General features: G+C 45.5%; 6 protein-coding genes across 14 annotated transcripts; 5 read left to right on the forward strand and 1 right to left on the reverse strand.

Moving 5' to 3' along the window:
- The first annotated feature begins 4873 nt into the window (after nt 1-4873).
- On the forward strand, nt 4874-47221 carry BUB1 (BUB1 mitotic checkpoint serine/threonine kinase). Its single transcript, XM_082642016.1, has 25 exons — nt 4874-4982; nt 8200-8259; nt 8340-8478; nt 9297-9493; nt 12411-12454; nt 13355-13455; nt 14948-15000; nt 15093-15277; nt 16501-16652; nt 19049-19305; nt 20884-20942; nt 22262-22390; nt 22487-22597; nt 23342-23441; nt 24411-24492; nt 25479-25653; nt 30495-30582; nt 34668-34903; nt 36062-36205; nt 43239-43354; nt 43663-43824; nt 44002-44159; nt 44259-44433; nt 44985-45091; nt 46653-47221. Exons 1-25 carry the CDS (start codon nt 4957-4959, stop codon nt 46846-46848), a joined length of 3252 nt encoding a protein of 1083 aa, XP_082498142.1. The 5' UTR covers nt 4874-4956; the 3' UTR covers nt 46849-47221.
- Nucleotides 47222-52991: 5770 nt separating this feature from the next.
- On the reverse strand, nt 52992-94204 carry LOC309815646 (two pore channel protein 2-like). 2 transcript variants are annotated; one of them, XM_082642551.1, is made up of 19 exons: nt 93862-94204; nt 86409-86497; nt 85307-85421; nt 82874-83002; nt 78681-78797; nt 78195-78313; nt 77896-77997; nt 76311-76437; nt 72523-72724; nt 65977-66121; nt 64187-64372; nt 62390-62454; nt 61507-61594; nt 59877-59946; nt 57256-57467; nt 57056-57154; nt 54767-54880; nt 54408-54532; nt 52992-53448 (listed from the first exon to the last, which is right to left on the reverse strand). In XM_082642551.1, the coding sequence occupies exons 1-19, from the start codon at nt 93934-93936 to the stop codon at nt 53303-53305; spliced, it is 2325 nt and encodes a 774-aa protein (XP_082498677.1). In that variant the 5' UTR covers nt 93937-94204; the 3' UTR covers nt 52992-53302. The 2 variants fall into 2 exon arrangements, with proteins under 2 accessions (XP_082498677.1, XP_082498678.1); XM_082642552.1 differs by lacking the exon at nt 82874-83002.
- A 10657-nt stretch (nt 94205-104861) lies between these two features.
- Nucleotides 104862-105932, forward strand: MTLN (mitoregulin). Its single transcript, XM_082642630.1, has 2 exons — nt 104862-105207; nt 105827-105932. Exon 1 carries the CDS (start codon nt 104900-104902, stop codon nt 105068-105070), a length of 171 nt encoding a protein of 56 aa, XP_082498756.1. The 5' UTR covers nt 104862-104899; the 3' UTR covers nt 105071-105207; nt 105827-105932.
- A 3832-nt stretch (nt 105933-109764) lies between these two features.
- On the forward strand, nt 109765-169031 carry NPHP1 (nephrocystin 1). 8 transcript variants are annotated; one of them, XM_082642279.1, is made up of 21 exons: nt 109765-109868; nt 112783-112856; nt 121329-121389; nt 122477-122601; nt 126833-127031; nt 127345-127446; nt 130962-131062; nt 131388-131430; nt 132397-132484; nt 133977-134071; nt 136181-136309; nt 146673-146747; nt 149057-149167; nt 150239-150321; nt 152180-152256; nt 153191-153290; nt 161805-161917; nt 164157-164230; nt 165383-165448; nt 166366-166410; nt 167872-169031. In XM_082642279.1, exons 1-21 carry the CDS (start codon nt 109800-109802, stop codon nt 168142-168144), a joined length of 2103 nt encoding a protein of 700 aa, XP_082498405.1. In that variant the 5' UTR covers nt 109765-109799; the 3' UTR covers nt 168145-169031. The 8 variants fall into 8 exon arrangements, with proteins under 8 accessions (XP_082498405.1, XP_082498406.1, XP_082498407.1 ...); XM_082642280.1 differs by having other exon boundaries at nt 132400-132484; XM_082642281.1 differs by having other exon boundaries at nt 126848-127031.
- Nucleotides 169032-180400: 11369 nt separating this feature from the next.
- Nucleotides 180401-206164, forward strand: MALL (mal, T cell differentiation protein like). Its single transcript, XM_082642290.1, has 4 exons — nt 180401-180567; nt 200011-200178; nt 202439-202561; nt 204559-206164. Exons 1-4 carry the CDS (start codon nt 180463-180465, stop codon nt 204619-204621), a joined length of 459 nt encoding a protein of 152 aa, XP_082498416.1. The 5' UTR covers nt 180401-180462; the 3' UTR covers nt 204622-206164.
- Nucleotides 206165-241860: 35696 nt separating this feature from the next.
- Nucleotides 241861-261291, forward strand: MAL (mal, T cell differentiation protein (MAL blood group)). The gene is made up of 4 exons (XM_082642850.1): nt 241861-241967; nt 254809-254976; nt 256176-256301; nt 260687-261291. Exons 1-4 carry the CDS (start codon nt 241875-241877, stop codon nt 260759-260761), a joined length of 462 nt encoding a protein of 153 aa, XP_082498976.1. The 5' UTR covers nt 241861-241874; the 3' UTR covers nt 260762-261291.
- Nucleotides 261292-267676: the final 6385 nt, after the last annotated feature.

Consider the following 267676-nt stretch of genomic DNA (forward strand, 5'->3'; position numbering starts at 1 on the left):
CCACCTAGGGGCTCTGCCCCAGGTCCTCTTTCTCCAGGTCCCAGCTGAGAGAACAGCCACTGTGTGGCCACACAGGCTCTTCGGGCTTCCAGCTGGAAAGGACCTGTGTAACTTCCACACACAATCCATGGGCCAAAGCAGTTCACTCCTGACTCTATGGGGGAAGGGAAGTACCGTCCAGGACATGCCCAGAAGGCCAACACCCCAAATAATCTGGGAGCAGCACTTGTGGCTACTAAATCTTGCCGAACATTTGGCTCACTGTCTGTCCCATAGGCAATATGCACTCTCTACTCCCCAAAGGAGACAACCAAACAAAGTCCCAGACTATCACAATATCAAGTCCAAGGCCCCTGGGGGACGCACAGCAGTCTCTGCATCAAGTCAGGATGTGGTACCTTTCGATTCAGAGACCTAAAGGCTAAAAAGATAAGTTACTAAGTAAGCTTCCAAGTCTATGTAGCTTCAGTGAGAAAAAAATCCTTTGTAGTTATAAGTCACGAAGATTTTGCTGGAGCTTTGTTTGCTACCCAACCATAACCTAACCCATCCTAGAAGATCCTGGAAGAATTTTGATGCTGAAATAAAACACCAAAGTGTGTGCAACTGGCTTAGAGACACTGAAGGGAGAGGGCAGTGAAGATGATATGAAACAAAGCTGGATGGAAGGACGTTCATGTTATGAAGTGGCGAACATCTGACAGCACTGTCACCAACAGATGACACGGCCTAATGAACTCATCACTTCAGAAGGAGATGCTGAAAACAGTGTTAGCACCGCACATTGGCTGCTACTGGTGATGTCGGACAAGTTATCATCAGAGATGAACTTAGGAAAGAAGTGGTTTCTACATTGGCTGCATATTAGATTAATTTAGGGTGGTTGGTTGGTTTGCTTTTTACTGCTCAGTGGCCCACTCAGCGGTCTCACCTGTGGACGCAGAGCCTTAGCCCTTGGATAAGCCCCGTCCTTCCCATTTTGCCACCGTTGCTAGGCGCCCTGAGAAGTTTCTCCCGTGTGATCATGAGCAGCTCCGCTGCCTCTCCCACTGGACACAGTCTGACTCCATGTGGAGCCCTGGGCTGCGACGAGAAGGTGCACGTGGGGAACGGAGCCTGGAGACACAGCTCCCTTTATTATCATGTCACTTTGTGAACAGGGCCCTCCAGCAGAGTTTGCAATGAGAAAACTCGGCAGCCTTTGCTGACTGCCTCTCTTACCCCAGCAGCTAGACAGGTGCCCAGGGATAGGGAGGGGGAAGATTCCAGAAACAGCCACCACGCTGTCCTCAGGAATACCCACCCCTCCAAACAGCCACAGCTTCATTACAGGATCACCCCCGATGTGCCTGCCTCCTTTTCTCCCCAGGATGGAGTCTTTGACAAATGGACTCCAACGGGCACACTCCAGCCCCACCAGGCACAAGTGACACATGCTGGGAATGCCCAGTGTGAACATGGACCAACGACACACTAAGGACTATCTCTGTATGTTGCATGCAGGGATCTCCATGACGAGCTGTTTAAAAAGCAAGGGAAGGGCTTCCCTGGTGGCGCAGTGGTTGAGAGTCCGCCTGCCGATGCAGGGGACGCGGGTTCGTGCCCCGGTCCGGGAAGGTCCCACATGCCACAGAGCTGCTGGGCCCGTGAGCCATGGCCGCTGAGCCTGCGTGTCCAGAGCCTGTGATCCGCAACGGGAGAGGCCACAACAGTGAGAGGCCCGTGTACGGCAAAAAAAAAAAAAAAAACAAGGGAAGAATGGTGTGTAAAATCTTCTACCTCTTGTGTAACAGGAAGAGTATGTGTGTGTGCACATTTACTTATATTTTCAAAAAGAAACAAGGATAAACCAAAAGCTAATGAACTGTATGAGCTGTTTGTATATTTTGGAGATTAATCCTTTGCCAGTTGCTTCATTTGCAAATATTTTCTCCCATTCTGAGGGTTATCTTTTCGTTCTGTTTATGGTTTCGTTTGCTGTGCAAAAGCTTTTAAGTTTCATTAGGTCCCATTTGTTTATTTTTGTTTTTATCTTCATTACTCTAGGCAGTGGAATTGAAAAAGATCTTGCTGCAATTTATGTCAAGGAGTGTTTTGCCTATGTTTTCCTCTGAGAGTTTTATAGTATCCGGCCTTACATTTAGGTCTTTAGTCCATTTGAGTTTATTTTTGTGTAAGGTGTTAGGGAGTGTTCTAATTTCATTCTTTTACATGTAGCTGTCCATGCTGAACAGCAGAAACTAATGCAACAATGTAAAGCAACTATACTCCAATAAAAATTAATTTTTAAAAAAGCCAATGAAAATTATTACCTATAAGAGGAGAGAGGGAATGAGGATGGAAGGTAAACTCTCTGAATATAACTTGTTTTATAATTTTTACTTTGAAGCTAGGTAAATGTTTTACATAATTTTAAAAAATTAAACCTAGGGCTTCCCTGGTGGCACAGTGGTTGAGAGTCTGCCTGCTGATGCAGGGGAGATGGGTTCGTGCCCTGGTCTGGGAAGATCCCACATGCCGCAGAGCAGCTGGGCCCGTGAGCCATGGCCACTGGGCCTGCGCGTCTGGGGCCTGCGCGTCCGGAGCCTGTGCTCCGCAACGGGAGAAGCCACAACAGTGAAAGGCCCACATACCGCAAAAAAAATAAAATAAAAAAATAAAATAAATTAAAAAATAAAAAATAATAAAATAAAAAATTAAACCTAATGGGAAAATAAAGTGGCCCCTAAAAAAGCAAACTGAAACAAATTTACTCAATTCTATTTCAAGTAGGTGGCATGATCACAAGAGAAAAACTATTCAACTAACTTTAAATTCATTACTTTGAACAGCCCACTAGGAATATAGCCCAAGAAGGGTAAAAAGAAATATAGAGAAATTTTATACTACATTTAATAGTCCTAGCAGCCGTAGTAATATTGATGTTATTTTGAAACTGTTTTGTGTACGCTGTAAAATAAAACAAATAATTAACTAGAGAAGTGGCATTAGATTCCAAGATCATTAACACAAAAAAAGCGACAAAACCAAAATCAAAGAAATGAAGGCAAAATCCTTAAGTTAAATCCTTACCTTAAATTTGAATTGGAGGGACTTCCCTGGTGGCGCAGTGGTTAAGAATCCGTCTGCCAATGCAGGGGACACGGGTTCTATGTCTGTATCTCCATCTCCCAGATAATACCGCTAGTTTCTTAAGGACAGGATCTGTTTCAGTAAGATAAGGTTGTAATTAGGTATAAATCCAATAGCAGTGGATGCCCAATCAGCGTTTCCTGATTGTTGGCTGACTGAGGTGCTATCACACACAAGCTGAAGACTTGAGTTAGTGAGACCTAAAAATGTGTTAATTCCTATAATGGTTAGCAGAACCTAAACCTGTCTAAGGACCCCGGAGTGAGCACCCTCTGAGTTAACAACCCCACAAACTGGATACTTGTGTAGATCCAAATTAATTAATTAACTCCCTGAAAGAAATTCTGGACTCTGAGAGCATCAGGATTTCCAAAAGCACCTAATTTTTTTTAGAAGGTATTTAACTTAAGGGCTCTAAGAGAGCAAAATATCCACACAGCTTCTCTAAAAGGAAGGTAATCACATGAATAGCTCTTTATATTTTACTTGCATTGTCAAGTGGCTCTTGAAAGAACCTTGAGAAGTAGAATGGGAAGTTACTAAAAGACCAAGGGGCAGAGAAGGTTAGGCTGACTGTTTTCCAACTCACTCTGAGGTAGGAAGCATCAGCGTATGACATATGTCTTCTTAGACATCTGGACTCCGTGACAAGGAGGTCTCTTCATTTTTGGTTTTCGAATCCATACGTCCTCGGTCTCCAGAGCTTCTAGTTCCACGGAAGATGATGACAACTTTCCGGCCGCCAATCTATACTCTATCCAAACTTCCGTTCTTTAATTACCAGTTGGATGCAGGAACAACTCCCAGTCCCTTGAGCCCTCATTTACTCTGTCCACACAGCCTTTCAGATCAGTTAAATCAAGCCTGGAGGTCTCCAAGGGTACCAACCCATCGCTTTCATTTGCCATGTATCAATATAATTTACATAACTAACCGTGAACTGCCTACCGACGTGCCCTCACGTTATAGCCACTAAGCTAAAAACCCACTTAGGTTCTTCCCTGGGCTTTTCATGACTCACTCCCTAGCACTCTGTCACAGCATTTTAGAGTCTGGAACCAAAATTTCACGGGCTTCAGCATCTAGGTTATTTCCTTACAGCAAGGACGCGGAACAGAAAACTGCGGGAAACCGGGAAGTGTGCCACTCGGCGGGGTTCCGTTTTCACCACACCTGCCTACCTCTTAAGCCAGAGGCAGGCATTTCCCCCAGGACTCTGCGACCTCAAACAAGTCTCGACTCTACAAACGGGATTAATTTTCCTTTTTCCATAAACCAGACATAACGATTCTGGTTTATTTATTTAAGTAAAGGATGGAAGAGGCACGACTGTCCGGACCCAAGGGCCGAGGCACAATTTTTTTCCACCTCAGGAACCTCAAGTTAGTTTTTTTTCTCCTACGATACCTTCCCTGGGATGATGCTTTAACCGTGTAACCACGTAAGCCAGTTGCAGCTTGGACAGCTAAGCCAGGTGCAGCTTGGACAGCTAAGGAAAAAAAACCCATTCCCTACTCCTGACCCAACCTAGAGCGCCCTCACCAGGCCGCACCCGGAATCCCAGCCCCCGCTCAAGACCCCGCGAGCTTTCGGTTCAACATGGCTGCGGGAAGCGAAAGGAGAGGCCTGCGCGCGGGATGGAGGCGGGGCTTGGTCTCCCGGCAACGGCCCCGGCGATTGGCCAGCCCTCTGCAGCCGAGGCCAATGGTTAGGCGCCTTGCAAACGCTCGGCGTGGCGACTGCGGCTGCGCGGGAGTTTCGAATCGGCGGCGGCTCCTCGCTGGCGGTGCAGGTGCAGCTGCTGCTGGCTCGCGTCCTCTAGCCATGGATAACCCGGAAAATGTTTTTCAGTAAGTGTGGGTCTGTGAGAGGGGAGGGGCGGGGGCGTGATCCCCAGCTGCCGGCAGCCAGGGGGCTGGGGTACCTGGGTTCGGGCCTGATGGTCTGCGGGTCCCCGGCCCGGCCCGCCCCAGACCTGCCTCCCTTTGCCCTTCCCAACCCCTTTCCTTGGCTCCGGAGTTTGTCCCCTCCCACCGTCACGCCACCCACCCCTACCCCATCCCAGCTGGGCTGTGGGCCACTAGGGAGCCGTGGAAAGGACCGCGCACCGTGTAGCCGGGACTCTCCGCTGAGACCCCGGCCCTGAGGCCGAGCTGCGGCTGGAGTGGCAGTTTGGGGGGATTTGGACGGTTCCTGAGGCCCTCAGCGCTCCTTGATTCTTTGTAAGGAATCCGCTCTGGGCAGATCGCCGCTGTGGAAGTAAAACGTCTAACCCAACAACAAAAAAAAACTTACATGTAGGTTTCATGAGAAACTTTCAAGCCACTCATTTTAAAATTCTGCGAAAGAGAGAGAACTTAAAATTGCTTTAACCCCTAATCCCACAGTCAGTTTTTAAAAGTCTTTGAATAATGTGCACTTTAAGGGGAAAAATGTTCCCTTATGTTTATCATCATTTATGTCAACCTGCTAACAATTTTTAAAATTCCTACGCCTTTGCTTTTTATTTGTATGACTTAGGTGATTTATCCAGACTGTTTCAAAAGCATTTAAAACACTTAAACCATATGCGACAGGAAGTAAAACTGGTTAGTTTTATCAGCACCGAGGTAATCTTAACTCTCTGGGGATCCGAAGACTCAGGTGGTTAAGTGCTGTCAAAACAAAAATTTGTTTGCCTTAAGACTTTTTCTTTAGCCCAGCCTGCAAAGGATTTCGATATTAGAGGCTCGTTTTCCCCCATTTTAAAAAAGAAGTCAGGTATTTCCGACCTTATTTTGACTTTTTATCTTTTAAAAATAAGTACTAATTTACATGGTTAAAAAAAGATTTAGAAAAGTGTTCACTGCGCTCTATACTTGACTGCTCTCCCACTCCCTCATATGTAACCATTTTTCTAGTTTATTTTTATATTTATTTTGCAAATATAAATATATTATAATAACATATGAGCATATCTATATACATATATGTACGCATGTGTACAATTCCTGCCTTTATTGCACATAAAATGTAGCGGAGTGTACACACTGCTTTTTTTGCTTAACACTATCCTTGGAGATTTCATTCTATCAATCCATAGATTCTTTTCTCATTCTTTTTTACAACTACATGATATTTCATGTACCACAATTGATCTAAAAAGTCCCCCATTGATGGATACTTGGGTTGTGGACAACATTTTGCTATTACAAATAGTGCCGCAGTGAAAAATCTTGTACACGTGACATTTTGCATATATCTGTCCTCTAGACTCCCAGAAGTGGGTTTGCTAGATCAAAAGTAAATCCATCTGGAATTTTGGTAGATCTTATTACCAATTGCCCTGGCAGGGACTGTGTACACTCCCACCTGCAAGCAAGTTGTAAGAGGGCCTGTTTCCTTTGATTCCCCTCTACACTTGTCACATTGTTGCAATCTGGTGGGTGAGAAGTTGTATCTCAGGGAGGTGAATTTCTCTTATGAGAGAGGTTGAGTATTTTTCTGTGGAATACCTTTTGTTCATTTCTTAAATTGGGTTGGGTTTGTTTTTTCCCCCCAACTTCTAGAAGCTCTGTTTGGTTATCCCAGTTTATCATTTCTCTTTTGACTCTGCTTCGTGTTTTGTTTTATTTGACATATAGAAACTTTTAATTTATATATAGTCGACTTCATCTAGCTTTTCTTTTGTGGCTTCTGGATTTTGAGTCATAAGAAACATTGATTTCATCTGTATCTTGAGGTAAAAGAGCTAGAAGATAGTATTACTTTCAAACCTTTTTCCCCTACCCCCGAAAAAAGTCATGTAACAAAAGTCATGTAGCATCTCTGATAGAAACCTAGGAGTGTTCCTTAGCTAGAAGACATTATTACTTTCAAACCTTTTTTCCCTACCCCCCGAAAAAAGTCATGTAACAAAAGTCATGTAGCATCTCTGATAGAAACCTAGGAGTGTTCCTTAGCTTGACTGTCTCTTACCCAGTGTGCAATCCTATCAGCAAGTCTCATTGTTTCCTTTTCCAAAACACCCAAATTCCACACTTACTGTTCCCACCATGGTCCACCCTGTCACTGGGGCTCTGCAGTAGCTTCCTAACTGGTTTCCGGCTTCTATTCTCATCCCCCACCCGCTTCTTCACTTGGAGAGACAGAATGCACATTTTAAAATGCAAATTAGATCTTGTCATCCCCACCCTTCTCCTAGCTCAGTGTACTTACATAGCTGCTTGGATCCCTGGCACCTATCAAATGTCACCCCCTCAGAGAGGCGGGCTTTCTTTCCCTGACCACTCTACCTAAAAATAGTAAGTCCTGTCACATTCTTACCCCTTCTCCCATCTTTTGAGGGCTTTTTCTTATGTGCTTAATGTCACCTGACAATATTTTACAGTTTTCTTTTTGTTTGTTTGTTTACCGCACTAGCACCTGGGGGCCCCTGGAGAACTTTGCTATGCTTGGTTGGTTTTTTTTAAGCTGTGGTTGGGTACACGGAGGTTGGGCCAAGCAAAGTTCTCAGGGAGCTATAGCCACTGACTTCTGAGCATTGCCATTGTGTGTTCTTCCTCAGGGACGTTGTGTTCCACTGAGGCCCAGAAAGCAAACTGGATCTGGAGGCCCTGATTAGTGGGACCCTGGGCTGTCGCGCACCCTTCACAAGCCCTCTTCAAGTCTTCCAGCCGAGCTCCTGAGCAGCAAGGGGAGGGGTCTGAGTCAGTGCCATGCCTGGGTCCCAACATTAGGAGGAGGGGCAGCAAACTTGTGGGTGCTGCCCCTGATGGTGGTGGTAGTGACATCGGGAATCAGTGAGAGGGGAAGGAGACTCTTGGGGATAGACCTGGGGACCTTCTTTTAGCTGCTTCTTTATAGGGCTACCTCAGGGGCCTTGCGTCTCACTTTCTTCTGAAGAAACACTGACTGCTTATGAGTTTTCTGACTTCTGAGGGAATGCTGTTTTCATTTTTATTATAGCATTGGAATTGATATTTAAGATTTCTATTTTAAGGTGTATAAATGATAAATATAAAATATATCTTTTGCTTTTAGGAAGTATTCCTAATAATCCCATGTACATATTTTTCTCTGCTCTAGAATGTTTGAAGCCCATATGCAGAGCTACAAGGGCGATGACCCACTTGGTGAATGGGAAAGGTTAGCATTTCATTTATTTTTTTTGTGTGTAAACTATATGTGCTGCCCTGAAAAATTAATATTATCCGTATTTTTTCTAGTTACATGCAATGGGTAGAAGAGAATTTTCCTGAGAATAAAGAATATATGACAACTTTATTAGAGCATCTAATGAAAGAATTTTTAGACAAGAAGAGATACCACAATGACCCAAGGTTCATCAATTATTGTTTAAAATTTGTAAGTATACTTTCAGATGTATAATCACATCTCTAGTCATGTTGTCCTTTTGTTTTTCACCCCAGATTTGAAGATCATTTTAGACTGTCTTTTACTCTGATACCTTATGTTTCATAAATTTTTTTAAGTTGTATGGCCAGAGACCCGTATTTTACAACCTTTTGGCTTCTGTACTCTGGAATCAGTGATTTAATTTTAAAATCCTCCTTCTCTGTGTATCAAGTCTGAAATGTGACAACACGAGGTAGAAACCATTAGATTAAAAGAAGGTTCGTCGGATGAGAAGCATGCTTGGGAAGGGGAGATAAGCAGGCACTCCCAGTGGGTTCCTGGGAGTAAATTAAATTCATTATGAATAATTAAGAAAATATTAACTCTCAGAAATGAAATTTAGTACTAAAAGGAGAAGGCCGCCTCAGGTTAGGCTGGGTCTCTTCAATCTTGAAATAAAGGCTTGGGGGCGTGATTTCTAGTAATAAAATCATGAATGGAATAGATAAAGTAAACAGGGATTTGTTCACTAAGTTTCCAAATATGAGGATTAGAGGTCTGTGGAGCTTGAGCAAGTATAACTTTATATACTATGTTACAGAACCTGCTGTCTTGGGAAATAATGTGGGTTATCTGGGGACATTGAATGTCAAGGAAAGGAATGAGCGTAACTTTGAGGCCTGCCATCAGAGGACCACACAGGCCTTCCCCTGCACAGTACATCCCGAAGCCTCCAGGAGGACGAACGCTGAGGGCTGGCTGGACCTGGCCACACTGAGACCGGCAGTGCCTTCGTTCTCACGTCTGTCTGCTTTGGATTTCTGCAGGCTGAGTGCAACAGTGACCTTCATCAGTTTTTTGAGTTTCTGTACAACCATGGGATTGGGACCCTGTCAGCTCCTCTGTACGTAGCCTGGGCTGGGCATCTGGAAGGCCAGGGGGAGCGGCAGCATGCCAGTGCCGTTTTTCGGAGAGGAATTCAGAATGAGGCCGAACCTAGAGAGCTGCTGCAGCAAGAGTACAGGTACTTCGGAAATAAAACTCCACGCAGTGCCTCTACCTTGAAATGCAACGTTTGCTCTTACAAGAGTTTTACTGTTATCTGCTTGTACAGGGAAATCCTTCTCATTGGGGAAAACGGGGGTATAGAGAACAGGGGAAAAGCTGCCCAGAAATATTACTGGTAACATTTTTGTGCACTTCGTTCCAGTATCTTTTCTGATGCCTATGTGTGTGCCTTAGTGTCTGTGTATTTTTTTTTTTTTTTTTTTTGGTGGTACGCGGGCCTCTCACTGTTGTGGCCTCTCCCGTTGTGGAGCACAGGCTCCGGACGCGCAGGCTCAGCGGCCACGGCTCACGGGCCCAGCTGCTCCGTGGCATGTGGGATCTTCCCAGACCAGGGCACGAACCCGTGTTCCCTGCATTGGCAGGCAGACTCTCAACCACTGCACCACCAGGGAAGCCCTAACTGTCATTTTTAAAATACTGGAGTTCCCTTCAAAAGTTTTATTTATTTATTTTCTTCTTTTTTTTTTTTTTTTTTTTTTTGTGGTACGCGGGCCTCTCACTGTTGTGGCCTCTCCCATTGCGGAGCACAGGCTCCGGACGCACAGGCCCAGCGGCCATGGCTCACGGGCCTAGCCGCTCCGCGGCATGTGGGATCTTCCCGGACCGGGGCACGAACCCATGTCCCCTGCATCGGCAGGCGGACTCTCAACCACTGCGCCACCAGGGAAGCCCAGTGTCTGTGTATTTTTATAGTAGACCGTACTGTATGTCTGGTTGTATGTACTGAGCTTTATACTGCTCTTAAGAAATTATGCACTTTTATACTGCTTATAAAGTGGTTGTGAAGTCTGTCGCAGAGCTGTGTCATAATTTAATTGTTCTCCAATGGAACATTAAAGTTGTTTCCAACATTTTGATTTTTATAAATAACAACATAATGAATATTTTAATGAATAACTTTGTTTTTCACAATTTTTAACTTTTTCAGTGATTTCACCTCATTTAGGGTGTTATTTATATATACCCTAATACAGAAAACTAAGGAAGCAGAAGAAACCCGTCAATTTTAGTTCGCATTTTTTTCTCCGCTTGTAATAGGGTTGCAGGCGTGTTTTACGTACATATGCAGCCCTGTGTCAGGGTCTTTTTTCTTCATCATAAAAGTATTTCCTATTATTATCTAGTTCCTTCTGATAGATTCTCAGAATTGAAACTATGGAGTCAAAGGGTGTATGAAGATTGTTCAGGCTTGTGGTACATGTAACCAAATTCCCTTCTCAAAAGGTGGTACAGGTTTCTGCTGTCTCTGTCTAGCAGCATAGAGACAGCTTGTCTCACTGCGCCCCTTGCCGGCTCTTAATACGCTCATTGTTTTCCACTTTGCTCCAGTGCGCATGCTCTTTTTAAACTTTATTATGAGAATTTTCAAGTATGCGTTAAAAAAAGAAAAGTTAATATAATGAACCTGCATTTACTTATCACTTGCTTTTAATAATTATTAATATTTGATCACGCTGTGCTGAAGGATTTTTTTTAATTAATTAATTTATTTATTTATATACTTTTGGCTGCACTGAGTCTTTGTTGCTGCACGCTGGCTTTCTATTTGTTGCAGTGCGCAGGCTTCTCATTGCGGTGGCTTCTCGTTGTGGAACACGGGCTCTAGGCATGCAGGCTCTAGATCGCAGGCTCAGTAGTTGTGGCACATGGGCTTAGTTGCTCCGCGGCACGTGGAATCTTCCCGGACCAGGGCTCGAACCTGCATCACCTGCTAACCACTGTGCCACCAGGGAAGTCCCTGTGCTAAAGGATTTAAAGCAGATCCAAAACAGCAAAATATTTTACCCTAAACACTTCCATAAACATCTCAAAAAGGTGATTTCTTACAGAACCTTACATCATTTTCACACCTAACAAAATGAATAGTAATTCTTTAATATCATCTAATTTTCAGCTATTCTTCATTATGTAAAATGTTTTTGTTTTCTGCCGTTTTTTTAAACCATTGGTTTGTTTGAATTGAGTCAAACAACATTGGCATTTGTCTGCATTTGGCTGTACATCTCTCAGTCTCTTCATACTGTGCACCCCTCCTCATATCACCCAAAAATGTTGGGCTTGGAGGTTGCATATTACTTGATAGGTTGATTAACATGCAAAGATGCATGAAATGACATGTTTAAGAAGTCCTCACAGCATGAACAGTAATATATCTGCTTTTTAAAATAGTTTTGTACTTTAACATCTTTCTTCAAACCATTGTACTTTTCATATGTTCCAGATGTAGAGAATGCCTAAAATAGAGAGTTCAAACACCCCATGTTGTAACATGTACATACTTGATACCCTCAGAAGGAGGGTATGTTTGTTATATGAATTTAAGAAATACTAACATAAACGAGGCGAAAGGAGGAATTTTTCTAATATTAAGTGTATTGGGTATGAAGACAATTCAGAATTTTTTTTTTTAATTTGAAGCAGCTCTATAATTCAGCTTTACATTCTCTCTTAACCTCAGTCTTTACTAGCTTATAGTAAGCTGTCTATCATGTTTATTTTTCACTTTTTTAAAAAATTAATTAATTTATTTTTGGCTGCTTTGGGTCTTCACTGCTGTGCGCAAGCTTTCTCTAGTTGCAGCGAGCAGGGGCTACTCTCCGTTGCGGTGGCTTCTCTTGTTGTGGAGCACAGGCTCTAGGCGCATGAGCTTCAGTAGTTGTGGCACGTGGGCTCAGTAGTTGTGGCGCACAGGCTTAGTTTCTCCATGGCACGTGGGATCATCCCAGACCAGGGCTCGAACCCGTGTCCCCTGCATTGGTAGGCAAGTTCTTAACCACTGTACCACCAGGGAAGTCCCTAGTTTTCACTTTAATATAATATATATTGAACTATAAATTATAATCTACATTGATGCCTTTATTGCTGTCTTTTAGGTTGTTTCAGACACGCCTCACCGAAACCCATTTGCCAACTCAAGGTAAGTAATGCTTTCTAAAATGTCCAAGACGTTGGTAATTTAGTCTGATTTTCACTACCTTTTTTTTGTTTTCCTTAAAAAACAAATCCATCCACTATTTCTTGATTATATTGTCTTAGATAACAGGGGTGGTGCTATGATAATAATAATGCCTGATAAATAGTAGAGCAGGGACTCTGTCATAGCACTTTAAAAGAAACCCCCCTCCAACACACACACACACACAAACTTGGTGATTTCATTGTATTTTTAGGATTTTTAAAAAATAAAAATAAAAATTGCCCCACATAGAGGACAATACCTACTCTGAAGTGAATCTGTTCTGAATTGAATCAAATGTGTTTAATGCAACTTTTAAAGAAATGTAGTTTTTTTTTTTTTTTTTTTTTAGAAATAACAGATTACATTCTAACATTAAGCATTGACTATCCTGTTGTTTAAAATAACTAGTGTTTACATGTCTTTCAGGGACTTTCTTGGGCATTTTGAATTGATTAGAAAGCTATCTCTACCATATTTCTCTTATTTATAAAGTATTTTAGTTGCATTTTCTTTTTTTTTTTTTGCTGTACGCGGGCCTCTCACTGTTGTGGCCTCTCCCGTTGCGGAGCACAGGCTCCGGACGCGCAGGCTCAGCGGCCATGGCTCACGGGCCCAGCCGCTCCGCGGCATGTGGGATCTTCCCAGACCGGGGCACGAACCCGTGTCCCCTGCATCGGCAGGCGGACTCTCAACCACTGCGCCACCAGGGAAGCCCGTTAGCTGCATTTTCTGAGACAGTGTAAATGAATTTATTTTTTAATGCTACTTATTGAAAGATCAAGGGAATGTATTTGTAATAATTTTATTTAATATGGTTTTACCCTTATTTCTTTTTATTTCATCTTTTTCCCCTCATAGCAAGAACCTCAGAACCTCTGCATAATGCTCAGGTTTTAAACCAACTGGTAACATCAAAATCCAATCCAGGAAATAACTCAGCCTGCATTTCTAAGAATCAGGTAATAATAATGATTGTAGTTCGTGTGGGAACTGGGAAGGGTATGGAACGGTCATCCAGCTGCCTTCCACAGCTACTTGGGCATCTCATTTCTTTGACCTTGTCTCCCAAGACTCTAACCTCCATGTCAGCCACCTGTGCCTGTGGCACCTTTCCGGGCCTGTCATCATCCACCACTGCTCACCTCAAATATTAAATTTAAAATAACTCACTGATCATAACTTCCTGCATTGTCTGACCTAGGGACCCCTGCTCCATGACCTCCTGTCTTCGCCTCCTCCCAGCAGCCTCTCTCCTCCTTTGTTCTGCGGGGCTCCCTTGCACAGGCCCAGGATTCCCTACCTTGGGTCACACCCACGTGGAGCCACCTGAGCCCACCTAAAACACTCCTGGCTTCGAACTGTAACCTCAGCCAGGGCTTTACTACTCCCCAGCAATTACGCTTCCAATTTCCCAGTTCACTTTTTATGTTTTACGTATCACTTATGTTTCCCATTTTACTCTCTAATGCCAAATTATAATGATTTTACACTTCTTTTTACTCTCCTCAAACTTGGGACCCGACTACCTCTAACCTCTTTCTCAGGAACTGGCAAAAATACTATTTCAGTGAAACAGCAGAAGCCATCAGATGATGTCTGTCCATTTCTGCCACCAACCAATAAATAACTTCACCTTTCCCTCCATTGCAGTGGGGCGAGGTGGCTCTCCTGCCCTGATGGCTTATCAGCATGTGAAAACGCTCTTTCCTTGCTTCCCAGTGTCTTTCCTCTTCACAGTACTGTTGCTCTTTCAAAGGTGGCTAAGGACCTCCCTTAAGCTAAATCCCATGGAAATGCCTCTGTTCGTAATACACATGTGCAGGTTTTATTAATGTAGCACATTCCTGATGTAGAATATGAATTTCCAACTTTGACAGATACTCAGATGATCCCAATTTACATCCTACTCATGTTTGCCAGTCTCATTGCTTCCTGTTGTCCCGACTGTAAGTTTCTAGGCAGCAGAGTTCGGTCTTGTTTACGGTCACTTCCCAGGACCTAGCTCGGGACATGACACGTATGAGATGTTCAGTAAATACTTGTCTAGTGAATGAATGCTAGCACTGGAGACTCCTCAACATAGAATAGTACCAGAAGAAAATTTTAGTGATTTGTTTTTAAATGTAGCTATTTGGAATGTTAAACTCATTACACCTAGGCGCTGTGGCTCAGCTCCTGGACTACGTATCAAAGGGAAATAAGTGCCCTTCTCGACTACCAAGCAGATATTTTAAAATCGCTTTCTTATCAGACTCTAGTTGCAAAAGTTATCATAAAAGTAATAATGCAAACCTAGGCTTCAGATATTAATTGTAACTTGAAAGAACACATACACATCTACTCGATGATTCAGAGACCCCTCAAGTGTTTTCATATTGTTGTGTGAAGTCATTTGGATGATAGACTCTTTCCAGATAAGTGAGTGCTTGTGTTTCTTTTCTGTCTTTCTAGGGTTCAGAACTTTCTGGAGTAACATCTTCAGCTTGTGGTAAAGAGTCGAATATGCAAGTACAATCACTGCATTCATCTATTGCTTAGTTTCCTTCAAGAGCTGCTTCAGTACACTGTTGTAAATAATGTATTTTCCCCGTTTTAGGGAACAAAGGGTGATCATGATTTCTAAATCAGGATATTCTGCACACCCACCTGTGGCAGCCAAAGCTGACGTGCAGCAGGTTGTCATGTACTGCAAGGAGAAGCTTATTCGTGGAGAGTCAGAGTTTTCCTTTGAAGAGCTGAGAGCCCAGAAATACAGTCAACGGAGAAAGCATGAGCAATGGGGTACTTACACTCTTACAGTCTGAGCTCTCCTAGGCCACTTAGCATAATCCTCATCTCTGAGTAATTACATTTTTAGCAGATAATTGACTAGACTGACAGAATCTGCAAGAAAAATGTCTCTAGCGCATCCTGTCAGGAGCCTGAAAATCTTCGTTTAATACTAGTGTAGCAACCCCATTTGTCCAAAGGCTAAATTGGTGTCTTTTGACAGCAAAACTCGGGGTTGAAACAGCACTAAAGGAGATAGATATCCACACCAGTGTTGCCTTAGCTTTTAGTGAAGTAGATATCTTTAACCTTTCAAATAATATCTGTACGGATTTGAACTTCTTTATCTAGCAGTTCTAAACCTCTGGGTCCGTTATTTGGACTGTGAAAGGATTAGGTTAGGAACTGGAGTTGAGATTTTTCAAGATCTGCAACTACTGTAAATGAGAGATTCAGGAGTCCTCTGATGACAGTGCCGTGTTCTTCATGGCTGTGCCGTACAGTGGATCAAGCTTCGCTCCCCAGGGAAAACTGCATGTTAGCACCAGGGTTGGCACTTACCTTTGCTGTAACAATGTGGACCTCAGAGGGAAATGAACCTCTGTCCTACTCAGGGCTTTTACACCATCTAAGTATTTGTGCTGTGCCCACTCTGTAGGCCACTTTTTGTTCATTCATCATTTCTCTTTTGGTTGACAACTGAGAGGACAGTCAGTTGACGCTCGTGGAGGACTCTTTTGTGCCTTGCACAGATGCTGAAGTCTGAGCTGGATGGTTTGATTTGTACGGGATGTGGTTATGTTAACCAGTTACTGGAAATGGGACCAAGAGCAGTGTACTTGAAACACTGACCATTCGGTGCACTTTACTCTTCTTCCTTCTTAGAAAGCACCTAGAGATTTAAATCTTTTAAAAACTGTTCCATTTTCAAATGATTTGCACAGTTCTACAAGCGGTGCTTAGTGTCATACCGTGCTCTTACCAAATCTTTTTGTTGCTCCTCCTGTAAATTTTTATAACTTACATGCCCTGAACTTAAAAGTAACTGCTAGGGGAAGGTAAAAATTATAACTGAAAAGTCATACATATTTCAGTTCTCATAACCTAATACACATGGAAAAGACTAGTAAAAACTTTGCCATCTTAAAAATAACCTTTTACTGATTTTGCATGGATTCCTCTGATGACCTGAATTTAAATTTCACATGCAAACCATATTTTCTCTTTTCCTAAAGTTAATGAAGACAGGCATTATATGAAAAGGAAAGAAGCAAATGCTTTTGAAGAACAACTATTAAAACAGAAAATGGATGAGCTTCATAAGAAGTTGCACCAAGTGGTGGAGACATCACATGAGAACCTGCCTTCTTCCCAGGGGAGGTCTGAGGTGTGTGTGCGCCTTGCCGACGCTTCCCATGCCCAGTACAGGGGTCTCTGTTTCTATTTGTCCTCTGTGTGCTCTATTTTTAGAGTTAATTCTGATGTTAATTTAGTTACTAGCTTTCTGAATTATTTTCCCCCCAACAATGGGGGAAAAGACAATCCAACACATTTCCAGCGACAGCAGAGGTCACACTTAAAGAGCCAAGAATCAGAATGACACTGGGCTTCTCAACACCAACCCAGAAAGGTGTTCAAAATGTAGAATGAGAAAGGAAGTTACAGAACAGAATGTGTAGTGTGTGTGTGTGTGTAGGCACATACTTATGTACTTATGTATTAGCGTATATAATCCTTTTTCTGATTTTGGGGGTGTGTGTACAATGACTGTGTTATTTCATGAAAATTCAAATATAATGATTTCTTTAGTTTGTGTTGAGAAGCCAGCACGCACCTGCAAGAATGGGTCTCAGGACCTGTTTTTTCTACAGACTTACTGTGGCCACATTCCTGCTTTCAGCTCCACCTTCACGTCCATCCTGAGATGTGTTCAAATTTCTGAACTTCTCTGGAGATCAGCCTCCTCCAGCCGTTGTTTTAGGTGTTAGGATTCCTTTACTGTCATTTTGGTGAGGTTTCGGGAGGACGTGGATGATAAAGCACGTGTTTAAGCCACTGTCTTTAACCAGAAGCCTCTGTTTATGAACTTATTTCTGTATATGAGTGGTATAAGGATATATTTGCCAAATGGATCTCCATTTGGCCCTAAATCATTTACTTACCAGCTCAGCCTTTCCCTATTGGTTTAAAATATCTTATCACATACTAAATTTTTAGGGTATAAGATCCATTTCTAAAATAGCTGTCTCTTTGTTTTAGTCAATAGGTTTCTTCTTCATCATTCCATATTGTGTGTTTACTATAGCATTGTTGTATGTTTTGATACCTGGTGGAGAAAGTCTGATTATTATTTTTTAATGTATTTCTTCAGAAATGAATATTTTGTTTATTTTTAATCTTTACTAATTTGATAGGTGAGAAAATGGTATATAGGTCATTTTTAATTATCTTTTTTGATGACTAGTGAGAATAAACTTTTTATATTTTGTCCATTTGTCTGTGAAATAACTATTCTTGCCCTAGATATTTGGTGCTTTTCTTAACAATTTGTGAGAATACTTTTCTATGGTGAGAAGTTAACTCTTTGTCTTTTTTTTTTAAGATTTATTTATCATTTTATTTGTTTTGAGCTGCGTTGGGTCTTAGTCGCGGCATGCAGGATCTTTCCTTGTGGCGCATGAGCTTCTCCCTCGTTTTGGTGTGCTGGTTTTCCTCTTCTCTAGTTGTGGCTTGCAAGCTCCAGGGCATGTGGGCTCTGTAGTTTGTGGCATGCGGGCTCTAGTTGAGGTGTGCAAGCTCAGTAGCTGTGGCGAGCGGGCTTAGGTGCCCGCTTAGTTCCCTGACCAGGGATTGAACCCACATCCCCTGCATTGCAAGGTAGGTTCTTTACCACTGGACCACCAGGGAAGTCCCACTCTTTGTCTTTTAACTTGGTAGCATAGGAGTGTATATGTACAGTCTAAGTACATGTGAGTAGAAAAGCAAAGATTTCCAGTTAAGGGCCCGTGTCCTTCCCGCTGTGAGCCAAGCTTTTGTGGCAGTTAGTGCAGTTTATGGTCATGTTTCCTACCCAGTAAAGAGAAAGTGGTTACTAAGGGTATTTTAATAGAAGGAACACCATTACGAGCATTCGGTAACATTGACTTAGTCTTTTCCCAAAATTAAGTAAAGAGACATGTGCCAGTTCTTAAATACTAATGAATGGCCAGGGCTGGTATTTTATTTTATTTTATTTTTTAAATTTAAAAAAAAATTATTTATTTTATTTACTTATTTTTGGCTGCACTGGGTCTTCGGTTCTGCGCCTGTGCTTTCTCTAGTTGCGGCGAGCGGGGGTGCTCTTCACTGCAGTGCGTGGGCTTCTCATTGCAGTGGCTTCTCTTGTTGCGGAGCAAGGCTCTAGGTGCGCAGGCTTCAGCAGTTGTGGCACACGGGCTTAGCTGCTCCGCGGCATGTGGGATCCTTCCAGACCACGGCTCGAACCCGTGTCCCCTGCACTGGCAGGCGGATTCTTAACCACTGCGCCACCAGGGAAGCCCCGGGGCTGGTATTTTAGTGGTTAGAAGTATGACGGTTGAGTGTGTGGTTAAAAAGCTACAGAAGCATCCACCACGTCGAGTGGCCTTTGTTCATTTCAGAATACCTGGAGGGGTAAGGAGCTGGCTCAGGAGGAAAGGAATCTACTGAAGAAGACAGGCGCCATTCTTTGAAAAGCTGTAATACCTAATTAGTAGCAGTCTGGACCTCATGGCTTTGTTTTTGTTTGTTTGCTTACCGTGAAAGGTCAGTCCAGCATGTATGGGGCCACACACAGGCTCCCCGCAGGGACTGAGAGCTCCGAGTCTTCCAGCTGTCCATCAGCAGACCTCAGAGAATGCAGGAGAGACACCCGGAGAGGCATCTGTTGTTCCTCTTATGGCAAATGCTGTCACCGCTGCTTTGGTGTCCCCAGCCATCATCCAGAGTGTAGCTCCCCAGGTTCCTCTGGCAGCCCAGCCAGTGACAGATGCCATGTTTACGGTGGCCAGCAAAGATGCCAGGTAAGCCAAAGGTAGCCCTAGAGATGATAGTGATCTGAATGGTGTCTGACGGCTTCTTTACGTGACCTGCAATATCAAGAGCAATGTGTAAATGATAGATGGGTCTTGTTTTTTCAAAATAATTTTTAGCTGGGCATGTAGTGGAAAAAACAAGTTACCAAAACATTAGCCCCCAATTTTTTTTTTTGCGGTACACGGGCCTCTCACTGCTGTGGCCTCTACTGCTGAGGAGCACAGGCTCCGGACGCACAGGCTCAGCGGCCATGGTTCACGGCCCCAGCCGCTCCGCAGCATGTGGGATCTTCCCGGACCGGGGCACGAACCCGCGTCCCCTGCATCGGCAGGCGGACTCTCAACCACTGCGCCACCAGGGAAGCCCACTCTCTCTTTTTTAAACATAAAAATTTTATTGATCTATTAGAAAAAACAAAAGCTACAATGTAACTCACACCCTCAGCTTGGGCTGAACCCCTTGGCACAGATTATGGTTCTTAAGTACTGGTTCTCCTCAATGTCCAAGGTTAACTTTTACCAATGATTTCTCCTGGAAATAAGATTTAAAACGATCATGCTTTTTCAGCCACATTAGGACAATAATTCAGACCTGTGTCCTGTATCAAACCATGTATGTAAAAAGAGGACTGTTGTGTGGGGCTGTGACTTCATTAGTTCTTCGTAGTTAATTTATGCAACAATAAGATGGTCACCGCAGCAGCAATGACAGGCCCCCGGAGACGTGATGCGTGTCCAGCTGAACCTTATAAAGTTATGAAACTCTCTAACCTAATGAGCATTCAGATCATTCAGAAGCCTTTCAGACTGACCCTGACCTTGGCCTAGGCAAGGGACTGAAAGGACCCCCCCATCGTGCTCTCAGTGGCCTAGACTGCTGACCACGACAGAGAAAGGGCACCTTTCTCTGGTATCTCATATAAAACTCACGTTTTTATGACAGTTTAATAGGGGATTTGTAAGATTAAAAGTGCTTTGCACTTTTTACTTTATACCCTCATAGGGTCCATTAAGGGAAGCAGCGTTAAATAGACAGATGAGGTCCACTATCACGACTGTACTTAAAATAAACTGTGATGTAAGTGTCTCACGTACCACTTTTTCCCCTCTTGATAACTGCTGAAGTCTAGAGGACAATGCACTGTGGCTACCTGCCCATCACGAGAGAGGTGGCCCCTGTGGCGAAGGCGCCAGCGCTTCCCCACGTCACAGCTCAGGAGAGTGGTGCCGGGCGGCAGGCCCAGAGCTGGGGGTTAGCCCTTTAGCCTGTGTAATAAATGGGATCGTTTGAACCAGGGAAGCCCTTATCCTGCCCTACCTCATGTATGAATGATTATCGGGTGTTAAAGTACAGAATCACTATGTCAAGCAAACGTGAATTCCTGGCCTTTATCTGTAAGAATTATTGTCCTCGAAAGGAAATGAAAGAAAACATAAAACATCTTATTCACTTACACTGTAGACCTAGGCAGCCCCATCTGTGCTTTAACAACAGGCTTGTAATTTCTGACATTTTTTACTGTTCTTTCTTGAGAGTTAGCGTGTCTCAAGAGTTTTCTCTTCCAGGTGTATGAATAAAAGTGCTCATGAATTCAAGCCGCAGAGTGGAGCAGAGATAAAAGAAGGTAATGTTTAACTATTGATATAATACATTGGTGTCTAAGCTGTTTGCCCAGACTCGTCCGGGTCGCTCAAGGGTCTGTTTGGTGGCTGCAGTTCATGAAGGCTTCAGGCCTTAATGAACCTGGGTGTCAGCTTTCCCGTTCTTAGAAGGCAGGGGCTCGTTAAACCCCAAACCATTTCAAATAAAGGTAGAAATTCACTTGACAGTCACATCTTCTTAGTTGGAATCCTTTGGAAACTTGATTTGTGAAAACTTCCCTATTAAATTTCTCAGCGGATTTTAATCTAAAACCAGTCATCTTTAATATGTTGTGAAGATGGAAAGGTGATTAAAAGTTTAATTAGGAGTGTTATACTTCTGTTCGGTACTGCTTTGTTAGAGGTATTTGCATAAAAGTAAGTTTTATAAATAAAATAAGACCCCTGGATTGGGTCTTCATTCCCCCCACTCCTTCAGGTACTGTGCCATCCTTTCCAATGACAGTTTAGTGGGAGCTGAGCTACTTGAAAAAGCAGTGACACCTACATTTAACCAGGACCTAACTGAGCACTAGTAGAAGCCAGGCACTGTTCTACGTAATGAGAGATGCAGTCGTGAACAGAAAGGACAGAAATCCCCACCCGCAAAGAGGGGAAAGGAAGTGTGGCTGTTCGGGGAGTGGAGAGGGCCCAGGGGTTGAAATTTCAGGGGCAACTGGGAAAGACCCTCACAAAGAAGGTGATATCTGGGTAGAGACCTGACGGGGGAAGGGGCCCACGCAGCCCTTGGAAACCTGGTTCAGGTGGAGGGAGCAGCAAGGGCAGAGCCCTCAGGCAGGAATATCCCTGCACTGTTTGGAGCACAGCAGAGCGGCCAGTGGCCGCAGGGAGCAGGGGAGGAGGAGGAAGGTGAGGTGGGAGCCGAGAGGCTCAGGCTGTGCAGGGCCGTGTACACCATGGTTTGGGCCCGGCTGAGGGAGATGGAAAGCCAATCCTAAGATATACAACGTCACTATTAACTACTTCTTGGGTATAGTGGAGCAAAGAGGGCTATTCATGACCAGTCTGCTAATTTGATATGATCTTAGATCAAGCCACTTAATCTCTTTGAGCTTTTATTTCCTTTTCTGTAAACGGATACTTCTTGCCTTGCCTACCTCGTGGGACTATTATAAAGAGAAAAATGAAAGATATGAAAGCATTATAGTAATGGAAGTCCTTAGTGAGGATTATCAAGAATAATAAAAATGTATAATAAGTATAATAAGTTTCTTAAATTGTGCCTTCTAAACTATTCTGATTTCTCTACTGATGCTACATTTTGTCCCCATTTCTTTAATAGGGTGTGAAACACAGAAGGTTGTTAACACAAGTTCTTTTCACACAACTCCTAACACATCACTGGGACTGGTTCAGGCAACGCCATCCAAAGTGCAGCCGTCACCCACCGTGCACACAAAAGAAGCATTAGGTATGTAAGGCCTTTTGTTTGAATGTGTAGCATCCGACAACAAATTAATGAAAGCTCTTTTGCAGCCATGTTTACCATTCTTTCTATTCTTTTAAGGTTTCATCATGAATATGTTTCAGGCTCCTACCCTTCCTGATGTTTCTGATGACAAAGATGAATGGCCATCTCTAGGTCAAAATGAAGATGCATTTGAAGCCCAGTTTCAAAGTAATAACAGATTGTTTAATAGCTCCTAAGTGGATAGCGTTGTGGGTGGTTGCCCACAGAAATAGCAAGGATTATACAAGAAGTGGTCCTGCCCTTGGTTAGCTTTTCACATAAGGGCATGGAGTTTGTGAAATAAAAAACACAATGTTGTTTGGCAAGGTACTCAATGTGTGCCCTAGACTTGGTTTGTTTCTTAAAAAATAATAAATAGTAAGTGCTAAAGAAGAACAAAATCCGCAAGGGTAGGAATGTCCAGGAAGGGCTGAGTAGTTGAGGGATACTTGAGCCTTGCCCAGCAGGGGAATGTTCGGGCTGGAGTGTTGGGAGCCAGGACTAGCCCACCTTTGTCTAGAGTCAGAGGATTTGTGCTGGAAGCCAGAGAGGGATCACGATGAAGGTAAATATAGAGCTAAGAGCTTAGTTCCTCCTTGTAGGAAAGCAAAGACGTGGAGAGCTTTATTCAGTGTCAGTGACCACAGCAGTGTGTTAGGAGAACGGCGAACGCTGCTTTATGTGTGGCAGGAGCTTGAGCTCGGAGGCTCTCGTGCTAACCCTTGTGACCATAGTTAGTCCCTTCATGTCACTGCAGAGTGACTTACCTCATTGCCTAGTATTTCAAAAACTGACATCAGTTGTTTTCTGTAAGCTCTTATTCCATTTTCTTATTTGTAGTTGAAGTTGCACCTAAAGGATAGTGTTTTTGGCCTATTTTAATAATTAACTGCAATTTTTTTACCCTTGCAGAAAATGCAGCGTCTTCTGGGGCTTGGGGAGTCAATAAGATTATCTCTTCTCTTTCCTCTGCTTTTCCTGTGTTCGAAGATGGAAACAAAGAAAATTATGGGTAAAGAAATATCTGGTTAAGATAACACTGGGGGAGATGCATATTGCCATAGTGACAGGGACAGTGTGGAGATCCCTCCAGGAGTCCAGGTGGTGAGCTGGTGAGAGAACAGGACCTGCCGATCAAATGGCCTGGGCCCCAGCCCCAGCTCTGCCACAGATGAGCCTTTTGACCACATGACCGGGAGATAGCTGCTGAAGTTCTTTTCCAGATCTGCAGAGTTCTGGGGGATTACAAGAAAGTAGTCCTTCCATAACAAAAGTATTTGTTACAAAAGGAAACCATATGGTTATAAATCATCAGAGAACCAAGGGATCCTATAGATTTGAAATTGTATTAGCTGTAAATGAATTCACCAGTACAGGTATCCATACATGCTCTGTATATATTTGCAGGATTGATAAAGTAGAAAAGGAAATGGCTTATATTGGGTCACACTGCAGAGAACATTTGTTTTAAGGCTGAGCCCCATCAGGGTAGAGTAGGGTAGCACCAGGAAGTTTCACCATTAATAATTTAAACCGTGAAAGAGAGGTGTGAACTAAAGGTATGGTGTAGAAGAGATTCATGTTGTGTAGCTAGACCAAGCACTGGGAATAAGAAATAAAACGTATGGCATCCATGCCATTCTGTTGACCACGGCCCTAACTATTTTTTTGTCCTTAAAACTTAAAACTCAAAAAAAATTAAAATTAAAATTAAATTTTTTTTTTTTAAAAACCAACTTAAAACTCAGTGTAATAGAGAGTTCTGTATTTTCCACCCTCGCTTAAGTAACTGTAGATCTACTTTTATATACATAGTCAAGTTAATTCAACCTGCACTCAGTTTTGCTGTAACAGTAAGAAATATGTGTATAAATATTAACTAAATAGGAAAAGGGGAGAATGTTTAACACTCTAACTTAAGTGGTAGAATTTATTTCCTTAGCATATTTTGCTGTTTGTAATTTTGCAAATCTTTCCTTAGATTACCACAGCCTAAAAATAAGCCCACAGGAGCCAGGACCTTTGGAGAACGCTCGATGTGGAGGTTCCCTTCAAAACCACATGTAAGTAAATCTCTGCTTCATCCATGAAATGGGTCCCGCAACCCTTTTCTTTTCATTTTACCAAATGCTTGTGCCAGTCAAATGAGGTGGTGTATTTAAAAAACTGTGCTGAAAAAATAAAATATTATGTGAAAATTAAGTTTTATAGAACATTATTCTATAATTATTTGCAAATCTGTTATGCACCACACATTAAGATAGATATAGAAACTGAAAAATGAGTTTGATATGATCCTTGCCCTCTAAGAGCCTTCCCTTTAGACAGGAGGAACCAGTGGGGGCATGTATATTTTTCCTAGACCTAAGAAGTTTGATACAGGCTATATGGGAACTCTGTATTATCTTTATAATTCCTCTGTAAATCTAGACTTTTCAAATTAAAAAAAAAAAAAAAAAAAGTAGGGACTTGCCTGGTGGTCCAGTGGTAAAGAATCCGCCTTACAAGGCAGGGGACACGGGTTCAATCCCTGGTCAGGGAACTAAGATCCCACATGCCACAGGGCAACTGAGCTCGCGGGCCTCAACTAGACAGCCTGCATGCCACAAGCTACAGAGCGCACGCGCCCTGGAGCCTGCGTGCCACAACTAGAGAAGAGAAAACCCTCATGCCACAACTAGAGAGAAGCCTGCGTGCCGCAATGAAGATCCCGTGTGCCGCAACTAAGACCTGAAGCAACCAAAAATAAATAGTAAAATAAATGATAAATCTTTAAAAAAAAAAAAAGAAAGTAAAAATTGGTAAACAAAATGTGACTCTTGCATATGATATAACTCCACTGGAGTGTGTTAAAGATGAAGTGTCCCAGTTCTGGGGAAAAGAACAGACCCACGATGTCCTTGGCTCTGTGTTAGCCAGGGGTTACATCCATTTCTTCGAAAAAATTAAAATTCCTCATTTTTTTGAATCTTAAAAAGTATTAATGTGTTAAATTTCATCTATGAAACAAGGAGATTGCTGCTTTTTTTCCATTCGTCTTTCGTTGTAGGAAGTACCTCACACTGACGAGTTTTTGGATGATTCAACCGTGTGGGGTGTCCGCTGCAACAAAACCCTGGCGCCCAGTCCCAAGAGCCCGGGAGACTTTACGTCTGCTGCACAGCTGGCATCTACGCCCTTCCACAGACTTCCAGTGGATTCAGTTCACCCTCTAGAAGATAAAGGTGTGCCTTACACTATCTTAGTGGCTTCTGCCAACTTCAGTTCTTTTTCTTCCAGTTTTCTTTTGGAAGATTTGAAAATCATAAAGAGGAAACTTAAAATCCATTCACTGTATTATTACATATATGGTTTTTGGTTTTGGCATAATGTCTTTCTAAAGGCTATGTGCATTTTAAAAGTTTAATAACTTAGATTATAGGTAGAATGGGAGAAAAATCTATAGAAGCATTTAAAGGCAAAGATACAAAGTCCAACCCATTTGTATGGGATTATAGCTTTATTTCATGATGTACAACAAACAAAATAGCCACTACAGACAGACTTGAATGTTAAAAATATGAACATTTTATTTTCTAATTTGATAAGAGTAACAAACAACAAATTTTAATCCTTGATATGTATCTACAAATTTTACTACTTTAGAGATGTAGCCAAGTACTATACTCAGAAAATCATATTAAAAAATTTTTAGTGATCTGATAAAACTCAGAGATGGTCCTTATTTTCCCCAAACATAACATTCTCATATCAAAGATCTTTATACATATGAACTGAAGCTTAATGAATGACACAGTTATTGAATACAGATAATTATTACCTATTAAACACCATCCTGCAAAATAAATACAGGCATACCTTGTTTTATTGCACTTTACTGCACTTCACAGATACTGGATTTTTTTAACAAATTGAAGGTGTGTGGCAGCCCTGTGTCAAGCAGCCTACTGGCACCATTTTTCCAGAAGCATTTACTCACTTTGTGTCTGAGTCACATTTTAGTAATTCTCGCAATATTTCAAACTTTTCCTTATTGTTATATTTGTTATGGTGATCTGTTGTCAGGGGTCTTTGATGTTTATATTGTAACTGTTTTGGGGTGCCACGAACCTCACCCACAGAAGATGGTGAACTTAATCAATGGTTGTTGTGTGTGTTCCTTGGCTGCTCCACCCGCTGGTCATTCCCTGTCTTCCTCACTCTCCTCGGGCCTCTCTCTTCCCTGAGACACAACAATAGTGAAATTTAGGCCAGTTAATAACCCTACAGTGGCCTCTAAGTGTTCAAGTGAAAGGAAGAGTTGCACGTCTCTCACTTCAAATCCAAAGCTAGAAATGATTAAGCTTAGTGAGGAAGGCGTGTCAAAAGTCCAGTTAGGCCGAATGGTAGGCCTCTTTCACCACGTGGATGCAAAGGAAAAGTTCTTGAAGGAAATTAAACGTGCTACTCCAGTGAACATATAAATGATAAGAAAGCAAAACAGCCTTATTGCTGATATGGAGAAAGTTTGAGTGACCTGGATAGAAGATCAAACCAGCCACAACATCCCCTGAAGCCAGAGCCTAATCCAGAGCAAGGCCCTAACTCTCTTCAATTCTATGAAGGCTGAGAGGTGAGGAAGCTGCAGAAGAAAAGTGTGAAGGTAGCAGAGGTTGGTTCGTGAGGTTTAAGGAAAGAAGGCATCTCCTTATCAAAAGTGCAAGGTGAAGCAGCAAGTGCTGATGCAGAAACTGCAGCAAGTTATCCAGAAGATCTAGCTAAGATCATTCATGAAGGTGGTTATACTAAACAGCAGGTTTTCAATGTAGATGAAACAGCCTTATATTGGAAGAAGATGCCTTCTAGGACTTCCATAGCCAGAGAGGAGAAGTCAAGGTCTGGCTTTAAAGCTTCCAAGGACAGGCTGACTCTCTTGTTAGGGCTAATGCAGCTGATGATTTTAAGTTGAAGCCAATGCTTGTTTACCATTCCAAAAGTCCTAGGGCCTTTAAGAATTATACTTAATCTATTCTGGCTATTCTCTATAAATGGAACAGCAAAACCAGATGACAGCAAATCTGTTTACAACACGGTTTACTGAATATTTTAAGTCCACTGTTAAGGCATACTGCTCAGAAGATTCCTTCCAAAATAGTACTGCTCATTGACAATGGACCTGGTCACCCAAGAGCTCCAGTGGTGATGTACAATGAGATTATTTTCATGCCTGCTAACACAACATCCATTCTGCAGCCCATGGATCAAGGAGTCATTTAGACTTTCAAGTCTTATTATTTAAGAAATACGTTTCAGGGGCTTCCCTGGTGGTGCAGTGGTTGGGCGACCGCCTGCCAATGCAGGGAACACGGGTTCGTGCCCTGGTCCGGGAAGATCCCACATGCCGCGGAGCGGCTGGGCCCATGAGCCATGGCCGCTGAGCCTGCGCGTCTGGAGCCTGTGCTCTGCAACGGGAGAGGCCACGACAGTGAGAGGCCCGTGTACTGCAAAAAAAAAGAAATACATTTCAGGGACTTTCCTGGTGGTCCAGTGGTAAAGAATCCGCCTTCCAATGCAGGGGACGCAGGTTTGATCCCTGGTCAGGGAACTAAGATCCCACGTGCTGTGGGGCAACCAAGCCCGCGCACCTCAACTAGAGAGATGCCCATATGCCACGACAAAGATCTTGCCTGCCACAACGAAGACCTGATGCAGCCTAAGTAAATAAACTTAAAAAAAAACAAATACATTTCATAAAGGTATAGCTGCCATAGACAGTGATTCCTCTGATGAATCTGGGCAGGCAATTGAAAACCTTCTGGAAAGGATTCACCATTCTAGATGCCATTAAAAACATTTCTGATTCATAGGAAGAGGTCAAAATATCAATGTTATCAGGAGTTTGGAAGAAGTTGATGCCAACGCTCATGGATGACTTGAGGGGTTCAAGATTTCAGTGGAGGAAGTAACTGCAGATGTAGTGGAAATAGCAAGAGAACTAGAATTAGAAATGGAGCCAGAAGGTGCGACTGAATTGCTGCAATTTCATGATAAAAAGTTAATGGACAAGGAGTTGCTTCTCATGGATGAGCAAAGAAAGTGGTTTCCTGAGATGGAATCTACTCCTGGTGCAGATGCTGTGAAGATTATTTTGTTTTGTTTTGTTTTATTTTTTATTTTTTTATTAGTTTTTATTGGAGTATAGTTGCTGTGTGTGAAGATTGTCGAAATGACAACAAAGAATATAAAATACTACATAAACTGAGTTGATAAAGCAGCGGCAGAGTTTGAGAGGATTGACTCCAATTTTGAAAGAAGTTCTACTGTGGGTAAAATGCTGTCAAACAGCATTGCATGCTACAGAGAAATCGTTCATGAAAGGAAGAGTCAATCGATGTGGCAAACTTCACTGTTGTCTTATTTTAAGAAACTGCCGCGACAACCCCAGCCTTCAGCAGCCACCAGCCTGATCAGTCAGCAGCCACCAACATCGAGGCAAGACCCTCCACCAGTCGTAAAAGATTACGACTCCCTAAAGGCTCAGATGATGGTTCGCATTTTTTAGCAATTAACTGTTTTTTAATTGAGGTATGCACACTGTTTTTTTTAGACATAATGCTATTACACACTTAAGACTTCAGTACAGTGTAAACATAACTTCTGGGCTTCCCTGGTGGCGCAGTGGTTGAGAGTCCGCCTGCCGATGCAGGGGACACGGGTTCGTGCCCCAGTCCGGGAGGATCCCACATGCTGCGGAGCGGCTGGGCCCGTGAGCCATGGCCGCTAAGCCTGCGTGTCCGGAGCCTGTGCTCCGCAACGGGAGAGGCCACAACAGTGAGAGGCCCGCGTACCGCAAAACAAAAAAAAAAACCATCTATATGCACTGGGAAACCAAAAAATTTGTGTGACTCACTTTATTGTGATATTCGCTTTATTGCAGTGGTCTGGATACAAACCCACAATATCTCTGAAGTATGCCTGTACTATGAGATCTGGGACCGCTTTACCTTTTCTGCTAATTTACTAGCCAAACACTATCACTGCTGGCATTTTTTTTTTTTTTAATAGCAGTTGTTCACTGAAGGAATAGTGAAAGAACTGCAAAAGAATTTCATTCCCCTGGATGAAAGCTTATTGTAATGTGAAGTCTGAGCCTATAGGCCTAAAAGTTTTTAGCTAAGGAGTAAACATTTTTTCTTACTGTACTAACCAAATATATTTCTTTCCTGAATTTTAAAGGAGGATTTAGTTGAAACTTGGACAATTGCCAAGTGCTATCACAGACTTGCTACTTTAATTCTAAAAATTTAAAGCTCTTTCAATTTGGAAAACCTAATCTGTTTAACAGTCAAGAGTCTTTCATAAAATCAATATTGACCTTTCATAGTGTATTTGCTACTTTGATTGTATAAATAAGAAGCTAATGTTCTAGTACTAAAAAGTGTTAACACCTGTTCAGTGAAGCAGTATATGATAAAATTTAATCTAGTGTAATAGTTGGCTCTATATTGTATTAGTATCACTTGGTAGAAGTATGCTCTGTATTTCTGCCCTATCTAGTTTGTCTCTCCATAGATAGATTTCTTTTTTTAATTAAAGGGAGTGATAGTAAGTATTGCCAGGTTGCTTTCTGGTGTAAACACTCTGAGTCAGTTCAGTCAGCTAAACGCTGACTAAATAAGGCGAGTTAGACTGAAAGACACCAAAATCTCCGCCCTCCACAAGCGTTTCAGCCTTTTATTCTCCATGGCCTTGGCATCGGCTTCTCCTCAAACAGGGTGTGCGCACTGCCACCCGTAACTTCCTGTGGTCTGGTCACCCTCCCACGGTGGACCTGCTGCTCTCTGGACTCTTTTCTCTTGAAGGATCGTATGGATTAGATGTATAAGGTTGAAACGCTCACATATAACGGTAGAATTTTTTTAAGTGATTTTTTTTTCCCCGCTTTTTAAACATAGTACACTTTACCACAGAATACTATTTTGAAATTATAATGAAAGTCCGTGTAAAAAGGAATCCTGGAGTTTATAACCATATAAAATCATATGTGTGTGTATAATGTCCATCTCTACTTTTCTGTATATTTCAGAAAATGTGGTAGCAGAACAGTACACCCATGTGACTTTGGATTCTTGTGAAAGGAACAAGATGGAACCCTTGAAAGAGAGAAAGTTCAGGTATTGTGTGGGTGCATGTGGTCCTGTGTCTCTCCCTTTTCATTCTAGCTTGCTTTTTAAGCTGTAATGGAATACCTCATTCCAGCCCTTCTTTAAGGGCTGCCAGAGTTTTTATCAACTCAGAGCTTTAAGGCAGAAGCTACTCTCTGTACATATAAATACAATGACACTTGGTACATCAGGGCAGTGAGAGAAGCAGCTGGGGTAGCAGAGAATCCCTGGGGAAACTGTTCCTGTGACTGACTTCCACTGATTTGGGGAGCAGAACTGCAGATGCTCTTGCCAGCCAAAGACCGTGACATATAAAGACTATTGCAGAACTGAGCAAACTCCTAATTGCTTCTGTATACCCATTATAATTGAGAAAATCAATAACTTTCTTTTTTTTTCTTCTTTTTGGCTGCATTGGGTCTTCGTTGCTGTGCACAGGCTTTTTCTAGTTGTGACGAGCGGGGGCTACTCTTCGTTGTGGTGCGTGGGCTTCTCATTGCAGTGGCTTCTCTTGTTGCAGAGCACAGGCTCTAGGCGCATGGGCTCAGTAGTTGTGGTGCGCGGGCTCTAGGGCGAGGGGGCTTCAGTAGTTGTGGTGCTCGGGCTTAGTTGCTCTGCGGCATGTGAGATCTTCCCAGACCAGGGATCAAACGCATGTCCCCTGCATTGGCAGGCGGATTCTTAACAACTGCACCACCAGGGAAGTTCTAATAACTTTCTTTTAAGAGGAGGAAGATAGAATGTTTAAGCCTCTTAGGTTCTGATGCAAAATGCAGACTTACCATACATACACTAATGCTTTGCAGAAGTAAGATTCTGCCATATTTGAATAGTCTGGTGAATGTCATAGACACTAAAAGTAGCTACAATCTTTTGAGTATTTATTATATTTCTGCACAGCACTTAACACTTTTCATGTACTGCACCCTTTAACTAACCCTTATAATAACTTTAGTTGTAGGAACTATTCTTTTCCAGCATCATAGATGAAGAAACCAGATCCAGAGGGCTAAATAAAGGACCTGAAGCCCTACAGCTTCTACTTTGCAGCCCTGGGATTTGAACCCCTATCTCTGATTTCAGAATCCTCGCTCTCACCACTATGCTGTACTGCTTCTTATTATCAAACACCTCTTCCTGAACTAAGACCCCAGTAAATAAATAATTGGATTAAAGGACATGAGCAGAACTTACAAAAGAAAAATTAATGAATAAACATGTAGAAAAGGGTTAACTCACTAGAAATAAAATTAATGCAAATTAAATAGGTTTTGCCTTTTAATTTAAACTTTTACTCAGTGGGCCCATAGTCTGTTACTGCCCACCAGGAATCTTCCTTTGTGCAGCTAAACTTTTGAATCATAAGTCTACCGTACACCACACTTGGCATAAGATTAACTTAGATGTATATAGGACAGAAATCACTGTTGCCAGCAGGGTAATACTGTCCAAGAAACTATTGTCTTTGACTGCATGTGACAGTTAAGCTGCAAGGAAACAAGACTCACGTGGGGAGACACCCAGGGACAGAGGCTTCCTTAGCTTCGAAACCTTATTCCCAGGGAGTCAGTGGCTCTTGCAACACAGATTTAGTTTTCAGAGTCCCCGCCAGGGACAGGCCCATTACAAGAATCATTACACCTGAAGCCTGAACCTATGGATTCCCAGCACATGTTCATAATTCTCCCAGTCCAGATACAGCTATTTTTTATCATAAGCATTGATGACAGTGATACCTTACCTTTTCAGTTTTCAGTGGAGAAGGGGAAGAGCTAGAAAGTTAACCAAAATCCACAGTTTTGTGGAGAAGGGAAAAGGATTTTATTCATCGTTTATGCACCCACGGTAATTTGGGCACTCATGTTGCTAGTAGCAATATACATGGGTTTGGAAACACATCTGTTTTGTTGTAATATAAAATATTGGAAATATGTTCAATATCTAAGAACAAGGGAATTGTTACACTTCATCACACATCCACTGGATTAAATGGTGTGCAGCATTAAAATCCACAGTAGAACTGTGGAGAAACCCCGCAGACACCACCTTTCCCAAATAATCAGGCTGACGTCACCCGTGATGACACATGGTGATGTCATGGGAGGAGAAGGGCGCGTCACCTCTGTGATATTCTCCCCAAACCAATACTCACAGTCTAGCCAGGAGGAAAACAAAAGAAGCCCAAATTGACGGACAGTCTACAAAATAGCTGGCCAGTACTCCTCAAAACCGACAAGGTCTCAGGAAACTAGGAAAGACTAAGGAAGTGTTACAGAGGAGAAGAGAGTAAGGAGGCTGACAACTAATGCAGCATGGTGTCCACGGTTGGCTCCTGGAGCACACACGGGGCTTGTGGAAAACCTGGCGAAATCCAGACGAGGTCTGGAGGTTAGTCCATAGTAATGTGACAAAGGTTGGTTTATTGGTTTTGACAAGAGCCACTTTAACGTGAGGTGGTGACACTAGAGGAGATGGGTGAGGAGCGTATGGGAATTCTCTTTGATCTCTGTGACATTCCTTTAAATCTAAATTCCAAAATTAGTTCATTTTTTTAAAAATTCATGGTAGGAAAAATGCCTGTCAAGAAGTAAAAAATGCAACATGAAGTTGCATGAATTCATTTGTATAAAAATATATACTCGTGCATCTGTTTGTAGATATGTGGATCTAAAGATGTGGAGAGAATATGTGTGTGGAGATGTATGTACAGTCCAAACTTGTTATTTGCATTGGTTCTTTTCTATAAAATCACTGCAGACACTGAATTAGCAAATACTGACCCGTTGCTTCTAGGGGAAATACACAGTTAGGATCCTACAGGGCTCTGGTCACAGCTCTTTGTTTAAAGACATTTATTTAGGGCTTCCCTGGTGGCGCAGTGGTTAAAAATCTGCCTGCGAATGCAGGGGACACGGGTTCGAGCCCTGGTCTGGGAAGATCCCACATGCCACGGAGCAACTAAGTCCGTGCGCCACAACTACTGAAGTCCACGCGCCTAGAGCCCGTGCTCCGCAACAAGAGAAGCCACAGCAGTGAGAAGCCCGCGCACCGCAATGAAGAGTAGCCCCTGCTCACCGCAACTAGAGAAAGCCCATGTGCAGCAACAAGACCCAACACAGCCAAAAAGAAATAAATAAAATAAATAAATTTATGTTTAAAAAAAGACACTTATTTAATATATACTATTGATTCATTAACATTGAACTCATGGCCAACAGCACTGTAACCCATGCCTGAATGAAACTTATCCAACACATATTTTCTCCAGAAGACACGTCACAGCCTTCTTGCACTTAGGAACGCTAGACAGCACTTGAGCACTACACTTGGGGAACAGTTAAACAGCTAAATCACCAACTAAAAGCACAAAAATGCAAGAAGAAGAAACACCCCACATCTCTAACTATACTGTGAAAGGCCACTGTTTACAGTATGCGCCGAAATGAGGAGGCAGAGTGTCACCTTGCTCGACCTCTCCTGGGAACATAAATGTTGAGTGACTCAAACTTTTCATTGTTCTGCACGTCTTGAGATGACAGCAAAAGCACCGTGAGTGTTGGTTGGGGTAACAAGCAAATATTTGCATGTAGGTGAATTTACAGGTGTGGAATCCTTGAGGAATGAAGATCAACTGTGTGTGTGCGTGTGTGTGTGTGTGTGTGTGTGTGTGTAGAAATGTACTGGTGTTAGGTTGTTGGACTGTGGCTGACATTTTCTGTTTGTTTCAGTGTTACAAAAGAAGCCAGTTTTGGAATAAAATATTCAGTCCCTATTACAGTAGTGATGCTTAGAAGACAACTTGAGAAAATAAACCCTTTCCTACCAACATCTCCTACTAAAGCATATCCAATGTGTCACCTCACCTATTTAATATATTACCACGTTTTTTATTTTATTTCTATTCATACTGTACGAGCTGTGTATCTGCATATATTTGTTTGTATGAAGAAAATGCTTTAATAAACTCTTTGTGAAGCAGTTTTGAAATCTCATTCCTAGAATGAAAAGGAAACTGTTTTGTGGGATTTTTATGTGTTCAAACCCAATAAAGTTTGTAATCGTGTGTGTTTATCTCGTCCCTTTAACACATCCAGTCCGATTGAAGAGAAAAGCCCAGAACCAGCGTTCCCCACAGATGTCTCTTCAGCATCCTTGCTCCATCTGAGCCAACCTGCTGCAGCTGTGCTGACCAGCGAGGCGGAGTGGGGCCTCAAGGCCTGTAAACTCACAGACCCTGACCTTGCCCCTGCACAGGATCCAGCAGACGCCAATGCCAGGTTCCAGGCAGAACCAATGCAGACCGGCTTGCTTGGGAATGTCGACGCTCCAGGTGTGAACAGATGCTCATTCTTAATTGTTCCCTGAATAAGGACAATAACCTGTTAAAAGCTGTTCCATGAAAGAAGCTCAAAGAGCAGGGCCTTGAATGCCGTTGAGTAGAACGCAAGTTCAGACAAACTTGCATGCTGTATCACCGTGCATACAACAGTAACATACTTGAAGTACTAATTAATTTGTTTTAATTTTAAAAGGTATCAAAATAACTGTTGGAAAAGAGAACTGGAATTGGAGGGCCCATTATGCCAGGCGTTTAATCTAATACTGTTATCCCCATTTTACAGAAAAGTAAACAGGCTCAGGGTTAAAGGACCCCACCCCCACCCCAAGGTTACACAGAAACAATCTTAACAGTGGACAAGAGCACAGACTCTGGAGATAGACTAGCTGGATTCTAATCCTAACTCCCCCTCTTAGGCTGTCTTGTGATCTTGGCCCAGATTATTTCAGTTCTCTGTGGCCCTGTTTTCTATAAAGTGGAGGGGTTGGCAGTACCTACTTTAGGGTCTTACTGTTAGGACCAAGTGAGTTACTAAACATCAAGGGCTCAGAAAAGTGTCCCACATCTGCTTAGCACTAGTAAGTATCAATCATGTTGGATTAGTCTTTGATAACTGCCACTAATAGAATTTTTTATAGCATTCTAAATTGGGCAGAAACTTTTTTCTTCCCTTTAGAAACGGTTCCTCTTTGTGTCTTTGTGGACCCAAAGTATATCTCATACAGACAACTTGCATGTAGGTAGTATGTGTTAAAAGGCAGCGTGTTTTGTAAATAGAAGTGGAAGGCAATTTAAAGAATACATATATGATCATGTTAGAAGTAACTAATCTCCAAGTTTGCCTTTAAGACATGTACCCATAACTGTGTTAAAGGCAAAATCTAGAATAGATGCCCTTGGTGTTAATTTCCTTTGTCCCAACTGAATATTGATTTAAATTTGTAGATCTAAAATGACAGATAATGAACTGTGCAGAAGTACCCATTTTGACTTTTGAAAATGGTTCTTTATTATTTGAATCAATGCTCTTTAAAGATAAGGCTTTTGAAAGCTTATTTAATGAGTGTCTCCACTTGCTTTGTCTATGATTTATTTGGTAAAAGTCTTGGATACTGAATTCCTTTTCTTTTATGTTCCTGTTCCTTTAAGACTTCACTGTTGAGAATCCCTGGGATGATGAGTTGATTGTCAAACTTTTATCTGGGCTTTCTAAACCAGTGAGTTCCTATCCAAATACTTATGAATGGCAATGTAAACTTCCAGCCATCAAACCCAAGACTGAATTTCAACTGGGTAAGAACCATATGGGTAATAAAACTTTAAACTCTTTTTTTCTCTGTGGGAAGTTGATGTTTATTCCTCCTGGCACCACCCTCACCCCTACCCCTCCCCCCCCTCCCCCACTTGCAGTAAGAAGTTTTATCTGTAGTATTAAGAGGAGAACATTTTGTTAGGCTGTGACTGTAGGATTTCGATTGCTGTTGGGACTGTAACTTATAAAGGGCAGTTTGGCAATATCTATCAGAATTTAAAATGCATATGCTTTTAGACCCAGACATCCACTTTTAAGAATTTCCTGCAGATACACTTGGATATATTCAAAGTGAGGTGTGTGTAAAAGCAACAGATTGGAAACAACATAGGCATCTAAGGGGACTGCTTAAATAAATTACGGGACATCTCTACAGTAAACTACAGCTCACTCTGTGCAGCTAGGGAATGATCTCCAAAATATGCTGCTAAGTGAAAGGGCAGGCTAGTGTTATATGCTGCTTTTTATTTCTTAAAAAGGGGCAAGATAATATATATTCATATTTGATAATATTTCCAGAGAACACTTGAAGGGTACTCAAAACTAATAAAAACGGTTAATTGTTAGTGGGAGGGGAAACAGGGTAGATGTGGTAACAATGGGAGCAAGACTTCTCATAATGTACTTTACACACACACACAGATTCCCCTATTATTAACATCTTGCATCGGTGTGGTACATTGGTTAAAGTTGATGAGCCAATATTGATACATTATTATTAACTACAGTTCATAGTTTACATTAGGATTCATTCTTTGTGTTGTACATTCTGTGGGGTTTGACAGATATGTAGTGACATGCATCTGTCATTACAGTATCATACAGAACAGTTTCAGTGCCCTAAACCCCTGCGCTTCATCTATTCATCCCTTCCTCCACCTGAAACCCTAGCAACCACTAATCTCCTACTGCCGTCCCCACATAGTTGTAATCATTACAGTATATAGACTTTTCAGATTGGCTTCTTTTGCTTAGCAATATGCATTTAAGTTTCCTCCATGTCTTTTCATGACTTGATAGCTCTTTCTTTTTCATCTCTGAGGAGTATTCCATTGTGAGAAGGTACTATAGTTTATTTATCCATTCACCTATTGAAGGATATCTTGGTTGCTTCCAAGTTATGGCAATGATGAATAAAGCTGCTGTAAACATTCCTGTACAGTTTTTATGTGGACGTAAGTTTTCAGTTCATTTGGGTAAGTACTAAGGAGTGTGATTGCTGGATCATATCGTTAAGGCTATGTTTACTTTTGTAAGAAACTGCCAAACTGTCTTCCAACGGGGTTTGTACCATTTTGAATTCCCACAGCAATGAATGAGAATTCTGTTGCTCCACATTCTTGTCAGCATGTGGTATTGTCAGTGTTTGGGGTTTTAGCCATTCTAGTAGATGTGCAGTGGTATTTCACTATTGTCTTTAATTTGCAATTCTTTAATTATGTATGATGTTGAACATTTTTTCATATGTTTATTTGCCATCTGAATATCTTCTTTCCTGAGATATATGTTCAGATCGTTTGCCCATTTTTCAATCAGGTTGTTAGTTTTCTTATTAAGAGTTCATTGTATATTTTGGCTATACAGTGATCCTATATCAGTTGTTTTACAAAGATTTTCCCCCAGCCTCTGGCTTGTCTTTTCATTCTATTAGCTGTGTTTTTTGCTGAGTAGAAGTTTTCAATTTTAATGAAGTCCAGTTTATCGCTGTTTTCCTTTCACGGATCATGCTTTTGGTGTTGTATCCAAGAGGTCATCAGCAAACCCAAGGTCACCGAGATATTCTCCTATGTTATCTGCTAGGAATTTTGTAGTTTTGTGTTACATATTCAGATCTATGAACCATTTTGAATTAACTTCTGTCAAAGGTATAAGATCTGTGTCTAGATTCATTTTGCATGTTGATGTTCAGTTGTTCCATCACCATTTGTTGAAAAGACTATCTTTCCTGCATTGAATAGCCTTTACTCTTTTGTCAGTGATCAATTGACTATATTTGTTTGGGTCTATTGCTGGGCTCTCTCCTCTGTTTCATTCATCTATTCGCCTATTCACCAATACCACACTGTCCTGATTTTGGTAGCTTTTATAGTAAGTCTTGATGTTGGGTAGTGTTGGTCCTCCAATTTGTTCTCCTTCGATACTGTGTTGGCTGTCTGATTCTTTTGCCTTTCCATATAAACTTTAGAATTAGTTTGTCATTATCCACAAAAGGTCTTGGTGGGATTTTGCTTGGTATTGCATTGAATCTATAGATCAAGTTTGGAAGAACTTCACAATGCTGTGTCTTCCTATCTGTGTATATAGAATATCTCTCCATGTATTTAGATTTTTTTAATTTGTCTCATCAGAGTTTTGTAGTTTTCCTCATGTAGACCTTGTACATATTTTGTTACATTTATACTTAAATATTTCATTGGGGAGGGGGGGTTGCTAATGTAAATTGTATTGTGTTTGTGGGGTTTTTTGTGGGGTTTTTTTTGCGGTACGCGGGCCTCTCACTGTTGTGGCCTCTCCTGCTGCGGAGCACAGGCTCTGGATACGCAGGCTCAGCGGCCATGGCTCACGGGCCTAGCCGCTCCGCAGCATGTAGGTGGGATCTTCCCAGACCTGGGCACGAACCCGTGTCCCCTGCATCGGCAGGCAGACTCTCAACCACTGCGCCACCAGGGAAGAAGCCCTGTATTGTGTTTTTAATTTCAAATTCCACTTATTCATTTGTGGTACATGTGGCATAGAACTGTTCATAGTATTCCTTTATTATCCTTTTAATGTCCATAGGATCTGTAGTGATGCCCCCTCTTTCATTTCTGGTATTAGTAATATGTGTCCTCCCTACTTTTTCTTAGTTGGCCTGGCAGAAGCTTATCAATTTCATTGATATTTTCAAAGAACCAACTTTTTTCCCCACAGAACCAACTTTTATTTTCAGTGATTTCCTCTATTGATTTTCAGTTTTAAATTTGGTTGATTTCTCTACTCTGATTCTTATTTTTTCTTTTCTTCTGCTTACTTTGGATTTAATTTGCTCTTCTTTTTCCAGTTTTCTAAGGTGGAAACTAAGATTATTGATTTTAGATCTTCTTTTCTAACATATGAATTCAATGCTATAAATTTCTAATACTGCATTTTCCACATCTCACAATTTCAATAAATTATGTTTTCAAAGTGTGTTATTTAATCTCCAAGTTTTGGGGGACTTTCCAGCTATCCTTCTGTTATTGATTACCAGCTTAATTCCACTGTGAACTGAGTGCATACTTTGTATGATTTCTTTCTTTTTTTTTTTTTTTTAAATTTGGTGAAGTTGTGTTTTATGGCCTAGAATGTGGTCTTTCTTGGTGATTGTTCCATGTAAACTTGAAAAGACTGTATAGTCCACTGTTGTTAAATTAAGTATTTCATGAATGTCTATTAGATCCCGTTGATTGGTGGTGGTGCTCTTTGGTTCAACCATGCCCTTAAGGATTTTCTGCCTGTTGGATCTGTCAGTTGCTGATAGAGGGATGTAGAAATCTCCAACTGTAATAGTGAATTGATTTATTCTCCTTGCAAGTCTGTCAATTTTTGCCTATTTTGATGCTCTGTTATTAGGCTCATACACGTTAAGGATTGTTATGTCTTGGAGAACTGAGCCCTATATCATTATGTAATGCCTTTCTTTATCCTTGATAACTTTCCTTACTTTTAAGTCTGTTCTGTGTAAAATTAATATAGCTACACCAGCTTTCTGTTGATTAATGTTGGCGTGACATATCTTTCTCCATGCCTTTACTTTTATTTTTTCTGTGTCTTTATATTTAGGGTGTGTTTCTTGTAGACAACATATGGTTGGGTCTTGTATTTTTATCTATTGTGATGTAGTTGGACTAATATCTACTATATTTGTTACTGGTTTCTATTTATTGCTCTTGTTCTCCATTTCCTTTTTTGTCTTTCACTCTCTTTCTGCCTTCTCTGGTTTTAATTATTTATGTGATTCTATTTTCTCTCTTCTCTTAGCATATCAATTATACTTCTTTCTTTACTTTTTTTAGTGGTTGCCCTAGAGTTTGCAATGTACATTTACAAGTCATCCATGTCCACCTTCCAATAACACTATACTGCTTCACAAATAGCACAAGTCCCTTATAACAGAATGTTACCAATTCCTCCCTCCTCACTCATTTCACTTACCCAACAGGCTGTGCTTACTGAACACATTGTTGCTATTATTATTTTGAACAGCTATCTGTTAGATCAATTAGGAATAAAAAATAAATAAATAAAAGATTTTATTTTATCTTCATTTATTCCTTTTCCTATACTTTTCTGATCTGAGTTTCTGACCTGTATCATCTTCCTTCCCTCTGAAGAACTTTTTTTCTCTTTTATTAATTTTTATTGGAGTATAGTTGCTTTACAATGTTGTGTTAGTTTCTGCTGTACAGCAAAGTGAATCAGCTATACGTATACATATTGGCTTGGCCAAAAAGTTTGTTTGGGATTTTCCATACGATGTTACGGAACAGATGAACTTTTGGGCCAACCCAATATATCCCCTCTCTTTTGGATTTCCTTCCCATTTAGGTCACCACAGAGCATTGAGTAGAATTCCCTGTGCTATATGTTAGGTTCTCATTAGTTATCTATTTTATGCATAGTATCAATAGTGTATATATGTCAATCCCAATCTACCAATTCATCCCACCCCCCAGAACTTCTTTTAACATTTCTTTCAAGGCAGGTTTACTGGTGACAGATTGCCTTAATTTTTGTTTGTCTAATGAAGTCTTTATTTCTTCTTCACTTTTGAAAGGGAAGAATTCTTGGTTTGTGGTTTTTTGGCTTTTTTTTTTTCTTTCAACACTTACTCCACTCTCTTCTTGCTTATATGGTTTCTGAAGAGAAGTCAGTGTGATTCTTATGCTTACTCCTCTATAGGTAAGGTGGTTTTATTCCTCTGGTTTCTTTCAATATTTTCTCCTTGTCTGATTTTCTGCAGTTTGAACATGACATGCCTAGATGTAGCTTTTTGGTATTCTTCCTGCTTGGCGTTCTCTGAAATTCCTGGATCTGTGATTTGGTTTCTGTCGTTGATTTTGGAAATTTCTCAGCCATTATTACCCCAGCTATGTCTTCTGTTCTCTTTTTCTTCTTCATCCTAGTGTCCCATTGCACATTTGTTACCCCTTTTGTAGTTGTCCCATAGTTCTCGAACATTCTATCTTTTTCATTTTATTTTTCTCTTTGCATTTCAGTGTTGGAAGTTTCTGTTGGCATATTTGTCAAGCTCACAGTTTCTTTTTCCAGCCACATACAGCCTATTGATGAGCCCATCAAGGATATTCTTCATTTTGTCACAGTCCTTTTTTATTTCTAGCGTTTCCTTTTGATTCTTTCTCGGAGTTTGTATTTGTCGTCTTACATTACTCTTGTATTCTTGCATTTCGTTTACCTTTTTCATTACAGCTCTTAGCATATTAATCATAATTTTTTTATTCCTGGTCTTATTGTTCCAAAATCTTTTCTGTATCGGTATCTGGTTCTGATACTTGCTCTGTCTTTTCAAGCTGTGTTTTTTGTCTTTTATTATGCCTTTTAATTTTTGTTAGAAGCCAGTCCTGATATCCTGCTGAAAGGAACTGAGATAAATAGCCCTTTAGTGTAAAGTTTATGCTTATCTGTCTTGGGCTTAGGCTGTGTTTACTATTTTCTGTGGCTGTAGGTATCAAAGGCTGAAATTCCCCTTTGTGTCCTTATTTGTCTCCCCTGTTGTGTTTGGGCTTCCCTAGAGACTTGTTCTTAAATAAGGTCTGAGACATCAGTTCTTTCTGTGGTGACTCCTCTCCCCACCCCCCCTTCGGTACTGGCTTCAGTGGTAGTTTCTGCTTCTGGGCTCTGCTATTCTCTGTATTCACCTGTCTGTCTCCTCAGTTTGGGGGCCAGCAGTTTTCCCTGTGACCTCAGTTCTCTAACAGACCTAAGAGTTGTTGATTTTCAGTTTGTTCAGCTTTTTCTTACTGTGAGGGTAGACTGGCGACTTCCAAACTCCTTACATGCCAGCTAGAAACCAGAAAGCTACTTTTTTATATTTGATTTTAAACACATGAATTCTTTTTTAAAAAAATTAAAAATCTGTTACAACTTTACCTCTGTCATCTTTCTACCAAAACCAATAACCCCAGTGTAACTGAAAAATATCAAGACAAATCCAGCTGAGGGGGCATTCTACAACTTACCAGAACAGTGCTCCTTGGAACTGTCATGGTCATCAGAACAAAAAGTTAGAAACCGTCACAGCCTAGCAGAGTCTGAGGACACTTGATGAATGTGTCCTAGAACATTAGGGGAAAACTAGTGAAATCTGAATAAAGTGTGGAGTTTAGTTAACAGTAACATACCAGTTTTGCTTCTTGTTTGTTACCAGTGTAACTTGGTTATGTAAAAGTTAGCAGTAGGGGAAACAGGAGGCAGAACATACAGAAACTACTATCTTCTCAACTTTTCTATAAATCAAAAACTGTTCTAAAATAGAAAGTTGACTGCAATAAAATTTTTTAAATTATCTGTTAGAAATACCGGTACAATTATACTCTGCCCTTTTTATTCTGATGTAAAATGCTTGCATTTTTCAAAGGCATGTTAGAGCTTTGTTTAGCACTTTGTAGAGGATGTCCACTTGTTCTTTCTGTCATCACAACAGTCTTGCCAAGTAGGCAGCACACATACTCCCCCTTTAAATATGACAGCACTGGTAAAGAGAGGATGGCTGCCCGAGGCCCTGCTGCTCAGTGACAGGCCTGCGTCCCGGCAGTGCTGCTCTGGCTCCTCCATCACTTCGTTATAAAGGGGGTATTTTGTGGCAGGTATTTGTTTAACTTTCATGTAAGACTGGAAAAACATTTCCTAAGGGAGCTACATCCATTTTTATTTATTAAAGCAATTCAAGCACCAAGAAAAATTTACAAATACTTCATTTTGATAGCCTTTAATGTTTTGAGCCTTTTTTTCATTTTGACTTACCTATGTCCTCAGGTTCTTTGCTGGTCTATGTTGATCACCTTCTTGGAGAAGGGGCTTTTGCCCACGTCTATGAAGTTACCCACGGAAATGTGAACAATAGCAAAAATAAGCAGAAATTTGTTTTGAAGGTAAATGATCTGTACAATATAGAAAATGAATTTTAGGGCTAGAGTTTGCCAGCCTCCTTTTTTTTTTTTTTAAGATAGTGGTGGTTTCACTTAGGTCTATTGTCAGCACTTAAGAAACAAAACTATCCTACAAGGATTCAGAATTGCCTCGCCACTAAAATTACCTTGCCGCAGTTCCCACGCTGCAGCAACAATTCATAGCTTGTCATCACTTTCTACCCCACGTCCTGTATTTGGATGAAGTGGCTTTCTTGCTATCATTTTCCAGAATGTGAGCTGGATATGAATGTCACATACCTGATTTGCAGGTCCAGAAGCCCGCCAACCCCTGGGAATTCTACATCGGGACCCAGCTGATGGAGAGACTAAAGCCAAGCATGCAACACATGTTTATCAAATTCTATTCTGCCCACCTGTTCCAGAATGGCAGTGTGTTAGTAGGAGATCTCTACAGCTATGGGACATTACTAGTAAGTGTATTGCTTTTATGACAAACAGGAACTGAAGTACATTTTTAGCTTATGCCTTGCACATACCTTTTGCACTTGGAGCTTTTATTGGAGTGATGGGTGGGGGCAAAGCTCTTGACTTGAAATTTCATTAATCCTGTGCAACCAACTCAGGACTCCACTTTCCATTGTTTCTAGAATGCCATTAACCTCTATAAAAATACCCCTGAAAAAGTGATGCCTCAAGCTCTAGTCCTCGCCTTTGCTATCAGAGTGCTGTGCATGATTGAACAAGTCCATGACTGCGAAATCATCCACGGAGACATCAAGCCAGACAATTTCATACTCGGAAACAGGCAAGTTGCCCTTTTAACAGGTCCTTCTCTTACCGTTTCCCCAGCAGCCTTTTATTATCTGTGCTCACGCAGCCTGGCCCTTGTTTGTGTTTAATATAGATTTTTGGAACAGGACAGTGAAGATGATGATTTATCTGCTGGCTTGGCACTCATCGACCTGGGTCAGAGTATAGACATGAAACTTTTTCCAAAAGGAACTGCATTTACGGCAAAGTGTGAAACATCTGGTTTCCAGTGTACTGAGATGCTCAGCAACAAGCCCTGGAACTACCAGGTAGAGAACTAGAGTGAGAGATTTGAAAACATTTCCCTGTATGACACTCACTATAATTTCAAAATGAATTTGGGCCTCTAGATAGTTTGAGCTGATCTAGTCTTCTTCTAGCCCTGGGTTCAGATGACACTCTAGGGTTGTTTCCAGTTGTGGACACATCGCACCTCGGGAGGTTTGGAGCACAGTTTGAAGACCACAGCCAGTCCTGGGGGGAGGAGCGGGGAGGGCTTGCAAGCGGCTTAGTGTTGTGTTTGCCTCTGTGTGACAAAATGAAGGACGCGGTAGCTCAGGAAGAGCAGAGCTTCCCAAGACGCTGCCTAGGGAGGTGGCGGGTGATCTGCCGTCCTTGGAAGCCTCCAGCAAAGCGTAGACGGGCATTCATAGGACGTGTCAGTGTGGGGTTAACGCACACTTCCAGAATTCTTTAGAAGTGAAATCCTGTGACTATTTATTTCCTGTGATTTCTCATATTTGCTGCATAACTTAGACATGGGAATATGCTCAAGTGTAAAATACTGTATTAGTCATATATACCCATATTTTCTTTATAGATTGATTACTTTGGCGTTGCTGCAACAGTGTACTGCATGCTTTTTGGCACTTACATGAAAGTGAAAAATGAAGGGGGGGTCTGGAAGCCTGAAGGTCTTTTTAGAAGGTGGGTATTAGCATTGGTGCTACAGTGAAAAGAATAAATTCAGTAGAATGTTGAGTTCCATCTGGTGGAAAATGGATCTTTGCCACAGAAGACCCATGCCTTGGGAAGTAGGGTGAAATAGCATAACCCTGGACCCTGGGTGCAGTGAGCAAGTTATTTAAGTGCTTCTGTTTCTCCATTTGTAACTTTTGTGGAACAAGTTGTGTGTAGACATTTCATTGGATCTTCAGTTTCTCCTATGTATAATAGATTCAACATATCCATTCTTTTTTTTGTTGAATTTTTTAATTTTATTATTATTTTTTGTAATAGATCTTCACTGATGTATAATTGCTTCACAATACCATGTTAGCTTCTGTTGCACAACAAAGTGAATCAGCCATATGCATACACGTGTCCCCATATCCCCTCCCTCTTGAGCCTCCCTCCCATCCCCCCATCCCACCCCTCTAGGTCATCGCAAAGCACCGAGCCGATCTCCCGGTGCTACGCTGCTGCTTCCCACTAGCTATTGTACATTCAGTAGTGTATATATATGGATGCTACTCTCACTTCGCCCCAGCTTCCCCCTCCCACCCCATGTCCTCAAGTCCATTCTCTATATCTTTATTCCTGCCCTGCAACTAGGTTCATCAGTACCATATTTTTTTTTAATTCCATATATATGCGTTAGCATATGGTATTTGTTTTTCTCTTTCTGACTTCACTCTGTATGACAGACTCTAGGTCCATCCACCTCACTACAAATAACTCAATTTCATTTATTTTTATGGCTGAGTAATATTCCATTGTATATATGTGCCACATCTTCTTTATCCATTCATCTGTCGATGGACATTTAGGTTGGTTTTATGTCCTGGCTATTGTAAATAGAGCTGCAATGAACATTGTGGTACATGTCTCTTTTTGAATTATGGTTTTCTCAGGGTATATGCCCAGTAGTGGGATTGCTGGGTCATATGGTAGTTCTATTTTTAGTTTTTTAAGGAACCTCCATACTGTTTTCCATAGTGGTTGTATCAATTTACATTCCCACCAACATATCTATTCTTGATGCATTAGGTTGGGTTGAGGTTAGAGTTAAATCAGATGCAAGAGTGGGATTCCCCTGCACGCTGAAGGCTACTTTTTTTTTTTAAATAAATAAATTTATTTATTTATTTATTTATTTATAATAAATTTATTTATTTATTTATTGGCTGCCTCAGGTCTTTGTTGCTACGCACAGCCTTTCTCTAGTTTTGGCAAGCAGGGGCTACTCTTCGTTGCGGTGCGTGGGCTTCTTATTGAGGTGGCTTCTCTTTTTGTGGAGCATGGGCTCTAGGCCCACGGGCTTCAGTAGTTGTGGCACGCAGGCTCAGTAGCTGTGACTCACAGGCTCTAGAGCGCAGGTTCAGTAGTTGTGGCGCATGGGCTGAGTTGCTTCGCAGCATGTGGGATCTTCCCGGACCAGGGCTCGAACCCACATCCCCTGCATTGGCAGGTGGATTCTTAACCACTGAGCCACCAGGGAAACCCTGAAGGCTACATTTTATCCTTCATTTATGCTTTGTCTCTCCAGGCTTCCTCATCTGGATATGTGGAATGAATTTTTTCACATAATGTTGAATATACCAGATTGTCATCATCTTCCATCTTTGGATTTGTTAAGGCAGAAGCTGAAGAAAGTATTTCAAGAACACTATACAAACAAGATTAAGACCCTTCGTAATAGGCTAATTGTACTGCTCTTAGAATATAAGCGTTCTCGAAAATAAAATATGGGCACTCCCTAAAAATCTCTTTGTAAATGCTAGCCTGCTCACTTTGAACCTTGATGTTTCCACATTTATTGTTTATGTAAATGTTTCTTAAAAATAAAGCCCACAAAGTATATCCTTGGGACATAGTTGTTACAAATATTTCAACAAAATACACAACACAGTAACATCCCCGCCGTAGCAGGCTGACTGGGCAGCTCTTGGGATGCGAGCATTCATGAGAGTAATCGACAAGTGAACATTCTCTAAAAGCACTTTTTAAGCAACTGACCTGTTCACTTTAAGCCAAAAAAGAGCCAAGTCAGGTTTGTTTGTTTTTTTCTAAATTTGGGAGTTTATATTTGTGTAAAATAAACAAAAATTCCCCAAATATATCTGGCAGACTTAATGTTTTTATGAATTGAATGTGCCTGTCCTTTATTGTACTTGTTCCTCGTTGCTATCCATGGGAAATATTGCAGGTATAAATCTTAAGCTTTGTTTTTTAAAAGCATGATTCCAAAGAATATCTCAGATCTTGAAAATAGTCACGTAAGCTCCATGCATCATTAATTAGCTCTGAAATTATAGCAGCCAACTTAGCATTTATTGACTTAAAGCTGGAAAGGTCCTATAACCTGAATTGACCTTCCCTCCTCTATCCCTCCCGCTTCCCTTAGCACATGATGAAGACAAATGTGAGGGGACACCCAGTTCAAGAAAACACAGTGACTGGCTTCCGCCTCCACCCTCACTCCCAGCCACCAGGTTCCCCATTCTAGAGACAACCTCAGCCCACGTTTTCTGACCTTTCCAAAAATTATTCCATGCATATATATATATATATATATATATATATAATGTTTTTTGACAAAGCTAGCATAATTCTGCTTTTTTTCACCTAATGTATGGTGGAGAATATAAGTACATATAGAATGGTCTCATTCTTGTGAAGGCTGTGTAATATTTGGTTGTATGATATATAGCCATAATTTGTAGTGTAAAATCCTAGAAGGGAAATTGCTGGGTTGAAGGTAAGGGCATTTAAGATTTTGTCTCAATATTGCAAATAATCCCCCTGTAGGGCTGTGCCAGCAGGGATCAGAGTCTGTTCCCCACACCTCCACTAACAGGACACGTCAGGCTCTTTGACCCTTGCCACTCTGACAGGTGACAAAATGGTATTTCCTTGTGGTCTTCATTTGCATTCTCTTCTGAATTAGGCCAAATATATTCATATATTCAAGAGCTATGTGTTTTTTTCTTTTTCTGTGAACTCTATCCTTTGTCAATTTTTCACTTGGGATTGCTCTTTTTCAGTTTAAGTTGTAGGACCCCTTTCTATTTCTCCCAATTTGTCATCTGTCTCTTGACTTAAGATTTCTGTTGACATGAAGATTTTTTTTTTAATTAATTAATTAATTTATTTTTGGCTGTGTTGGGTCTCCGTTGCTGCGCTCAGGATTTTCTCTAGCTACGTCGAGCGGGGGCCACCCCTCGTCGCGGTGTGCGGGCTTCTCACTGCGGTGGCCTCTCCCCCTGTGGAACACGGGCTCTAGGTGCACAGGCTTCAGCAGTTGTGGCACGCGGGCTCAGTAGCTGTGGCGCATGGGCTTAGCTGCTCCGCGGCACGTGGGATCCTCCCAGTCCAGGGCTCGAACCCCTGTCCCCCGCATCGGCAGGCGGACTCCCAACCACTGCACCACCAGGGAAGCCCGACATGAAGATTTTTAATTTTGTTTCATACTCTGATTTATAAGGTTCTTTAAAGCCTTTTTTGGCTTTTGCATCTTAAAATGCCATCTTCAATTGAGAGAATAAGAAGAGAGTCTTCTAATGTTTTCATATTAGTACTGATTTAAATACTTAAGACTAAACTTTCGGTTGTTTTAAATCAGATGTCACTTTTTCTTGTTTTTTCTAGCTGGTACTTTGACTATATGAACACTATTGATTTCTATAAAAAGCTTTTCAGTTGATTCTTTTGAAGTTTCCAAGTAAATAACCATCACTATGAAAATGCCGCTTATTTTACATCTTTGCCAGTTTTTCGCTGGTGATTTTTCTCTTGCCTTCGCCATTGCCCAGGACCATGAGAAGAGGGCTAAACAGGGATGGTGCTGGACATCTCTGTCTCCTGCTTTAGAAGGAGCTCCTCCCATGTTTATCCAGTAAGTTCATGAGGCTGGCCCGAGGTAGCCTTTTTTAATCACGTTGAAGGAATATCCATCCATTTCTTTTTACAAGTGTGAATCATAACATTATTTCACAGTTTTCTTGCCCCTCTTTTCATCTGTATTGGACCAGCTATATGCCATTCCCCTGTATGAATGTACCATATTTTAGTTAAACAATTCTCTATTTAGAGACAATTAGTTTCACAGTTTTATTGCTATAAAAAAGTGAGTGCAGGTGCAAATGTGTCTGCAGGATAAATTAATAGAATGGGATTCCAAATATGTTTTATTTTGAAAATAAAGAAAGTAACCTATGCGATCGATTACACATACACTGAAATTGGAAGGAAGTTGATCCAGGGACAAGACCTCATCAGACAAACCAACATTAAATTTACTCTTAAAGTGTCAAAAGTGAACATTGATAAAGCCAGATTTGTGGGATTTTTTGATTTTTCTTCTTGAAAATGTCTGTTTTCAAAGGAAACAAGACTAAAGTAGATAAGGGTGCTATTTTACTAAGCGAAGAACGAAATGTGTCCATCCATGAAAGGCAGCTGTGGGTGCCTTCAGTCTTGGGCAGAGAGGACACTTGGCCTCGGCTTCCCGCCCGTTTGCTGTTACCGGACCCTCAGCTCCTATCACACCCAAGGTGCCTTCCGTGCCACTCACACCAACAGCCTCAACCTGACCAGCGTCATCTCAGCACTGCTGCTGCCCACCTGGTGCCCAGTCTGTGCCAAGGGCTCCGCTTACATGAACTTCACAGTCAGATTTCCTAAGCAACAGCCTTGTCCCCAGGGAGGAAGTTTCCAGCCAAATGAAAGAAGTTGCTTCAAGCACTTCAGGAAAGTAGGTGGGTTTTTTGGTCCATTTCCTGGTACAAACCACAGTGATCATCTTCATTTCGTTTTAAATTATACACACAAACACAGAGTTCATCTGTACAAGGAAATAAGCTTTGCATCTAAAGGGCCACTGAGACCGATGCCACAGACATCAGAGTTGGAAGGCAAAGAAATCTCCAGCTCACCCACTAAGGAGACTGGACTTTCCCCAAGGATAGAGCTGAGCAAGGGCTCAGCTCATCCTAAGTGCCCAAACACCAGCTAGATTCAGCCTAGGTTCTGATTTAATACCTACTCGGGCCAAGGCCTTTCCCATTCATTCTCGGCAGCCCCGCTCCACGTTCTAAGTCCCAGTTAAGAACAAGGCTGGCTACTCTGGAGACTCGGAGACTCCTGTGACCAGTGCATTTTCACCCTGGATTATATCTGTGTCTAAGGCAATGGTTCTAAAATGTATTTTTTCATAAGACAAACCTGAGACACCAAGTGTGGTCCGGGCCTATCAGAAATAATGCTCCGAGATGCGTGGGCATCAGCACGATATGCAAATACACCTGCAAAGCTGCTTCTCTGCCACTGGTCCCAGGAGTCAGTGTCCGTGGTCCTCCTTTTATCTCATCCCTCCACTGAGTCCATCTGTCCCGTTGGTTCCATTCCGAATGGTTCAGATGAACCCATTTCTGGACTGGTCAGGCTGCAGGCAGGCTAAGCTCCAGTAACAGACCCCACACAGGGCTTAGAGAAGACACAAGTGATTTCGATCTTGCATTACAGTCTGGGGTGGGCGATCCTCTACTGGCCCCGACCCTGCCGTCCTCAACAGAAGGCTTCCAGGACGTTTTGACTGCTATCATATCCCAGCAGAGGTGGACATCGTTCCCACGGGCAAGACCTGCGAGGTGTGGACCCCAGTTGGGCTCACAGCCCACGGGGCAGACACAATCATGTTGCCCCATCCCCCTGCCAGGGAGATTGAGGAATGAGGTGTCCAGCTGGGAGCCCATGGGCCAAAATGTCGGGGTGACTAGTCCCCTAAAAGGCAGAAGAAAGACCTGGAGAAAAGCGGCAATGCTGCCACAACTCCTGCCCCTTGTCCCCTCCCTTGGACTGTGTGCAGCGGCTGAGGTGCTGGCGCCCCCTGGTGGCCATGGGGGCTGCTGCAGGACAGTGGTAACCGGATCCCTAGAGTCTGACCCCGAGACTTTCCTACTGAAGGGCTCACACTTGAGAAAAAATCACACAACAAATTTTCCTCCACTATCGTTTACCACTGAACACGTGGAATAACGTACAGGTCCATGGATATGTGAATTCTTCCATATCAAGAAACATCAATGGTATGGAACACTTGACAGCAGTGTGTGTGTGTGTGTGTGTGTGTGTGTGTGTGTGTCTATATCTATCTCTATACCTATATCTCAACATGAAACAATTACTAGTAAGTGAAAGAAGCAAGTTCTTGAGCTATATATGATAAATGTCATGACATCCCACTTATGATAAAAAATGATTATATTACGCATGATATCCATTTAGTTCCAGAAGGAAAAACAACAAACTCAGCAGTTCCCACCGGAAAGGGGGTGTCAGATTGCGAGTGGAAGAATGAGAGGGGAAGGGGTGAGGAGAAGGAAGAATAAAGAGAAACTTTTGACTTTTTACTATGTTTCTGTATTGAATGTTTTACAGTGACCGCATGGTTTCTAATTAAAAAATAAATGCCCATCATATTTTCAAATTAAAAACATTAAGTTGTCACTCAGCATATTTAGCCTTAATCCTTTATATAATGATAAATGTTAAATACACAAAGAAATAAGAGAGGTCTGGATGGATGGCAGGACTCCACAAATCCCATCAGACGGGTCAGCAAGGCTCCCACCTCCTGGGAATCGTGGTGGTGATGGAATCCCAAACCCTCACACCAAACACCAGCCTTCCAGGTTTCAAACCAGGAAGCGCCATCTGGAACAGCCTGGTCAGCATCCCCACCCCCACCCTCCTCCTCCCCACTCCACACGATCCTGGGAGGGAGGTGCCATCTGCCCTGAGTTTGCAGGTGTGGAAGTACGGCCCAGAGAGCTTAGGTGGCATGGTCAGTGGGGAGTCAGGCATGAAACCAGCCTGGCCCCAAAGTCCCAGCCGTGAAGCCTCCGCTTTGCTCCGACACCAGAGGTCGCCCTCAGACCAAGGAAAGGGCCCTCCCAGGCCAGGTTCGGTTGCCATGCTGACAGGTGAGACATGACATGACACGGGACTCGGCCTCACTGCATTCAGAGCCCTCAGGTCAGGAAGCCTTGGTTCCCACCCCCGATTCCCCTGCTCAGGGTAGGAGCTGCGACGAGGTGCTGAAGACAGAGTCCTACCTACCCTGAAACCTCTGGAAAGGATTCACTTGCTCACAATGCAGTTGTGATCAGGGGTAGCCAAATTCATAGGGACAGAAAGTAGAATGGTGGCCGCCTGGAGCTGGAAGGAGTGGGGGTTAGGGAGTTACTGTTTAATGGTACAGAGCTTCATCTGGGGTGATGAAAAGCCCTGGAAGTCTGCTGAGTGTTCCTAAAATGTGACTGTACATAAGACTACTGAACTGTACACTTAGAAATAGTTACAATGGTAAATTTTATGTTGTATATTTTACCACAATGAAACGTTTTAAAGAAAAGAGAATAAAATAAAATGAAATAAATCCCTTTAATTTCCCAGGAGTAGGTCGCTGTACTGAGAGATTTCCAGCTGGGGAAAGTGACCTCAGGGAGCAACTTACTCAAAATCTTGCTATAACTGTAATTTAATTAAAGAAGCTTTGAGGGACTTCCCAGGTGGTCCAGTGGTTAAGACTCCGCACTTCCAAGGCAGGGGGTGTGGGTTCGATCCCTGGTCGGGGAGCTAAGATCCCACATGCCTCATGGCCAAAAAACCAAAACATAAAACAGAAGAAATTTTGAGAGCCTCCCCCAAAAAAGAATCAATTGTGACAGAATTTGATCTTCACATTCATATTTTTCTCCATTTCGAATAAACACTGCATCAAAAGCTACTGTACTAGAACGTGTTCCTTTAGCATATTAAGATATTTTGAATTCATTTATGTAAGTAGCACAGTATTCATTTAATAAAGTAGCAAAGTATCATATAAAAACAAATGAAAGCTTTTATATGCCCACTGAGAGGATTTACACACGTACGAACACTTGTACGGTAAGTCCTCGCCACAGTCTCCTTGTGGGTTTTCCTCTCCTCACTTCTATGATCAGCCCTAAGCACGACCTCAGGAGAGCACACAGAGCCGACCACTCAGGGCAGGGGAGGCCGATTCACAGTCTTATCAGAACACAGAAGAGAACCTGGGCTGGGAAAGTAACCTCTAGGTAGCATCTGCAAACAGTGACGACAGCTTATCTTGGTTTCCAGTTGTGGATGCCTGTGGCCCTTACAGGCCCAGGGTCAGGCACTGTTTTCAAAACTGGGATTCTTGGGATGTATGTCACTGGGTGAGAAGTTGAGAATCTCCTCCAAGGAAGGGCCTTCATCCTCTGGAGCTATTTCAGACTCAAACATCTGCTGCAGCAAAGCATCCACGGTCTTGTACTCTGGGAGGAAGGAGAGGGGCACATGGGACCTGCCCGTGTGGGTCCGAGGGGAGCACCCAGCCCCGCAGAGCTCGGCTTTCCTGAAGGAGGGTCTCTGAGCCCACCCCACCGAGCTCCCCAGACCCTGCAGGCTCTGGAGACCAAGGAGAAGTCCTCCTTGAAGGATGGAGGAGGATGGCCGCCTCTGGGGTGGCATGCCCACACACACACACACACACACACACACACACACACCCGCCATCTATGCTATGCTGTGTCTAAGTGTACCATACGGTGTCCCCACCAAAGGCCCAGCTGAGATTCAGACAGGTTTGGGTTTACTCAGTCAATTGTTAATTCATTGAAAATTAATAAAGTACTTAAACAGTTATTAAGGCCCGCATGTCCCGGGCACATGGTGAGGCCCTGAGGATACAATGGAGAACAAAAAAGACATGGCTCTGCACATGTGGAGCTTCGAGTCTGCAGGGAAGACAGATGGTGACCAGACAGTCACTCAGTGATCAATGTACAGCTGACAGGTGCTGAAAGGCAGGGAAGGAGAGATGGGGGGTGGGGGAGGTGCACAGGAGCACCTGACTTCTCGGGGAGCCCGGAGGGCTTCCCTGAGGAAGTGCTGCCTGGGCAGAGACCTGCAGGAGGAAGAGCCTTGATTTTGCAAGGTGAGGTGAGAGCAAGGGGAGAAAGCAGCGTGTGCAAAGGCCTTGTGGCAGGATGCAGCAGGGGACCCGAAGAAGTAAAGGGACAGCAGGGCTAAAGGGCAGAGGCATGGGGGGTCCCGGGGGAAGGAAGACGGGCTGAGGTATTGAGGGAACCACGCATGTGGCCCCTAGAGGCCACGGCAGGCGCCCTTGAGACACAGGAAGCCCCTGAAGGTCGGATTTGCATCCTGGAAACATCTCACTGACTGCTGTGCAGAGGATGGATTGGAGGAAGTTTCGAGTTGGGTTAAAACTTACTTTTTGATGCAATTCTAAAGTACAGTCCTTTCAAGGCCTTCCTTTTGTTGTCTCCGTCGTCCCCACTGAAGCCACTGTCCTTGGCGTCCACATTGTCAATGAGCTTCCCATCCTGCACTTCTTCCCTTCGGGGAGGAAGAGATGCTATGAACACAGCCTGGTCCCTCAGCTGAGTTCCCCTCTGTCCTCCCAGCCATGGCCCCATGTCACCCATGTAGCCAGCAAGGGTCCCTGAGAACTGGCACCCAGGACCAGGCTGGCTGCCATGGGGTCTCGGGGATTAAATGTGATCAGGACCCACCCCGCCAAGAACATCCTTTTTCCAAAGTCCATGAGCCGCGTCGGGAAATGCTACTCACTCTTGGACCCCGACTCCAAGCTCTTGAATCTTCTTCTCAATGGCAGTTTCCACTTCACTTTTTTCTAACGAATATGCCACAAAAAACGCTTCCAAGATGAATGCTATGAAAATACTGAGAAAACGTAAAAGGCAGAGGGTTTTACATCGAGTCAGCCATGGTCTAGGTGATGGGAAATCATGGCTCCAAAGAGTGCTCAAGCCCAAATAAAAAGGCCGCCCATCTTTGCAAAGAAAACACAACATAGGGAAGAAACGACAAAATGTCTCTCAAGCATCAGGCACAACTTGCTTTCATTCGGAAAATCATTCTTCATCTCCATCGTATTTAAACAGTGACTATTAAGAAGAAAATAGAGGGGGGTGTTTTTTGATTCACAATTTTTAAAGGTTTACTCCATTTAGAGTTATTGTAAAATATTGGTTATATTCCCGGTGCTGTACAATATATCCTTGCAGCTTATTTTATACCTAACAGTTTGTACCTCTTAATCCCCTCCCCCTATATTGCGAAAATATGGAATGCCTCACCAATTTGCATGTCATCCTTGTACAGGGGCCACATTAATCTTCTCTGTACGGTTTTAGTGTATGTGCTGCCAAAGTGAGCTCGAAAATACAGTTTATTTTAAGGGGAAGCTTAGGCCACATAATTGTTGGTAGACAATTCTCCATGACTATCTCGTGTTATTGCACAGTCTAGGTCCTCTGAGCAAAGGCACTGAGAACCAATTTAGGGACATATTGGGCTGGCCAAAAAGTTCGTTCGGGTGGTCTGTGACATGGAAAAACCCAAACGAACTTTTTGGTCCACACGATATGTGTGTCTCCAGATATGCTCCACAATGGTAAAGCTTACTGTTACTTACTGTCTCCTCCCCAGCGACCACTAGGGTAGCAAAGACTTCATTTTGCCCTCCCCGGAGACTTGCTTACATTCGAGAGTAAAAATAAGGTCTTTCTCTTTTTCTCTCTCTTTCCAGAGGGGAGGAGGGGCAGGTCTCCCCAGCTACACAGATCGGGGTTTCCTCATTTTGGAGTTCCCCTCCTGCAATGCAGCCCATCCAACTGGCCCTCACCTCATTGTGCAGTGGGGACTAGGGCTCAGGGAGCTGCCCCAAGTATTGCTCTGGCTGCAGCTTCTGCCATGAGGAATAAACTGTCTTTGTCTCGGACCCAAGGCATCACACTTTGTCAGTATATACACATGACGTACACGCACACTGACCTGCAACTTGTGAGTAGGGTATCCCCATTCCTTCAGCACTTCTGACTTAACATGATGCTGATGGAGTCCAGGGCTGTCACCATACTCGCATGCTTTTGGGGGACTAGCTGAAAAATGCCTACAGCTTTTCACATTGCCTCGGCCTATCCCAGCATTCTGCAAACCTCTCTAAGAATCACTCAGAAGCACTCCTCTCTGAATATTCCATTCAGACGGTGCAGGACAAGCAGCCCTGAGCAGTTCTTCCCCTCCCCTCCCTCTGCTGGGATGTTCTGGAGCCAAAATCAGCAGGATATGGTGGCCAAAGCAGCTCTGATGTGACAAGGAAGGCCCGGGGCTGGGCTGTCACCCCAAGAATTGTGGGCCCCGGGCTCTAAGAGGGATACGACAACCAGAAAACATCTCTGGGGGGAAAAGAAAACAGGGATCAAGGGGACTCAAATTCAGGTCCCACAAGGAACAGGGGCGCTAGAATCAGAGATTGATAAGCAGGAAGGAAAGCCCTCTGGAGCGGTGAGATGTCATAGCAGCTTTCAAACGGTGACTGAGTTCTCCCCGGAAGAGAAGTCAGGACAGAACTGGACCCAATGAAGAAAATTAACCAGTAATTAACCAGCACATTCCATTCTACCTGCAAGGACAGGTGAGGACCAGAGCTGCACGACAAGGAAATTGACTCGTATAGGTTCTAATGAGTCCCAGGAGTTGTGCAGATGTCAGCAAAGGGTGGACACAATTCACAAGGATGTTCTAAAGGTGATTTATCCCACTGGGGTAAGGTAGGGAGACCGGCCAGGACCCCAGAGCCCTTCTGACCCACACAACTGGCGAGGCTACGAGATGTATACTATATACTGACGTGCACGGCTGGCTGACACTGGAGAACCCAGATGTGAACAAAAGGAAGATGCCTCCCTTCTGGTGCCTTAGCGTCTAGCGGGGGAGATGGGACCCACCCACAATGTACTCAAGGGTGGAGCCAGGGAGGAGGGAGGTGCGAGCAGCAGCTGTAGATCTGAGAGGGGGGATATGGAACAGCCCACCCAGCAGGAGCAAACTCACTTAACAATGAGGATGACGACCACGACGTGGAAGCTGATGAAATACAGCTTTGCCGCCTGGTGAGTCACGAGGGCAAAGCCATCTGCGAGGAGTGCGAAGCTAAGGAACCAAGCCTTCAAGGAGCCAAGACCTAATCCTCCCGGAAGGTGCCCTCAGCACCCCCTGCCACACCCGCCTCCTCGGAAAGGATATCGTGCCACTGGTTAACCACAGTGAGCTCGGTCAGCAGGATGAGAGAGGCAGCCAAGTCATTGAAATTGTTCCTGCAGTATCTGCCTCGGGCAAACGCTGAGTCTTTTAAGGCTGGGTTCCCACACACCAGGGCATCAGGACTGGTGGAACTGGGGTCAAAGAAGTGGACTTTGCCGTGGAACACTTCCATCCCGATGATGGCAAACACGTAGTAGACCACCTAGGGTGGGCGGCACCGGTCACGAGTGGGCAGGTGGGATGAGGGGAGGCAGGAGGACGTGGACACGGGTCAGCCTGCGACAATGGCCAGGAGGAAGGGCTGCTGCCCTCATTCTGGGGATGGCTTTCCCCATGGCCACAAGTTCCAGCAGCATCAGAAACAGGGTGGGAAGGGTCAGCCCACTGGCCACTGGGCTGATCAGGGACAGGGGGCACGGCCAGCTGGACCACACCTTGACCTCTGCTGTGGTCTCCATTTACAAAGACAAAATGATGCTGTTAGCAAGTTAGTGGGTTAAATACTCAATAAATAATATCAATAGTTAGGCCTCTAGGGAAAAAAATAATAGATTTGGATCTTTACCTCATCTTTTTTGTTGTTTTTTGTTTTTTTTGGATTTTTTTGGCTGTGCCACACGGCATATAGGATCTTAGTGCCCCGACCAGGGATCAAACCCATGCCCCTCGCAGTGGAAGCATGGAGTCTTAACCACTGGACTGCCAGGGAAGTCCCGTTTACCTCGTTTCTTATATCAAAATAAATTCCAAAGGTATCAAAGAGTTAAATGTAAAAACCAAACTATAAAGGAGCTAGAAAAAAAATCAAGCAGAGAAAAGCCTTATAAGCATGATATAAAACTAGAAACTGTAAAATAAAACATCAACAAGTATGACTACGTAATTAATTTAAACTTTCAGACAGCCGAAAAAATACAACAGAAAACCTTTATTTAGGAAAAACAAAAACAAACAAGTGATGGATGAGAAAAAATAACTACTCTGTATACAACATACCAAGGGCCTATTTCCTCGATTGGCAAAATGCTCTTTCAAATCATATAAAAAAATACAACTAATAGAAAAATAGACCAAGGATATGAATTAAGCTGCTTATAAAAAAGATAAGCATAAGTGGCCCAAAGAACATGGAAAACACACTCAGCCTCTGGAATAACTAAAGAAATGCACGTCAGGGGCTGCCCTGGTGGCACAGTGGTTGAGAGTCCGCCTGCCGATGCAGGGGACGCAGGTTCGTGCCCCGGTCCGGGAAGATCCCACATGCCGCGGAGCAGCTGGGCCCGTGAGCCATGGTCACTGAGCCTGCGCATCTGGAGCCTGTGCTCCGCAACGGGAGAGGCCACAACAGTGAGAGGCCCGCGTACCGCAAAAAAAAATTAAAAAAAAAAGAAAGAAATGCACGTCAAAGGGACACAGTGCCATTTTCTCACCCATCAGATTGCAGAGTATGGAAATGTTTCATAAACCCCGCTGTGAGGGGTGCAGAGAAACAGATGCCGCATACACTGGCATTTGGAATACACAGGGAGCACATCTTTTGAAAGGCAATTCGCCACCACTGATCCAAACTGTGGACACATTTACCTTGTGACCTAGCACTTCCACTGCTAGGAATGTACCCTACAGAAACACTCACGAAAGCAAAGACACACACAAGATGGGCTTCACCCCATCATCTGTGATGGCAAAGGAGTGAAATCTCTAGTGGTCGGCCGGTGGAGGGGCTGATCAGCCATGTTCTGGAGTCTCCCCTCAGTGGGACACTTTTCATCAGAGCAGAACTCACATGGGTGCATGTGTCCTCCAGGACATGTGACAAAGACATTGGAAAGACATTGGATAGAAAACAGTGGTGCAGTATTTGGTACAGATGATCCCATTTGACACAGCAATAAACTGGATACATACACCTATGGAAATGACATGCCTGTTGTATGGATGGAAATGTTTAGGAAGCGTAACGAGAAACTCTTAATAATGGCTGCCTCTGGGAAAGAGGCATGTGGTGGATGAGAATGCGTGACCTGCAGTCCACCTTTCATTCTTCTGTACTAATTGAATTGTTCTGTTTTGTTTTGTTTTACCACTTTCACAGAACAGAAAATAAGTACCCTGTAGCAGGGTGTCCACCGATATTCAAGCTTCCTCATCCATAGCATGGAATCACTCCTGGGTGGGGGGCCCAGTCCCCTCACAGCCTTGCGTGGCCACGTTTTTACCACTGGGCTTCTGGAGGAGCAGGTGGGCTTTCTTCTGAGCAGAACAAAGAAGGATCTGAGGCCGGGGGGCAGAGCCATGCTCTGGAAGGAGGCTACACCCCTGAGACCCACCTGCTGGCTAGGAATACCCCCCTGGACCGTGGGTGAGAAACAAACTTTGACGAGATGAACCCACTGAGGTTGGGTTTATTACAGCAGCCAGTGTACCTGGATGGCTATATGCCCCATGTTTCTACACACTGGATATTTCTAAAAATAGCTCCTAGAAACCCCTTGAATCTCATTGACTTCATCTCTCTTTCTTTCCCTCACTTAAAATAAGGCTCACAGAGACCTGCTAAGAATGAACATCTTAACGCTTGCTTCACGTAGAAAAGGAATAGAACGCTCACCAAGACCAGGCCTCCAAACGCCAGCATGGTGGGGCCGATGTTAATTAAGGTGGTCACGATCACCCGGAATCTGGGATGAAACAAAGTTTCGGACACAAGGCAAAGGGAAGATGTAAGTAAAAGTGACACCACACCAGCCTGTTTGGTTTAATGTCCCTCCTCCCAGTCTTGGATCTGTGCTGTAAATGCTGACAGGAATCCGCCTTTACAATTTGGTCAGCAGCAGTCCATCTACTGAACTGAGTGGGGAGTTAACTTGAGTTTCCCCCAAAGCAAAACAAAGCAAGACCGTTGGTAAAAACCTAAGAAAGGTAATCACAGAGAGTTTCACTAGTAGGACACAGGTGGGTATTGAGGCTGAAAAACCATCCACCCTCATCTGCTTGCTTCCCCCAACCTTTTTCTTCATCAGAAATTCAGCCTGGGGGCTTCCCTGGTGGTGCAGTGGTTGAGAGTCCGCCTGCCGATGCAGGGGACGCGGGTTCGTGCTCCGGTCCGGGAAGATCCCACATGCCGCGGAGCGGCTGGGCCCGTGAACCATGGCTGCTGAGCCTGCGCGTCCGGAGCCTGTGCTCCACGACGGGAGAGGCCACAACAGTGAGAGGCCCGCGTATCGCCCAAAAAAAAAAAAAAATTCAGCCTGTATTAAAGCTGACCTGGAGACTTATCTGACCCGGCCTGCTCCCCTACTTATTTTGCGGGGGAGCATGCCAGTCCTCAGATGGAGGCACCCCACACACTCCATGAAAGGAAGCTGGCCTATCCAAAGCAGGGTGGGTGTTTCCAGGTTTAGGGATCAGACTCCTAGGTTTGCATCCTAGTTCTGCCTCTTTCTAGCTGTGCACCACTGGGGGAACTACTTAACCTCTCTGAGCTTCATTGTCATCACCCAGGAACTAAAGATCATTAAAGCCCCTACATCAAGGGTTGTTGGAGGGATTTCACAAGACAATGGCTAGCACACTCCGTTAGCATTAGCTGCCATCATGACCACTGTCCAGTCACCAGGCTGCAGGCACAGTTGAGGGACCACGTCACAGGGTTGAAAGTGACGGACAGGATCCCTGCCCTCAGAGGGCTCTTCACCACCTTCTCGGGCTCCCTGCCCCTCCCCACCGCCCCCAGGGAACCCAGGTCCTCTATACAAGTTATAGCCTGTGTTCACAGCTGGGCGTGTTTATAGTTCCCAGGCAGGGTTTCTGTCAAGCCCCAATATGGGGAACTGCCCGGGTGCAGCTGTTTCCCATGGCTTCATCTTTTTTTTGTTTTTTGTTTTGTTTTGTTTTGTTTTTTGCACCTTTATTGGAGTATAATTGCTTTACAACGGTGTGTTAGTTTCTGCTTTATAACAAAGTGAATCAGTTATACATATACATATGTTCCCATATCTCCTCCCTCTTGCATCTCCCTCCCTCCCACCCTCCTTATCCCACCCCTCTAGGTGGTCACAAAGCACCGAGCTGATCTCCCTGTGCTATGTGGCTGCTTCCCACTAGCTATCTGTTTTACATTTGGTAGTGTATATATGTCCATGCCACTCTCTCACTTTGTCCCAGCTTACCCTTCCCCCTCCCCATATCCTCAAGTCCATTCTCTAGTAGGTCTGTTTCTTTATTCCCGTCTTCTTTACCTCTGAATGCTGACAATGATCCGTAAGAGCCGGAGTATTCTCAAAATCAAGACAATATCCAGTATCTGCTGACTGTTGTATTTTCTCGCTGGAAAAAGAACACAACCATCTAACATTCTGGTTTCGGAGCGCCTCTGGCTTGTCCCTTTTATGCAGTGAGGTCTGAGACTCTGTGGGTCCTGGGGAACTATGCACTTCACTTCAAGAACAGGGTGAGGGCTCTGAGCAGTGAGGAAGTGAGGACTGCCTTCAATCAGTAACTCCCCCAGCAAATCAGCACCAAGCTGAGCATCCCCTCCAGCCCTAAAACTAAGAAGCATGAGTGTAGGAACAGACTTCAGACCATAATCCAGAACTGACTGTGGATCCCGTTCTACAGAACACATTTCAGCAAGTCGTTCCTCCCCCCAGCATTCATTTCATAGTCATGTTAAGAAGCTGCTCTATCTCTAATAATCCCTCTGCCATCTACAGGAAGGAGTGCGCAGGGCAGTGGAGGCACATGTAGAGGAGCCAGAGGAGGGGAGAAAGGAGAGGGTGGTGGGCAGAGGCTGATGAAGAGTTCCTGCTACAGCTGGACCCTGGGTTGGGGGCCAATATGGGCAGAGGGTCAAGGATGAGCCCTGAGACCAAGGGCAGTTTGGAGAGATGACCCGGTGAGTGCTTGGAGTGGTGATACCTACAAATGAAATCTCTACCAAACAGCCAGACACAAACAAAGCTACCATCCCTCTCCAGAAAGCAGAATAGTTTTACTAATTCTCCTGTGTCCCCACTGCCTCGTCCCAAACACCCTAATGGTACACCATGGATGCTCTACAAAGTTTACTGATTGAACACACGCTCCCGGGAGGCTGGAAAGCTGAGAGCCGGTGACACTGACCTGACTGAATGGTGGTGTTGGTCACGGTGGCCACCAGGGCTGCAACGATGATCAGCGTATCAAACCTAAGATTTGGTGGAGAAGCAACGTCCGTGAGGAATCAAGGGAAAGGCCTGTCAAGCTCAGGATACAATGAATCCTGAGAAAACTCTGAATCCAATCTCTTAGGCAAAGCAATGATCCAGCCCTCAGATTGATTTCCATAATTTTTAGGACAGCAGGTACAAAGCAAGAAGCACTGTGTTTGATCATTTACTGGCTGCTCCAATGAACCATCCAAGGAAATTTGTAGGAATCAGCTAATTCATATCACTCTGTCTTCCAACATAACTATATACTTGCAAGAATACTTTGACACATTTTCAGAACACATAGTGTAATCTTTCTCGGTATTCATCTTACTAAATGCATTGCAACTTTATTTATTTATTTTTTTTTTTTTTATCTGGCCATGCCATGCGGCTTGGGGTATCTTAGTTCCCCTACCAGGGATTGAACCCACACACTTGACAGTGAAAGCACAGAGTCCTAACTGCTGAACTGCCAGGGAATTCCCTGCAACTTTTTAATTAAAGGGGCAATTCATCATGCCGTGACTTTTCTTTCTCACAACAGTGCCACTGCCTTGGACAACACTGGCCACCTGGCCACACGCACACCTGAGTGAGTTTCTTGGCACTGGGAGTGGTGACCACAGACATCCAACCCTGCTGAGCTGTGCGCTGCCCGTGATGGCTGACATGCAGTGGTACTCAAGACGGTTTGCAGCATGTGGGTGATGGTTTAAGACCGGGAGGTACAGAGCCTAGAGCAGAGAAGGTCACAGGAGAAACATCCAGCCCGGGAAAGAGCTTGCTAAGGGTCCTCATCGTCTAGCCATGCAGGCCAAGTTTTCCGATAACAAGAGTAGGAAGTGGGTCGGGCAACCATGGAAGGAATTGTCTCATTGGGTGCGACATTCTAAGATCCTCTCCAAATCCAAGATGCCGTGACCTGTGATTCTAATTTTAGCCAGTCATTCAAAATGACATCCTAAATAACAGCTTTGACAACCAGATGTTCCCCTGCCCTCAAGACTTCATTATAAGAAGCCTCGGGCTTCCCTGGTGGCGCAGTGGTTAAGAATCCGCCTGCCAATGCAGGGGACACTGGTTCCAGCCCTGGTCCGGAAAGATCCCACATGCCGCGGAGCAACTGAGCCTGTGCGCCACAACTACTGAGCCTGCGCTCTAGAGCTCACGAGCCACAACTACTGAGCCCACGTGCCACAACTACTGAAGCCTGCGTGTCTAGAGCCCATGCTCCGCAACAAGGAAAGCCACTGCAATGAGAAGCCCACGCACCGCAACAAAGAGTAGTCCCTGCTTGCCACGGCTAGAGAAAGCCCGCACGCAGCAACGAAGACCCAACACAGCCAAAAATAAATAAATAAATAAATAAATTTATATATTAAAAAAAAAGAAGCCTCAAAACTAGGCAGATGGGGCTTCCCTGGTGGCGCAGTGGTTGAGAGTCCGCCTGCCGATGCTGGGGACACGGGTTCACGCCCCGGTCCGGGAGGATCCCACATGCCACAGAGCGGCTGGGCCCGTGAGCCACGGCTGCTGAGCCTGCGCGTCCAGAGCCTGTGATCCGCAATGGGAGAGGCCACAACAGTGAGAGGCCCGTGTACCGCAAAAAAAAAAAAAAAAAACTAGGCAGATGGAGCTTGAAACACTCCACAACTTTATTCCCCAAAGTGTGACAGAAAGCCCCTCTCTTCACCCACGGCCCCCTCCCCAAAACACACAGACTCACCAGTTCCAGAACTGTTTCCTTCCAAAATAGGCTCTGGGTTCGTACGTGTACAATTTCAGAAGAATTTCAATAATATAGAGAGAAAGGAAAAGCCATTCTGCATAGGAAATTAAGGGGTTTTTCTCATCCAAAGCAATGAATATGGCATTTATTAGAATGATGACATCATAAACCCAGACAAAAATCCTGCCAGGAGATAAAAAAGAAAAGATTCTGTTATCATACATTTCAGTAAAAAAAAAAAAAAAAAGCAGGTTCAGAGCCCTACAGGAACTACTGTGTTTCCTGTCAGTGTGATGAATGTGAGATACTCACCACCCCCCATCCCGCCAACACACACACACACATACTCACTCAACATGGAAGGAAAGGTTCCACCATGGTCAGGGCTCTGAAATTCACCTGCCGCTCACTGACACTGGTACACTGGTATAGCCTTTCCCACCAAGGAGAAAATGAAGACAGAGTGAGGGGGAAGAACAGAGGCCTAGTTTTCCCAGGTTTGCCTTTTGGGCACAGTACCTGGATCAGATGAAAGGCTGGGAAGAATCAGGGGGCGAGGAGAAGGTTTAGGGCTTAGCCCAGGACCATTACACCTTGACTACTTGACCCTGGAAAATTAACATCCTTAACTCAGAGAGCTTCTGAAAAACTCTTTACTCCTATTGCACACAAGTCTTCCAGGGGACTGACATACCCCACTTTCTCACCAAGTCTGGGGTGAAAAGGGGTGAAAAAAATATGACAGTTGGGGTCTGACTCAACTTTTCAATTACAGAGCAGGCTGCCCCTCACAGGCATCTGTGCTCTGTGCTCCAGAGAATCCTGGGTGAACCCTGGGCATGGCCATGGGAAGCGGGGGAGCGGGGGCTCCTACCCTATTGTCCTGGGGAAGCTGCAGACTCTAGGTCCCAGCCCTGGATGCCTCATGTGGATACACAAACATCCACTGTGTGAAACACAACAGTAGTTCAATATAGAGATGAATGGAAAGGAGCCTCTACCTAAAGGGCCTTTGTAAATATAAAATATGGGAGCTAAAAGGGATATTTACCTACATCATAGGCTGGGCTACTTTCAAGGACTTCTGTACCATTCACTTTTTTTTTTGTTTGAATTTTGGAATTTTATTTTATTTTATTTTTTATTCAGCAGGTCCTTATTAGTCATCCATTTTATACACATCAGTGTATATACGTCAATCCCAATCTCCCAAGTGAACCATTCACTTTTATGAAACATTAAATTCAAAGAAGGCAAGAGGGGAGCCTCTGCTGATAGGGGTGTTCCAGGCCACACATAGTAAACAAAAACTCTCCAACCGGGATAAAGCACTCTTCCGGAGTCCATCTACTTGGGAATAAAAGGATTAATTGGCATTCTTAACGGTCATTCCAGTAGCTCTAGCTCATGTCTACTTACCAGATACTTTACAAAATGCCATACTTGACATCAACTTCCTAATGACTCTGATGGGGCAGGAACTTCCTGAAATCAGAGAGTGGCCAGCTTCCCTGGCTCAGAAAGCACAGCCAGTCTGTGGCCCTTGAGTATTAAAAAAAAAAAAAAAAAAAAAAAAACACGGAAGAAGGAAGCATAATCTAGAAACCTGTCCTCTGGCTAAGGTTAAACATAGCAGAACCGTTTCCATGCCTTCCCAAGAAACCAGAAGCAGTGAGCAGGGGAATGATTTATAGCTTCAGTGATGAAACACGTTCAGTCCAGGCAGCATTAACAGATTCCTCTATTTTCAAAGCAATTTGGGAGAAAACCGGCCCGGTCTCACTTGCCTGTGACGAACCATCTTCTGAACCAAGAGGCTTGGGGACGACTGGTATACCCGAGGCACCCAGGCTTCCAGCGGGTGTCTCTTGATGTTGATGGTGACCACCTGGATGTTGAGGAGGTCAGCCAAGCGTAGAAAGTTCATTTTGTCTGCAATGAAAAAAGGACCCCCAAATACATGGCTGCTGGGACACTAAGGTTCAACGGGTGAAACAAAGCCAGCACAGACTCTCGGATCTGCGTTTCACAGGTGAAGATATGAAGCCTCAAAGGATGAAGGCCCAAGGCCAAGGGGCCAGTGAGTGGCACAGCCTTCTGCTTGTCCTCACTCAGACCCTGAACCAGCCCAAGGCAGCCAACCCAAGCATGGGACTTTGCTAGTTCACAGACACCACTGCCTCACTCCCTGCCTTCCACCCCACTCAGCCATCACTGCTTTCAATGTCTGCCTGACCTACCTTTCCAGGCTCAACCCAACCTCCCCTTCCTTCTCACAAAGCCTCCAAGGTAGGCATAATCTATACCCTTCCCCTTGAACCCCTATGTTCTTCTCTGCCTACCCTCCCTCTCTGCCCCTTCTCAGGGACTCACTCAAAACAACAGCCTCCATAACAAGTTGGCCCATCACCCCAGACCAAAGTACAGTGGGCACTTTCTTGACCAGCCTGGACCCACCCAACTGCGGAGGTGATGCTCTTGACCTGCTGAATGCCCGGAGCCAGCAGGCTCTTCTCCAACACCCCATGCGCCTCTCCCTCACCAGGATGCTGACCACAAGTCCACTGGGCTGGTTCTCAAATCTGTTTATGCGTAAACCTCCTGTTACATACAACTTAAAGAAATATCAATCACATCAATGGATGAAATCAGATTGTACATACAGTGTTGCTGCTCCTTTGAAAACCAAGTTGAATGCTTTGCAAACTTTAAAAAAATTTGTGTAATAAATTGCAGATACAGATCAGGTATAGCTGAGACAGCTGTTAAAGACTGGGGTGGAGTTTTTTGGGCATTTTTTTTTTTTGAAGGCAGAGTTGTTGGGTTATTTATTTATTTATTTATTTATTTTTGGCTGCCTTGTGTCTTCACTGCTGCACGGGCTTTCTCTAGTTGCACAGAGCGGGGGCTACGCTTCGTTGTGCTGTGCAGGCTTATTGTGGTGGCTTCTCTTGTCACGGAGCACAGGCTCTTGGCACATGGGCTTCAGTAGTTATGGCTCGTGGGCTCAGTAGTTGTGGCACGCGGGCTCAGTAGTTGTGGCTCACGGGCTTAATTGCTCCACGGCATGTGGGATCTTCCCGGACCAGGGATCAAACCTGTGTCCCCTGCATTGGCAGGCAGATTCTTAATCACTGCGCCACCAGGGAAGTCCCAGGGTGGAGTTTTTAAATCCTAGAATGCTTCTCATTTAGAGGCCTGGAAATGAGTAGGTCTCCATTTCGAGTTTTCAGAAGTAAACAACGTATCATGGTTCTACAGGTGCCACCATAGTGGTTTATGCAAGAAGGATGATGGGGAACTGCCATCAACAGACACCCAGGCAAAGAGAAAGCCTCAGCCTTGTCAGAAGTGTGCCTTCATCTGAGTGAGGAGCCTGAATCAGACAAAACCCTGAGTGACATTAAACATTCACATTGTTATTTTCCTGAAGAGTCAGATGGTCCTAAGAACGTGAAAGAACATGAGTCCATCAAGTTGGGTGAAAAGCACTCTTATATGTCTTAGGATATCTTAGTTCCTGGGTCTTTAGAGTTAGAAGCAAAATGCACAGACATGTCTTAATAGCCAAGACGTGTAGCACCCGCTGAGGGGGAAGGGCAGACTTAGAGAATTAGATGATGTGATAACTTGGATCCAGGACCTGGGCTACGTGAGCTCCACCATCAGAAGGTAGGGAGACACTGACGTGACAACCACAAATAGGGTTTGGGGGGACCTACTGACAAGAATCCAGCCAAAACATCAGCCATCAAGTAACCTCAACCAACGGAGAATCCATCACTATCACAGGGCTCACATCTTTTAATCCAGAAGATTCTATAGAACAAGAAAGGACAAAGAGAATCAAAAGCATGGTAATTTTGTGTCAAGAAGGAATTTGTATCCATCTGGTACTTTATGTTGGAGATCAGGGCTCAGCAAACTTTTAATGTAAAGGGCCAGAGAGTTAGGTTTTGTGGACAATATGGTCTCCATTTCAACTATTCAGTTCTGCCATGATAGCATGAAAGCAGCCATAAACAATACACAGATGAATAAGCATGGCTGTGTTCCAGTAAAACTTTAGAAAAACAGGCAGTGGCCATATTTAGCCTCTGGACCATTGTGTACCAAGCCTTGTTGTAGACATATTATTCTCCATATTCTTTGTTAATAATTCTATGCAGCCCTTTTCTTTCCACATCTGTAAGTTTCATGTTTCTCACTTTAACACTAGATTTAAGTCTAACACTTTTGACACTAATAGAATCCCAGTGCTTAGCCTTGGAAACCACATCTGCCCATAACTGCCGATCAAGGGGGAAAGCGAGCATGTTCACAGAGCTAGCGATCTCTCAGACTGAGGGGGGACCATCGTGAAGCATGAAATTCTGTTTGGCTTTCTGTTATTAAAACTGTCTTTGAAAGTGTTGGTTAAACAAAGGAGTCTTTGGACACCCAGACATCAGAAATAACCGCTATCTCCTATAAAAGATAACCTGCGATCCCTAAAAGCCAACAAATCTGATTGGCTGTCTTCCCTAGAGATGTGTTTGCCCTGGTAACGGTATTTAAATTGACATCGCTGTTTTGTAAAAGATAAAATACGGGGGAAGTCTGCTAAGCCATGAGTTCACGGGCGCCTTCTTGCCACATCCATGGAACTCTAATAAAATCTATGACTCGGATGGATTCCTTTTTTCAAACTAGATGAGTCCTGGGCTCATTTAATTTACAAATAGGATCACGACCCAGGCGGCAAAACTGAGCAGGGCTTAGGGCAGGGGACCCAGACCTGCGGACTCCAGTCACGAGCCAGCCAATGGCAGCCAAGGTCATGGGTGTGTCTCAAGGGCATCTGTTGACCTCCTTTGCCCCCTCTCACCTGCTCAGAAGGTCAAGAGCTACTTTGGCTGAATGTCCCCAGGGCATTAGAAAGTAAGGGTACTGCACAGGTGAGGTTTGTCACTGTCGTCCTGCTGTGGCTTTGCAGCCTCAGACCAGGTGGAGTCGCATTGTGTGAAGGGGAAAGGGCAACAGCTGAACCAGAACCATGGCGGTTCTGTGCATTCGGCGTAAATGTTCAAGTCTGAGATTTTGATAAGCTAATAATATAAATATGACTTTCGAAGATGAGTAGTATTGGGGCGTGGGGGACAGTAAACCATAGAAGAAAGCTCTAGAGAAGGCAACAGTCTAAGGACAGAACCCCTAAAACAGGAGTTATGGGCTGGCCTGTGTTCCCTGAAACTTCATATGTTGAAGGCTTAACTCCCAGCACCTCTAAGTGTGCCTGTATTTCAGAGATGGAGCCTCTGAAGAGGTAATTAAACTAAAAGGAGGTCATTAGGTGAACCCTAATCCCGTATGACTGGTGCCCTCATAAGAGGAGATTTGCACACAGACACGCAAGGAAGGAAGATGGTGTGAAGACACAGAAGACAATCATTTAGGAGCCAAAGACACAGGCCTGCCAGACAACACCTTGATCCTTCACTTCCTGCCTCCAGAATTGTGAGAAAATAGATTTCTGTTGTCTAAGCCCCGCAGTGTGTGAGACTTTGTTATGGCAGCCCAAGCAAACTGATACAAGCAACGATTTCTCAATGAATTGTTTTAAAGTGAACACTATGTATTCCTTAAATTCTGAATGGAGACTTAAAGGTCCTCCCAGAGTTAAGAAATCAAGGAAAAATTCTTTATGCTTTAAATGTGCTATCCCCTAAAAAAAAAAAAAAATAGATAAACCAAACAAACATAACAAACAAAAAGACTCACTAGGGTGGAGGAAAAAAGGAATTTCAAGCTTAATGATCACCTTTTTTCTTTTAACAAAGTCTCTGACAAACTCTCGGCTTGCACAAACGTATTAAAATGCTAAAGAAACTAGGTCTTAAAATGATTTTCTCCTTGACACAGATGCCTTTCAGATAAAAACTTGAACTAACAAATCAGTTTATAAAGTCTGGCCCCCACAAGTATAAAATATGTAAAACAACAAAATATTAATTTAAACAGTATTTCTATATTCTAATTTCTTAAGAAAATCAGATGGGAACCAGGGAATTCTAATTCATTTAATATTCTTAGTGTCTCTACTTAATTAAAAAAAATTTTTTTAAGATATGCAAATTAACAATAGACCAGCAATTAGAAGTTGTAAAAAGGCCATTAGGGGGAAAAACAAGCTTTCTCTCTTTTTTTTGGTAAAAAGGACACATTTTAAAGATCTGGTTACACACTTAAAATCACTTTTGACCAAAAATTAAAATGTTCTAAAATTACTTTATAAATCAAATTAAAATAATTTAAAATTTGAATTCAAATGTATTTAATGCTCCCAGGAAAGGAAAACTAAAATTGTTTTGTGACTTAGGGTTTAAAATGTGGCTTTGCATCTTTTTCCTGATTTTATCCAATGTAAATACAAAGTGCAAATATGGAGTTTTAGTTCATGCAAACTTTGTTTTCTAAAGAGGCTAAAATGGTTGGAACTTCTAACATTCCTCCCCCTTATCTTATGGGTCAATTGGTATCATGATCTCAGCTAACATTTAGGTGTCTTTTAAACCTAAACATAGGCCAGAACCGAGCGGCATGATTCAAACTCTGATGTGATTTAAAAACTCGAATCTTTATCAACTGTCTTGTGTAAATCACATGACATTGTAAACCACAAGGTCCTATAGGGTAACTCGCTTAAACTATATGGATACAGTGTCCAGAGTTTCACGCTTCTCTGACAGATCCTTGGTGTCAACAGGGAATCAACTACCCATGATTTCTTAAACATATTTTCTAAAATTACTAATTGAGTTCAGGGCATTGGCCTAAGGCATATTGAGATAAATAGTCAATAACTTGCATTTACCTAAAGACATAAGGAAATTACCAAAGAAGTTTCCAAAGAAATTAAGATGCTATGTCCCCATGTGTTAATATGTTTGTTCTTCATGACACCCAAGTGTCAATAGTTAGACTGACCTTATAAACAAAGAAACACTGTTCATCTGAGTGTGTCCTGGGGACCATGTGTATCTTTTCTGAATAAGCAGGAGATACCCAAGTGAGAAGGCCTCACCAAGCCCGACAAAGACTCCTAAAGGCCCCTGCTCCTGGGTTTGCAACAGCTCATCTTGTAAAAGCAACCCAGGAATTCACGCTACAGGAGGAATCGCAGAGACAGTTTATAAAGCCCTAAAGCTTCATCAACACCTTCAGAGTCTCAATTCTCTTCAGGGTCTGAGAAGCCTGGCTCCTGAGCCACTGAGCTGGGTGGCTGAAGGGACGTGCCCAAGGCTCAATGGAAGGCGCCTGTCAAACCCTGCTGACCTTCCATCTTGGATCCAAAACCCTCACTGGAAGATGTTGGCATCACCCATTTAACAGTGTCTTGCCACACAGTTCTCTTTTCCCTGGACACTCATGTAAGTTCCAGAGAATCACTGTCATTTCCTTCTTCTCACACAGGCACCGAGTCCTACAAAGCCCATGGCTCTGCTGGACTAGTTTGAGAGTCCTTGTCTCGTGTAAATTTACATTCTATCAGACCTCCCACTCCATTTGGGTGTGTTTCCGTCTAGACTTTTCTTGAAACTAGAGAAATGTGTGTGCCCTACAGTTTGGGGTGTATTTTAGTCATCTCACATCTTTCCCCACTGTTACCTCATCTTCACAGTCATTTTTAATGTCACCAAAATTTCCCGTTAAGTGACTCTCAGAATTTGGGGCAGCTTAGAGTAATGATAAAAAGCAGGGGCCTTGGAGTCAGATGGCCTGTACCACACTCCAGCTGTGCGGCTCTGGGCAACCGACCAAATCTCTTTGAGTCTCAGTTTCCATACTGACAAATGAGGATAACAAGACCTCCACTTCGGTGAGTCTGAGGAAGATCACATACACACAACAATCATGACAGTGCCTCATGCGTGGCAAGCATGCTACCAATATTAAACATTATTGATAATAACCATCAACCACTAATACATGAATATTTAGGTGACTTTCAACTTTTCAAACGCTAAACGCAACTTAGACGTTTATTTATACAGCCCTTTTCCATATTTTAGATGAGCTCCCTAAAGCAGAATCCTGGGAGGGGAATGACCGTGTTACAAGGTGAAGGGCTTCTGGAAGGCTCATCACATGCTGACAGCACACACCACGACACCCCTGTCAGAACACAGCATCAGGAACCTGATTCCACTGTGACACTGCCAGCAGGGAATGCCAATATACATGCTCAGTTGCAAACTTAAGAAAATGAACAAACATCCCATCACTTCTAGGAGCCCCCCACCCCACTTTGTGATGCACGGGGAAGAGGAACTTCAGCGGCCGAGGCTTCTTACCCACATAACCCCTCTGTCCCTCGTCGGAGATCCTCAAAAGGAGCTCCAGGTGGGAACTGCTGATGTCTGGCGCCACGATCTTGGCCAGCTGCCTCCACTGGGCCTCCTTCACCACAAACTCTGTGCCCACCTTGACTTTCAGAATGTTGAAAGCCTCTATCATTTTGTGACGCTTCAGGTATGCCAGTGTGCGAATCTCATTCTTGAAAAAACAGAAGTGTGTTTTTTTAAGGGGAAGATTCAAGAAAGTCTTGATTTTCCACCTTAAACATTTCAAGGCAATGGAAGAGTTCATCTGAGTGTGCCCTGGGGACCATGTGCATTTTTCTGGATGAGCAGGAAAGACCTCACCATGCTTGACAAAAACTCCTAAAAGCCCCCCCTCCTGGGTTTACAACAGCCTATCTTGTAAGAGCAACTCAGGAATTCACGCTACAGGAGGAACTGCAAAGAGAAGTCACCATGGTCCTGCTCATTCGCAAGGTACCAAATCCCTCCCCGGCTCCGGGGATGGGTAGCTAACCCCCACCTGCAGAAACAGAGCTCAGCTTACCAAGTGCAAATGAGGGAACCCAGGAGGGATAACCTGTGTGGTGAGAAACAGCACCAGGAGGCAGACAGGTCCAAGCTCCGCGCCGCCCAGGAGGAAGGGAGATTCCAGAAAGGAAGGAAATCAGGTTTGCTGCTGAGAGAGAGGGAGACGCGGGAGAGGGAGAAGACAGATCTACCATTAAGTCAATCAAGAAAGAGAGGCGGGGCTTCCCTGGTGGCACAGTGGTTGAGAGTCCGCCTGCCAATTCAGGGGACACGGGTTCGTGCCCTGGTCCGGGAAGATCCCACATGCCGCGGAGCGGCTGGGCCCGTGAGCCATGGCCGCTGAGCCTGTGCGTCCGGAGCCTGTGCTCCGCAGCGGGAGGGGCCACAAGAGTGAGAGGCCCGCGTACCGCAAAAAAAAAAAAAAAGAAAGAGAGGCGGAGGGGGAAGAAAGGCAGGGAAGTGAAACCAGGCTAGAAGTGGTCAGAAGGAAGAGGGCCAGGGCAGGAGGGTCAGCGAGGGTTTGCCAGGAGCTGCCATCCGGCTTGACTGTGCACAGGGAATCTTCCAGACAAGGAGAACCCCCCTCATGTTACAATCGGCCACGTCGATGCCCACCCCTACTGCTCCCTTTAAGCTGATTACATGGCTAGACCTTAAGTTCTTTTTTTTAAATTGAAGTAGAGTTGACTTACAACGTTGTGCTAGTTTCAGGTGTACAGCAAAGTGATCCAGTTTTACATATATATATATATTCTTTTCCATTATAGTTTATTACAAGATATTTAATAAAGTCCTCTGTGCCATACAGTAGGATCTTGTCGTTTATCTATTTTATATATAGTAGTTTGTATCTGCTAATCCCAAACTCCTAATTGATCCCTGTCCCCCTTTCCCCTTCAGTAATCATAAGTTTGTTTTCTCTGTCTGAGAGTCTGTTTCTGTTTTGTAAATAAGTTCATTTGTATCACATTTTAGATTCCACATAGAAGTGATATCATATGATATTTGTCTTTCTCTGTCTGACTTACTTCACTTAGTATGATCATCTCTAGGTCCATCCACGTTGCTAAAATGGCATTATTTCATTCTCTTTTATGGCCGAGTAATATTCCCTTGTACATATGCACCACATCGTCTTTACCCACTCATCTGTTGATGGACATTTAGGTGGCTTCCATGTCTTGGCTATTGTGAATAGTGCTGCTATGATCATGGGGTACGTGTCCTTTTGAATTAGAGTTTTCTCTGGGTATAAGCCCAGGAGAGGGATTGTCGGGTCGTATGGTAACTCTATTTTTAGTTTTTTAAGGAACCTTCATACTGTCTTCCATAGTGGCTGCACCAGTTTACATTCCCACCAGCAGTGTAGGACGGTTCCCTTTTCTCCACACCCTCCAGTATTTGTTATTTATAGACCTTTCATTCTTAAAGGTACAGCTGTGTCTTCATCACCTTTGACTCCTCAGAACTTTGGTGTTGGGCACAAAAAACACGTTTAAGATACGCTTGCTGACTGATCCACGTGGCAGAAGATTACTTTTCGGGAAGTGTTAACTAAAAGACACACTTCTTGGGGGAGGGGGAGCCACAATTCTGTCCAGAGCACCAGACCCTCTGGGGATGCCTCTTTCTGCTCAGAAGGAGGAAGTCAGAGGAGGAGGGTCCCTGGGAGGCCTGGCCTTGGGGTCGGGAGCAGCTGAGGTGCCCACAATGCACAGACTTCTCAGAGCCTAGACAGGCCAGACACCTTCAAAGGGAGGTTGGCCGAATCTCAGGCTCAGCCCACCACCCGCTTCTCCTTAGCTGCGAACATTTAAGTTCTCCCCGACTTTCTACTTGCCCCCTGGTGGGAACATCCCTAAGCAAAGAAAAAGGATCTAACTCAAAAGGCTATGTCTTCCCTTAAAGAAAATGACCCTTGGATGAAATGTTTCTCTGTGCAATTAGTTTTACAATCCTAGAAAACAGCCAATGAGAGGCGTGCTCAGGTGGGTGACGGTGGGGCCCGCAGGTGAGATGACCCAGGTATCCTGGCAGATTCCAGAAATAAAACACGCTGTGCCCCAAGCACTCAGAAGCCTCTGCCTATGCAACATCTCCAGGAATTCTCCAGACATCAATCAAACACGAGTCACCAGGGCAGAAACTATTGGCTTTAAGGTATTTTTGCTTCTGTTACAGGTGGGGAAAGGAGCTTGGAGAATATCCCCAACCCCAATGATATACAAAACATTTCCAGGAGCCATGAACTATTAGATGCATTAAGACTGAGGAGGAATGGATAAAGAAGATGTGGTCCATATATACAATGGAATGTTACTCGGCCATAAAAAAGAACTAAATAATGCCATTTGCAACAACATGGATGGACCTAGAGATTTTCCGACTGAGTGAATTAAGTCAGAAAGAGCAGGACAAATATTGTATGATATCACTTACATGTGGAATGTTAACAAATGGTACAAATGAACTTATTTATAAAACAGAAATAAAGTTACAGATGCAGAAAATAATCTTAAGGTTACTGGGGGGAAGGAGGGAGGGATAAACTGGGAGATTGGGATTGACATATACACACTACTATATATAAAGTAGATAACTTGGGCTTCCCTGGTGGCTCAGTGGTTGGGAGTCTGCCTGCCGATGCAGGGGACACGGGTTCGTGCCCCGGTCTGGGAAGATCCCACATACCGTGGAGCGGCTGGGCCTGTGAGCCATGGCCGCTGAGCCTGCGCGTCCGGAGCCTGTGCTCCGCAATGGGAGAGGCCACAGCAGTGAGAGGCCCGCGTACCACAAAAAAAAAAAAAAGAAAAGAAAAAAAGATAACTAATAAGGACCTACTGTATAGCACAGGGAACTCTACTCAATACTCTATAATGACCTATACAGGAAAAGAATCTAAAAAAGAGTGGATATATTTATATGTATAACTGATTCACTTTGCTGTACAGCAGAAAGTAACACACACAAAGTTGTAAATCAACTCCAGTAAAAATTAAAAAAAAAAAAAAAAGCGAGGAGCAAAGCCAGGACCTCCTCCTGAACGTGAGGCTGGGACACACCGTCAGACCCATTGCAGACTGGCAAAGAACCGCCTGGCCCAGCAGAGGACAGCAAGGCACCAAACGAACCTTCAGATTCACCAAAGCAAAAGGTAAATGGACACATTCAAATATTTAGCAAACGCATTTGCCAGTCTCCCTGCTACTGCACCCAGCCAGGCACCCTGACCCCCGGATCACACATGTTACCTTTAAGTGCTTTCTATAATTGTTGTAGACCACGGCCAGAAAGACGGACATGAAGATGTAGGTGTTGATGATGATGTAGGTTATAAAGTACAGAGAATACCACCAGTTGAACTCATAGGCAGGCATCCTAGAAGGAAATAATTATCTTTCATGATTTCCCGTGCCCTGGGCCCACAGTGCATAGAAGGCTGACCGCAGGTGACATTCCACATGGACAATCCACATGCTCGAGGCACAGGTAAAGATTCTCTCACTCTAACTCTCCCCCGAACTGTGCTATGGGGCCTCAAAGCCATAACTACCGTCAGCACTAAAGAGCTCGCTCCAGATTGCCTTCTGAAATTCTTATTGCCTTAGAGAGGTGCCCACTTTCAAAGCAGGCAGGACCCTGGAGATCCCTCCCATCCCTTCCTTCACAATGAGAAAATCAAAGCCCAGAAGGAGAGCCACTTGCCCAGAATTACAAAAAGAATCTGAACTATGGCTTGGAGTTATACTCAAGGCTCTTCAGGGACACCAGACTGCCTTGCTGGGGAGCAGATAATTTTCTGTCCACATTGGGACAATGAGAATGAAAGGCGTACGATTAATAATGGTGCCGGGACAAAAGGCATAAATCGGGATGCATGTTCACGCCACTTTTAATGGAAACTCGATTTTGTGCAGGAGGGGATGTTGAGGGGGGCAGCCTAAGGTTTGAGGGGAAGATCCAAGAAAACACAAGGAGGGCCAGGAACTTCACCTTGCTCACTTTTTGCCAGAGCCAGGCCCAAGAATGAGCAGGAACCCAGAACAAGTTGACGTGATGATCCTACACACAAGTAGACAACAGAAAGCCCGCCCCTCTCCCGCAGTGCAGTATGGGAGGAGATGGGGTTGACGTTTGCGGTTAGAATTCTATCTACACTCTAGAACCCCAAGAGCTACCTGCTCAGGGTAGCACTGGTAAATAATCTTACCTCCATGAACAAGGCAAGTCCATAATATACAGGACATTAGGGGGAAAAAAACCATAATGTTTTTCTCCTAAATAATGTCCACATGCATGGAGACTTTTCTTTCCTGTTTCATTTAGCCAGAAAACCACCTCAATGCTTAGGAGAACAAGCCATGATTCCTTTACAAAAATGGCTTAGGCGTTTCAACTCAAGACTCAAAGAAGATTCCAGAATAGAAAGTGGGCTCAAATATTTCAGTTGTATCTCCAGAGATGTCTCCTGTTGCTTTCATTTTTTAAAACATTCATCTAAATTTAGTTTTCAATAGAGTGGGTAGGCTAGCGTGAGTGCCAACACTTCGCACTCTTCAAAAAGTTTACAAGGGACTTCCCTGGCGGTCCAGTGGTTAAGACTCCGTGCTTCCACTGCAGGGGGCATGGGTTCGATCCCTAGTCAGGGAACTAAGATCCTGCATGCTGCACCGTGTGGCCAAAAAAAAAAAAAAAGAAAAAAAATAGTATACAAACATTTTACAATGAATATGAATAAACAGAAAATCACTTTTTTTTTTCTTACAGCTGCTTTTAAGAAAGTGAATTCTGTTACGGTAACAGATGTCCGTGAACATGAATTGGGGACTCACGTACATGACATCGGGGCTGTTTGCGGTGGTGACCAGCACGTAGAGCTCAAATGCTATGTCCAGGATGTTGGTAAAGTAGGGCGATCCTTCCACTGTTTTGAGACCCCTAAAAAGGAAAAAAGAGTGAAAAAACCCACAGACATAAATGAAGCTGCAGTTTCCGACACACTTTTCCCCTTTCGAGAACCCTTCTGGAGTGCCTGAACGAGGAAGATAGCATCTAGTGACCGATTCTGCCACGAACGGGCTGAACTCAAACGTGGGAGAATTCTCAGGCAGAAACTTCCAGAGCAGCCTGCTCACCTATCCCCGAAAAGCTTCAAGGCCATGAGGGAGAATATCAACATGCTGAAGATGAACAAGAGGAAGACGTACAGGATATCAGGCAGAGTGTTCCGGATGCTTCGAAAAGCCCTTCGGATCTGTGAAGACAATATTTCATTCCGTTTACGGGCAATCAGCTAATTTTCTGCAAAAACAAAAACCACACCCCCCTTAGCAGATGCAAACTGGTATATCGAGAATGGATAAACCACAAGGTCCTACTGTAGAGCACAGGGAACTATATTCAATATCCTGGGATAAACCACAATGGAAAAGAATATGAAAAAGAATGTGTGTATGTGTATATATATATATATATATATATATATATATATATGTATGTATGTATAACTGAGTCGCTTTGCTGTACAGCAGAAATTAACACAACATTGTAATTCAACTATACTTCAGTAAAAAATAAGTTCAAAAAAACACGCCCTTTTGTATCCTAAATCATATCCTTACCTGACGACTTTCAGGGAAATTAATTAGGAAGACTGGCCTCAAGGCCCTTGACCATCGAACTCCGTGGATGTTAACAGCCTCCAGGGACCCATAGGTAATCAGATCAATCAAGGTCAGCTGTGAGAGACATGGGACAGAGGTGTTGGTACTGCCAGACGACAGAGGAAGTGACCATGTGGACACATGTTCACTGGCCCAGAAGGAGGGTCACAATACGTCACGGAAAAAGGCACGTTTCATAAACAGCATAATCTGGTTTCATAATAGAACGTTAATAGCAGCTGTTGTTTGAGACTTTACTATGTGCCATGTCCTCTAATAAGCTTTCCATAGATTATTCCGTTTATCTCACCACACCCCTAAAGTGGGCACCATTCCTGGATGGAAATGCTTGAGGCACAGTGAGGGAGATCACGTGGCCCCGGTCACACAGCCAATACGGGGGGCAGACCTGGGACTGGAACCCAGGTAGTCTGGCGTCAGAGCCCCAGCGGTTACCCACACATGGTTACCTACATGCGCCCACACTATATTGTACTTGACTTTAACTCCTCTTCAATTCTGCATATGAGATAGGTTTTCTAGCCTAGCAATGGGGTAGAAATATCTAGACTACAGAAAATTTTTATCATTCCTTATTCAGGTCAGTTTGTGATCCCGAGGACAGGCAAAAGAAGAAGGACCCAGTGCAGTTTAGAAAAATATAAGTTAAAAAAGAATAATCTACCGTCATCAAAAGTGTTAGCTCAGTCCCTTTGGTGGCAAGGCATAGAGAATCGAGAGAGAGCCAGCGCAGGGGAGAGAAAGGACAGAGACACAGAAAGACGCTGGTGCTGGCTGCTGCACTGCGCCCCCACTGCAGGGAACCCGGGTGACTGTCCCAGGGCAGCATAGATGGACAGGTCACCAAGGGTTATGGTATCTGAGGAGGCTTCCCGGAGAAGGCAGTCCCTGATGTAATCTTAAAGCAAAGAAAAAACGTTAAAAGGATAAAACTCAGAGAAGTCAAGAGCCATGGCAGGCACACAGGAAAGGGACTCTCGGGAAGCAGAGGGTCCTGGGGGTGGGGGCAGAGGAGAGCAGGAAGTGACCAGACCCCAGACCGAGGGCAGGTGGCTTTGAGGGCCAGGCTAAAAAGCTAAGTCTTATTCCCAGGGCCTGGGGAATCCAGAAAGTCTTTCAAATAAGGGTGATGGAGGCAAAGGAGTGAGACCCACCCTTGGTAACAGATGCAGGACACATCTGGACGGGGCAACCGTGTCTCCTCATCCAGTTCACTCCATACACCTTGACGGAGTGCCTCTTACGTGCAGGGTATTGTACTAGCTCCAGAGAGAGAGCAAAGAGCTATAGCTAGAGAGTGCCTGCCCTCAAGGGGCGCATCCTCCAGCAGGAAGGAGCAGCACTGATGTTATGTATGCTCTTTGGCAGGTGGCGGGACCTGCTCCGGAGAAAACCTAGGTGAGGCAAGGGGCTGAGGATGTAGGGGGAGGGGCAACTGAGCAGCACTGGTGGGGAGGGAGACATGGGGGTGGGGAGGGACACAGAGCTTCAGCCACGACGAGGACTTTGGCTTTTTTCTGATGGGCTATGGGAAGCCACTGAACGATCTGAAGCAGGGAGCACGCTGACCGGACTTAGGACTTGGGCTTGAAAAGCACGTGTGAGCCCATCATATTCTAGGCTGCACGCTGGGTGTCTTAGGAGATGAGAAGGGACCTCCGACCCTGTCCTAGGAGGGGGCCATGTAGCAAAAAGGGCCACAAAAGAGGTACCTGCTCTCCCGGAAGAAGAGCAGGGGTGCCTTTTTCTATTTTATATACTCTGTATCGTTTGGGTTTCTCTTTCTTCCAAAAATAACCTCCCCTCACACTTTTTTTTTTTTTTTTTTTTTACAGTTTTCCCACCCATCTCATCCTCCACCTTCCTGTGTCAGGTAACACTGTTTTCTGGACTGAACCCAAGCTGTGGTCACCAGTCTCATCCCAGATGGAGTGGTCCTGCATTCGTTTTTTAATAATAGAAAGTGAAGATATTTCTAAAAACTAAGACCAGACGGATACTCTGTGTATTCTGGGCATTCAGCAGACGTGTGAGCGGAAGTCGAGAGAAGTAGAGAGAGGGCGAGAAAAGACAGTGGACATTCTAGGCCCAAGAGACACTGCACGTGGAGGAAGAGCACGTTGGGCAGCAGGCAGCTCCGGCGGCTGGCGTGGAGGGGACCGCGTGAGGCCCGTTTGCAGGGTGGGTGGGTCGGCGGGCTCAACGGTCTGTGGGGCTCACAGAGTTTTTTTGAGCAAGGGAGGGTCGTGACCTGAGGTGTGCTTCTGAGAATTAACCCAGCAGTGGCATCTCAAATGCATGTATCAGGGATCTGAGGTTGAGGTGAGTATGGCAGTTCCTGAAAGGGGAGACAGCGCTCTGGACCACACCGTGGGAGCAGAATGGCGTGCAGCAGAGAGAGAACGCGCGGCCACATCAGACCACAGCAATGGTCCCGGTGGGGAGAGGGGGAAACGGTGCAAGAGGCATCCTGAGGGGGTTTGGGCAGGACGGGGATGAGAGAGAACGGAGGGAATCTTGACAAGGAGGACTTGGAGTGAGTGATGGGAGATGGAGCACCACAGACCAATGAAAAACAGCTCTGGGAGTCATGGGATGAAAAGGGTGGGTTTGGTCCCTTTGACTTTGAGTTGAAACACGGATGGGGAAACAACCAGTAGGTGGCCACAGAGTGAAGAAACTCAGAGGGGAAACCAGTATCAGCTACAGCCTGGGGACCCCTACCCACCAACTGTTCGGGGAAGCTCTGAGAATGGATGGCCCTCCAGGCAAAGAACATCGAGTAGAAGGAGCAGAGACGGGGACTCTGAGTGGGGGTTAACTGGGAAGAACTGTGGTCCGGGCAGGCTGCCTGCTGTGCTGAGATGCTAACGTTAAAGTACCCTCAGCTAATCACTGCCCAGGCCCCTCTCTCATCACAGCAGCATTTCAGAGCACATCACCCTGCCTCACGTGGCATAACGTCTTAGCATATGTCCTTCCAGATTTTTCTATGGATCTCTAACACTCCTTCCTCTTTTCTTTTAACAAAGGTGTGCTCCAACTGTATTGTAACCTGCTCTTTTGGCTTACTGGACCATAAGCATCTCTCCTTGAGAATAGACACGTAAGTGCATTTAAGGCCATTTTAATGGATGTGGATGTACCATGTTTTATTTATTTCCTATTGTCAGGAAATCCAGGTGTTTCCAATGTTTCAATACTATGAACAACACAGCCATCCATGACCAATCCTGTGGCTAAATCTTTGAACACATCCTTTTTTCCTAAAGACCAAGCCCCAGGATTGGAAATCTGGGAGCAAGCACATGCACACCTAAGGCTTTTCGAAAAGAACTGCCAACCAGCCTTCCAGAAAGACAGCTTATTCCTCCCTCGAGTAGAGTGTGACGGGTTCTGTTTTCAATCTTGGTAACATTGTTTTATGGGCAAACACGTGGTATTTTATTGCTGCTTTCATATGTAGTTCTTAAACATTTTTTCATACCTGCTATTATTTATTTCTTCTTTTATGAGACGCTTTCACCGATTTTGAGCACATTTTTATTGCCGTTTCTCTTTCTTCTTTAATTTGGAAGTGCTCTTGATGTGTTAAGTAGTCACGTTGTCACATTTTGCCCAATTTGTGCTTCAGTCATTGTGACCTGCTGGCACTTGTGCTGAAGGTGTTTGCTGTACAAACATTGTCATTATTTCTTGTTTTTAAATTAATTTATTTAATTTATTTATTTTTGGCTGCGTTGGGTCTTTGTTGCTGTGCGCGAGCTTTCTCTAGATGTGGCGAGCGGGGGCTACTCTTCATGGCAGTGCATGGGCTTCTCACTGCGGTGGCTTCTCTTGTTGCAGAGCATGGCCTCTAGGCACGCGGGCTTCAGTAGTTGTGGCACGCGGGCTCTGTAGTTGTGGCTCGCGGGCTTAGTTGCTCCACGGCATGTGGGATCTTCCCAGACCAGGGCTCGAACCCGTGTCCCCTGCATTGGCAGGCGGATTCTTAACCACTGCACCTCCAGGGGAGCCCTGTCATTATTTCTTGAACCACCCCAAACCTACTGAGTTTCTCTTCATAGTTTTCTCTTCATAGTTTCTACCTTTGACCACAGACTCTCAAAGGCACTGTCATGAACACTCACCACTATGGTTACCACGATGCAGATGTTTTTCGTATCCTTCCAGAAAACCATCTGAGGAGTGACTTTCGCAAAGTGTACAAGTCTCCCAGAGAATGCAGTCAGACAGAGTACTTCTGCTATCGAGGTAGCCTGTGACAGAAGAGAGAGAGGGAGCCAGCGCCCTGCCGCTCAGAGGCATGGCTTAATTCTCTCTTACCACTCTGACCTCCGACCCCCCTGACACCACCCTGTGAGAATTACCAATGTCCCTTAATTTTACTGAAAGTTGCAGCAAAATTCCTTGCTGGTTGGAATGGTTCCTTTTTCTTAAGAGGAAACCTGCCTCTGAACCACAAATCCCATGACCCAGCTGGCAGGGCTTCCTTGGGGCAGGGGCTGAATCAGCAGGCAGAGGACCCCTGGAAGGCATTTCCTCAGAAAATAGAGGGGGTGGTCAGGGATGGAAGAAGCAGGGACATCCACTATGCTCTCAAATTCCCCGCATTCATACTCAGAATAGACACCTAGAAGTTCAGTTTCTCTAATAATAACGCTCCAAAGATGTGTTTCGAAATGCCAGGTCATGCCTTAGACATCGCTGCCACTGCTGTACCACTGCCTGTATTTGGTTGGTTCGAGGAGAGAACGGAGGCCCCTGGGTCCACTGCAAAGTCCTGACCATCTCCTCCGTGGGCTCCAGGGCATCAATTCCAAACTCCCCGCAGGCAGCTAGATCTGCAGGCTGTGCGTGCGGCCCATGCTTTGCCTGCGATCGCCAGGAGACAGTAAGTCCTCCCGAACACGGGCACTTTCCTCCATTCATGGGGAGAGGAGGTTGGCAAAGTAGGACAAGGTGGGGAAAGGGACGGTTTGGCTCAGGCTAGGACGATGGAAAGGTCTGGGGTGAGGGTGGAGGGAATGAGCTTCCTAAGGGACAGGAGGAAGGGGCTGCGGCTGGGCCCTGAAAGCAGCAGGGGGCACAATTCCCCCATCCCCACCCCAGCCCTCATGAGGCCTGGGCTCCGATATGGGCTGCAGCCCCTTCAAACTTTCTAGCTCTCAGCCTGTTCACCTTTCAGGGGCTATAAAGACTCACTGTCAAGGCCAGGCTTGCAAAAGGGCCTGGGGCAATCCCAGGACACCCTTGCTCAAGATAAGATTTTCTTGGTAATGCTGAATCTGGCCAAAGCTGCCCCCCATAATACATTGGATTTTAGAGGCTTGAAGTATAAACACTGGCTGAAGGAACACTCTGGAACTCAGGCAGCCAAGCCCACGCTGCCTGTGACCAATAACAAACAGAAAGGTGAGGATTCAGAGGAAGGCAATGGGCTGAGAAGAGACCCTGTGGACCTGTCACCTCGGCCAGTGCCATGGGGAGGGCAGGGGGGTAGGGGGACCGACCCTGGTCAGGTTTGTGAATGCACAGCTCCGCTTCTTCAGACTTGGTGTTTGTTTCGAAAGTCACTGGGCTACAAGTTTTCTACCCAGAGACTTCACTAATCGGGACACCCTCATCAAACGGATGTGTGGAAGACCGCCAACTTTGAGCCCCCAAAGAACCATGCTTCTGGTTTTCACCCCCTTGTGCAGTGTCCTCTCCTGTTGACTCAGGGCTCGGGCATGTGATGGGCTTTGGCTTTGGGACATCAGCAAGTGTGGTGTGTGAGGAGGTGGATGGTGCTTGCTCCCTCGGATGCTCCTTCTTGGACTCCACCCACCCACTGGGAGAAGCCCAGGCCATGTGGAGTGGCCGTGTCGAGGCAAGCAGAGCTCCAGCCAGGTGAGCTCCCAGCTGCCAGCCAGAGATCCACCATCCTAGCCAACATGAAAATCTGCCCGGTTGAGCCCAGTCACCTGCAGAATCATGGGAGATAATAAAAGGCTGTTCTTTAAGGCAAGAGGTCAAGGAACTCTATCTGTCAAAGGACCAGACAGTAATATTTTAGGCTCTGCAAGTCGTACAGTCTCTGACACAACTACTCTGAGAGGCAAGAGCCATGTCGAGTCAAGAATTAATGTGAACAGGTCATCAATTTATTACTTAGACTCATCTGGAGTAGTTGGGTAATTTGATGTATTACTTAAAAGCACCTATAAATAATGATTTATGACTATGAAAAAAGCTGGGAATGTGGCCAGTACAAGTCATATATTACACTATATTATGACACTGTCTACTCGGCATTAGATAAATACGCTTTTAAAACATCATTTGTCTGTCCAGCTTGTCCCTGTAGGCACAGAAAACCAAAACCTGCCACCCCCTTTCCAATGCTTACTGATGAAAGCATCAGCTCAGCGAGTAGGCAGAATTCTTCCAACCCCCCCCCAGCAAGAAAAATAAAACCAAATCCATACTAACTGAAATTTGAGGGGGAAAAAAAGGAAGAGGCATGGGACCCAACTCATCTCTGACAAAGTCTGGTTAGCCACTCTGGGCTGAATGCTTACCAAGAAAGGGAGCGGGAACAAGGCCGGTTCCTCGAAGAGGGCAAGAGCGAGGTCCACCCAAATGAAGAAGTAGGTGGCCGCCCGCGTTGTCCAGTGGTTATAGAAGTGGTAAAGCCTGGAGCAGAGAAGAATAAAGAAGGTTATAAACAATGAGCAGGACTTAAACAGCACCCCCAAATCCCATCAGAAGAAGTGTAGTGGGAGGTAAAATACAAAGTCCTCTCTCTGGCCACCTTTCCTTTCAGTTCTAGAGAGTGAGGGGTAGCATTTAATTGAGCGCACACTATAAAACGCTAACAGAAAAAATCAGGGATATTATCATATCTCAAAGCACATTCTCTTAACAGTCTCCAGCTAGGATTAGCAGCCTCCCCGCGGGGTGCTGGTGACCCTAGGATGTACTTTTAGAGGACTGATGCAGAACAAACCCTCATTAGAGTGACCTGTTATTACATGGCACAGGAGCCTAACCGATTTCTAATGTGCATCAGGCTATCAGGGCATGGTGGACTCAGAGAGATCTGGCGGTCACACGGGTCTCTTCCCATCAGGGGGACAGTCCCCCAGCATCCAGGCATGAGGTACTCACTGCTGCCTTTCAGGCACTGACACTCAGTCCTGATGATAAGAATTTTTTTTTTCTTATCCTGAGCCATAGCTTTAGTTTTAGTTCAACCCCTAGGGGGTTAGGGAGAAAAAGCTGAATTCCCATGAAAAGAACAAACATGTAAGTCATGTCAAAAGGCAACAGAAAGGAAAAGGACAAGTCTTCTTTTCATTTAGGCGCCTCTAAGAGGACACCTATATCTAGGAGGGAAAGATGATGACATGTTTTTAATTTGGATGCTTTATCTCCTGTCCTGGGTGTTATTTACTCATTTATCTGTTCTTAGTACACCTGTTGAAGGCTTCCCTACCTGTGAGGTACCATGCCATTAGAACTAAAAAAAAAAAGGATAGGATTTACCCAACTCTGTGTGCCATACCCTATATACTTCTCAAAATATTTGTGGAAACAATGCCTTCAGTTTGGGTTCAACTTCAAGCATATGAAGCGCTAAAGGAGAGGTGATTCTAGGTGATCATTTAACACTTTAATTACCTGACAGCCTGAGGGGATGTTTCAAATGGAACGTTTCTGTTGTACTGAGCATCAGAAACATAGGCAGCTGCCAGGAGAAGGTCCTGGTCCTCGTTGGGAGAAAGTAAGGGGAGAACAACAGTTAGAGTCAGAAAGGATACTTTGCTTGTTCGTTTATAAGTATTTATTGAGTATAAAAGGAAACTCCTCTTCACCTCTCCCCTGGCCCCCACTCTCGCCAGACAGAACCAGCATTAATGGTACTGTATGTTCACTTCCAGATGTTTTCCTGAGCAATGAGAGTCCTGCAGTGGGGCCGAGGCACAGACATGCTTAACTTTCCTGAATTTAAATGTAGGTTCTCAGAGGAGGAAACGAAAACAAGAAAGCACTGAACAGTATATACAGATGACTTAAATGGTGTATTTATACATACATATATAGGGTTATGTACACAAATATACACACACATATATAAACATAAAATTATATTTAGGCCACTTGATAGTTGGTTAGAGGGATTTTCAAATTTAATTTTGACAAGTAAATTATTGCCTTTCTTGACAATTTTTGAACTTAACTCCTTCTCAAGGTATGACCTCATTCTATACATACACATAATTTTAAAAGAATAAAATTGTTTTCACATGACACAAAGCTTACTTTTTCACTCAATATATTCTGGACTTTTTTTTCATGACAATACTTATAGATCTAACCCATTCTTTTTAACAAATGCCTCTTCCTTTAGGTAGTTTCCCTTTTTCAAAATATTTTGAACACAATTATATTGAACATTTTAATATATATTTATTACACACACGTACTTTTGTACCATAGGAGTGTTTCTGTAGGATAGAGTATAACTTGTGGACGGAAGGTATGTCATTTTCTATTTTGATAGGTACGACCAAACTGTCTACCCCAAAGTTACGCATTTTATATGCCTCAAACTAGCACATGAATATACATGTTTCCTGCTTCTCACCAACATTAACATGATTTTAAATGGTTGATAACATCCACTCAACCAAAGGGGCATCTTGAGATTTAGTTTAATTTGTCCATGACCTGTACAGCTGAGCCCCGTTGGTGATGGCTCACACTTCTGATTCGGTATAAATTAGATAAAGAACACATACAAACAGACGAGCTATTTAGACCTCCTTAGGTACTTCAGAAGCGAACACAACCTGATTATCCAACTGATAACCGGAGTTACCTCCTCAAAATAGGGGACATCTTCCTGCCCGGACTGGTATGGAAATCTCTTACTGGTCAAGAAAGTTAATTTTGAAAATGCATGAAGTATTCGGAGAGGTCAAAAGAGTCCAAATTTTATATTTAATTTTCATATCAAACACACATAGTAGATATTTGTACACATAGTAGAACTGTGTTTCTTAAATTTATTTCATATTGCAACACTTTAAAAAATAAGTTCTATTGCATTAAAAACACAAACATTAGTCATTGTGTCTTTTAATAGACATTTCACCAAAGAAGATATAAGGATAGTAAATAAGCACATGAAAAGATGCTCAACGTCTTTAGTCATTAGGAAAAAGCAAATTTAAGCCACAGTGAGATACTACTACATATCCACTGGAATGGTTAAAAATAAAGACTGACCACACCAAGTGTTGACAAGGTTGTGGAGCAACTAAAACTCTTGTTGGTAGGGATGGAAAACAGTGCATTTACTTTGGAAAACAGTTTGGTGCTTTCTTGGCCATTCCACTCCTAAATATTTATCAAAGAGAAAGAAAGCATACGTCCACACAAAGACTTGTACATCCAGCCCAAGAATGTGGCTTATGTTAGACATGCCATTCCAAAGTTGCACTGGTACACAAATGTTCACAGCAGCTTAATAGCCAAATACTGGAAACGACCATAATGCTCTACAAACAGGTGAATGGATAAACAAAATGTGATATATCTGTACCAGGGAATATTACTCAGGAATTAAAAGGAATGAATTACTGATAAACATATCAAAATGGATGAATCTCAAAATAATTGTGCTGAGTGAAAGAGGCCAAATCCTACCCCTCAAAAAGAGTACCTACTATATGAGTCTATCTATATAAAATTCTAGAAAATGCAAACCAATCTATAGTTCCAGAAACCAGATCAGTTGCCTGGGGATGGGGCACTTGGGAGGAGGAGGAGGAAGGGGACAGAGAGATGAGGCATGAAGAAACTTTTGGGGGAGATGGATACATTCATCACCTTGAATGTTGTGTTAATATCACAAGTGTATTCATATACCAAGGCTCATCAAACTGTAGACTTTAAATGTGTGGTTTAGTACATATCAATTATAGCTTAATAAAGCTTTAAAAATTGCCCTCCAAAAAAGATAACAGTTTGGATTAAAAACTGATGTGGAACAATAACCCCACAGGTGAATTAACTGCTCTAAGAACCCATCACCTACTGATTCATGTGCATTCTCAGGGCTGGTATGGCAATTCTTAAGGGCAGTTTATTAAAACCGAAGAAGCATCATGTAAATGTGTTAAACACTTATCACACATTTTCTTTTACATATTTACAAAAATATTTTAGAAATATAGTAGAAAATCTAATATCAATTATTTTTCCATGGAACATCTTGAACATTGAGGAACACCAGAGTTCCCCAGGATATGCCTAGAAATCTATTTTAGGTATAAAATGCCTAGCATCAGCAAGAGTTGATTTTTTTTTTTTTAATGAACACATGTTAATTTTAAGAAAGTTTCATTAAGCCTCAAAAAGATCATACTGGGACAGCAAAGAATTCTGATATCAAGGTTTTTTAAAAAGAATATTTAAAGCAAAATGTCTCAAAGGCAACTGTTCCCAATTTTAAAAGATGATGAGGGAATTCCCTGGCGGTCCAGTGGTTAGGACTCCTGCTTTCACTGCCAAGGGCACACGGGTTCGATCACTGGTCGGGGAACTAAGATCCCATAAGCCACACGGTGCAGCCAAAAAACAAACAAACAAAAAAACAAAAAACAAGCAAAAAAATGATAGTACTAATATCTACCCCCAAAGATGGGTATAACAGACCCAGCAAAACAGTCTGTCCACAAACACGAACAGGAAAAACATGCTCACCAGCAATTCCTCAGCCAGCCGGGCCCTGGGGGTTACCTCCCTCAGACCCCACCCAGACTCTCGGCATTGAATCTACAAGCACCACGGCACCCCATCCAATTGCCCCCTTGCCAGCTGAACTTATGCCTGTCACGTTTAAATACGCTGACACTTTCATAATAGCTAATTTACCTTTACAGTAACGTTTCAAAGTGTTCGCATTCTTAACTGCTATTACGTTTCTGACAGTCTGTCTCCTTTTAAGGTCTCGTCTGCTCTATCTTCTGGTTCTTCTTGCCTTCCCTCCCTCCATCCCATTTGTGTATAACTTCTAAGTCTCCACCCATTTTTTGCTTGGGAAGAAGTACTCTCAACAGGCAAACTTATGGTAAATGAGCATTCTCACTCGTATTAATGCCATTTGTATCTTCCCATAAAATGAATTTTTTTCATCCACCCCAAGAATGTGGCTTATGTTAGACATGCCGTTCCAAAACTGCACATACTTTTCAAGTTTACATGAGAACCACTGCCCATGTCTACCATGAAAACGGCAAAGACCGGATATCAGGCGTCTCCCCAGAGGCAGCTGATAAGTGGCTTCGTACATCAAAACATCAGCCCCACCCTAGGGGAGGCCCTGCTGACCCCCTGGACAGTAGATCTCACCTCCGAGGCAGAATACAATCACCTTCAGAGGTTTTGCTTGTAAAGATCCTGTTGCCCAGACCAGTTGCATCAGAATCTCTGGAAGGTGGGACCCAGGATTGAATTTTAAAAGTTCCCGGGTGATTCCAACGTGCAGTCAAGATTGAAACGTCACTGGTCTAAATATGGCCATTTTACTACTGCTTCTCATAGGTTTTGTATTTTCTTGGCACCCTGGCAATAATTGACTTCTCCTAATTTTCTTTCTCTCCTTTTCTCAGAGCCGTGACATTTCCTTTCCGCTCCCCAAGACTTAAAAACGTATTTAAGATGTTTGTGTTTTCTCCTCCCACCTTCCCCACTTTGTATGCCTTCAGTCTGAGGAAGGTGAATAACTTAAATACCTCCGGGTGAGAGGGAGGAGATTGTACAAGAAGGAGGGAAAAATGGATTCCAGAAGCTCTGGAGGATAGCAAGGAAGTGTAGGAATAAATAGCTGTAAGCGCCAGATACCTTTAAATCAGGCAACAGGAACCTTGACAAAACTGAAGTTGTTGATAGAAGTGCTTTGAAAAGAGCCAATATGACTTGCTTAGATATAGAAGAAAATTAACATAACTTAAGGTAAAGAGAAGTTACCATAAATTTCAAGTAAAAAATTCTTCCCTGTCTCAGTTTTTCCCTGTGTCATTACAAGCACTGTACCTTCTATCTGTCTGTCTGTCTCTGCCTCCCTTCTTTCCTCCCATAGGTTACAGGCACTCTGATGTCCAGAATACAGTAGGTCATTGCTTTCCCATGCACCCCCATTCAAAAGCTTCAGGCGACTTCTCTTTGCCTGGAGTGCCCACAGAATCAGATGTCAACCCCCTGGCTTAGCACTTAGGGGCCTCACAATCTCCCCTCTGTCTTGGATCCCTCACTTTCCCTGCAGGAACCCCCTTCTCTGGCCCAAATTGGTGGACTGACTGTCCCACTCCCACGCCTGATCCCTTGCTCGCCTAAAACCAAGAACACCCTTTCCATTTCCCTTCACGGGGACCCATCTCAAATTTCACTCTCTCCACGAGGGTGGCCCATACCAGCAGCTTCCATTTCCATATGGGAAGACGGCCAAGGGAAGCTTGTGAAGTATACGGTGAGCATTCCATACAAAGAAATGGCTGCTGAGGGTAAGCTGGGCACGGCAGCCGAGGCAGGAAGGGTAAGAAAAGAGGGCGCAGCTCGGTGTGGGTATAAACACCTCATGTCCCTCTGTGCAGAAAGCGACAACCTCCCGGCCAAGGGCAGCCTGAACATATGTTTTCTTTGGCCCAGAGAGCACTTTCTGGATGCTGGCTACTGAGTCAAATTTTTTAAAACCTGGAGCAGACACAAAAATGTGAACTTCTGGTTTCTCTTCAAAAGATCATAACATCTGGCCATGTTGGGTTGTATTGCGGTAAGTTGTTGCAATGCACCCTGATACTCAGTCTCCTGAGCAAACGCTTATTATTTTCCCCAATTCTCTGGGTCAGCCAGGAAGTCGTTCTGGTCCGGACCAACTTAGCTGGTCTCTATGGTCATCTGGGGCTAGATATTCTGGAACAGCTGCACTCACACGTCTTGGCCATGTGCATCACACAGTCCCAAGAGCCCCAAAACAGGGTGATCTAAGAGTTGGATGAACGGGTTTAAGAATAAGAACATTCAAAAAGAAGCACAGGAAGTGTCAAGAGGTGATCACGTACAGTCACAAAGAAACAGCACAGGACACCGGCTCTCAGCCTTGGCTGCACTTTCAATCCTTGGTAGCTTTACAATTGCTGTTGCCTGGTCCACACCCAGACCAATTAAGTCAGAATCTCAGGGTAGCTACATTTCTAAAAGCAGATAATTCTGACCAACAGTAAGGCTGAGAATCACTAGCATTGGATTATTTCTTTTTCAAAGCTGAAAGTGTTGGTCAAAGTACCAGAATGGGTGGCCATCTTAGTAGCAGCCAAAAGAAACTCCAGGCAGAAAAGGGTTCTTAAAAAACTGCTTGAAAGGAGAGGGTGGAAATGCATTTCAGGTGACTAGGCAGTTTCTTATGAAGTGACCCCAAACTAACTTTTAAAAAGGTTAACCAGGTCATACTGGCTACCCAGTGTCCGAGGTCAGAGCTTCAGTTTCATGACTCAATTATCACTGTTCTGCTGAGAACTACCTGTTGGTACCAGGCTCCTCATCTGTTATGCCTGCTCCCCTGGGGGAGGTCTTTGAAAGATACTGAGACATAAATAGCTGGCCCTTGCAGGCATGCATTAAGCCAACGCCTCACACAGGACTCAGCCAGGACTCTGGGCTGTTTTCAGACCTCGCGTTTCTTGAGGTCTCAAATTATTAGTTTTTTACATTCTTCTCTTATTTTGAGAAAGAAGCAATAAGTACACACACAGAGAGAGATGGACAGTCTCAAGCTAAAAAGATTTTCTTGCCATAGAAGATGGGTGATCACTGTCAGTTCCATCATTTTGCAGAATGAGGGGAGCAAGACCTGGGTTGGGTCAGAGCTGGGGACCAAGAATCCTTTCCCTCCTCTCCTTGAACTGCTCTGCCCTGCTTGTTCCCTTAAGGGACAGGGACATGGTAGAATCCACCTGTTGGAAGTGGCCAAGTCCCTTTGGGATGCCAGCAGGCCACGGAGCAATGACCGGGGCAGGGCTCTTACACCCCACCTGCCCTGTGGACCGTCTTGAGCAGACTTGCAGGGGCCATACTGGCACAGCAGCCCAGAGCTGAAGGGGCCACTCAAGGAGAGGAAGACAGAGCTAAAACACCCTTCAGCTCCCACCCACTGGCACAACCAAAGGAAATGCGGCACACATGAAAAACCTACGTGTGCCAGGCACCGTGTCCTGGGCCTGAGGGACACGGTCTTCGAGACTCCTCCGAGATGGGAGTGATTTATCATCGCCACTTTACAGAGGGGGAAACCAGAGGCTTTCAGCGTCTTGCAATTCGCAGCTAAAATTTCCTGAATCAGAGCCGAGGCTCTTCCATTGGAGCCTTGCCTCCCTCTCCACTCTCTGAGTTCTCATCCAGCGAAAGGGAACAACCCAAGAAGGACTCTTGAAAGCCTCAAGTCTTCCAAAGCTCAGGCTGTCGGAGGGAAGGCAGAGCTAAGCGACTTGCGCAGCGCATCTGCTTGGCCCGCAGGGATCGGAAGAGCCAGGGCTGCATCATCACTCCCAGCGCCACATCTTGCAGCCTTCTTCCCGGGCGTTTCCCTGCAGCGGGACCCTCGCTTGTTTTCCTGCCGCCATGGAGCGCCGTGCGGCGGGCACGGGCCACCCAGACCCGGGGGCGCGCCACACGGGGACAGGACCCCCGACACGCAGCCCGGGCCCCGATTCCGGCTTGGCCCCCGTCCGGGGGAGGCGGCTCCGGGCGGGCCTCTGGGTGCAGGCTTGACAGCTCCCGTAACGACCCTAACGTGCGGGGTTGCGGCCTGGGGCAGGGCGCCTCTGCGCTCCAGCCGCCGTGCGCTTCCCGCACCCGGAGCGCCCAGAGGACCCGGAGGACCCAGAGGATTGCGGAAGCCCGGGGGCGGAGGGGCTCCGCACCCGCATCCCCGCCCAGGGGCCCTCGTTCCCCCAGCCGGCGCTGGCTGGGCCCGGCGTCGCTCTCCACCCGGGAGTCCCGGGGACGGTGGGCGCGGAGCCGGGGGACTCTGCCGTCGGCTCGCGGCCACCAGCCCTCGGGGCGCCCTTACCTCCGGGGCAGGCGGCTCCTCGGGGGACGACGGGTGTGGGCGATACAGCCCAGCGGCTCGGTGGGCCCCGGGCATCGCAGCGGCGGCGCGTGGGGCGAGGATGGGGGAGCGTCGGGGCCGCGGGCAGCGGACTCTGCCCTCGGGCGGCAGCAGGCCTGGGCTCGGCGCGCTCCGCTCGGCCCTTCACGTGACCGCGGCGGGGCCCCGCGGACGGAGGACTGGGGGCGGGCGCGGCGGGTCCCCGGCTCTAGGCCCTTCCCGCCCGGCCTCCGGGCTCTTGCTGGAGCCGGGGGCGGGGACGTGGTCCAGCCGGGGGCGGGGGCTGGACGCGGATCCGGGGGGCCCGAGGCGCAGAGAGTTAGAGGCCAAGCTGGCAAAGGGTCCCAGCCATGTGCCCTGGGCGTGTCACTGAGCCCGGGTTTCTGTATCAATAAAATAGGAACAAGATCTTCCTCCCAGGGTTGTTTGAGAATTAAATGAGTTAATATATTTAGTGGCTGCCACTGGCAGGTGCCCAGTAAATGATGGTTTCCTCTCCGTCCTAGTAGAACCCCCTGGAGAGCTGGGTGTGGACCCAGAGAGAAGATACCTGGGGCAGATGCTTCCGGGGAGGGCGTTGGGAACCCTCCTCCCTTCCCCCAGTCCCAGCCTGGACAGGAACTTGGGGTTACAGAGCTGCTGAATTTTTGAAAGAAAGCAGAAATCTAGATTTTTCATGAGCATGTTCCTGATTTTTATTAATGTTGGTCATGAATTTAAAACAGTAATAGGGGCTTCCCTGGTGGCGCAGTGGTTGAGAGCCCGCCTACCGATGCAGGGGACACGGGTTCGTGCCCCAGTCCGGGAAGATCCCACATGCCGCGGAGAGGTTGGGCCCGTGAGCCATAGCCGCTGAGCCTGCGCGTCCGGAGCCTGTGCTCCGCAACGGGAGAGGCCGCAGCGGTGAGAGGCCCGCGTACCGCAAAAAAAAAAAAAAAAAAAAAAAAAAGTTAAAATGGTAAATATAACATTATGTATTTTTACTACAATAAAGAACTTCTCCCCAGATTTCATCCATTACAGTTTAATCTTTGTGTGGTAATGTTATATGGGTTTTTGGCAAATACATAATGTCATGTATCCACCATTACCGTAACATACAGAGTAGTTTCATCACCCTAAAAAATCCACGGTGCATTTTTACACGGTGCAACCCTTCTCCCTCCCCCAAACCCATGGTAACCACTGATATTTTACTATATCTATGGTTTTGCCTTTTCCAGAATGCTATGTAATTGGAATCATGCAGTAAGTAGCCTTTCAGACTAGCTTCTTTCATTTAGCAATATGCATTTAAGATTAATCCATGTCTTTTCATGGCTTGATGGCTCATTTCTTATTTGTAAATAATATTTCATTGTATGGCTGTAGCACTGTTTGTTTACCCCTTTACCTATTGAAGAACACCTTGGTTGCTCCCAACTCTTGGACATTATGAAGAAATAGGCTATAAACATTCATGTGCAAGTTTTATGTGGACATAGTTCCAAATCAGTTGGGTTTACCTTTTATTATTTTTTAAATTAATATGTAAAGTTAACTTTTTTAAAATGTACAATTCTATAAATTTTAAGACACATATATATTTGTGTAACCACCACCACAATTGGGATACAGAACAGTGTCATCACCCTAAAAAATTTCTTTGTGCTACCCCTTTGTAGTCAAATCCTTCCCCTGCCCTCACCCTTGACTACCACTGATCTGTTGTCTAATCTATAGTTTTGCCTTTTCCAGAATGTCATATAAATATAATCATACAGTTTGAAGTCTAGTTTCTTTCACGTAGCAAAATGCTTTAGAGATTCTTCCCTGTTGCCATGTTCATCAAGAATAATCCCTTTTTAGTGCTGAGTGCTGTTGCACTGTATGGATATAACATAGTTTATTCATTCATTCACCCATGAAAGGACATGTAGGTCTTCTCCAATTTTTGGCTATTATGAATAAAGCTGCTAAAAAATTCATTTACAAAGTTGAAGGTAAACATAAATTTTCATTTCTCTAGGACAAATACCTAGGAATGGAATTGCTGAATCAACTAGTCAGTGTGTGCTTAACTTCATAAGAGATTGATCAACTGTTTTCAGAGTGATTACACCATTTTGCACCTGCAACTAGAGATGTAGGAGAGTTCTAGTTTCTCAGAATCCTTGCCAAAGTTGGTATTGTCATTTGAAAAATGTCTTAGCTCTTCTAATAGGTGTGTAGTGGTATCTCATCACAGTGTTAATTTGCATGTTCTTAATAACTAATGATGTTGAACATTATTTCATGTTCCTCCTTCTGTATATTTTCTCTGGTAAAGTGTCAGATAAAATCTTTCCCCATTTTTATAAAGCCGTTTGTTTTCTCACGTTGAGTTTTTAGAGTTCTTTATGTATTCTGCACACTGTGTTTGTTGGATATGTGATTTTCAAATATTTCCCCCAGTCTTTGGCTCGTCTTTTTGTTTTCCGAACAGTGTCCTTGGCAGAGTAAACTTGTGTAATTTTGATAAAGTTCAATGTATGGATTGTACTTTTGGTATCATAATAAGAGTTCTTTGCCTAACCCAAGTTCATGAAGATTCTCTTTTCTTCTAAAAGTTTATAACTTTATGTTTTACGTTTAGATCTATGATCCATTTTGAATTAATTTTTATATATAGTATGAGTTGAGGGTCAAGGTTCTTATTTTACTTATGGGTGTCCAATTATTCCAACACCATTTGTTAAATACTATCCTATACCTACAAAACTTCCCTTGTATCTTTGTCAAAAATCAATTGACCATATTTTTGTGGGTCTATTTCTGGAATTTATTCTGTTCTATGTTAATATCTTCTTAATGTTGAAGCAAAGGAAGATCTTAGACCAATTGTACCCGTGAGCAAAGGATTAACAACAATCCTCCTCCACTGAAAAAAGTGACCTTGGATTATCTTTCCAGCCCCTTTTCCCTAGAAACCTGACAGAGCTGGAACGTCTATATTGCTTATGGTAGAAATGAGCCCTGACTGGTAAAATGCATCTAGATTACAAGGACCGTGAGTGGAGTATAAATGCCAGTGGAAAGCCATAGCTCTGGGCTTCCCTTAGTGTGGTGACTTGTAACTGGGACTTGTGGCCTGGAAGCTCTGCCTATTGGGATGATTACGCAGGATACTGATTCCTATCTGGGACTTGAGCTTGGCTCTCACACCCACCTCTGTGGTCTCATTCTCTCACGTGTAACTCTCCACTTGGAGAGCACACACTGCTCTGCGTGCTGCTATGAAACTATTGCTGAGAAACACACCTGACACTGCCAGGTCACAATACTGTCTCCTAACCTCTATCCTACCCAAGTGTGGCCTATTATAGTCATTGAGGGGGTTTTGTTTGTTTGTTTTTGTTTTTTGCGGTACGCGGGCCTCTCACTGTTGTGGCCTCTCCCATTGCGGAGCACAGGCTCTGGACGCGCAGGCTCAGCGGCCATGGCTCACGGACCCAGCCGCTCCGCGGCATGTGGGATCCTCCAGGACCGGGCACGAACCCGCGTCCCCTGCATCGGCAGGCGGACTCTCAACCACTGCGCCACCAGGGAAGCCCTATAGTCATTGAGTTTGGTTGTCTAGTTAGGCCTAAGAGCAGCCACTGGTGGGCATTACTGTAACTAACCAATTCTTCCTTATACCAGTTTATGTAATACATCTGCTTTGTTGTTAAAATACCTAATGGCTGAGAATATAGACTTGAGATCTGTGAGGAATTAGCAAAATAGTTATACCTCACTTCCTTGCAGTGCCTAACCTAAACACCATCTTCTCCTCACTGTAATAGTTTTATACTTGACTTTCTTTAGTGTCCCAGTTAAGAAAGATGGTCAATATTACTTGACCCAGGAATTCATTGAGACCTCGTCATAGTTCTCCCAAGTCTTAAACCAAAACTGTAAGGATATGCTATTCTCATAGGTGATCCCTTTGATCCCATATGGAAATGTCCTCTTCTTAAGTTCCTCTGATCTGGATGATTCTAAGACTTACTGTAACCATCTGCTCACTGACCTGGCCAAGACATATTGCCTGAAGGAAGGACAATATCTAAGGAGCGATTACAAACTAATCAAAATTATCCAAGATCAACCATGGAAAGACAGTCAGAAGGATTTCTGGGTTTAATTAGATATTGGATACAGTGGGTACCAAACTTTTCTGAAAGAGCAAGGGCTCTATATAATTTGACCAAGTCGAATATCTTAGAACGTCTTCCATGGAATGCAGAAAAGGAAAAAGCTTTCTGTGATCTCACAACATCTTTCTACAATCAGCTAAACTGGATCTTCCAGATTAGCATAAACCTTTTTGTGTGTGTGTGTATGTACATGAAAGGAAAGGTTTGGTTTCCATTCTGTTAAATCACTAAAATCAGGTTAATTTTAATAATATGCAAACAGGATGATGCAGCTCCCCTGCTATTAAAAAAAAAAAAGCCTGCCTATTTCACTGTGAATAAAATCAGAATGGGGACAGACTGGGACTTTGGGAACTCTACTCAATTCTCTGTAATAACCTAAATGGGAAAAGAATTTGAAAAAGAATAGATACATGTATATGTATAATTTTGCTGTACACCTGAAACTAGCACATTGTTAATCAACTCTACTAAAATATAAAATTAAAAACATAAAAAAAAATCAGAGTGGCCTGAAAGTCCTGTCTACATTTCCTACCTCCCTTCCTCTCCTGCCACTCAAGTTCTCACTAAGTCAGCCTTTTGCAGCCTCACAATGTTCACAGATGTATTCCCTCAGCCAAGAGAAGTCCCTTCCCTGCTATTCCTACTCCTAAGTCTGCCTTCAGATTTTAAACGTAAAGTCCATAGGAGGCTTCCCTTGACCACTCCCACCCTCCCAACCTTGATGACCTTCCTTTGGGTTCCCTCAGACATGGTACATGGTGCTTTTCCATCTACACACTGATTAATGCTTGTAATGCTGTATTTATTTGTGTGAGGATTTGGCTGTTGTCGTTTTTTTCTTCTAGCCAGTAGATCCTGGAGACTGGCTCAGCATAGACTACGTTGCACTCAATATCTGGCACAGAATATGCACTCGGGAAATACTGGTGATAATTAGTGAATTATAGGTGACCACTTACCTTGGAATTATGAGGAGACTGGTTTGGGGTCTTACTCAGGATTTTTCTGTTCTCTCTGAAGGATTATAGGAGACCACTCTACTGTGCATGTCTCCAGAATTATAGAATAGAGAGGCAGACATGAATAAGTGTTTTATGGTTTCTGCCAAAGAGAAGAATCAGCTTTCCCCGTAGCATCCCTTGCATTTTTGATTCTGTACTGGGAGGAAATGATTCACACTTAGAAATCACACAAGATATATTTAGTTGATATTGCTTGCCCACCTCCCCTCAGTCCCAGACTCTTAGAGTGTGTACTTACTGGTGGAGGCAGGTGAGTTCGTTCAGCATGACACCCAACCATGCAGGGATTTCTCTTCCCACATCCAAAAGTTCAGGGGATAAGAATGGGAAACAAAGGCTCTGGCAGTTCAACTCGGAGACTCAGGGTGTGGGCTTGTGGCCTGGGGATAACTGGCCCATCAAGAGTTCTTCAGGGCCAGAACTCAAGGACCTACTGAGTTGAATGTTCCATTTTAATCATGACAAAGCTGTACCTTTTAGGGTGTAAAATGTCTGCTGCATTGCTTATGGCCCTGGAGTTGTAGAGGAAACCAATTCCATTTACATATATACTATTTTTAATATTCTTTTTTTGTGAATATTCTTTTCCGTTATGGTTTATCTCAGGAGATTGGTTATAGTTCCCTGTGCTATACAGTAGGACCTTGTTGTTTATCCATTCTAAATGTAATGGTTTGCATCTACCAACCCCAAATTCCCGGTCCATCCCTCTCCCTCTCCCTCTCCCCCTCCACCCCCCCCCCCCACCTTGGCAACCACAAGTCTGATCTCTATGTCTGTGAGCCTATTTCTGTTTTGTAGATAGGTTTGTTTGTGCCATATTTTAGATTCCACATCTAAGTGATATCATATGGTATTTGTCTTCCTCTTTCTGACTTACTTCACTTAGTATGATCATCTCTAGTTGCAATACATATATACTTTAAATGAACCTACAACGAATAAAAGTCTAATACTGTAAATGGTAGTATCTTTTCCCTTGGCAAGCACTTCAAACAGCAAACTCAATAGCGGCAGTTAATGTATTATTCAAAAGACACTGTTGTAATCAGTTAAGTCATTACACTTGACTATTCAGCCTGTAAATCCACAGTAATCATCACCTCAAAGTTGGTTGACCATTATCAAGTCTACTAAAATGTCCCGTTGAAACAACGTACCCAGGGGAAAAATACAAAGTCTCAAGCCAGGGACACACTGGCTTTTTAAGAGGGATTTAAATCTTACACAGCTGTCTCCTCTCCAGAAGTTCCATTCTTCTGTCTGGCCAGAGTTCCCTTCTGCTAAAACAAGGGCATTTCTACGGTCTCTGCCAGGTCTATGTGTCTAAGGTTTTCCCATATTTAAGGCTTCAATGTACATGATCTGGGGTTTTTTTTGGCTGTGCCTCGTGACTTGTGGGATCTTATTTCCCTGACCAGGAATCAAACCAGGGCCCTCGGCAGCAAAAGGGTGGAGTCCTAACCCCTGGACCCCCAGGGAATTCCCATTGGGCTTATTTTTAACACAAAGGCCACTTAGGGATGAAGTACGGATTCCAAGTGAAGGTCTAATTTGCAATAACACCAGTGGCCCAAGTACACAAGTTCAGGCTGCCAAAACTGGCTTTTAAAAATGCCTTAGAGCTATTGAATCATACCAAGCTCCTCACTTTACAACTGAGAAAACTAAGGTTCAGGGAAATTTAGTTTTTTCTTCTGATTATCCTACTTATCTTTCAAGATTCAGTTCAGCCACCCACAAAGAAGCCTCCTCTGACCACTCCCAGCCTGTTATCAACACCAAATGTTTATTGAGGGTCTGTTATGTGCCAGCCCCTGTCATAGGCACTTGGGATTCATCAGCATACAACTGAGAAAAAAAACCCTGCCCTCAAGTAGTTTACATTATAGTGGGAGAGCTGGAGATAAACAATTAGTGTAATAAGTAAATCCTACAGCAAGTGGAAGGCAGTAAGTACTATGCAGTAGGAGAACAGAGATCAGGAGTGCCAGAGAGTGGGGATTGGTTGGGCTTGTGACTTTTATTTTATTTTATTTTATTTATTTATTTTTTTCCGGTACACGGGCCTCTCACTGTTGTGGCCTCTCCCGTTGTGAGCACAGGCTCCAGACGCGCAGGCTCAGCAGCCACGGCTCACGGGCCCAGCCGCTCCGTGGCATGTGGGATCTTCCTGGACTGGGGCACGAACCCGTGTCCCCTGCAACGGCAGGCAGACTCTCAACCACTGCGCCACCAGGGAAGCCCAGGCCTGTAACTTTTAAATAGTCAGGTAGGTCTCATTGAGAAGGTGACGGTTGACAAAAACCTAAAGGAGGTGAGGGAGTGGTTAAGATTCTGCGCTTCCAGTGCAGGGGGCACAGGTTGATCCCTGGTCAAGGAACTAAGATCCCACATGCCAAGTAACATGGCCAAAAAAAAAAAAAAAAAGGGAGGTGAAGGAGTTAGTCATGCAAGTACCTGGGGGAAGAGTATGCCAGGCAGGGGAACTGCACATGCAAATGTTCTTAGGTAGCACCGAACCTTGTGAGCTCAAGAAACAATGAGCAGGGACTTCCCTGGCCGTCCAGTGGTTGAGACTTCACCTTCCAATGCAGGGGCTGCCGGTTCGATCTCTGGTCGGGGAGCTAAGATCCCAAAAGCCTCGTGGCCAAAAAGCCAAAAACATAAAACAGAAGCAATAATGTAACAAATTCAATAAAGACTTTAAAAATGGTCCACATCAAAAAAAATCTTAAAAAAAAAAACAACAATGAGCCGAAAAACAAATGAAACAGTGAGCAGACCAGTGAGATGTAAGAGGAAGAGGAGATCTGACCATGCAGGGGCTTTGGGCACTGCAGAGTTGGAGCAGAGGCATTGCATGGTCCACCTTCTGATTTCAAAGGCTCACTCTGGCTGCTGTGTTGAGAATAGAATGTCGTGGACAGATGTGGAAGCACACAAACCTGATAGGGGCTATTGCAGTATCTCAGGTAAGAGATGATGGTAGCTTGGGTGCAGTGGTAGCAGTCAGGTGAGAACAAGTTTAATTCTGGTCATATTTTGAAAGTAGAAATGTTGATGCAAATAATCAATAAACAATCTATAATAAGAATAGAAGAGAGTTTTATTTGAGCCAAACTGAGGACTATAGCCTGGGAAACAGCCTCTCAGTAGCTCTGAGGGACTGCTCTGAAGGGGTAGGGGAGGAGTATATATACATGATTATTTGGGGGCTAGGAAATACACGTAGTCAAGCATACATCTTGGTAAAAGATTACTGCCAATCACAAAGAACACATATCACAACTTAATGATTTTAGTGCCTTTCTATGTAAGAGAAGATGCAAAAATCGGGGGTCATTGAAATTCTTTCTGAGGTATGCATCTTAACTACCCAGGTACCATCTATTCAAATCACAGAATGACCCATCCTTTTTTTTTTTCCCTGAATTTCCCTCAGGGGGTACTCTAGGTGGGCAACTGCAGTGGGTTGCTACTTATCCCTTTGTATTACTAGATGGTGGGCAATTTCTTTAATGGTTAATGCAGATGTATAATGTATGTTTGACAGGCCATAAGACAGGCTGTTTTAGTTAGCATAAAGTTCAAGGCACATCACGCGTAAGCCAGAATGACTTCCCTGTACCTCAATATGTGAAGATTTCTTCCACTAGAACCTACAGGATTGACTAATAGATTGAACGGAATATGAAAGAAAAGAAGGTTTCTGAGGGTTTTTTTTCTTTTTTAAAGGCTAAGCTACATACTTAACTGTATATTCCAATTCATCAGAGTGTGTCATAATTATTTTTTTCCATCTCTTTCACTCTGCGCTAAGCTGTCTGAGGGCAGCTGTTGTGGCATATTCACCTCTACATTCCCAATACCTACTGCAACATTCAAGAAATATTTGCTAGGTAAATGATCATTAAGCATGGCAGACTTGAATTCACATTGGACCCAGTACTGTCTGTATCATCACCCTAATAATAATAATAATAGGTTTCATTTCAAGTATGAAAGTCCATTTGCTGATATCTATAGAGAGGCTAGGTCAGGCCCATGCTCTAAAAGAGTTCAGGCTCCACGTGCTGGTCTCCCTTTCATGACTGTATCTGTTTTCTATTGCTGTGTAATGAATTACCACAACACACATTTATAATCTCAACTTTCCATGGGTTAGGGGTCCAGGCACATGGGTCTTCTGTTAGGGTCTCACAAGGCTACAATCAAAGTATGAGCCAAGCTATAATCTCATCTGGAGGCTGCACTGGGGGAAGAATCTGCTTCCAAGCCTATTCATGTTACAGGCAAAGTTAATTTCCTTGTGGTTGTAGGACTGAGAGCTCTAGCTTTTTGCTGGCTGTTGGCTGGAGGCGTGCTGCTGTTCCTAGAGGCTACACATAGTTCTTTACTATATAAGCTTCTCCAACATGTTTGCTTACTTCATCAAGCCCACAACGGGAGTCTTCAGTCTGTTAAGAAGTTTTATATCACATAAGGTAAACACAGGAGTGACCTTCCAGCAAATCACAGATCAGCCCATACTCTAGGGGAAGGACTTAACACATGAACTTCAGGAGTGGAAATTGTTGGGGGTTACAATGAATGAATTTCATCATTAGAATTTGTTTTCCCTCTATCCCCACAACTCTGACCCAGTGTTAGTTGTGGAATAGAATGGCTCTCTAGACCTTGCTGTCCAATACGGTAGCCACTAGCCCCTTATGTGACTAGTGTGACTGAAGAACTGATTTCTGAATTTTTAATAACAACTTAATAAAATTTAGTTTAAAAACCAATACTCGGACTTCCCTGTTGACACAGTGGTTATGAATCCGCCTGCCAATGCAGGGGACACAGGTTTGATCCCTAGCCCAGGAAGATCCCACATGCCGTGGAGCAACTAAGCCCATGAGCCATAACTACTGAGCCTGTGCTCTAGAGCCCACATGCCACAACTACTGAAGCCCGTGTGCCTAGAGCCCGTGCTCCCCAACAAGAGAAGCCACTGAAATGAGAAGCACACACACAGCAACAAAGAGTAGCCCCTGCTCACTAGAGAAAGCCCGCACGCAGCAATGAAGACCCAAAGCGGCCAAAAATAAATAAATTATTTATTTTTAAAAAGATACTCAACTCAGATATTGGAGAAATTTTTACATGTGTTTGAAACAACATGGGTATATGAATCTAATTTTTCAGCTAACTTTTGTGAATTCTAGAAACTGATCAAGTATCTCCACCGAAAACTTAGTGTTCAAATTGAGATGTGCTGTTAATTATAACATCTATACCAGATTTCAGTCTTAGTATAAAAAAAGAATAAAAGATCTCATTAATAGCTTTTCTGATTACATGTTGAAAAGATAACATCCTTTATGTATATTAAGCTAAGTAAAATACGTTATTAACAATAATTTCATCTGTTTGCATTTTTTAAAATGGGTTCCCAGAAAATTTTGGGTTCCCAGAAAATTAAAGTCACATATTTGGCTCGCATTCTGCTGCTGAGAGAAAATACAGAGGTTGAGCTGACCATGAGGTTGGAAAGACGCACCACCGTAGTTAGCTAATAATAATAAATCAAGGCAACATCTGATGAATGCCAAACAATAAGTATGGTAGGGGTTCAGAGGAGGGAACTGTGGAGCTATCTAAGGGCGGGGGAAGTCTTCAGCAGCAGGCGAGATCGACAAATCTTTAAATCGCAAGAGATGCGCGGCAGGGCGCGCCGGGCACTCACGGCCCGCGCCCCGACCCGAAACGCGCTGCGCTTTTTGACCCGGCCGCCGCGCCGTAGGCCGCGCTGCAAGCCTGGGAGCCGCGATGGCGAACGTGTCCGAGAGGACGTTGCAGCTGTCCGTGCTGGTGGCTTTCGCCTCCGGAGTGCTCGTGGGCTGGCAGGCACACCGGCTGCGGCGGCGCTACCTGGACTGGAGAAAGAAGAGGCTGCAAGACAAGCTGGCGGCGACGCAGAAGAAGCTGGACCTGGCCTGAGATCCCTGCGCTGTCGGTCCCCGCCGGCCACCGGGCGGCCACCTCGAAGCCACCTCGCCTCTCCGGCGCGGGGCTCCAGCCGAAGCCAGGCTCGCCTCACTCTCTCCGCCCGCAGTGCCGGGCTCTTGCCGGAGTCGGTGAGCAGTACTTAACAGCGGCGCTCTAAGGGGAGACTTCGGGGACGGCCGGATATCTTGGGACAGGAGGGTCTTTGGAGAGCCCACAGGAGGTGACTTGTCCCCCCAGGCACCAGAAGGAGGAGAAAGTTCTGTTTTCCTTAATAACTCACATTTTGGTGTCGTAGTTCAGTTCACTGCGTGTGTTTAACGGGACTGTCTTAACCACGTGCAAAGTCGTTGCACCTTGGCAACATTAAACTTCAAAATGGAAAATACTGGAAAGAATAGAAAATGAAAAGAAGGACCGTGGAGGTGTTCCTACCACACCCTTCCCCCCTCCCCACATAAATTTCTTTTTTAAAATATCCTTGGTAGCACTATAGTACATCTTTGCATTCATGTTTTGTCATCTCCAGTCTAAATTCTTAGGCCCTTGGCAGGCTGACAATGGCTTGAAAGTCAGGAGCCTTGAGTCTAGTCCTGGCTTTTTCATCAGAGCTCTGCAAATTTACAGGGTCTCAGTTTTCTTATCTGTAACAGCAGATTTTGTTGTTCATGGTTTAACTAAACAATAGAATAATTTGAAGTTAACCATTATGTATTCCTAATTTTTATTTCTCTTTTCTGTTTCCAACAGCTTGTTGAAGATGAAAATAGAGAACTGGACAGAAGTAGTTTCTCCTTGCACTTTATGAATCAATTTTATTTTTAAAATAAAAAAAATTAAACATATTTGAACCTTTTATTAAAAGGAAAAGGAGTATCTTGCTTCCCATGCAGCTTACTGCATTAAGAGATTTGGATCCTCAAAACTTATAATTACTGTTTTTGGTCAGATACCTTGTTTTCTAAAGAATCTATGCTAGTTCCTTGGTACAGCTGCAAAGCAGAGTTGGTCTAGGAACCATTATGATTCCCTTTGGTTAGCAGTTTTGCTGGACCTATTCTGGAAAGCAAACGGCTATGTAAAAATAACTGAGGTAAGGGTAATTATGTAAGACCTTTACACATCTGGGGCTGACAACATACTCCAAGCACAGAGTATAAGTTTTTACTGACAAAAATTTCATTGGTGTCATTATGGAGTATACATGTGAAGGAGAAACCTCATTGAATAGACCTTAGTGATAAATCCCAACTACAGTTGACCCTTGAACATGGGTTTGAATTGCACCGGTTCACTTATATGTAGATTTTTTTCAATAAATCTATATGTAAGTGGACCACTGTCCACTTACTATCCATGGCTGGTTGAGTCTGCGCATGCGGAAACATGGATAGGAAGGGCCAACTGTGGCACTTGAGCATCCTTGGATTTTGGTATCTGTGGCAGCTCCTGGGGTTCCAGGATGATATCCTCCGATGATACCGAGGGATCACTGTGTCTGAAAATCAAGAGTGAGTTACCGAGTCCCAGGTTATTTTTGATTTTCCAGAGGTGTTTTCTAGAACACTGCCCTTGCTCATTCCTATAAAGATTAATTTTGTTTCTCAGTACATTTAGGATCAGCTCCGTATTAACATAAGAAAATTCAGGAAAGTTGTTTCCACAGAAAGCTTTTTTTTTTCCATTTTAGTAGGACCGTTATGCTTTATTCCTTCCAATTTTATTTGCATTCTGTGAATGCAGTACTTAAGGACTGAAATGTTGGTTCTTAGAGCTCCATTCCATCTGGGCTGCAGGTGGCTGAAGTATCTGAGTCACCGTTCATCACGGAGGGTCAAAGAGTTGAGGCTCTTTGAGACAAGGTAGGTTTCTTATGGCACATCCACAGTGCCTCCAGACTGTTGGTATGTGCCTGGTTAAGCATCTAGGTTATGACCAGTTCTGCCTGTATGGGCCTGTTCTTGTGCCACGTTCCTGGTGGACCCGGTCTTTCCAATGTGACTCCTTTCCCATTACTTATGTGCAGCACCCGGACACACTCGTCTCCCTCTCCTGTCTCACCCCAGTGTTCTCTCATCCTGCCCCTCTGGGCCTGTGCTGTTCACCCCCGAGGCCTGACTAGTCCTTACGCGGTTTTCAGCCACCCTACACCACTCAATCTGCCCCTCATTTTCTGCCTATTGCCTCTTTACACTGTGCCCATGTGTTCCCAGCCCTGTGGTGGACAATTCCCCCCCGACATTGCCTCTCACTGTTTCTCCTCTAGCTGTCTACCCCTTGCCCTACTTAAATGTGTTTGCTTTTTTCCCTGAAACTATTGCCTTCCATGGAGATGTTACATTTTCCATGTTAACCACTAGTTCTACACTATGAGTCTCTCCGAAGCTATTAAATTCTTTTTCAGTATCTCCTGTGAGACAGCAGTACAAAGTTGCTATACATTGTAACACAAAGTGGATACACATTGTAACACAAAGTTGATACACATTGTAACACAAAGTGGATACGCATTGTAACACAAAGTGGATACGCATTGTAACACAAAGTGGATACCATTGTAACACAAAGTGGATACACATTGTAACACAAAGTGGATACACATTGTAACACACTGATGGAAGAAAATCATAACGAGTTTTATGAAATAGCTTGTTCTCGGGAGAAACAATGGCCATGGTTTGCTTTGGTTTCAGCTACCTCACTTCAAAACGGTCTTGTAGGTTACTCTGATTTTCGTAATGTCATCAAGGGATGACAACAGAAGCAGTGACTAGTGCTAAAGTGACTATACTGAGCATTACAAGTCAAAAGAAATGTAAGTTAATGAAAAAGAAGGCAGCTAGCTGAGTAATCTCATTCCTTAGAGCGTGGTGAATACCTAAGTGGTATTTCTCAAACTTGGAGGTGCACATGAAACACTGGGGTATTGTTAAAGTTTAGATTCTGATCCTGTGGGTCTATGGTGAGGCCTGAGAATATGCATTTCTAACAGTCACCCAGGTGATATTGATGATACTGATGCAGGAATCATAAGGAATAAACACTTCTCATGCTGAATAGTGTACAAAAATGTATAAAATCAAAGCATCTTTCCACCCGAGATGAACAAGAGTAATAAACCTTTTTTGCACCCTTCCTCATACATATGTACACGTGTAGGGGGTTTATTTTGTTTATTTTTACCAACATAGAATTGTACCATCTTCATGACCCTGTAACTTTTCCATTTAAAATATGTAAATCCCTATAAAGTAGGTAGATTAAAAAAATTTTTATAGACATGTAAAATAAATAAGGATTTCATAAATGACAGGTTGTCTTTAGTGCAGTTTTTTTCTTTTTTGCTTACCTCTAACAAGATCACTTAGAAGTAACGATTTATTAATCCATCTAAAAATACTTTATAGTACTTATTACTTCCTCATTTGGTGTTAGATTTTCAATGGAAAAACTACGGCTGTTTAAGTGAACTTTTAAGTATCATGAGCCATGATGGAGAAATTAATTCAAAGTAAAGATGAGATACAAAAAAGAGTAGAATGGATAAGTATATTAGAGTATGTCATACAAGGAAACATCAGAGAGCAATGAGAATGAACAAACTACAACCCACACAATGATATAGATTCATTGCACAAACAGGTTGAATGAAAGCCTGACAAGATGCCAGTACACTGCGTGATTCCATTATTCAGTTCAAAAAGAGGCAAGACAGATTTTTCCAGTTAGAGATTGGGATAGTGTTTACTTTTGGTGTAGGGGGTGGAGGTGGGCAGGGACTAGAAGGAGGGGAAGACTACTAGGGTGCTGGTCACATTCTGTATCCAAATCTGGGTTATGTTACTTACATGGGGGTGTGTTCACCCTGAAAATTCAGTGCGGTGGGAGCTTGTCACTTCTCTTTATTGAAGAAAAAAGTATCGCAAATAGCATGGCAGTTGGGCCTGTGGAATTACCTTGTGTGTTGTACTGAAGAACACACCAGTATGGTTCATCTTTGAAAAGTGAGCTCAGGTCGTCATTCTTATTCGGTGTAGTGGAAAGAGTTTGGGAACTGGATTTATAGGACTGAGTCCCACTTGGGGAAATGTTATTACAACCTCCCTGAGAGATGTAAAATTGGGCTCATAATTAGGTGCTCACAGAATTGCTGTAGAGCAGAGTCACCATCCTCCCAGAACTCAGGATGGACAATGTGCAAAACTACAATGAAGTGATACTTCAGCAGTATCCCAAGTGGCAAAGAATTTTAAACTGCCTTTTTGAAGTGAGAGTATGCGCCAGAACCACGTATCCCATTAAGGCCATATAGGAAAGCTATCCTTGCAGTTAACTTAAGACATTGAGATGCTTAAATTGTGTCTTAAGATAAGTTTAGAAAAACTGGTGTCAGAAAACAAGTGCCAAAACACCAAGTACCCCAGGAGGAATGTCGTGGTAGTACTGAGTATCATGGGACTTGTAGTTTCGGCCGCTGCGGGGCATTCTCCCTCATCTCCACCCCAATCCTTTGGGACTGGCGAGAAAAAGGTGAGTAGCTGAGCAGTGAGCTCAGGACCTGCGGGCTGGCGGAGCGGCTTCCTCGAGGGAGAATCATCCCCACTCTCTTCCCGCACCAAGCAGTCGGGCTGCGAGGCGGGCGCGCGGTGATGGCGTCACCTTCCGGTGCCGCCGTCTTGGTTTCCCTGGCGACCGGCGTGAGCTCCGCGCCAAGGCGAAGAAGATGCTGGCGAGGCGGCAGCGCGATCCCCTCCAGTCCCTGCAGCGTCGCAATCGGGAGCTGAAGCAGCAGGTATCATCTGGCTGTCCAGTGGGGGACCTGGGCTCTGGCGACGGGCGAGCTCTGGGTCGCACCCTAACCCTGGGAGCCTACCCAACCCCCTTCCCTTTCTAAGTTGTAACCTACCCCACCCCCAGCATCAAACTGACCCCAGCACCAAACTGATTCTAATCCTTCACACTCCCAACCCAACCCCGGGGAGGCTAGAAAATCGGGACCATCGACTAAGTGCTGCCCTCCCCCGCACCTCACCCTGACGGCTCCATCTCCAACCTAACAACTCCCTTAACCCATCTCACCTCCAAATCTAAACTTTTAACAATAATTATTCCAACCACTTCTGCGCCCAACATCACTCTCCTCCACTTTTCATGCCCCCTTTCCTTTATCCCTCATCCAGTGGAGCTATTGAGTGTTTTTGCTTCACATGAATCCAAGCGAAATAGGTGTCAAGGAATAGTCCTAATATATAAGAAAAATAAGACCTGACAAATGAGCAAAGGACTTGAACTAAAGGAGAAATACTAGTAACATACAAATATGAGAAAAGTTAACTTAAAAGATAATCAAGTAATTGCAAAGGAAGTAAGAGATAACAAACACTTAAAATATCACAATACCCGGTATTGGGGAGGCTGTGATGAAACAGGCACTTACACTGCTGCAGAGTATAAGGCACAGCATTTCTGGAAAGTGGTTTGACAAGATGTAGCAAGTATTCATGCTCCTAAGCTGGGAATTACATTTCCAGGAATTTACCGTACATAATAATAAAAAATTGAGACACAGGTTGAGGTATGGAGGTATTCATCATAGTATTACTTATAATACAAAAGGCTGGATGCAACTTAAATGATCAGTAGTAGGGGAATGGATAAATAACATGTTGGGATATAATACTGAGATTAAAATTTTAAGGAGATTTTAACATGTTAGGGAAAATATTTGTGATAAAATGTCAAGTTAGAAAAAGAATATAAAATTGAATATACAGTATTTCAGTTTAAAAATTTTATATGTAATATACATAGAAAAAAAGATGGGAGGAAACATGCCAGCATGGTAACTCTATGTGGCAGAATACTAATGACTATTATGTTTCGCTTCATAATTTTTGATATTTTCATAATTTTGGGTTGGGGTGGGGAGACTTCCCTGGCGGTCCATTTGTTAAGACTTCGCCTTCCAGTGCAGGGGGTGTGGGTTCAACCCCTGGTCGGGGAACTAAGATCCCACATGCTTGGGGGCCAAAAAAACAGAACATAAACCAGAAGCAATATTGTTACAAATTCAATAAAGACTTTAAAAATGGTCCACGTTTAAAAAAAAAAATCTTTAAAAAAAAATTAAGAAAGGGAATTCCCTGGTGGTCCAGTGGTTGGGACTCCACGCTTTCACTGCTGAGGGTCCTGGTTCAATCCCTGGTCGGGGAACTAGGATCCCACAGGCCACGTGGCATGGCCAAGAAAAAAAAATTTTTTTAAGAAAAAAGTAAGTAGTAATTAATGGGTTGTTAATTTATTTTCTGAAATTCCTATTTTACTTTGCTAATTTTACTTTTTATTTTTCATTTGATCTATTACCAAATAGTTTCCACTAAATAGAATTATTTTATAAACTTTAGCAGGTAAGAGATGTACTGAATGCTCATATTTTATCCACTTTTGGACTTTCACTTAAAAAGTACAAAAGATGGGATGGATAAATGTTTCTTAATGGACTCTATTGGAATTATAGTGGTACAACAAAATAGAATACTCTTCTGGTAGAAATAAAAATAAAACTTGATGTGACATTGACTTAAGCTAAGCTTTGGCCAGATGCTTAATATGGTTTTGTATTTAATTTTAAATTTAGTGGGACATTGAGAGAACCAGGAAATGTAGAAGTAAACTAAAAAAATTATCATTATTACAAAGATGTAACAAAGCAAACTATTGCCAGGATTATTCAAGTCGGAGACAAACTGGCTCCGGAGCCTTTTGATACCCTGCATGTCTGTGAAGGACTCTGTAGGTAGTGTGAGCTCATTCTTCCCTGGCTCCATGGAAGATACCTGAAGCAAAAGATGGAACATATTTCCAACTTGGTATCCATGGGACAAGTGATCAAGTGCCCATCTGGGTCATGCATGTGATGACCGACTCTGTTACCATGTGTGTGAATTTTGTAAATAACAGACAGATGCAAAATGGCAAGAGTAGAGAATTTTTATTTCTCTTTTTTCATCCACTTTATCTTCTCCACAGTATCTATAGAATGCAAAAGATGTATGTGCCTCTTTTGTGGGTATGTTGGCAAAGTTAAACGTAGTGTTTGGAAATTACTAAATCACAATATAAGATATAAGAATGAGGATTAAAAATGTTGTGGTTTATTCATATAATGAATACTACTCAGCAATAAGAAGGAATAAACTAATGATACACACAACAATATGGAAGTATCTCAAAAACATTCTTGTGAAATGATTACACAAACGAGTACATACTTTCTGGAGTAATGGTAATTTTCTGTACGTTGATAGGGGTTTGGATTACATGGTGTATGCATTTGCCAAAACTCAGTAAATGTATACTTAAGATTTGTGCATTTCATTTGTATGTAAATTTTACACCAAATATTGAACTCTAGTTAGTGATACCCATGGTGTATTAAGGGGAAATATATTGATGATTGTAGTTCACTTTGAAATACATAAAAAATAAGATGAATTGATGAATAGATGGGTCATAAAAGTATAGTAAAATATTAATGGTAGAATCTAGGTGGTGGGTATTTGGATGTTCACTATAAAGTTCTTTCAACTTTATTGTATATTTAAAAGTATTCATTATAAAATATTGGGAAAAAAGAATTAAAATTTTGTTTCCTGAGGTTATATGGTATTTAACAATATATTTTAAACAGTCTCCATTTATTGTAGGTTGATGATTTGCTTTCTGAGAGTCGATTGAAAGGAGCTCTAGAAGCCAGTAAAAGGCGAGATATTTACCAAAGGTAAAGCATAGGAAATTATGTTAGCTTTGTAAGGACTATACTTACATTTCAGTGAGCAGTATTTACAGCATTGAAATTGAGGAATTATTTCCTTTTTTAATTAATAACATTTCTAAAAAGACAAAATAATAATGGGAAGTAATATTGAGGTAACAATGAATGAAATTTTCCAAAATGTATTTTACAATATTTCTTCTAATTATCTATGTCTACCTAGTCTAAATGTTGGAATGATAAGATTAAATAGAGAATTACAAATGTTAAAAAGGGGCAGCTTACATTTATTTTGTACTCTGTGTGTACCAAGCAGTGTGGTCCATACTCTAAAAACTTTTTCTTAATAAATTTTTACAATAACATTTTGAGATACTCATTAATATAGATGAGAAAATTAAGGTTCACAGTGGTTAGTTAATATGTCTAACATTACTTAGCTATAAGACATTAAAGTGGGAAGGCAATAAAAATGTTTTAAGATAAATGCAGAATTTATAGATATAATTAATTAATTAATTAAATTCAAGTATAGTTGACTTACAATGTTGTGTTAGTTTCTGGTGTACAGCAAAGTGGTTCAGTTATACATATATATGTGTATGTGTGCATATATATATATATATATATATATGTTCTTTTTCATATTCTTTCCATTATGGTTTATCACAGGATATTGAATGTAGTTCTCTGTGCTATGCAGTAGGACCTTGCTGTTTATCCATCCTATACATAATAGTTTGCATCTGCTAGTCCCAAACTCCAAATCCATCCCTCCCCCACACCCCCACCCCTCCCTTGGCAACCACAAGTCTGTTCTCTATGGCTGTGAGTCAGTTTCTGTTTCACTGATAAGTTCATTTGTGTCATATTTTAGATTCCACATATAAGTGTTATCATATGGTATTTTTCTTTCTCTTTCTGACTTACTTAATATGATAATCTCTGGGTTCATCCATGTTGCTGCAAATGGCAGTATGTCATTCTTTTTTGTGGCTGAGTAGTGTTCCACTGTGTGTGTGTGTGCGTGTGTGTGTGTGTGTGTGTGTGTGTATATATATATATATATAACATCTTCTGTATCCATTCATCTGTTGATGGACATTTAGGTTGCTTCCATGTCTTGGCTATTGTAAATAGTGCTGCTGTGAACAGAGGGATGCATGTATCTTTTCAAATTAGAGTTTTGTCTGGATATATGCCCAGGAGTGGGATTGCTGGATCATAGGGCAGCTTTATTTTTAGTTTTTTGAGGAACCTCCATACTGTTTTCCATAGTGGCTGCACCAATTTACATTCCCACCAACAGTGTAGGAGGGTTCCCTTTTCTCCATACCCTCTCCAGCATTTGTTTTTTTGTAGACTTTTTAATCATGGCCATTCTGACCAGTGTGAGGTGGTACATCATTGTAGTTTTGATTTTCATTTCTCTAATAATTAGTGATTTTGAACATCTTTTCATGTGCCTATTGGCCATTTGTATATCTTCTTTGGAAAAATGTCTATTTAGGTCTTCTGCCCGTTTTTTGATTGGGTTGTTTGTTTTCTTGTTACTGAGTTGTATGAGCTGTATGTATATTTTGGAAATTAAGCCCTTGTTGGTTGCATCACTTGCAAATATTTTCTCCCAGTCCATGGGTTGTCATTTCGTTTTGTTTATGGTTTCCTTTTCTGTGGAAAAGCTTGTAAGTTTGATTAGGTCCCATTTGTTTATTTTTGTTTTTATTTCTATTGCCTTGGGAGACTGACCTAAGAAAACATTGCTACAATTTATGTCAGAGAATGTTTTGCCTATGTTCTCTTCCAGGAGTTTTGTGGTTCTATGTCTTATATTTAAGTCTTTAAGCCATTTTGAGTTTATTTTTGTGTATATTGTGAGCGTATGTTCTAACTTCATTGATTTACACGCAGCTGTCCAGCTTTCCCAATACCGCTTGCTGAAGAGACTGTCTTTTCTCCATTGTATATTCTCGCCTCCTTCATTGAAGATTAATTGACTGTAGGTGTGTGGGTTTATTTCTGGGCTCTCTATTCTGTTCCATTGACCCATATGTCTGTTTTTGTGCCAGTACCATGCTGTTTTGATTACTGTAGCTTTGTAGTATTGTCTGAAGTCTGGGAGGGTTAAGCCTCCTGCTTTGTTCTTTTTCCTCAGGATTGCTTTGGCAATTCTGGGTCTTTCATGGTTCCATATACCTTTTAGGATTACCTGTTCTAGTTCTGTGAAAAACGTCATGGGTAATTTGATAGGAATTGCATCAAATCTGTAGATTGCTTTGGGTAGCACGGTCATTTTAATAATATTAATTCTTCCAATCTAATTAATCCAATAGTAATTCTTCCAGTCAAATTAATAATATTCTTTCTATTTCTCTGAATCATCTTCAGTTTCCTTTATCAGTGTTTTATAGTTCTCAGCATAAGTCTTTCACCTCCTTACTCAGGTTTATTCCTAAGTATTTTATTATTTTTTTGATGTGATTTTTTAAAAATAAATTTATTTATTTATTTTTGGCTGCATTGGGTCTTCCTTGTTGGGTCTTCGTTGGTGTGCGTGGGCTTTCTCTAGTTGTGGCGAGCGGGGGCTACTCTTTGTTGCAATGCGCAGGCTTCTCATCGCGGTGGCTTCTCTTGCTGCAGAGTTCGGGCTCTAGGCGCACGGGCTTCAGTAGTTGTGGCACGTGGGCTGAATAGTTGTGGCTCACGGGCTCTAGAGCGCAGGCTCAGTAGTTGTGGCGCATGGACTTAGTTGTTCCGTGGCATGTGGGATCTTCCCGGACCAGGGCTTGAACCCGTGTGCCCTGCATTGGCAGGCAGATTCTTAACCACTGCACCACCAGGGGAGTCCCTTTTGATGTGATTTTAAAAGGGACTTTTTTTTTTACTTTCCCTTTCTGATATATAATATATATTTTTTCATTTTCCATTTCTGATATTTCATCATTAGTGTAAAGAAATGCAACTGATTTCTGTATGTTAATCTCGTATCCTGCTACCTTGCTGAATTTCTTTATCAGTTCTAGTAGTTTTTGTGTGGAGTCTTTAAAGGTTTTCTATATATAATATCATGTCATCTGCATATAATGACAATTTTACCTCTTCTCTTTCAATCTGGATACGTTTTATTTCTTTCTCTTGTCTGATTGTTGTGGCTAGGACTTCTAATACTATGTTGAATAGAAGTGGTGAGAGTGGGCATCCTTGTCTTGTTCCAGATTTTAGTGGGAAGGCTGTCAGCTTTTCACCATTGAGCATTATGTTGGCTGTGGGTTTGTCATAAGTAGCTTTTATTATGTTGAGATATGTTGCCTCTATACCCATTTTGGTAAGAGGTTTTTCTTTGTTTTTTAAAAATTTTATTTATTTATTATTTACTTTTGGCTGCGTTGGGTCTTCGTTGCTGCGCACGGGCGTTCGCTATTTGCGGTGAGTGAGGGGCTACTCTTTGTTGCAGTGCGTGGGCTTCTCATTGTGGTGGCTTCTCCTGTTGTGGAGCACGGGCTCTAGGCACGCAGACTTCAGTAGTTGCAGCACACAGGCTCAGTAGTTGTGGCTCGCAGGTTCTAGAGCTCAGGCTCAGTAGTTGTGGTGCATGGGCTTAGTTGCTCTGCGGCATGTGGGATCTTCCTAGACCAGGGATCGAACCCATGTCCCCTGTATTGGCAGGCAGATTCTTAACCACTGCACCACCAGGGAAGTTCCTTGGTAAGAGGTTTTTTTTTTTTCCTTTTTTGCAGTACGCGGGCCTCTCATTGTTGTGGCCTCTCCCATTGCGGAGCACAGGCTCCAGACGCACAGGCTCAGCAGCCATGGCTCACGGGCCCAACCGCTCCGTGGCATGTGGGATCTTCCCAGACCGGGGCACGAACCCGTGTCCCCTGCATCGGCAGGCGGACTCCCAACCACTGCGCCACCAGGGAAGCCCCTTGGTAAGAGTTTTTATCATGAATAAATGTTGAATTTTATCAAATGCTTTTCCTGCATCGATTGAGATGATCATGTGGTTTTTGTCTTTTCTTTTGTTGTTGTGGTGTATCACATTGATTTGCATATGTTGAACCATCTGTGTGACCCTGACAACTTGATCGTGGTGTATGATCTTCTTTATGTGTTGTTGGATTCGGTTTGCTAATATTTTGTTAAGAATTTTTGTATCTATATTCGTCAAAGATATTGGCCAGTAATTTTCTTTTTTGGTGTTATCCTTGTCTCATTTTGGTATCAGGGTGATGGTGGTTTCATAGAATGACTTTGGGAGTGTTCCCTCCTCTTCAGTCTTTTGGAAGAGTTTGAGAAGGATCAGTATAGTTCTTTTTTGTATGCTTGGTAGAACTCCCCAGTGAAGCCATTTGGTCCTGGACTTTTGTTTGCAGGGAGTTTTTAAAATTATAGATTCTATTTCACCTCTAGTGATTGGTCTGTTCAAATTATCTAGCTCTTTTTGATTCAGTTTTAGTGGGCTGTATGTTCCTAGAAACTTGTCCAAGAAATGCAGAATTTAGTTAAGCAAGAGAAGGAACTTCACTACAGTCTCAGTGGAGTTGCAGCCTTTGGTCCATTTGAATCAAATGCAAGAATTATGTCATGGTATAATTTGGGTCTAAGAGCAAACAACCTAAGCCTGAAGGTTATGGACTTGCTGTTGTGACAGCAACTATAAAAACAGCTCAGAGTGAACATCAGTGGCTTAGGCCAAATTATGGTAAGTCCTTGGCCTATGTAGCCCCAGATCCTGTGACCTGTCAGAAGTCTCTGTCTATTAGCAATTCTGCCTTGCTTGGGATGGTGACCTTAGCTCTCTTGAGATGGGAAAACTGTTCTCATGATGGATGATTGTTTTTTGTTTTGTTTTGAATTTTCTTTTTAATCCTTGGGAGAGTTTAAAATTAACTAGAGTTTAAAATTACATAGACATGATGAACTAAATCAAATTAGACTATTATTACTTTTGTATTAAGTTTAGGACATCATTAAAATAATCTGTATGCTTTGGGTATTTAAAGAATTTATAACATTCAAATGGATGTGAGATTTGTGCTGCTAGTTTAAATGATTCATTAGAACATTTGAAAAAATTTTGCTTAAGTCAGGCATTCAGAGTGCTTAAAAGCAAAATAAAATTTAAATCAATTTTAAGATGTGGGAATTTAATTAACTACCTTCATTAGTAGGATTAATTATTTGAGGAATTTAGCTCAAGTTGAATTAATCAAACAATAATGAAAGAAAAAGAGAAGGTAATTGTCCTTGCTTTACTAGATTTTAATATAGAATGAGAGTTATATGCTGAATTGAAGTACCAGGGAAAACTAGATTTTTAAATTTTATTTTAATAAGCTAATAATTATTTTTATACCCAAGTAATAGTCTTCTCTGTGTATAAAAAGATCCCCTCACAGTCATTTTAAAATACACACTGATATTTGCATGTCTGAAAACAACATTCAACCCTTACGTTTGATTAAGAATTGGGTAGATATGGAGTAAACAATTTTTGTACTTAAACCTTTGAAGACATTGTCTGGTTCCTTTACACCCAGTAATGCTGCCAAGTTTCATGGTCATTCCTTTGTACTTGATCTCTGTTTGAGGCTTTTCTTCTCGGCCTTGGTGTTTTGAAATTTTGTCATGGCGTATTGAGGTGTTGTTTGAATTCTTCTCAACACTCAAGGGGTCTTTTCAGTTTGAAAACTCTTGTCTCTCATGGGCTCTGGGAGAGTTTCTTTTACTAAAAGATAATTTTTTTACTTCTGTTTGTTTCTTCCTGAAACACCTTTGAGTCAGGTATTGAACCTCCTGGAATTTTCCTCTAGGTCTCTCCCCACTAGTTTTTGTTTCTTTGTTTCTTTGTTTATGCCTGAGAGGTTCTCTTGACCCTTTTTTTTTTTTTTTCTTTTGGCTTGTGGGATCTTAATTCCCTGACCAGGGATCGAACCCGTGTCCCCTGCAGTAGAAGTGCGGAGTCCTAACCACTGGACCGCCAGGGAAGTCCCTAAATTCAGTCTTATCTTAGCCAATCCTGACCTTGCACAGGCCTTTCTCAGTGTTCCTTTTCCTCAAACCTTCTGAAACCGTGCAACTCAGGTTGGGATTTGAACCCATGGGCCAGGTCTCAGACCCAGCCAAAATCCAGCTTGGGACTTCTTTTAACTGAGATCACACACCTGGTTTCAGGACTTAATGAAGCTCAGGTTCTTGATGTCTCATTGCAGAAAGAATTCAGTGAGAGACAAAGTGATAGGTAAGACGTGGATTTATTTAAAGAGAAACACACTCCACAGAGTGTGGGCCATCTCAGAAGGCGAGAGCAGCCAACTTTTTCTTTTAACTTTTCCGTGGATGTTTTATTTCAGCAGCTGTATTGTTAATTTACAAGTCTTTTTCCTTGTTCTTTAATTTTTCTTTTTTCTAGCATTGTGTTCCTGTTTTTAGGTTATCTCATTAATACTTCCATGATTGGGAGTTGTTGTTTTTTTTTTTTAAGTTCTTTTCTGTTCTCTGAGTTGTCTTTGGTTCCTCTGGGCTCAGATTTTTTTTGTTTCCTTTTGGTTAGTCTTAAATTTTATATTCCATGTTGCTAGTTTTCTTCATTATGCCCAATGGTCCTTGGATTATCTTTTTTTTTTTAAGAATGAGGGACTAAGCTGATTTTTCTAGAGAGTTGCCATGGGTTCTTCTACTGTTGTGTATATAGGTCTCAAGGACCAGCCCTTCCTGTCATTTTGCTCTGTCATCTTCAGCTTGTCCGTGACAGCCCTGCATACCATTACAAAGTCCCCAGTCATCATTACCTAAAAGCAGAAAGGGTGATGGTTCTTTACCTGCTCCATCAGGGAGAATAAAATGGGAGGAACTGCCCAACACATTTCTTTTATGTATCATTGGCCAGTGCTGGGCCATACACACACCCTACCTGCAGTGGAGGCTGAGCACTTGCGTGTCAGTGGGAGGCCAAGCATGCCAGCATGGAGGAGGGTGGCAGAAGGGCTTTGGGGTAGATAACTAGCAGGGTCAGCTGCGGGTTGATGTTTCTACTTCTCTTTTCTGCCTCTTTCACAAAGGATTTTTGTCCCCCTTTTCACTGCTCATTTCATTTTATGAGTCTCTGGAAGAAAACAAAATAACTCAGCATAAAAAATAATGACTTTTTCAGGTTATTGGTGGAGAAAACATTTGATTTTTGAAAACTCATAACTAGCTGTAGCCCATTTTCAGTCATTTTTTTCTCTCTCTTTTTTTAAAATTGAAGTCTCTTTTTTTAAAATTAAAATTTTCTCTCTCTTTTTTTAAAATTAACACAGTGTTGTGTTAATTTCTGCTGTACAGCAAAGTGATTCAGTTATACCTATATATACATTCTTCTTTATATTCTTTTCCTTTACGGTTTATCTCAGGATACTGAATATAGTTCGCTGTGCCTTGCTTTAGGACCTTGTTGTTTATCCATTCTATATATAATCGTTTGCCTCCACTAACCCCAAACTCGGTCATTTTCATACTTCTAATTTGGGTGTCTAAGACTTAAGCCAAATTATATGAGCTGTCCATGAAATATCTAAAACACTGTACCCATATGGATGGGCCATGTTCACGAGGGGAGTGTGCTGTTGTGGGGAGAGGCCAGCTGTAGAATCCTAAACTCTGCCTTCACATGGCTACTCTCCCTCTGACTAGCTCTGGTCCCTTTTCAGAACCTCACTTTCTTCAACTGGAGTGAGGGTTGTTATGAGACTCAAATGAGGTGATGCTTGTAAACTGCTTAGCAGTATTTGTGACGCAAAAAATAAATTTTAGCTGTTATTATCATTATTAGTTTTGTCGTCTTGGTTGCATCCTAGGTTTATGGAATTTTATAGCTGGAGAAGCATTTTTAAAGTCCAGTGCTTTCCTTAGTTTAGAGATAGGAAACTGAAGACCAGAGTCACTGAAGTTTTCTGAGTTCTGGTTATCATACCTCATACCTGAGATCTTGACTATGAGCATCACCCAAGCTAATGAATGGAAAGGCATTTACATGTGAATTTTTAAACATCATTCATGTAATAGAAATTGCCTTACCTGGGCTTCCCTAGTGGTGCAGTGGCTGAGAGTCTGCCTGCCAATGCAGGGGATACGGGTTCGAGCCCTGGTCTAGGAAGATCCCACATGCCGCGGAGCAACTAGGCCCGTGAGCCACAACTGCTGAGCCTGCGCGTCTGGAGCCTGTGCTCCGCAACAAGAGAGGCCGCGACAGTGAGAGGCCTGCACACCGTGATGAAGAGTGGCCCCCGCTCGCCACAACTAGAGAAAGCCCTCGCACAGAAACCAAGACCCAACACAGCCAAAAATTAATTAATTAATTTTTTTTAAAGGGATGCTTGCTTTAAAAAAAAAAAAGAAATTGCCTTACCTGCTTAAAGACTTATGTATGATTTTATAAAATAGCTTTTCGTTCTGACAATTAAAAAATCAATATTTTGTTTCTTTTTTAAAATTTAGATGTATCCAATTAAAACAGGCAATAGATGAAAATAAAAATGCTCTTCAAAAATTAAGCAAAGTAAGTATTACGGTTAATCATGTTAAAAAAATTCTGTTTTTACCCAAATATTTTGTTAAGTGGAAGTTCATTAGAGGGGGTAAGTTCCTGGGTTCACGTAAGTTATGAAGTGTAACTGTGGTCAGTGCTGACCTGCCCGATGGGCTTACTGAATGTGCTTGGGAGCAGAAAAGCCAGGGCTCCAAATCCTGGTAAAAGTTCAGCTTTAATGAACTCACCCAGCATTGAGGACTCGGAAAAACCCGGAAGGAGCTATTTTTATTTTTGCATTGAGTAAGTTTTGTGTTTTACAGTTTAGAATTATTTCATTTTAATTACATTGTGGGGAGAGTACATAATCTGGCCCTGAGGGTAAGTGGTAGAGAAACTTCTTATATCACATGGCAGCCCTGATATTGGTGACTCTGCAGAAACAGGGCAAACTAGAATTTACTCTGGGCAGTTCCCATCAGGATTTCCTCTTTTAATATGAGCCTGAGCTTCAGCTAGGTGTCCGAGCCAGAGACTCACAGAGCATTTAGGGTGGAAGGCATTTGAAAGTCATCTGCCTGCCTGCATGTGAATCTCCTTTACTGCGTCTGAGACAAGTGGTCACTGAGTGTCTCTTCTGCATTTCTCCAGTGACACAAAACTGTAATTCCGGAGGCAGACTGACCCTAAATTTGAAAACCTAACTATTCCTGTTTCACAAATGAGGAAACTGAGGCTTCCAAAGGTGAAGCAGCTTTCCCAGTCTCACTGCCAGTAAGTGGCAGAACTTGGACTTGGCACTTGTGTTTTTGACTCCAAAGCCGGTCCTCTGTCTGGAACCTGTCCCTTACTGACTATAGAGGGGCTGCCATACCAAGCAAGAAAACAAAACAAAAAAACAGGAGGTATACTTTTATTTTGTCATGTGGTTTGCATTCCAACATAATAATCTACATTTCTTTTAAACTTATTTCTCTAAGGTAGGCGTAGTCTCATATCAATATTTGCTTTGTCTTTTAGCACTTATTGGAGTTTTTTACTTTTAAAATAAATGTAATCGGAAACTGAAATTTTTATTTTTATTTTTTTAGTGAAATAGACTTATATTCTCTCATAGGCTGATGAACCTGCCCCTGTTGGGAGTTACAATCAGAAGAAAGAGGAGGAACACAATCTTTTGGATAAGCTTACCCACCAACTGCAGGAACTTGCTGTGTCCATAAGTAGAGAAAATGTCGCTGAGTATGCTCCCTTCCTTCCTTTCTTTCTTTCAGATATTATGTCGCCAGCAGCTTTAATGTTTGACTCAGAATAAAGTCATATATAGATAAAAACAAATGGCAGTAACAGTACAATTAGTCAACATTTATTTATTGTGTATAGTAGAAAGTGTGAGATCCCATGAGAGATGTAAAGAAGTAGAAGCCATAATCTCTGCTCTCAGGTAATTTATAAGCTAGCTGGGGAAATAAAACAGAGATCGGAAAAGCTAAATAAACAGATGTTAGAAAATAAGGATCGGGCTTCCCTGGTGGTGCAGTGGTTAAGAATCCGCCTGCCAATGCAGGGGACACGGGTTCAAGCCCTGGTCTGGGAAGATCCCACATGCCACGGAGCAACTAAGCCCGTGTGCCACAACTACTGAGCCTGTGCTCTAGAGCCCACGAGCCACAACTACTGAGCCCGCGTGCCACAACTACTGAAGCCTGCATGCCTAGAGCCTGTGCTCCGCAACAAGAGAAGCCGCTGCAATGAGAAGCCCGCGCACTACAACGAAGAGTAGCCCCCGCTTGCCACAACTAGAGAAAGCCCACGAGCAGCAACAAAGACCCAACATAGCCAAAAATAAATAAATAAATAAATATATTTAAAAATTTTAAAAAAAGAAAATAAGGACCATGCCTTTAATGTCAGTGTTGATGTGTAAAAAGAAAATTATTTGGATTATTTGGATTGTTATACAGCCAACAACCCTATAATTCATGCCTTAAGAAATCTTAACACACTTATTTTCTCCATTAGGGCACATCACAGCCTTCTTGTGCTTGGGAACACTACACAGCATTTCAGCAGTATGTTTGGGGGCCATTTAAAACAGCATAGGTAGGTTACAAGTAAAAGATTGGAAAAAGGTATTCCATGTTAACCCTGAGCAAAACAAAGGTGATGCAGCTATAGTAGTATCAGGCAGAGAAGACTTTAAGGTCAAAAGTAATTTAATAGATAAATACATCTTATAATAATAATAATTTTTTATAAATAATAAAAAAATAATACACCTTATAATAATAAAAAATAAAAATATATCTTATAATAATAAAATAATAATAATCTTATAAAATAAATAATAATATATCTTATAATAATAAATTCAATAGAAAAAAATTATCCCTAATGTGTAGACACCTCATAACATAGCTTTGCAATGTATAAAGTAAAAATTGTTAGCACTGAAGGAGAGCTATATAATCCACAAACCTTAACCACCTTTACCTAATTAAAAATATGTTTGTAGAATGCTGTATCCAACTAGATAATACACCTCTCTTCCAAGTGCATGTGTAATGTTAACCAAAATGAATCATAATGGACCATAAACCAATTGTCAACAAATGTCAAAGGACTGAAATCATGTAATGTGTAGTCTGATGACTTGGAATTACATTAAAACTCAGTGACAATCTAAAACTAATACAATGGTATATGTCAATTATATATCAATTTTTTTAAAAACTCAAATGACAGAAAAATAACTAAAAATCTCCAAATGTTTGCAAATTAAGTCACATACTTCTATGTAACCTAGGGGTCAAAGAAAATATTACAATGGAAATCTTAAAATATTTTGAATGATAATAAAATACAACTGTGGGCTGCAGCTAAAGCAGCGTTTAGAGGGAAATTTATGACTTTAAGTGCATAGTTTAGAAAAGTTGAAAATTAATTACTGAAGTTTCCAACCTAAGAAGCCAGAAGAAGAATAACAAATTAAACCCAAGAAAAATAGAAGTAAGGAAATAATAAAGAGCAGAAGACAGTAAATAATAAACAGACATACAGTAGATAAAATCAATAAACCAATAGTTGGTTCTTTGGAAAAGTTAATTAAATGGGTAAATTCCAAGCAAGACTGATTAAGAAAAGAGAAAGAGAAGGAAAACAGCAACAATAAAACGGGGAAGAAAACTAATCACTACAGAGTCTACAGAAATTAAAAAGATACTATGAAGATACTATGAACATCTTAATGCCAATAAATTTGAAAATTTAGATAAAATAAGTTCCTTGAAAAATAAAATGTACTCAATTTACACAAGATAAATAGAAAAATCTTAATAATACTACCAAAATATCTACTAAAGTTGAATATATAATTAAAACCTTTCCACAGAATAAACCCTCAGGTTGCTTCACTGATAAATTTCTGCATTTAAGTAAGAAATAATACCACTATTATAGAATCTTTCTAGAGAATTGAAAAAGAAACATTTCCCAAATCATTTCATGAGTGCTAGATAACTTCAATATCAAAACCTGATGAGTATTATAAGAAAAATACAAGGCCTTCATGAATGAATGCACAAACTCAATATAAAATATTAGCAAATAGAATCCAGGGCATATAAAAATGACAGTACATCATGACTAAGTGGGATTTATTCTAGAATGCAAGGTGAATTTAACATTGAAAAATCACTAATTGAAATTTACTGTATTAGCATAATAAAGAAGAGCCATTTGGGTCTATTTGGCTAGTTTTATGGTTAGCAATGTCCATTTGCATCAAAGTATTGTTATCCCATTTTATTTTTTTATTTTTTATTTTTTAAAATTTATTTCATTTATTTATTTTTGGCTGTGTTGGCTCTTCGTTGCTGCATGCGGGCTTTCTCTAGTTGTGGCAAGTGGGGGTTACTCTTCGTTGCAGTGCGTGGGTTTCTCATTGCGGTGGCTTCTCTTGTTGTGGAGCACGGGCTCTAGAGCACAGGCTCAGTAGTTGTGGCGAACGGGCTTAGTTGCTCCATGGCATGTGGGATCTTCCCGGACCAGGGCTCGAACCCGCGTCCCCTGCATTGGCAGGCGGCCTCTCAACCACTGCACCACCAGGGTAGCCCCTGTTATCCCATTTTAAAGATAAGCTTCTCTAATGTAAGCGTTAGGAGAGCAAAGACCTCTGTTTTGTTCAGTGTTACACCCCTAGCACATAGTGTCTGTCACACAGTAGGTGCCCAGTAAATGCTGCATGTTGAATGAATAAATAAAGCTCAGGGAGACTTAACGACTTATCCAAGCTAGTATTTTAGCTCCTCTCTCTTCCCTCCTCAGTATCTTTCCCAAACACCTTTCTCTTCATCCCTAATTCTTAGTTTAAACTGTTTCATGTCTCACTTTTAACAGCCATCTTTGTCTTTAGCCCTTCTTCCAATCTCTTGCCCACGTGACACCTGATCATCTTCCTGAAGTGCAGATCAGATCATGCCTTTCCCTTCATTTTTAGGGAATACCTTTAGAGATAAAGCTCACATGGGCTGCGTTCTGCTCACCTCATTTCAATCTCATCTCTTGCTTATTTCTCCCAAGCCTCGTCCTACCACTCACGAGCTACTTGAAGTTCCCTGATCTTGAGCCTCCTTCCTCCACTCCCTTCCTTACCTTTCTACTCCCCTTTTTCCTGATTAATTCCAACTCATCCCTCAAGACCTAATTCTAAGCCTTTCTGATCCCCACCCATGCAGTCGAGGTTAGGTGTCCCTCTTGTGTGCTTCCTTGGTATCCTGTGTTTACCTCTATTGCAGTATCTGTTGAACTATATAGTACTTATCCGTCTGATAGATTGTTTCATTGTCCTCCTTGAGGACAGGGAATTGTGTCTCATTTATCTCTGTATCTACTGTGTCTGACATGGAACCTGACATATATCATCATCATCATCATCATCATCATCATCATCATCGCCGACTTTTATTGAAAGCCTGCAGACACTGTTGTAAACACTTTGCAAGTTTGTAACTCCTCTCATCTTCATGATGACCTTATGAGGCAGGTTCTATTATTATCTCCACTTTACCAATGAGAAATGGGGAGATTAAAAGAAACCTATCCAAGGTCACTCAATGAGAAGGAGATAGAACCAGAACTTAAACTCAGAGCCCGTGCTCTCATCACTGTACAATAATGCTCAAGCAGCATCTGCTGAATGGATGAATCCAAGATTTCAGTGCAAGTCTCTTGGCCTCAAGTCCAGCACATGCTTCACCAGGTCACATACGTTCCTCAGATATATTAACTCCTCATCACTCTCAGTTCCTCGGTCATATATTCTTTGCTAGATGGTAGAAACTGTTAGTTGCACTTTCCCTTTATTCCCTTTATTTGCCACTTCCAAATATAGGCCAGTTCTATATGTAGAAGTTATATTCGTACTCAATCTGGATCTGTTCTTATACGTTATTGCAGGTGACCCTTGTCAAAGAATTATTTTTTGCAGAACTGGGGCGCTTACTGAAGGAGAGGATGATGACAATTCTGCTGAAGAAGATGAAGAAGAAGAAGAAGAAGAAGAAGAAGATGATGATGATGATGATGATGATGATGATGAAGAGGCCACAAGTGGAGAATACATTGCTGTTGGAGATTTTACAGCTCAGCAAGTCGGAGACCTTACATTTAAGGTAGTAGAAACAGACTGGAAGCTAACCGAAGGATAAATTTTCGTACCTAACATAGTTAGAAAACTCTACCTGTATCCCTGGATTAGATATTCCTGATATTAACTTTTTAAAGACTCAATCTGTTTAAATAAAATAAGTGATAATTAAGATTTGCAAGCGGTAGTCAGGCAAAATTCTGTTATCAAAGTTACCTGGTAGTAAAATGGTAAAAAGAGTAGACGCTCTTCTGTTTTTGAAAATAGTTTTCATGTTGATAATTCTGAATTTAGGGGTAAATTTTAATTAAAATATTTTTACTTTTATTTTCTTTAAGAAAGGGGAAATTCTCCTTATAATTGAAAAAAACCCTGATGGTTGGTGGATGGCTAAGAATGCCAAAGGAAACAAAGGTCTTATTCCCAGAACGTACTTGGAGGTTAGTCTTTTTTGTTTATTCTTTCCTTTTTCTTCTTCCAGACATTTTTTCATTTATAAGAAAACACTAAGATATAGTCTTTGATCAATTGACTAGTGAATGAGTTAAGATATAGAATTTGCCTCAATTTTAGAGGGACAGAGTATGGGAAAAACACTGTGTGTTATAGTTCTGGGGACCTGTGAAGTGCTCTTATGTAGCTGAGCCCTAGAATGTTATCCCACAATGAAGATGTTCTGTGGGTTAATGTTGATCATAAAAATTAATAGGTATTTATTATTTGTTGTGAGACAAAACCACAGTTAACTTTGTGTTAACTTCCAAAAATATATGATCCTTTACTAAGATGTGGACATATATATATGCATGTTTATGGCCTATTTCTTTCACATTTCATAACATAGCATGGTCATTTTCTGTGCCAATATATATAGATCAGTGCTGTCCAATAGAAATATAATGCGAACCACAAGTATAATTTAAAATTTTATAGTAACGACACTGAGCTGTCTTGTTTTTCTTCACACCACTTCCAACACCAACTGTGTGTTTCTTTTCTGACACCAAATACATGTTGTTTTTCCACACTGATTCTTTGAAACCAACCAGGTATCCACAATTCAGTTCAGTTCTGACACTAGCTCCTGGAGTTAGCACAGACCTCCACAAGGTAAGGGCTCAGTCCCGCAAGACTGCCCCACTTCAGATGCCAGTCGCAAGTCCCCAGGGCTAGCTGTGCTTCTGAGTGACCGGCTCTAAACTTGGAAGTTCCCACACCTTTCCTCAGGTTCAATCATTTGCTAGAGGGACCCACAGATCTCAGGAAACACCTCACTTTTGCTTCCCAGTTCATTATAAAGGATATAGTTCAGGAACAGCCAAATGGAAGAGGTGCACAGGACAAGGTATTGGGAGAGGGAGGGAGTGGGACCTGGTTCTTCCATGTGCTCCTGGAGCCACCCTGCCAGCACTTCAAGTGATGGCCAACCCAGAAGCTCCCTAAACACTGTCTTTCAGGGGTTTTTTGGAGGTTTCATTACATAGACACGATTGATCGAATCATTGGTCATCGGTGATTAAATTCAATCTCTAGCTCCTTTTCCCTCCCTGAAAGTGAGGGGGTGAGTGGCACCAAAAGTTTCCACCTTCTAATCACTGGTTCCTCTGGCCACCAGCACCCACCCCTCCCCAAGCCATGACCTCATGAGCATAAACTCAAGTATGTTTGAAAGGGGCTTGTTATGAATAACAAAAGACACTCCCGTTACTCAGGAAATTCTAAGAATTTTAGGAACTCTGTGCCAAGGACTGGGCGTAAAGACCAAATGTGTATTTTTATTATACCACACACATTTTTTTAAAGTAAACGGAAACAGGTGACATTATTAATTTTTTAAAACATTAATTTGTTTATTTTTGGCTGTGTTGGGTCTTCATTGCTGCGCGCAGGCTTTCTTTAGTTGTGGTGAGCGGGGGCTACTCTTCATTGCAGTGTGCGGGCTTCTCATTGCGGTGGCTTCTCTTGTTGCGGAGCACGGGCTCTAGGCGCGCAGGCTCCAGTAGTTGTGGCACACGGGCTCAGTAGTTGTGGCTTGCGGGCTCTAGAGCGCAGGCTCAGTAGTTGTGGCGCACGAGCTTAGTTGCTTCACGGTATGTGGGATCTTCCCGGACCAGGACTCGAACCCGTGTCCCCTGCATTGGCAGGCGGATTCTTAACCACTGCGCCACCAGGGAAGCCTGGTGGCATTATTTTTAATAATTTATTTTATCCAGTATATTAAACATTATCTCATTTCAACATATAATCAATATTTTAAAATCCTTTCTTTTTTTTTTAATGCTAAGTCTTCAAATTCTACTGTGTATTTTACACTTAAATAGCACATCTCAGTTTAGACTGGTCACATTTCAAGTGTCAGTAGGCACAGGTGGTGAGTGCCTGCCCTATTGCCCAGCTCAGTTCTGGGTCATCTGTTTCAATGGTAGCATAGTATTCCAGTCTCATTTAGATGGACATTTAGGTTTCCAACCTATAATAACTATAAATGACATTGCAAAGAAGGTAAGATTAGCTTCCGCTCTGAGTTACAGAAGAGCTCCAAAATAGTGGCCTAAATAAGGTAGGAGCATATTTCTCTTGTGTGTGGAGGAAGTGTGGAGATGGGCAATCAAGGAATGGTAAGGCCCTATCTAATATTTTACCCTGTGGGTAGGTGCGACCAGCTTTTCCTAGGGTTGTTATCTCTTTAGCTTAGGTTGGCTGCTAGATCTTTCGTTATTAACAATTCCAAGCAGTGAAAGAGGAAAGGGGAAGAAGAAGTCAAAAGGCATGAGTTGCCGTCTTTTAAAGGTTTCTTGGAAGTTACACAAAAAGCTTCCAGTTATATCTCCTTGGCCAGAATTTAGTTTCTTGACAACACCTAGCTGCAAGGAGGGCTTGGAAAATGTAGTCTTTTAGCTGATTCATTGCTATATTCAGGGATGCTGTTAGAAAAGAAGACCCTGTGTTGTGATCAGTCTGCACATATACCTTGTAGACTGTCTGGTTATTCCCCTTAAATAAATTCCTAAATGCTCATTGCTGGTGCAAAGGGTTTACACCTTTGTATTTTGATTGAATTTGCCATTTTTCCTTTTAGCAAAGTTATGCCTATTTGGACTCCCATCTCCAGCAGCCGAGAGTGCTTGCTTGTCTACACATTTGCCAGTGATGGTTGTCATCAATCTTTTTGCCATTGTGATAGACCAAAAAAAAACCCCAAAAAGCTCATTATTGTTCTTTATTTGCACTTATTGTACTGCTAGTGAGGTTGAGCATGATTTCATTTGCTTTATGACCATTTCTATTTCTTCCTTGTAAATTGCCTTTTCAGTTCATTTTTCTAAGGGTTTTGGAACATTGTATTGATTTATAAGAGTTTTTGTAATATCTTGATAATGAGGATATCAACCCTTAGAAACTTGTGGCAGATATCTTCTTGGTTGACTTTCAGCCATGTTTTATTTTTTATGTAGTTAAATCAAAGTTCCATGGTTTTGGTATCAAGACTGGAAAGGGCTTTCGAATCTCAAGATTATTTTCTTCGGGGACTTCCCTGGAGGTCCAGTGGTTAAGACTCCACACTTCCACTGCAGGGCGCGCGGGTTTGATCCCTGGTTTGGGAACTAAAATCCACATGCCATGTGGTGTGGCCAAAAAAAAGAAAAAAAAAAAGATTATTTTCTTCTAACACTTCTATAGTTCTTTTTGCTTTTTTGTCTTTGCTTCTTCTTTTTTTTCATTTGAATAAGTCCCATCTGGCATTTATTTTTATTAAACTTGTTCTCTACCTCTGTCATTGTAATTTTTTCATATAGTGACATTATCAACCATGTATTGAAATCTTTTTCCACTGATTTTTTATATGCCCATCATATACTAAATCCCTATCTACACTTGAGCCTTTTTGAAAGTACGTTTATTGGTTGATTTTTGCATTAGGTAAAAAGTCCTTCATATTTCAATAATTTTTCAGCCCTATAATAAAGAAGAAGGCCAGGAGTCTAGTGAAGAAGGCACTGAAGAAGACCTAGAGGTAGGGGGTGAAACGGCAGAAGGAACAGAAGTTACACAAAGGTAAAAAGGTGTGAGGGGACATCAAAGTAGGTTTAGGGAACATTTTGTTTATTTTTACTATTATAAGTAATTCAAGAATTTATTGAAATGGAAACAGCTTATAGTTTGGGAGCAGGGCTTTTCATATTACTGTTTGCTTAAGATCATTACAACTTTAACTTGGTGATTATTGTTAGCACATGATATTATGCTTAGTTTCAGGTAGACTCTTTTAGGTTTTCAGAAGTTACAATTATATACTTTGTTCTTTGATTAATGAAATTCACTAATTGAGCGAATAGGCATAACCTTTCTGTATACTCACCTAGCTACCGTTTCTCCCTAGAACCGATTCTCATTGGAGTGCTGTCCGAAAAGCCATCTCAGAGGTTGGTATCTCCTGTCTTATTAATGATGTCTCGTTTTGTTACCTAATAGCTCTGATAAGAGTTCAGATTCAAAACAGGATGGAAACTTTAAATGAAAGCATTGGATCTTAAGCAGGATACAGAGCATGGAATGCACAGAGCATTAAAACATATTTCTGGTTTAGTAAGCCTATGCCTGTGAGGGCTTGGAAATGTCTCTCACTGATTCTGCTTGAATTTTCTATCATTTGGGTAAAGACAGTTGTTAAATTTTGTTAATATTTAAAAATTCCAAAAAGCTCAAATAAGTAAGAAACTTGGGACTTCCCTTGTGGTCCAGTGGTTGAGACTCCACACTTCCAATGTAGGGGGCATGGGTTTGATCCCTGGTCGGGGAACTAAGACATGCCTCAGGGCACAACCAAAAAAAAAGAAAAAGTAAGAAACTATCAATAATCCTATCATTTAAAAAGTTGCATAACAAAATGAAAATCCACTCCTTCCATAAGTGATCATCACTAACCATTTAGTAAATATATTCTTTCTGCCTTTTTTACCCTACTCATCACTTACATGGACATGCACGTGTGCGCATACATGTGTGTGTGTATGTACATATAGTGTACAAAAAAGCCATTAATTCTTCAGTGCATATCAGTTTACGATATCAACTGATCTGTGACATGGCTGTACTTTGTGGAGCAGGACAGGCCATTTTGATGGGGGCCATGCAGGAAGCAACAGGTCTGGAGCACAGAGCTCAGCCCCCTGGGCACTGCACGGGGCTTAGGTCCTCAGGAAAGGCCAGGATTCAGCAATGGCGTCTTCTCAGGAATTGGGGGTTAAATTGCTATATTCTTCCGCTAAAGTCTGTACATTTGTATTTTTCTTTCGGGGGTTGTAGTTGCTATAGTGATAAAGAGAGAGTATCCTAGAGGTGAGGAAACATGAATTAAACCAAGCAAATTTTTGTTTTACTCTCTTCAGCAGATTAACACCGTCGACGTATTGACCACGATGGGAGTTATTCCTGCTGGGTTCAGGCCTTCCACCCTCTTCCAGCTTCTGGAGGAAGGTAACAGGTGTCCATCAGCCACCACAGACTTTTAGTTAAGCGGTCACAGTTTACATCTCATTTTTCTGGCACAGCCAAAGCAAGTCATTGAAAAAGATGTAACATCTCACATCTCTTGGACGCTCATCTTTTCCTTCATCTTGCCTGTGAAGGAGGAAGGAGCCCTGATCCTATCAGAGGCCAAGCCCCCTTCCTTTATTTCAAAAACATGACTCTTTGATCAACCCTTTCCTGTGTCTTCAGCCTGCTCTCCCCTGCCCCACTGGCTGATTCCCTCATCAGCAGTCCTAGCAAACCTAAAACCTCCCACCTTTAGGGACCAGCTCCCCGCCGCCCTGTCCCATTCTGGATGAAGCCTCCCTTTCTCTGCTTTTCCTCACAGTGAGACTTTTCCAAAGAGTTTTCCCTATTCGCTGTTTCTGTTTCCTTATTCATTCTTGGATTGCCCCGTACTTGGCAACATTTGTTCATAAGCTCATTTTAAAGAGGAATAATGCTGTGGGGAGGCTCCCCTGTATACCCTGAGCTGCTGAGTCATCTGTGGAGGGGCTGCTTTGAGGCTTCTCTGTCGGGAAGCTCTTCTCAGCCCTCGCTGAACACCCAGCTCCTTCTCATGCTTTGTTTTATTTATTTTTTATTATAAATCTCTTTTTATTTATTTATTTATCTATTTATTATTATTATTATTCTTTTGGGCTGTGCTGCGCAGCTTGCGGGATTTTAGTTCCCCCACCAGGGATCAAACCCGGGCCCTTGTGGAGTCCTAGCCACTGGACCGCCAGGGAATTCCCTGCTTCTCATGCTTTGGGTCTCAGGGTACATTCCCAGAGACACCTTCCATGTAGGCCCTCCTACTCCCATTCACTTGAGCACCCTTTATAAGTCTAAGTCAGCTTATAATTATTTTGTCTTTTGTCTACTTATTTTTCATAACTCTTTCCCCCACTGAAGTGTAAGGTAATGAGGGCAGGGGCCATATTTCTCTGATTCACGTTTATGTTTCCAGCTCCCAGCATAGCACCTGGCAGAGTAGGAACTCAAAAATGAGTTCTTGGGTGAGTAAATGATTTTGTAATAGGTATTCGTCATGACACAAGTATGGAAGAACAGTATTAAAATTCTCTTGTGTTAAGAAGTAAAATTAATGATTATATACTTTTTCTAAAATATCTAAAAAGTGTTCACAGATTTTCTGCATTTTACAAAAATATTTCAATGGATCATCTTCATCCTGGGGCATGTTACTGGCCTAAAAGCCTTTAAGGTCTTTCCTGAAGCCACTTTAAGATCAGCTCTCATGTGCTTCTATCCTTACGTTTCCTGCTGTTGCTCTTATCTCTGTTGGTATGTCTGTCTTAGGAAGCAAGTTGCTAGTAAACAGCTTGGCATTTTCGACGTCTGTTTCCTAAGTCTGTACCATAACATCATGAATTTGGGGGTTTGAATTTCATTCGTTCTTTGTAAGAAAATAAAGGAACACTTATTTTTGCAGGAAATCAATTTCGAGCAAGTTACTTCTTACAACCAGAACTCACTACTTCACAACTGGCCTTCAGAGATCTAATGTGGGATGCTAAAACGGGCTCTGTAAGTATGGTTACTGTCAGTAAAATTATAAATTTTCCAGATTTTGTCATGGTTGCAAATATACAGGTAACGTAAATTGATTAACGCGTTATAAAAAAACAAAAAACAATTGTCTCTGTATTGTAATTTTGAAACACTTAGCGACAGTTTCATAGCTGAGACAAAACTAGGGTCTGTTCACCTTGACTTTATCTTGTTTCTCTTCTCCACTGCTCTCTTCTCCCATTGTTACAAAGGAAATAATACTAGGTATCAGTCTTAATCATTCATTGCCTCAATTTTTTCATCTGTAAAAAGGGAAAAATAGTAATAATACTTCCGACACAGGGTTATTATGAGAATTGCACTGAATGTGTGAAGGGCTTAGAACAGGGCCTGACCCGTGATGATAACTTAGTAAATGTTAGCCAGTATCATCATTATTAGTGGTAGTAGTAATATTATTTTAATTAAATAGGAATGGGGAACTTGGCAGTACTTTCTGATTATATTTTGTGGGGAGCGTGGAGTGAAGGATGACTGGTCTCCCCCTTATGTGAAGTAGGAAATGCTCTCGACGTTTAATTCTCCTCTTCTCCTCCTTAGAAGGTATAAAGTGCATTTGAGCCCCTCACTCCCCTGCCTGTTTACCTTCTGCTTTTTCTCCCTTGCTCCCCCAGAGCCTCAGGGAAGAATAAGAGAACCCAGTGTGGTCAGGTTTTGTGGGGAGGGGTGGTGCAGCATTGTCGTGCTCTTTTCCTTCTCAACCCGAGCAGTGCCTGGAATCTTTTTTAGCATTAAATATCTCCTATTGCAAGTTTACAAATATGTTATATTTGGTGTGTGTAGTATACTAGTACTGAATAAAAGGCATTTAATTTTGTGAACTTGTCCCCAGAGAGCTCAATTGTCAGCTCTCATTTCTTAAGTTGAAAAGGTGACAAACTGTTAAACATGGTCTGATTTTTTTCAGTGATATGTTATTTAAATGGAAAGGCCCAGGACCATAAAGCAGAATGTTAAGAAGTGAAGATGTTCTTAAATAAAAAAAAAACTAGAATGCCAGTTTTTTTAATTGACGTTCTGAATTATCTTGTGAAGTAGAACTGAATAACTACATCCAATGGTCAGTGCGTTCTCTCTGTCAAAACATCTTGATAAGAAGCCAGGGAACAATGTAGATAAACGCTTGGAATTGAAACAAGGAGGAGCTAGCTGGATAATATTAACGCCAGGTGTCACAGGTCTCTATGCTGTGGTGACCTTCTATGGGGACCTGCCTTATGTAAGAAGGAACTGTAAGAACGAACCTGGAATACAGTTGATTCCATGGTCAGGTCATTCTTCTTCCCTGATTGTACTGACTGTTCTTTTCATCACAATTTTTGTGTATTTAAGAAAAAAATGCAAAATTTTAAAAAAGATTTATTTATTATTTATTTATTTTTGACGGTGTCAGGTTTTAGTTGTGGCATGCGGGAGGTTCGTTGCGGCACTCAGGCCTCTCTCTAGTTGTGGCCCACGGGCTCTCTTGTTGAGGCGCGCAAGCTCAGTAGTTGTGGCATGCGGGCTTAGTTGCCCTGCGGCATGTGGAATCTTAGTTCCCTGACCAGGGATCAAACCCACGTCCCCTGCATTGTAAGGTGGATTCTTTACCGCTGGACCACCAGGGAAGTCCCAAAAGCAAATATTTTAAATATAAATAATTATGAAAATTTTAACTGAAGTTTTGGGTTAAACTAAACAGACTATTGAAACTTTTCTTGTGTGTGTATGTTGTGTGCAAAATTTATTCTTTTGTTCTTTTTTATTCTATATGCCTTTTCTTAAGCATTTACAAAAGGTGCTTTGAAAATGAATTTGTCTTATAAGTCATAAAAGTAAACCTTCCAGGGCTTCCCTGGTGGCACAGTGGTTGAAAGTCCGCCTGCCGATGCAGGGGGCACGGGTTCGTGCCCCGGTCCGGGAAGATCCCACATGCCACGGAGTGGCTGGGCTCGTGGGCCATGGCCACTGGGCCTGCACGTCCAGAGCCTGTGCTCCGCAACGGGAGAGGCCATAACAGTGAGAGGCCTGCGTACCGCAAAAAAAAAAAAAGTAAACCTTCCTTATAACTAATTTTTCTCTCAGATTAGGTCAAGACCAAGTCGTGTTTCCTTGATTCTGACCCTCTGGAGCTGTAAGATGATTCCTCTTCCAGGAGTGAGCATCCAGGTTCTGAGCAGACACGTGCGCTTCTGTCTGTTTGACAGCAATAAGGTGAGTTTGCTGAGGAGTTAAACCAGTTCCCACGATATGTTAATGCCACATATTAACCGCATACTGCACAGGGTCTGTCTGTCTCTTTCTCCCTCTCAACCTCTCTCTCTCTCCGTGTGTGTGTATATAAGTATCTATATAAAATAATGTGTGGTAGAGTGCAAACTACATGTGTTCTGATGACACAGACTTAACTCCTGGCTCTTTCAGTTGCTAAGTGTGTGGTATTTATACATCACAGTTAACGCCTCTGAGCCTTAGATTTTTCACTTACAAAAAGGTACTGAGCCTATCTTCTAGTATTGTATACAGTTCAGGTTTGAAGGTTAGAGTATTGCATTTTTGACAGGTGTATATACCTATATAACCAACATCCCAGTCAACATATGGAGCATTACCATCATCTGACAAAGTTGCCTTGTGTCCTTTTCCATTCTGTTCCTCTCTGATTCCTAAGAGAATATTTTTTACCCAGTACCAAAAAATTTGAATAACTCTTAATTAATTGATTTATGAGATACAGATGAAACAGTGCATGGATGGGACTTTATGACTTTAATTGCGTACACTAGACAAGAAGGTTTTTAAATCAGTGATCTAAGCTCGAACTCAAGAGCCTAGAAAAGGAAGAGTGAGTCAACCCCCAAGGAAGTAGAATGGAGGAAATAATAAAGAGGAGAAATTAATGAAATAGGAAATAAGAGAAAACCAGAAAAGGCAAAGTTTATTCTTGGAAAAGATTAATAAAATTGAGAGATGCCTAGTAAGACTGATCAAGAAATTTTAAAAGAGAGAAAGAAAGAAAACAAATGATTGTTGCCGAAACTCTGCCTCTGTTCACCGGTGCCAAATAGAAACACGGAAACAGAGTTCTGGGTGAAGTAGAAAAGAAGAGCTTTATTGCTTTGCCAGGCAAAGGGGGCCACAGTAGGCTAATGCCCTCAGAACTGTGTGCTCCACCCTGGAGCAGGTAGTGAAGAGTGTTACAGCGCTCAAGGAGCAGAGAGTGATCGGCTCATGGACATTCTCCTGACTGGCTGGTGGTGAGGTCATTGGGAGTCAACGTCATCAACCTTCTGGTTCCAACCAGTCTGGGTTAAGTTCTCCCACCTGGAGGGGGTTTCAGTATCTGCAAAACAGCTCACAGAACATGGCTCAGAATATTATCTATAGCCCTTGAGGAAGAACTAAAGGTCCTTGACTTTGTTTAATGGCTAAAGTATTATTATTTTGTCTTGCTTGACTGTTTTCCTTTCTTTCTGCATTTTTTCACTTCTCTGATTAAATTTATGCTTTGAGTAAAGTTTTTCTACAGACAAAAGGCAGGCGGAGGACAGGGGTGGGGCTCTTTTCTGGGAGGGCCTCATAGGGTCCTGCTTGGTTACACGGTCACCATCTGACATGAAAATGGAGACCTCAGCACAGATCCTGCACACATTAAAGGGATAAGCAGGGGATATTGTAAACAACTTTATGGCAGTAAATTTGATGACATCAATAAACAGATAAATTCTTTGAAAACCATAACTTAATGAAACTGACACAAGAAGAAATAGAACAATTTGAATGACCCCTGTTAAAGAAATTGAAACAGTAATTAAAAATCTTCCAGTAAAGAAAACTCCAGACCCAGCTGGTTTCACTGGTGGATTCCTCCAAACATTTAAGGAAGAAATAATACCAATAGTACACAAACTTCCAAAGAATAGATAAAGAGGAAGTGCTTCCCATCTCATTTCTTGAGGCCAGGAAAAACATGATACCAAAATTTGACGAGATATTACAAAAAAGAAAAATTACAAGACCAGTATTCCTCATGAATATATAAACTAAAATCTTAAACAAAATATTAGCAGATTGAATCTAGCCATGTATAAAAAAGGACAATATATCATGACTAACTGGGGTTTATTCCAGGAATTCAAATGTACACACCTGTGTAACCAATATTTAACATTTGAAAATAGATTATTATAATTTGCCTTATTAACAGAACTAAAGAAGAAAAATCACCTGATCATCTCAATAGATGCGGAAAAAGCAGCTGACAAATTTTGACACCCATTTGTGATTTTTAAAAAGTTCTCACCAAACTAAGAACAGAAGGGAGCTTCAAATTGGTAAAGGGCAACAAGAGAAAACTAAAGCACATCTACTGGCGTCATCATACTTCATGGGACGTATTGCATACTTTTCCCCTACGGTCAGGAACGTTTCAAGGATATCCAAGAAACAAAAAGATAACTCAGGTTGTTTTAATTGACAAAAGACTTGAACAGGCACTTAAAGAAAGAAAATATGGGGACTTCCCTGGTGGCACAGTGGTTAAGAATCCGCCTGCCAACGCAGGGGACATGGGTTCAAGCCCTGGTCTGGGAAGATCCCACATGCGTCGGAGCAACTAAGCCTGTGTGCCACAACTACTGAGCCTGCGCTCTAGAGCCCGTGAGCCACAGCTAATGAGCCTGTACGCCACAACTACTGAAGCGTGTGTGCCTAGAGCCCGTGCTCTGCAACAAGAGAAGCCACCGCAGTGAGAAGCCCACACACTGCAACGAAGAGTAGCTCCCGCTTGCCGTAACTAGAGAAAGCCCGCGTGCAGCAACAAAGACCCAGTGCAGCCAAAAACTAATTAATTAATTAATTATTTTAAAAAGTATAGTACAAATGTTTAAAAAAAAAGAAAGAAAATATGACAAACCAATGAACCTATAAAAAGATACACAACATATAATAAGTCATCCAGGAAATGCAAATTAAAACCAGAATGAGAGAGAGCCAACCATAGGCTATGCTTGACAAACCACCTTAAACATAATAATATAGGCAGGTTAGAAGTAGAAGGATGGAAAAAGATACACCATTCAAAACATATTAATATCAGACAAAGTATACTTCAGAAGAAGGAAAATTACCAGGAATAAAGTGATACATTACATGATAAAATGGACAATTCACCAAGAAGATGTAACAATCTTAAATGTGTATACACCTAACATCAGAGCTTCAAAATACATGCAGTAAAAATGGATAGAACTGAAAGGAGAAATGGGCAAAGCCACAATCATAATTGGAGACTTTAATACTTCTCTCTACAGTACTGTAGAACAAGTAGACAGAAAATTAGTAAGAATATAAGAGAACAGAATAACACCATGAACAAACTGGATCTAATTAACATTTGTACAACAGTTCACCCCCAAAGAGGAAAGTACACATTCTTTTTAGTGCGTATGGAACATTCAGCAAAATAGATGGTCCTGAGCAGATTTAGAAGAATTGAAATCATACAGTGTACGGTCTTTGATCACATGTGATTGAATTAGAAATCAGAAACAGAAAGATAACTGGAAAAATCTTTACTTAGAAATTAAACAACAGATTTCTCAAGAATCAATGGGTTAAAAGAAAATTTCAAGGGAAATTGGGAAATTAGGAAATATTTTGAACTGAGCAAAAAGATGAAAATGCAGCATAATATTTGTGGGATGTTAGCGAAAGCATTGCTTAGAGGGAAATTTGTAGCACCAGAAAAGAATTCTATTATGGGGAGGGGGACGGGTAAGCTGTGACAAAGTGAGAGAGTGGCATGGACATATATACATTACCAAACGTAAAATAGATAGCTAGTGGGAAGCAGCCGCATAGCACAGGGAGATCAGCTCGGGTGCTTTGTGACCACCTAGAGGGGTGGGATAGGGAGGGTGGGAGGGAGACGCAAGAGGGAAGAGATACGGGAACATATGTATATGTATAGCTGATTCACTTTGTTATAAAGCAGAAACTAACACACCATTGTAAAGCAATTGTACTCCAATAAAGATGTTAAAAAAAAAAAGAATTCTCAATATCATAGTCTACCTCTTGAGGGGGTGATGCTTGCCTTGAGATCTGAGGGGTGAATAGGCCGTAAGGAGATGAAGAGAAAAGGGGACAAGGGGAGCGTGTACCTGGCTGAAGGAGCAGCACAGGCCAGGGCCCTGGCAGGAAAGGACTCGGGAAAGGAATCCAAGGGGGCTGAGTGGGGGCAGCAAGAGGAAGTGTAGGACGGGATGAAGCAGGAGATACAGCGTAAGACGTTGTAAGCCAAGATGTAGGGAGTTTCGTCTTTACCCTAAAAGCGGGGAAAGTCATTGGAGGTAGGACATGACTTAGACGTACGTTTGGGGATGATTTCTGGCTCCTCTCTGGAGATGGATTGAAGGGGGGCGGGGGTCAGAGGGATCTGAGTAGATCACTTGGGGGCTATGTCACAGTGTGGTGGTCAAAGGGCAGCAAGTGTCGCCTCAAGAAAACGAAATCTGGAGCCATTTTGCCTGGAATTAACCCTGGCTCCGCCAGCTGGGTGTGGGACGCTGACCAAATGACTCGACCTTGCTGTCTGTCTCATGTGCATCCCTTAGGGTCGATGTGAGGACTAAATGAGTTAATGTAAGTGAAGCACTTAGACCAATACATGGAACATCAAAAGTTGACCAGATGAGAGATGACGATGGTAACTTAGATTAGGGAAGTGGAGATGAGAGCTGTGGCTGGAGGGATATTTAGGAGGCAAAACCCAACACACTTTGGTTGGTGGTGGGTTGGATGTGGCAGGTGAGGGAGAGTGGTACGCCAAGCATGACACTAGGTCTTTGACTTCCACATCTGGGTGGATGGTGGTGACGTGCAGTGAGATAGAGAACACTGATAGATATCTTTCCTGCTGCTGAGTGTACTTCTAACTCGCAGCATGAGGAAGGTGCCTTTCTTTCATCTGCACTGGGGGTAAATAAATGAACTTGTGTTACTGTAAGGATCTTTCCTTCTACATGCTCTACACAAGATCACTGCCAAAAACGAGCCAGTAGGCGTCGCCAGTGACCAAGAAAGGATGAATTGCCTTCTTTTTCCCAGATCTGGTTCCACACTTTTTGCTGTACCTCTCGCTATTCTCATACATGACAACATAAAGCAAAGATTAGAATTTTATTTTGAATAATATATCAAAATAGTAGAAGTTCTTTTATATAAAAATAATAGAAGTTAGTTTATGAAACAAATTTATGCCAAATTTTCCAAGTTGAGGAGTTAGAGAACATATTTAATAGTTACATACTCATGCTATTTACTTAAGAATACTTTTTTTTTTTTTTTTTTTTTTTTGCGGTACGCGGGCCTCTCACTGTTGTGGCCTCTCCCGTTGCGGAGCACAGGCTCCGGACGCGCAGGCTCAGCGGCCATGGCTCACGGGCCCAGCTGCTCCGCGGCATGTGGGATCTTCCTGGACCGGGGCACGAACCCGTGTCCCCTGCATCAGCAGGCGGACTCTCAACCACTGCGTCACCAGGGAAGCCCAAGAATACTTCTTTAATAAGCCTAAGCCAAGTTACAAATAAAAAGCGTTATTACTAAAACTAGTTAATGAGACACTACGTCCAATAATGACTGAGTAAGCTCTTCTCCAAATAACTTGCCCAGTGATGAGAACTGTAAATTCTGAGTAATATATGAAAGGCAACTCCCTCAGGGCTCTGAAAAGCATCCCAAAGCAGGCAGGTCCTGGAGGGGCATCTTTAACTCTTGAGCCTGCTGTTTTATTTCTTCTCTTTGTTCGCTCTTTTTCATTCCTCTGTTTTATTTTTTTCTGTCTTCCTATGTGTTACCTGAACATTTTTTAGAACTCCATTCTGAATTGTCTGCCATGCTGTTGAGCGGATCTCTTTGTATAGCTTTTGGTATGACTTTATACCTACATAACTTCCCACAGTTGGCTAGTGTCAACATTCCAGTTGAAGTGACATGTAGAAACCTTACCTCCCTTTAAACCTCTTTACCTGCCCTGCTTTCTAATTGTCTTAAGTATCTCCTCTACATACATTGAGAACCACATCACACAGTGTTATAATTTTCCTTCAACCGTCAAGCATAATTTAGAAAACTTAAGAGAAACCTCCTCATATTTACCCTTGTTTTTACTCTTTCCACTGTTCTTCCTTCCTTCCTGATATTCAGAGATTTCTGTTATCATGTTTTTTCTATTTAGAGAACTTCCTTTAACCATTCTTTTAGGGTAGGTCTGCAGGCTACAAATTCTCTTAGTTTTTCTTTATCTGAGAATGCCTGTTTCCCCTTTATTCCTAAGGGATATTTTCACTAGCTATACAATTCTAGGTTGGCAATTCTTTTCTTTAAGCACTCAAAAAATATCGTTCCATTTCCTTCTGGCCTCTGTCTGATGAGAATTGGTTTTTCCCTATGGGTGAATCTAGGTGGTGGTTCTCTCTCACTGCTTTCAAGATATCGTGTTTAGTTTTTAGAAGTTTATGTACTTTGTCATGGATTTCTTGGGTTTAACCTGTTTAGGGTTTTCTTAGCTTTTTAAACCATAGGTTTATGTCTTTTGCCAAATTTGGGGATTTTTCAGCCATTATTTTCTCAAATACTTTTCCAGCTCCAAACTCCCCTCTCCTCTGGGACTCCGATGACATGAATGTTAGTTAGATCTTTTGTTATAATCCCACAGGTTCCTGAGACTCTGGTCATTTTTTCCCATCTATTCTATCTCAGTTGTTCAGACTGCATAGTTTCTGTTTTCCTATCTTCAAGTTCACTGATTCTTTTCTCTCTTTTCTATTCTGTGGTTGAGTCTATTCAGTGACTTGTGTAGGTATGTGTGTGTGTCTGTTTTTAATCTTGGTTATTGTATTTTTCAGTTCTAGAATTTCCATTAGGGTCTCCTTTATCTTTCATTTTTTTTGTTGAGATGTCCTTATTTCTTTCTTGAGACTTTGTATTTCTTTCTATGTTTTAAATTTCTTTTAAGCATCTCCATAGTTGTTTATTGAAACATTTTTAGATGGCTGCATTAAAATGCTTGTCAAATAATTCCAATATCTGTGTCATCTCAGTATTGGTATCTTTTGATACCAATCTCATTCATGTTGAGATTTTCCTGGTACTTGGAATAATGAATGATTTTTTTCTTTTTTTTTTTATTGTATCCTGGACATTTTGAGTGTTGGGAGTCTCTGGATCTTAATAAGTTTAACTTCTATTTTAGCAGGCCTCTGACACTATTACTGCTAAGTGAGAATGGAAGTCCAGATTCCCCACTTGGCCTCTGCCCACACCCCTGGGGGTAGATGTGCCTCCTTACTTTTGGGCCCTAATGGAAGTTCAGGCTCCTCTCTAGGCCTCCAGAGACAGCACTCACTGTGTCATTCCTCAGGACCTATGACCCCTAGTCAGCCCACTTTCCTGTCTCCATTCTGGACATTACAAGAAGATAAAAAATAAGGTTACTGAATTTCATTGTGTTAAATTTTCGATCAAAAAAAGAACTGTGAACAAATGATGAACTCTAGCTAATGATATGCATGCTAATGTATTTAGAGGAAAGTTTACTTATGTCTGCAAGTTTGCAGTGTATCAAAAAATTATACACTGCAATTGATGGATGAATTGATGGATGGACAGAAGATACATGTGGTAAAGCAAGTATAATAAAATATTGATGGCAGAATCTAGGTGATAAGCTTATGGGTGTTCACTATAAGTTTCTTTTAACTTGTCTGATATATTTGACACATTTCATAATTAACCACCATTGTATGTTTCATCCTTAAAAATTGATTGAAAACCCTTAAGAACTCAGTAAGAAATAATACATCAAGTAATCGTATTAGTTTTGCCAATAATAAAAGAAATAGAAAACAAGTGTAAATCTCACATTTAGACTCTTATCTTAGAACATTACAATCTTCCAATTTGTTTATTCTTTTCCTTTTACATGTATTTTATACCACAATCTGACTTTTACTGGAATTAGCAATATTTGTTAAATTAGTAACTATTTCAAATACATAGAAACATGAAGAAAAAAGCATAACAGCTACCCATGGCCTCGTCACTTAGTTCTATTGAAGCCTTTCAGTTTGCAATATGTAAATGTTTAGCCTACCTACTTAGCTGTAGATTATTCTCATAAATCTAAACTCTGTGTTTCTTTCTCCTAACACACCAAAGATACTGACATGCTTTAGCTACCTACGGCCCCATCTTGTCATCGTTGCCTAGAAGTTTTTTGGGTTTTTTTTTAATGCAAACAAATCTGTTTTTTTAAAAACAATAAATATGTAATTATGTATAGTGACATATTTTGTTAATATATCTATGCTCAGGGTTGTTTCTTGTATTGTAAGTATTTGATTTCTTCGTGTGTCCTTAGAAGCACATTTTTGCAGAAGATATTTTACCCTTCCCCCGCCAGCCAAGCCCCACCAATCTCATGGTGTCGTGGTTGCTACCACCAATACTACCCCCACCTCCAAACTCCAGTCCAGAACCAGATCTTGCAGTGAAGTTTAGCGTTCTTGATCTAAGGTGATGTCAGGGACATCAGCGATTCACTTAAAGGTTCACTTGTTTACTTGGTTCTGATCCCGGTGTCATGGCTCCATGTTTGTCCTCCTTCCTGCTTAGGCTCTTTACTTCCTATGAGGAGGAGGGTTGGCCACCATCTTTCTTCCATCCTACTGGCTTCAAGCAATAAGGCTGTCTCTGTTCCTCTCTCATGTGTTGAGTACCATCAGCCTCTGTAACACACAAATCCGGCTCCTTGTCACCACATCCCGCTCTAGACTCAGAGCCCAGGAGACCCCCAGTTTTAGTCTCGCCCTGTTCTTTGTTTTTCTCTTCTGTTTATGGGCCACTGAAGTATTCCTCTCACTTTTGAGTCCTCCTCTGTCTTTTTAAGCGTCACTGCTTTATGTTTGGAGCAGAACAGCTGTGTTGAAGCATAAATTCATCTTGAGCAGAAGTCCTTATGCATTCTTTTGTTTGTTTGTTTTTAAAATATTTATTTATTTATTTGGCTGCGCCGGGTCTTGGTTGCAGCACACGGGATCTTCGTTGCGGCACGCAGGATCTTTTAGTTGCGGCATGCAGAATATTTAGTTGTGGCATGCGGGGTCTAGTTCCCTGACAAGGGACTGAACCCGGGCCCCCTGCATTGGGAGCGCAGAGTCTTAACTGCTGGACCATCTGGAAAGTCCCCCTTATGCATTCTTGATGCCGTTTGCTAAGTGGAAAAATCTCTAAAATTTTGAATCCTTGATTATTTCATCCTTATGCTCTGAGCCAGTCATTCACCCTCTCTCGAGTCAGTTTTCTCAAATGTATAATGAGATGTTTGGACTAAGTCCTTTTTAGCTCTCAGAGTCAGTAACTCAAGAAGGATGTAAAATTATCAAGCAGAAGAAGTTATTCCTCAATCAAAATCAGCATTCTCCAAGTTGAGAAGATAAAAGCAGCGATAGTATGAGAGCTCAATTTCAGTGATTGCAGAGGACTTCTTAGATATTAGAAGCAGGGAACCCTTCTTGAAAAACCAAGAAGGACCTTAGAATAAATAAAATGCAGTCTTAGATTAGACACCAGATAGTAATCAAAAGGAGTTTGTACTCCAAGAGCCCAGTCTGGGAATATGTATCATTTTAGAAAGGGTTTAAATAAATTCATTTATATTAGTTGTGGAAGGAAATGGAGACTTTCTCTGTGGAAAACAACTTAGCTGCCCATGAGATCCTCCTAGCTGCCTACCAATAGCGACACAGAGGGCAGTGAATTGAATTTGACCTCATAGGACACGTTCAGGATGATTTCTAATTATTTTTAAAGCTTAGTTTTAGAAATGCTATACTAAGATATTTTTATCTAAAATAAAAATTGTATATTATCTCTTCTTCTGGAAAATGTCCGTTTGGGCCATAACTTTATAGAATTTGTACTCTTTTTTTTTTTTTTTTACAGTTTTTGCTCCTTTTGTATTCTATTGATTTGTGTATATTATAGGACTAACTTCTTGCAATAGCATTTTATAAGAGATTAAATTCCAGGAAAAATATACTTTTTGGGCCTAGGGATCTTGAAGAAAACTGTCACCGTGTATCTGAGCTGGTAGCAGGGTCTGTCTTGATGGCTGGGTCATGGAATTGCACATAAAAGGCTCTTGTGGGTCATATTTCTTAAAAGGTCATTCATACCTAACATTTCTCTGAATTTTCTGGTTAATGTATCTCATATATTAAGTCTTTCACTTAATACAGTTTATCACTAGTGCAAAGATCTGAGTCTGAATTCATTTATCAGTTCTTCCGTTGTGTGATAAGTACTGTAACACTTGTGTTTTTGTTCATCATTTTAAATGTTAGGTATGTATAATACCTGATGTAGAAAGAAAAAAGAATTACAGAATTACACAAAGTAAGAAATAAAATATCCCCCTCTCCCTCTGCCCAGCTGTTAAGTGTTTGGGACCTGGAAGTGGTAATGTTTCAGAGAGCTTCTATGATATGATTCCAATGGGAAAATCTCATTTCAGGTTCTGAGCAACATTCATACAGTCAGGGCCACGTGGCAACCTAAGAAACCCAAAACATGGACCTTTTCTCCCCAGGTAAGTAATCTGCTTACTTGTGAATGGAAGTAAGCAGACTGGAATGAAACATGAACTTCTTTTTTTACCTGATAAGTATGATATGATTAATTTCTAAGGCAAGATTGTCAAAGTGTATTCCTGAAATAATGTATGTGTATTTAACACAGAATATATGGGGCCAGATTTGAATCCTTAGATTAATGTTCTTTGAGGACCTTGATAACAATTACTCATGTTTCTGACTCACCAAAGTTGTAATGCCTATGAATCATCTCATTCAATGGGTCACAAGGTTTAATTCTAGAAAATTCCCTCTGATGAAAAATGAAAACAGAAAGAGAAAATATAGGATGTGTTTTTCAAAAATGCAGTCTCCAACTGTGCCCATGAGAATTGTGCTTTCTTCAGATAAAAATCAAGGGTGACGCCTAGGGAACTGGTCATTACACCCAGCAACTGTCAAGACTGGGACAAACAAAGGCTGGAATGAGGTTAAGTGGCTTGAAACCACCGAGTCAGTGCCACATAGATGCCAGTGGAGACAAAGATATCTTTATGTTCTTTTAATAATATTAACTTTCTATAGTTCTATTTACTTTACTTTTTTTTCTACCTCCAGAGTTTCATTACTTCCCTCCCACAACTAACTCCCTTATGTCACTGCCCCTGAGAACCCTTCATTAACCTCCTCCTATTGCATCAGAAGATCTTACAGCAAGATAGAGGTTCACTGAGAGGACACAGCATGTGGAGGAGGCCCGGTCACCTCACCTGTGGGCTGTGTGTGTCCACGCTTGTCTACCACGTGACTCCTACAAGTCCAGTTTGATCTTCTAAGCATCCTACTGCTTACATTTTTTTTAATTGTAACAATATAATTGTTCTACTCTTTTTTTTGTTAATTTCCCTTTTTTTTTTTATGTTTTGGCCGCCCCACGCAGAGCGCGGGATCTTAGTTCCCCGACCAGGGATCGAACCCACGCCCTCTGCCGTGGAAGGGTGGAGTCTTAACCACTGGACCGCCAGGGAAGTCCCCCTACTGCTTCCATTTTAACACAGTACTTCACAGCTCTGATAGTGCGTCTCTGTGCCTGTGAAGTGGTTAGGGTAGAATTTTCCAAGGTTTTCCTGGATATAAAGATGAACTGTTTTGAGGGATAAATAATATGTGTATGTTGCTTTGTTGAATGAAATTAAGCGTCCTTAGGTGTGAGGCATTCTTCCTAGGTACTGTGGGAGCTTACACGTTAGTAGAGAAGACACATAAAACACCAATATCCTTTATTTATGGAGCTCTGACCACGTGCCAGGCGTGAGGTAGGCCGTGATGTGCATTTTCTCATCTAATCCTTGGAGTCGCTCTAAGGAGTGGGTGCTGTTGATAACTGGCACGTAGGCAGAATGTAATGTCACACAGGCAGCACCTAGGGATCCAAGTGCTATGGAAGCACAGAGGAGGGTGAAATTAATTCTAGTCCTTAGGCTCAGGGAAGGTTTTCTAGAAGAGAAACAAAACTTTGAAGGATGGGTAGGATTTTATAGGCAAGGAAGAGGGATGTAGTTGTCCAGGGAGGGGGAATGGAGAGGGCAGAAGGGAAGGAAAGGAAAATTTCCAAGGCGTGCCTGAGGAAAGTTGAGCAAGTGTGGGTGCAGTCCGCAATTTTAGTTCTGTTTCCAAAGGACGGCGGTTACTACAAATATAAATATCTTATCAAGGAATTTCCTGGTTGTCCAGTGGTTAGGACTCCACACCTCCACTGCAAGGGGCACGGGTTCGATCCCTGGTTGGGGAACTAGGATCCCGCGTGCCGCGTGGCACAGCCCCCTGCCAAAAAAATCTTACCAAACTATTTTTGTGATACCTCTGAAGACCTTGGTACAGTGCTTGTTTCACATTAGCCTCTGCTCTAAGCACAGAGTAAGTGAACGTAAAGGTAGTTTTCTTCAACACAAAAATTACATGTTAAAATTTCAAATCATTGGTATAGATGAGTCCAGTCCATCTGCTTTTTGTTTCCTTTAAGAGACCTTTATTATGATGCAGCGACATAAACTATTTATAGATGAATAGAGCTGAACCTTCCCTCCATTTTAAAAACATTTATTTTATGGAAGTGTAGTTGATTTACAATGTCGTGTTAACGTCTGCTGTACAGCAAACTGATTCAGTTATACACATATATACATTCTTTTTCCTATTCTTTTCCATTATGGTTTATGACAGGATATTGAATATAGTTCCCTGTGCTATACAGTAGGACCTCATTGTTTATCCTCCAACCATTTTTCATGTTTATTAGTAATTTTCGTTTTTGGTATCATTTCAGGTTACTGGCATCTTGCCCTGCTTGCTTGATGGTGACTGTTTCATCAGGTCCAATTCTTCTTCTCCAGATCTTGGAATATTATTTGAACTTGGAATTTCTTATATTCGCAATGTATGTCAGTTGAAAGATACAGCTTTCTAATGTGTCAAAGGGGAAGTTTTCCCTTATGTCTGTCTTTAGTAAAATAATCGAGGTTTTTATGCGTAATAGAATTTTAATCTCTTGAGGAATGAGAGTGACAGTGATTCTAATTTTTTTATGATGCTACTTTTCCAGTAGTGTTTAAAATAAGTGTACTTGTTTACATTTATAGCTTGAGCAAACTCCAGTGCTTTTAAAGAATGAAGATTGGAAAAACATGAGACCCTGCAGAAAGTGATAAAAGATGCTCAGCGGCTTTGCAGCACAGTGCTTTAGCTCTGTCCTGGAGGGTCAGAGTGCCCCTAACCTTGTAAATGAGGGTTCTAATGAAGGGACCTGGCAGAGGGGTAATTTTTATAAAGGGAACACCAGAAACTTGGATTAATTTACATCATATAGACTATTGAATCAGTGGGTGTGGGTCTGTGGTAATAATTATATATTTCCATATTCCAGTAATAGCTTGATAGGTGTAGGATGTGTGCTTGGCCTCGTGATAACCCAGAGAGCCAATTTTTATTATGTTAATGGTGTAATACCGTCCTTTCATTTCTTTAAGGCAAATTCATCCGCCTGCTGCGGGTGGGTAGGACAGGAGCAGCTCCCCCAGGTGAACCCCAGATGCCTCTGACAATTGACAGTCGGGTTAAGTTCTGAGCAGAAGGACCCTTGAATGCTTTAAGTGGCTCATTCCATTTCTTACTAAGACAGAGCCTCCCACTCTCATGTATATTGAGGCGATCTGGAATCATCCCACAGCATATTTATGTCACTCAAGAAGCAATAGTAACAGTTGTCATGTCATCAGCTTTAGGGGTTTTTCAGGAGCAATTTAATGAGAGATTTTCATTTTACATCCTGCCTGTACCATCTGGCCTGCAAGTCAAATGGGACTCCACTGGGTTTCCCTTTGTTTTCTTGTGAAGAATTTTTTAGTTCTAAAGGCAAATACTAGTTTTATTCCTTTTAGAAGAACTTGGTATGTGCTTATAGATTTGACTGATGCAGACATTAAGTTTCATACACTTTTTTATTTTCTAGTCAACTGGTGAGAGAGGAGAATTAAGTTGTGGCTGGGTGTTTCTTAAACTTTTTGATGCCAGTGGAATTCCTATTCCAGCAAAGTAAGTTGGCTTATATATTCCTTCCAAACGGGTACTTTTGTGGAAATTCATTTTTTTTAGAATCTAGATACCTTAGGTTTCTAGAGTGTATTATTTACATTTCAGTAACTTGTGTGGAGAGGGCTTTTAATGTTGACTTTAATGTTCTTTTAGGTAGTATATGAAAACAGTACACATGATCTCATCCTAGCGGGGAAGAAATGACACATGTAGCAAAGGTATTTTAAAAGATGTTTGCACCGGTTGTCTGCTGAGAATATTCTTTCAGTGATTTCCTGTGGTATTAGTACATTTCACAGTGCTGAAATAGAGCCTCATTCTCGCCAAAGAGTGAGAAAGCTGAGTCTGGGGTCCCCAGGTCCTCCGTGACTCCGCCTTTCTTCCGTAGGTGGTACATGGAAATTGTAGCAGCAGCCACTGTAAACAAATTTAAGACCAAAAACAAATATTTGTAATGCATTTGCAATATATACCTAACAGTCACAAGATTATTATCCCTAATACAAAAAGAGCTTTCAAAAATTAAAAAGAGGACAATCCAAATTTGAAAATGGGCACACACACAAATCTAAGTCTGGAAGATAAGAAACCCACAGAAGAGATACAGATGGGCAGTCACTAGGATGATGATTGAGATCCCAGATTTGGAATGGTAAAATTCAGGGCTGTAGCCTGGGCTCTGTCCATGTAACTGTAAGTAGGTTGTCTGCAAGCCTCAACTTCCCCCATCTTTAAAATGGGATCATAATAGTTCCCAAGCCCAAAGGTTTAATTCAGATAATGCTCCCGTCTTCCATCTTTACTGATACCACAGGGGTGAGCGTGACCTCCTTACCACTGAACAGAGGTAAAAGCCCTCCTCTGATGTTACCCCAGTGGGAGGGGGAGGGGCACTCTATCACACCCAACCTCCCCAGCCACTGCCTGTAGATGTAGAGGCCCAGGCTTCTTGTGGGGTTTTTTTGTTTTTCTGCTTTTGTTTTTTGTCTTTAATACTGTTCAGGGTTTCTCGCTGTGCTTAGTGGGAGGGAAAAGTGTTTATCCTATCCTTCTTAAAGTGAAGTCATAGCTATTTTTTTAAATGAGGTGGAGGCCTACGTATTGATACAGAAACATCTCCAATGTATATTATTATATGAAAACGGCAAGTTGCAGAATCGTGTGTGTGCCGACTCCACTTCTGTTCACGAAGAGCTGGGTGTGTGTGCGTGGGTGTAAACTGTTCCCGGAGGTTGTCTCTGGGGAGCAGAACTGGGGAGGTGGTGCCACAGGATTAAGGAGGCCTCTTACCTTCTGCTTCCACACTTACGGAGTACGCAGCTTTAAACGTGTGTCAGTTTGAGATTTACTGGTTAAATGTATGTGTTTGTTTCCATTTGTATTGAAACAGATAGGACAAGGGGCTCCCAAACTAGGGGGGAAAGAAGGGGGGAGGGATTTTTCATTTTTTGTTTATCATTTCTATGCCATTTGAACTTTTTACAACAATCTACATGTTACTTTTATATTTTAAACATAGTATGAATTCATAATAGCTTTATTTCCAATGATGACTTGAAACATTTGGAAAATGCATTTAAATAACACGAGTCATTAAAGTCAAAAGACCTTAATGACATCAATTAATCTTTCTCATTTTTATGTAGAAAAATGTATTTTCTGTGGTTCATAGTTAAGAGACTTTATTTACTGAGATGATAACCCCATGGAGGTATCAACAACTTTCATTCTCATTTACCAATGAGGCATAAACAAAATGTCTGTGAATGCATCTGTGCTAAAAAATGTTCCACTGCTGACTCTCCTGTTTCTCAATGTCCATAACATGTATCCATCATGGTATATTTTTCTTTTGTAGAACTTATGAACTCTTCTTGAATGGAGGCACCCCTTATGAAAAAGGTGTTGAAGTGGACCCTTCAGTATCCAGAAGAGGTACCACTCTTCTGTGTTGCTTTCTTTCCTTTCCTTAAAGATGAAACAAGCAGAAGATGCACCAGAGAAGATACCTATAGTATAATAAGCGTAACACTTTTTACGTGAATTCACATTTTTTAAAATATGTCGTTTGATGTTAAAATCTTAATCATTTTTATCTAAGTGCTTATTTTCTTGGTAGCATATTTGAGACTGTAATGTAGGAAATTAGGATGCATGAGGACCGTGTACTGGTTCCTTTTCCTTGAACACTGGGCCACAGAATTGATAGAATGGGCCAATGCAGTGATTGCCTATTGCTAGGTCAAAGGGTGTAGACATTTGAAATTGTGGTATACATACCAGGTTGCCCTCCAAAAATACTGAGCATCTTTTAATGTGTTCATTGACCAGGCACTGTGCTAGATAAAGGGAACATGGCGAGTAAGGCAGATAGGGCCCTTGCCTCTTGGAGCTCAGAGCCTGATGGGTTTGAAACTCCCCTCTTGCTGCTCAGACATCCCCCTCCTTGTTCCGTGATTTAGGACACACAGCACTGCGCTGCCCCAGCAATACCAGTCCCACCTTCTTGGAACAGGAAGGAGCTGGGATCTGGGATGCAGCTGGTTCCACCTGGAGTCAGACGTGCTCTTTAAACTCCCTTTTTGTTTGTCATCGGGCAGCAGTGACGCGGTCGCGGTATCTGATGGAGTGGCAGCTCCAGGGGTGGGCCGGTTGGGTACATTCTGAAGGTCCTTAGGGCACATCACACTTCATCAGTCCATTTAGGGCCTATGGGCGACTCCTGCCTCTCATACAATTCAGCCCCACTGGTGCTGAAAAAAACTTTGTCTTATTTTTATATATAAAAAAGTATATAAAATACTCTATTTTATTCTATTCACTGCCTAAGCACTTAAAGTTTTGAGATGTATTTTTTATTTTTTTAAAGCACATGGTAGTGTTTTCCATCAGATGATGACAGTGAGAAGGCAGCCTCAGCTTCTAGTAAAACTGAGATCTTTGAACAGAAGATCAAGGAACATGCTAAGGTTGGTACCTGCTGTTAACCTGTCCAGTGAACTTGGGCCCATTCAGCGTTTGTGGACCATCTCTGCTTCTGGCTTCTCCACATGCTTGGTCACCTTTTGTTAGTTATTTTTCTTCATCACTAATTCTTCTGCCAAGGATCAGTAGGGAAATGGAATAATAATACATTTCAGATTAGCTTATTCTTCTGTTTACCAGTTAGCACAAATGATAGATACGGTCAGAAATAGTATAGAAACCTTTGAGTCAACGGGACATATTATCCACAGTCCTACCCTTAGGGAACTTTGGGGAACTTTTTTTAATGTCAAGTTGGTTGAGGTATAATTTACACGCAGTAAAATTTGCCCTTTTTAGTTTACGTTCTTTGCGTTTTGACAAGTACATACAGTCGTATAGCTACCACACAGTCAAGATAGAGAGTATTCCCATCACTATAAACAGTGAACTGATGCCCCTTTGTAATCAGCTCTCCAGCTCTGGCCTCAGGCTACTGCTCCCCTGTCTTCTTTCCCAACGGTTTTGCCTTTTCCAGAATGTCCTACCAATGGACTCACACAATACATAGCCTTCTGAGTCTGGCTTCTTTCATTCAGTGTAACGCAGTTGACATACACCCATGCTGCTGCACATACTAGTGGTTTTTCCCTCCTTGTTCTAACTAGTATTCCATTTGGTGGATATACCATAGTGTGTTTATTTATTCACTAGTTGATAGATACTTGGGTTGTTTCTGGATTTGGGCAATTATGAATAAAGCTGCTCTATATATTTGCGTAAGAGTTTTTTTGTGTGTGGGGGCATGTCTTCCTTTCTCGTGGGTATAACTACTTAGGAGTGGGATTACTGGATCATCTGGTGTTTGTTTAACTTTATAAGAAACTGCCAAACTGTTTTCCAATATGACTAGGCCATTTTACACTCTCTCCAGCAGCATATGAGAGTTCCAATTATTCCGTATTCTTGACAACATTTGATATGATCAATTTTTTTCTGTTTTGCCCATTTGATTGATTGATTGATTGATTGATTGACTGATTGATTTTTGGCTGCATTGGGTCTTCGTTGCTGCGCGCGGGCTTTCTCTAGTTGCGGCAAGCGGGGGCTACTCTTGGTTGTGGTGCACGGGCTTCTCCTTGCGGTGGCTTCTCTTGTTGCGTAGCACGGGCTCTAGGCGCATGGGCTTCAGTAGTTGTAGCACTTGGGCTCAGTAGTTGTGGGTTGCGGGCTCTAGAGCACAGGTTCAGTAGTTGTGGCGCACAGGCTTAGTTGCTTCACAGCATGTGGAATCTTCCTGGACCAGGGATCAAACCTGTGTCCCCTGCATGGGCAGGCAGATTCTTAACCACTGTGCCACCAGGGAAGTCCTTGCCCATTTTAATAAATGATTAGTGGTAGCTGTTGGTGGTTTTAATTTGCATTTTCTTCAGGGAGACTTTGCACTGGTAGAATCCCAGGTCAATCCATTTCTAACTCAGTAACCTCCTGGACTAGTCGTTTACCGTCTTTCTCAGGGTCTCAAGGTCTACGTCTTTAAAATGGGCATAATAATAATATTAACCCCATCAAGCTCTAAAGCAGTTTAAGGAAAAGAAAATACATAAAACACTTAGCTAGTACATGGCACACAGTAACACACAATAAGTACCAGCTATAATTATTACTATTATATAGTAATAGCTATATTATAAACAGCTATAGCTATTACTATTATTATTATCATGTCTAGATAAATGTAAATATAATGACCAGTGGCTGGTATTGTCATCAGATTTGTTCAAATGAGGATGTGCTATGTAGCTGGTAGGATCGGGGGATTCAAAATAAGTTTTGAAAAAAGAAAAATAAATAAGCTTTGAAGGTTTGGAAGAGGTGCCATTTGATGACGTGGAGATGTGGAGAGTACACAGTGGACAGGAGGGGCAGAGAGAAGAGCCTGGCTTGGGAACAGAGACTGATGCAGTTGACTGGTCCCCAGTGACCTGCTCTCTGCTCGCGGATTATTAGGAAGCAGGGAACCTTGGCCCACCTCTGTGAATGGTTGCTTTTCTCATTCTAGATCATGCTCCCAGTTTAAATATCCCTTGTTCTTATCTCTAGTACTGAAATGTGTATCATAATTATAGTGTTAACAGTTAAATCTTTCAATAACCATTAATTATGTGTTCATGGGTAGTATTCATTCTCTTGGCTCTTTTTTTTCCTGGATGTTCATAGAGCCTATAAATTCCCTTTTTTTGGCCAATCTTTCCTTGGACAGTTTTTATTTTTCAAGATTAATAAAAGAAGCACAGTAGCGGTCTTTGTAGAAGAAAAGCCAGAATCCTGTTTGGCCCCATTCTTCCTACTTCTTCAGCCTCCCGCTACCCCTCTTGTTGATAAGCTTTCAAGAGTCCGAAGCACTCCCAAGCATGTCTGTCAAGTACAGCTCTTAATACTGTTTCTTTGGCCCCAAATATCAGTTTGCAGATACGCTTTACTTACAATCTAGAGATCAAATCTGACTTGGGTGTGCGGCGGTCAGATGGGCGGGCCCATTCTCCCAAAGCAATGAACATTCTTCTGTGTGCTGGGTTCTCAAAGAAGGGTCCCAGGTCCTCATCCCCTGACCTCAGGAACTGAGCCCTCGTTGGTTACAGCATACAGTAGGCACACGAAAAATGTTTGTGAAATAATTTCCAAGTAGAGCTCTTCCTGCTGGTGTAAAAGAGGTCGGGAGCTCTGCTCTGCCTTCTGCGGTCCCTGGCCTCCCCCACCTCATCTTGGTGTGCGCTCCTGTCTCCGCCCAGAGCCCTGAGCACCGTCTTGAAATCGCCGCTCCACTTTGCCTGATTCAGAAATGCTCTCTGCTCTCCTGGTAGTGTCAAGCGTGGGCCGCAGGGCCCGCCGGCCTCGGGCAGGCTCTCCCAGAGGCAGACCATGGGCATGGTGAAGCCAGAGGCCTTGGGCCCTACTGCCGGGCCATGGGCTGGGGTGCGAGGGCTGTGCTGTGGGTCCAGGATGAGAGGCTGGGATCAGGCCTGTGCACCCTGGAGGTGGAGCCTGAGGCGGGGCTGACCCTTCTCAGTCTCTCCCTGACCTGCCACCCGCAGCGAGTGGAGAAAGAAGGCGGATGATGCTACCAACAGCCCTCCTCCTTCTCTCCTCCAAAAGCCCGTCCCGCCTCTGTCCCCACTCTCCCTTGCTTAGGAACTTCATCTTTGGGGATTTCCCTGGTGGTCCAGTGGTTAAGACCCCACGCTTCAACTGCAGGGGGCACGAGTTCCATCCCTGGTTGGGGAACTAGGATCCTACGTGCCGCAAAAGAAAAAACAAAACAAACAAAAATACCCTTCATCTTATGTACATGTATAACTGATTCACTTTGTTATAAAGCAGAAACTAACACACCATTGTAAAGCAATTATACTCCAATAAAGATGTTAAAAAAATAAAAATAAAAATAAAAAAATAAACCCTTCATCTTTGTTTAGCCAGAGTTCTCTGCTTGAAGGAGAAAGGACAGGGGCTCTTTTTGTTATGCCAAGGGACCTACAAAACTGTGGGCAGGGCCAAGGGTGGGAAGCCCAGTTATAATCTGCATTAGTGCCCAGTTTCCCCAGTATCCTTGCTGGTTGGCTTCATCCTGCCCTCTCACTAGCCAGCAGTCTTCCGTGTGTGTCTCCTTTGGCTGTCAGGAGCCCTGTGAAAATCCGATGAATCAACGTGGACTCATCTCCTTGACCAAAGAAACAGCACCAGAATCCTGTCCCTGGGTCTCCTTTTACAGAGACAACTCTGATCATGTTGACCCTCAGCTGAGACGGAAGAGGAGCAAATAGATCCTCCTGTTTCACCAGGACTTGCCTTTCTGATTTTGGAGCTGTTTTTTTGATGGGGTTTAACTTGGTGTGATTTGGCCAAATGCATGCTTTTAAGCCTCTGATGAGGGAAAGCCCTGAATTTAGACCCAGACTCCCAGAGCACGGGTTCTGAATACCGAGACATACTGGTCTGTGGCAGTAGGCTACATGCCTGTATATAAATCTGCTACAAATTTGTTTATTTTCCTTTGCCTTTTTGACGTATGCCATCTTTTTTTCTCTTTTACTTCCATTGTATTATTGCTAAAAGTAAATGAAATAATAGTGTTGCTTGCAGGGGGGCCAGTATCATGTTTATTGCCCTTCTGTTGGTCTGTCTGTGAGGTCAGAAAGAAGTATATCTTTACTTCTTCAGCTCAGAGCTTCCTGGTCACCTTGGATTTGGGAAAATCAAAGGATTTCCCTAAAGGAAGCTCTGATAAAGAGCCAGCAGCATTGCTTCATGTTAGGGGAGGTGCCAGAAGGAAAGGAGCGCCTGCACTGGGGGCGCTGAAGGCCTCTACTGCAGGCTGGCCGCGATGCCTGCCAGACAGAGCAGGCCAGTCTGGGAGAGAAGGGGAGGAGAGAATGGAAGGAAGGTTCCACCCCTTCCCCTCGGAAAATTAATGTCTGCTTATCAGCATGAGACATGAGTTTGGGCAAGCTGCTGAAACACTGCCCACATGAGCCATAGACCAGAGGGCGGGGTGTAGAACAACCCTTGGGAATCACAGCATGAACACCGAGAAGGCATGTGGTGGCATCAAGGCAGCTTAAATGTTCCCCTGCAGCCAACCTGAAATCTAGGTCAGGTATATACACGATCAGAATTTTAGCAGGGCTGGAAAAGGATGGCTTCTGGCTCTGTGTATGAAATGCTCTATATGAACATAAGTGTGGTAAGAGAATCTATCTTGTGTTTTGGGGCACTTCTAGAAATGCAAGGGTTAGGGAGTGGTCAAGGATACGTATCTAAATTCCGTGAAACTAGTCATAGGGACCCATTGCTCCTGCACCATCCCCGGGGTCACGTTCCTTCTGTTCTCTTTCAGCAGGCTGGAAGCCTGGATGTTACCTCTGTGATTAATTTTCCCTTCTAAAATTCTCATCCTAGAAGTTAGAAGGAAGGATTATTTTCTGAAGTTAAAGTGTCTTTTAACTTTAGGTGGTTTCCCTTAGCCCAAAGACATCTTCCTCTTGGTAGAGGACATTGTTTGCAAGGTTTTCGAGATATCCTATATGGTCCTTCTTCATGCTTAGTGACAGAGTTCATGTATTTCTAAAAAGAACACAGAAAATGTGTGTTTAGAATGATTCAAGACATTTTCTTGAGTATCTGCTAAGGTTAACTCTGGTGCTCAATATTCCCAGTAAGTATTTAGTGTGTACCAGGTGTCAGGTTTTAAAGCACTCACTTGTTGTATTTCCGGATTATATTTTGAAATCTCAATATTGAAATTTTATTTCTATTTTTTTATTCCCAAGTATTTTCATTCTTTCAATGCTATTAGATATGCTATTAAATGAAATTAAAGTTTTAATTTCCTTTTCAAATTGTTCATTGTTAGTATATAGAAACATGACTGATTTGTGTATGTTGATTTTATATCCTGCAACTTTGCTGCATTTATTAGTTCTAACAGTTTTGTGTGTGTGTGTGTGTGTGATCTTTAGGATCTTCTACATATGAAATCACGTTGTGTGTGAACAGAGATAATTTTACTTCTTTTTTTTCTAACTTAGATGCTTTTTATTCATTTTTCTTGCCTGACTGCTCTGGCTAGGGCTTCCAGTAATATGTTGAATAAAAGTGGTGAAAACAAGCATCCTTGTCTTGATCTTGATCTTGATCTTGGAGGGAAAGCCTCCAGTCTTTCTCCATTGAGTATGAGGTTAGCTATGGAATTTTCACATATGGCCATTATTATGTTGAGGTAGTTTCCTTCTATTCCTAGTTTGTTGGGTGTTTTTATTATGAAAATATGTTGCATTTTGTCAGATGCTTTCAGCATCAGCTAAGAAAATCACGTGTTTTTTTTCCCTTGATTCTGTTAATCTAGTGTATTACATCGATTGATTTTCTTATTTTGAACCATCCTCGCCTTGTAAGAATAAATCCTACTTGGTCATAGTGTATAAAACTTAATATGCTGTTGAATTATGTTTGCTAGTATTTTGTTGAGGATTTTTTGCATCAGTATTCATCAGGGATATTGGTCAGTAGTTTTTTTGTTGTGTCTTTGTCTGGCTTTGGTATCAGGATAATGCTGGCTTCACAGAATGAGTTTGGAAGTATTTCTTTCATTTCAGAAGAGTTTGAAAGGGATTGGTATTAATTCTTCTTTAAATGTTTGGTAGAATTCACCAGTGAAGCCGTCTGGTCCTGAGGTTTTCTTTGTTAGGAGGCTTTTGATTACTATTCAATCTCCTTTCTAGTTATAAGTCTGTTCAGATTTTGTATTTATTCATTATTTAGTCTTGGTAGGTTGTGTGTTTCTAGGAGTTTGTTTTATCTAGATTATCTAATTTGTTGGCATACAGTTATTCATAGTACTCTTTTATAATCCTTTGTAATTTTTGTAAAATCAGTAATAATGTCTCCTTTCATTTCTGATTTTAGTAACTTGAGTCTCTCTCTTTTTTTCTTAGTCAACCTAGCTAAAGGTTTGTCAATTTTATTTGTCTTTTCAAAGAACCAGCTCTGCTTTCATTGATTTTTCTCTGTTGTTTTCTATTCTCTACTTTGTTCATTTCTGCTCTAATCTTTATTATTTCCTTTCTTCTGCTTCCTTTGGGTTTCATTTGTTTTCCTTTTCAAGTTTCTTAAGGTGTAAAGGTAGGTTGGTGATTTGAAATCTTTCTTCTTTTTTAATGTAAGTGTTTGTAGCTATAAATTTTCCCTCTTAACCCTGCTGTCACTGCATCCCATAAGTTTTGGTGTGTTGTATTTTCATTTTATTTGTCTCAAGATATTTTCTGATTTCCCATGTGATTTCTTCTTTGAGCCATTGGTTGCTTAAAAGTATGTTGTTTGATATCCACATATTTGTGAATTTTCCAATTTTCCTTCTGCTATTGATTCCTAGTTTCATTCCATTGTGATCAGAAAATATACTTTGGAAAAAAGAAAATATACTTTGTATAATTTGTCTTTTAAATTGTTAAGGCTTGTTTTGTGGCCTAATATATGACCACATATGTTAGGAGAATGTCCTGGAGAATGTCCCGTGTGCACTTGAGAAAAATGTATATTCTGCTATTGGGCAGAGTGTTCTGTATATGTCGGTCAGTTACAGTTGGTCTGCAGTGTTGTTCAAGTTCTCTTTCCTTATTGATCTTCTGTCTGGTTGTTCTATCCCTTATTGAAAGTGGGGTATTGAAGTCCCCTGCTATGATTGTAGATCTATTTCTCTCTTCACTTTTGTCACTGTTTACTTCCTATATTTAGGAGCTCTGATGTTTGTTGTATATGTTTATAATTGTTATATCTTCTTGATGAACTGACCCTTTTATCATTATATAATATCTTTCATTGTAACAGCTTTTTGGCTTAAGATGTGTTTTGTCTGATGTTAGTATAGCTATCCCTGCTCTCTTTTGTTTACTATTTGCATGGAATATCTTTAACTATCCTTTCATTTTCAACCTATGAATGTCCTTAGATCTAGAGTGGGTCTCTTGTAGACACAATATAGTTGGATCCTGTTTTTTTAATCCATTCTGCCAATCTATGTCTTTGGGTTGGGGAGTTTAATCCATTTACATTGAAAATAATTACTAATGGGGAAGGACTTAATTGCCGTTTTGTTATTTGTTTTCTATATGTTTTAAGGTTTTTTTTGTCCCTCCTTTCCTCCCTTACTGCCTTCCTTTGTTTTTAATTGATTTTTTTTGTAATGATACATTTTGATTTCCTTTTGTGTATATTCTATACATTTTTTTGTGGTTACCATGAGGATTACATACAACATCCTAAAATTCTTACAGTCTATTTTAAACTGATATCAGTGTAACTTCAATATTGAAATTTTCTTGTCCTTGAGACCTTACTACAGTATGTACCAGGCATTGCATTAAGCATTCCACATTTACCTCATTTTAATCCTTTTAGTAACCTGAGATGCAGCTATGACTATCTGTGTTCTACAAATGAAGAAACCAAAACACAAGGAGAATAAATAATTAACCCAAAATCACATAGCTAGGAGGTAGCATAGCAAAGTCAGAATTCAGTCTGATCTGCCACACCCTGCTGTGTTCCACCCAGCACCGGGAACAGTCTGAACTCGTTTCCTCTGCATTCATCATGTCAGGTGGGGTGGCAACATGGCTTTGTTAAAACTTGTAGCTGACTAGTCCCGTTCTTTCTAAAACACATAATTGATGACTTTTATTTTTTATTCGACATTTAAGATGGGTGTATATGCGAACATGGAAACACAGGAATGGTAACCCAGAGTTGCAACTTGAAAGTACACACGTAAAAATAAAAGTTTTCTGAAGTTTAACGTAGTCAACTTATAGTGGAAGTTTTCCTCAAAATTATTAAACATTTTTTTCAATGAAGCAAAACTTGAAACTCTTCATTTGAGTAATAAGTATACATTTTAAAAACACCATAGGTTGGATCATAGGGGATTGCTTAATGAATACATTTTTTTTCTTCTTTAATAGTCTACTGCCGGAAACATTAATTGGAAGTATGTGCTCCGTTCATTTGTTGATATTTTATCGCCAGATTCTTGGAGACGTGCTCCTGAAAGACAGGATGAGCATGCACAGTGCTGGTGAGAAGTCTTTGCAGTTTCCTTACGTACAACAGTGCATCATGCTTTGAGTAAATGTAACCTCTGCCAGCCTTTATCTTCTGCTTCTGAAGGTGACATTTGGAGTAAAATATTTAGAATAGCATCAGTGTCAATCACTTACTTCAGATGCAAAGCATTGTGCTCAGTGTGCATCCTGTGTGAGCTCCGTACGTGTTCCGCTCTTTACAATATACACTTTTTACCATTCAGATTCTGGGGACTTGAGATCCTAAATTTCAGATATAATCATATTTTCCTTTAATGTCTTTAATAATGTTTTTACTACGTGTTTGATATGTATATCATCTTTTTGGAAAGTGACCAAAATTACCCAAAATAACTGGTTCTTAATGCAAGAAGTTTAAAAATCAATAAAATTGGTGAATCCAGGTAAGCGGTGTTCAGGGGTTCTATTTTTATTCTTGCAACTTTTTTGTCAGCTTGAAACTTTTTCCAAGTAAAATGTTAAAAAGTAATTTTAAAAAATCAGTGAGCTGTCACACATGATTGAACTTGCACAGAGATATGCATGTGTTGTAAGAATTACCTCCAGAGAAAGTTGAATTTTATTGGATATTCTTTATTGAGTGCCTAGTATATGCCAGGCGTTGTGCCAGGACCCAGTGATGAATGAGACAGGCACCATCATCCCTACTCTCGTGGAGCAACAGACTTCAAACCCAAAATTATATGAATAATCCTTTTCAACCTCAAGTGTTCTGAAGGGAAATACACAACAAGAGCATACCCTAGGAAGACCTGAATTAATTCATAGGATGAGGGAAGGCTTCTCTGGGCAAGGAATTTTTTTTTTTTTTGCGGTACGCAGGCCCCTCACTGTTGTGGCCTCTCCCATTGCGGAGCACAGGCTCCGGACACGCAGGCTCAGCGGCCATGGCTCACGGGCCCAGCCGCTCCGCGGCATGTGGGATCTTCCTGGACCGGGGCACAAACCCGTGTCCCCTGCACCGGCAGGCGGACTCTCAACCACTGCGCCACCAGGGAAGCCCAAGGAATATTTAAGATAAGACCTGAGAGAGGAGTTAGACATACAGGGGAGATGGGTGGGGGCGGATCCTTTCTGGATAGAGGGACCAGCATGTCTGAAGACCCAAGGCAAGAAAACCTGAGTGCACTGGAAGGATTGAAATTGAAGGCTGGCCAGTGTGGCTGGAATCGAGTGAGAGGGAGAGAGAGCCCCATGGTGACTCGGCTCTCGTGGACAAGTGGAGTTCATGGTTAGACACGAGTCCCCTCCCAGGCACACACCACCTGGATAGGTAGATAGAAATGGAACTACCTAGAGTCAGAGAAGCACCAACATTTCTCAAGGAATAATTGTAATTCTAAAGGAAGGACAGTTTAAGCCTTTTAGTCATCACTTGCCTCTGAATTCGTTTCAATGACTCTAGAAAAACTTCACGAACGACCTGACTCCTTAAAGAGGAGAAGGCTTATTAGTTTTCCCGTAGGTAGGGAGAAGCCTACTCAGAATTGTTGGCTTCATTTGAATCTGCGCATCAGAATAAACTTAGTAAGACCTAGAGAGAGGATTTTTCTCTACTGAGGACACAAGATTATAGAAGTCACTGCCCTTGCCGTTTCTGAAGTGTCCTTCCTGGTGGGCCTCTCTGCACAGCCCTCCACGTGCCATTATTGATTGTGAAATATCAGTATTCTCCTGCACAGTATTTAGGCACGTGGTCAGAATCCCCAACTCCTCATTCCTCCCGCTGTCATCCAGCACCATCCGTTGGCCCCAGGCTGGGCAGGAGCTGCCCGCCCTCCACCTCCTTTCCCTTGGTGCCCCCTGGTTCCCACTCAGCCTCCTGAGAGTGCGGGAGCCTCCTAATTGGAAGGTTTCTCTTACCACACCACACTTCAGTCGTGAGGAGGAAAGAGAGGTTGAAAAAAAAACATAGAAAGAAGAACAAAATGTTCTCGTCTTACTCTGTTCAGAGCCACTTTACTCCCACCTGAAAGCTTTATCTCCTTGGTACCAGACTCATTTCAGACTTCCCCGGGGTGTGGATATAGGGGCGGATGGAGGCTGAGGGGGCAGCTTCCAGCCCTCCGAGAGGGTCAAGTGGGTAGGATGTGTTATCAACAGATCACGTGGCACAGTAATTTCAATCTGAATGAATGTTTTTATGTCTGTTGCTATAAAATACATTGGCTGAAGTTTATATAAAATCCTTTTTATTCTTTTGTATTTCAGATTTAATCAGTAATCCAGTGCTGGCCACCTTCCCCAAGCTCTTGGAGCAGCCTGACATCATGGATGCACTCAGGGTGAGTAGTATGCGGCATGGTGGAAACCCAGCGGGTTCTAAAAGCGGTTAGACTTACTGCATAATGAGTTCTGACACCAGCTCTAGGTTTTTGTGGGGTTTGTTTCTTCCCTATTTGGATGATGTCTCCCGATCCCTGTCTATTGTCTAGCTAACTTGGTCTCATCTGTCCTTTCTTACTGTGGATGTGACTTCCCCAGGGCTGCCTTCCCTGACCCAATAAGCAGATGGAGTGCCTGCCGTCTACCCCGTTGCTATCTCCTCCCTATTGTTTGTTCCTTGACTTAAGATGGCCACCGGGCCTCCCTGGTGGCGCAGTGGTTGAGAGTCCGCCTGCCGATGCAGGGGATACGGGTTCGTGCCCCGGTCTGGGAGGATCCCATATGCCGCGGAGCGGCTGGGCCTGTGAGCCATGGCCGCTGGGCCTGTGCGTCCGGAGCCTGTGCTCCGCAACGGGAGAGGCCACAACAGTGAGAGGCCCGCGTACAGCAAAAAAAAAAAAAAAAAAAAAAAAAAAAAGATGGCCACCGATTGTGTCCTAAGAGCAAAAATCCAAAATGGTTTGTTAGATAAATTGACTGAGTTTTCAGGGGCGAATCAGGGCATGCATATCATTTTTATTTTAATTTGAAGTATGTTATCTGTTGTATGAAAAAGCAGCTGGATATTAGGTTGAACCATATGAAGTCTCTAATTTTTAGCCATTTATTGGCCTTCAAAAACGGCAGTTTCACAAAGTTCAACTTAAATATTAGAATCAACAAACATTAGGCCTGTGAGGCAAATACTCAGATAACATAAGTGCCGTAGGGGATGTGTAATCCAGGTCCTTGCAGATTTAAAGAAGGCAGCATCTGAGGATCAGGAGCCTGTTTCATTAAAGAGGTCCTCAGGGAGATGCACCTAATGAAAGCCTGGGGGCCAAGTCGGGTTTTGACATCCTGAGACAGGAGGAGAAGACATCACACGTGGGATGATCAGCACAGGCAAACAGTTTGACGCAGCAGGGAATAGGGCGTATTCTTGAGGAGAGCGGACGACCCAGTCTGGCCTGTCAGATGTCGTGTGTAGACGGTCAAGGGCGATCTCAGTCTCATCCTGTGGGTGAAGAGCGTGGTAGGTAGTGGGCAACCCATGAAGCGTTTTGCTTTAGGGACCCCGGACCGCACAGAGCCGTGGAGAAGCACATGCGCAGGAGGGAGGGGAGCTGTGTTGGGAGGTGAGTCCTCTTGCTAAGGAGGGAGGTCGCGGCCTGGTGGAGTTGGAAGGAGGGAGCATCATCTACGGAGGTTTTTATTAGACTCTGAAACTGATTGCACGTGCTGGTCTGGCTGGGGAGTGGGTGTCAACAGTAATGATGAGGTTTTAGCAAAAAGATGTAAGAAAATGTTCTCGGCATATGCTTATCTGTAATTTCAGACAAGCTCATCTGGCACTGTAGTTAGATAATGCAGAATTTCTCTTTCTTCCCCTATAAAGCATTAGTATATTAATATTTACTCGTTATACAAAACGTACATACATTGATTCATTCAACGGATATTTCACGAGAGCCCACTATGGCTAAGGCGCCATGCTGGGCCCTGGAAGGTCTCTGATTCATACTTCCGTGGGGTTAATTGAACTCTGGGTGTTTTATTTCTTTAAAGAAGCTTTCGTGAAACTTTGTGCACAGATTGGAAATATTTACTTGCAAAGCTATACTTCATCCCACCTCTCCCTGACCGTCTTCCTCATCACGGCCAACAGGATTGTCGAGGAGTGTGGTATTTGGCAGAATGTTCTATTTTCATGGCTGTCTTACCTTGAAAGCTTAATGGTATTTTATTGTTTAGGTGCTGCGTTGGTGCAGTTTGCATGCATGTGTTAGCGTTGCACTGATTCTGTTCTTAAATTAGTTTTGACTTGTAAGAATCACGGGCTTCTGAGGAATCGTTCACTGATACATCCCGCCTAGTCAGTCTGGTTCTGGGTCATTAGCACATGATGCCTAATTAGAGATTCACTCCTTACACGTGCAGGATCTGTACAGCGTTTGTAATCCTGTCCGTAAATTTAATTACAGAGTGAAGTTGCAGAGGTGTGGCAAAGACTTGTGAATACTCAGATTAACATAATATTTCTATTTGCTTTTAGAGCTCCTGGGCTGCGAAAGAGAGTACATTAAAAAGATCAGAGAAGGTAACGTGATTGTGCACCCCGAGCTTCACACGTTTGGTGCTCAGTGTCTGCTGCACACTCTAATTGTGCCTCTTTTTTAGCTGAAGTAACCGTGGTCCTAATCCCTCTTGACAGTTAAATGGTGTTATTACAGTTGCAAAGACACCTTCCAAGAAGGGTATGGGTGATGGATTCCAAGTGTAAAAAAAAACACTTGATCGAGACAGTCATTTCAGATCACTGAGTTTATTGAACTGAGGGGAACTTTCTAAGCCAAAGTGTCCCAGTTGACTATCAAATTTCTCTCATTTAAAAAAAAAAAAATTCCCCTAGCTCTCAAAGTCCGCATCAGGTAAGGAGAAGGAGGAAGAAAATTGGCATAAGCTGTAGCACATGTTGAAAGCATGCATGGCTGTGCTTACGTGGCCAGAGCATGTGGTCATTACCAAACAGAACTTGAAGTGATCAGTGAGTAGTGGCTTGACTGCTCTAGTCTGGGATTGACAAACTTTTCTGGTAAAGGGCCAGAGAGTAAATATTTTTGGCTTTGCAGGCCACATGTGGTCTGTCTCAAACACCCAGCTCTACCACTGTAACGCAAGGCAGCTTCAGGCAATATGTAAACACCTGGGCAGGGCTGTTTTCTGTAAAACTATTTCTAAAAAGAGATGGCAGTGGGCTGCATTGGGCCCATGGTCCATGGTTTTAGGACTACTAATCTGAACTCTTCATTATCCTCAAGGAATCGTGGAGAGAACAAACAAAGACACTAAAAATTGGAAAAAAAAAGTGTATATATTGTATCCTTGTTTGAGTTTTTGTTTGACTAAAACTTGGCAGGTTTAATGCCCTTCTAGCTTGGCAGTGGACAGGTGCTGGGCCTCGGGCCTGTAGAAGCTGCCTCTCCACACACGGTAGCCTGCGGGGGCCATATCGCAGTGTAGACCGCCACCCCGGCTGTGATTCCCACCCCAGCTGTCGGAGCCGGGCTGCTTACCCGTGTGGATATTGCCCAGCTCTTGTTATGGGGAGGCGGGGTTGACAACACATTCTTACTGCTCGGGGCTCCTTTCTCTGGATTTCACGCAGAGCCCTTGATACCCCCGTATCACCTTGACCTCATTCAGCAATACAGCTGATGTCACACTGTGTCTTAGTTCCATTTACCTGGAACCGCACCCTTGTCCCCGGAATTAGATTCTGGCACCCCAGTCTGCTTGATGGAATGTCCGAGACACTCTGTGGCACCCAGGGGGCACCCTGGCCTCAAGGAGCCCCTTGCAGACCCTCAGAGAGAACCACTTGTCTCTCTCCACGTCCTGACTGAGCAGCCGATTCAGAGCCGACTCCCTGCCAGACACTGATGGCACCTCCCTCCCACCCCTAGGCGGCTTCTAGTGAACAGAGCTCATACAGTGTAACACGTGAGGAGTAATCAGCTGGGCCCACTCACAGTCACTGATGGTGCCGCTGTTTTCCCAGAGAGACAAGGAGCTCCTGAAGGCCGTGTTCCTCCTGGTTTACCACGACTGCGCGCTCCCCCTCCTCCACTCCGCGCTCCTGCCCCCGTTCAGGTGGGCAGAGGAGGAGACCGAGGCTGCCCGATGGAAGGTCATCGCCGACTTCCTCAAGCAAAACCGAGAAAACGAGGGCGCCCTCCAGGCTCTGCTGTCGCCAGCGGGGCTCCATGAGCCTTTCGACATTTCAGAGCAGACCTATGACTTCTTGGGTGAAATAAGAAAGATCGCCGCCTGACAGCGGTGCCCCTTGACCTTCCACTTCCCGCTGAATCTGATAGACCCTCCATGACAACCTGCATCGCATGACGAAACCAGAAGTAACTGTCCCATCATAACTTAGGCTTTATTCTTTTTTGTCCAGGCCACATTCTATAAGAAATATTTATCTGGTAATTTGAATATGTGTTAATACAATGAAGTAAATTTTTATAAGAAATACTATTATATCTAAACTTAAAGAATTTATTTTCAAAAACCAACTAACAAATTTTTGTTTTGTTTTTCTTTTTTATTGAGTAGAGTTGATTTACCATATTATGAAAGTTTCAGGTGTACAATGTAGTGATTAACAATTTTTAAAGATTATACTCCATTTAAAGTTATTAATACTGGCTATATTCCCTGTGCTGTACAATATATCCTTGTAGCTTATTTATTTTATACTTAATAGTTGTGCCTCTTAATCCCCTGCCCCTATCTTGCCTCTCCCCACTGGTAACCACTAATTTGTTCTCTATATCTGTGAGTCTGTTTCTTTTTTTCTTATTGAAGTATAGTTGATTTACAATGTTGTGTTAATATCTTCTGTACAGCAAAGTGACTCAGTTATACATATATATACACTCTTTTTTATATTCTTTTCCATTATGGCTTGTCATAGGATACTGGATATAGTTCCCTGTGCTATGCAGTTGGACCTTGTTGTCCGTCCATTCTGTATGTAATACCAAGTAACAAATTTAAGTTAACTGTATCTATAGATTTGTATGAAAGCAAGATTTTATCAAAAGCTAAATTTTTTTTATTTTCTTAAATATTTATTACGTTTAAAAAATAAACAGAGCTAAAAGGGAAACAGAAGGTATTTCTTTATAACTATGCTTCTGTTCTATAGTTATTCTTTTTTTTTTTTTTTTTTTTTTTTTTTGCTCAAAAGCTAAATTTATGACTATTCAAGAAAGTGAAAATATAATCCACAGAATAGGAGAAGATATTTGCAAATGATATATCTGATAAGAGTCTAGGACCCAGAATATATTAAATATACGATTTTGCTAATAAACTTTGTGTTGTGAAATGTAGGGGAAATCAGAGTAATAATCTATTTGAGAAAGGTGTGTTATTAATCACTGAATTCAGTCTAATATTTGAATGTGGTTTATTCTAATTAGATATAAAAACAGAACCTAGTTTTACCTTTTCAAGTCCATATAACTGGTGCTCTTAAAAAGAAAATAAAACAAAACAACAAAACACCTCCAGGCTTTGGGGACTAAGTTAACCCACCCCTGTGTCAAAGAACAAAGATTTTGTTGCATTTCAAATAAGCCGGTGACTGCCAGTAAATCGTCCCAAGGCTTCACTGTTAACAATAACAGTGCAGCTGGCATTTGTTGGGTGCCTGCTGCGTGTGTTCTCATTTACCGGGTTGGCGCTCACAGCTACTACAGGAGGCCAGCACTGGTTTTTCCCTGTATTACTACTGCTGAAGAAACAGGCCAGGCAGATTCGATAACTTTCCTAAAGTCAGAGCTAGTAAGCGGCACAGCTAATGTACCTCGTAGAGAGACCATGTATAATCTACAACCTAAGACATTCCCCTCATCAGTGCAAACATTTAAGAATTGCATGTGAGGGCTTCCCTGGTGGCGCAGTGGTTGAGAGTCCGCCTGCCGGTGCAGGGGACACAGGTTGGTGACCCGGTCCGGGAAGATCCCACACGCCGCAGAGCGGCTGGACCCGTGAGCCATGGCCGCTGAGCCTGTGCGTCCGGAGCCTGTGCTCCGCAACGGGAGAGCCCACAACAGTGAGAGACCCGCATACCGTAAAAAAAAAAAAAAAAAAAAAAGAATTGCATGTGAAAATAAAACATGAGAAGGCTATTGGAAGAAAAAGACGATCAAATTAGAGTTTAACCTAAACTATCAGAGCACCAACTGAGGAACTTTTTTTGACAGCGTGCTGCCTTAAAGGAGGCATTTACTTTTAGAGATCCATTGTATTATGAAACTCCTGGGCTACATCTTTAGTCAGCTTCCGCTAAACCCTTAACCGAAACTCAACGTGGGCCTTCATCTCCGAACTTAACATGGTATGAAAGGGCTCCCAGCCACAAATGTCATGAGAGAACATGGCCTTGGAGAAGAGACTTGGCTACGTCTCCACCCCGCACCCCAGACCCCACCCCATGCCTTCAGTGACGTGTGGGAAGCCATCATGACGAGCTGCCTGTCCCCTTCCCAGGGCGGTGCCTCTCCCCCTCTGGGACCATGGCCCTCCACAGCTCCTGCTGCAGGAGAGGGGTTCCCGCCTGTGTAAATGGAGGTGGCGAGCGTGTGTACAGAGATTTCCCCGTCTGTCAGAGGTGTTTCATCTTAGGTCCCTGCTGTCTTGTTTGACAGAACATGAAACCATGTCACTCCCCATTGCGAAGGTCATTTTTCTGTAGACTCTTTAATTCCTAGCTGCCACCTTTTACTTTTTCTAATCATTTAGCTTATTCTTAGCATCAAGCCAGAGGTGGGGCATTCTGAGTGAAAGAAAATACTGCTGGTGAATTCCTTTCAGTGAATGCACGGCGTGGAGCGAGGGAGCTTTCCTTAGGGGGTGTTTTCACAGACTGTCTTCTGTGTTCATTTGAAATGTGTCGTGTTTGACGAATGCGGCCAACTTCAGGGTCTCTGACACATAAGCAAAACACGGAGACAGGAGAGAAAACAGTTTTAGTCACGCTCAGGCCCAAAAGGAAAGCGCGGTGGCAGTTGGCCCACACGGAGGAGGCTGTTCCGCAAGGGTGAGCGTGTCTCTGCCATCGAGAGGCTGAAGTTACCTCCTCAGTCAGTGGAGGCTTTTTTTTTCAAAACAATGAAACCTCTCTGGCTTTTTAATGCCACCTTTTAGCTTCCAAAACAGGAAGAGGCTGGCAAGGAGCCAAAAACATCCTGGAAATGAGCCTTTGGGGGTCCGCGTGTCAAGGAGCGTGACTTGGCAACACACCGACTTAACCGTGAACTGAAGCGGGGGAGCAGGAAGAGGGCAGCAAGTATGGGGTGCCTCCCTGTGAGGGGGGGTCCCCGCATCAGAATCACGGGTCGGGGCAGGGGGACCTTCCCTGGTGGTCCAGTGGTTAAGACTTTGTCTTCCAGTGCAGGGGGTGCGGGTTCGATCCCTGCTCGGGGAGCCAAGATCCCACATGCCTGGCAGCCAGAAAACCAAAGCATAAAACAGAAGCAATATTGAAACAAATTCAATAGAGACTTTTTAAATGGTCCACATCAAAAAACAAAAAAAATCTTTAAAAAAAAGAAAAAAGAACCATTGTGGAGGACGGGGGATTTGGCCTGTTCCCTCCACCTCCAGCCTCATGCAATGGATTGAGCATCATATCCATCAGATCTGCTGGAGGCGGAAAATGTTGCAATTCCCTGGTCTGGGGGCCCCGTCTGGATGGCAAGGGACGGGGCGTGTACTACAGAGCAGGTACCACCTCAGTCGCCAGTGGTTTTATGGTCTAAGATTGAGGCCAGAACAACTCACAAGGGAGTGGTTGAAATGCATGATACCACATACAAACGGAGCAGGTTTGACTTGCCAACCCAGCAGCATCTGGGAAACCTCCAGGGACCAGGGAGGGCGCTGGAAGTGACATCTGCCAGCCCAGGGCTTTGTCAGTTTACAGTGTTACAGGACATCCTTTGCTGTGGACTTGCTCACTTCCTCTGGTGTGAAGCATTCCAAGCTGGGAGGTTTTCTCTGGGCGTGGAGGTGACCAGAGCTGGCTGTGACCTAGCTTCTTTGTGTTCTACTTCCTCAAAACAGAGAATCTGAGACAGAGCCCTACTGATTCAAGGCACCGTACATCTGAGGTTTATAATCGCCCATTCGTTTGTTCATTCATTCATTCATTCATTCATTGTGTATTTGCTGAGCACCTACTATGCTCCAGGCACAGCATCGGCTTGGAGGACCCGGTGGGAGCAGCCCTGATGAGATCCCTGTCCTGACTTACAGTGCACGATGTGGACGTAATCACACACGAGAACCGTGAAGAAGGGCACAGACTGCTGGAAGGGCCTCTCGCTGTGTCTTTCCGTTGCTGCCGTGATATTTAAATTCCAGCCATCCCGTGTCTGCGGGATTAAGAGTCCTGAAGCGGGCACCGAGTAAGCGATCAGCACAGGTGGTCCTTCTTACCGTGCTCTCTCTCCCCAGACACCGCCATCCCACGTTGGGGACCAGCTGGCTTCCACTCAGTTTTTGGATGAATCCCTCACTCTCTGCACTCCCACCGTTCGCTGTCTGAAACTCAGGAATATGTGGATTTAATAACATGTGGGTCCCTCAAGAGCCAGACTTGCTAGCAGAAATTCTGATACTTGAAGGCAGTAATCGAGTAATCACATAGATTTGGACGGCGAGGGATGGGAGGAGTGATAAATGAATGGTGAGTGAAGGGCTGTGCATGATGGGTAGGAAAACGGAGGCCTCAGAATTTATGTCTCAGTGACAGACACTGAATGAGGGCGTGCAGGCGTGCGGGCAGAGTATAAAATGGAAATCAGAAATCAAGGATGGAAAACAGCTTGCACTCGGGACTTTGGTAACATGGCCATTGGGTAGTCCATTTCTCATACTCTGGAGACAGACTGGACCTTAACCTGCTCATTTGTATTTGACTTTGCCAACAAAGATTAACTTTGCCGAACTTTGCCCTTTCGAAGAGGCCACTTGGGGAGATAACAAAAAAGGCTCCAGGCTTTCTGAGCCATTCTCCAGGGAGGTCTCTCTGGAGGACCCAATCATTATCCCATGAGTCTGTCCTTTTTCCTGCCAGCTGTCCTTTGACCCTGAAGCATTCTGTGCCTGCCCAGACCCCAAGGACGCTGGGAACCAGACTCAGTTCTTCCTGATGGCCACAACCAGCATTAACCGCAGCCTCCTCCCAAGCCTGGTCCTGTGGGTTTGTGCCTTCTAACTCCCCCATTTGGGAGTCAGGTTGATTTGTAGAGATAGTAGCTGCAATCCAGCTGTGTCTGAATGAGCAGGCCAGAGCCAGTGAGACATGAGTGTCCCTGCAGTGTGAAGGGGGAGGGCTGGGCTCCTCCTTCTACAGGGGGAAGCAAGTGCATGGACATCTGGTGCATTTGCTGTCCAATATCCATAGACTTCTGGTAGCTCCACCCCCCTTCTCCGTCTGGAGGAGCCCCACCACCACCACTACACCACACCCTTTCATCCCTTTCATCACAGCTCCAGGAAGGGCTATGATTGGCTCAAGAAGATCAGGATATGCCACTCCCCTGGTCACAGTGATTGGATTAAGAATGGGCCAATAGAGAGCAAACCCCAGAAGATTTACTCCAGAGCCCTCTCCTTCCCTGCCCAGTGTAGCAGGAGATGTGAGATCTGGAGCCACTGTGTATTGCAGCGATTTTACTACTGGGAAGTGAAAGCCTAGAGCTGTGTGTACATGGGGGTAGCACTGAGTGAGGTTAAGAACAAAGCCAATGGTAGTGACAGCGACAGGCAGGCAGGGCTGACCAAACAGGGGATCTTAGGTCCTTGGTAGCATTGTTTGAGTCCCTGGATCAAGCCTCACCTGAAGCCAACGTTCCCCCAACTTCTCACTTACCTGAGGTAATAAATTCCCTTGGTTGTTAGAGCCAGGTGGGATGGGTTCTTCTAACACGTGCAGTGGGAGGAATGGATACGCTGTCCCTTCTCCAAGCATCTCTGGCTTTCTCCTGGCCTGCCCCTTATCTGTCAGGCAACCAATAAAGCTTTTATGAAAAATGTATAAGGCGATTTATTGGTGGGGATAGAGTTTGAGGAAGAAGAGACCAAAAAAGAGAGAAGCAGTTGTCTCCAAAGTCTTTCTAATGGAGAGGGTAGATTCAATCATTCGAAAACATTTATTGAGTGCTTACTGTGTGCCAGGCAATATTCAATACAAACAAAGTTACTGCTCCCCTGAAGCCAACATCCGAGGGAGGGCAGGGGCGGGAGACAAACAATATGCAATATGCAAACGAATCAATAAACAAAGATACGAGGTAGTGATAAGTGCTATACAGGGAATCAAAACAGGCTGGTAGAGTTTTGGTTCTGGTCAAATAGAGATGGATATTCTACCCTTTCCTCCCCACTGAATGCAACTAAAGCCCTGGATAGGATGCATGGAACAGCTTTCTGAGGACTCTGAAAAATAAGTAGAAGTGGGACTATTTGGGAAGGAAACCAGAATTGAAAATACTACCAAAGTGGTGGTGAGTTTCCCATTTTTTCCCTCCAGATTCTTCAGGCCTGGGCTCAGACAACATGAAACCTAGAACTGTGTACAGGATACAGACCAAAAACGTCTCCGAAAAAGCCCTCCATTTCTGGGCTTAGGAATGGGAAAGAGAGCCTGTATAGGTCAGAGAGAGTGTAGAAAACCCCCGTTTATTTGTGGAGTTTTTTCCATTCTTTCCTGCCCCCAGGCAATCTAGTGACAGTAGGGGTGACAATGGCAGTGGCAGCCAGACAGGTGACTAAACTCTAAAGAGGGGCACCCTTCTCTCTGACCAAAGGAACTGTGGTCCTAAGAGCATGGGGGGAAATCCTTCTTTCTCTCTCTTTCTCTGTGTAAATATATCTTGTTGCTTTTTGTCACAGTAGAGCAGGGAAAGTAAAACCCTGGCTTTTTAGCCAGGGGACCAAGGTGAGGGTGGAGGGGTCAGGATCACCTGGGAACTGGAAGGTGGGGGGGGATCATGGGGAGGAGGGAGCTAAAGAAAGTGATCCCATAACGTAGCTGCCCCTAAACAGCATGCCAAAGGATTTTAGAACCGAGCAGCAGGGTCCCAGACTGATCCTAGGTCCAAGACTAGCACATACACCAAACAGATCTCAGTAACACTGCAAAGCCTTAAACGCTGAACTGACATTGTTCAGGTGGCTTCAGACCAGAGAAGGTAGACAGGAACTTACTTGCAGCCTGCCTCTAACCAGGTTGGTCACCTGCTAAAGCAAACAAAAAATCAACATTTTCTATAGGATTTAAAGAAGACCCATAATCCTATAACATAATATTCAAAATGTCCAAGGTAAAATCCACAACTACTTGATATTTGAAGACCCAGGAAAATCTCTCAAAGGGGAAAGATGAAAAGACAGTAAGAGACAACAAGTCTGAGATGACATGGTTGTTGGAACTGAGACATTAAAGCAGCTGTTATAATCATGCTCTAAGAAGTAAGGGCAGGGGCTTCCCTGGTGGCGCAGTGGTTGAGAGTCCGCCTGCCGAGGCAGGGGACGCGGGTTCGTGCCCCGGTCCCGGAAGATCCCACATGCCGCGGAGCGGCTGGGCCCGTGAGCCATGGCCGCTGAGCCTGCGCGTCCGGAGCCTGTGCTCCGCAACAGGAGAGGCCACAACAGTGAGAGGCCCGCGTACCAAAAAAAAAAAAAAAGAAGTAAGGGCAAATCCCCTCGAAATGAATAGTCTCATCAGAGAAACATGATATAAAAAGAACCAAATTGAAGTTTTAGAAATAAAAAATACAATAACCAAAATGAAAAAGATTAATTGGATGAACTCAATAACAATGCAGATGATAGAAAACTCAGTAAATTTAAAGATAGTTCAATAGGTCAACATAAATCAATATAGATAGGTCAATACAAATTGTCCAGTTGAAGAATAGAAAGGAAAGAGATTGAAAAAATAAACAAATCCTTAAGAACCCATGGGACAATGCCAAAAGGTCTAACATTCTTGTCACCAGAGTCTCAGTAGGAGGGGAGAAATAGTGTAGTACAGAAAAAAAAAAAAGTTTTTTTGAAGAAATAATGGCTGAAAACTTTTAAAATTTGATGAAAGACTTAAAAGTTACAGATTCAAGAGCTTAGTGAACAACAAAAAAGATAAACTCAGGGAAAGCCATGCACAGCCATATCAGAATCAAACTATAAAACTAAACACGAAGAAAAAAAGTCTTGAAAGCAACCAAAGAAAAACAGTGCATTCAACAGAGGGAACAACAGTTTGAATTACTGAGAATTTCTCATCAAAACCAGAGGCCAAAACATTTCTTAAGTGCTGAAAGAAAAAACAAAACTGGCAACCCAGAATTCTATATTCTGCAACAATACCCTATAGGAACGAAGGTGGAATTAAGACATTCTCAGATGAGGGAAAACTAAGGGAATCTATTGTCAACAGACTTGCTCTGAAAGAAATGCTAAATGAAGTTCTTCAGGCAGAAGGGAAATGATACCAAAGGAAAGCTTGGAACATCAAGAATGAAGGAACAGCAACAGAAATGGTAAATATCTGGGTAAACAGATTAAATTTTTCTCTTAAGTTCTTTAAAATATGTATGATGGTTGAAAGCGAAAAACATAACATTGTCTGATGGGGTTTTCATCGTATGCATTTATAACATGAATGACAACTACAACTGAAAAGAAGAGGGTAAAGGGACCTGTATGGTCTTCACTGCATCCGAAGTGGCAAAGTACGCTTGAGTCGACTGGAAAGTTAAGTATGTATACTGTAACTCCTAGAGCAACTTCTAAACAAATAATACAAAGAGACATGGTAAAAAACTCAATAGATGAATTAAGATGGAATACTAAAAATGGTTTTTTTTTTTTTTTTTCTTTTTGCGGTATGCGGGCCTCTCACTGTTGTGGCCTCTCCCGTTGCGGAGCACAGGCTCCGGATGCGCAGGCCCAGCGGCCACGGCTCACGGGCCCAGCCGCTCCGCGGCATATGGGATCCTCCCAGACCGGGGCACGAACCCGTATCCCCTGCATCGGCAGGCGGACTCTCAACCACTGCGCCACCAGGGAGGCCCTAAAAATGGTTTTAAAATCCAAAAGAAGGCCCAAAAGATGAAACAAAGAAATGAAACACAGAGCAAACAAATAAAAAACAAAAAATGAAATGGTAGACCAAAATCCAAATATATCAATAATTACATTAAATGTAAATAGCCTAAAAATACCAATTAAAGGCAGCAAATTGTTGGGAGTTCTCTAGTGGTCCAGTGGTCAGGACACAGCACTTTCACCGCCATGGCCAAGGGTTCAATCCCTGGTCTGGGAACTAAGATCCCACAGGCTGTGTGACCCAGACAAAAAACAAAACAAAACAAAACAGCAAATTGCAAAACGGATTAAAAACAAAGGCCCAACTCTGTCATAACCACACACACACACACACAAACCATTATAAATATAGTGATGTAGGTAAGTTAGAAGTAAAAGAGTAGGAACATATATATCACACAAACACCAAGTGTATTATCATAAACACGCAAACATCAATTATAAGCAACAGTATTTGCATACATTGTTGGTGGGAGTATAAATGGTTTAACCACTTTGAAAAATAGCTTGACATTTTCTAAAAATGCACACCACATGACCGACAATTCCATTCCTGAGATATTCCCAATAGAAATGGATACTTAGATGCCCTAAAAGATATGTTCTAGAATTTCCATAGCAGTGTTACTAATTAAGACCCCAAATTGAAATAACCCAAATGTTCATAAACAATAGAATGGATAAAGTGTAGAATATTTATATAATGGAATACTGTGCAGCAGTGAGTAAACTACAGCAGCACACAACAACGTGGATGAGTTTCCCAGGCATAATGTTGGGCGAAAGAAGCCAGACGCACAGAAATTCATTCAAAAACAAGCAGAACTGAGTGATAGGGTTAGACATCATGGGAGAAGACATCTGGGGAGAAGGGAGGGCGAAATGACTGGGTGGAGTCTGGCAACGTTCTAGTTCTTGCTCTGGGTGGTGGTTTCATGGCCTGTATGTTTTGTGCATTTTTTCTGTAAGCATATTATACATCAACAAAAACAATTTTGAAATGATTTTTTAAAATCAGAATGGAGGGACTTCCCTGGTGGCACAGTGGTTAAGAATCCACCTGCGAATGCAGGGGATACAGGTTCGATCCCTGGTCTGGGGAGATCCCACATGCCGCGGAGCAGCTAAGCCGTGCGCCACAATTACTGAGCCTGCGCTCTAGAGCCTGCGAGCCACAACTACTGAGCCCGAGTGCTGCAACTACTGAAGCCCACACGCCTAGAGCCCCTGCTCTGCAACAAGAGAAGCCACCGCAGTGAGAAGCCCGCGCACCGCAATGAAGAGTAGCCCCCGCTGGCCACAACTAGAGAAAGCCCGCACGCAGCAATGAAGACCCAACGCAGCCAAAATTAAATAAATTTTTTTTAAAAATCAGGATGGAAATATTAACAGAGAAGGTGCTGGTCTTACTATGGAAAGGAGAAGCAAAGAGAAGTGATTTCAGGATTAGAAGTAGATGAACAACTACTTGTAAAGCGTCTGCCGTTAGCCAGAACTGTCCTGGAAGTTTTCAAATAGACTGTATCTCATTTAACTCGCCCCAACACACAAAGGAGAAAATGTGACCCACAGCCTCACACCAGGCGCTGACCTTGTCTCACAGCGCATCCACACCTACAGCCCCAGCGAGGCATCAGCTGGACTGGAAGGCGAAGGTGTTCTCACAGCTCTAAACTTCTGTCCGTCCCGGCATCCCGTTGCCTGTGGTGCATTATGAATCCTACAGCTTTCTTATGAAGAGCCTCCGCAGAGTGTGCTATACTTCATCGCATATAATTAAACATGACTTGGCTAAACGTAAAATGTTTAAACTATGCCAAATTTTTTACAGCCTTGTTTTGTCGCATCTTCCCTTCTAAACATACGAATTGTCTCGGAAGGTAGAAGTGGCTCAGGCCCTGTCCAGGTTCTGGTATTAACTCTACTTCATAGCCCGAGAAAGGTTCTTTTCCTTCTTGTTTTCCCTGAGCTGTTCCCATAGACTATGTGCCATGTTGTCGGTGGCTGAGTCCAGGGTATCCTACAGCCCAAGAGAGTGGCCACGGCTGATTTACAACAGTCCGGAGAGGGGGCAAGAGGTGGGGTTCCTGGGGCAGCGCCTGCTGTGCTGGGCTCATCCTGCAAATGAGGTGGGGCTGGAAGGCAGGTGGGATCAGGGCCTCACTTCCCCGCTAGATCCCCCAGGCCTGAAGGAGGGCATGACCGGGCTGGCTTGACGTTTACTCCATGTGCCCTTTGCCTCTCTTTGCAGTGACTTTGCTTTGGGCTCATTTGTCCAAACTCCCCTGTCCCCTGGCCCTCACCCAGCTCTCTCCCAACCAGGCGAAGGCCCAGCAGATTGCTACCCCGACCTGTGCCCGGGAGGGCCGGCCTTGGTTGTTCAGGAACTGGCCTCTTGTGGTGGACATCTCCTGACCCCAGCACACAGAGCGGTCCTCCCTCATCCCCTCCACTCCAGGGCTGAGGCCACGGAGGGCAGGGAGAATGGACCTCCAAACCCCGAGCATCCCCAGCAGACTTTGGGGCACCAGGCCTTCCTTCAGGGTGGCAGATTCTCAGATTGACAGGCAAAGGGCCCACATCTCCAGGCCCTTTCTTTAGAGGGAAAGGAGCCACTTGGTCGCTGGGTCACAGCCCTGGAGCTCGGCCAGCAGGCAGGCGGAAGGCAGGAAGGAACCGCTTGGCCCCAAGCCTGGCTCCTGGAAGCACCGGCTGGGGCGCTGGGGCAGAGAGGGGAGGAGAGCTCGGGTGCCCACTGGGGCGGATTCTTCCCAGAGAGGGAGGCCTCCTCCTCTGCTGGGAGAGAAAAGTAGGAGAGGAGGATGGTGACAAGGGTGCAGAGAGAGAAGGAAGTGCCACGTCCCCAGGACGGGGCAGGAGCTGGAAGTGAGGGCTATTCCTCTCCCTCTGGCTTGAGGCCCCCAAGGATGGAGAAGGCGGGAGCAGGGCATGCTGTGACCTTGACTTGACCTGGCAGATTCTTGGTCTCCTCACTTGGGAAAGGGGCCACCCAGTCACGTGCCGGGCTGTGGGAGCACCAGAATTGACTGCAGATTTCTTAGCTCCTAGTAGCTCCTCAATAAACGGTCCTTGTCATTCAAGCGGCTCAGCCTGTATTCTGGGCACCCGGTTCGGGTGGTGGCTATAGCCGGCCTCCCCTGGAGTAGCACGCCTGGGATTCAAAACTTCCTTAGGAGGAAAAGTCTAGGAAGAGGCTCCGGCTCTCCTTCCTTAGCGACTCTGCCCCAGCCCGGGTGAAAGCCTGTCTGATGCACAAACCGCATTTCACTGAGGATTCTCTTGGCTGGAGCCAGTGGAAGGACCTGCTGGGCTGGAACGGTTTTTTTTTTTTTTTTTTTCCTTCCAGGCAACGTCCTCTGATGGGTGTGTCGGGCAGGAGGTGATATTTGAAGGGCTGCGGGCACAGGCTGTGGAGCCAGGGCGCCAGGCAGTGGGTGAGAGCATGGCCTCCCGCGACCCACCTCCCACCAGCTACGCCCAGCCCGAAGTGCCCTCGGGGGTCGCGCTGTTCCTCACCATCCCCTACGCCTTCTTCTTGCCCGAGCTGGTGAGTGCGGCCCGTGGGGGCCACCTGCATAAAGCCGGGGCTGGGAGACGCAGGCCTGGAGCTGGAAGCAGCTCCCTGGGGAAGGGGCTCCAAGGCCAGAGCTGCCGTGGCCTCCAGTCTCCCCCACGGGGCTCCAGGCTGGGTGTCCCCTAATCCTTCCCTGAGCGCCTCTGGGCTTCTGCAGTATGGGTGGGTTACCTCCTCCCAAAATGAAACCCACCGGGGTAACTGGGCAGGCGACCTGGTGATCGGAGGTGTGGGCGAACTGCTAAAGTATCCTGGGTCCTCAGGAAGATGTTGGGAACGGACTTTTATTATGTGGTTTCTTTTCTCCAACTACTTGTTGTTTGTGCTTTTCTAAAGTTCACAACGGGGGCACTCTGTCTTTCCTTCTGAGAGCAGCTCTTCCAGGATTTTCTTAATTGTCACGTCAGCTAACGTTGAACTTGGAGCTGTGTGGGAAGTTGCTTATGACAACATCTGCCATAGAACAGTCGTGTGAGATGCCCCGGGTGCTCTCAACGACCTGTCACTGCCTTCCTCTCCGGGTCCCTGGGCTGAAACGGGGTCCCAATCCCTGCTGGGTCCAGAGTGTTCAACAGAATTCGAGTCCACTCCGAGCTGGCTGTCACCATGTCCTTTTCACTGACGGGGATCACAAGTCTGGTGAACAATTTAGGGCAGAGAAGTTTCTTTTGGTTTTCGAGCACCTTCTGAAATATCTAGTTTGTGGGTGATATTTTTTTACCAACTCTGAGTTTGGCAGTACTGCCCCCAGGCAGGGAGAAAAAGAAAGTGGTTCCAACTTCCAGTTGGAACTGACGGCCCTGTCACCCTGTCATCTGCCTGGAAGGCTGGCCTGATTGAGTGATCTTTTGGCAAACTGGCTAAAGAGAGCCCATTGATGGCAACAAGAAAGCTAAGCCTGGGAATTCCCTGGTGGTCCAGTGGTTAGGACTCCGCACTTCCACTGCAGGGGGCTCGGGTTCGATCCCTTGTCGGGGAACGAAGATCCTGCATGCCGTGTGGCACTGCCTTAAAAAAAAAAAAAAAAAGAAAGAAAGAAAGAAAGGGAAGCCAGGCAGGGTGGGCCCCACGTTTGGGTGGCTCCAGCTGAAACCCCACCCAAGAAGCAGGTTTCTGCCAGGCCTGGCCCCTAGGGGGATACAAGTCAGGGCATCCCACCAGACTGATAGCATCTCAGTGCTCCTGCGAGTTCTCTGGACCAGGCGCGCCCCTCGCCTCAGAACAGCCACAAGAATGGACAGGGTCGGGGTCGACCCCTCCCCTTTTTATGGAGCACATGCTCCGTGTCAGCCATACCAGCCACTGGCGACAGGACCCATGCCCTCCCAGGTTCTCTGTCTGCTGGACAGAGGCCCGCGAGCACTTCCTCGCTACAGTCAGACGGTGCTTGAGGGGGCGAAGGTCCTGCGCTGTGACACCAGCAAGGAGAGGCCATCCGACCTTGTCACCTCGGAGAGGGGTCCGGGCCTGTCACTGAGGAGGTGACTTTGCAGTTGGACCTCAAAGGACAGGCTGGATTTCCAGGCTGGGGGGCAGGAGAGGGAAAGGCCTGGACCCCAGGAGAGGCTGGCAGGCAGGAGGCTGGAGGGATGGGGCTTCAGGAGTCAGGATGGGCAGTCGTGAGAAGGGCCATCTGGTGCCCCCAGCCCCAGGACGCTGGGCTCCTGCAGCGAATTCCCGGCGGGGAAGACAAGTGCTTGGTTATGCTGGGCTCTGGGGCCTTGAGTATCCCAGGGCGTGGGATGATGTCACTGGTTCCATATCGTTCATTTCTTTTTCTTTTGAAATCATTTTAGATTTATAGCAACGTTAGTCACAGTAGAACAGTGTTCCCATAAACTCTCTACTCAGCTTCCCTTAAGGGCCACATCTTACATAGTACAGCTGTCAAAATCAGGGAATTAACACTGATACCATGCTGGCCACTGTTCTAATGAACCTTGTTCAGACTGTGCTGAATTCCCCACAAATGTCCTTTTCCTGGTCCAGGATCCAGTTCAGAATTCTGCATGTCATTTGGTGGCCGTAACTCCTTCATCTACTTTGATCTGGGCCGATTCCCTCCATCTTTGTCTTGAGACTTTTGAAAATACCGATCAGTTATTTTGTAGAATGTCCTTCTATTTGGCCTTGTCTGGTGTTTCCTCATTACAACTTCAGTTTTAATTCGTAAGTAATCCTTGTTCATCGCTGAACACTTAGAAAATACAGAAGGAATTATAATCCATGTATATGCATATATTCGTATTTATACACATATGAGTATATGTTTAATGGGTTTATTCTGCACCTGCTTTCTCCTTAAACGAGCGTTCCTAGCATGGAATATCGGACCAAGTGTGCATCACATCTGGGGTGCGGATGGGAAGGTAAACGGGCGAGGACGGAAGAATGTCCAGTTGGGGATTAATTCTTTTTTTTTTTTTAACCGCATCGCGTGGCCTGAGGGATCTTAGTTCCCCAACCAGGGATCGAACCTGCGCCCCCTTAAGTGGAAGCGCAGAGTCTTAACCACTGGACCACCGGGGAATGCCCTGGTGGTTGATTCTGATCCCCCTGAGCGGGAGATGTGCTGGGCTGGAGAGAAGAGCGCAGGATCAGCCTAGCAGAAGCCCCTCTGTCCCCGGCCGCCTGGGTATGCTGCCTGCTGCCACCCGTGGGGCTGACCACAGAGCCCCAGGCCTTGTGGGGGTCCCAGATTCTCAGTCTGGGGGGCCTAAGGCATCAGGGACAGGCGTATGCTTTTCTAAGACCATGAGTCCAGAGAGTGGATTCTCAAATTGGGAGCTCAGGCCAGCCAAAAGGGACAGAGAAAGCAAACTCTGTAACCTGGGTTCAGATGTGGTCCATGATGGGGGCGGCCAGGGTGTACATCAGGGGTGACTGCAGGCACAGCTTCCTCCAGCCACTGTTTCCTAAGACAGCGAGAGTCTTCTTATAAAACGAGGGCCCCAAAACACAGGGACAGCAGAGGGCTCCCCTGGGGCCTCACGGCAGCCCCGCTGCCAACAGCCTCCAGCTATTTTGTATCAACGATGACGACAGGCTAGGATGGCCCAGACACCAGGGGCTCTGGGCGTTCCCTACCAGCTCCGCTCCCCACAGCCTGCTGTGAACGCTCTTTGCCTAAGTGGCTTTATTTTAGAGCTTTTAACACTAAAATGCACATTTTCAAACCTTTGTCATAGTTATACATTGATAGGCAAACATAGTTCCGAGAGGCCTCCCACACCCTTCCCCTAGCCTCTTCCTGTAGTCACACCTTTTGTAATAGCTCCCTCTTACAATATGACACCAGGGAGCCGACATTTGTAAGCTATGTCTCTACTTCCATGCCATTTTCTCACACGTGTAGATTTACGTGACCCCTACCACCAAGACACAGAACCGTTCCATCACCATGAGGATCTCCCCTCATGCTTCTGTTTTATAGTCACCCCATCTTGTCTTCCTTCACTCTCTCTCTCACCCCTGGAGACTATTAATTCCATCCCTATAATTTTTTTCTATAAATTTATTTATTTTTTATTTTTATTTTTGGCTGCGTTGGGTCTTTGTTGCTGCATGCGGGCTTTCTCTGGTTGTGGTGAGCGGGGGCTACTCTTCGTTGCGGTGTGCGGGCTTCTCTTGTTGCGGAGCATGGGCTCTAGGCACGCCGGCTTCAGTAGTTATGGCATATACATTTATTCATTCTTTTTTAGATTCTTTTCTCATATAGGTTATTGGGTGGATGTAATTTTCACGTCTCTGGGGAAATGCCAGAGTGAGTGTGATTGCTGGGTTGTATGTATAATAAAGTGTCTGCTTCATTTTTATTAAGAAACAGACAAACTGTTTTCCAGAGTGGCTGGGCCATTTTACATTCCCACCGGCAGCGGATAAGACTTTGGGGATTTGAACATTAAAGTTTGTATTTTGTCTGGTTTACAGTTGAATTCAGATTTCTCATCTGAAAACAATATTAATTTCAAAACGTAAGCTCGAAGCGTGAGGAGCCTTTGAATCAGTGCATTTTAAGGTGAGAACAGATGTCGTTTATTTCCTTTCTCCTTCATTCAGTGAACAGACATTGTTTATTCCCTCCTTTCCTCAGTGAGTGTGGGAGCCTGCTGGTACCAGTGCCCAGCGGGCTGGGGACCAGGTGACTCACAGCCCCACTGCCTGGCTTTTCAGAGCAAACAGCGTGTGGGTGGCCTGGGGCAGGGATCACGTGACTGTTACCCGCCTGCTGTGAGTTGGCTCATCAGCTTTTTTACAAGATGAAAGGTGGACACACAGCTGGCCCTGGTGACTACAGCTGAGGGACAGCTTTGTAAATAAGAGTCCAAGGAAGTCTTTTAACTTTCAACCTTTTCACTAGTTAACTTATTAATTAGATACTTGACTAATTACAAAGAAACAGCTAAGAAGGTTTCTAGAGAGTCAGCCAGTTAAAAGGAGAGTCAGTTTGGACACTCTGGTGTTTGATGCTTTCAGCTTTTTAATTTGCCCACACAGTGGTCAGAAGGAAATACTCTGACCACCCTAGAAGCTCATTCCAGAACCTTCCCGCTGGGGAAGCTCACCTTTATATCTTATCCAGATTCCCAGCTTCCCCTTCATTTCAGCCTGTTTCTTTTTTTTTTTTTTTTTTTTGCGGTATGCAGGCCTCTCACTGTTGTGGCCTCTCCCGCTGCCGAGCACAGGCTCCGGACGCGAAGGCTCAGCAGCCATGGCTCACGGGCCCAGCCGCTCCGCGGCATGTGGGATCTTCCCGGACCGGGGCACGAACCCGTGTCCCCTGCATAGGCAGGCGGACTCTCAACCACTGCGCCACCAGGGAAGCCCCAGCCTGTTTCTTTTTCTACTCTGTTTATATGTAAAAGCCCGTTTGAGAGCTTACTGAGCCCCAGAACCGTCAGTCAACGGTGTGGGGCTGAGAGAGGGAATTAGGGCTCATCTTGGGCCTGGCTTAGGGCAGGTACCTCCCCTTTGTTACAACACTTCTTGAGAAGTTGAGTTTTCCAAAAGGAAAAATCCTTTCTCTTGTTTCCCTCTGCTCCCTTTTCAATTCTGCATACTTCTGGGGAGCAGTAAAAGTAAACTCAATGTGCCCCAGCTTTACTTCATCTTGGTGGCGTCTGTCCTTCCCTTCATTGCACATTTGGTCCCCAGCCTCGCCCCTGACCTTGCCCAGCCCCTGCAGGACCAGGGGCCAACAGCCTCCATGGCCAGGGCGCCACTGAGACCCAACACAGTGATGCCCAAGGAGGCCCCAGGAAAGCTGCGACAGGGAGGGCGGACAGGGCAAAGGGAAGGTAAATCAAAGTGTGGTGCTGGGAAGAGCAAGCATCCTGAGGAGGATGGGAGGCGCCGTGTGGAAAGGAGTCGGATGTCAACCTCCCCAGTTGCCTGGACCCATTTCGGCTTCCTGGCCCCAGGCCCAGCCCTTACCCTGGGAGGCCCCCCGCCCCTCCCCCTGTGCTGTTCAGGTTCAGTAAAATAGAGTCAGTTGGGAGGGGTAAGCCTGGCTCTGCCGCCTAACGGCTGTGAGACCCTGGGCAGGTTACTTAACCGCTCTGAGCCTCAACAAGGGGGGAGCAGCAGCAGCAAAGATCTCCTAAGACGGCTCTGGGGTTTCAGTAACAACTGTTCTAGAAATGTGAGCCCATACTATGTTATTGTTGGTGGTCGTCTGGACCTCTTACTAGAAAGCGTGGGTCTCTTGTGAGCAAATCCCAGTTGTAAACCAAGAAATATTTACTGAGATTCTACTATTGCTCTAGCCCCATGCTTTGCTTTCAGGGGCATACAAGAATCAAAATGTAATAATAAGTGGGATATGGTAAATCCCGGACCCTGTCTTAAAGGAGTGATTCATGAACATTGAGGAGCATCCCAAGACAGGAAACAGGGTAAAAAGCAGGGGTGCACAGCCTCACTTGTCAAAGGCTCCTGCCGCTAGAGAAGTTGTCAGGACAAGCTCCCTCAGGGTGAGGGCTTGGCATTCTTAAAGGACTTGGATTAGGGATGAGATATTTGCTTGTTCAGACTAAGACTTCCTAGGTCTGAGAGGTTAACAAATATATAAAATCAAGCTGTAAGGAAAGAAGAAGTCGGCCCCACGTAAATCCCATGTATTCACTCAACAAATATGTATTGAGCCCCTACCCTGTGCCTACCACGGGAATATAATGAGGAAGAAGACAGACATGGCCCCGTCTCAGGGAGTTTGATGCTTAATGGGGGCAGATGGAGACAAGCCAAGGAGACCAGTAAGTGGTGCCTTTCAATGCAGGAGGGAACAGAAAGCACAGGGCGTTCTGCCCACAGAGGGCATTCGACATAGGGAATTGTTCCTGCAGTTGTTGAAAGGCTGAAGGAGCAGCTGAAGCACCAGAGAGTGATGAGTACACAAAGCAAGCACCGTGCATCCTCCAGCCTCTAGAGGAAGCCCAGCCTTGGCGGGGGTGCGGTGGGGCTGCAGTGAGGCCAGGCAGTGGTTGCCCCGGAGGAGGGGCACAGGGACCTTGGGGTTGGAGCTAACTGTTGCTGGCGTGACAGTGACAGGACCTGGAAAAGTCTCCTTTTCCGGTCCCCTCCAAGTTCTCCCAGTGCCAGAACCTAGCAAGAATCCAGCTTCAAAGGGAACCGGGAAACGTGGCTTGCAGGGCTCCAGCCGCGTGGCGGAGCAGAGTGCGGCAGGATGGGCTTGAGCTGAGACCCTCAGAGCTAACTAACGAACAGCCCACATGCCCACATCTGCACACTCCCCTCTGCCTGTGTCTGGACGTCTGGTCCCGTTCTTCCCCCGACCATTCAGTCAAACCATAAGCAACCTTCCCTGAGCTGGTGGCCTTTCTCAGCTCAGACAAGACAGGCCACCAAGGCTGCTGCTGGAAGGTCAGCCCACCAGGAGGACTTCTCTTAACCGGCAGGTGCCCTGAAGGGAACAACCGGGCCCCCGGGCAGAGGGAACCAGGGAGCAGCCCAGCACAGTGAGTCCCCGCTGGGCTGAGGGAGCCCCAGATAAGAAGCCTCACTGATAAGAAGGCTCCACCTCTGCCAGTGCCCTTCCAAGGGAACTTTCCTGGGGAATTTTCCCCGTGGGAGGCAGGAGAGGCTGCCAGAGTGTCGTCCAGGCGGGCAACTGGCAGAGCAGGGAAGCAGGCCAGAGTAGGGCGGGGTGGAGGAGCCCCACGCCGGTTCCCTGGACTTGACCCCTCTCCCCTCTCCCCAGCCCTTCCCTGCTTCCTTCCCTACCTGCCAGCCAGCCTGCCCCTCAGCTGTCGCCACCTGGTCAGACCTTCCCCATCTCGGCCCAGCCCTGTTGTAGCAGAGTTGGCCGGTGCCCATGTCCCACAGTTGCCCCCAACCTCCAGCCTCAGGTTGGACCCAGAAGGTACCAGGTAGGCCCCAGAGTGGGGCCTCCGTGGACTCCCCACCCAGCGGGGGCCAGACATCACGAGTTTGGGGCTCCAGAGTCCTTTGACCTATTATGAAGACGTTGCCCCCCAGCCCCTTCCCTTGGAGGGATTCTCTGAGCTTTGCTTCTCTGCGCCTGCACTGCTTACTGCTTACTGCTTACATTTCCAGCCCCTGACACCCGGCCCCTCTCTCTGCCCACATGATGCTGGGTGGCAGTGGGAGTGTGTGTGTTTATTTGAACACCGTCCTCTCCGACAGCACGTTCTTGCCCAGTCCTTCCTACGTGCTGTGCCGGGGGAGGAGGAAGGGGGTTGGAAAAGCTTTCCAGGGAAAGAACCCAGCTGCTCTCCCAGGGGAGATGCTCCCGACCTAGAGAACTTCTAGGGCCCGGGAGGTGATGGAGCAGGAAATGCGTGAGGATGAAACAGATGGGTGTTTGTTCCCATGTGGTCCCGGCTCCTGGCAGAAATGCCAGTCCGTGGCTGGGCCAGTGGCTGGCCCAGAAGGCATCAGGTACTGCCACCTGTGTGGGAATCAGGCCCAGGTAGATGGGACTGCGCTGCCAGGAGGGGAGAGTCCAGCAAGCTGCCACCTGCCTCTGGAGTGGATCAATAGCACGTGCTGCGCACCTGCTTCATGCCAGGCTCCGTGCCCCACATCGGGGACGCAAAGACCACAGGTCAGAGTCCTGCATCCAGGAGCTCAGGGACTGGGGAGGAGTAGGCAGGAGAGGCTTCCTGGAGGAGGTGACAATTGGTCTGGTCCCTGCCCTCGAGGGTCTGGTCTTAGACAAGCAGGGGAAGGGCAAGCTGAGCAAGAGTCAACTGGAACTAGAGTGGGTGGGTCCTCGGTGCCTGGTGAGGGGCAGGAACATGGCCACGGGTCACAGGATGTCTGCGGTTCCTGAGGGAAGGAGAAGGTGGGGCCCTCCCCTGAGCCCAATTCCAGGGCTCATCTGGGGACTTCCTGGGGACGTGTGAAGGGAGCCAAGGTTAATAAACATAGTGGGAGCCAAGGAGGGAGAGACCAGGGGGGAGGCCTGGGAAATGGGGACCACTGCAGGGAGTGGGATGTATTTATCCGCTTCTTCACATCTTTTCTGTACATTCTAACTTTTCTAAGGTGCTCAAATTTTTTTTTAAAAGGAAACAAATTTGCCCCTAAAATTCTTAGGTTTTCGTTTGTTTTTTTAAGCCCTTTAGGACTTTGGAGGAATAAGGTTTTTATTACCTTAGTTTATGTTACATCGTAAATCTGGACTGTTGAGTCCATGAGAAGCGGGGCCAGTGGGGGTGGGTGCCTGAATGGGCAGGCGCGGTCCTGGGGGAGGAAGCCGATGGTGGTGGGGGGAGGAAGCCCATGGGGAGGGGAGGAAGCCGACGTGGGGGGCGAGGGGAGGAAGGCAGAGGAGGCCTGGCCGCTGACTCACCAGCCCCTCCCAGCGGCATCCTGCCCCTCCCAGGCTCACACCCCAGGGCAGGGGCTGATCTCCTGGCGCGCGGCCAGCCCAGTCTTGCGAGCCCTTGTGGGTACCAGGGGTTCGTATATGACTTCTTCTGCCGGGGGCGGAGCTCTGGCCCGCACCATTGTTCCTGGATTGGACCGAATAAGACAGGGGTCCTCACGTGGAGGCCAAGGGGCCTGGGCCGGCAGCTTCCTGCTCACCTTAAAGCCACAGAGAGAAAATTCTCACTCGGGGAGTCAGGATGGAGCGGCTGCTGTATGGAAGGGTCCTGGGTTGAATTATGGAGCGTAGCGCTTCCATGCAATGCCAGTGGCCTGGGTGGCCTCGGGGTACGGGATGGCAGCCCGGGCCGGCCGCGCCCCCACGGGGAAGTCGCTCCGCCTCTCAAACCGGTTTCCTCCCGGGTCAGAGGAGGTGACCTGTCAGCCCAGAGATCCTCACAGGCTGAGAGCCCCAGGTGTGGAAATGGGAGTGGCCTCGTGTGTGCTAAAGAGGACCCACGTGGGCACTGGGGGCCCTGCGCTGCCCGCAGGGAGGCCTGCAGCCAGGGCAGGACTGCTGAGGGGTGCCTGACCCCACGGAGTCCGGGGGTGGGGCCTGGAAGAGGCTGGGCCCCAACCCCCCAGCTGTGGAGGCCGCCCGTGCCTTTATGCTAAGCCCCATCACCGCAGATAGGGGACGTTCCAGGACTCCCCCGCGTGTCTGACAACCCGCCGTCCCCTCTCCCTCCCTCTCAGTGGCTCACGCTTCCCACACAGGCCTCAGCGTGGCCCCCCAGGACGCAGGATGGGGCTCTGGCTGCAGCAGCTGCCAGGGCTTTGAGCTGACGCCGGGGGAGTGTCCGCCCGCTGGCACAGTGCAGGAAGGGACTGTGGAGAGGGCTAGAGGCCCTGGGCCAGAGGCGGGAAGGCAGGCTGGAGCTGGGGTTTCCACAGCTGACCGTGATGCGCTGAAGAAATGTATTTTCATGGCAACTTCGTGTGTGTGTGAGTGTGTGTGTGTGTATGTGTGTGTGTGTAACTGAAACAAAAGATTCAGGAAACAGTATTTCCCTTTCTATGGACAATGCACTGTAGTTTTTCTTCTAGTCTACTTAACTTTTTTTTCAAAACAAGCTACTTTTTATTGAAGTATAGTTGATTTACAGTGTTGTGTTAGTCTCGGGTATGCAGCAAAGCAATTCAGTTATATGTATATATATTTTTTCAGATTGTTTTGCATTGTAGGTCATTACAAGTATTGAATATAGTTTCCTGTGCTAGACAGTAGGTCCTTGTTGTTTACCTATTTTACATATAGTAGGTTGTATCTGTTAATCCCAAACTCCTAATTTATCCCTCCCCCCTTTTCTCCTTTAGTAACCATAGGTTTGCTTTCTATGTCTGTGAGTCTGCTTCTGTTTTGTAGTAAATTCATTTGTATCATTTTTTAGATTCCACATCTAAGTGATATCATACGATATTTGTCTTTCTCTGTCTGACTTCCTTCACTTAGTATGATCATCTCTAGGTCCATCCACGTTGCTGCTAGTTTACTTAACCTCTTAACGCTGGTGGTGACTAGATGGACTTCAACACCCACTAACAGATCTCAGCCCGATGCTGGGGTCACTGCAGGGGCCTCAGGGAGACTGGCACAGGCAGGGCCTGCTGGGTGGTAGCCGAGTGTGGCCTGGGGGTCACGGGGAGCCAGTGAGGGGGTGAGGGGTGTGGGTGATGTGTGCAGACTCGCATCCAACGTCCTCAGCAGGGCTATGACAAGAGCTGTCGCTGGCTCAGACTGGCTCCAGCAGAAGGGAGGTAGACAATCTCATGTCCCGGGAAGCCCGAAGTTAGGCAGGCTCTGCCAGGGCTGGTTCTTTGGCAGTGCAGTTGTGCCATGCATCTTTCCTTCTCTCTCTCTCCTCTTCCTCATCATAGCTTCAGGCCTAATACCAGACACAGCCATGGCCAGAGCAGGAGTGGGACTGTCTCATCACTGGGGCAGGAAGAAGCCCTTCCCAGGAGTCCCCAGAAGGCTTGCATCTCACCGGCCAGGGCAGTCACTTATGTGTCCCAGCCAAGGGATGCGTTGAACCTAACGCATGTTGGAAAGTCACCCACTACATCCCCTCTCTCCCCACGCCACCCACCAGTATGCCCAGTTGGGCAATTTCCTCCATAGAAAGAATTTAAAGGAAGACAACTATCTCTGCAGTGTTATTTACTGTGGCATCATCTATAACAGGGAAAAGCTAGAAACATCCAACCTCCTTGCCCTGGGGCCTCATTGAGTAAATGAAGTTTTATCAACTTGATGGAATGTAATGGTGGCATTGAAAGTATAGTCAGGCCTCATTAGTCACGGATTCTGCATTTGCAAATTCACTTACTAAAATGTATGTGTAACCCCCAAGTCAATACTTGCAGTGTTGTCACTGGCATTTGAGGACATGTGCAGAGTGGAAAAACATTTAAGTCACAAATTTGAGACACACACGGTAAACCTGAGGTTGATAGCTGCCTTCTTACAGCTCATGCTGTAAACAAGGTCCTTTCCCAGCCCTGGTTAGTGCCATGTCATGTATATTTTTGTGCTTTTGGTTGGTGATTTTGCTGTTTAAAATAGCCCCAAGTCCTCTGCTGAACTTATTTCTAGTGTTCCTAAGTTTGACAAGGCAGTGATTTGCCTTATGAAGAAAATACGTGTTAGATAAGCTTATAGTTATAGAGCTGTTGGCTGAGAGCTCAATGTTAATGGATCAACAGTATATATTAAAATAAGGTGTCTTTAAACAGAAACACACATAAAACAAAGTTATGTGTTGATCAGTTGATGAAAATATTGTGACCACAATCTCACAGGAACCTAGCTCTGTATTTTCCCAGGAGCAATGCTTCACAATTCACAACTAAATTTGCCAGTGCTGAGGGCAACTTTACAGAACTACCTTGAACGACAAGAATTGACTGTATTACTGAGCCACGTAGCAAAATAGAAAAATATGAAAAGTTGAAAACAAAATGTATGTTCACTATGATTTACAACTTTATAAAGAATATGTATACACCAGCACTAGGCCTGGGAAGAAACATACTAAAAAATTCCTTTGCTGCTAACATTATTTTTACAATCAATTTAAGATATTAGGGTTGAAAAATAATAACAGACCTAATTCCTGGCATGCCGTTTAAGCCATTTAAATCACCCCGGAGTTAAGGCATTTTGAGTGGACGGTACCAAACTCCAAAGGGACGTGTGCTCTGGCCACAGTGGCGCAAACAGGGGTGCTCTGTTCAAAGGAGCTGTGTCTCTCGGGCATTTGCACCAGAACTGCCCGATGGGGTCCAAAGTGCAGCCCCTGGATGCATCTCCTCTTATTTTTCCCATTTAAAGGAGGTGCATCAGACAGGTAGTTGTACGTTCATGTTCACAGCAGCACTACTCACAATAGCCAAAAGGTGGAAGCAGCCCACGTGTCCATCGATGGACGAATGGATAAACAAAATAGGTACATGGTATAATGGAATATTATTCAGCCTTAAAAAGGAAGGAAATTCTGACAACATGGATGAACCTTGAGGACAATACGCTGAGTGAAATAAGCCAGACACAAAAGAACAAATACTCTGTGATTCCACACATACGAGGTACTTAGAGGCGTCACATTTATAGGGACAAAAGAAGGATGGTTGCCAGGGGCTGGGGGAGGGGGGAAGTAGTAAGTTATTGTTGAATGGGTGCAAGGTATCAGCTTTGCCAGATGAAAAGTATTCTGGAGATGGATGGACGGTGGAGATGGTTACACAATGACATGAATGCACTTAATACCACTGAACTGTACACTTAAAAATGGTTTAAATGGTAAATTTTGTTCAGTGTGTTTTACCACAGTTTTTTTTAAAGGGGAGGGGGGTAAACAATGGCCAAAAGACCCTGGACTTACACAACGTGGGCCATGGATACCTGAATGTGAGGGACAATCATTTTCTTCATCTCGAGACATCTCAGCATCAGAGGGAGCCCTCAGGGAGTTCTGGTTCCCACCGTGTTCAAGGCCAGAACTTGTCCTTCATGGAGCCAGTTCCTCCCGGGCCATCAGAACGGGTGGGAGCCCCCAGTTCACTTGGCACTGCTGACCTCCTGGGCCTCCCCATCTTGAGTCAGGCCTTTTCCTCCCAGCCTGCAGTTTCTGAGGCTTTGTGGTACAGTCTGCGTTCACCCGAGTACCAGGAAAGGGAAGGAGGGGCCATGAACGCTTCATGAAGATTAAGGCAAGTGGTAAGAAAAGGAATGCAGTGTTGGTGGTGAGTGGACCAGCCAGGCTGAAATACTGCCCAGCTATGCAGAAAAACCTGCCACCTGTAGTATCGCCAGTATCTCCTCCTGGTTCTCAGTACCTGGTCCGCCCCACCTGGACCACACCTGCCAGGTGCAGCCAGGAGCCCAGGTGCAGACCTGAGCCAGGTGTCTTCTGGCTCCTCCTCCCCCCTTCACATGGGGTCATCGCTAGGGCAGCTCTGTCTTCAGAAGCTCTCAGGGTGTGAAGTTCACTGCCCTGTGGCAGCCCAGCCCCTGCATGGGCCCTTCGGAGGCCCCTCAGCTCTCTGCTGCTCTGTCCAGGTGTACAGATCAAAGGAAAGGCAATTCTCCCCAAAGGAAAGGCAATTCTGTTTTTGTCTCTCCCATTCAAAATCTTTTTTTTAAATTTTTATTGGAGCATAGTTGATTTACAATATTGTGTTAGTTTCAGGTGTACAGCAAAGTGAATCAGTTATATATATACCTACATCCACTCTTTTAAAAAATTTTTTTAGATTCTTTTCCCACATAGGTCATTACAGAGTATTGAGTAGAGTTCCCTGTGCTGTCCTTATTAGTTATCTATTTTATATATAATAGTGTGTATATGTCACTCCCAATCTCCCAGTTTATCCCTCTCCTCCCTTTCACCCCTGCTAACTATAAGTTTGTTTTCTACATCTGTGACTCTATTTCTGTTTTGTAAATAAGTTCATTTGTACCATTTTTTTAGATTCCACATATAAGCGGTATCCTATGATATTTGTCTTTCTCTGACTTACTTCACTCAGTATGACAATCTCTAGGTCCATCCATGTTGCTACAAAATCTTTTGACTTTTGAAACGAGCATCCATCATCCAGCACAGCGTCTTTCTTCTTTCTTTTTCAGTGTATATGTTGGTGATTTGGATTAGTTTAAACCTTCCCAACCCTGACCCTGAGCCAAGAAATTTTCCTCCCAGGAGGCCAGGGCACTGATTGGTTTATTGAGTCTCATTCCAAAAACATTCTGTGCATCTACAAACAAATGCACATAATACACAAGCACACACACATCCATTTTCTTCTTTTTCTATATAAATCATAGCACACTGGGCACGCTGGTCTCTGCCTTGTACAGTTCTTAGAGTTTGTTTCATTTTGGTATACAGAGTTTTCATTCTTTTTGAAGGCTGCTGAGCGTTCCATTGTGCAGACATAATTGTTTTCACTAGCCCCGTCTGAATGAACATTTGGGATGTTTCTTTATCTTTCTGTAGCCAGCGAGGCTTTTTTGGGGGGGGGGGTTGAATTTTTAAATTTTATTTTATTTATTTATTTTTTATACAGCAGGTTCTTTTTTATATATATATAAATTTATTTATTTATTTTTGGCTGCGTTGGGTCTTCGTCGCTGCACACAGGCTTTCTCTAGTTGTGGTGAGCGGGAGCTGCTCTCCATTGCAGTGTGCGGGCTTCTCATTGCAGTGGCCTCTCTTGTTGCGGAGCACGGGCTCTAGGCGCGCGGGCTTCAGTAGTTGTGGTCTGCGGGCTCCAGAGTGCAGGCTCAGTAGTTTTAGCGCATGGGCTTAGTTGCTCCGTGGCATGTGGGATCTTCCCGGACCAGGGCTCGAACCCGTGTCCCCTGCATTGGCAGGCAGATTCCTAACCACTGAGCCACTAGGGAAGTCCCCAGCATGTTCTTATTAGTTATCTATTTTACACATATTAGTGTATACATGGCAATCCCAATCTCCCAATTCATCCCACCACCACCACCCCCAACGTCACTTTCCCCCCCTTGGTGTCCATACGTTTGTTCTCTACATTTGTGTCTCTATTTCTGCAGCAAGGCTTTAATAAACAACCTTATACATGCATCATTTTGTGCATGTGCATTATTTATAGGACAAATTCCAAAAAGTGAAATTACTGGGTCGAACAATATGTGCATTTAATGTCTTGATCAATATTGTCAAAATAGTAGATTGGCTGACAGCACCGTTATTTAACCTGGCAATGGCAATGGCAATTGACTTCAACCTGGGGGCTGCAGGTGGGCTTTGAGGGTCTGTGAGTCCCAAGATTTGTAGACAAAACTCGTGCACATACATCGGTACATTTTTCTAGGTGACCAAAGCTTTCATCAACTCCGTAAAAGGGTCTGTGCTCGCTGAATGTTCTCACTCACCCCGCTAATTAGTCTTCCAGCTCTGACAGAAGTGAACCTCCCATCCCTCAGGAAGGCTGGCCTTGGAGTTTCCCTCTTCTGGGTCTTTCTCAGGGAAGATACCCTCCAATCTCATAGCTTATCACATGGCCAAAAATGGTTACTCAACACTCCCCCTGTCCAGAGAAACTCATCTAATTTTCACAGAAACCAGGAGAGAGAAGCCATCCCTACCTCCTCTGTTTGATGGACCAGGACATGGACACGTGGATGAGTTAAATAACCTGCCCAATAGGCAGAGGTAGGATTCGAATCCGGGAACATTGATGCTTCCTGTCTCATGAACTGAAGTGGATGAGCCTGGAAGCAAAGAGAGGGGCTTTGGGGGTTCTCAGTCCTGGCTGCAGCCCCTGCGGATCTTTTAACAACGCAGCCTCCCTCACCAGTTCCATCAGAATCTCTGGGGCAGGACCCAGACCTTGGGGCTTCCTCAAAGTCCCCGGATGGTTCCAGGAGTAGCAAGACTCAGGGTGCTGCTCTGAGGGTTAAGACTGAGGAATCCATGTATTTTAGAAGCTCCTTACCCTTATGCCATATTTTTGGCTTAATTCTTTTCCTTTATTGAGCATTTTTCAAAATAATAATTATTGGCGGTATAGTGGTGAACATAGCTGCCTTCCAAACTAATAAGCATCCTCCAAAAGTGACCAAAGTAGGATTTTTTAAAGAGTATCATTTTCAACTCATGACTTCCAAACTAATAAGCATCCTCCAAAAGTGACCAAAGTAGGGCTTTTTAAAGAGTATCATTTTCAACTCATGACTTGTGACTGGTTGATAGAGTCCAATCCCATAGTAGTTATTATATTTAGTTCGAGGTCAAATTGTCCCATCTTTGGCCAGCAGGAGCCTTCTGAATCCTTCTGACCTAACCCCAGAAGCCTTTGCTACCTGCTGTGATGAGGTATCCTGCCCAACTTCCCACCCTAGACCTGGAATCAGCCGTCGCTCCCATCTGGGAGCTGTTACCCCGGTTCTCATCCTCTAGGTCTTTAACCAGCTCTCTAAACGTGAGGGAGCTATTCTCCATGTTCTAGAGAAGAATGAGAAATTAATAAACTTCTTGTTAAGCTCTGTCTTCCCTTAAGTGATCCTTTCCAGTTTAGGTTCAGCCTTTAGAAAATGCATAGATGAGTAATCTGCGTTTGGTCTTAAGGAACAGGCTTAAGAAATTGCCAGAACTGTATTGGAAATACACTTGCTCAAAATGTCTGCCTCTAATAAAATATTCTTCTGAGTTGAAGGCCAGCCCCAAACATCTAAAAATATCTCCTGCTCTTGAGAAATACAAAATGAGGATTAAAAGGACACAGCAGTTTAGGTTGCCAAAGAAAATTTGGAAAAAGCTAAATATAAGTTAAAAAAAGAAGTCAAGACAAATACTCGAAATTGCCTTCCTTGTAATGAATCCAACCTAGGCTGCTTGAGACAGAAACAGGATAACAAACTCCACTGGCTTTCAGTTCACCTGGAGTTTGTCCTTGGCCCTGGTCCCTTCAACTGTTCAGAAGGTAGAGGGCGTGGAAATAAAAAGTAAGTAACATTCCTCTGTGTAATGTTAATTATGGATTATGCAACCTTTACGCCAAGAAGATTCCCGTGCAATTTGAGTAGATTCCCAAATGCCCAGAGGCCCTACCTTTGGGGTGTGAAATCTGGTTGTGAGGCGAGACGCACAGGTGCCCTACCCTGTGTCCTGCGTGGCCTCAGACCTCAGTCTCCTCCAGGTCAGCAGCACCTCACAGACCGTGGTGAGAATGAGTGGGGACATATAGACTGCGTGCATGCAGCAGTGTCTGCCCGGTGTGGCCTCTGATGGCAGGAGCTGGGCGGGGACCCCTTTGCCAGCACTGACAGGCCGGCTGGGGCTGAGGCACACTCGCCCGCTCCCGCGGGCCTGGCACAGGTGAGCTGCCAGTAAGTGGCGGCAGGTATCAAGTGGCAGCTCTTTGGTCTTAGAAAACCCAAGGGAGTTAGAATTGCTGTACAGAAATGAGGCCGTCTGAGTGAATGCATTTTTTTTTTTTTTTTTTTTTTTTTTTTGCGGTACGCGGTCCTGTCACTGTTGTGGCCTCTCCCATTGCGGAGCACAGGCTCCGGACGCGCAGGCTCAGTGGCCATGGCTCACGGGTTCTATCCCTGGTCCAGGAAGATCCCACATGCCTTGAAGCAACTAAGCCCTCAAGTCACAACTACTGAGCCTGCATACCACAACTAATGAAGCCCGCACGCCTAGAGCTCATGGTCCGCAACAAGAGAAGCCATGGCAAAGAGAAGCCCGCGCACCGCAACGAAGAGTAGCCCCCGCTCGCCACAACTAGAGAAAGCCCGTGCGCAGCAAAGAAGACCCAACACGGACAAAAACTAAATAAAATAAAAATTTTAAGTAAAAAATATTAAAATAAAATTTGTGTGAAAAGGCAGTAGGACTAGGGAAGGGGATGAGCTTTCTCCTGAGATGGACAGAAATGTGAGTCACCCACACTGACAACTATTTTGAGTGCTGTAACTTTAGAGAAAAAAAATTTTAAAGCTAGTAGTGTGAATCCGCCAAAGCACAAACCCAAGAGACATCCTTAGCTCCCCGTTTCCCATCACTCCGAATCCCCAGTGGTCTCATAGTCCAACAAATTCTTCGTTTTCAGAATTATTGTATCACTTAATAAAAGATATACTCCCATGTACCTACTATGAAGTGAAAGAAATAGAACATTATCATTATCTTTGGAGGCCACTCTACACTCGTTCCCAATCCCATAAGTCTCTTCCTCAGAAGGATCATTCTCAGGAGGTGCGGATGAGGGTCTTGAAGGAATTGGGGAGAGGCAGTGAGTTCAGATTTTGTACCTGTTAGACTTGAAAAGCTTGGGGGGCAGGGCCAGGAGTGGGGTGAGGCAAGTGGGGTGCCTAGGGTGCAAATTGTAATGAGGCACTTGCTCTCAGGGGTCATACAAGTGCAGAGAGATGTCCAAGTAGAGACATCAAGCGTGCATGCAGGGCTGAAGGCTGCAGAGAGAGAAATGTCCTGCACTGGGTTCCTGGGATCGCCAGCCCATGTGGTGCTTAAAAGCACAGGTGTAACAGGAGTGAAGACAGGGGGAACCCAGGAGACTCGCCAGGACATTCTAAGGAGGGCCGGGAAGGAGAGGAGACAAACCAAGAACAAAACTCCTTGGTGCTCATGTGCCTGTAAACCCTTGTCCTCCAGGCCTCTAACTGAATGTGCTGTCTGGTGGACATTTAGTTCCTCCCTGGGCTCACCAACATGGCTGCAAGCCCAGCCCCAAAGCAAACAGATGCAGAGGCCGAGGCAACAGGAAAAAGTTTTGGCTTTTCCACCAAAGGGATAATAAGTGGCTAGACAGAGTTGAGAGGTGATTTAACTGGAACTGTACGGCCCAACTGGTAACTGACTCCAGGGCACCAGATACTATACCCAGGAGGCTCCAAACCAAATAGCCACAGGGCCAGGCAGGCACTGTCAGTGGATGAAGGGAGCCAGAAGGAGAATACTATTCCTCAGTGAAAGTGAGCAACCGGGAATGTGCCACACAATGGCATAGGGATTGGGAAGGTTGGGGATGTGGTCCACTGAGAACTCCAGGTCCTTTTTAAAGAGCCAGTCACAACTGGTTTCAGGCTACTCTGGCCTGGGAAATGGGTTCACTATGGCCAGAACTATGGATTTCTCAAGAAAATGTCTGAAATCTGAATTTTTTGTGTGAAATATCCCGTTTTAAATGTTGGCAACTTACGCAGAAATGTTTCCAAAACTCTATATGCCAACACTGTTTGGGCCAAGAAGACCTATCCACAGCCCAAATTTAGCCAAGTCCTTCCCCTGGAAACCTCTGTGTTAACCAGGTGACTTTCCTCACAAAATCGACTCTGACTCAGGGGCCAGCCTTCCTTCCCCATTTCCCTCTTGAACCCCACTAACTCCACCCGAAGAGCGTTTAACCAGAGCCAGAGGAGGAGAGAGGTGACCTGCAAAAGGAAACGTGCCCCACACCCGCCAATAAAACCCCTTCTCCTGTGGTTTTCTCTTACAGATATTTGGGTGCTGGGTCTGGATCCTGGTGGCCGCCACCCAGGTAGCAAACCCCCTGCTACAAGGATGGGTGATGTACGTCTCGCTCACCTCGTTCCTCATCTCTCTGATGTTCCTCTTCTCTTATGTGTTCGGATTTTACAAAAGTTTGGAGTCCTGGAAAATCCTGGTAAGAACAAGTGAGAGCGACCCAGGCCCTCGGCTCCTCCCAGGCCAACGTCCCGGGTGTGGTGAGGACAGCAGGCCTCCTGGGCAGGAAGGAGAACCAGAGACCTTTCCTGGCCTGGGCCCCTAGGGCAGCGGTCCCCAACCTTTTGGGCACCAGGGACCGGTTTTGTGGAAGACAATTTTTCTACGGACCGGGGTGGGGGTGGGCGGGTGCTTCAGGCGGTGATACGAACCATGGTTCAGGCGGTGATGGGAGCTATGGGGAGCGATGGGGAGCAATGGGGAACAATGGGGAGCAATGGGGAGCAATGGGGAGCGGCAGATGAAGCTTTGCTCACTCCCCTCGCCCCTCACCTCCTGCTGTGAGGCCCGGTTCCTAACAGGGGTTGGGGACCCCTGCCCTAGGGAACCCCGACTTTTTGTTTCAATATGTTCACTATTAGGTCGGAATGAAAGCTTTCCTCTGCCAGAGTCCATCCTTCACTGTATCCCCCCGCCATTGCCTCCCTCATTAGGGAATATCCATGGCCTGGCTACTCCTGCAGCAAGCGCCTCTGGAAGCGTTTTCCCTCTAGATTTAATTTATGGTAAAATCACTGGAGCAGCGTTGAAGGAAAGGCTAGTAGAAAGAGAATCACCCCAATCTCAAGATCCTACCACAATCACCTATCACAATCCATTCTTCCATATTCCCGGCAAATTTTATGCAAAATGTATAAATCGCACTGAACCAATCATCTTGGATGTAGAGTCTTTCGTTTAATATTATGTCGTTAACTTTTTTCATCACATCATCTTGATAACCACTGAAAATTTTTTCTATATTGAACAAGTCAAAACATATACAAAAAGGAGGGAGGATTATATTATGGACCCTCATGTAACCATAACCCAGATTCCAGAATTTTCAAGATTTTATCACACTTGCTTCACCTAGCGTTTATTTTTCCCCCTGAAGAATTTTAAAGCAAACCCCAAACATCATGTCATTCCATTCCAGACACGTCAGTATACCTCCAAAAAATACACAAATTTTCTTATATTATCACACTTACATAAAGTGAACAATAATTCCTCAGTATCATCAAAGACGCAGGTCACATTCAGGTTTCCCCCATTGTAACTGAAACATCTTTTCGCAGTTGGCCTGTTTGAATCGGGGTCCTCACCACGCCCACTTGCACTTGGTAGTGATGGTTCTTGGGTACCTTTAATCTAGAATGATTCTCCCTGACAGGGACTTGCTGAAGAAACTGGGTGGTCAGCTGTCCTGTAGAAGGTCCCACATTTTGGGTTTGTTTGCTTCTTCCTGGTGTGATTTGACTTGCTCGTCTAGTCCCTGAATTTTCTGTAAGCTGGAAGTTAGCATCTAAAGGCTAAACTGAAGATGGGTTAAACCTTTCTGGCAAGAAGGCTTCAGAAGTGGCTTCAAGTCACATCACACACAGAGACTGGTGGTCCCTCTTTCACTGCGACAACCTTACCCCATCAACTTTTTCCCTAATGCTTTCTTTCATCTACTGATGAATATTCTTTAGGGGCTGCAAAATGCCGATTTACCTATTATGACATTTCTCCCAGAACTGATAACTATGACATCCTTGTGGTATTGAAAACTCTGCTGAGGGTTTAACATAGAGGTTCAAAAATTGAAATCTAGAGTCAGATTAGCCTGACTCTGCCATGTGTCCGCTAAGCCTCAGTTTTCTCATCTGTAAAGTGGAGATGTTAATAGTAGCAGCCTTATGAAATTAGCTGTGAAGATGAAATGACACACGTGTATACTGTTAGGACAGCGCCCAGCACACAGCTGGTCTTCATAGCCCTAATGGTTAGGAGCACAGGCTTGGTGTTAATGTGGCCTGGGCTCAAATCCTGGCTCAGCTTTTGTTCACTGACTTTAACCTTGAACTTCTCTTTCCTCAGAATGGCACTAACGATAAATAGTACCGACCTCATAGTTGACAAGGTTAAATGAGATAAATGGGGAAAAGGCTTAGCCTAGAGCTTGGCTGGGAAGAAGCACTCAATAACCAACCAATATGTTGGTTCATACTGGTATTATTATTGCTGTATATTAATCCACTATTGTTCACCACATAGAAATTTCATTAGAAACACTGCAAAAGAAAAAAGCAGGAGTTTCGGGAGAAGGCTAGTCTCTTTTGCCGCCTCTTCCCAGCTACGTAGTCAAAGAGGAAAGTGTTGCCTGCTCGCGTGTCCGCGTGACTGTGGCCATGGCCTCTGCTCCATCTTTCCAGGACAGCCTGTACCATGGGACCACTGGCATCCTGTACATGAGCGCCGCCGTCTTACAAGTACATGCCACGATCGTGTCTGAGACCTCGGACCTGAAAAACTACTACATAAACACTGCAGCCTCGGTGAGTGCTGGACGAGAGCATGACAGCTGCCACCATGGAGGGAAATGCATGAGGCTTAATTCTGTCTCCTGCAGAATAGATGTTCCTGAGCCCTCAGGCTGAAGGAGCCTTGCAGGATAGGAGGAGGGGTGTGTGTGTGTGTGTGTGTGTGTGTGTGCGTGCACACACACGCACGCAATCAGGCGTGCCCAAGCTCGCAGGGTACCAAGCCCCAGTTCAGGTGTCATCTCTCGTCTTGGTTTTCTTACCCCCTCTTACACCCACTACGCTGCCCTCAGAATATGTTTTTCCAAAACGTAAACTTCCCAAAATACACATCTCTTATTGAAAACTCTTCAGTGACTCCCATTGCTGCTGGAACAGAGCCGGAATTCCTCAGCATGGCTCAAGTTCCCGTGTCCTTTTATTTCAACGACAGACGTGCACAGGGTAACATATTGGCTGATGGAATCCAAGGCAAGGTGGTCCAGGCGAGTCATGGGACGAGCAGGACCCCTGGACTTTAGGTCCACTGGGACCGGAGACTCTAGGCCAGCAGGGCCCGGCCTTTCCAGACCCCGCGAGGCAGCCTCCTTCCTCTCTTGGTGGGATGGCGCCCTCACGTGGCAGGCGGCTCACAGCTGGGGAATGTCACCTCTGGAGCCGCCTACCCTTCCTTACACCTTCCCAGGAAGGTCTAATACCCAGGCTGGGTCCCAGTCCACCCCCACCTGTCGCTGTGACCGGAAAGGTCCTGTGTCAGTCGGGGACTCCCACAGGGGTCAGGCAGCAGGAGGAAGGGGTGTGGCGCAGGGTGCTGACCCCACTGTAAGGAGGATGCCAGGCAAGGGAGATGACCCACTAGGGAGGCCTCAGGGGACTTTGGCTGCCTTTCCGGCCTGTCGGCTTCCTCCCGTTCCTGGCCCAGCACCGCTCTGCACCCCCCCAGCCCGGCTGCTCGCCCTTGCTCTGCTGCTCCAGCCACACCCGTCTCCTTGCTGCCCCTGGACCCGCTCTCGCCTTGGCCTTGGCCCCAGGACAAGCACTGCAGCTCCGTCTCCTTCTGGGTGAGGCCGTTCCCCTCCCCGTCCCCTTCCTGCTTTATTTTCTCCTGCGCGCTCAGCCCCACCTTCCATCCTACTCTACTGGTTTATCTTGCTTATTTTCGGCTTCTGCCACTAAAATGTAAGCTCTAGGAGGACAGGAATTGTTGAGTCTTTGTTCAGCGTTACAGCCACAGTTGCTCATGACGCACAGCAGGTGCTTACAAGATATTTGTTGGATGAATGAATGAATGGAACAGAGTGTGATTGGACAGGGGGTTCAAGTGAGGCTGGAGTCGTCTGCTGGGCCAGGACATCATCAGGCTGTGCAGCTGGGCGACTCTGCGGACGGCTTTGGACGTGGCGGGTTGGGGAGGGACCCCTGGGGAGGGAGGGGTGGGAGGGATCACAGGTTTGTGGCTTGGGTAGCTGGATGAGATGAGGGTCCTGGGGCCGACTGAGCTTGTGAGGAAATCTCAGGAGTTCAGTTTGGACCCCAGAGAGCTCGTGGGGCCTCTGAGGCTCGGAGGGGCTGAGAGGTGGGTGCACAGAGTTGAGTTCTGGACCGGTGAGTGAAACTCGTCATCAGAGCCCAGACGGTGGCTGAAGGTGGGTGGGGGGAGAGTGCCCAGAACCAGACAGCAAGAGAGAGAAACACAGAGAGAGAGAGAGAGAAGAGGGGGAGTGGGTCCAGGGCAGGGATGGAGATGGACCCACTTTATGGCCAGGTAGAGGAGCCCACGTCTGCAGGTGACAGGGACGCTGCACAGTCACAGTGGAACACGGGGATGGAGCGTTTCAAGGAGGATGAGAGGCCGGCCAGTGGTTGCCGCCCTTAAGCCAGGCAGGGCTTGGGCAGAGAGGCGATGCAGCAGGGTCAGAACAAGGGCCTCCCAGCAGCTAAGGGCCTCTGTGGGCTGGGAGCAGGGAGCGATCACCAGCATCCCTAAGGAAGTAACTCCCGGGCTCTTCCAGTTATTCGCCTTCATCACCTCCCTGCTCTACATCCTCCATGCCTTCAGCATCTATTACCACTGAAGAAGCAGGGAGCTGGGCCGACATGGGAAATGCTCTTTGGAAGCCTGCAGTATCAGCTCCCAGAAGCGGTTTTCAGCATTTGCCATCTGGGTGATAAACAGAAGCTCAGCGATGACATCACGGGATCAACAGACCATCTTTTCAGAACGAGTGATGAAATCACATGCTGGGCAGATCTGTTTGGACATTTTAATTCATTGTGATGAATATGAAAAAGCTGGGAGGAGGGCTTTGTTGTTTTGTTTTGTTTTGTGTTTTGTTTTGTGTTGCCTGGGAAAGTAACTGTCTCTTGGAATTATCTGACAAGGAACCTCCATCTTCTAGAAAACTAACATCTGTAAGCCCTCACTACTGACAATTCCAGGTCTACCATCATCAGGCCTGTTTGGGGATCCTGCCTCAGCAACGAGATTCCCCACAGCAGGTCTATGGGAACCTTCATAATTTTCTTAAAATCGAAATGGTGCTGTCAACGCCTTCAGACCTGAAGGCCCACAAACCTTGTTTCTGTCCCGTGGTCCTGTCTCTGCTTCTCAGCAGTGGTCCAAACCCGCTGACCGACCCCCATTCACATCCCCTCCCCTTTCCTCCCCAGCTTTGGGAGCCAAGAGAAATCTGTGTAAAATCAGCTTTGAGGGTAGATTTGTGGGGGAAATAAGCGATTGGTTCTACAGAATTTTTACACAGCAAGACCTAGGGGAGGGGAGGAGGGGTCGGGGAGGGAAGGGTGTAACCCGCTTCTCTGTAACTGTAAGTCAGGCCGCGCTGCTCAGAGAACTGCAGGGCTGCAGGACCCCTGGGTCAGGCTTCCAGACCCCACCCCCTAAGGACTGGGAGTCACCCTGTCCCTCAGAAAAGGAAGCCGGCAGGACGTTGCATGCCAGGATTCTCCTCTGGGCTCCTGTCACACGTGGGACATCGATGAGGCCGGAAAGGACCCATCCCAGGGTTCCTACTGTTTCCCATGCATCCCTGAGTGGTCCAGCTGGGAGGGGCCTGGAACCACCCAGCCAGCCTCCTGCACTGAAGGGCTCCCAGGGGCCAGGATTTGCAAATGCATTTGCACTTCGGGGCCATTCTCAAAGAAAAGGCACAGAGAAATGTACAATCGAGGTGCTGGATTCCCAAGTAAATGTTTTTCAAAAGTAGGCTGTGCCCTCTGGCATTTCTGTCCCTGTGCTGGGGTTCCAGCTGCTTGGCCTCAATCTCTAACGTTGAGTCAGGGCTCAGCCCCTTAACTGCATGGGCACGATGCCGTTTTGAAATGAAATAAATTATTATGTGGAAGGGACTTGTCTTAGCCTATTCTAGGGCTTACAGTTTTGTATTGACTCTTTTCTGCTCCTGAAGGGGAGGGGGAGGCAGGAGGGAAAGTCACCAGAGAGAAAACTCCGGCTTCATTCCCTGACAGCTCACTTTCTAATCGCCCCCGTAGCTTGAAAAGCCACCGTTCATCTCTCACGGTCTTGCCTGGTGGCTATCTGAGATGGTCATTGTTAAATATTTACTGAGTAGCCACATCCAAATAAAAGTCATTTGTACAGTCAAAAGCCTGGAGTTGGTCGATTTCGTGGTGTCCGCACTGGAACGGGCCACCAGGTGACAGGTCCCGACAGCAGCTGCACAGAAAGCACCCCGTGGAGGGTTTTAAGGCCCAGCCCACCAGGCCTTGCTTCTAGGGCAGCTACACAGGGACACTGAGACTGTCTCCAGGGCTCCGGTTTGTGGTGTCATTTCCACTTCAGTAAGAATAGTTTGGGTGCAAGTTCTGGAAACCAAACTCATGCAGCTTAAGCAAAGTCGGGGATGCCCTGGCCAGGCCTGGGAGGTGCAGTGGCCTGGGTGGGCAGGAGAAGACCCCTTGCCCAGCCCTCTGCCCTCATGTCCCTGCTCTCCTTCATGGGGTGCTGTCCTGTCCTCCCATCACATTGCAAAGCCCCCCACCCACTGGGCAGACACTGTGGACCCAGCCCTGAGCCCCGGCACCCCCTAGTTCACCTGCAGCTGCTGTAGCTCCCGGCCACCTTCCTGCCTTCAGGGCGGCTGTCCTCTGTCTCTAGGACTCTCCCCAGCTCTCATCTTCTGTGGGGAAGACCCGAGGCAGCCCACCAGACTCCTCAGAGCTCCCAGCAGAGGGGTGCACCCCCTGGGCCGAGCCAGGCTGGGCTTTGCTGGGTGGCTCTCACCCGGCAGGATCCAGGGAGCCCCTGCTTTCCCATGGGGCCCCCTGGATCCTGCACCAAAGTCCTCGCCTCAGGGTGGACTTCAGGGGAGCTCAAACTAAGACATCCTGATCTCAGGTGGCCTCAGCCTGCAGCGGCTTAAAGCAAGGTTTCGGTTCCCCAGCCAGAGATTGAAGTCAGGCCAAGGCAGTGAGAACGCTGACTCCTAGCCTCTAGACCACGATGGCCAGTGACAAGGCCCTGGCCCTTTGGCTTTGCAGAAATGAATTCCTACAAAGACAGAAAGTAGCAAAACAAGTAAAGTGTTTATTAGGAAGAAAAGGAGTACGTGTGGATAGACACAGGGGTGGACTCAGAGAGAGAGCTGCACACTCAGGGTAGTTTGAATCACTTACATGGGGCATTTCTTCCAGGTTTCCTTTGGCCAATTATCTTGCTTTGCCTGGTTCTGAGTCCATATTTGGTTTATCTCAGGGTCCTCCCATGTGTGCCCATGCATCTCTTAGCCAAGATGGATTCTAGCAAAGAGGAGTATAGCTAGGTTGACATCACTCCCTTTTGGACCTCCTGAGCACGTATAGTCAGGAAGGTCTCCTTGACCTCGAGAACAAGGAATATGTGGTCTCTATCTCTTATCTGGGCAGGGCTCAGCTCCTCTCTCACTCCTGCTATTTTGGAGCTCAGCCTGGGGCCCATCTATCTCCCACCTCAATCCCACGACCTTGTCCTGAGCCTCAAGCCCATGCTGGGCACTGAGGCCACGGGCATTGGGATGCAGGGTCCTGCCCGCTGCACTCTATGGCCCTGGCTGAACAAGTCGGTAGCAGGTTTGATTGGCAGCTTTGTCCAGACAGCCGAAGGTCTGCTTTGACCAATAACTGGGCTGTGCTCTTTAAATGAGATAAGAAAAAACAACCATTAAAATTTGAAAAATAAACAACATACTTAGCTCTGGGGTCTACCTCAGCAGGAATGGAAAATCCCTAGTTGACAGGGTGTTACCCTCACCCTCCTGTCCCCTCCTGCCCCCAGATCTGTCACTGACCTTCCTGTTAGGGATTTGCCGGGGAGCACATCTCAGCGAAAGCTGGACGTTGACCATGGGGGACCTCAGGCAGCCCTTGATCAACGTGATGGGCAGTGGGGGAGCAGTGCCGACGTCCCCCGACATCTGCAGAGCTCACACCCCACGTTCTGCTGCTAGATTCTCCCGGGTGGGACCCGGTGCCGCCTGGGACACCAGAAGATGACGAATCCTATTCCCAGCACTCCTGTCCCTCGGTCAACCATCTCCAAGGCCACATGTCCCTGCCTCTGTCCTAGCCTGGTCGTTACATAGCAGCTGGCCCATCACCTCTCAGCGACTCGCGGGCCGGGGGGTGGAGGCTGTGGATGACATTTCCATGGTGACGCTGGACCTCCCCTGCACAGAGGCTTTACTCCCAGGAACTTGTACTGACCTAATCAGCCTGACTATGTTGGGATTGACCTCTGCTTACAAATCTGGAAGGGGCGTGTAAGACCCTCTATCTCCTCTGTGTGTGTGTCTTATCAGAGAAGAAATGTTAGAGGTAGTGATTAAGCACCTGGGATGAGTCAAGACCCCACCTAGACACCTCTTTTATTCTAACTTATCCACCAGGGCCTCCAAGAAGCACACTGGTTTCTGCCCACTTTAAAGTGTCCCATTGGCCCCAGTACCCCACTTCCACCCTTGCTCCAGGGCCTTTGGCTGCATCTCCTGCAGGGTTCAAGCCAGGAGGGTCATCTCTGGCCCATTCTTCCCCTCCCAGCCCCGCCCCCCAGGCCTCTGCACCAGCCCCCCTCCCTGTATCAGCCCCCTCAGAGGCGGTGCATCCTTACCTTACAGAAGAGGAAGACATCTGGATCTCACATCTAGAACGCTGCACCATCAAGTCATAGCTCAAAGCCCCAGTGTTTCTCCAAGTTTTCTTCCTTGTCTTGACCCTTAGCTGTAAGGAGACGTTCTCAAAGCACAGGAAACAGAAAAATATGGCCCAGTTTATCAAAAGATGCAGAAAGTCATCCCAGGAAGGTTGTGCATCCCTGAATCACACTTTCTTCTCACTTTCACGTTAGCGCCGAGTTGTTAAATTAAGCGCGTGTGACAGTCAGGGTTCCCTCACCCATGTCTGGCTCCCCTTTTGCCGGCAGGATCCAGCTATTGCTTACAGCAGCAATGTACCCAGGCTGCCTTGCAGCTGGGGCTCGATTCTGGCTCCTGAGAGAGAAGCAGAGGTCTGCTCCAGTGGAGGGTGGGGTACAAGATTGGGGAAACCTTTTGCTCTCTGGATAAAAGGGTCAGACATCACTGGTTGTCTTAGATTGAGTTTCCCCGGGGAAAGACTCTGAGACCGAGGCTGTGTGTGTGCAGCTTCACTGGGGAGGGCTCTTGGGAGATGCACCTGGGACAGGTGGGAGACGCAGGACCAGGCAGAGGGAGGAGGTGGCCTGCAATGAGGTGGCAGCGGAGGCCTTGGTGGATGAGCTGGCCGCCTTGCAGGGATGCCCTGCCTGAGTCCAGAGGGCAGAGCCTTTGTCTCCCACATCAACCATCGTTGGCAATCACTGGTATCAGGTCATTTCCAGAGGGGAGGGGGGCATGTCCATCAGTGTGAAGAGGTGGGCTGGGCAGGCACCACCATGCCCACTGCTCGGCCATGTCCCTTCCTGCCGTGAACAAGAACATCATGGCCGGGCTACTGTCAAGGAGAGGGCAAAGACATCGGCCCAGACACTGATGACTGTTGGACAAACATAGCCATGTCTTTCCTCAGACTTCTTTCTCATTATGTGAGAAAGGACTCCCTGTTTGCTTAATCCACCGTGGTCTGCTGGCCGATACAGCGGCTGAACGCACAGCTGCCTGAGACTTGTATTCTTTCCTGCCGTCCCCTCCACCCCCAAAAGCCTGGCCTCCCCTCAGCGCTATCCCCAGACACCCTATGTCCTGAATGAATCTGAAATTTGTCTTCTCTGTGCTACCTCCCAGGTCCTCATCACTGGGAATCCCAGGACCTAGGTCCCCAGAGCCAGGCAGCCAGCCGTGGATAAGATTCTGTCCCTCCCTGGCTCCAAATCCTTCACTGCCCTCAGAATAAAGTCCAAACCCCTTGGAAAGTGACCGCCCAGGCTCTAATGCAGGTCTGACCCCTGTCCCAAGTCCAACTGCATCGCTGTCTGGCCCTCACCCCGGGCTCACCCAGCTCTGATGGTCCAGCTCAGCACTGCCGCTGTGTCTGTGCATGTGGTGGACATTCCATCCCCTCTTCCTGGGAACTCAAAGGCCCTGACCTTCCTGTGTGCGTAAAAAAACTCTTGTTTATCTTGCAAGATGGATTTCTTGTCCCCTGGAGTTCATCTTTGCCTTCTCAGGCTGCCTCTGTACCTGGGGCTTGTGCTGCCGTCCCACTGCGTTGCTCTAAATGCTGTGGTGTCCCCCCACCAAACCAGGACGTTTCAAGGGCAGGGGTTTGGGTCTTGGATGTTTTTATTGTCTTTGCTCTTCCCTACTGTCCCCTGCCAGGGCCTCCTAACCTCAGCTCTGAGTGCTTGGCCGGCTCTGATGACAGAGATGCGGCCTTGCAAAGGCCATTGCCAGCCTGCAGGGACTGGTGGCAGAGCTGACTCCCAAGCCCTCCCTCCCGGGTCTCACCTCCAGCCCCTGGTCTGACCTCCTGGGGGCAAACGGGTATTCTCTGCCCTGTCCCTTTTCTTCCTGGACTTTCACATGACAGTTCAGCTCCTTTCACCCTAGAATCCCATCCACAATGAGGAAGAGCCCAGTGTGCCACCGCCAGGGCCCAGTCCAGCGCGGGTGGCCCTGCTGCAGTCAGCTGGAGCTACCCGTCTGGCAGGCTTGCTTCCCGGTCCACACTGGTTCCGGGCCTAGCGCACAGTAGGGTGGATAAAAAGGCACTAAATGCGCCCTAGAGCTCCGAGGGCCCGGGTATAGAGGCGGCTCCTCCGAGGGGACTGTTAAGACAATGCCTCCAAAAACGTCAGAGCCAGATGTGAGAAGCACGGGGATTTGGGAGCTGGGAGGGGCAACTGTGAGCTTCGGGTGTTACTGGGAGCCAGGTCCTCCTCTCTGCACTAGGAGGACCCTGGCTTCGGGCTGCGGCTGCTCTTTTTAGGGCACCTCCTTCCTCATGTCTTTGTTTCTTTACCTGGAGAGCAGGTCTTTAGGAAGAAACAAACGCAGGGGCCATCTCTCTGGGGGCCAACTCCAGCAGGCCTGGAGTCGGGGGATGGTGGAGGGCAGGGAAGGCTGTGCAGAGGAGGCTGCTTCTGCCTCTTTCCAGCCTTGTGAACTCAGGCAAGGCGCGTCACCGCTTCAGGCCTCACATTTCCAATCTGTAAAGTGGGATGCACGGGATCCCTACACTATGATATCTAGGTGCAGTTGCATCAAGATGAGCTGTGTCAAGGTAGGCTTATGCCGAGGTGAAGTTAGGTCCAGGAACAGCTAATGTTAAGCTATAATTACGCAGAGGTGGAGTAATATTAAGGTGCATTTATGTCAAGATGCAGTTATGCAAGGCTTAGATATGTCAGGGAGTATTATGTCAGGGTTCAGTGGAGCTATACCAGGATGTGCTTATGTTATTGTGTACTCATGCCAAGTTATCTCAAGGTGTAGGTCAGCTATGGGGCATCTGTCGACGCCATGGCAGCTGTAGGATGGGAACCCGTGAAGTGGGATAATTACTGACTTGTGTAATCGGACTTGGCAGGAACCCACGAGGGCGCCCGCGAGGTTAGGTCCCTTCCTTCAGCAACAATAGGAAACGACTCCACCTCCATTAAGATCATGAAACTATTTCTCCTTTCACAGTTGACTCCTTTTAAGCGAAAATAATTCAGAAGCCAGACTGAGGGGGGAAACTGGTTGAAGGAGCTCGGTGCAGTTACCCGAGTGCTCCACTGGGTGGCGCGCGGGCTCCGCTCCGATGAGGGAAAGAGCGGACCTTCCCGGTGGCGGGAGGTGGTCGGGCCGGAAGTGGCGGGAAGTGGGGACCCGACGCAGGCGGGCGTCTTTGGGGATTTTGCCAGGGAAGGCTGCCCGTGCCGCAGGAGACAGCAGAGATGCTCCCTGCCCTCGGAGCTTTACCCACTGCCTCACACATGGGGAAGGAGGCCCAGGGACCTGCTCTGGCACAGTTTGCATGTTGGGTCAGGGCTGAAGGAGAGGGGGCGGGTGTCACACGGAGGTCCCCTCTGTCCATCCGCCGTTGCTGTGGCGGGGGGATAGCTGTGCCCAAGCCAGGGGAGAGGTCTGCTCTGCCTGGAAGGGGGGCGGAGGGACTTCTGTCTGATGCCCTCCCAGCCATCACCACCCACTCCACTCTTTTCACTGGGCTATGTTCACCGAGCGCCCACAAACTCCTGGGCCCTGGGGTGATGAGCCTGTGCCGGGGATGGACACATGCTGGGTGGGAGCTGAGCTAAGGCTGCTCCCAGGGGCCACTGAGGGAGGGAGGGCGGAGCATGGAGGATCCCAGGGTTACAGCACGATGTTAAAAGCCAGCCTTTCCTTTAATCAGCTTCTATCAGGTATATGCCCAGGTTTCCAGACGCTTCCAGGGGCATCGCTGACCCCGCCCACCCAGCTCCCCAGCCCCCTCCAGCGCCCCTGAACAGATACCTTTATGCAGGTGTTTTGGGGCCCCAGCCCTGTTATGTGGCCCTACCCATTGCTGAAACTCTGCAGCTGGGTCCGAGGAGGGGCCCCCAGCGTGCAATAACACCTGCAACCCTGGACATGTGCCTTCACTCTGTGCCTTGGTCTGCTTCTCTGTGGATGCAAAGATGCCCTGGAAGGCCCTCTGGGGCCACTGCTTCCTCCTAGAGAGGTGGTCAGGGAGGGTGGAGGAGAAAATCGAGGAGGGAGACCCCAGGCCACTTTTGTGCACTGGGAGGGCAGGTCATGAGGCCCAAGTCAAACCCGGGGGGTCCCGTCCGAGCCAGGTTCCTTTGGTGCGGACTCAGGAGACAGGGGTGGGAGCAGCTGAGAGCTCTGGGGCAGGGCGCATGCCTCCTAGGGGCAGCCTCTCGATGTTTGCTGTCAGCAAAAACTCACAGGTTTTCTTGTGTCACCTGCATGTTTGCTGAGTGTCTGCTGTATGCCTGGCCCTGGGCAGGGCTCTGCTGTCAAGGACTCAGGAGTGGGGTATGGCAGGGGCCACAGGGCTCACGTCTTAGGGCAATGGGGCACTGACCCAAACTGGAAGTGATCTCGGGTGGCCTCGGCCTGCAGCGGCTTGAAGCAGGGTTTCGGTTCCCCGCCAGAGATTGAGGTCAGGCTGTGGCAGTGAAAGCACTGAATCCTAGCCTCAGACCACCAGGGACCAGTGGCCAGTGACAAGGCCCTGGCCCGTCAGCTGTGTAGAAATGAATTTCCACATAGAGACAGAAAGTAATGAAACAAGCAAAGTGTTTATTAGGAAGAAAAAGGGTACGTGTGGATAGACACACAGGCGGGCTCAGAGAGAGTCGCGCCCTCGTGGTAGTTTAAATCACTTATATGGGGCATTTCTTCCGGGTTTCCTTCGGCCAATCATTTTGACTTGTCTGGTTCTGAGTCCGTATTCGGTTTATCTCAGGGTCCTCCCTTGTGTGTGCGCACATCTCTCAGCCAAGATGGATCCCAGGGAAGAAGCCTATGGGTAGCTCGACATCACTCCCCTTTTGACCTCCAAAAGCTTTATAGTCTGGAAGGTCCCCTTGACTTTGAGAATGAGAAATATGTGGTCTCCTATCTCTTATCTGGGCAGGGCTTAGCTTCTCCTCCCTCCTGCTATTTTGGAGTTTCTGTCCAACTCCAGCTGTTCGGCCTGGGGCCCATCTATCTCTTGACTCAGAAATAGCAGGGAGGGCTTTACAAAGGGCCTCCTAGAAAATAGGACCTCCTGAAAGTTTACCAGCACGTTCAAACACCTGGAGTCCTTCCCCCACCTGGAGTCGCAGGCTGGGGTCCTAAAGGTGGGATGCAGCCTTTAGGTGGGAGAGGGTCATCGGGATGGGGAACAGTGTAAGGAAGGGCTCCTAGTCCAAAGCAGCTGTGTTTCTGGAGCCAACAGCAGCCGGGGTGGGGAGGGTAACCATGACAGCACCTGGGCTCACAGGTCTTAGCAGTTACCACGATTCTCCCACAGGGATGAGGACCTCGGGGTAGAGGTGCGGGTTAAGCAGGGAGTTCTGACCCTTGTGCCTGCACTGGCCACCCTGCTGACCAGAGCATCTTTGGAGACTTGTGTCCTGGTTAAGAATCTGTACTCTCGGGAATTCCCTGGTGGTCCAGTGGTTAGGACTCCGTGCTTTCACTGTCGAGGGCCCGGGTTCGATCCCTCATCGAGGAGCTAAGATCCCACAAGCCACGGGGTGTGGCCAAAAAAAATATGTATCCTTGAATTCCCCAAGAACAAAACACTACTACTTTGGATTCCACATCATGATACATATATAAGGAGGATTACACTTTTCATATTAGTCATAAATTGGTAATTTAGATCAGTAATTTAGAATAATAGCCAACCCTCTCATAGAGCCTTGCAGACCCAAGCCCCCACATGGACTCTTCTCCCTTGGCCATCGGGGTGTCTACTTGTGAGGAGACGTGACAGGTCTTAAGTGACAGCCTCGCTGTCTCCCAGCAAGTGAGTGGGAAGCGCTGTCTTCTGGTGGGGCCTTCCAGGCGGAGGGGTGGGGCTGGCGCCAGGGCCACATCTCCAAGGGCCCCAGATGCTCCCTACGCTAGAGCTCCTAGGAGGCTCCAGCTCGGAAGCAGGGTTGGGGGGTGCTCCAAATACGGGCCTCTCCCAAGTTCACTCGGAGCCCACGTCTCCAAGGAGGCCGGGAGGCCTTGGTCCTGGCTGGAGGTCACTTGAAATGTGAAGGAGAAGAGTAAGAAGATCTGGGACCTGGGGAGGGGACAAAGCACAGAATCAGGACCATCTGTTCCCCCCCACCCAGGACCCCGTCTCAGGTACGCCTTGACAAGTTCGGGGCACCTACTGCATCCCAGGCTGGGCACTGGGCACTGGATGCCGTGATGAGTAAGAAATGGCCTCTGCCCTCGAGGGGCTCACAGACCCCTGAAAAGAGAAACCAGGGGAAAGAGGCCAAGCAAGGTGCTGAGGGCTCTGAGGTGGGCGTCACGGAGGCCACCACCAGGGACAGCCATCTTCAGGGCCAAACCAGGCCATGGATCCTGTCTTGCTCCTACACCCCTCCTGCCACTTGACCATTGGCCTGAGTTTGTCTTTAGCCACTATCTCTAGTGCTGGGAATCTTGGAGTTTCTTAGAAGAGCCCCAATTCCGTAGAAAGTACTTTTTTGCTTTTATTCAGAGGTGTTCCACTAGAACCATAGCTGACTATGATTTCAGTTTTATGCTTCCGTAAAATTCTTTCATGTAAAAGAATGTGCAAAGCAGGAAAAAGTCCATTTTGGTTTTGGAAATTACAGCCTGCATAGCTCACACGTGTGTGCACACCTGCACACATACCTTCACACACACACACACACCCTCAGCGTAGGGCGCTGCCCACAGTGGGATCTCTGAGCCTGAACTCGCACCTGTGGACACTACAGCCTTTCCTCTTCGGCTCAGCCCACAAGCAAAGGCCAGAGCAGCTGTCGCCCAGTACTGTGTTGTAGGGATTGGCTGGAAGCTGCAGGGAACACCTGCAGGGCTTGTGGGAAAGCCTGTCCGCCTCCGTCTTCCTCTGTTCAGGAGGGAGGGGAAGGAGCAGGCCAGGTGACGAGCAACGGGCAACCTGCAAAGATGCCAGAAGGGCCATCCTGCCCCCAGCACAGCCCTGCTTCAGGTGGGCTTGTTTCCGGGACGCCTGCGGTCGCCCAGCTGAGTCGGCCGCCCGGTGCCCATTTCCCTGGGATGGAGGTTTGGGTCCTCGCTCGGTGTGGGCTGAGAGCTTATGGGTGGTGGAAGGGGGGACCCAGCCAGGCCACAGTTCACGAAGCAGAGGACCAGGGGGACTGCCGCATTCAGGTCTGGATCTGACCGGTGAAGGTCCCCTGGGCCTGTACAGCTGAGGGGAAGCTGAGGGAAACAAGGGCTCCGCCCTTGACCTCAGGTGGCTTCTGTGAGAAACTGGCTAGTAATATCTCCCATGCATTCCAGAAAGGGCAAGATAAAGCAGGGTGTGGTAAGTTAGGTTGTTTATTTGAGATTTTCCTTGTTTCTTGAGTTAGGCCTGTATCACTAGAAACTTGCCTCTTTGAACTACTTTTGCAGCGTCCCATAGATTTTGGAAAGTTGCGTTTCCATTTTCATTTGTCTTGAGGTGTTTCCTGATTTCCTCTTTGGTTTCTTCTTTAACCTCTTGGTTTTTTTTTTTAGTAGCATATGTTTTAGTTCCCAAGGGTTGATGTGGAACCTAAAAAATAAAACAAATGAATGAGTATAGCAAAACAGACTCACAGATATAGAAAACAAAGCAGTGGTTGCCAGTGGGAGAGGGAAGCGGGGAGGGACAAATTAGGGGTATGGGATTAAGAGGTACAAACTGCTGTGTATAAAATAGATAAGCAACAAAGATACATTGTATAGCACAAGGAATTAGAGCTGCTATCTTGTAAAAACTTTTAATAGAGTATAATCTGTGAAAATGTTGAATCACTGTGCTGTACACTTGAAACTAATATAATATTGTAAATCAACTATACTTCAATTAAAAAAAAAAAGAAAGATAGGGGAAAAAAGCAGGGCATGAATGACCCCAGCTCTGGGGCCAAAGCAATGGGCAAAGCAGTGGGCTTACCACAGGAAGCTGCTGGTTCCCCTCTGCCTGAAGTCACCGTTCCCAAGGCAGGTGGATGCATCTGCCCAAGATCAACAGACCTTCTGGGTTTTCAATGCCCAATCAGGCCAGAGTATTCTGCAGCCCTGGGTCGAAACACTTGTGTGGCTGAAACCAGCCAGCCCCACGGGCATCTCTTACTGATGCAGTTTAAATGAAACCTTTGCCTTTCATGTCACACATAGAGGTGACGTAATGCTCTAGAAATAATTTCACACCAAAATGTAAGTGGCAGGCACAGGCCATTCCTTCCTTCACCAATGTTTATTGACAGCCAACTGGTCAGCAGTCAGAGGTGAGAAGTAAGGTAATGCGGATCGATAGCCAGGCACATAGTAGAACCTCCTTACATTTTACTTCCCAATCCTTTACACATCGTGGAACACATAGAAAATAATACAACTCTTTTTGCACATTGGGATAAACTGAGATAACTATATAGGGCTTAATGAAAAAATTCATTACATTATCTTATAAAGATAAATTTAAAAGTTTAGGGGATGGACTTCCCTGGTGGCGCAGTGGTTGAGAGTCCGCCTGCCGATGCAGGGGACACGGGTTCATGCCCCGGTCCAGGAAGATCCCACATGCCGTGGAGCAGCTGGGCCCGTGAGCCATGGCCGCTGAGCCTGCGCGTCCGGAGCCTGTGCTCTGCAACGGGAGAGGCCACAACAGTGAGAGGCCCGCGTACCGCAAAAAAAAAAAAAAAAGTTTGGGGGAGATATTAAATGTGGAATTGGTATGAAACATCAAAACACATTTTCAAAAAAAGAAAACTTGCACTTGCATTTATGTACATACCTTTGGGGGTAAGCTTGTTTGTCTGAACTGGCTACAATCAGCTCCTGATCAAGACTTTTAGATCATTTCTCAGTTGAGTGAGTGCATTTGCCCCCAAGGTCTTCAGGTAACTGGCACAAGAACTGTCCTTGCCAGCAGGCACCTGGATGCCCAGATCAGAAGGACTCCGCATGAATTCAGAAATGTTTGGGTATTTGGGGCTGGGTGTCAGGAAGGAGTCTCATATCTGGAATTTTTTGCAAGTAATGTATTAGAGACTGGGGACTCTCAGACTCTGGTGTGTAATTGCTTTAGATTTGTGGTTTAGACTGAAATCTAAGTTTGTAAACAGTGCTGGAACATTTAAGAGAATGTAAGGTTCATCATATTCAAATTCAGAATTTGAAATTAAAAGTCTCAAAATGACTTTGTCATCAGACCATTGAAATGCTTAAAAAGGAAAACATATATTAAACTTATAAAGTTTTAAATGTTAGAAGAGTTTTCCTTAAGTAAGTTTGCAGTTGAAAACAAATGTTAGTCAAAGGCCCATTAAAAATGATTGCTGGCTGTACACTAGCAATGAATAATCCAAAACTAAAATTAAGAAAGCAATTCCATGTAAAATAACATCAAAAAGAAAAAATACTTAGGAATGAATTTAATTTATAAATTGCAAGACTTGTACACACTGAAAACTACAAACCATTGTTGAAAGAAATTTTAAAAGACCTAAACAAGTATGAAGATATCCCATGTTTATGCATCGGAATACTTAATATTGTTAAGATAGCAATATTCCCCCATTTAACCAACAGACTCAGTGCAATCCCTATCAAAATCCCAGTGGCAGTTTTTGTAGAAGTTGACAAGCTGACCCCAAAATTCATGCGAAACTGCAAAGGACCCAGAATAGCCAAAACAACTCTGAAAAAGTTGGAAGATTCACATTTCCCAATTTTAAAACAATACAAAGTACAGTAGTCAGGACATTGTGGTACTGGCAAAAGGTTAGACATGTAGATCAAAGGAATAGGGTTGAAAATCCAGAATTAAACCCTCACGTTTATGGTCAATTGTTTTTTGACATGAGTGCCAAGACAATTCAATGGGGAAAGAATTGTCTTTTCAACAAACAGTGTTGACAACTGGATATCCACATGTAAAAGAATGAACTTGAGTTCCTACTTTGCACCAGATACAAAAATTAACTCCAAATGAATTAAAGACTTAAATGTGAGAGCTAAGGGCTTCCCTGGTGGTGCAGTGGTTAGGAATCCACCTGCCAATGCAGGGGACATAGGTTCGAGCCCTGGTCCGGGAAGATCCCACATGCCGCAGAGCAACTAGGCCCATGCACCACGACTACTGAGCCTGTGCTCTGGAGCCCATGAGCCACAACTGCTGAACCCACATGCCACAACCACTGAGGCCCTCACACCTACAGCCCGTGCTCCGCAACGGGAGAAGCCACCGCAATGAGAAGCCCACGCACTGCAACAATGAGTAGCCCCAACTTGCTGCAACTAGAGAAACCCTGCATGCAGCAAAGAAGACCCAACGCAGCCAAAAATAAATAAATAAAATAAAATATTTTTTAAATGTAAGAGCTAAAACTACTAACACCTTATAAGAAAACATAGGAGTAAATGTTCATGACCTTGGATGAGGCAATGGATTCTTAGATAAGACACCAAAACTACAAGCAAAATAAATAAATAAATAAATTGGCTCTGATAAATATCAAAAGCATTTATGCTTCAAAAGACACTATTAAAAGAGTGAAATGACAGCTCACAGAATGGGAGAAGGTATTTGCAAATTATATATCTGAGAAGGGACTTGTATCTACAATATATAAAGAACTCTTACAACTCAATAGTAAAAGGACAAAGCTACATTAAAAAGTGGACAAAAGATCTGAATGAAAAAAAAGGTATACAAGTGGCCAATAAGCACATGCAAAGTTGACTTCATTCACCAGTAAGAAAATGTTAATTAAACCCATATATCTATCAGGATGGCTAAAATTTTAAACAATGGCAACACCAAAAGCTAGCAAGGATGTGGAAAAACTGGATCACTTATACATTGTTGATGGTAGTGTATGTAAAATGGCATAGCACTCGGTGGAATTAAACATGCAACTACCTTATGATCCAATAATCGTACTCCTGGGCACTTATGCCAGAGAAATGAAAACTTACATTCACACAAAACTCTGTGCATGAGTGTTCACAGCAGCTTTATTTGTAACAGGCCCAAACTGGAAACAACCTAGATCCCTTCAACAGGTGACTAGTTCTGCAAACAGTCGTACATCCATACCATGGAACACTGCTCAGTAATTAAAAAGGAAGAACAATTGATATACACAGCAACCTGGATAAATTTCCAGAGAATTATGCTGAGTTAAAAAATCCCCAAATAGCAAAAAATTAAAAAAGAAAAAAAAGAAAAAGAAAAAAAAATCCCCAAATGTTACATAGTATGTGATTCTATCAAAAAATATCCTTAAAATGCCAACATTATAGGGGCTTCCTTGGTGGCGCAGTGGTTAAGAATCCGCCTGCCGATGCAGGGGACACGGGTTAAATCCCTGGTCCAAGAAGATCCCACATGCCGTGGAGCAACTAAGCCTGTGCGCCACAACTACTGAGCCTGTGCTCTAGAGCCCACGAGTCACAACTACTGAGCCCACGTGCCACAATTACTGAAGCCCGCGTGCCTAGAGCCCTGCTCCACAACAAGAGAAGCCACCGCGATGAGAAGCCTGGGCACCGCAATGAAGAGTAGCCCCTGCTAGCCACAACTAGAGAAAGCCCGTGCACAGCGACGAAGACCCAATGCAGCCAAAAATCAGTAAATAAAATAAATAAATTTTTTAAAAATGACAACGTTATAGAAATAAAGAACAGATCAGTGGGCCTGGGGCTAAGGAGGGGGTAGGGCAAGTGAATACTGAGTGTGATTATAAAGGACACATGAGGGTTCCTTGTGATGGTAGACATGTTCTATATCTTGACTGTGGTGGTGGATACATAAATCTACATGTGATAAAACTGCACAGAACTAAATACACACACACACACACACACACACACACACACAAATAAGTACAATAACACCGGGGAAATCTGAGCAGGACCAGTGGCCTGTGCCAGCGTCACATCCTGGTTGTGATGCTGTACAATGGTTTTGCAACACGTTCTTATTGAGGGAGGCTGGGCAGAGGGTACCAAGGTCTCTCTCTGTATTATTCTGACAACTGCATAGGAATCCACAATGATCTAAAATTAAAAGGTTTTGCTTTTTTTTTTTTTTTTTTTTTTGCAGTACGCGGGCCTCTCACTGTTGTGGCCTCTCCCGTTGCGGAGCACAGGCTCCGGACGCGCAGGCTCAGTGGCCATGGCTCACGGGCCCAGCCGCTCCGCAGCATGTGGGATCCTCCTGGACCAGGGCACAAACCCGTGTCCCCTGCATCGGCAGGCGGACTCTCAACCACTGCGCCACCAGGGAAGCCCCTTGCTTTACTTTAAGTGGTTAAGATCAGGAAGCAGGAGGCCTGGGATCTGGCCTTGGCTGTTCCATCAAGTCCCTATGTGACCCTGGACAGATCACTTCTCTCTGCTTCCATGTCAATTTCATTCCCTCACCCAGAAGATAAAGGTTTAAATGTCCCAAAGGGGTCCTTCAGTGTGGACGGTCTGGAGTCGTAGCTGTGGTGTCAGTGTGACTCGAGGCCACATGTGAGAGGCCCCTCGGGTCTATGGAACAGACAGGTCTCCAGGGGTGTGCGCTGTCCCTGGGGGTGGGGTCCCGGGGCAGGCACGGCGCAGGATGTCCGGTACAGAGACCAGGAGTCCGGGCCTGAGGCTGTCACTCGGCGCTGCAGGCCAGGGACAAGCTGGCCTCGGGCCAGGCGCTCCCTGTTGTTACGACCTGGGAGGCAGAGAGGCAGCAACGGCCAAGCGGACTGTGACGCTGTGCCCACATAGCTACCCAGGCTGACGATGGGAAAGTGCTTGGCTGACTGAATCAGCCAGAGTGCGGTGCGGAGAAATGCAACCGCGTGAGGTGTTCCACAGAGAGGGGGTTTAACTCAGGGAAGTTGTTACCAATGGTTTGAAGGGCCGAAGGAGCAAAAACGAGGAATGAGAGGTAACCCAGAGATTAGTAGCCGCAGGAGGTAAGTGCTAGGGGAACATGGAGGGGAGGTGGAGACACCAGGAGGTCTTGCTGCTGACAGCTGCAGTGGGACACGGCCACAGGGGATCCCCGAGGCCCCTGGAACCCAGGGCTGCTGCTTCAGCCAGAACGACCGCCAGAAGCAGAGCGAAAGAACAGCTGCTCCTTCCTTCTGCCGCCTTCCAACATCCTGCTAGATTCTGCCATTGGCCAAAGATACCAAAACACCAGTAGCCAGTGAGGAGGCTGGGAGATGACGCAGAACAGAGCCCAGGAAGGGAGGAGAGCTGCTGGGTGAGAAGTTTTACTCTCCAAATACACAGCAGCCTGTTTACACATGTGTGCACAGACCCGGAACACAAACACCGGCTATTTACTTCACTCCTGATGCGTACTTTCTCTAGAATATGCATATTCTTATTAGATTCCTAGGCTCATTGGTTTTCTCAAAAAAAAAAAAAACTCATGATAGAAATAGGAAATTGCAGACATTTTAATAATATTTTAGGAAATTTCAAGGTGCCAAAAGTGAAAATAAAACTCACTTGGAACGCTTCTACCTTGGGGACTGCCAAAGTTAATAATTTGGTGCGGGCGTGCCCTTCCTATCGGTCTTTGTAAATGTGACGGGGTGATAATGGGGTCTTGGCGTCTCCGTGGAGAGATGGGAAGGCCAGCCACGTAGGTTTTATCAAAGGGATATTCTACCACTATTATTGTCCGTTACCCACTTTGATGGTAGGGGGTAAGGGAGGACAGTACCCGCAAAGCAAACAAAGGGGCATCAAAGGAGCTGCCAGACAACTTGGCTGGGTCACCTGGGGGGTGGGGAGGTAGGTGCCAGGGTGCAGCACCAGACTTGTGCCTGGAGGATCTAAGAGCAAGAGCTGGGCTGGAGTTGCCCCTAGAGCAGAGCGGGGAGAGTAATGCAGAGAGGGCACTGCCCTCCGTGGGTGGGCAGCAGGGCCAGTCTCAGGAACAGGCATCCCCAAAGGGCCCGGGAGGCCTGGAGAGGCAAGGTGACCTCCCCCCGGGGAATCCAGGAGTGGAGGGTAGCCAGCAGCCCAGAGCTGAGTGCAAACAGCCAGCAGGGGAGGAGCCCCTGTCAAGGAACCTGGGGTGGCTACTCCCCAGCACGGAAGCCCACGGTGGCAGAAGACAGCCCAGGGTGCTACCCTGACAGGAGCAACTTCGGAGAGACACAGCGACCCAGGATTCTGTTCTTGTCCTGTAATGGCCCCTGCCCCCGGTCCTGGGCAGAGGAAGGGGGGTGGGGCGGAGGGGCAGGAAGACTGCCTATCAGTGGGAGAACAGGTGAAGTGAGGAAGGGAGAAAAGCAGCCCTCCACCCCGCCACCCTCTGGTCTTCTACTGCTGGTTTCCAAGCCCAAGTCTGTTTGGACTTCTGAATGGGATAAAAGATCGCAGCTTTGGTTCCAGACTGGACCAGATTTTTTAAGACCTGAAAACAAAACCATTCCTCGATGTCTGAGAGCCACATGAGGCTATTGAGTGCTTGAAATGAGGCTGGTCTGAACAGAGATGTGCTGGACTTGTAAAATACATACTGCATTTCATTTTTTTAATTGACGTAAAAGCAGTGTTAACAGTACATTAGCTTCGGGTGTACAACATAATCATTCGATATGTGTATACACTGCAAAGTGACCACCACAAAAGTCTAGCTCCCATCCGTCACCACACAACTGGCCCCCTTCACCCTTTTGTCCAACCCACAGCCCCTGGCCCTCTGATAGCCCCCAATCTGTTCTCTGTATCTATGAGGTTTTTTGTTTTGGTTTGTTTTCTTTGTTCATTTGTTCTGTTTCCTTTAGCAACAGACACATAGATCAGTGGAACAGAATAGAGCCCAGAAATAAACATAAATTTATGGTCCATTAATTTACAACAAAGGAGGCAAGAATACACCCTGGGGAAAGGACAGTCTCTTCAATAACTGGTGTTGGGGAAACTGGACAGCTACATGTAAAAGAATGAAATTAGAACATTTCCTAACACCATACACACAGAACTAACTCAAAATGGATTAAAGACCTGAATGTAAGAAGCCATAAAACTCCTGGCAGAAATCATAGGCAGTAAGCTCCCTGACCTTGCCCTTGGCAGTATTTTTTTTTGGATCTGACTCCAGAGGCAATGGCAAATGAAAGCAAAAGTAAACAAGTGGGACTACATCAAACTAAAAAGCTTCTGTACAGCCAAGGAAACCATCAACAAAAAATTTTTTAAAAACACTGCATTTCAGAGACTTAGTACAGAAAAAACGTATAGCTCAATTTTTATATTAATTACATGTTTAAATGATAATGTTTCACATATACTGGGTTAAATAAAAGACATTATTAAAATGGATTAATTCTACCTGTTTCATGTTGCTTTTTCCACTGTGGTTACTAGAATGTTAGACTTAAGCACGCTGGCAACTGTGGCTCACGTTATCTTTCTGTTGGACAGCACTGCTGTGAGGAGAGAAGCTGAGAGTTCATCCAGGAGTGGGGAGAGGAAGGATGCTGACTGGCCTTTGAAGGGTGGGGTGAGAGACAAAGAAAGAAAGTTGCTCCTCTTTTTCCTACCAAGCCCAGCCCTTCCAACAGACATGTTCATGGGCACTTGTGCAAAGCAATTGAAAAGCAGCTGCATTTTCATTTCCCTGTCCCTTCAACTCACTCTTCAGGGCTACTTCTCATCCTGGATACCAGCCAAGACAGGGGGTCAGGTCATTCTTAGGTGATAAAGACTGGATCCAATGCGGCATCCCTTCCCACTCCCCCCATCCCACCTGCTCCAGCTCCAGCCTGCTGCAGACTTCTTCCTCCTTGGTCATGTCGCTTCCTCTGCCAATGCAGTTTCTGCTGCTTCCAGGTGAATCAGGGAAGAGGAAGGAATGGCAGTGGGAAAGGTTTTACCAGATTTACCAGACGGGTCCTGTGGTGTGATCCGGCACTGGCAGAGATGGGAGCTGCCTCTTTCTTAGACAGGTGTTTTCATGACTTCTAGGGAGATCCCCAACCCCCTTCAAGTGCTTTGCTGCGCACCTGTGACCCACAGATCCGCAGTGAGGGAGGTTGTCTCTGTGCACCCTGGCTGCTGACTGAGGAGCTCTGGGCAGCCAGCCTTGCCTCCAGCCCCTCAGTGTGGCCCTCTTCCCATGCGAGCCCATGCGAGGCCCCTCCCTCGCTCTCTGGTCCACAGTCAACCTTCCCAGCATCCTTTGCCACGACCCTTGGGGGCTCCAGCAGGAGAGCAGACCACCAGCTGGTCACTCACTCTCTGGATTTTTCAGGCTGGAATCCCAGACCAGTCCCTGTGTTCCCCAAACCGTGGGGTCACATGTTAGCCTCTTCAAGCAGGATCCTTAAAGCCCTGCCCTGGAAGCAGATAATACCCCCTCCCACCCCTTGGGGATCAGCTCCTGAGGCCCGCCAAACTCCTTCTCATTTCCAACTCTCAGCCTTTTACCCCGCGACGTGAGCCCACTGTTAGGAGTCTTGTAACTGATTTTCATCGCTTTGTTTCCAAAGCTCCAGGGCACAGCGTGCCTGGGGGTTCCCATGAGAACTTCCCTCTCTACCAGGCCAAAGCTTCCCGCAGTGTGACCTAAAGTGGCGGCCTTGCTGCAGGGATGACCTCCCTGGGCCCTGTCCGGGTTTCCTCGTCGAGTAAATGCATGGACGTTAGCACACGTGACCTCACGGTGTTGTGCTCACTCCCATGAAGATGGCTCCACTCTGAGCAGTCGCTCTGGTCTCTGTTCTAGAACATTTTCCTTCTCATGCAGCTGTGCACCGGGGCCCCAACATCCTCCATGTCCTCAGTCAAGTTCAGAGCCAGGCCTCTTGAATTCTAGTAGATTGCACTTGGCCCCCTCCTCCTTCTACCCAGTGGGGTCTGGCCTCTCTTGTGAAACGCAGCATCTACTGTCCATGGTTGCCTAAACTGACATTTCTGTGCTAACATCCGCCACACACGTGTGCAGCTAAATGGGTTCTTACTACACACGCTTCCTTCCATATAGTAGATTTGAACATCTCTCCAGGTCACTGTAGGTTCACATTAGAGTTTCCACATGGCAGATCCCAGAATCTCTGCAAGGCAGGGGTGATGAAACCGCCTCTAACTTGGCTTGCGGTCCCCTGTCTCTGTGGCAGCTGTCTGTCTAGAAAGCAGTGTGGCACCTTGAGAGGGAAGCAGCCTCCCCTCCCTGGCAGGTTGGGGTGCATGAGGGCATCTTTCAACCCGGAAATAGCCTCTTCAACACCACACTGTTCCTTTGACTCCACTGCAGTCAAAGCAGTGTCTCAGATGATGTCTCCAACCTGTGCCCCGAGGTCCCTGCCGTCTGGAAGGCTCATGGAAGAGCTTGCTGGAGGAGCAGGAATTGGGGGTGAAGAGGAAGGGACCATCCGGACCAGGACACAGGGAAGGCCGGCGGGGTGGGGGGAATGCAGGTTGGGTGGGCTTTACAGAGGGGAGGAGAGACGGGAAGGCATCTGCATCATCATTAGTGCCTGAGGCAGTCCTTGATTAGCCCGCCGGTGGGATGGGCTCCAGGTAGGAAAGACTGGTTTAATCCCTCAGCAGCCCCAAGGGGAGGTACCACAAGTGTGTCTACTTCACAAGTGAGGAGACTGAGGCTTCTTTGGGGCGTGAAATGACTTGACGCAGCCTCCAGGTGACAGAAGTGGACTTGAACTCATGCTATGTGACCCACACCCAGCAGACTTCACAGCGCCCGCTGAGGGCCCCTTCCTGAGATCCCCGTTGTCCCTGCCCTACAACTCCCATACTATCCACCCCAGGGGCCAGGAGTCGGAACAGGCCTTCCCGTGAGCACTTGGTACAACACCCTTGCAGGTAGCAGAGCTGCAGGGGCGGGGGCCCAGCGCTGCCCCAGTCCATCCCACCGTGGGCTCACTGGGCTCCAGTCCTCCACCACGGACAGAGACTTAAAGGCACCCAGTGACCCGTGGCCCAGCCCAGAACGGGCTGGCGAGGGCCAGTCCTGTTCCAGCTGTGGAATGACGGAAACCCAGATTACATTCCAGGGTCTCTCGCCAGGCTGTACACCCTGGAGCCGGTTGGTGACCCCACCCCTGTGGGCCGCTGTGCATCTCCAGCTCCCTGTACATCAGAGGCTGGGGCGGGGGGTCTCTGCAGTTGGGGAGATGAGATGGTGGGGTCACCGTGACGCGAGTGAAAGCCCAGGGCTTCACTCTAGGAGATGAGAAATTCCTCAAGCCAGCCAGTCCACAGGGAGCCCGAGAAACCTAGCTAACCGCTTGCTCCACACAAGCTGCCCTCTACAGCTCCAGCTGCCTGGTCCCCGGGTACGAGCCCCTGTGTGGCCTTGCCTGGCAGCTTGCTCCGGCTTGGAGCCGTAAGTAACAGAGTCTGCCTTTCATATATCTGAGGATCTTTGTGTTAGGGCCAGCATCAAAGGGACCTTTAAGTCTTAGGAAACAATTGGTGCTGTGAGCAGGATGGCGGGGCCCTGACCGTTGGCTTCTGGAGAGCTTTCTCGGGAGACCGCTCTTGGTTTATTTATTGGTTGTAGACCACGGTGAGAGGGCTTGGGACAGGACTGGGGCTCGCGTGTCGGGCTTGTTGCTGCTGCTGTGTGCTTGCTCCTCTCCCCTCACCCAAGCGTCCTCAGCATGGGAACATTCAAATGAAGGGTGCTAACTGGCCAAGCTCTGGGGACTGCCTACCCCCCCAGGCGGCCCACTTCAGGGCCACAGGAGTGATGTGGGTCACCAGAGCAGCACTTGTCTGGGTTGGTTGTTCCAACGTGTCTCCAGCATTTATCCAGGACCTCATCCTGTCTTCGGTGCCGTTTTTTTAATTGTCCTTTGGGGCGGGACTCTGGTTTGTCTGTGTGTTTTGGGTGATCCCCGTAGAAAGATGTGTTGGTTGGACCCCCCACACCGAGGTAGAGAAATGGGCCCCGTCTCACTGTCCGTGTTGCTCAGGTGGCACTGGCGGCCTCTGTGTCTTTGTGGCTGCATACCTCACTGCTCTCACCTGCACACTCCCCGCTCCCCAGACCCTCAGGGGTATTGTGAGTTACACGTTCTCCCACCCACCCCCAGCCCCTGCCCAAGCCACGTGTGCTTGGGCCTGACGAAGCGCCCCCAACTATTAACATGCAAAGGGACTGATCCCTCAGACTGAGGGCCCAGCTGTGCTGTCCCAAGGAGAGGCCGCTATCGCTCTTCTAAATGCAAAGCCCCATCTCTGGGAGGGGGAGGGCCTTTCCCCACTCCTTCTCCTTAACCTCCTAGAAGGCCTACACTATCAGTTATCACAGACAAAGACTACAAAACCACAGCTTTAGGCTGCTAGAAGCCCCCCAGAAGAAAGAAACCTGGATACAGAAGGAGGTTCATACATATGTGTATTATATATAGAAATTATACACCAACCTTAAAAATACATTCCCATTCCCCTTTCCTATATTTAAAGGGAGATATGTCTCAACTTCATATATATGAAGACTCATTACACATGAGGCCCTTTACTCACATCTCTCCTTATCTGTATGGATTTTCAATCCTGCCCCCATCCCATAAGGCTGGAGGCCAGATCAGGGGCATATATTCCCTCGGGACGCATTGACCACAGATTGTCTCATGGGCCAGGCACCTGCCCATCTGCTTTGGGGCCCATTGGAAACTAAATTTCCACCGTCCAACACTCCTTCCTTAACGACTGGGTTCTAAGGGTGCATAATTCATCCAGGCTTCCCCAAGGATCCTCTCCAGGAGAGTGTAATTACTTCCTCAGAGCCGTTCCCACAGATAGTGTGGACCACCAGAAAGAGAGATAAAAAGACCAAAGGTCCACTCAGTAAATAAAAATCACTGTATCCCATAATGATGAAACCAGCCAATCCCTCCTTTGTAATAACACATGCCAGGGGAAAATCGACAGCAGACCCGCAAAGCCTGTCTGGTACAACTACACGCCATGATATTAACTCTTGGTCTTGTTAATACTGATCTGGGTGCTTTCACCGCTTTTTACTATAGGAGATATTACTATAGGAGAAATGCTGAGTGAATAGAGTGCCAGCAGAGGCCTGGGAAGGAGCTGCCCTGGGAGTGTGGGAAGGAGAGATAGTGGGACCACACAGGGAGTGGGTACCTGGAGTCGAGAAGCAACAAGTGGAGGAGAGGCGGGAGGTGAATGCACAGAAGCAGACAAGGCAGGGAAGGTTCTGGTCACCTGTGAGCCTCACATCAGACATCAGTTCAAGGGCAAAATGAGTGCACGTGGACGGAATTCCGGCGGATCTCCAAGGGAGAGGACATGCGCATCAACAGAGAACATGAGATGCTGATCGGAGATCTTAGAAAGTAGGGCAGCCTCGTGTAGGCAGCGCAGATCATGAACCAGACTCCAGGCACTTCAGAACGTGCCGCTTCCCGACCCGCTCACAAGCCCGCAGTCCCCATCCCAGGGTGCAGCTGCTGACGCTTGCTCTGAGGCAGCTCCAGCATCCTGTTAACTGCAGACTCATTCTCGTGTGTAGAAACATGAAGGACCAGCAATGCTTCCTGAATCAGGCCTTGTTCCCGTTTCTCAAAGGATCTCACCATGTTACCTGATGAGATTCATCTACGCACGCAACACCTGTGACTGAGGACCCTCTCTGTGTCAGAGGTATTCCAGGCTTGGAGAACAAGGCAGGTGTCCCAGAGGGCAAGCGTTCATTAAACTAGTAAATAGTGGATGATTTTCAATTGAAGAAAGTGCCATGAGAAATGATCAGGGGACAGAATAAATGATCTAGGGAGGAGGGTTCCTCAGGGAAGGTCTCTAAGAGATCAGGTGCCTGAGCCCTCCAGGAAGAGGTGATCAGGTGGGGAGAGTACAAAGGTCTGGACGTGGGAACCTGTTTCCTCTGCTCGAGGAGTGGAGAGGAGGGACGGGTAGGGGTGGGTGGTGGGCAGGGCAGCCGGGCAGCACTGGGGAGGAGAGGCCACCAGAAGCCTGTAAGCACAGGCTTGATGTGCCCTGAGCACGGCTGCAGAAAGCACCTCCAGACCAGCACAGAAGCTGCACAGTGGCGGTGGCGAGGAAGGTCTCGGGCTTGGACCAGGGCGGTGGGGGAGAGGGAGAGAATGGACGGAGGGGGAAATCTTCTGGAGTCTCCACGGGCTTTGGTGTGAGGATGACGAGAGGGAAGTCAAGCCGCCCGACAGCGTCCACAAATCTGGGGATCTGGCAGGAGAGCGGCGCCTTCTGGCCTCAGTCTCACTGCTGCTTTCCAGGGCTCCACACGCCCTCCTTCCCACCATCCGCTTATGCACGGGTCCCATCCTGCCCCCCTGCCCCGCCCAGAGCTGCAGTTTCTACTGCTCATTCAAGGGCTGGGCTCTCTTCTCCACGCCATCAACTCTGCCCATCAGGCCACAGCTGATAAAAACAAACCCAAGTTGTTACTTTTCTCTACTGGATGTATGGGCAGACAGAACCCAGAACCGGGAGCTAAGAATACAGCTTTCCTTCTGGCCCCAGCTTGTGGGCTTTTGAACCAAGAGTTGGAAGGTTTTTGGTGGCCAGCCACCAGAGTGGTTCCTGCTTTCTGGTGCAGAGAGAACTTGGTGCCCACAAAGACCACAACAAAGTGGAAATGATGCGTCGACACAGGAACAAAGCAATCAACAAGAGAAAGCAGTAAATTACTCTAAGGCTGTATTAATTAATACAAGTGTAGTAACATTTGAAACCCATGAGAAACTCAGGATGATATTTGTGATATGGTGACCTTTCTCAAAATTATAAAATTTATAACCACCGTGTGGGTATGTGCAGGCCTAGCAATGGGCACCTTAGCTAAACACTCCTCACAGACAGATTTCTTAGGGAAATACTGAACAAGGCCTCAGAAAACTCTAGTACCAAACTTATCACTTATGAATACTGACTTTAGCAGTGCTTACAAAGTCCCTGTGGCGTATCCACAAGTTATTCGGAAATTCCAGGAAGGCAGCTGTCCTTTGCCTGTTAAGAAGAGCAACAACCAGGACTTCCCTGGTGGCGCAGTGGTTAAGAATCTGCCTGCCAGTGCAGGGGACACGGGTTTGATCCCTGATCCGGGAGGATCCCACATACCGCTGAGCAACTAAGCCCGTGCATCACAACTACTGAGCCTGTGCTCTGGAGCCCACGAGCCGCAACTACTGAGCCTGTGCTCTAGAGCCCATGCGCCACAACTACTGAAGTTCGCGCGCCTAGAGCCCGTGCTCCGCAACAAGAGAAGCCACTGCAATGAGAAGCCCGCAGAGGCAGCCGCAGCTACCAGTTCCTTGTGTGTGTGTCCAAAATATCACAGGCATCTAAAAGCAGGTGCAAGAACAGTGGGGGATGTCCAGACAATTCAGTGGATGTTGCTGGGACAGTGGTCCATCGTATGAAAAGATGAAAGTGGCTCCCTACCTTCACCATACACAAATGTCACTTCTTTGTGGATTAAAGTCCTAAATGAGAAAAGAAAAACCATAATCTTGGGATAGGGAAGAATTTCTTAAGACACAGAAAATACAAACCATAAGGAAGAAGGCTGAAAAAATGTATCTACTTCATTAAAAACAAACAAACTGGGCTTCCCTGGTGGCGCAGTGGTTGAGAGTCCGCCTGCCGATGCAGGGGACACGGGTTCGTGCCCCGGTGCGGGAAGATCCCACATGCCGCGGAGCAGCTGGGCCCGTGAGCCATGGCCGCTGAGCCTGCGCGTCCAGAGCCTGTGCTCCGCAACGGGAGAGGCCACAATGGTGAGAGGCCCGCGTACCGCAAAAAACAAACAAACAAACAAAAAAAACCAAACAAACTTTGAGACTTCCCTGGCTGTCCAGTGGTTAAGACTCCGTGCTTCCAATGCAGGGGGTGTGGCTTCGATCCCTGGTCGGGGAACTAAGATCCCATGCGCCGCACAGCGCAGCAAACAAGTAAAAGACGAAAGCCAAAAAACAAAATTTCTGTTAGTCAGAAAACAAGTCATAGACTGGGAAAAGACATTTGCAAAGGATAAAACTGACACAGGACTAGTACTTGAAAATATAAAGAACACCTATATAACATCTCAGACCCATTGGTTTGGTGAAATTTAAAGAGCTTGACATCTTCTTTATCCATTCATCTGATGATGGACACTTAGGTTGTTTCCATCTCCGGGCTGTTGTAAATAGAGCTGCAATGAACATTTTGGTACATGACTCTTTTTGAATTATGGTTTTCTCAGGGTATATGCCCAGTAGTGGGATTGCTGGGTCGTATGGTAGTTCTATTTGTAGTTTTTTAAGGAACCTCCATACTGTTCTCCATAGTGGCTGTATCAATTTACATTCCCACCAACAGTGCAAGAGGGTTCCCTTTTCTCCACACCCTCTCCAGCATTTACTGTTTGTAGATTTTTTGATGATGGCCATTCTGACTGGTGTGAGGTGGTACCTCATTGTAGTTTTGATTTGCATTTCTTGAATAATTAGTGATGTTGAGCATCTTTTCATGTGCCTCTTGGCCATCTGTATGTCTTCTTTGGTGAAATGTCTACTTAGATCTTCTGCCCATTTTTTAATTGGTTTGTTTGTTTTTTTGATATTGAGCTCCATGAGCTGTTTGTACATTTTGGAGATTAATCCTTTGTCCGTTGCTTCATTTGCAAATATTTTCTCCCATTCTGTGGGTTGTCTTTTCATCTTGTTTATGGTTTCCTTTGCTGTGCAAAAGCTTTTAAGTTTCATTAGGTCCCATTTGTTTATTTTTGCTTTTATTTTCATTTGTCTAGGAGGTGGGTCAAAAAGATCTTGCTGTGGTTTACGTCAAAGAGTGTTTTTCCTATGTTTTCCTCTAAGAGTTTTATAGTGTCCGGTCTTACATTTAGGTCTTTAATCCATTTGGAGTTTATTTTTGTGTATAGTGTTAGGTAGTGTTCTAGTTTCATTCTTTTACGTGTAGCTGTCCGGTATTCCCAGCACCTCTTATTGAAGAGGCTGTCTTTTCTCCATTAAGCAACACACTTTTAAACAATCAATAAATCAAGAAGAAATCAGAAAGAAAATTAGAAAATACTCAGAGATAAAAGAAGACTAGAACACAACATACTAAAAATTATGAGTGTAGTAAAAGCAGTGCTAAGGGGGAAATTTATAGCTGTAACTCTTATATTGCAAAATAAGAAATATCTCAAATAAACAACCTTACTTTACAACTTAAGAAACTAGAAAAAAATGAACAAACTAAACTCAAAGTTAGGAGAAGGAAAGAAATGATAAAGATTACAGCAGAGATAAATGAAATAGAGAATAGAAAAACAATAGACAAAATCAATGAAACCAGAAGTTGGTTCTTCAAAAAGATCAACAAAATTGATGAACATTTAGACAGATAGACTAAGAAAAAAAGAGAAGACTCAAATTACTAAAATCAGAAATTAGAGTGGGGAGATAACTACCAACTCTACAGATATAAAAAGGATTATGAGAGTACTGTGAACAACTGTACACCAACAAATTGGATAATCTGCATGAAATGGACAAATTCCTAGAAACACAAAACCTACCAAGACTAAATAACAAAGAAATAGAACATCTGAGTAGATCTATTTCTAGTAAGGAATTTGAATCAGTAATGAAGAATATCCCAACAAAGAAAAGCCCTGGACCTGATGGCTTCACTGGTAAATTCCACCAAACATTTAAAGAAGGACTAATACGAATCCCTCTCAAATTTTACAAAACACTGAAGAGGAGGGAACACTTCAAACCCCATTCTATGAGGCCAGTAGTACACTGACATCAAAGCCAGACAAAGCCACTACAAGAAAACCATAGAGTGATATCCCCTGTGAACAGCGATGGAAAAATTCTCAACGAAATACTAGCAAACAGAATTCGGCAACATATTAAAAGGATTATACACCATGACCAAGTGAGATTTATTCCTGGAATGCAAAGATGGCTCCACGTAAGAAAAATAATCAGTGTAATGCCACATCAACAAAACAAAGGGGGAGAAAACCACATGATCATCTCAATTGATGCAGAAAAAGCATTTGACAAAATTCAACAAACTTTCATGATAACAACACTCAACAAATTAGGAATAGAAGGAAACTTCTTCAACATAATAAAAGCATATATGAAAAATCCATGATGAACATCATACTCAGTGGTGGAACGCTAGAAGTGTATCCTCTAAGATCAGGAACAAGGTAAGATGCCCAATTTCACCACTTCTACTCAACATGGTACTAGAAGTTCTAGCAAGATCATTTAGGCAAGAAATAAGCATTCAAATTGCAAAGGAAGAAGTAAAATTATCTCTATTTGTAGACAATATGATCTTACATGTAGAAAACCCTAAATATTTTACCAAAAAAAACCCTGTTAAAACTAATATAGAATGTAAAATGGTTCAGCCACTAAGAAAAACAGTATAGTGGATTCCTCAATTAGCATGAAAATGACCATATGACCCAGCAATTCCACTTCTAGGTATACACCTAAAAGAACTGAAAGCAGGGTCTTGAAGAAATATGTGTACACTCAGGTTCATAGCAGTATTCTTCTCAGCAGCTAAATGTGGAAGCAACACAGGTGTCCATCTAAGGATAAATGGATAAAAAAAATGTGCTATATACATACCGTGGAACATTATTCAGCCCTAAAAAAGAAAGAAATTCTGACACAGCCTACAACATGGATGAACCTTAAGGTCAATATGCTAAGTGAAATAAGCAGACAAAAAAAGACAAAATATTCCAATAAAGATGTTAAAAAAAAAAAGAGACAGAAAACACTGTATGGTTCCAATTATATGAGGTACTTTGAGTAGTCACATTTATAAAGACAGTAAGTATAATGGGGGCTGCCAGGGGCTGGGGATAAGGAGGGTGGGGAATTTTTGCTTAATAGTCATGGAACTGCAGCTTCACAAGAGGAAAAGTGTCACAGGGCTGGATGGTGCTCCTGGTGGCACAACGGTGCGCATGTACTCAGTACCACTGAACTGCACACTCAGAAATGGTTAAGGTGGACTTCCCTGGTGGCACAGTGGTTGAGAGTCCGCCTGCCGATGCAGGGGACACGGGTTCGTGCCCCGGTCCGGGAGGATCCCACATGCCGCGGAGCGGCTGGGCCCGTGAGCCGTGGCCGCTGAGCCTGTGCGTCCGGAGCCTGTGCTCCGCAACGGGAGAGGCCACAGCAGTGAGAGGCCCGCGTACCAAAAAAAAATAATAATAATAAGTTGTTTTCTAAGTAAACTTGTTAATGAGAGAATGTATGTAAATTAATGAACACAGGGAATTACACTCACAAAAGGGATCCCTTATTGTTTCCACAATTAGGAACACACACTCCCACACTGTATCACCGGAAGAAAGATGTAAATCTATTGTGTGAACTGCAAGAGATCTCTGAAGAGGGAAAGAGAAATTGTGACTGAGCTGGGCCTGGACTGGCTGCACATGAGGGGCCTGGGGGCTGGGAGGGGCTCCTGCAGATGGTAATTGGGACAGGGCGGCAGGAGAAGTGTGAGCAGGCCTTGGGGGTGGAGAGCACAGCGCTGAGGAGCAGGTGACAGGGTGGCCGCACTCGCCCTCCCCCACCTCCCTGGGCCGGGACTCAGACGCAAGCTGAGTGCAGGCGTAGGGTGGCTGAGAGGACCCAGGCCCCCTGAGCCGGAGGTGCTGGAGCCAAGGCCAGAGGTTTTTGTGGAGGCAAGATGGAGCCTTCTGGGCTGAAGGCAGCTGCTCAGCACCCAAGGGACCAGGCCTGACTCAAGGCCAAGCCCGAGGGGCTGCCAGGGGGAATTCTGCTTCTGTCCCCTGCTTCCAAGCTGGGTGGGCCCCCATTCACCCCACAGGCCCAGGAGGTCACCCAAGGGTGGAATGTCCAGAGCAGGCTGGCGGGGTGGGGAGGATGCACCTGCCTGCTGCCGCCCTGGCCGGGGCCTGGTTCACATCATGAGATGATGCCAGCTGATGGCACAGTGGGCACAATGGGAGTGAGCCATGGAGGAGCAAGTCCGCCAAGGGTGGGCCTCTCCTGGGCTGAGACATTTTACTTGCTGATGAAAATTGTAGGACCTTTTTGAACCTGTTTACTTCCCTGGGATTAGAAGGCCAGGAGGACCCCTTAAAGAGTACAAAGTGAAACAGTGGTGATGCACAAGGATAATCCTTTGGTATAGGTCTCAGAGGCCAAATGTGGATCGGGTCCCAGGGTTTTGGCATCTTCTGAGTTAAAGGAATTCACTATCAGTGTCTCCTGAGTGACCAGAACAGAAACTCCCACTTGCTGAAAGAGGAAAGGACAGAAACAGGCTCAGGCCTGGGAAGTGACCACCAGGAAACCAGGCAGGGATGCAGGGATGTGAATAAAAGCCAGAATGTTCTCTAATGGAGTCTGGGTTCAATAAGGGAGAAAACTTATCCTCTCCCTTATTGGACCCAGAATGAAAGTGTGTGAAAGGGCACACACATGGCAATGATGAATCCCAGGGGAATTTTGTGAGCATCTACGCATACAAACTTCCAAGTCTTGCAGTTTACCTCATGGCAGGCACTGCAAAGGGCACCTGACACATATTACCTCATTTAATTCACAGATATCCCTGTGAGAGAGGGATTCTTCTTGCCATTTTATAGACAAGCAAACCAAGGCAAAGAAATGAAGTAATTCATCTAAAGTTGCAGCGAGTATATTTCTATCTACTTCTATTTACTTCCTCTTCTCAGGAGAGATTTTTAACCCAAGTTCCACATTCACACTCTATAAGCTGAGGGCTCGCCAAGGTCTCTCACTAAGTATCTATTGTATATTCAACATGGGACCAGAGGGAGGGCCATGACTGTGATAAAATTAGGGGTGCAGCCCTGACCCATATGTGGCTGTCTTTGTGGAACACAAGATGCAGAAGAGAAAGCCAGAGGCCACAGTTCAGAACCGCCAGATGCCTTCTTGCAGGAAGGAAACCCAGGCAAGAGGACTGTGACAACCAGCGGACCTGAGGCAGCCCAAGCAAGCAAAGAGCCAAGATGTGCTCTCCTGAATGGGGTTTCCAATGACAAGTTCTATGTTCCATGTCCACTAGTCAAGAAAAAGTGTTATTTCTCTTCTACCCTCAGCCTCACGTCTCTATGTACTGGTCTGCAGCTTCTTCTTTTCACCTCCAAATTATGATCTCCTGCTCACGTTCCTGTGTCAGCACATGGATGTCTACTGTGCCTTTTGCAGCTCTGAGAGGGCCTCCCACAGAATGGACACAGCCCTCGTGTGTCTGGGTGACTTGTCCTATTCTGAGTGGATGTGGTCACAGGGCTTCTTGAGAATGGGCTGTCCTTTCCCACAGAGTTGCTCCCTCCCATCGACTGACCAGAGGTGGGGAGGGTATGTCGTGTCTCAGAGAACCTGGTAAGGCCAGGATTCTGGTCCTTCTGATGTTTAAGTTGGGGTCTGAATCACCCCCCATGATGCAATGGCTGCTCTGCACAGTCACGACTGCTGACCAAAACAGCTGGGCTGGTCAGATGAGGGCCAGGCCTCATCCCCAGGGTCTGTGGCACCGTCCAACCTGTTCAACCAGGCTGTGTCCTGCACACTTCTGGGTGCAGCTCTCCGGAGCTTCCTCTGTCATCCAGGTGAAGCAGCGACAGGCGCCCTCCCTTCCTTGCAAGGACTTGGCTGCTCCAAGTCATAGACCAAGACCTGGCACAGCCAAGAGCTCTTCCTCCTTTCTATTCCCCACATCTGGAAAAGCCAGTCTGTTTACAGTGATAGGAATCAATTCACCCAAAGGACACACTTCCTGGCAAGTTCAGGAAACCACTGGGACACAGCCCCTGTGGAAGCTGAAGGCTCCTGGGCTTTCCAGAAACCTGCCTGCATGCTTAATATTTCCCTCCCTCTTTCTGTCCCTCCTTCCCCCCACCCTCTCTCCCTGTCCTTCAACAAACACTCATCACCCTTCACATGTACCAGGCACTGTGGGTAAGTACTGAGCACCGAAAGGTGAATTAACAAGTTTCTACTACTCTTCATAAGGACATGCCATTCTTCTTCTGCACCAAGTTTCAAATTCCATTTGGTTGAGGTTTTCTATAGTTTTATTGTATTTTCTGAATTCATGCTGTCCCAGATATCGAGGGTCCCTACGCTGATTCAGAGAACTATGGGCTGGTCCCTGAACCCCTGTTTCTTTAGGCTCTGTCCCAAGTGCTTTGCACTGACCAAGCCTTCCAAGAACTGAAGAAACATGGGGACCTGCTGGAATCCCCTCTCTTCCCTGGAGGAGAACTCACAATGGCCTTGTCAAAGGCCGTCATGGCTGCCACCTGGAATGCTCCCAGGTACAATGGCCTCACCTCCACTACCCAGTCTCCCACATATACCTCCCTCTCCAGCCTGGTCACTTGTGCTTGGGCGTGGCACTTTGAGGGTACATTTTAGGTTGAATGAACGGACAAGTCACCAGGTGGAAACAGAAGCTCAGAGAGGTAGCAAGTCTGCTCCTTTGTGACTCCTAAAAGGGAACATGCAGAGCTGAAAACAGTTGCCTTGATTTGGAAGAATCAGGGAGTATTAGTACAATTTTCCTTTCTGTGTTTTCTAAGTTTAAGTGTATTTTTTCCAAAAGAAAACAAATGCAGAGAAAAGATAACAAGAAAGGTCCCTCTGGCACAGCAGGTGGGAGGGTAAAGGTTTCTCTTACTTTCTCAATACCTGGAGGCAAGTGGCTTCTCTAGAAGGTGGTGGGTTCCTGGTCATCCAAGAGGGGGTCAGTTCCCATGGGGAGGCCTTCAGAGGAAGCCTGAGTTTGAGAGTGAAAGGCCCAGGATCAAGGCTGTTCCAGGATGCACCTGCTAAATTCTGGTGTTTTCTCAGCAATTCTTCGGAGTCTTAGAAGCATGCTGCATGGCAAAGGCTATTTGAGAGGTGCTGTCAGTGAAACCTGGAAAGAACATGCTTAACAGGGAGTAGCCTCCAAGCCCCAACCTGCACAGCTTGAGTAGTGAGTCTGCATCCAGGGGACCCACTGGCCCAGCCCTCTCTGTGCATCTGATGCTTCCTGATGTTTTGGGCAACTTGGGCCAAACTCTGGGTGTAACTCACTGGGCAGGCTGTGAGCTCCCCTGCAGAGTGGCAGGGTCCCCACCCCTCTCTGGGGCAGAGAGCATGAACCTGATTATTCTCAGGGCTGAACAGAGGGAAATGACTAAGCTTGAGGTATGCTTAATACTCTTTAGATTTTGCCCCTTTCCTCTGAGCGCAACCTGCCCTTGGCCTTTCCAGCTCTGCCCCAGGAGCCACCCTGCTCCCCACAGAGATCAAAGGCTTTCCAGCCTCCAGGACCCTTCCAGGTGCACCCTGCCTCCCTCTTCCTGCACAGACTCCCCTATCAGCATCTGCCCTGTCTTCTCCCAGAACCCACCGTCTGTGCCTATTTCCTTCTGCCCTAGACGTCCATGGCTCTTCTCCCTTCTCCCCCAGCACAGTGGCTCTGACTCTTATCAGGGATTCGCTTATTTATCCTGCAGCCCTCGCAGCACGTGGAGCAGGGCCTGACCATCCTCCAGGGCTCGTGCCTGCTGTTCCTCTGTAGGGAAGGCTGCCTTCTCCCTCTAGTTAACCACTGCTCACTCGCTCAAGGGTCACTTCCTCCCACAAGCTCCCTCCACCCCTAGGCCAAGCAGGCTGGGCTGCTGGGTGCCCTTGAGGATCCCTGCAGTCTCCTTCCAGCACCAAACCCTTTACACATTTATCATGCAGTGTTTGATTGATCTCTCTCTCTCCTTTCCCTAGGGTAAGCTTCAAAAAGGCAGGGATCCACATCCTTGCCAACATTTGTTATATGTGTTCTTTTTGATGACAGCCATTCTGAAAGGTGTGAGGTGATATATCACCATGGTTTTGATTAACATTTCCTGGATTAGTGATGAGCATCTTTTCACACCCCTTGGCCGTAGGCATTTCCTCTTTGGAAAAATGTATATTCAGTTCTTCTACCCATTTTTAAATTGGTTTATTTATTTATTTATTTTTAGTTGTATTAGTTGTTTATATATGTTGGATATTAACTCCTATTGGTCATATAATTTGCAAATATTTTTCCCATTCAGTAGGGTGTCTTTTCATTTGTCAGTGGTTGTCTTTGTTGTGCAAAAACATTTAAGTTTTATTACTAAGGTCCTAGTTGTTTATTTTTGCTTTTATTTCCTTTGCTTTAGGAGACAGATCCAAAAAATATTGCTACAATTTATTTCAAAGAATGTTTCAGCTATGTTTTCCTCTAGGAGTTTTATGGTTTCCTATCTTACATTTAGGTCTTTAATCCATTTTGAGTTTAGTTTTGTATATGGTGTTAGAGAATGTTCTAATTTCATTCTTTTATGTGTGGCTGTCTAGTTCTCTCTGCATCACTTATTGAAAAGACTGTCTTTTCTCCATTGTATATTCTTTCCTCCTTTGTCATAGATTAATTGAACATAAGTGTGTGGGTTTCTGGGCTCTCTATTCTGTTCCATTGATCTATGTGTCTGTTTTTTGTACCAGTACCATACTGTTTTGATGACTATAGCTTTGTAGTATAGTCTGAAGTCAGGGAGTATGATTGCTCTAGCTCGGTTCTTTCTCAAGATTGTTTTGGCTATTCAGGGTTTATTGTGTTTCCATACAAAATTTAAAATTATTTATTCTAGTTCTGCAAAAAATGCCATTGGTATTTTAATAGGGGTTGCACTGAATCTTTAGATTGCCTTGGGTAGTATGGTCATTTTAACAATATTAATTCTTCCAATCCATGTAGGCGAGGATGTGGAGAAAAGGGAAAGCCCATACACAGTTGGTGGGAAGGTAAATTGGTGCAGCCACTTTGGAAAACAGTATGGAGGTTTCTCAAAATACTAAAAATAGAACTACCATCTGACACTGCTCCTGGGTATAACTAAACCACTCATTTGAAAAGATACATGCACCCCAATGTTCATAGCAGCATTATTTACAATTGCCAAGATATAGAAGCAACATGAATGTCCATCAACAGAGAATGGATAAAGAAGATGTGAGATACACACACACACACACACACACACACACACACACACAATGGAATACTACTCAGCCATATAAAAGAATAAAATTTTGCCACTTGCAGCAACATGGACGGACTTGGAAGACGTGCTAAATGAAATAAGTCAGACAGAGAAAGACAAATACCGTTGATATCACTTATATGTGAAATTTTAAAAATACAACAAACTATTGAATATAACATAAAAGAAGCAGACTCACTGATATAGTTTCAAGTGTGTGGATTTTATGCAGGGGGCGTGGAGGCAGTGGGACAGTCTGCCTTCTAGAGTCAAGAGGCCCAGTTGCCCTCCATGTGGCCCGGGCATGTTCCTTCCCCACTCTGAGCCTGTAGGTGGGGTGACACCTACTGGAAATGCTCTGTGGGATTAAATGAGGTCATGTGTGCAAAGAGCCTATGGCAGTGCTGGGCACTTAGTAGGCCCTCAGCAATGCTGGCTCTCCTCCACCCTCCAATGTCCAAGGCAGCTGTGACTGTCCTTAATCCATCGCCCAGCAGCTCCACCACGGAGTGATGCGGACCGGGGTGCAGCGTTCGGGGCTCCGGGCTCTGAGGGTGCAGGGAGAAGGAATGGGTGGCCGGAGCTGGTCTCAGCACCGCCTCTGCAGGGCAGGGAACTGGTCTCACGGTGAGCCTGGACCCAGAGGTCACGCATATTAACTCACCCAGCAGAAAGATGAAAGAGCTCCAACTTAAGAACAGTTCGAGCAGTGGTGACCCGAGGGGTGCCACGGTGGAGAGTTTGGGGGGGCCTAGTGGTTGTTGGTGATCATTCTTAAGAAATGGCGATCACCTGCAAAGAGTGCAAAGTGTGCGAAGCGTGCGAAGCGCCTCACCGCGGTAGCTTTGGCTCCGGGTGGGAGGTGGCCCCCAGACCTGGGAATCAGGTGTCAACCCCCCGCCCCAACCTCGGGGTGGTTCAGGGCTGCGCCCTTTGCGTTGGGCAGGTCCCTTGGGGTGCTCCCCTCAGTCTAGGGCGGGGACCGGGCTGCGGCCGGGGCTCCTCCCTCTTCGTCAGGGGCGCCCCTGCTCTTAACCCGCGCGCGGGGGCGCCCTGGCCACTGAGCTCCGCCGAGCAAGAGAGCGCTCAGCGCAGAGCCAGAGCTGCGCGCGTCCGGTTCCGAGGCCGTCGCCAGCCCACCAGCATGGCCCCCTCAGCGGCTCCGGGCGATATCAGCCTGCCTAGCGGTTTCGCGGTCTTCATCACCTTCCCGGACATGCTCTTCATCTTCGAGTTTGTGAGTGGCTGGCGCGCCCCGCGCCCGCGCCGGGGAGGGCGGGATGGGATGGGATGGGTCGTGCCGCGCGCTCTCCTGAGGGATCCGCACAGCGCGCCGACTGATCCGCAAGCAGCGAGGGTCCCTGAGCCTCGGTAGCCGGGCCCGGGGAGGAAACACTCTCCCGCACGCCCACCCCGCAGTAATGCTTTGGCCCGTTCTAGTTAACGGCCATGGGGAAACCGTCTCCAAGACTTAGGTGGAAAAAACGAACTCGCAACACGGGTCAGATATCCGAAGGCGGCCCTGGTCCACTCTTTGCGCGCCGGTTCCGATGCTGCGCTCCCGACCTGTGTCCTATGGGCCGCGCAGAGGAGGCCCTTATTGGAGAGCGACGTCCTGTAGAGGGGCCCAGCTCTTTCCAGGGTTAGGATTTTGCTTAAAAATTTAAAAATCATCCAAAGAAACCTGAGGATTACCAAGCGAAGTGTGGAGATTGGGTTGGCGTCATAGGAGGAGCCGAATCCGGATTATTTTCTCTTGAACGTCTCTGGTGAAAGTATTTGCGACAACTTTGATCTGGAACTAATAAAACACGCTGTCGTTTGCTCCGCCACAGCCATGGTGCCCAGTGTGGGGTGTGCGAGGGGAGAGGGACCTGTGAGAGCCGTCCCCTGCCTTGGCTGACCTTGAGCAGTCTGGAGACCTCTGCACCGCGGCTGGTCCCTCCCTACACTGGAGCTGCACAGCCTCAGATCGCGGCTGCAGGAAAGCGCTTCCTACTCTGGGCTCCTGTAAAGTGCTCACTGCCGGGAGGCTTCAGACCCGCCTTCAGCCTAAACTCCCCAGGGCCCCAGGGCCTTACCTAAGGGGGGGGGGGCGGGTGCAGTATTTCTTCTGTGGGTGCCGTTCCACGGGCTCCGAGACTCCTTTCCCTGCGTCCCCACCGCAGAAGTGGCTGCCTGGAGAGTCAGCTGGAAAAGAAAACGTCCAAGCCTGTTTAAAAACGGGACCCCAGCTTCTTATCTCCTGATGGTCAGGGAGGGTGAGAACCACAAAGGGAGCAGCTTCTGTCATCCGTGGAGGGTTGGGGGAGAGGGATGGGGGGGTTAAGTTCGCTTGATGGCACCATATCAAGGAAGTAACATCTAGGAGAAACCCTGGACACCTCTAAGCTGAGCCACACCATTTATAGGCAGGGACACCCAGGCCCAAAGTGGAAGGGGCTTGCAGTCACTGGAACATTCCTTCCCCAAATGGCTCATCTCTGCGCTTCCAGTCGCACTTAGCCTGAAAATGAGCATGTGTGATGAGTAGTAGGTGGTTCCTTCAGAGGTTACTCTATTTACAAAGGCAGAATTTGGTGACTGTAAGTGATGATGGCTAAAGGTGAGGTGAGATGGGGCAGAGAGATTTTTGAGCAACAAAATGACTTGCTAGTATCTCTTGAGTTGCCCTAATGAGTTTTTTGACTCTGCCTTTGTAGCTGTTTGGGGAGCATTATAACAAGAATCATAAGAAAGTGTGTTGAGAATTCCCTGGTGGTCCAGTGGTTAGGACCCTGTGCTTCCACTGCCAGGGGCCCGGATTCAATCCTTGGCCAGGAAACTAAGATCCCGCAAGCCACACGGCATGGCCAAATAAATAAATAATTTTTTTAAAGTGTGTTAATTGGGCTTCAGGCAAAAGACTCTAGCACACCCTCCTCCTCTTGCCCTGAATTGAATAGGTACATGAACAAGTGTGTCGCAATAATCAACAGGTGGAAACAGCCCAAAAGTCCCATCAACGGGTGAATGGATAAGCAAACTGTAATATTCCATGCAACGGAATATTATTCAGCTGTAGAAAGGAATGAAGTGCTGATACAGGTTGATAAACCTGAAAACACTGTGCTAAGTAAAAGAAGCCAGGCACAGGAGGTTACATAGTGTATGACTGCATTTATATGAAATGTCCAGAATGGGTAAATCTATAGAGACAGAACACAAATTGGTGGTTTGCCAGGGGCTGAGAGGAGAGGGAAATTGGGAGCAGCTTAATGGGTATGGGCTTTTCTTTCAGGGTGAGGAAAATGTTTTGGAGTTAGAGGTGATGGTTGCACAACATCGTGAATGTATTAAATGCCATCGAACTGGTCCATTTTAAATGGTTAGTTGTCTGTTGTACCAACTTCAAATCAATTTTTTTTAAATTAAGAGCTATTTCAAAAATGACAGAAAAGTATATATACTTTAATAGGCATCCATGTAATTAACACTCAGCTTTGTCAAATCTTAATATTTTGCCTTATTTACTCTCAGTATTAAGGAAATAGAGCTTTCAGATGACATCTAAGCCCCCTGGATATTCTGCTATTGTCTTATCTTATCTCTCCTCCCCTCCAGCCTCAGGACGACCCCTGAGCTGAATGTGTGTTCAGGATTAGACCTTTACTGCACACCTAACTATCTATGACTACACATGGTGTGGTTTTATATATTTTCTCGCTTTCTGAAAGTATTATCACCCCGTATACATCCTTCTGCAATGCTTTTCATGCAACCTTGTTCTGAGGTTTATACATGTTGACACTCTTTATTCAGTCGTCTATTCATGGACATTTGGGCAATTTCCAATTTGTTGCATTTTGGTAGTGCAGATGGAACTGCTAAAGAACATCCTTGTATTTGCCTCTTTACTTTTGGGAATTTCTTGTGGGAACACACAGAGATTTGACTTGCTAGGTCATAGGGAATGCACACCCTTGTTTTCCCAGATGTTAGCACACTGATGTCCAAAAGGGTTATTCCAACTTACACAGCCAGAAGTGAAGTTTCCAGGAAGCTGATGAAGCTTAATTAAGCTCAGGACCCCCACTTGCTCAGGACCCTTCCAAGACTGACTCACTCTGCATGCTTTCGTAAAGAGGGTCCCCATATTGTAGAACTTCCTGACCCCACCAGCAGCTTATGAAAGTCTCCATTGTTCCTCATCTTGCCACACTTGGTAGAGTCAGACTTTGTCATTTTCTGCTAGTCCAGAGGCTGTGAAATGCTTGATTATTTTTTAACTCTGTGGTCCAGCGAGTCGTTGATGACTCCCAGTCCGTATTCTCATGCCTGACCTCCCAATAGCCTGGGAGGTGCAGATGCCAAACTTTCAGCCTCCAGGACTAACAGGGTGGAGCTCTGCCCAGCTCCCAAGACATGGAAACTGCCCACAGGGCAGGGAAGGCTGGTAGCTCAGGGTGGCGCAGGGCAGCTCAACTGTGGCCCTGCACCGCTACCCCTGAGCTCCTGACCTCTGACAGCTGCAGGGTCTTCACGGGAAGGGGAAGGCAGGCCCAACCAGGTGCTGTGACCCTGCCTCCGTGAGCACCCCAGAACCGCAGAGGCCATGCTGCTGTTGCAGGCGGTGGGGTCACAGGTGTACCCCCATTCAGGTGCAGGTGGAACGCCCAATGTGTCCCCTCCCCCAACAACTCCCCCCAGGGCTTTGCTTCTGGCCTGTTCCCCCACTGCCACCCAAGGAAATGTTTCCTTTTGGAGCCAAGGCTCTGGCTTCCCTTCCTCGTCTTCCCTCTAAGCCAGGGGCTTCGTGACACTTGGGACATGTTCAGAAAATGGGATGTTAACATAGGGTGGTTTTTGTCTCGGCTCTGGCCAGCTCTGGTCTCCCCAAGTGCTGGGAGAGACGCCTCCCTTTCGAAACTTGTGAAGGGGATACCTGAAAACAGGTTAGGTAAGAATCTTTAACCCAGCCGCCTCTTCCCCAGCCTGCTAGAGGTGGAGCCGCTGATAGAATGGCTGGACTTCAAGAGAACATTTCTTTGGAAAGAGTGCGTGCACCTCAGAGTGCACAGGAGGACCAGAGGAGGTCAGCTGGCTCAGGGCAAAGCCTGCCGTGTGCCCTTTGGGGGGCGGGGGTGGGCGTGGGAAGCCACCCGGAAGCAGCTGGCAGTGTCGATTCTTACAGTGACATGGACGTAGTAGTTACTGAAATGAGACTGCTTCTAGCACCCAAAGTGACTGGGGACTTTTTATTATTTGAGAGTGACCAGAAAAGTCCTGGGACCTGCCCTAGATTTTCACCTGTCTGGGGAACAGCAGCACCTGGCAGGGCGGGGGGGGAGCAGGATGGCAAAGCACTTTTCTGACGGGTGGTCCACATTCTGGCTACACTGGGAATCCTAGGAGATGAGAGATGTAGAATCACAGAAACCTAGTTTTCAAGAGGTGAGGGGAAACTGAGGCTCAGAGAGGGGAGGCAGCTCGCCGGGTATCTCCGTCTCCAGTGGCACTTCTTGCAGTGAGAGCAGGGCTGTTGCGGGTCCCTGCATTCACCCAAACACCCACGATGACCTTCCGCCTACAGCAGAAGGGACCACACTGCCCACCCGGCAGTCCTGGGCAAGGCCCGGTTCCCTTTTCTCCCCACCCCCACACCCAGGGAGTGAAGGGAGCCACTGGGGAGCTCACAGCTGCCTAGGCCTTGTTGTCAAAAACACCCTGGAAGGGCTTCCCTGGTGGCGCAGTGGTTGAGAATCTGCCTGCTAATGCAGGGGACACGGGTTCGAGCCCTGGTCTGGGAGGATCCCACATGACGTGGAGCAACTAGGCCCGTGAGCCGCAACTACTGAGCCTGCGCGTCTCGAGCCTGTGCTCCGCAACAAGAGAGGCCACGATGGTGAGAGGCCCGCGGACCGCGATGAAGAGTGGCCCCCGCTTGCCACAACTAGAGAAAGCCCTCGAACAGAAACGAAGACCCAACACAGCAAAAATAAATCAAATAAATTAATAAACTCCTACCCCCAACATCTTCTTTAAAAAAAAAAAACCACCCTGGAGGTCCTGGGTCACTAGGTCCTGGGCCGGCCCAAGAATCTGCATTTGATAAGCACTGCACGGCCCACATCATCCAGCTAGGTTTGGAGTGGTCAGCGGGAGGCCAGTCTACCCCTCAACGTTAAATGGGCAACAGGATACTGGAGACAGCTCTCAGTGAAAGGCTTGGGCAAGAAGCCAGGTGCCCTGAGGTTCTCCTGGGCTCAGGGGAAGCACCGTCTCTGCTCCTGGGGAATCTTTCCTGCTGTCCCAGCCAGGGACCTCTCCTACAGTCACCAGAGAGTGCGGGCCGGCCCTGCTGCCAGTGCAGGGCGGTGGCTGAGTCTCACTTCCCTGGCTGTGCCCAATGGCTCCTGGCCCTGTGTCTCTCCTCGTGTTGCAGGCCCCTCCCTGGAGCTGTTTAGAAGGAGGTAAAGGTACTGCTGGGTTTTCTCCTTTCCTCTTCTCTAAAGGGAGGGGAAGAATTATAGGTAGAGGTCTCTCAGGGGTTTGTCCTTGGAGCTGAGAAGTGACTTTTCCAGGGTTTCAAGAACGGGAGGCCTGCTTTGATCAGAAGTCAGTGACTCTGAGCTGTTCTCTGGAAACCGCTAAGCGTGATGACGCAGCTCAGGATCCTCATGCATACGTCATCACAACCAAGCTGCCTTGAAAAAGATTGCTTTTACGCTTTCCATAGGTCACCCCCAACTCGATGCAGATGGGCCCCCTCTCTGTCCGAGTGCTTTCAGAAGAGAGTAGGCAGGTTCCAGATGCCCCTGCAAGGCACAGCTCACACTCAAGTCAGGCCAGGACAAAGGCTGGCTGTTGCACCCATTCCCTCCATGCTGGCTGCCAGGGAGTGTTGGGGAGGTGTGCTGTGCTGCCAGCTGAGGCTGGTTCTGCAGAGCCTTAGGAATGGCTTGGCTTTTTTTTTTTTTTAATTGAAGGATAGTTGATTTACATTGGGCCAATGTCTGCTGTACAGCAGAGTGACTCAGTTATACACATACAGACATTCTTTTTTTAAATATTCTTTTCCATTATGATTCATCCCAGGAGATTGGATATAGTTCCCTGTGCTATACGGCAGAACCTCGTGGTTTATCCATTCTAAATGTAATGGTTTGCATCTACCAACCCTAAGTTCCCAGTCCATCCCTCTCCCTTCCTCCCCCTTGGCAACCACAGGTCTATTCTTTATGTCTGTAAGCCTTTTCCTGCTTTGTAGATAGGTTCATTTGTGCCATATTTTAGATTCCACAGGTAAGTGACATCATAGGGTATTTGTCTTTCTCTTTCTGACTTACTTCACTTAGTATAATAATCTCTAGTTGCATCCATGTTGCTGCAAATGGCATTATTTCATTCTTTTTTATGGCTGTGTAGTATTCTATTGTATACATGTACCGCATCTTCTTTATCCAAGGAATAGCTTGGCTTTGCTCTAGACTCAGGACACATTATCTGAGGGAAGGGCTGGGCATGGGAACTGGGCCACCTGGGGCCTGCCTCCAGGCAGGATGGGGCCAGCCAGGCTGGACCTGGATGGGGGCTGGGGGCTGACTCCCCCTGGATTCCGTGCTGAGCCCTGGCTTCCACCCCTGATACAAGCCCAGCTGCACTTCTTCTTGGCTCTCAAGTATAGGTCCCTGGACTTGGTGCTTTGGACCAGAGGCCACCAGGGTCAGGCACTGATGAGATGCCCCAGCAGGTGTTCTCTCTGGATGCTGATGAAAGTGAGGACAGCAGATGAATGACAGCCCTGGTCCCTGAAGCACTGATGCCTTGGGGAGGTGTGGGCCAACTCCTCACAGGTTCCAGATTATTCCTCAGAGCATGAAGCAGGGCCCTGGTACTCTCTGCATCGTGGGGCTCTGACCTGTCTTCTGCATTCTGGTGGGAAGCTGTGGTTCCTGGTAGCTTCTGGGTGGGTAGCTTCTAGTGGCATAACTACTTCCTAGGGTTAATGTAGTGGCCTTGATTCTCTGCCATACTTAGCCAAGGCTCTCTGTCCCTCCCACCATGTGAAAAATATTCTGTTCATGCTGGGGCAAAACAACCCCTGTGTTGAATCATTTTAATACACCAAGGTCCTAGGACCTAGAAGATACATGTAGGAACTAAAAGAAAAGCCTTATCACCAGCCATCACACATCGAGGTGCATGTGCAGTGAGAAAAAGGGCCACACAGCCAGTCTCAGCTGACCTGAAATTCCACACTGGAGCCTTGGTTCCTGTTAGAATACAGTCAGGCTGGGAGGGGAGGGGCCAGAAAGAGAGGGACGGGGGCAAGGAGGAGAAGCACCCCCGCATGCTAATGACCAGTGCTATGGGGGGTGGGTACTCACCTGGGGGAAGAGGGACTCAGGCCTGGACAGGCGGCCACTTCCCAGTCCACACTCACCCTGTTTATATCAACTACAGACGTGAACTCACACCCTGTCTTTTTGAACCCCAGACCTCTATCCTCCTCTTCACAAACAGACTCAAAGTCCTCTGAGTCCTGGTCTCACCCTCAGATTAAAGGGACATTATCTAAGTCTAGGTTGGGAGGGTCATGTAATGATGGTTCCCCAGAAGGAAGGAGCCTGCTGACAATGGGGCCAGGAGGGCGGAGCACCTGGCGTAGGTAAACTGAGTCACGGAGCCTCAGCAGCACCCCTGGTGTTCACCGCGGGAGTAGACTCAGAGGTCAGACTCCTCAGTTGGCAGAGGGGGTGAGGGTCCCCACAGAGAGCATCTCTGACCTGCCCCAGATACCTCCATGAGGTCCAAGGAGAGGACGCTGTGCGAATTTCTGGGCTCCTTCCCTCTCCTGGGCAGAGGTGTTCAGCTGGTCACCCTCACTGGGGCCCCGACACTCACCAGGACCTGCCTCTGCCCTTGGTGGCCCCAGAGCTGCTTGAGTGGGGCTTGGCAGCAAGACTGGAAGAGAGAGGCCAGGACGGGAGAGATGGGCTCCATTTACTTGTGTGTCTTTGAATAAAGTCTGTCTCCCTGGATGTACCTGCCCCTGGTGCTGCCATTTCCTCTCAGTATCTGTGAAATGCATAAGTGAATGAATGAATGAATGGGTGGCTGAGTAAGTGAGCAAGTGAAGGAAGCCTTTCCTTTGACTTGCTGGCAGCCCAGTTCCTCCATACAAGGGTGGTGGGGTTCATATGACGACTAGTGTTTGCTTCCTGCTCCCTCTGCTTTTCAGAACAGGAAGGGTCCCCAGCCTCCCTCTCAGACCCCTTTTTGTGGATCTTGGGAAGGCTTCAGTGCTCTGACCTCCCTGTCTCTATACTCTCCTGCTGTCTGGTGCTTATGTCCTCTTGACTTGGTGCCTATTCCCTTCTCTGCAGTAGCTCAGCCTCCAGACACGCACGCACAAGAAAATGCCCTCTACTCTACCTCACGGAATGACTGATTCTTTTAGTCAACCAAGGCTCAGAGCTGGGACTGCTGTTTCTCCTGGAACACCATTACTCTACTGGTCAAGTCATCTGCATAGGCCCTCCCAGCATTGCAATGAACCCTGACTGCCAAAAGAGTTCAGTGGATAGAGACACTTCCAGAAACACAAATTGGAGTTGCTGTTCCTGGTGGCCTTGGGAGAGCACCTAAGGGCTCTGAGCTCTCGGCAGTCGGGACAAGTCTCATTGGTGTGTCCATCTCTCTTCTCCCTCCTGGGGAGGTAATTTTTGCCCACCTGACCAAAGTAGCAGGACTGACTGCTCAGGGTTGGGTGCACCACCCGTGTTCTGTGGCCAGTTTCCTTCTCAAGAGTTCAAGGCACAAGCTCCTGTTCACATGTGCCTTCAAGACCACACCGTGCCCCCGGAGCTTGGGAATTCTGACGCTGGGCCCCCAGGGACTTACTACCAGGTGTGTGTGTGACCAGCCCCACGTGGACGTCCTCCTTGGGTCACGTCTTGCCTTGTTATTGGAAGGCTGCCTGCTTGTGGCAACCCTGACAGAGTAAAATGGAGCCCCAGAAAAATATTCAGAGAATTTGAGCGATTCTTCTGCCTTGACCTCAATGATCCAAGTCTTACAGCAAAAACACTGGACAATTGTGGACCCAGAGCTCTCAGCCCCGCACAAGCAATGGAGACACTCTGCCAATCTCAAGAATGTGCCGAAGGAGTCCTTTTCCCACTTTTGTAACCAAAGCTCATTGTTGGAAGGAAGCCTTTCTCATATGTTTATGTCCTTTGTGTTCCCTTCGGCAGAGGCAGACACATTTTCCTCAGCTTTTGATTTCTGAGAGATTGTAGGTTTTTCTCTTTTTGATACTTCTGAAGTTATTTTAAAATTCTGGGCCCCCACAAGGTCTGGAGGGGATAATTGTGCATGTTGAGATCTTGACCTGCTGGGGTTTCCACGTGGTTACAGGAGAGCCTTCGCCCCATCGTACGACAGTTATGGCAGCAAGTATTTAGAGCACTCGCCGTGTGCCAGGCACCTGTAGATATAAACTCATTTCACCCGGTCCCATTGGGTGGGCGCCACTGCTATCACTATTTTCCAGATAGGGACCAGAGAGGAAGTAACTTGCCCAGAGACAACCAGTGACCCAGCAAAATGTGCCAGAGCTGACTCAGATTCAGTAATTCTGAAGTCTACACCCTTAACCACCCTTGCCTGCCTCCTCTGGATTAATTCAGAAAAGAAAAGAAAGGACCTACTCTTGAGTTCACGTGAGACCTTCCCCAAGACCATCTCCTGAGGAAATTTTTTCCCCAAAAATCATTTGATGAGGTAGACCGCAGATTCAAACTTTTTTAAGTCTTTGGAAATTTTTTGTCTGGATTTGTACAATATCCTTGGTTCTTACAGAACTTCACCTCTGCTCAGCCTCCAAAAGCACACTGACTGAAAGATGGGCGGTTTCAGGCCTGAAACACCAGGGCGGGTAGAGGCCTCAGATCCCCAGCTCCACCCCTTTCATGGACACTGAGGCTGTGTCCCCGTGTCTAGAGGACACCCAAGGATGAGCGACTCTCATGTTCAGAGCAAGACAGGGATGGAAACCTAAGGAGAGGAAAGGAAACTTTGTATCAGAGCCAGTCAGGACCTGGAGAGGCAACTTGGCCGGCATTGCTGGACGTTGGAGACAGGAGCCATTTCTCCTTGTTTGACAGGAGTTACCAAAACTCCATCCATGGACCGCTTGTGTTATGGAAACATACTCCAAAGCCTTTGGCAAAGAGCCTGGGGTGCTTGCTTCTTGTCCTATCACTCTGCTTCTCTCCTTAGCATGAGACCTGGGCACTGGGGTTTTCGAGGTGACCCAGGCGATTCCAGTGCAGAATGAGGGCTGAGGACCACTGAGCCTTAGTCCAGGCCTCACCTCCGTTTTCTAGCTTGGGGATCTGGGACCCAGAGAGCGAGCTCAACCCTGGTGACTCTTGGGCCACTCAGCTAAGAGATGTTATGCAAGACGGGGACCTGGGCGCAGGTGAGGGTGGTGGGAATCTGGCCTGTTGACGGAGATGAACAGAAACTGGAGCCATGCCTCCACCTGTGTAACTGATGTGTCAAAACGATTGCCTCTCAGTGTGCTTCCTGAGAGCTGGGAGGCCCTTCAGGTTCTCTTTAGGAAGGGAAGTGCTTGAATCCTCACCTACACCTTTGCTCTTGACAAATATTTGGCCAGTAGCGTTCTGAGACCAGGGTGGAGTGGACTGCTCCCTGCCCGGGATGGTTTATCTCCAATTGGACTGCTCCCTGCCCGGGATGTCTTATCTCCAATTGGACTGCTCCCTGCCCGGGATGTCTTATCTCCAATTGGACTGCTCCCTGCCCGGGATGTCTTATCTCCAATTGGACTGCTCCCTGCCCGGGATGGCTTATCTCCAATTGGACTGCTCCCTGCCCGGGATGTCTTATCTCCAATTGGACTGCTCCCTGCCCGTGATGTCTTATCTCCTAGGTGTGGGTGCTGTACTTGCTCTCTTTGCTCTCTGCAAACTTTGTAGGTGGAGTGAGGCAGGCACTGGCTTTGCCCCATGATTCATGCTGAATCTCGGCTTTCCACTGAGCAGGGCCTGGCACGCCTTTGAGGTGGCCCCACGATCAGCTGTGTGAAGGTCACTCTTCCTCAAGCCCCACCCCCTGCCACTTCTTGTTCCCCAACCTCCTGCCAGCTCACGGCCTTCCCAAACCCTCACTGCTGCTCCAGCATCCTTTGGGCTTGGCATGTACCCTTTTCTCCCCTGGAAAGCCTCGTCCTGACCTTCTGGCCTAAGTCCACCTCTCCCTTCAAGACAGTTGGGACCATGTCCCAGTCGGGGCTGCTTTTCCCAATCGTCCTGCGCTGTCACTGGCTGACTCTACGTCTGTCTGCACTGGGCTGCTGGCATCCTGGGTGAGCAGACTTCCCTCTGCTGTTGGGTGGTGAGGGGGCACAGGGCCAGAAGCTTCACACTCACACCCACAGTTTCAGGCGGTTCGCACCAGCCGGCAACATGTGGAGTGAGCTGCCAAGTGCCATTTACAGTGGAGGAAGCCAGGGCCCGAGAGGTGGAACCACATGCTACAGCACCCTCCAGCGGATTCGGTGGAGAGACCCTCTCACGCCGTGTGCCAGCAGCCCTCTGCTCACGAGATGGGCAAGCCAGATCCACCCTCTTCTCCGTGCCACACTCTCGTGCCTTCTAAATCCAAGTCTGTCTCAGCCATTGGCACAATCACATCCTTTTGTTAAGCGTCCCTTATGAAAAAGGCCCAGCAACCTGTTTGATCTTAAAGGCAACTGTGGATGAATCTACACACACATCTTACTCTACGGCAGTCTGAGGATTTTTATCCAATCGATTTTGCTCCACTTATTGTAAGTCCACTGCCTCTCAGTCATCAGTAGAGGAATTTTCTGATCAGAGATGCCCACATATGATTCCTCAGACCCAACTTGGTTTTGATAACTCCAGATTCTTCACTGCACTGATTTTTCTACCCAATTATGATGGTCTCCTGAAGCTTCTCAGCTAAGAGGCTCAGAGAACACCTGGGGAAGTGCTATCTCTTACCCAGCAAGTGGGCAGCAGGTGCAGGGAGACAAGGTCAGGGTACCACGTGCATTTACACCCCAGGGGATGCAGGGCTGGGAGGGCAGCCCGTCCTTAGCCCCCAGACCCTTAGGAGGATGGTGCTAAGCTCTGCAGTACCTTGGACCCTGTGACTATCTCCACCCGTGTCCCAGCCCAGTCCTTCTCTGGGGGGGGTCGGTGGAGGAGGCTGAGGTGACTTCACCGGGATGGAGAGGGACAAGGAGAAGGGAAGACAAGTACAGGAAATCCCAGCTTGGGTTATACCTTGTCCACAGGGAGAGCCGGACTATACCATTGAGATTATGATCCCTAGTCTGTCCTTATGCTTCTCTTGAAAACATGGGGCTCCCTGACCCTGAGGACACCAAGTGGGTTGTCTTCTGGATAATGACAGGGGGAGGAATGCCTCTCTCACCTCTGAGGAGACCAGGCTGACCTGGGCCCTCCCCACTCCAACCCCATCTCCAAAAGTCAGAGAACTTCTGGGACTTGGGGATTGAAAGGTCAAGTTTTTTTCTTAAATGCTAATGATATATAGTATGGCTAATTTGTTTTGCCAAGTAAAGACCAAAAGAATCAGCTGGCCACTACCATTTTATAAAAGAAAGAATACTTTTGGGAGTTCCCTGGCGGTGCAGTGGTTAAGACTCAGTGTTCTCACTGCCATGGCCCTGGGTTCAAGCCTTGGGCCACAAGCCATGCAGCGTGGCCAAAACAAAACAAAAAGGATATTTTTCTATAAAAAATACTAGGAAGGATATAATCTCAGAGTTTGCCCTTCTACTAACAAAAACTGGATGGCCTAAGTCCTTTCTAGGGATAACAAATTTTTAACTCAAAGGTGCCTCTGTTTCCCCATCTCACAAATGGGTCAGTACCACACTCACAGGGATGTTGTGAGGATTAACTGAGTTAATTATAGAGTGCCCCTGGTTCCCCAGCGGGACCTCTGGGTCTGGCCCAACCTGGGCATGGGCCCTCCTGGTCTGACCCTCACCCCTTCTCTCCCTCCCTCTGCAGGTCTTTGGGGGGCTGGTGTGGATCCTGATTGCCTCGTCCCATGTGCCCATCCCACTGATCCAGGGCTGGGTCATGTTCACGTCTGTGTTTTGCTTCATAGCCACTACTCTCCTGTACTTCCTGTATGTAACTGGTGCCCACGGCAGCAGACCTTCCTGGATCACCCTGGTGAGTCCCAGTCCTGCGACGTTTGAGGTGCGGGTGGGGGTGGGGTGCGGCATTGGAGCCTCTCCCCTGGCAGGTTGGCTTTGCCAGTGCTGGGTGAGGTGCCCTGTACACGTCTCCCACCCATGTGCCAAGGCTGAGCCGGCCAGGCCCTCAGCTCCGAGCTGCCCATAGCAGCCCAGGGTTCCCCAGCGCAGGAGGTCGGGCAGAGGGTAAGGCAGAAGCTGACTGTCACTGTCGCTGCCTGATCCTCTGTGGGCCTGCTCTGCTTTCTCCTGGGTGAACGCCCTTTTCATGTGAACCGGCAGCCCAAAAACCCTCCCTGTACCTCCTGCACCTGCCAGGGGCCAGCTGGCATCTCCCACCACCCAGGAGGGCTGGCTTCCGTTTTGGGGGAGGGGACAGGATGCTGGGGGCTGGTCCTGGCTGCCCAGCGTGACGCCACACTCACTGCCCAGCTCCCAGTCACCACCTTCTAGAGCAGGGTCGCCAGAGAGGGACTTGGCCCGGGAAGAGGGAAGTCCTGTGATCTCTCTTGCACATGAATTCTGCTTTGAGGCCCATGAAGGGGGTAAACTTACACGGGGGCCACCTTCCCTTACCTCCCCTGGAAGGGGGCGGGGCTGTTAGCCAGGCCTCTTAGTCTCAAGGGGCCTCCGACCTAGACTTTAGAAACCACCTCCAAGTCGTAACTACTCAAAACCCTGTCCTAGTGCTTTTTTGCTTTTAAAACATACCTGGAGCCCCAGTCCCTGGCTCTCCCCAAGAAAAAGCTAACTACAACACAGCAGTGAAAATGGCCTGAGCCTCTCACTCTGTATCGGCCACACCCGAACTGGGGACTGTGACCGCAGCTGACACTTCTCAGGTCCAGAACCAATTTCCACCAATCCCAAAGGGCCACCTCCCCACCCCTTACTAGATCCCAGCTCAAGGGAAAGCAGTATCCTTCCTCCATCGAAGTCCTTACTGTGGCCCCAAACCAGTGAGATTACTCAGCTCGGCAGCTCTGGTGAATCAATGTCTCTGAGGAAGGGGGGCAGGGTTGGCGGGTGTCAAAGGGAGTAGCAGATGACGACGGGGGACCTGGTCCGGGCCAGGCAGGGACAGGTGGGGTGGACAGGCCCTGCTGGGGCCACAGCTGCTCCACATCTCCATATCTGGGTGCCCCAGCTCTCTAATGGCCCTTTCTCACCCTGCAGGATGCAGCCTACCACTGTATCGCCTCCCTGTTTTACTTTGGTGCCTCTGTCCTGGAAGCTTTGGCCGCCATCCAGCTTCAAGTGGGCTTCACCTACAAACATTACCATGAAAACATCGCTGCTGTGGTGAGTCCCCAGTCAATGTGCCCTGTTCACAGCTCCCACTGAAAAGGTTCTGAGTGGAAGGCTGCCCGGCCCTCCCACATTTTTTTAGTTCACTAAATTTTGAATAAAATAAACCTTCTCCTCATTTCTGAAGAAACAAAGCCTCAGAAAAGGGAAATGATGGGCCCCAGACTCCCTCAGCCACCAGTCAGTGCTGCACTGCCCAGGCCTGCACTGACCAGGGGTCCAAGCCTGGGTGGGCTTTGAGGCAGATGCGGGAGAAGACATGACCGTGGGGCCTGGCACTGTCTTGAGCCCTAGTGAACAATCTTGTTTACCCCTCACAACCGCCCTAGGAGGGAAGTGCCGTTATACCCATTTCACAGATGGAGAACTAGGGCCCTAAGAGCATGCACAACTTGCCCCAGGGTCACCAGGAATTGGAGAGGCCAGGTGCTCTTTCCCCCACACTCTTAGCACCAGTGTGAACAGACCATCTGGCCACTTGGGTTCCTGGCTCTCAATGAGTGTCTTCCAGGGAAGCACACAGTCGGGGCAGGGCCAGTGCTGAGACCACAGATGGAAAGTCGAGTGGCCAGTGTCTCCCAGGCCCTGGCTCTGTGGCTGTGGGGAGGCTCTGCGGCTGTGGGGAGGCCCTGCCATGTGCAGCATGTCCAGACCCCCAGCTGTGGATGGTTGCTGCTTGGATTAGGCCTTCGTCTCTTGATGACGGTGTCTCTTTGCCTGACAGCTCTGAGAACCTGTGCAGGAGGAAGCCTGGAGTTCACACTCGCCCATTCCTTGTGCAAGTCCCTTTGTGCCCTCTGAGCCTTGGTTTGCTCATCTATAAAATGGGACAGTAACTCCTGTTGTTTCCCTGGAGAATGAGGCAGCTCTTAAACCACTTCCGTCCAAGGCCTCATGATGAGAAATGGGTGGAACAGGGCTGTAACCTCCTTCACCCTATTAGGAGGTGAGATGGGGGTGAAACTGTGTGTCTGGGGAGCACGCTGCATGTAGGTCTCTGAGCCTTAAAAGGAACAACCTCCAACTCGGGGACCAGATCCATGGCGGGCTGTGAGGTTATGACCTGATTTTCTTGTTGATGGAATGGACCAGAATGACAGGGAATATGAGAATGTATTGTTTCATGAGACTCTTTCCCAGAGTTGCGCATGTGTGTCCTTGCACCAGTGTGCTAACTCATGATATCTGATGTATTTCTAACCATGGATATTGTTTAAAAACTAAGAAAAAGTTTCAGAAATAGCACTCAGATTTCTAGCGATCGACCTATGAATTAAGCAAATCCCAAGGTCAAATGTGATGACACACCACAAGATGTCTGCCCCAGGTGCCAAATCTGTGCCACCCCCGCCTCTCTTTGGGAAGGGTAGAGCAGAGGCTGAGAGAAAACCCACAGGGTGGGCGCAGTTGGGCTCTGGGAAGGGGGTTAGTGAGGGTGCCCTTCCTGTTCCCAGAGGGAGGGGTCTGGGGGAAAGCTCCTCAAAGCCTGTCTGCTGGTCCCCAGGGGCCCACCCCCTTTCCTGGGGAAGCCACACACTCCCCTCAGCTCCCAGCCACTCTCCAGTTCCATAAGCATGGCCACCTCCTGGTCCCTGGCATCCCCGCAAATGTCCCACCGTGTGGGACCCTCCCCCATGTGGGTTCATCTCCCAAGATGGCTGGTTCCTAACCCGGAGCACAGCCAGGCAGCACCCTGGTTGTTCTTCCCTCTCTTGGGAGACTGCCTCCTCTGTCACCTTCAAATGACGATTTCATCACCTCCTCACAAGAGAACCCATACACACCTCCCCCATCCCAACCCCAGAAGCCTTCTCTCTGAACAGACTTCAGCCAGGCATTTGACAACCATTTCTGTAAAATTATTGCAGACGAGGGCAGTGAAATGTAGATGGAATGTGGATAGTGGGCCAGCCCTTGACTGAACAATGCAGGAGGGGGGAGTTAATGACCTGCCCACTGGGCAGATATCTAGTTGGGAACCACTGGGCTCTACCAGGCTCTACCATATTCTGACTTCTCCCTTTTACTTTCCATCAAAATGCAGCGTAAACAGGCATCCAGAGAGGTGACCTGGATGCACGTGTACAACCTGATGAATTTCCATAATCCATCCATTATTCATAATTCAGAAGTCCTCTGTGTAACAAAGCATCCAGATTAAGAAACAACATAATAAGCAGCTCCCAGAAGTCCCCTTCTTGTCCCGCTGCAGTCACTGTGCCCCTTAACTGAGGATAAGCACTGTCCTGACTTCCAGCTCAGGTTCCACTTCACCTGCTTTGGATCTTCAGGAGCGTGATGTGCCTCCTCCCATGTCTGGCTTCTCTCTCTTCACCTCAGGTCTGTGAGTCTCATCCACGTGGCTGGGTGGGGATGTAGAGGTTCTTTCTCTTTGCTGTTTAGTGTTTAGTGTTCCACTGAGGACTATACCAACATCTACTTATCCCTTCCACGACTGATCACGTCCCCACATTTCTGGGAGCTGAGCTGGAGAACCATGAAGGGGCCCAGGCAAAGTCAGCAGGGCTGGAACCAGGAATCTAAATGTTGCCAGCAGACGGAAACGCTGGGCTGGAGCCCCCCGGGGGAAATATGAGCCCAGTTCAATGTAAACTCACGCCTTTCTGTTCAAAATATCAGTTTGTGTCTGTGCACATGGGAGACGGGATCATGATGACACGCTCAGGATTTAACCCCAGACCCTGCCCAACACCCACATGCCCCTCCCATGGTCTCTGGGGAGGGGGGCGGGGCTGGCGCAGTCTGGGGATGTGAGCAGGCATCTCATGGCCTCCTGCACACCCCTGGCCTTTGGGAGCATCTGGCCTCCTCTCACCCCTCTGGGACTCCTCACCTGTCTCAAAAGCTGAGCTTCTCCCTCTCTCCTCGGCTGGCAGCAGAGAAGCTGCACCCGAGGGATCCCTGGGAGAGGGTTTTTTTTTTTGTTTGTTTGTTTTGCAGTACACGGGCCTCTCTCACTGTTGTGGCCTCTCCCGTTGCGGAGCACAGGCTCCGGATGCGCAGGCTCAGCGTCCATGGCTCATGGGCCCAGCCGCTCCGCGGCATGTGGGATCTTTCCTGACCGGGGCACGAACCTGTGTCCCCTGCATCGGCAGGCGGACTCCCAACCACCGCGCCACCAGGGAAGCCCGGGAGAGGGGTTTATAAGGGCCTGAGTTCATGTCCATTCATGGCCCTGGCTCTCAATGTCCCGTGTGCCATTTCTTGACCCCCCTTTAAAGTAAGTGTTTCCTGTTCCTGTGGGGACCTCTGAGGCGCTCCTGCCAAGGGTCTCCATTGGGCTCGGAGTCCCCGACACAGTACACTGCTCCCTCCTGATGGGCAGGGGGGTCTTCAAGGGGCTTCTCACTCGTGTGTGACTGCTCCCTTCAGACAGGGTATTTGATTCCCAGATGCATTTTCTTACCTTGGTTATTAAATAACTCAGGTGACTTACCGCCTCCAGCAGTGAGGGTGAGGGTGCGCCCAGGTGTGGAGGCAGCGGAAGAGCAGGCACAGTTACGGCTGGGTTTAGGGGAATTTTCAGCAGTCATGGGAGTGTAGCCACCCTGATGTTATGCCTGGGTTAGAAACTCTTGACCCTACACCCAAGGTCACAAGCCAGGTGCAGATATTGGCTTGGGAGCAGGCAGCCCTCAGGGCCGGCCACCCAGAGCAGGGTGATAGGACAGATGGTGCCCAGGTGCACAACGGCAGGTCAGAGCCTTGACAGGGCACAAAGCGACCTTTTGCCACATTTCCCAGCCTCTGTTCCCAGTAGCAGCTTTCTCAGTAAGCTCCCTCCTTTTGCCAAAAGCTCAAAATCCCTCCTCTCCATCCCAGTCCCTCACTTCCTGGGGCCTGGCTCCCTGGCTCATGCCTGTGTCATTCAGAATCTTAGAACAAAATTCTGGTTGGGGTCTGAAGACGTCCAGGCAGCAAACCCATGTGTTCAAACTCTCTTAGCCAAGGCCGCTGGGGTCACAGCTGGTGGACTCTGGTCTTATTGGTGTGCAGGAAGGAAGTCTTCCATGAAGAGCAGGGGAATCCTTTCCTGCAATGATCACCTGAAGGGTCTCTGAGGGCCCTCGTTTCCAGTTGGATGGCACCAGTATGATGGTGTGTGATGGCAAATAGTTGACCTTGCACACCAAGTTCAGTATACCATTAGGTCACCTGGAGTCTGTGCTGAGAGCGTTCTGGGTCGCACCTAGGCTCTGCGGGAAAGCATATCTGCGTGTGTGATGGGGAGCAGTGGCAGTCCACAGACTTAAGGGCTGTCAACCGCAAGCCACGCACGTGGCGACCCCAGTGTGGGCAGCCCATGCCTCTCCCTCCCCCCATGCACGGCCATTAATTGTCACTTATCTTGGTTTCAGGTGTTTTCGTTCGTAGTCACTCTGCTGTACGTGGTCCACGCAGTGTTTTCTCTAATCAGATGGAAGTCTTCCTAAAGCAGCAGAAGAACTTTAGCTGAAAACCAAGAGGGTGTTAACTGATCGGCCCGCCTTCCAGCATAACACTTTAGAATGCAGAAATGTTCTTGATAGTGGATAAAGAAAGAGGTTTACTCTCCCATATACCTTCATGTCAGAGTAGGAGGCTTGCTACATTTATCCTCCAGCTATTGAGCTGTCTTTCCAAGATCGTTTCCTATTTGAAAGGGGGCAGTGGGAGTGGGAAGTGAGGACTGTGATCTGAGAGACCACAAAACTGGACTGCTGACTCCTGGAGCGGATCGTGAGAACCGTCTACTGGAATTTTCCTCCGGCTCTTATGAGTGTCCATCTTGCAGCAAGTTTCTCTGTCTTCAAGAATATTCTACCTGTCATGGGGAATAAAATTCACCCAAGAAATATTTGCAGATGTCCACAGTGGGATGTGATAAACCTTTGAAATACTTTATAAAGTACCTTTATGTTCAATACTTTTATGGGGGTGTTTTTCGGTTTTGTTTTGGTTTTTTTTTTTTTTAATTCTCCAGTATAGAGAACACAATCATGTCGGCTTTCTGAGGAATCTGTGGTTTAGACGAAATCTCTAGAGGCATCATCAAAGGGCAGTTCAGGTGACAGTGTGCCCAGCCACTGCATCTCAAGAGAGCCCACCGTGGGTATCCCATCCTCCCCAGGAACCAGGGAGGTCAGAGGGCTTCACCATCTCTGGAAACTAACCAAGTATCAGCCTGGGGGATGCCTTCTTTTTCCTACAAAACAGAGGGGTGGGTCTGTGCTAAATTAGAAAATCCTTAAGCCAAAAGAAAACAGGGGCAGAAGTTTCTTCTCACTCTATGTGAAGCTGATCAGAAATTTTCTGGGCAGTATCTTCCATGTTCTATTCCCATTAGGAACGTGGATGAGAAACGGTTTTTCGAATTTCCTTGGACCACACTGTTGTAGAGGAAGGGGACCGGGCCACAGTGTGAAGGGAAGTAGTATGACAAGTGGCAGTGCTCCCTTTCAGGTATGAGATGTCTGGGTCGGGAGGAGAAAGGATGATTAGGAAGGAGGGCACTCAGTAAGGAATCCTGAAAACTCCACCTCCCATTACGAAATGCTCCTTTATCCCTTCATTAAAGGAAGGTAGTGATATTCTAGAGCTGGGACACCAGAACAGGTGTCTCAAAAGCTGGTCACGTTCCAGTGTGGAGGTGGAGGTGGAGGTGCAGAGGCTGGACGACTGCTTGCTAGCAGGCACGCAGAGCTAACATTGAAGCCTCAAGCAGGGGTCTGACTAGTTGACATCTTACTCCCCTTCCAACATGGGGACCCTGTGACTAAACTGGATCTCAGTGGTATCTTCAGGAGCTGTTATCCCAGGGTAATTGTACCAGAAAAGGCCACTTTCACTGAGTCCACTTAAATTTAAGGTAAAATTTTACATTATTAGGAGCAAAAGGTGATTGGGGCTATATCCTGAAAAATACAAGTTAAGAAATGATAGGAAGTTTGTCACGTGTTTAACAATATTTGCTACCAGGTGTTGACTGAGGGAAGGCTATAATTTTTTCATCATGCACCAAGATGCTAACAGAAGCTCATATTCGACCCCATCAAAAAAAAGAAACCAGAGGCTTAGTCGAATTTCCCAAGGGTTTCTCAATGCTTTTTCAGTTATCCTCTTTAAAGGAAATTTGATGTGCTCTTTCTCTATTTTCCCTCTTTCAGTTGGGAATTGTCTAATTCTAAACCCTCATTAATCCCAAGCTTTGCAGAAGAGTCTCTGACATGACCTTCTCATTCCTTCTATCCTGAGTCATTTTTATAATCTGCAGTTTCATTGGGCATTTGATTTGCCTCCTCTTGCATTGGGTGTAATAAGCGTGGGCAGCCTCAAAAAATGCCCTCTCCTGGTCCTGTTTTCCTTCACCCAGACCACCCCGCCTCTCCCCACCCCCAGAAGACCCTGGTCCAGTCTCCCAGCTGGTGCATCTCACTGCTCAGCTCCATCTGCATCCAGCTATTTAGGAAGTGTTTGCAGGTACAACTTCTGGCCAGTGGGCAGGCCTCCTTGCTAAGGGCAGTGCTCCCAGGAACCCACGTGGCCTGGGGAAGGGAGCATTTAAGAAGCCTGCTGGGCAACAGCAGAAAGGTCCTCAGATCACAGAGACTGGGCGTCAACTGAGCACCTACTGTGTGCTGGGACCATTGGTCCCTCCAGGTGTGGGATGGTGTCTGCCCCCCAAAGCTTCTCGTGGCTGGCATGCCTCAGCTCTGCCTCTGGGTCTTGGGCAAGAGGGAACCTCCTATGGGGCACTTCTGGCTGCCACCCCAAGGGCAGGTGGGACATGCCTTAGAGGTTGCCTGCTTGGTGGCCCTGACTTGGACCAAAGGGCAAGTCACACCAACACCCAAATGTGACTGCACAAAGGACCCACATTTGCACTGTGTGACCACCTTGGCTGCCATGTTTGGAGCTCCTGCCTTGGGTCAGGCACTGTGGAAGCACCTCCCATATAGAGAGCCTCCTGTCATCCTCCCAGTGGGCACAGTAGACAGCTATGACTGTCCTTGTACAGGTAAGGAGACAGACTCACTCAGCTGATGAGAACTGGAGCTGGGTCTGGAACCAACTTGTTCTGTCCCAGAAGCCCTGTGCTCACTCATTGTCCTCAGGTGTCCAGACCTGTCCCCATGAGGGTCTGTTCTCTGGCTGCTTCTCAGGAAGTGACAGTGAGAAAAGACCTTGTAGTAGACCTGATACCAGTGGGCAGAGGACGTCAGAGGGGGATGTAGCCGGGCAGGTGGGACAGACCTGGACCGCTAGCAGGGCTTGCAGGAGGCTACATGGCCGAGTCCAGGTCCTGGGCACCACTGTCTTCCTGAAAGAGGATGGCTGCTCTGAGCTGCAAAGTCATGACCAGGCCCGTCCAGGCAGCTGCCGAGCTCCACGCTGCAGCCCCGACAAAGCCAAAGGCTCCCCAGGCCAGCTGATGCTTTGTGAAGAAGGTGAATAACTGGGTGTCTCTAAGTTCATAGAACAAAGAGCTATGTCCCTCCACGGGCCTGAGAAAGGAGTAAGAAGTCAATGTCTGTATGTGACCAAGAGACAAAGCTTGCAGCACAGAACCAACCATGATGACTACAAACTTGGGTGAGGGTGTGCATCTCTGGACGGAAAGGAGGAGAGGCAGCCGTGGATCAAATCCCACCGGGATATTCTGGATGCTCCTACCTGTGACTTCAGTGCCTGTGGGCCCCTTGCTCTATGGGGGCTCTGGGGACACATCCTAAGGCCCTTCCCTGTGCAGGGCAGGCGGCCTGGGAGGGGCTTCATCACACGTAGTCCTCTTCCGGGAACCGAGCCCCTACCCCTTGCTGTGCTCCCAGTGGGTCCCACCAGATCTGCCCTTCTCCTGGAGAGGACAAAGTTTAGAGGAGCTGGGCTTCACCGACATGCCCAAACCGAACTCTAGAAAGCACCTCTTAGGGGCTTCCCTGGTGGCGCAGTGGTTGAGAGTCCGCCTGCCGATGCAGGGGACGCGGGTTCGTGTCCCGGTCCGGGAAGATCCCACATGCCGCGGAGCGGCTGGGCCCGTGAGCCATGGCCGCTGAGCCTGCGCATCCGGAGCCTGTGCTCCGAAACGGGGAGAGGCCACAGCAGTGAGAGGCCCGCGTACCGCAAAAAAAAAAAAAAGAAAGTACCTCTTATCAGAGCCCCTGCAGCAGCCCACATGGGGGATTTAAGGCCTCCTCATGCTGACCTTAAAGAGACAGAGGCTTTGCACTGCCAGCCGTGGCCCGTGGGCCGCGGGCCAGTGCAGCCTTCAGGCCCACACAAGGGATTATTGTTCCCGGGATCATTCGGGGCCTGCTCGGGGTCACAATGGGGCCTCTGAGGGGCAAAGTGCCTCTGGCCTGGCCGAGTGTTCCTGCACACATGGGCATCCGCCCAGGGCATTTAGAATAACACGACTTGAGAAAAAGATTTAAAGTGATTTTCCCCACTCTCTGCATGACTCATGGGCTTTGTTCTCATGGGCTTTGTTCTGCTTCCATCATATGGTCATGGCAGCCTCTAAGAACTGGGGTGCTGGAGGCAGACGCTGGGGCTCCTAGCTGTGCCCTCTCTCTTCTCTCACAGGTAATCTGGGACAATCCCAGTGCCAGGCTCTAGAGATGGTACCCAGAGAGGTTTGATACATGCAGGGAGTTCAGCTTCCAAGATGTCCTTCAGCCAGTGTGTAGTCAGGGAGAGCCTGGTAGGAGGCAGGCGCCCAGGGACATGATGGGAGAAGCCTTGCCAACAACACTGGCTGCCCAGTGCTGCTTAAAGCACTTTACTTATTCACTTAATCCTCATGACAACCCTATGTGGTGGATACTGTTTAGATGAGACCTCTGAGGTGAAGAGAGGTTAAATGATTTACCCAAGGTCACAGAGCAAGTAGGTGTGACTCGAGTTCCAAGGGTCTGGCTCCTCAGCCCCCAGTGTTACCTGTCATGTGCCGCATCTCATAGGACCAGGGGCACAGACCTGCCAGGCAAGTCCTTCAAACCCACAACACTGACAGACGATACTGAAGGTTCCAAACTACACACAGCCAAGGAAGTGTGTCTGAGCTGAGAACACCTGCAGGCAGGGAGTCTTCCCTAGGCAGAGCCAGGACAATGATCCAGCCAGGTGGGGTGGGGGAGGGGAGGCCTTCAGAGGTTAGGAGAGTCTGACATGGCCCTGAAGGCGAGTACCTGTTGGCAGGTGCAGCTCTCCAGGTGAGAGATGCTATGGCTGTGGGCAGGAGCAGGGGTGGTGGGGGAAGAGTGGCAGACAGAATGGGCTGGGCAGGTGGGATAGACCTGACCAGGTTTGGTGAACAGAGGTCCCACGGAAGGCAGCAGCTGAGGACACGGACCCTGAGCCTGCACACATGTGTGACCTCTCTCTCAGCCTCAGGGCCCTTGCCTGCAGAAGGGGAATATTCATCCTGCCTCACAGGTTGCTGGGAGGATTCAAGAACTTGGTTTGGGTAAGCACCTAGGACCAAGGAAGGCTGAGGAAGTGTCAGCTGGGCTCACCATCATGGGAATGAAGGAGGGAAAGGTCTAGAATGATCCTAAGTCTCTAACCTGGGCAGATGATGGTTATTGGCATTGTGTTTATTAATTAACCATGTTCCTGACATTGTCAGAAACTTGGACTGACACTTTTGCTTTTCCCCACAGAAATGAACATTTAATCAGCCATGACATACTTTAAAATAGCCCCACCTAGAGAGAGTGGCATAGACATATATACACTGCCAAACGTGAAGTGGATAGCTGGTGGGAAGCAGCCACATGGCACAGGGAGATCAGCTCAGTGCTTTGTGACCGCCTGGAGGGGTGGGATAAGGAGGGTGGGAGGGAGGGAGACGCAAGAGGGAAGAGATATGGGAACATATGTATATGTATAACTGATTCACTTTGTTATAAAGCAGAAACTAACACACCATTGTAAAGCAATTATACTCCAATAAAATATGTTTAAAAAAATAGCCCCACTTAGTTGATGACAGACTGAAATCATACGGAAGTAATCACAGCTCAGGAATACAAAACAGGGCAGGTGGCCATTGAGAATCTTGTCTCAGACACATCCCTGCACCACTGGGAACTTCAACATTTTCTTAACTATATCAAGCCAAGGGCACCAGTTGTTTTTAAAACAACATCCGCCAGCTGCAAAATTGTGGTCTCAAGGTTGTTCCCCCTTCTAACTATACAATCATTTCAGACTCCAACTGATCCTTACCTCCTGCCAACTCCAATTATAATTCTTTTTTTGTTTGTTTGTTTGTTTGCGATACATGGGCCTCTCACTGTTGTGGCCTCTCCCGTTGCGGAGCACAGGCTCCAGATGCGCAGGCTCAGCGGCCATGGCTCACGGGCCCAGCCGCTCCACGGCATGTGAGATCCTCCCGGACCGGGGCACGAACCCGTGTCCCCTGAATCGGCAGGCGGACTCTCAACCACTGCGCCACCAGGGAAGCCCTCTAATTATAATTCTTGATCAACAACTCGTAACTAACTCTGGCCTTGAGGGTTTTGCCTTTATAAGCGCTCCCCATTTTGTAGTCCAGCAGAACACACTTCAAGTGCTTCTTGAATCAGGCTCTCCTGGCCAGGAGTCCTAAAAAACCCCAAATAAATGCCTCTGTATTTCCATTAAGTCTTCATTCCCAAAATTTTGATTAACCTAGTAAACCAACTTTCAGTCCCTTGGGAAGGATGCCATTTCTGCCAGAGCCCTCTGACCACCAAGTGCAGGTCACTGTCATGGTCATGGTCATCTGACCAGACCCTTCAGTCCCTTAATTGCCCAGGCATGAGTAGCCAGACCTAACAAGCTTCACTCCTCCCTCCTGGGGGCAGTGCTGGGAGGGGTCGGGGACATTACAGATGAACAGGAGGCTGGAGAGGCCAAGAGACTCACCTGAGCACCCAGTAAGTTAGTGCTGGAGCGGGCACGCAGCCTCAGGGCTCCTGGGCACCCGCCTCTGAAAGTCGCCCCCCCGACCTTGTCTTCCTGCCCCCGCTGCCCTCCTCTTTTCCCCTCCAGTTTTATTAAGATACAATTGTCATATAACGTTGTAGAAGTTTAAGGTGTACAACATGATGATTTGATCTCTGTATATACTGTGAAATGCTACAACTGGTTTAATTAACATCCATCACCTCACATAGTTGACACAATGTTTTTTCCTTGGGATGAGAACTTTTAAGATTTACTCTCTTACCACCTTTCTAATATACAGAAGAGTGTTGTCACCTATTGTCATCATGCTGTACAAACATGCCTGGTACTTATTTATCTCTAACTGGAAGTTTGTACCTTTGACCATTTTCACCCAATTCTCCCACGCCCTAGCCCCACCTTTGGCAACCACAAAA

This window comes from Mesoplodon mirus (genome assembly GCF_964341445.2).
Source record: "Mesoplodon mirus genome assembly, chromosome: 14".
In the NCBI taxonomy this organism is placed as follows: domain Eukaryota; kingdom Metazoa; phylum Chordata; class Mammalia; order Artiodactyla; family Ziphiidae; genus Mesoplodon; species Mesoplodon mirus.

Coding starts and splice junctions, on each gene's coding strand:
- BUB1 (XM_082642016.1), top strand. CDS start 4,957: ATGGATAACCCGGAAAATGTTTTTCA. Junction 9,494..12,410: donor CTGCTGCAGCAAGAGTACAG/GTACTTCGGAAA, acceptor GCTGTCTTTTAG/GTTGTTTCAGACACGCCTCA. Junction 15,001..15,092: donor TGTGGTAAAGAGTCGAATAT/GCAAGTACAATC, acceptor TCCCCGTTTTAG/GGAACAAAGGGTGATCATGA.
- LOC309815646 (XM_082642551.1), bottom strand. CDS start 93,936: ATGCCCGGGGCCCACCGAGCCGCTGGGCTGTATCGCCCACACCCGTCG. Junction 78,798..82,873: donor GCATCGTGGTAACCATAGTG/GTGAGTGTTCAT, acceptor TGTCTCTCACAG/CTGACCTTGATTGATCTGAT. Junction 76,438..77,895: donor GCAAACAGCCCCGATGTCAT/GTACGTGAGTCC, acceptor ATTTCCTTCTAG/GATGCCTGCCTATGAGTTCA.
- MTLN (XM_082642630.1), top strand. CDS start 104,900: ATGGCGAACGTGTCCGAGAGGACGTTGCAGCTGTCCGTGCTGGTGGCT.
- NPHP1 (XM_082642279.1), top strand. CDS start 109,800: ATGCTGGCGAGGCGGCAGCGCGATCCCCTCCAGTCCCTGCAGCGTCGC. Junction 109,869..112,782: donor ATCGGGAGCTGAAGCAGCAG/GTATCATCTGGC, acceptor CATTTATTGTAG/GTTGATGATTTGCTTTCTGA. Junction 131,431..132,396: donor TCCGAAAAGCCATCTCAGAG/GTTGGTATCTCC, acceptor TACTCTCTTCAG/CAGATTAACACCGTCGACGT.
- MALL (XM_082642290.1), top strand. CDS start 180,463: ATGGCCTCCCGCGACCCACCTCCCACCAGCTACGCCCAGCCCGAAGTG. Junction 180,568..200,010: donor CCTTCTTCTTGCCCGAGCTG/GTGAGTGCGGCC, acceptor TTTCTCTTACAG/ATATTTGGGTGCTGGGTCTG. Junction 202,562..204,558: donor ACATAAACACTGCAGCCTCG/GTGAGTGCTGGA, acceptor GGGCTCTTCCAG/TTATTCGCCTTCATCACCTC.
- MAL (XM_082642850.1), top strand. CDS start 241,875: ATGGCCCCCTCAGCGGCTCCGGGCGATATCAGCCTGCCTAGCGGTTTC. Junction 254,977..256,175: donor GACCTTCCTGGATCACCCTG/GTGAGTCCCAGT, acceptor CTCACCCTGCAG/GATGCAGCCTACCACTGTAT. Junction 256,302..260,686: donor ATGAAAACATCGCTGCTGTG/GTGAGTCCCCAG, acceptor TCTTGGTTTCAG/GTGTTTTCGTTCGTAGTCAC.